We start from the raw sequence: 288,358 nt of genomic DNA on the forward strand, positions 1-288,358 counted from the left end.
AAGCCACTGTGGGGCTGCTGCCTATTTTATAGTGTCAGTACAAATTATCTTTTTATTTTTCCCTCTGCAGGTCCTGTTTCTTTAAATGTAGGGAGCACTCAAAGATTTCTCAGTCTTTTGGATCATGTCCTTTATTTTAAAAAGATACAGTGTTTGTTGCCCCTGTTTGAATTGTGCAGCATACCTGGTGAGCACATATTCCTTTTCTTTGAATTAGCTTAGATACTCAATTGCTGGGAGAGGGACAATGCCAAATCTGATTGATCCTTATCCCCAGTTTGTTATAGAGTTCATATTCCAGGCAACTTTTTGTGATGGACACATTGAACTTTATTTACAGGCTGCAACAGCAGCTACATGTGTGCATCAAGCTCTATAACAAAAGAAGAACTCCCCTTAAAGGTTCCCCCATGCTACAAACTGATTGGTTCACACAGATCCTGTGAACTCAGAACATACATTTATCAAAACTATAATTACTGGGCTTGTGGGGTTGGGGGTGGGGTGGTGGTTTGCAGAGGGAAAAGAAAAGAGAGAGAGGGGGAAAGCGAGGTGAGGGAGAATGCCAGGTTCATCAAGGCAATATTTCTCCGAGTGCTGGGGGCTCCCCCATTTTGCTCCTCCACCTCCTCTCCATTGAATTTGCCCCAACTCTCCATATCGACCAGCTTTCAGTGACATTAGGCAATAGTCCTGGCCATCAGCAGGCTGCTTTCCCAATACCAAGAAGCCTGTGTCATTGGACAGAAATGCAGACGTGCAAGGCTGAGGGAAAAAAGCTGCAGTAACACCAGGATTGGCTGCACAGGCATTTTGTGCCACACGTACACCACACATGGTAGATCGGGGCAGACAGGGTCCCAGACACCTCCCTTCCAATTTCTTGTGTCGCTGTGTACAGTTCAACACGTGAAAATTCTCCAGATGTTGTCATGTTCTCTGTGTAATTTCATTATTCCATTTATGAATTTTTTTTGCACCCAATGAATGAACATGAATATAATGAGATTTTCCTTTTGGAAATGGGTCTTTTTCCAGCCCCTGAACCATTGCAGATTAAACACCTGTCCCATGTTGAGGGGCAGGTAAGTGTTCACTGCCAAAAAGTTGTTTTTAAATCCGAACATACGAACAAAGAGCAGGAGTAGGCCATTCGGCCCCTCAATCAGCCCCACCCCCTCGCTCACCAAGAATCTATCCACCTCTGCTTTAAAAATATGCAAAGACTCTGCTTCTGCTGCTTTTTGAGGAAGAGAGTTCCAATGACTCACGACAGTCTGAGGGAAAAGATTTGGCTTTAATTGGGTGACCCCTTTTTTTTTTTTTAAAAACAGTGATCCCTAGTTCTAGATTCTCCCACAAGAGGAAGCATCCTCTCCACATCCACCCTGTCAAGACCCCTCAGGATCTTAAAGGTTTCAATCAAGTCTCCTCTTACTCTACTAAACTCCAGTGGAAACAAGCCTAACCGGTCCAACCTTGCCTCATAAAACAACCTGCCCATTTCAGGTATTAGTCTGGTAAACCTTCTCTGAACTGCTTCCAGTGTGTTTACATCCTTCCTTAAATAAGGTCACCAATCCTATACACAATGTTCCAAATGTAATCGCACTAGTGCCCTGTACAACTGAAGCATAAGCTCCCTACTTTTGTAATCAATTCCCTTTGCAAAAAAAAATCCATTCTATTAGCTTTCCTAATTTCTTGCTATTTCTGCATACTAACCTTTTGTGATTCATGCACTAGGACACCCAGATCCCTCTGCACCTCAGAGCTCTGCAATCTCTCACTATTTAGGTAATATGCTTCTCTTTCATTCTTCCTGCCAAAATAGAAGAATTTTACATTTTTACCACATTATTCTCCATCTGCTTACTCACTTAGCCTATCTTTCTGTAGCCTCCTTATGTCCTCTTCACAACTTACTTTCCTACCTATCTTTGTGTTATCAGTAAATTTAGCAACCATACCTTTGGCCCCTTCATCCAAGTTATTTACATAAATTGTAAAAAGTTGAGATCCCAGCACTGATCCCTGTGGCACACCACTTGTCATAGCCTGCCAACTAGAAAATGACCCATTTATGCCAACTCTCTGCTTCCTGTTAGCTAGCCAATCTTCTATCCATGCCAATATGTTCCTCCCCCCAGGCCCCACCATGGGCTTTTATTTTCTGCAATAACCTTTGATGTGGCACTTTATCAAATGCCTTCTAGAAATCTAAGTACAGCAAATCCACCAGTTCCCCTTTACCCACAGCACGTGATTTTTTCAAAGAACTCCAATAAATTGGTTAAACACAGTTTCCCTTTCACAAAATCATGTTGTCTCTGCCTGATTGCCTTGAGCTTATCCAAGTGCCCTGTTATAACTCCTTTAATAATAGCTTCTAAACATTTTCCCAACGACATATTATGCTAACTGTCCTGCAATCTCCTGCTTTCAGTCTCCCTCGTTTTTTGAATAATGGAGTTACTTTTGCTATATTCTAATCTAATGGGACCTTGCTCAAATCGAGGAAGTTTTGGAAATTTAAAACTAATGCATCAACTGTCTCACTAGATGCTTCTTTTAAGACCCTGGATGAAGCCAATCAGGATGCAGGCTCGTCAGCCCACAGCAAATACCTGTTCAATTCATCTGCTATCTCCTTATTTTCCATCATCAATTCTCCAGACTTACTTTCTATAGGACCAACACTCACTTTGTTAACATGGTTGTTTTAAAAATATGTATAAAAACTCTTACTATTTGTTTTTATATTTCTGGCTAGCTTTCTCTCATATTCTAACTTTTCCCTCCTTATTAGTCTGTTAGTCATTCCTTATTCTGTCCAATCTTCGGACCTGCCACCTATCTTTGCACAATTATATGCTTTTTCTTTAAGTTTGATACTATCTTTAACCTTTCCAGTTAACCACAAATGGCGTGTCCTTTCCTTGGACTTTTTCTTACTCGTTGGAATGTATCTATTCTGTGCATTCTGAAATATCCCTTTAAATATTAGCTACAGCATCTCTATTGACCTATCCCTTAACCTCATTTACCAATTCACTTTAGCCAGCTCAGATTTCAAGCCCCCATAATTGCCCTTGTTTAAGTTTTATACGTCAGCTGTGATGGTGGGTTTTCACGCTGTGACTTCCTAAGCCTGCCTCATTATTTATGCACTCCTGGGAAACATGCTGTTTCCATGGCGGGTGAGCTCTCATTTGCTTGCCCGCCCTCACCCCATCGCTGCATCAGGCCAGGCACTGTGTTTAAAGTCCAAGCACATGCACACATCTCAGTGCTTCCTGACCACCACTGCTGCATGGGAAACATGGCCCTGAAACGGAGGAAGACTGCAGCCCCCAGGTTTAATGACAGCTCTCGCGAGCAACATTTGAGTGCCATGGAGGCCCGCTGGGATGTCCTGTTTCCCCATTCTGGCAGCAGGATGGGCAGCAATGTGACCAATCCAGATTGGGAGGTGGTGGCAGCAGTGGTCAGGCCAACATCCTTCAGAGAAGGACAGCCACCCAGTGCCGCAAGAGTATAAATGATCTCCCCCGTTCCGCCAGGGTAAGTCACTCTTTTCATCACTGTCAACTCACACACTCAAACACATCACACACCCACAGGGCCATCACTCACTGCCAGTTCAAGGGATATCACCATTCACTCTTTCACACTCACTGTCATTGTCCTCATCCTGTCCATGGGGCCACTCACCACCCACAAAAGCCAAGCATACTTATCATCTGGCCTGGCAGGCATCAAGCTTACTCTCTCCATGCAGGAGAAGCTGGCTCACAAAGAGTGAGAGCAGCTTCGGCAGTGCAACATCCACCAGACAACCATGTGAGTGATGTGTCCTCTTTCACAAGCCACTGCCATGCACTAATTATCTCTTCTTGCTTTTGCAGACACATCTGCCAAACAGCCAACAGTATTCATGACCCAGAGCCTCCAATCAAGCTCTAAAGAAACCTCCAAACCCATGATCTCCTCTACTTAGGAAGGAAAAAGGCACCAAGCACAGAGGAACACCACTACCTCCAAGTCACACAACATCTCAAGATAGACACACAGCACCAATTCTTCATCATTGCAGAGTTAAAATCTTGGAACACCCTACTTATCAGCACTGTGGAAGCACAATTACCAGAGTCAGCAGCCGCTCAAGAAGGCAGCTCATCACTCACCTTCTCAAGGGAAACTTAGGATGTGTAATAAATGAAGGTCTTGCCAGTGACATTTCCATCCCAAGAATGAATTAAAAAAACATGATCTCAATTTAGACATCTGAAACGTTGGGCAGAATTTTCTCAGAATTGCACTAAGAGCGGAAGCGGGTGGGTAAAATGGAGTCCTACCTGATGAAAATGGAGGGTTTTCACACTGTAACATCCCGAGCCCACCTCATTATTTATTCACTCCCACGAAAAACTCTGTTTCCATGGCGGGCAGGCTCTCATTCACCCACCCGCCATCACGCCAACCATCCCATCACAACTTTCACCCACACTCTCCAGCAGTGCAGAGACAGAGACACACACCTCAGTGGGACCTAGCTTTAGAGTAGCCTTGGGATCACAATCTGACGAGCATATCACACTGTGAGACCCACAGCAGGCGCAGGCAGGGACTTCCTAGGTCCCCGGCACTCAGAGGACTGCTAGAGGCCAAAAGGTTGCTGAGTCCAAGTCAGATGATGGACCTCTGGACTCGGTCATGTCACAGTTGCTGGAGCTGCAAAGGCAAACTCGGGAACATCAGGAAGGGATGTCCTCTGCACTCCTCAGATTGTAAGGCATGATGAAGGAGTCGGTCCATCCTCAGGCTGAGGTGATAGCGCCAACAGTGCAATGCACCAAGGTCAACGCTGGCAGGATGGCGGCCACCACGGAGACCTTGGTCCAGGATGTCCCTCCTGCACTGCTGTGCAGGCTTAACTCCATCGCTGATGCCATAATTGGCCTCCAACAGTGTGTACGCAAGAGGGGTGCTAGGCAGATCGATCTCACTCCAGCTACCCCTTCCCCTCAAGGAATCAGCCAGGGGCCCTCGGGCACTCATAGGAAGGAGGATCAGCAGGGCCATCCACCCAGGTGACTCTGGGAGTGACCAGCCCATCCAAATCCCCTCTTCCTGTGACCTCCGCAGATCCAACTCCACAGGTCAAGGAGGATGCCACTGCCACGCAGCAGGACCCCAAAAGCAGGCCAGGGCCCTCCAGGTCTCGGCTCTCCAGGGGATACCTGCCAAATTCATCACAGACAGGGTGTCACAGTGAGCAGGCTGCCTCCACCTCTGCTGTGAATGTCCAGGGAGCACCAAGACAGGGTTAGGAAAGTTAGGTAAAAGTAATTGCACTGCCTGGGCATGGGTGTTGGTCACTTGTACATACATGTAGTTCTCCTGCAGGAAGAAAGAGAGAGACACGTGGTTAGCATGGGTGTACTAAGAACCTCTACTGGTTAACTGTGATGGCCCCTTAACGCTTCCTGGAGTGTGTTAGCCATCACTTGGATGGCCAGAGATTAGGCGCTGCATGGCTGCCCTGTTAGCTTGAATCATGGGGGAGACTGGTCCAAACCGGAATGCTGACACTGCAAAGGGATGTGAGCGTCTCCAGTAGTGACTGCTACTTGGCCAGCTTTAGCAAGGAGATTGTAGAACGTGTGCAGTCTAACTGCTCTGCAGTCCACTAAAGTGCTCCTGAATATGCTGTCTGTGCCATTAGGTCAAGAACACTTGTCAACCTTCTGATAGTTTTCCCAATACCTATTCCCTGGTGAAATTTCTGTGAAATTCTGTGTTTCTTGGTATTGTGATTATTTTAAGTCCCTCCCTTCCTTCCTTCTACCATATATACCCAAGTAATGATCAATCACATGTAAATGTCAACCCCCAACTTTTGGCCAAAAAATGCTTCATTTTTTAAAATATATCTTACGTATAGGTTGACCCCTGACATTTAGCTAAAAGAACCAAACTTTTTCTACTTACCACCCACTCACCACTGAAATAAAACTTGTTAATAGAATCCAAGCCAGCTGGTGAAGCAGAAACAAAGATGCAGAACTGTTCTTTACTGAGCAAGAGTTTATTGACTTTCTTCAATCTCATAGCACTCACACTCAGTATCCCAGCTGTCCCCTATTTATATGTGCTCAGAGTACCTAACTAAACAATGCCTTTCACCTGTGTATCATAAACAATAGGATTAACTTGTTATTAATAGATTTTCATTTCTTTCTTTAAGCAATAAACTTTATAACACACAAATCATTTCAAAACAAATCAGGCAGGAAAAAAATATTTTCCACATTTCATAAAGTAAGACTTCCCTCTTCCTGGACCTCCAATAATTTCTTCAAGCAAGCCTTCCTTTTTGTACAACAAACAATTAGTGACTTGTGTTGACCCATTTTTTCTGAGATCTCTCTTTTCTCTCTCAAATTTCTTTTATGCTAGTAAGGTCAATCCTTAATCTTTTGTTATGAAATCCATTTTTTTTCAGTGTCCCTGTGTGCTACTTTAGCACACTATGGAGGTTGTAATATTTAAAGTACAGGATATTGCATTGCTTTATTACATCTGTTCCTGCCTAGTAACAAAGGCAGAAAATCTTGGAGTGTTGTGATAGGTCACCAGATTATTTCAAGGGTCAGTTGCTTTGAGTCAGTCAGTTTTAATCTGAAGAGAGGTTTTCCAGAGAGAGGGACAAAGGAGGGGGACAGGGTGATGTCCCAAAAGGATGTCCCTGATAAGGGACAGAAACAGGTCTTGTCAGGTTAAAAAAAAGAGAGAAGCAGAGAAACTGGCTTCAAATTAGAAAATGGGCTGTGGAGAACAGGCTTTAAGTGATGTTGGCTTGGGAGAAGTCCTGGTAATCGAAGAGGGCTAAGGAGAAGTCCTAAAGGTCCAAGAAGGCAGCTGACGGTTAGTGTGTCTGTGCTGTAGGCCGTTGGTGCAAAGATGCCCCTTTAGAACAGTGGTGTTCTGTTTGGCGCGGCTGAAGAGCTGAAATGGTACTGGTAAGGCAATGCTTGGGTGTACTTGGGAGTCCAGGGGAATGGAATCTCAAAAGCTAAGAGATGGGTCATCGTTGAAGCTGTCCAAGTTGGAGCGACGTTTGGAGAGAATTCCAAGGCAGGGTCTTCACTTGTGGAGATTTGGAAACCCTCGTGAAAGAGAGAGACAAAGTTTCAGAGAGATTAGTTGGCTTATAGTGTTACTGACATCTGGGTGGGTTGTTGAGAAATCTTTTGAATCTGATATGGTTGGATTAGCATTTATTGTGCAGTGTGATGTGTTCAACCACAGTTAGCCTGTAAATTCACATGTACCTCATGCTTATCCAGAATGGTGGAGTACAAAATTGGTCTGTACCTTCTAACGGTTGGCAATTGAGTCAGATTACCACTCCACTCAAAAGTTCTAACCTTGAAATCCAGGCAATCTTATCTCACCCGACCTTCTGACTCAGGCTGGGCGAGATCTGGGCAGTGCAGCACGTCCCCAGAGCCTAGCAATCAGGCTGCACAGTCACAGATAAGTAAGCCACAGCCTCTTTCTTACAGCACTAGCTGCCATAAACCAGGTAAGTTTAAAGTTCCAGCCAAGTTAAAAGGTCTCTGACAAGCCAGGGGGAAGGTATGTATATAAGCTAAGAGGGTAGGATTGGTGGGTGGGTGTCAAGTTGGGTTGAGTTGGACCTTGAGGCAGGTGTCAGGTTGCGTTGGGGCGGGTCAGGTTGGTTCGGGCCGGGAGTGGGGGTGTCAATTCAGGTTGGGCCTTGGCGGGGGAGTGGGGGTGAGAGTCATGTCTTGAGGGGGTAGGGAAAGTTGGGAGATGAAGGGGTTGGGCCTTCGGGGGTTGTAGGTTCAGGCTTTGGGAAGGTGTCAGTTTGGGCCTTGGGGTTGTCAGATCATGCCTTGAGGGGTGGGGATAAGAGCTGGGCCTTGTGGGGAGGGGGTGTGTGAGAGTTGGGCTTTGGGGGTTGGGAGTGAGAGTCGGGCCTGGGGGCGGGGAGGGCGGGGTGAGTGTGACAGTCGGGCCCTGGGGGCGCTGGAGTTGAGAGTTGGGTCTTGGGGGGGGAGGGTGGTAAGAGTGGGGCCTTGGTGGGGGATGGGTATCGGACATTGGGGGGATGAGGGTAGGGGTGAGAGTCAGGCCTTTGGGATGGAGATGGGGGTGGGTGTGACAATGGGGCCAGGGATGTGGAGCGGAGGTTAGAGTCAGGCCTTCTGGCGTAAGGTGGAGGTTAGAGTCAGGCCTTGGGGAGGTTGTGGGGGAGGTAGTCAGGCCAAGTAGAGGTGAAGTCATGTGAAGTTATTGGGGTGGAGAGTCCTGTGAGTTGGGGAGTTCCTTTTCTCACTGGCCTTGTACTTTTCCCTCTCAGAGAGCTGAAAAATCCCTGTCCTCGCTCTCTGACACACACTGAACTCTGTCCTGTCTTTCTCTATGTCTCTGTATCACTTAACAACTGTTGCTAGGCAATAGCACTGTTTTTTCTATTTTGGGTGGAATTTTCTGTGCCCGCTGGTGTCGAGGGTGTTCAATGGCATGAACAGTATGGCGAGCAGGCCAAAAATCTGTTTCACAACATCGTGAAAACCGTATGCAATCGTCCGCCCAGCCCCTTGATGGCAGGCTGCGTTTCACACTGACGTGTTTCACAACAGCATATATCAGGAATGCACTTGCTGGGCTGCACTTTGAGGGGAACTCAGAGGTGAGTACGCAGTAATGTTGCTCAGCACTTGTGAGGGTTGTCTATTGGACTTCAAGGTTGAGGTGTGTTGGAGGAGAGGCGGCAAGGACTGCCCTGCAGTTGAGGTGACTTGGGGGTGGGGGAAAGGGCTGCTCAGTGATTGAAGGTAGTGCACAAGCATGTGCAGCGTGGTGGGGAGGGAAGTGGCCATACATTAGGGAGACATTGGGTGGAATTTTCCACATCCACCCACCGCCAGGATCGTCCAGTCCCACCGCAAGTCAATGGACTTCTGGCTGGGGTGCCGCCTCAGCCATGGCCAGTCCCACCCGCCATGGGGCCAGAAAATCCCGACCATTGTATAAAGTGACCATTCCTCCGCAGCTGAGACAGTTCAGTCACAGCCACATTGACATACTTGGAGTTGGGCCTCCAGCTTATCTGCCCAATCAAGCAACGCAGAGGCTTGCAAGTGCCACCAAGTGCTCCAGAGCTTTTCACCCCCTTGGGCCCAGACTGCAAACTAATGAGCATTTTAGTGGATGCAGAACAATTCGATGACTGCACACATTGTACAATCTCCTTGCTAAAGCTGGCCATGGAGCAGTCACTGGTGGAAACCTTTTCAATGTCTTCACCCTGGTTTGGCCCAGTCTCCCCTATGGTTCAAGCTAACAGTGCAGCCTTGCAGTGCAGGTTAGGAGAATGCCTGTGCCTGAGCTAAGAACACAGCATGCAGTCCAGTGGGCAAAGCTGCCACCAATCGGTCAGCTGGATTCAGGCAGAGGTGGTCAGGTTTCAGGCAGCCATGCAGTGCACTAAACTCTGAACATCCAAGTGGTGGCCAGCACTCGCTAAGATGCATTAAGGAGCCTTCAGGCTTAACTAAGAGAGGTTCTTAGTATGCCCAAGCTAACCCATTTGTCTCTCTCTTTCATCCTGCAGGAGGAGTACATCAGGAGGCCATGAGACGTGGGAGCAGAAGATGGCCATTTGGCCCATTGAGCCTGCTCCACCGTTCAATTAGATCATGGCTGATCTGATAATTCTCAACTCCTTTCCTGCCTTTTTCCCATAACCCTTGATTCCCTTAACAATTAAAAATCTGTCTATCTCAGCCTTGAATATACTTAACAACCCAACCTCTACAGCCTCTGAGAGAAGAAATTCCTCCTCATCTCTGTTTTAAATGGGCGGCCCCTTACTGTGAGATTATGCCCTCTGGTCCTAGACTCTCCCAGAAGGGGAAACAAGCTCTCAGCATCTACCCTGTCAAGCTCCCTAAGAATCCTATATGTTTCAATAAGGTCGCCTCTCATTCTTCTAAACTCCAATGAGTACAGGCCCATCCTACTCAACCTCTCCTCATAAGAAAATCCCTCCATACCCGGGATCAACCTAGTGAACCTTCTCTGGACTGCCTCCAATGCCAGTATATCTTTCCTTAGATAAGGGGACAAAAACTGTTCGCAGTATTCTGGGTGTGGTCTAACTAGTGCCTTATATAGTTTTAGCAAGATTTCCCTACTTTTATACTCCATTCCCTTTGAAATAAAGGCCAACATTCCATTTGCCTTCCCTATTACCTGCTGAATTTGTATGTTAGCTTTTTGGGAATCATACACGAGCACTCCCAAATCCCTCTGTGCTGCAGCTTTCTGCAGACTTTCTCCATTTAGATAATATTCAGCTCCTCTATTCTTCCTGCCAAAATGCATAATCTCACATTTTCCCACATTATATTCCATCTGCCAAGTTTTTGCCCACTCACTTAATCTGTCTATATCCCTCTGTAGATTCTTTGTGTCAACCCCACCACTTATCTTCCCAGCTATTTCTGTGTCATCCGCAAACTTGGCCAAAGTACATTCATTTCCCTCATCCAAGTCATTAATAAATATTGTAAATAATTGAGGCCCCAGCATTGATCCCTGTGGCACTCCACTAGTAACAGGTTGCCATCCTGAAAATGCCCCCCTTATCCTGACTCTTTGTCTTCTATTAGTTAGCCAATCCTCTATCAGTGCTACTTAGTTCCAGCATTACATACTGGCATACCCTCCACCAATAAAATAAGAAGGTGAAACATACTCAGGTCATGACAACAAAAACAAAATTTATCTTATTTTGACAATTCCAAACTAGCTACATAAACTTCTCTAGTCTTCATTCCCAGACCTGCATTGATAAAGTAAACATAAACGAACATAAAATCACCAATGACCTGTCCCTCTTGTGCTCACAATGCCTTTAACTCATGTTTGTGAGTGCTACATCTAGGTGCTCCCCCCTCGCTGGCAGTGGCATTGGAGACAGCCTGTTAACCCTGCTGTCATGTTGGCCTTGATAACCTTGGCGGTCATCCCCTGGCCAGTGGAGCCTGTGCTTGCTCTGCCTGGAGGGAATGGCTGGCATCTCTCCGGTCACCGCAGCCTCGTAAGATGTCACAGTCACTGGCAGTGGGGCGAAGGAGCTGCTGCCATCACCCAGAGCGCCCTGTGAGGAGCCCACAGAGATGACAAGCAGTTCGTGCACCAAAGTGAGGTCATTCTGGACCTCCCTGCTCACCATTGCTGGATGGGCACCTAGCTGGGTCACATTCAACTCCCACGGTGGCACTGACAACCTGAGGTCATTGCCTATGTGAGGGCTGCACGTCCGAGCGCAACCCCAGGAACCCCTAATTCTGTCCCTGGATCTGCCTCTCCATGAGAGTTACCACTCTCAAAGGAGGAGGCAGTGTGCTCGGCCATGAGGGTCAATGCATTGCCTATGCTCCACATGGACTCCTCCACAATGGAGACCATGGCACGCATTCCCTCACGTATCTCCACCAGATCCTCCCGCACACCCTGCTGGACTTCCAGCAGCTGCTGCCGCAGGGATGACTCCAGAGGCTCAACATCAGCCACCGACTGAGCATGTTCCTAGACCCCAGCAGTCCTCCGACTGCCGGCGCCCTGGGCACTCTCTGCCTCCGCCTGCACCTCAAGTAAGTGCGAAGTGCCGTCATCAATCTGCACTGACATTCTAGCTACTGAACTAATGCTCACCGAGGTGATGGTATCTGTGTTGATGCCTGGTTCAGACAGTGGGTATGACACAGGTGCAGATGGAGCCCGGTGGTCCTCCGGGGTCAGGGGTGGCTCTTCGGGGTCCGCAGAGTGAATGGCTGCTGGTGAATCTAAAGGAGAATAAGGACATGTCATTATTTAAAGTCATCACACTGTCACTGTGCATACCAGACACCCTGGTGAGACAATGGAGATCTGCATCACAGTGCCCTCATCTTTCAATGATCAATGGGGACTCCAGGTTTGAAGCTTACATCAGTGAAGAGACTACACTAGAATGGCTGCACAATCCAAAACCCTCACCTTTGTGCACTGCGCTCTTACCTTCATCTGGCACCCCTGCCTCTCCACGCCCGGTTGCACAGGGAGTGTCCAACTCTCCAGCTCCAGGGCCTTGCTCAAACCTGCTGAGCAGCACGAGGTTGGGCTCCCCTCCGCCTGTACGTGTCCTCTCCAATTGGTTGTGGGCTGTCTTCTCCTGAAAGGACAGAGGAGCATTGATTAGTCCACTCTCTACCTGCAGCGCCATTGCAGCCTGCCAACCCCACCTGAGGAGCACCTGGCAGGGCACATCCGAATTGTGACCCTCGAGCCGCAAGGCACTCAGTCTAAGCAGCCAGGGCTCAGACCCTTCCCCAGCTTTGGTGTTATTGACAGTTGGCACTCAGACTCTAACACCCCTGAGCTCCACAGGAGGATGGCTAGACATTAACAATGCAGTAGGTCATTGAAGTGCTTCTGGCGCTGCACCATATCATGGCTGCTCATCAGCGCTGCCACCTCCTCCCATGCCCTCTTCGTGAGGTGTATTGGCCTCCTCCTCTCATCTCTGGGGACAAGGGTGGCCCTCCTGGCAGCTACCACCTCCAAGAGGGTTGCGAGGCACTCGTCGGAAAAGCAGGCGGCCGAGTGCCCACCTGACCTGCCTTCCAGTCTGCCATGTCCAGCCGTATTCGATTCCATTGGGAACGCTAAACACACATCCTTCTGTGGCAGCCTTCCAGGGACTGCCTGGGCCGCTTTTTAACCAGGCCACCAGGTTGCCATTGGACCCAACGACTGACAGGGCCCTACCCGCCCCTTTCTGGCCAGTACGGACCCTAACCTAACCCACTTCCTGGAGGAGGTGGCTGCCAGGAGGGGCACCCTTCTCCCCAGTGATGGAAGGAGGAGGCCACCACACCTCACCAAGAGGGCATGGGAGGAGGTGGCAGCTCTGGCGAGCAGCCATGATGTTGTGCGGTGCACATGGGTGCAGTGCCAGAAGCGCTTCAATGACCTGCTACACACAGGAAGGGTGAGTACTGTGTTGGCATGGGTCAGTGCACAGAAGCGTTAAGGTCTGCCTGTCCCCCTGTAGAGCTCAGCTCAGTGTGAAATCACGGCTGGGGGCCGATCACGGGCAGCAGACTGTTTCCCTGCCGCTCCCGGACCCGCCCACCACACCCGCCTGGTGACCTGAAAATCATGCCCTAGATTTCTAACCCCCTTTTAACATATCTCTTTAACTTCAGGGGTCATATTATGTATTGTTCCTAACATCTCACACGGAAAAAGAAAATGAAAAGGCATCTTTAAAAGGAGTTTCATTTTCTATTAAACAAAAAAAATGCTGGCCTAGCTAGTGACGCCCACATCCCAAGAATGAATAAAAAAATCCCCTTTTCTCACTATCTCTATCCTAATTATGCAGAACAATGTACTTACATCTAATTTACAAGGATACTTGACTATTCAATCATAATTATATTTCATGCAAGTCCACTATGAGCACGACATTCATGTTCCTCATCATTTAACCTCTTGATAAGGCATTGGCTATGATATTGTCTCTTCCTGCTGTATGAATAATTTTCAAATTATGTGGTTAAATCCCAACAAAAAAGTCTCAGATTCCTGGTATAAAATTTCACTGGGAAGGTTAGCAGATTATGCTCTGCATAAATAATAGTCTCTGCAGAGTTTTAAGAGACGCAAATTTCAAAGCGCTTTAGAGCCAACACCACACTCAAAGTCTCTTTTTCCACTGTTGAATACTTTTGCTTGCAAGAATTCAACCTCTGAGAAAAGTAACTAACTGGCTATTGGATCCCCATCCCATCCTCCTGTAATAACAGTGCACAGGACACATGTTGCTGGCATCAACAGCCAGTTTAAACATTTTAGTATAATTCGGAACAAAAACAGAATTACCTGGAAAAACTCAGCAGGTCTGGCAGCATCGGCGGAGAAGAAAAGAGTTGACGTTTCGAGTCCTCACAACCCTTCAACAGAACTGAGTGAATCTTAGGAAAGGAGTGAAATATAAGCTGGTTTAAGGTTGGGGGTGGGGAGAGAAGTGGGGGTGTGGTATGGTTGTAGGGACAAGCAAGCAGTGATAGTAATAAAAGTATCTGCTCCTATCACTGCTTGCTTGTCCCTACAACCACACCACCCCCCCCAACTTCTCTCCCCCCCACCAACCTTAAACCAGCTTATATTTCACCCCTTTCCTAAGATTCACTCAGTTCTGTTGAAGGGTCATGAGGATTCGAAACGTCAACTCTTTTCTTCTCCGCTGATGCTGCCAGACCTGCTGAGTTTTTCCAGGTAATTCTGTTTTGTTTTGGATTTCCAGTATCCGCAGTGTTTTGTTTTTAATCTCTAAAAAAGCCATGTTCGTCTTGGCAAATTCACTTTTTCCCAAGTTTATGACTAAATTGGCTCTTGTAATTAATCAAACAATTTGTTCAAGTGTTGCAAATGTTCCTCCCAGGTTTGACTGAACACAACCAAATCATCAATATATACCATACAGTTGTATGACCTTGTTGGTTAACCTTTGAAAAGTTGCTGGTGAAATCTCCATTCCGAAAGGCATGACATTGCACTGAAAAAGTCCATCCAGGGTTACAAAAGCTGATATCTCTATGGCTATATTGGTTAATAGAATTTGCCAATATCCCTTCAATAAATCAATTTTTGTAATGAACATTGCTTGTCCAATATTTTCAATACAGTCTTCTAATCGTGGAATTGCATATGAATCTGCCTTTGTTACTGCATTAACTTTACAATAATCTGTACATAATCACTGTGTCCCATTGGTTTTGGCAACATTACAACAGGTGAGCTCCAGCTACTGTGACTTGATTCAATAGTGTAATTTTCCATCATGACCTTCATCTCTTCCCTCAACTGGGTTAACTTCTCCAGATTGAATCTGTAAGGATGTTGCTTTATGGGTAACACATCCCCAACATTAACATCACATACGGCTAAAGATGTTTTCCCGGGCCTATTAACACAAATTGATGAGTTTGTAATAGCTTTTGTAAGTCTCTTTGACAGTCTTCTGGAAGATAGCTAAATATTACATCTAGATTTTTAAGCACCTCTGTATTACCCAATCTGATTGCTGGAGGGTCAACTTTAGAATTTTCGACTTCTAATTCATTCTCAGAGTGTTCTGCTATTTCTGTTTCACTCCCTACTTCTTTTACCAATGTAAACACACTCCTCCCCTGACTATCTTTCCTGTCATAATATTGTTTTAACATATTAACATGACATGCTCGCTAATTTTTCCTCCTATCTGGAGTTCTCACCATGTAATGTATATGCTTGAATTTCTTTTAGCTTTGATAAGATTCAGTGAACCCCACTTTTAACAGTTCACCAGAGACAGGTAACAACACTAACATCTTGTCCCCAGTGACAAAATTTCGAGTTTTGGCATTTTTATCTGCTCTAACTTTCATTATTTGTTGGCGATTTTGAAATGCTTTTTGGTCAACTCTCACACTTTGGCTCTCTCCTGGAAATTAGACACATAAGTTAAAAGTGTAGTCTCTGGGCTTTGATTTATAATTTTTTCCTGAATTAGTTTAAGAGGTCCTCTCACCTCATGCCTACATATCAGTTCAAAAGGACTGAATCCTGTTGATTCATTAGGGGCATTTTTATGTCTTGGGTAAATTATTTCGTTGGCCAACCAACCTCTAACTGCACACCTCCCTATGTTCTTGTCAATTGCTGCTTGCAATCATAAACAGGGAGAGGCTGATGTAAGAATAAACAGTGATGACTTATTGAGACATAGGGCAGAGCACCAGATCATACATGCTCCCTCAGAAACCTTCCAGAACTAGACTTACAATTCCCAGTCGCTTGCGCTGTGCAGTGATTTGTCAGTGCTGTCACATGATCAGTAACTTGCATTCTCTTAAAGGGACAGGGTACCACACTTTACCACAGGCATCCCTAATGGCAAACAGTAAAAATGGAATTCCTTTATCCCAATCATTAGGACATTCCTGATAATAGGTTTTAATCATGATCTTTAAAGTTTGATGCCACCTTTCTAATGCTACTTATGACTGTGGATGATAAGCTTAAGACTTAACTTGCTTGATTCCCAAACTATTCATTATTTCTTTGAATATTTGTGACATAAAATTTGAGCCTTGATAAGATTGTATCTCCTTAGGTAATCCATATTTTGTAAAGAATTGAACTAACTTTTCCACCATCACTTTTGCCATAATTTTCCCTAAAGGCACTGTCTCAGAAATTGAGTCAAAACATCCATAATTGTTAAAAGATATTGGCTCCCACTTCAGGTTCTAGGTAGGTATATATTAAGAACCTGCTAAATGGTTCTTCAAAACTGGTATCAGAATTAAAGGTGCAGTTTTAATGGTTGATTGGTGTTTCCCCACTACATGATATGTGTGACATGTCTGGCAGAATTTAACTACATCTTTATGTAATCCAGCCAATAAAAGTGTTTCATTATTTTAGCCTACATTTTCTTAATACTTAAATGACCTGCCATTGGAATTTCGTAAGCCATTCATAGAATTGCATTACGATACTCAGATACTGCCTGATGAGCCATTATTCCTCATTGGCTGGTATTTGAGATGGTCTCCATTTTCTCATTAGCATTTGGTCTTTGAAGTATTAACTCTCAGGTATTGGCTCTGATTCAGTCTCTGAGTAGATGGTTTGATGCAACTCTCTCAACTCAGGATCAGCCTGTTGCATTTCTACTAAAGCAGGTGGGCTTAACATGTCAAACTCATTTTCTTTATCTTCCGCCTTTTTGCTTATGTTTTCAAAAATAATGTCAGATAACTGAATTTCTACTTCATCTCCTTTTCTCATAGATTCCACCTCTTACTGTCCAGGTTTATAGGCCTAAGATCCAGTCACTACACAGCCAGGAATCACTCCCGGATGTTCCTCCTGTAGCATCTCAGTTTCTTTCACTTCCACAGGCTGTTCCAACAACAGCAGTGAGGCTAATATTTTTGAGCCAGCCAGGTCATTCCCCAAGATAAAATCAATTCCTGCTTCAGGATTTTTATCATTTTATACACTATTCCAACTGTAACCCCTCTACTTAATAAATCACTCTATAATCCAATTCTACATAATGGAACTAGTTTATAACATACATGGATACCTCCAATTAATATTGCTTCCTTCATTAACACCCGCACCCCCCAACCCCGGAAGAGAAATTGTATCATCAGCCAGCATCAGTAACTGACTTGCTCCAGTGTCTCTCAGTATCTCAATTGGTTTATCTCTTTGATTAGATGAATAAGGGAATACCTCTCCCCGATTAAAAAAAATCTTTAAACCTTTCCCTAATTTGTTTTTCTGAATTTAATTGACTAGTCTGAAGAATTATTCCTACCTCTGTGCTACATTCTGAGCCTTCACTGTGCACTTGCACTATGGTTATTGTCTTGTCACATGGCTCCTTCCCTAAGTTAGTTTTTCCTAAAGACCCCTATAACATTAATATGTCTCCCAATTAGTTTCCAGAAATAAGCTTGAGTATGCCCAGTTTTATTGCAATGGTAAAATACTGCTTTTTTAAGAAATATTTTTATTCATTCACGGGATGTGGGCTTTGCTGGCTAGGCCAGCATTTATTGCCCACCCCTAATTGCCCTTGAGAAGTTGGTGGTGAGCTGCCTTCTTGAACCACTGCAGGCCCTGTGGTGTAGGTACACCCACAGTGCTGTTAGGAAGGGAGTTCTGGGATTTTGACCCAGTGACAGGGAAGGAACAGTGATATATTTCCAAGTCAGCTCAGTGATGATAATGCCATTGCACATCAAGGGGAGATGGTTATATTCTTTCTTATTGGAGATGGTCACTGCCTGGCACCTGTATGGCACAAATGTTACTTACCACTTATCAGCCTAAGCCTGGATATTGTCCGGGTCTTGCTGCATTTGGACATGGGTTGCTTCAGTATCTGAGGAGTTGCGAATGGTGCTGAACATTGTGCAATCATCAGCGAATATCCCCATTTCTGATAAAAACAAAAAAAACTGTGGATGCTGGAAATCCAAAACAAAAACAGTCAACTCTTTTCTTTTCCGCCGATGCTGCCAGACCTGCTGAGTTTTTCCAGGTAATTGTTTTTGTTTTGGATCCCCACTTCTGACCTTATGATGGAAGGAAGGTCATTGATGAAGCAGCTGAAGATGGTTGGGTCAAGAACACTAACCTGAGGAACTCCTGCAGTCTTTCTTTGTGCTGGGTATGACTCCAACCAGTGGAGAGTTTTCCTCAATTCCCATTGCCTCCAGTTTTGCTAGGGCTCCTTGATGCCACACTCGGTCAAATGCTGCCTTAGAGTCAAGGGCAGGCATTCTCACCTCAAACCGGGAGTTCAGATCTTCTGTCCATGTTTGAAGCAAGGCTGTAATGAGGTCAGGAGCTGAGTGACCCTGACTGAACTCAAACTGGATGTCAGTGAGCAGACTATTGCTAAGCAAGTGCCACTTGATAGCACTGTTGATTACCCCTTCCATTACTTTACTGATGATGGAGAGTAGACTGAAGGGGCGGTAATTGGCCAGGTTGGATTTGTTCTGCTTTTTGTGTACAGGACATATCTGAGCAATTTTCCACATAGTTGGGTAGATGCCAATGCTGTAACTGTACTGGAACAGCATGGCTAGGGGCACAGCAAGTTCTGGAGCACTAGTCCTCACCACTATTACCGGAATATTGTCAGGGCCCATAGCCTTTGCAGTGTCCAGTGCCTTCAGCTGTTCCTTGATATCACGTGGAGTGAATTGAATTGGCTGAAGACTGGCATCTGTGATGCTGGGGACCTCTGGAGAGGCCGAGATGAATAATCCACTCGGCACCTCTGGCTGAAGATTGTAACAAATGCTTCAGCCTTATCTTTTGCACTGATGTGCTGGTCTCCTCCATCATTAAGGATGGGGATATTTGTGGAGCCTCCTCCTCTAGTGAGTTGTTTAATTGTCCACCACCATTCATGACCAGATGTGGCAGGACTGCAGAGCTTAGATCTGATCTGTTGGTTGTGGGATCGCTTAGTTCTGTCTGTCACTTGCTGTTTGGCACATAAATAGTCTTGAGTAATAGCTTCACTAGGTTGACACCTCATTTTTAGGTATGCCTGGTGCTGCTCCTGGCATGCCCTCCTGCACTCTTCATTGAACCAGGGTTGATCCCCTGGCTTGATGGTAATGGTAGAGTGGGGGATATGCCAGGCCATGAGGTTACAGATTATGTTTGAGTACAATTCTGCTGCTGCTGATGGCCCACCGCGACTCATGGATGCTCAGTCTTGAGTTTCTAGCTCTGAAATCTATCCCATTTAGCACAGTGGTAGTGCCACACAACACGATGGAGGGTATCCTCAATGTGAAGGCAGGACTTTGTCTCTACAAGGACAGTGCAGTGGTCACTCCTACCGATACTGTCGTAGACGGATGCATCTGGGGGAAGGCAGATTGATGAGCATGAGATCAAGTATGTTTTTCCCTCTTGTTGGTTCCCTCACCACCTGCCGCAGACCCAGTCTAGCAGCTATGTCCTTTAGGACTCGGCCAGCTTGGTCAGTCCTGGTGCTACTGAGCCACTCTTGGTGATAGACATTCTGCACCCTTGCCACCCTCAGTGCTTCCTCCAAGTAGTGTTCAACATGGAGGAGTACTGATCCCTCAACTGAGGGAGGACAATACATGGTAATCAGCAGGAGGTTTCCTTGCCTGTGTTTGACCAGATGTCATGAGACTTCATGGGGTCTGGAGTCGATGTTGAGGACTCCCAGGGCTACTCCCTCCCAACTGTGTACCATTGTGCCGCCACCTCTGCTGGGTCTGTCCTGCCCGTGGGACAGGACATAAATGGGGATGATGATAGTGGAGTCTGGGACATTATCTATAATGTATGATTCCGTGAGGCTGTTGCTGACTAATCTGTGAGACAGCTCTCCCAATTTTGGCACCAGCCCACCGATGTTAGTAAGGGGGACTTTGCAGTGATGATAGGGCTGAGATTGCTGTTGTCGTTTCCAGTGCCTAGGTTGATGCCGGGTGGTCTGTCTGGTTTCACTTTTAGATTCTAGACTATCTCCTTTATTATTTTGGTGTCCTTCTGTCTGTTCCCTAGAACTAGTACCTTTTCCATCACTAGCTTTTCTATTCCTCCAATTCCTTGTTGATTCCTGTATGACCATGTCCCCACATGTAACTGTCTGTGTGAGATAAAGGTCTCAGCCAAAACCGCCGCTTCTTGGATCTTTGATACTTGACTCTCATCTAAATATTTCTTAATGGTTATTGGAATACTACTTCAGAATTCTTCCATAATCATAACTTCCCTCACATTCTCAATTTTCTTTTCTAATTTCAATGACTGAAATGACTGATCCCACAGCATTTATTTTTCCTTTGGAAATTCAATGAACCTCTGATTAGGCCTTTTCCTTATGGTCCTAAACTTTAATTGATAAGCTTCAGGAGCAAGCTTGTAGGAATTGAATATTGCCCTTTTAACCACTTCATAGTCTGCCGATTACTCTTCTGACAGACTAGTGTACACGTTCATAGCTGTTTCTATCAGGACCCTCTGTAACATTAAGGTCCAAGCATCTTTTAGCCACTTCAATTTCACAGCCGCCTTTTCAAGTGAGGTGAAATATCTTTCAACTTCATCCTTCGTAAACTTAGACACTAAATGAAGATTTTTAGTTCAGTCAAAATTCTCAGTGGAATCAAAATCATCCTCTGAACCAATATCTCTCCTTTATTTCTTTAATCTAAGCTTTTCTTTAGACAATTCATACTGTCTGATTTCTTTCTCTCTTTGAATTTCTCTATCTCTTCCCTTATCTTTCTCTTCCCTCGCTAACCCTCTCTGGAGTTCACGTTCAAACTTTCTCATTTCTGTTCCTTTTTCTCTTTCTTTTCCCTTTTATTAAAATTTGAGTTCTTACATATCTTTTCTTTTTCTATCTTAAAACTGAATTTTTTGCTAACTCTAGCTGTGATGCATCAATTTCAGGTTTTGCCTCTTTTAATTTTAAACTCTGGGTAATTACTTTAATCACATCATCCTTATGAGATCCTATTTTTATTTCTACCTTCAATGTATCTCTGCTATCTCTCTTCGTATAGCCTTAGTCAAGGATTTCAAATAACCCACAGTTACATTTTTTACTCCCAGAAAAGTTTTAGCAACAGTCAAAGCCTTTTTCGAGTTCCAATCAGTGTAATAATCTTCACAGCAAATCCTGTTCTTGTGCCCAGTACCTCCACAAATTCAATTCTTTAAGAATTCACAGATCCCACTTAAATTCAAGCATTTTTGATCCAACAAGTGCCCCACTTTGTTACGATCCCAGTTGATGTTAATAATGGGCAAGTCAGATCCCAGAGTTAAACCTGGCTTGATAGATCTGAAGTTTTATATTTTTAGAAACCATGCAGCTTGGTTACTGAGCAAATTCACAGGAGTCTACTGATGAACTAATAACACAAATAATAAAATATTTATTAAAACAAGAAAAATGAACTATATTACACCAGACATAAATGTTGGAAAGATCACAATACAAACACAAGAAGATGATTCAATTATCCAATGTTCCTGTACCTGGCAATATCTTTACAGACACATAAACCAGTGAGGAGTTACCACTAGCTGACACAAAGGGCAGAATCACCCCAGATTTGCACTAAGTGCGGTAGCGGGCAGGTAAAATTATGTTTTACCTGCCGGCCACAATGGCTGAGTTTTTATGCCTGTTGGCCCAAACCCACCACATTATTTATGCATTCGCAGGAAACACGCCATTTTGATGGCGGGCAGGCTCTCATTAGCCTGCCCACCATTACTTCGCCATTCATCACACTGGGTGCCATTTTTAAAGTTCTGCTGCAAGCACACATCTCAGTGCTTCCAGACAGCGACTGCTGCATGGGAGACATGATGGCCCCAATAGGCACAAAGACTGCAAACCCCACTTCAGCAACATGTCTCTGGAACGCATTTTGGACACAGTGGAGTCCCACCGGGATGCCCTATAACCCTGTTTTAGCTACAGGATGGGCAGCAGCATCACTATCCTGGCTTGGGAGGTGGTGGCAGCGGTGGTCAGTGCCAACATCCTTCAAAAACAGATAGCCACCCAGTGCTGAAAGAGGATGAATTATCTCCCCTGTTCCGCCAGGTTAAGTCACGATGGAGGCCAGAACATTGCTGAGTCCGAATCAAATGAGGAGCCTCTGGACTCGGTCATGTCACAATTGCTGGAGCGGCAAAGGCAAGCTCGGGAACATCAGGAAGGGATGTCCACTGCACTCCTCAGATTGCAAGGCACGATGGAAGAGTCCGTCTGCTTTCAGTCTGAGGTGAGAGTGTTGGAATTGCAACACACTGAGGCCAGCAGTGGTAGGATGGTGGCCGCCATGGAGACCTTGGTCCAGGACTTCACTCCTGCTCTGCTGCACGGGCTAAACTCCATCGCTGATGCCATAATTTGCCTCTAACAGCGTAAAAGTGAGAGGGGTGCCGGGCAGCTTGATCTCCCTCCAGCTGACCCCTTTCCTCGTGGAGTCAGCCAGGGGCCCTCGGGCACCCATAGGGAGGAGGATCAGCAGGTGCACACTCCAGGGGCCAACCACCCAGGTGACTCTTGGAGTGACCGGCCCATCTGAATCCCCTCTTCCTGTGACCTCCACAGGTCCAGCTCCACAGGCCGAGGGGGTTCCACTGCCACTGAAAGCAGGCCGGGACCCTCCAGGTCTCAGCCCTCCAGAGGACGAACGCCAAAGTCACCACAGACAGGGCGTCACAGTCAGCAGGCTGCCTCCACCTCCCCTGTGGATGTCCAGAGAGCAACAAGACATAGCAACAGGGTTAGGACAGATAAGGAGAATTAGTTGCACAGCCTGATGGGTGTTAATCACTTGCACACAATGTTCACTATTGTCAATAAACTCCCAAGAATGTCACCCTGCCTCTGGCTCCTTGTTCTGATGAGCAGTGTTCTTGTCACTCAGATGTGAAACCTTTCTGCACAAGATAAAGGCAGGTGTCTCAGCCCAGGGTCTCTTTCCTGTGCTTTGTGTGGCCTTCAGACCACAGTGATGGTCCAGCCTCACACTCCCTGGAAACATTAATGATGCTTGCACCTCGGCAGTGCTGGTCATTGCCAGAATGTAGTGGGCAGGTGCCACAGAGTTCTCTCACACTCTCGGTGTGGTCTCAGCACCTTTTTAAGGAGGGGCTGGCTCCCATCTCTTCAGCATCTGTAACTACTGATGCTGTGCACCAGCTCCTGAAGGGCTCAGGTGCTGAAGGCGAATAAAGCATCAGACATCAGCCAGACAGGAGTCAGACAGTCTCAGAGGCCATGTGAAGATTTATAGAGCGACCTCACTGCATGCCATCATCATTCTCCTGCGATCGAGTGGATATTTGGCCTCCACTGCATCTCCATGACAGGAGCATTATCACAGAGGGTATTGGTGCTGCCATAAGCCAGACTGGAGCCAAACGTTCACAACTGCGTTGTGAGGATCTATGGGGTCAACTCACTGCATGGCGTCATCCTCCACAAATCTAGCAGCTATGAGGGCCTCCCAAGCGCCTGCCTCATCTGGCCAGTGTGAGAGCCTCATCCCCATCATCATCACCTCCGAGGACCTCCTCCATCTCATCCCCTTTTGCATCCTCCACATTGGAGGAGACCTCCAGCTCCTGCATCTCCTCCTCAGCCAGCTCCTCACTCCGTTGCAGTGATAGGTTGTAAAGGGTGCAGCAGACAACGATGATGTATGACACCCTCTGCGCACTGTAGACCGGTCCAGGCACCGAAACCACATCTTCAGCATATTAATTCTTTAAATATTAGCCATTGCCTGTCTACTGTCATATCTTTTAATCTACCTCAGCCAACTCGCCCTTCATACCTTCATAGTTTCCTTTGTTTAATTTAAAGACTCTAGTTGCTAATTAAACTACATCACTTTCAAACTTCATGTAAAATTCTGTTATGTAATGGCCACTCTTCCCTAAAGGCGCCTTTATGATGAGATTATTAATTATCCCTTTATTATTGCACAATACTGGATCTAAAATAACCTGTTCTCTAGTTGGTTCCTCACGATACTGTTCTAGAAATCTCATCTCATGTATATTCCAGGAATTCATCTTCCACAGCATTAATGCTAATTTAGTTTACCCAGTCTATATGTGGATTGATGTCCCCCATGATTACTGTATCACCCTTGTTACATGCACCCCTGATTTCCTGATTTATACCGTGTCCTGCATTACCACTACTGTTTGGTGGCCTATAAACAATTCCTATCAATGGTTGCTGTCCCTTGCTGTTCTCTAGCTCCATCAAAACTGATCCTACATCTTGATTTTCTGATGTACCGATTTATTTTCCTTTATGTATTTTATTAAGCTGACCACAAATTCCTGTACTATTTCAAACCATAGGAATAGATTAGACCTTAACTCACCAGATACTCATCAAACAGTTAGCTTCTTCCCCTGTAGTAAAGCAATAACCGAATCCTACAGGGTGAAGAAGTTAGAAAAAATCTCTCTCCCTTATTATCCTTCATTATCAGTGCTAACCCACCTCCTTTTCCTTTTTTGCCTATACTTCCTAAATGTCGAGAACCCTTGAACATTCAGTTCCCAGCCTTGGTCACCCTATAGCCTTGTCTCTCTAATGATAATTAGATCATTCCTTCCATTACTACTGTCAATTCAGCGACCTTGTTGTGAATGTTGTGTGCATTCAGATAGTTTATTTAATTTTGTCTTGGAGTCCTGAATACAGTGCTGAGAGTTTGGTAAGTTGAGGGAGTTTGGTGAGGAGGGGAGGCAGCTGCTCTTTTGCTTTTTCTAATTTTTTCATTACCATTGACCAGAAACTAAACTGGACTAATCATATAAATACTGTGGCTATAAGAGCAAGTCAGAGGCTAGGAATCCTGTGACAAGTAACTTACCTTCTGACTCCCTGAAGCCTGTCCACCATCTACAAGGCTCAAGTCAGGAGTGTAATGGAATACTCCCCACTTGCCTGGATGAGTGCAGCTCCCACAATACTCAAAAACTTCCAGAACAAAGCAGCCCACTTGATTGGCACCACATCAGTAAACATTCACTCCCTCCACCACCGATGCACAGTAGCAGCAGTGTGTACCATCCACAAGATGCACTGCAGGAACTCACCAAGGCTCCTTAGGCAGCACCTTCCAAACCCATGACCACTACCATCTAGAAGGCCAAGGGCAGCAGATACATGGGAACACCACCACCTGGAAGTTCCCCTCCAAGTCACTCACCATCCTGACTTGGAAATATATCACCATTCCTTCACTGTCACTGGGTCAGAATCCTGGAGCTCCCTTCCTAACAGCACCATGGGTGTACTGACACCACATGGACTGCAGCGGTTCAAGAAGGCAGCTCACCACTGTTATGACACAGCAGTTGGTAAGTTGTTTAAATCCCAGAGGGAAACTTGAACAACTGTCATAACCTATATTTTTAATTGGTATGTTCGAGATGCAGCTCTGAATTAAGAAATAAAACCACCAAGCCTCAAAAGATTTTTTATATAAAACTAAATTGAACATTTTTTAATTTCACATAAAATTAAACACATATATGTCCACAAATTACTTTTAAACAAATCCCCAAATTAATCATGCCCAAGTAAATCTTCACCAAGGCAACACTAAGCCATAGGTTTTAAACAGACACCAGGCAAAGCACATTTGACCATAAGAATTCAAAATGAGGCCTCTTACACAGTTGTTGGCTTACAGGCTGGTTAGATCTTAGATGCCTCTGACTCACACACACAAACTCCTCTCAGTTTATACTGCGTTTTCCCTTTGAATGTAAATTTTCCATTGTATTACTAAGTTGTTTTAAATTTTACTTCTCCTAATAATAATCCTTTCATTCCAACAATTTTATTAATATAAAGACATTGCTTGGCATTCCCAGCTAGGTGCAAGATTTTATCCATTCTTTTGAATGGTTTATTCAGCAAATGCAAATGTACTCATTACCTTTTAACTAATTTGCGTTTATCAAATTAATATCTCAAAACTACTACACGTCAAAGCACATTGACTAGCTGGCTTTACTTCTATGAAGCCACACACAGGAACACACATAAACACAGACCCTACAACAAGTCCAATTTAAAAATAACTTCCAAATACATTATACACATTAATAACTCTTCATGACACCATTCCCCCCCACTCCCCCTTCCCCCCTCCGGGCCCTCACCCCCTCCTCACCCTCTCCCCCCCTTCTGCACCCTCACCCCCTCCTCACCATCTCCCCCTTCCCCCCTCCGCACCCTCACCCCCTCCTCATCCTCTCCCCACCTTCCCCCCTTCCGCACCCTCACCCCCTCACCCCCTCCTCACCATCTCCCCCTTTCCCCCTTCCCCACTTGACCCCCTCTTCCCTCTACCCCTTCCCCCTCCCTCTCTTCCCCCCACACCCTTCCCTCCCTTCCCCCTCCCTCTCTTCCCCCCACACCCTTCCCTCCCTTCCCCCTCCCCTCACTTCCCCGTCCCCTTCCCGCCCCTCCCTTCCCTCTCCCCCTACCCCTACCTTCCCCCTCCCCTCCCCTCACTTCCCCGTCTCTTCCCCGTCCCCTCCCCCCCTCCCCCTTCCCACCCCTCCCTTCCCCTCTCTTCCCTCTCCCCCTACCGCTACCTTCCCCCTCTCCCCTCCCCCTCCTCCTCCCTTCCCTCCCTCCCTCTCCCCCTTCCCCCACCCCCCTCCCCCTGCCCCTCCCTCCCTCCCTCCCCTCACCCCCTCTCCTCCCCTTCCCCCTCCCCCTGCCCCTCCCTCCCCTCACACCCTCTCCTCCCCTTCCCCCTCCCCCTGCCCCTCCCTCCCCTCACCCCCTCTCCTCCCTTCCCTCTCCCCCCTCCCCTCTCCCCCTCCCCTCCCTTCCCTCTCCCCCCTCCCCTCTCCCCCTCCCCTCACCTCACCCCTCCCCCCTCCCCTCTCCCCCTCCCCTCACCTCACCCCTCCCCTCACCCACTCCTCTCCCTTCCCTCTCCCCTCCTCCTCTCTCTTCCCTCTCCCCTCCCTTCCCCTCCTCCCCTCCTCTCCCTCCCTTCCCCTCCCCTCCTCCTCTCTCTTCCCTCTCCCCTCCTCCCCTCCCTTCCCCTCCCCCCCTCCTCTCCCTCCCTTCCCCTCCCCTCCTCCCTTCCCCTCCCCTCCCCTCCTCTCCCTCCCTTCCCCTCCCCTCCTTCCTTCCCCTCCCCTCCTTCCCTCCTCTCCCTCCCTTCCCCTCCCCTCCTCCCTTCCCCTCCCCTCCCTTCCCTTCCCCTCCCCTCCCCTCCTCCCCTCCTCCCTTCCCCTCCCCTCCCCTCCTCCCTTCCCCTCCCCTCCCCTCCTCTCCCTCCCTCTCCCCTCCTTCCCTCCTCCCTCCCTTCCCCTCCCCTCCTCCCCTCCTCTCCCTCCCTTCCCCTCCTCCCCTCCCCTCCTCTCCCTCCCTTCCCCTCCCCTCCCTTCCCCTCCCCTCATCCTCCCCTCCCTTCCCCCTCCCCTCCTCCTCCCCCTCCCTTCCCCATCCCCTCCCCCCTCCCATCTCCTCTCCCCCCCCCCTCCCATCTCCTCTCCCCCTCCCATCACCCCCTCTCCTCCCCCCTCCCCTCACCCCTCCCGTCCCCTCACCCCTCTCCTCTCCCCTCCCCCTCTCCTCCCCCTCTCCTCCCCTCCCCCCTCTCCTCTCCCCTCCCCCTCTCCTCCCCTCCCCTCCCCCCTCTCCTCTCCCCTCCCCCTCTCCTCCCCTCCCCTCCCCCCTCTCCTCTCCCCTCCCCCTCTCCTCCCCTCCCCCCTCTCCTCTCCCCTCCCCCTCTCCTCCCCTCCCCCCTCTCCTCTCCCCTCCCCCTCTCCTCCCCTCCCCCTCTCCTCTCCTCCCCTCCCCCTCTCCTCTCCTCCCCTCCCCCCTCTCCTCTCCTCCCCTCCCCCCTCTCCTCTCCTCCCCTCCCCCCTCTCCTCTCCTCTCCTCCCCTCCCCTCTCCTCCCCCTCTCTCCCCCCTCTCTCTCCCCTCTCCTCCCCCCTCTCCTCTCCTCCCCTCTCCCCTCTCCTCTCCTCCCCTCCCCTCCCCCCTCTCCTCTCCTCCCCTCCCCCCTCTCCTCTCCTCCCCTCCCCTCCCCCCTCTCCTCTCCTCCCCTCCCCCCTCTCCTCTCCTCCCCTCCCCCCTCTCCTCTCCTCTCCTCCCCTCCCCCCTCTCCTCTCCTCCCCTCCCCTCCCCTCCCCCCTCTCCTCTCCTCCCCTCCCCCCTCTCCTCTCCTCCCCTCCCCTCCCCTCCCCCCTCTCCTCTCCTCCCCTCCCCTCCTCCCTCTCCTCTCCCCTCTCCTCTCCTCCCCTCCCCCCCTCTTCTCTCCTCTCCCCCCCCTCCCATCCCCCCCTTCTCTCCTCTCCCCCCTCCCCTCTCCTCTCCTCCCTCCCCTCTCCTCTCCTCTTCTCTCCTCTCCCCCCCCCATCCCCCCTCCCCTCTCCTCCCCTCCCCTCTCCTCTCCCCGCCTCCCATCCCCCCTCCCCTCTCCTCTCCCCCCCTCCCCTCTCCCCCCCTCCCCTCCCCTCTCCCCCCCTCCCCTCTCCTCTCCCCCTCTTCTCTCCTTTCCCCCCTCCCATCCCCCCTCCCCTCCCCCTCTTCTCTCCTCTCCCTCCCCTCCCCCCCTCCCTCCCCCCCTCCCCCCTCCCCTCCCCCCCGCCCCTCCCCCCTCCCCTCCCCCCCGCCCCTCCCCCCTCCCCCCCCCCCCGCCCCTCCCTCCCCCCCTCCCCCCCGCCCCTCCCCCCCCTCCCCCCCGCCCCCCCTCCCTCCCCTCCCCTCCCCCCCTCCCCCCCTCCCTCCCCTCCCCCCCTCCCTCCCCTCCCCCCCTCCCTCCCCCCCTCCCCTCCTCTCCCCCTCTTCTCTCCTTTCCCCCCTCCCATCCCCCTCTTCTCTCCTCTCCCTTCCCTCCCCTCCCCCGCTCCCCTCCCTCCCCCTCCCCCCTCCCCTCCCCCTCCCCTCCCCTCCCCTCCTCCCCTCCCCTCCCCTCTCCTCTCCCCCTCCCCTCCCCTCTCCTCTCCCCCCCTCCCCTCCCCTCTCCTCTCCCCCCTCCCCTCCCCTCTCCTCTCCCCCCCTCCCCTCCCCTCTCCTCTCCCCCCCTCCCCTCCCCTCTCCTCTCCCCCCCTCCCCTCCCCTCTCCTCTCCCCCCCTCCCCTCTCCTCTCCTCTCCTCTCCCCCCTCCCCTCTCCTCTCCCCTCCCATCCCCCTCCCCTCTCCTCTCCCCTCCCATCCCCCTCTTCTCTCCTCCCCCCCTCCCCTCCTCTCTCCTCCCCCCTCCCCCCTCCCCTCTCCCCCCTCCCCTCCTCTCCCTCCCCCTCCCCTCCTCCCCCTCCCCCCTCCCCCTCCCCTCCCCCTCCCCCTCCCCCTCCCCCTCCCCTCCTCTCCTCCCCTCTCCCCTCCTCTCCTCTCCTCCCCCCTCCCCTCCTCTCCTCTCCTCCTGCGTTGCGGCACAAATAAACAGACATGATGCAAATGTGTCCCTTTAAAAGACGAGTGTCCCTTTAAGACGTTGCGTGGCGCTGAGCCGCAGTGAGGGGAAGGGGAAGGGAGAGGTGCGCGCGCAGCCCGTGTTCGGAGGGATAGAGAGAGTCTAAGAAAGAGGGAGAGGTGGAGATACAGAGCGGAGCCGCCATCGCCGACGCCATGTACCGGGCTCTCTACACCTTCCACTCGGCGGAGCCGCACTCGCTGCATTTCACGGCCGGAGAGAGCTTCGTCATCCTGGAACGGAGTAACCAGCACTGGTGGCTGGCGTCCAAGAGCAGCACCGGGGAGGTGGGCTACATCCCCGCCTCCTACATCCAGAAAGACGAGGTGAGGAGCGCTGCGGGCCGGGGCCGGGGCCGGGAAAGGGACTCGGGGGCCGGGACTCCCTCATTAGTATGCAGCGGAGCGTGGCGGGAGCGGCCTTTCCCGCCCCCTCATTGCAGGAAAGGCCGGGCGGCGACAGGCGCCTCCTCCCGGGGACAGGGTGCCTGTCACCGGCAGCTTCACCATGGCTGGGGGCAGCGTTGGGTACATGGACTGGGCACTGCCCACGGCTGGACACTGACCCCCTTGGTGTGTGTGTTCACTGCCCATGGCCGGATACTGACCCCCTTGGTGTGTGTGTGTGGGCTCTGCCACGGGACAGACACTGACCCCCTGGTGTGTGTTGGCAGTGCCCATGGCCGGACACTGAACACCTTGGTGTGTGTTGGCAGTGCCCATGGCTGGACACTGACCCCGTTGGTGTGTGTTGGCAAATGCCCATGGCTTGACACTGACCCCGTTGGTGTGTGTTGGCAGTGCCCATGGCTTGACACTGACCCCGTTGGTGTGTGTTGGCAGTGCCCATGGCTGGACACTGACCCCGTTGGTGTGTGTTGGCAGTGCCCATGGCTGGACACTGACCCCGTTGGTGTGTGTTGGCAGTGCCCATGGCTGGACACTGACCCCGTTGGTGTGTGTTGGCAGTGCCCATGGCTGGACACTGACCCCGTTGGTGTGTGTTGGCAGTGCCCATGGCTGGACACTGACCCCGTTGGTGTGTGTTGGCAGTGCCCATGGCTGGACACTGACCCCGTTGGTGTGTGTTGGCAGTGCCCATGGCTGGACACTGACCCCGTTGGTGTGTGTTGGCAGTGCCCATGGCTGGACACTGACCCTGTTGGTGTGTGTTGGCAGTGCCCATGGCTGGACACTTGTGTGTTGGCAGTGCCCATGGCTGGACACTTGTGTGTTGGCAGTGCCCATGGCTGGACACTTGTGTGTTGGCAGTGCCCATGGCTGGACACTTGTGTGTTGGCAGTGCCCATGGCTGGACACTTGTGTGTTGGCAGTGCCCATGGCTGGACACTTGTGTGTTGGCAGTGCCCATGGCTGGACACTTGTGTGTTGGCAGTGCCCATGGCTGGACACTTGTGTGTTGGCAGTGCCCATGGCTGGACACTTGTGTGTTGGCAGTGCCCATGGCTGGACACTTGTGTGTTGGCAGTGCCCATGGCTGGACACTTGTGTGTTGGCAGTGCCCATGGCTGGACACTTGTGTGTTGGCAGTGCCCATGGCTGGACACTTGTGTGTTGGCAGTGCCCATGGCTGGACACTTGTGTGTTGGCAGTGCCCATGGCTGGACACTTGTGTGTTGGCAGTGCCCATGGCTGGACACTTGTGTGTTGGCAGTGCCCATGGCTGGACACTTGTGTGTTGGCAGTGCCCATGGCTGGACACTTGTGTGTTGGCAGTGCCCATGGCTGGACACTTGTGTGTTGGCAGTGCCCATGGCTGGACACTTGTGTGTTGGCAGTGCCCATGGCTGGACACTTGTGTGTTGGCAGTGCCCATGGCTGGACACTTGTGTGTTGGCAGTGCCCATGGCTGGACACTTGTGTGTTGGCAGTGCCCATGGCTGGACACTTGTGTGTTGGCAGTGCCCATGGCTGGACACTTGTGTGTTGGCTGTGCCCATGGCTGGACACTTGTGTGTTGGCTGTGCCCATGGCTGGACACTTGTGTGTTGGCTGTGCCCATGGCTGGACACTTGTGTGTTGGCTGTGCCCATGGCTGGACACTTGTGTGTTGGCTGTGCCCATGGCTGGACACTTGTGTGTTGGCTGTGCCCATGGCTGGACACTTGTGTGTTGGCTGTGCCCATGGCTGGACACTTGTGTGTTGGCTGTGCCCATGGCTGGACACTTGTGTGTTGGCTGTGCCCATGGCTGGACACTTGTGTGTTGGCTGTGCCCATGGCTGGACACTTGTGTGTTGGCTGTGCCCATGGCTGGACACTTGTGTGTTGGCTGTGCCCATGGCTGGACACTTGTGTGTTGGCTGTGCCCATGGCTGGACACTTGTGTGTTGGCTGTGCCCATGGCTGGACACTTGTGTGTTGGCTGTGCCCATGGCTGGACACTTGTGTGTTGGCTGTGCCCATGGCTGGACACTTGTGTGTTGGCTGTGCCCATGGCTGGACACTTGTGTGTTGGCTGTGCCCATGGCTGGACACTTGTGTGTTGGCTGTGCCCATGGCTGGACACTTGTGTGTTGGCTGTGCCCATGGCTGGACACTTGTGTGTTGGCTGTGCCCATGGCTGGACACTTGTGTGTTGGCTGTGCCCATGGCTGGACACTTGTGTGTTGGCTGTGCCCATGGCTGGACACTTGTGTGTTGGCTGTGCCCATGGCTGGACACTTGTGTGTTGGCTGTGCCCATGGCTGGACACTTGTGTGTTGGCTGTGCCCATGGCTGGACACTTGTGTGTTGGCTGTGCCCATGGCTGGACACTTGTGTGTTGGCTGTGCCCATGGCTGGACACTTGTGTGTTGGCTGTGCCCATGGCTGGACACTTGTGTGTTGGCTGTGCCCATGGCTGGACACTTGTGTGTTGGCTGTGCCCATGGCTGGACACTTGTGTGTTGGCTGTGCCCATGGCTGGACACTTGTGTGTTGGCTGTGCCCATGGCTGGACACTTGTGTGTTGGCTGTGCCCATGGCTGGACACTTGTGTGTTGGCTGTGCCCATGGCTGGACACTTGTGTGTTGGCTGTGCCCATGGCTGGACACTTGTGTGTTGGCTGTGCCCATGGCTGGACACTTGTGTGTTGGCTGTGCCCATGGCTGGACACTTGTGTGTTGGCTGTGCCCATGGCTGGACACTTGTGTGTTGGCTGTGCCCATGGCTGGACACTTGTGTGTTGGCTGTGCCCATGGCTGGACACTTGTGTGTTGGCTGTGCCCATGGCTGGACACTTGTGTGTTGGCTGTGCCCATGGCTGGACACTTGTGTGTTGGCTGTGCCCATGGCTGGACACTTGTGTGTTGGCTGTGCCCATGGCTGGACACTTGTGTGTTGGCTGTGCCCATGGCTGGACACTTGTGTGTTGGCTGTGCCCATGGCTGGACACTTGTGTGTTGGCTGTGCCCATGGCTGGACACTTGTGTGTTGGCTGTGCCCATGGCTGGACACTTGTGTGTTGGCTGTGCCCATGGCTGGACACTTGTGTGTTGGCTGTGCCCATGGCTGGACACTTGTGTGTTGGCTGTGCCCATGGCTGGACACTTGTGTGTTGGCTGTGCCCATGGCTGGACACTGACCCTGTTGGTGTGTGTTGGCAGTGCCCATGGTAGAACATTTACCCCTTTGATGTGTGTGGGCACTGCCCATGGTAGAACATTTACCCCTTTGATGTGTGTGGGCACTGCCCACAGCTGGACATTGACCCCCTTGGTGTGTGTGGGCACTGTCCACGGCCGGACACTGACCCCCTTGTGTGTTGGCACTGCCCACGGCCGGACACTGACCCCCTTGGTGTGTGTGGATAGTACCCCATGGCCGGACACTGACCCCCTTGTAAGTTGGCACTGCCCATGGTCGGACACTGACCTCTTGGTGTGTGGGCACTGCTCACGGCTGGACGTTGACCCCCTTGGTGTGTGTGGGCAGTGCCCACAGCTAGACTCTGACTCCTCCCCCCGGTCTGTGTGGGCATTGCCCACGGCCGGACACTAACCCCCTTGGTCTGTGTGGATAATGCCTGTGGCCGGACACTGACCCCCTTGGTGTGTGTTAGCAGTGCCCGTGGTCGGACACTGACCCCCTTGGTGTGTGTGGTCAGTGCCCATGGCCAGACACTGACCCCCTTGGTGTGTGTGGATAGTACCCACAACTGGACACTGACTCCCTGGTGTCTGTGGGCACTGCCCATAGCCGGACATTGACCCCCTTAGTCTGTGTGGATAGTGCCCACGGCTGGGCACTGATCCCCTGGTGTGTGTGGGCACTACCCATGGCTGGACACCTGCCCCCTGGTGTATGTGGGCATTGCTTGGGGCAGAGCCTTTGACCCCCTGGTGTGTGTGGGCACTTCCCATGGCCGGCCACTTGCCTCCTGGTGTGTGTGGCCACTGCCCATGGCTGTACACTTGCCTCCTGATGTGTGGGCACTGCCCACAGCCGGACATTGACCCCCCCTAGTCTGTGTGGATAGTGCCCACGGCTGGGCACTGATCCCCTGGTGTGTGTGGGCACTGCCCAGGGCAGAACCTTTGACCCCCTTGTGTGTGTGGGCACTGCCCATGGCTGGCCACTTGCCTCCTGGTGTGTGTGGGCACTGCCCATGGCTGGCCACTTGCCTCCTGGTGTGTGTGGGCACTGCCCATGGCCGGCCACTTGCCTCCTGGTCTGTGTGGGCACTGCCCATGGCCGGCCACTTGCCTCCTGGTGTGTGTGGGCACTGCCCATGGCCGGCCACTTGCCTCCTGGTGTGTGTGGGCACTGCCCATGGCCGGCCACTTGCCTCCTGGTGTGTGTGGGCACTGCCCATGGCCGGCCACTTGCCTCCTGGTGTGTGTGGGCACTGCCCATGGCCGGCCACTTGCCTCCTGGTGTGTGTGGGCACTGCCCATGGCTGGCCACTTGCCTCGTGTGTGTGGGCACTGCCCATGGCCAGCCACTTGCCTCCTGGTGTGTGCAGGCATTCCCTGGGGCCGGGTGCATGTTTTCCATGGGAAAAGCTGGATGTTTGCTGTTGCAACAGGACTGTACCCTCATGTTTTAGTTGGTAAGATTTGTGGCTCCTGCACTGGCAATGCCCATTGGACAACTTAATCCCTGCTGGGTAATTTGCCAATGAGTTTAATCTGAAACTCTGATTAGTGTGAAAGAGCAGGAATGCCAATCATGGCATGGGTTATACTTACCTTTCACACAAATAAAAGAAAGCTGGGAAATTTGTCAGCCAACAGGGGTACAGTTTATTGTTTGTGAACAGAGTTTTGAATGTTTACATTGATTATTAAACATGGTGTTCTGATGCTGTCTGAAATGTTCTATTTTGTGACATTGTTTTTAACTTTTACATGTGGTCCTGTGAGCAGTGTAATTAAGAGTCGTGTTGAGAGAATGAACAATGATGATAAGCACGTGGGAGCCATACTTACTGTTGTTTAAACCTTAAATAGTACGTCACAGAATCAATACTGTCAAGTTTAAGACATCTACTCACACAAAACTGTCCATTTGCCATTTGGATTTGCAGCAAACTTCTTCACTCTGTGCGCTGTTCAAAAACTTTGATCACGACTTGTGGTATTCTCGACTTAAATACAGTCTGCTCACATCTTCCAATTGAGCTCAGTATTTCACTGCAGTGCCAGAAATGACGTTGCTATTAACCATGTTGTTCAGAATTTGTGAAATGTTTTACCCAGAACTCACTGGTGTGAACAGTGCTTGTGAATTATAGTACTCGCACTGAAGTAAAAGTAAAGCCTTTTATGTACTGTCACCGGTGTGATATCCTAACAACAGCTCAGTATATTATTAGAAATGGAAGTAGGTTACTTACATTATGCGGAATGGTTCCCTGTGACCTCAGTGACCCTGGTTCAATTACATTTCTGCTGTAGTGGCTTTTGACACTGATGCAGAGTTAGGTGTGACTGTAAGAAGGGTGAAATTAAAGACAATGCCTAGTTCATTGTCAGGGATCTGATCGATTAGCTGCTGATTGGGCATTTGAGTCAGTATGACCTGTACTAAAATATTGATGACTAAATTTACAATGTGGTACTGCAAGGGCTCTTTAATGGGAGCACGGTCTCACTGTGTAGTAATGGCTACAAGTTTCTGAGCATTCGCCTTCTCTTTTGGAATGGTGAACTTCAAGATAATGACAGCACTCTTAAAATGTTGTGCTTGAATCCCTATTTGCTATACTAAGATAGAACCATTGTGTTCTGCCAATCCATACAAATCAGTTGAAGCTGGAAATAGCATGTTCAGCATGTTTTGTGTTTTTTCCGTATTTACCTGCATTTTGCAAGTTGTTATTCTTGCTTCGGTAATTGCTGGCTTTCAAAACAAAATGCAGTTTCTCCTAACTTTTTCAAATTCTGTTTAATTAAAATCTTTAATTTTATTCCATTTGCAATGTCTGGCCGACATTTTTCTGTATAAATGTCACTTGCTGGAGTTTGCAAAGATCCTGTGATTGTTTTGTCTTGAATAAGTAAAGATAAATATGCAGGTTGGCTGATTTTTTTTTTAAATGTATAAAGCAAATTGGTTGTCCATTTGAAAGCTCAATATAAGTTCTATGGAGTTAATGGTTCAAATTGATTGGGATCTTCTGTTCTGTCTGACATCTGCAATAATCCCGTATTTCATTGAGGATATCTCACTGGTGACAGTGAGTTGGCCATAACTCACAAATGCGGTGGGCGCGAGTGAGTTATGGTGGTCCTTTGCACGAGTGAGTGCGTATGCCTGGAACTTTGAGCTCACTGGTGAGGTATGCTGCATTATTCTATGGGAGTGAACGACCCCTTCAATCCTCACACACCTTTTCAATTCAAATCCTGAATGCGCATGATAGGGCTTGCCGGGTGCTGTTATAAGATCATTGACTTGTATGGTTGGTGAACCCTCTCACTTTTTTCAAATGTTTTAATACCAGTAAATAGTGCCAACATTGTTCACTCTCTTAGAATTTAAACAAAAAAATTCCAGATGGTGGTGACTTTAAATTTTGACCAAAATTCAAAGTTTGTAACAGTTAAAACTTTAAAGTGGGGGTAAGAGATGTGTTCTTTTAATTCAGCTTTTTCTAAATCGAAGTAGCCAGTCAGCCAGCTCATGATATTTGTTAATTCAAGGAGGAGAAATCCTTAATCTTGAGGCATAAGTTCTTGAGTTATTCCATTCCTCTTCTTACTGAATGGCACATCTTCCCCCATCTACAGATGGGATAACTGGCTGCCGCAGTATCTCTTGTTAACTAATAGCTGGCTGGGCTTTCAAGATAAAAAGTAATGTAACTAATATATTATCACCTGGGGTTACCAGGCAATTGTGAATTTCAACCCCTGCTTTAATGTTAAATGTGTGCATGTCACATGTATTTGACCAGCGTATTGGCTATTATTGCATGTTTTGAATTGATTTATTTTGTCAGTATTCTAGTTTTGTTGTGTGGGCATCTAGTAATTTGTTAAACCGTCCTTTATTTAACTTTTCTTTAAAATGAGAGTGCCGTTTTCCATCTACATATCTTCATCTTTTATTTTTGTTGGATATTTTTCCACTTCCAACTTCAAGCAGATTGAAAGAGTTGCTTTAAATTGACATTGGTAAATATTTCCTAGAAGTGAGGGACAGCTTAATTTTCACAGCCCACATGATGACTGCTGCAGGGCCGTGACCCTTGGGCATCACACAAAATTCAGGAGGTCTTGCAGTTTCCAAGTTTCGTTGGCAAGCACAAAAGACCCATAATTCATTAATGCCATTGGCACAAGTGAGTTGTAAGGGTCTTGACTTGCATGTGCAAGAATTGTGGCACTGTGTCACGTCATTGGCAGTGTATTATTCATTCTGTGATTGTTATTCTGGTCAGTTTGCAAAGCCTAGAAGTAAACATAGTGTGTTGGAGATGAAGCCTCAAGGCTCTGATAATGAATTGGTTATTAACGAACATATTTGTCACTGCCGTGCAATAGCAGTTTAAAAACAATTTTGTTGTTTTCCTGTGTGAAGGAAGTATTTAGAAGATTGCAGCGGTTCGTTTAAAAGCCCAGTGATTATGGGGCTGAATGTGGGAGAAAGCAGGGCAATAGTATCTGCCATGGTTCCTCATGATGTGACTTCTGCTCGAATAAATTCACGTATTAAACAAATCCCTTTTCTCTGTCTGAGTACAGAGTTGAGGACATTTAAAACCACACTCAATTCTACTAATTCACTATAATGGCAGGATGTCTTGCCTTTAACTAAAGAATGAAGCGATGGGGATAATCAAATTGCGTCACTAGTGTTTGCTTCTACCTTTTAAAACTGAAAATGGAAGAATGTACGTGAATTCACTTTCTAACGTAAAGAGGTGAACAGTAGGTGTTTGAGCACCAGGAAGGTAGTTAGATATACACTGTCATGTATCCAGCAAGCAGAGTGATCTTCCTGTTTTATCTCGAAACTGAGAATAACTTGTGTTGCTGTGTAGTTTATAAATAACTGTTTGAGGGGGGGTGATGCTCAATACCAGTCGTTCCTGCCATTGTGATGCATTCCTTTAGATGTTTGTTCTATCTTGTGACTGTTTTGTCCATTGCCTATTGTGATACTGTATGGGCAGTGGTATTGGGACAGTTAGCTGCATTGTAGACAGGAGAATCTCATGTTTGCAGAAACAGTGCTGCATGTTTGGGAGCAGTTTCGAAATGTGTTGTGCTATTGGGCATTGTCATGTTTGTCACAATTGCTTTGTGTGTTTTGCATTGCTGTTGTCGAATACTGCTTGCCATTGAAAATGCAGGATTAAGCTTGTGGTTAAGGTTTAAATGTTCTGTGTTATAAACTAGCCCTATTTGTTTATATGTTACATAGAGGAGCTCAGCATGTTGAGAGATTGGCTGCTGACATTGTGTAACTGGGAAAGCAGTGCATAGGGATTGTTCTTAAAAGCAGGATTTTTAAAACCCATTTTTCAGTTCTTGTGTACTGTTTTTTTTGAACATGAGCTTTGCTCGCCCAGGGTTTCTGCTGCAGCTGGGATTTGTTTTCTCTTTTCTCTTGAAACCTAAAGGTACTTGCAGTTGGGCCATAACTTCATTTGGTGCTGTATTGCTTACCTTGCTGTTCTCTTTTTTATTGGATATTGGCCTATCAAACGTTTACAGTGAGTAGCTGAGGCTTATGCATCCCAGGTACAATTACTGGTCTGTGCTGAGTAATTTGATTTCAACTGTGGAAATAGTAAGGCTCTACCACAACTGTATGGAAGCAAAATACTGTGGGTGCTGGAGATCTAAAGTAAAAACAGAAATGCTGGAATAACTCTGGTCTGGCAGCATCTGAGGAGAGAGAAACAGAGTTAAGGTGTCAAGTCCAATGATGACTTCTCTTCTGAATAGGACTCTTCCAAAGAAGAATCATTGGACTCAAAATGTTAACTTTTTCTCTTTTCACAGACTGCTGAGATTTTCCGGCATTTATTGTTTTTGTTTAAGGAGTCAATGCATTCGGGTCAGGAGGAAATTCTTGAGGGAGATGAACAATGGTCAGAACTGTAACTGGTAAAGGCAGACATCCTTTTGTGGGATTGACTGAAAGACAGTTGTATTTGGACTTCTCTTGTTCTTTATATGCTGTTGAAGATGAAATTTAGCTTCTGCGTCGAGTATAGAGGTTAATAAAGCCTTGTTTAATGGCATATCAAGAAAGCGTACTCGAATAATTTTTAAACTGTTTTTGATCAACGGAGTAATGTTTGTTCCACCATTGGTTGCATAAGCCAAGGATAGGGAGTTGTGATAATTTACACCCTTTGCACAATGAACTCTGTATTTCTTGAAAACTATTCTGTTCATAAAGAGAAAACTTGCATTTATGTAGCTTCTTATTGTATGTCTCTGATTACCCCAAAGAGCTTTATATTGAAAATAGAATAAAAGGTGCCCTTGTAGAAACAGTGGGAAGGATGTTATTTGTTATTGGTATTATTAACATTTATATTTAGGAATTTGCTAGCCACGTTGCTCTCCTGTCATTATCTGACTCATAGCACACTATTGGCTTCATTTAGTGGGTCTTAGATCTGACAGTGGATTCAGATGAATTAGTGTAATTGTGCCGTGGGATCTGATCCCTTATGGCTGTGCTCTGCAGCCATTTCTCTGTACGACACTCAGTGGACTATATGTAGGAGAACAGTAAAAGAAATATCACTCGCCAGAGGGAAAACAATTTCAGATATAAAGGCAAAGCTAGAAATGAACTTTAAAATTTACACAGAGATAAAAACAAAAAAAACTGCGGATGCTGGAAATCCAAAACAAAAACAGAATTACCTGGAAAAACTCAGCAGGTCTGGCAGCATCGGCGGAGAAGAAAAGCGTTGACGTTTCGAGTCCTCATGACCCTTCGACAGAACAAGTTCTGTCGAAGGGTCATGAGGACTCGAAACGTCAACTCTTTTCTTCTCCGCCGATGCTGCCAGACCTGCTGAGTTTTTCCAGGTAATTCTGTTTTTGTTTAAAATTTACAGTTGCTGTGGCAGTTATTGAGTATTTAAGCCTCAGCAGCATTTGAGTCAAGTTTTAGTTGTAAATTCTAAATTATTAGCGAATTACAGTTTGATTTTGCTAGGCTGGGGGCTGGTTGTTGTGTCCCTCTCCTTTATTTCTTCGGGCACTTAACTTTCTCTGTTCCTTGCCAGTGAAAAAGAATTAATGCATTTTTGTGCATAGCAATGTGAGTAGGCCATTCAGCCCGTCAATCTTGTTCCTCGATTCTATTTGGTCATGGCTGATCTGTAGCTTGACTGTTTCCCCATATATCCAGATATTTTATTGTTAGAAGACTCTGTGCAATTACAGAACTTGGGGTGATATAAATCTATACTTGGTAGCAAATCTAAGTGGGGGAAGATCAATGTATGTGTCTTTGTCCTGATGTTTTATCTATGATTTTGATTCTTGTGCTGAGAGTTTAATTCTCACCCTATTCCAATTCTGTTCATCTCCTTGACTTTCATAATGGCATTAACGTTTATAAGCTGGTACGGCACATTTTGAAAAGTTAATATGAGAATAAATCTATCTTCTAATTGCCCTCTGTTGAAATGTGTGGCATCTGGAATTGTTCTGGGTGGGTTATGTCATAGTTGAGTTTTGATGTGACCTGATTGTAGAAATGAAACCAGAAATAAAAAGTAAACCAGTTCTAACAATGAATATATTTTGGACAGCAGTGATTTCCAGCCTTGGCTGAACAAGCTGTGAAGGGCAACTTTTCTAATCATTCTTAGGCTACCAATGAATACTTTTGCTGCAGGCTGCATTTGTAGAGGCATTTGTTGCTAGCTGTGTATAAATTGTATTTTTAAGTTATTTTCAATCTGATTTTTTTTAATTTTGCATAACTTAAACATTGCATGTAAATGGCCCATTTATGTTGCATAGGTGTAACACACAATATAAATATTTGTTCAATTATTTTGGATTTGAAAATTGAGTGATAAAGATGTACCTTAAACCTTGGAGAGAAAAACTAGTAGGAAAGTGCACCACAGTGTAACATAGAAAAATGAAATACATTTTGAAAGCTTTTTGCTTATAACTTTCATTTAAATAGTGATGACAGAAAGATAATTTCTGATGGTATTTTTACATTAATGCTAATTATAAGTCTCTGAATTTTTTTTTACCAGTGCTGCAGTTTATCTAAATTGGGCCCAACTAATGCTGCAGGATATGGCAGAAATGTAAAATGGTCTTACAAACACTAATAGTGATAAAAAATTTAATAGTAGTTCAAATGCATTTGTGAATGCAGCTCTCGGTTAAGATTGAAACGCCTTGCCTATGAGTTAGTGTATTGTAGATTTCCTGTATTTATGGAGGAAATACATTTGGGTTTGTGGGAGGGGCGGGTGAAGGGATAAATGTGCATGTCAGGGTGATATTTTGCATTTTGGCCTTCTGGCGCATGTACAGAGTAGGCAAGGGCAGCATTTCCACTGACAAGTACAAAAGCACTTCCTAAAGAATTATGTGTGGTCATGTGTGCTTGCTGTTCTTTTCTGCCCGCTAACTGACACTGAAACAAGTGTTGCCCCCTCCTCTGTATTTTATTTTAAAAAGTAGCCTGCGGTCAGTTTTAAATCAATCAGGGCTCCGGAACTGTGGTCTTTAGTGTTCAATCTTTTTTTGGTGGTCTTGGGGACTTGAGGAAGCTTTGCGGCTGCAGTGGGGAAAAGACTGCTGAAGCATTTGAGAATCGACAAATGTATTCGTTCACAAGATGGGCAACTTTGGAGGAACTCAGCAAGGCTGTGGAAGGACCAGCTGGTTTTGATGTGCAGTTGTGACGCTAAAAGGGTGCAAGTTAAGTTTTGAAAGGTAAGAGGAAAATAATATATAGTGTGTTTTTAAATGTGTTTTTATTCCTTTCAATAAAATTTATACAGAACTGTGGGGTAGTAAAGACTTTGACGGCGACATAAAACTTGAAGTTTTCAATTTAGGCTTTTGAGTTTTCAGTGAACATTGCAGAGCTTGACAATTCGGGTGGAAATGTATGTTTGAGAAATTCCACAAAACAATTCATTATCACAGGACAACAGTAGAGATAGGCAGCAATTAATTAATAGTAATGGAGTACACATAGGAGTAATATGTTATTGTGCAAAGGCTGCAAAGCATTGTGATGAAATTGAACATATGATTTGTGAAGGCGTTTTAGTGTGTTTGTATGATTGAATAATGGAGAATTAGTTGTTGATTGGATAAAGACAGCCAACAAGATTTTTTGACCTGTTTCTATTTTGTTTACACAGAAGTGTATAAGTGTAAGGAATGGGGCAGTGTTTTTTGAATAAGTTTCTTAGTCTCCACAATTACTAACTCACTGGTATCATTGCGATATTTGCTATCATCAGCAATCCACTCCATTAATTCCAGTGGTACCGAAGAGCCCCAGTGTCTCGGAATGAGCAAAACAGGTTAAGTTGTTATATGGATGGTTCAAATTTAGCAGCTTCCCTAGAATGAGCGTGTCTTGGGTAATTACATTTCTAATTTAACTAACTGAGGATTGATTTGGAACTGAAGCATTAGCAAAGGCAATGCTAAGAAGTAAGTTCTAAATTTAAGAACCCACATGGATATTGAAATATTAATGGAAAAGCCAAAAGATGAAACCGGTCAAATGATTTAAAAGCTTCTATTGTTCATAGAAGCAGAAAGGATAAAAACACATTTAAAATTTATCATTCTTTTATTTAAGCATTTCGTATTTTATTTTTAACTTCATGTTTCACATTTTTCCAGTTTGGATGGACATGCAATGCATCGCTCTATTTTAGAATTGTTTCACCGTAAAACTACAAGATCATCTGAGGTAATAATTTTGATTTTTTAAAAAATGTTTTTAATGATTTAGTTTTAAAAATGATCACTTCAAATGCAATCTCTACGTCTTTCCTTTGCAGAATGCTGAAGGGGATTTTGCTAATGGCCATGAGATTGATGAAGATGATGACAAAGGAGCAGATAACTATACCAATTGTTTTGATGGTGAACTGAAGGAAACTTCTGACATCGATTTTGGAGCAGTGAAAAAATGTAAAGGAAGTAACTGTGGAATCAAGTCATGGATTCAAATGGACCCACGATTGTTCTGTTTTCTATATGATGAGCAGCAGAACAAGTGCTATTGCAAGTAAGCATAACAATTTATCAAGCAAGTACTATTGAAAATTCATTGAGATAATGCCACAAAAAATCTTTATCAATGTGTTCTATTTTAGAGTCTGTGTTGATAATAGCATTACTGACACAGAGTGGACAAGTGGTAGGTCTCAACCACAAGGTGGGTGGAAAAAAGATTACTTGCTTCGCCACCTGGCCAGTAGGGAACACCTTCAGGCACTGTCGGTTCCCTTAAATGCAGCCAACTGGGAGAAGGCGCTGTTTACTGATGCTCTGAACAGTGACTCAAAAGAGGACGTTGTCCACCTCCTCAGAAATGTTCTTTGGCTAATCAAGGAACAGTTACCCATATCCAAAGCTAAAAGCCTACACAGGTAAAGACTGTTTCTACAGATTATTTTCTCTTATGTGCTGTTTCCATCTCTTTCTCACAATCATTTTTTATTTTAGGTTAATAGAGAGCCATGGTGTATCATTGGGTAGACGCCACAGAAGTAAAAATTATAGCTGGCAGTTTGTTGCAGCTCTTAATGAACCTGTTGAGGCAGAAAACTTAATAGCGTTAAAACAAGCCAGAGTTCATTCTCTGATTGTTGACGAGAGTTCCGATATTGCCACTGAAAAGCACCTGATGATGTACACAAAATTTCTTGCAAAGGTAAGACTCTTAATTTACCTACCCGGGTGGGGGAGGGGGGAATTTATATTGCCAAGATGAGTATCTGTCCAGCAGAAAGCTCGCAACAAACTTGACTGCTCTTGCTAATAAAAGTATTTATTTCAAGACAGCAATTCACAAAAGCTGTACTGTCATTATGATTCTAGCATGGTTACTCTTTCTGTGGATTTCAACCAACTTCAATGAATTATGTGTGGATTCTTTTTTTGGAAGTAGAGCAAAGTGTAGAACTGTGACCTATTTGTTTTCGGCACTTTTGATATTTTCTGCAAAGCATATCCACAACTTTTACATAAACATCAACCATTTGGTTTAGATTCCTTACAAAAATGGTGCTGCTTGTATGAAAGTGATCTGGATTGGTAATGAGACAGTATTGAACTGAATTCTAATGATGTTCAGCGAGTTGTATCGATTTTGTTTGGCATGTTCTCTTTGGGTTCTTCCTGGCCTAATTTAGATTTGGGTATTGGTATCTCCTGGTGAAATTCAAGATGGTGTCTTTCACATGATGGTTAGTATCGATTGAAGGAGAAGAAAACAAGAAACAACATTTCTCCCTACACGTTTTATATTTTTAATAGCTTTAAATAAAACAATTATTTTTCAAATATCTGGAGCAGTCACTGGTGGTGTTGTGCTTTTGCATTTTTTTTCCTCCTTACTCATACACACTCCCCTCTCCTCCCAAACTCACCCTGCCCAGGCACTCCTGCTCTGCACGTGTTATCTTGCTCCCTCTCCCCACCCCTGCTGTGTCTTATCTCTCTGTCGCCTCTGCCCTCTGCATTTATGACAGTTTGTATTGAAATGTGGGATTGGTGAGACGTATTTAATATCATCCCTTGCATTGAATAAAGCTCGACAAAGAAGGTAAACTTATTGCCTAGAAACTGCATATAGGATTGGATCACAGAATTAGTACAGCTTATATTGCACCCAATAACCTCAACTTAATTCTGACAAGTTTATATCGTCTCTGTCACTGCAATGCACCTTAAAATTGCATATAATTTGCTATAATAGTTTACTTGGATGTGGTAGCTGGTGAACTTGTTACCAGGCCTCTCTGTCACAGTTTGAATTGACTTGCCTTTGTTTCTTTCATTACCCTTTTCCTTCAGATACTGTGGATAAGGTTGCAAATTTCTTTTACAGGAAGCCACAGGCTTCATTGTCAAACATAAACATGAATTCCCAATTTGTTCCAACTTAACTAAGTACTTTTTATCCAGAAAATTTATAGTTGTAACATCAAACTTGGAAGGGGCACACGAGATGAAGATGGGGTGAAGTTCCAGTTGACCTGTTGACACTGATCTTGCTCCTATGCTTGCTTCTGTTACATCAACCCCTCCCTCACTGCATCCAACTGTACCTTCAACCATCCTAATGTATTTGCCTCTGCTTCTCTCCCTGGCAGACCAGTCTATACATTTATCGCTGAGACAAGATGCTCTTCCTGATATGTTTGAGTGTTTCTTCCTCAAATTGCATGCTTCCTCAAATTGAGCAGGTTGATACTGGCTCATATTCTTGGGAAAAGAAAATCGTTAAAAGACCATCTCCCTTTAGATGGTTACCATCACAACATTGGATACATCCCCAAGTGGCCATTCTCACTCCTGTATGGCTTCACCTTGAAGCATCAGTTCTTTTTTCCCAACCTGGGTAAATATTTACCTTGTGTAAAAGTTAATCGCAACACATTCTGCAGTGAAGCACATTTCTTTCAATTATTCTAGTCAATTGTTAAATTGTTACTGTTAAAAAAGTTTAGATCTTTGTTTTATTGTTTACCCAAACGTTTTGTATCTTAACTTGTGGCCAACTTGCTGACCACTAATAAAAATACATTCAAATGTTCCACTAGATGCTAAGATGATCAGAACATGATCTGGTGGTGTGTAGCCTATTTTTTGGCTTCTTTGCCTGTACCAGATGGGATTAGCTTTGATGGTTGCAGGATACTTTATGACGATTTATCCACCTAGACCTGCCCATCATTGCAGTTCTAAGCTAGGCTTGAAGTCCTGATCATGTGGTTACACAAAGAAATACACTGAAGTTGCAGCATAACAGCAGACCATTTGGCTCAACCAATCTGCGAAGGCATTTATTCTCCACTTGAGCAAGTGGTCCTAATTACAGCTGCCCCTTATTTGCATATCCCCATTCACCCTTTTATTTAATTTTATTTGAATGTCAATAGTTACTGCCTTAATCCCTAAATCGAAGTAAATTCTACAACCTGGCAACTGTGTGAAGGCATTCCTCCCATCTGTTCTAAAGCTCTCCTGTTTAATCTTATGTTTATGGTTCCTCATTCTCAACCCTTTAACTAATGCCTGCTTCTATCTACCCTGTTTTATTCTTTCATTATTTTATGCACTTATAATATTGCCCAAAATTATGCATTGTTATAGACTGTCATATTTGTACTTCCTCATACCAAGAGTGGTGACGTTGTTTGGCAATTGAATACTTGTAAATCCATTTAGACTGACTATACTGGGACCACTTGACACCACTTTCCTTTGACAATCAATCTACTCAGTGCTGCTTATTCCATTCCCCAGTAGAACCAAATCTGCTCATTTATTTCACCTGATGCTACTTAGGGACAACTAACACTGGGCTTTGGGGGCCACTCAGTCTTTCAGTGTAAGCTAGATATCTGATCTAGTGATGCCTAATATCAATTGCGATTTTGACCTGTTATTCGTTGAAGATACAGTAGGATGCTGAGAGGAAGATGTTAACGTAAAGTGAGGCAATCCAATTGAAGTTTTTGAGTTAATTTGCTTGGTGGATAGGGAAGTATCTATAGCTGTTATCCAATAGAGACTTCTAAAGGGAATGTAAGACTTGGTTGGCCAAGATAAAAATGCATTGGAATTGGAGGAAACATTGTAACATGGGTTGGATGGAAGGTAGGAGATGGAGTGTTGAGATCTGATATTTGATGTGGTTTTCCTCTTGGGTTCCCTACTGGGGCCTTGGCTATTTATACATCAGTCACTTGGATAAAGGAATAGAGAATTTTTTATTCTGTCATGGGATGTGGGTGTTGCTGGCTAGGCCAGCATTTATTACCCATCCCTAATTGGCCATGAGCAGGTAGTGGTGAGCTGCCGCTTTGAACCGCTGCAATCCATGTGGTGTTGGTACACTTACAGTGCTGTTAGGGAGTTCCAGGGTTTTGACCCAGTGATAGTAAAGGAACGCCGATATGTTTCCAAGTCAGGATGGTGTGTTGCTTGAAAGGGTACTTGCAGGTGGTGGTGTTCCCATGCATCTGCTGTCCTTGTCCTTCTAGGTGGTAGAGGTCTTGGGTTTGGGAGATGCTGTTGAAGGACACTTGGCGAGTTGCTGCAGTGTGCCTTGTGGATTGTACACACTTCTGCTAATGTGCGTCAGTGGTGGAGGGAATGAACGTTGAAGTTGGTGGATCGGGTATCAATCAAGCAGGCTGCTTTATCCAGGATGATGTCAACCTTATTGAGTGTTATGAGAGCTGTATTTATTCAGGCAAGTGGAGAGCATTCTTTCATACTCCTGACTTCTGCCTTGTAGATGGTATACAGGCTTTGGGGAGACAGGAGTTGAGTTCCTTGCCTCTGACATGCTCCTGTCTCCTCAGTATTCATGTGGCTGGTCCGGTTCAGTTTCTGGTCAATGGTAACACTCAAAATGTTGATAGTGGGGGATTCAGTGATGGTAATGCCATTGAATGTCAAGTGAGGATGGCTGGATTCTCTTGTTGGAGATGGTCATTGCCTGGCATGAATATTACTTGCCACTTGTCAGCCCAAGCCTGGATATTGTCCAGGTCTTGTCGCATTTGGACATGGACTGCTTCGGCATCTGAGGAGTCGCGAATGGTGCTGAACATTTTGCAATCATCAGCGAACATCCCCACTTCTGACCTTATGATGGAAGGAAGGTCATTGATGAAGCAGCTGAAACTGGTTGGGCCTAGGACACTACCCTGAGGAACTCCTGCAGTGATGTCCTGGAACTGAGATGACTGACCTCCAACAACTAGAACCATCTTCCTTTGTGCTAGATATGACTCCAACCAGCAGAGAGTTTTCCCCCTGATTCCCATTGACTCCAGTTTCAGTTTTGATGCCATACTCGGTCAAAAGTGGTCTTGATGTCAAGGGCAGTCACTCTCACCTCACCTTGGGAGTTCAGCTCTTTTGTCCATGTTTGGACCAAGGTTGTAATGAGGTCAGGAGCTGAGTGACCCTGGAGGAATCCAAATTGAGCATCATGGAGCAGTTTATTTCTGATTAAGTGCTGCTTGATAGCACCGTTGACAACTGCTTTTATCACTTTACTGATGATCGAGAGTAGATTATGGGGCAGTAATCGGCCAGGTAGGATTTGTCCTACTTTTTACGCAGGACATAATTGGGCAACTTTCCACATTGCCAGGTAGATGCTGGTGTTGTTGCTATACTGGAACAGCTTGGTTAGGGCTGCAGCACGTTCTGGAGCACAAGTCTTCACTATTGCCGGAATATTGTCAGGGCTCATAGCCTTTGCAGTATCCAGTGCCTTCAACGTTATGTAAGATTATCAAAGATTTAATAGCTGAGCATGTGGAAAACAGTGGCAGAATCGGACAGAATCAGCATGGATTTATCAAAGGGAAATCATGCTTGACAAATTTACTGGGATTTTTCGAGGATGTAACTAGTAGAGTTGATGAGGGGGAGCCAGCGGATGTGGTTTTTTTGGACTTTCAGAAGGCTTTCGACAAAGTCCCACATAAGAGATTGGCGTGTAAAATTAAAGCGCATGGGATTGGGGGTAGTGTATTGAGATGGATAGAAAACTGGTTGGCAGACAGGAAACAAAAAGTAAGAATAAATGGGTCTTTTTCCGAATGGCAGGCAGTGACTAGTAGGGTACCGCATGGATCGGTGCTGGGACCCCAGTTATCCACGATATATATTCATGATTTAGATGAGGGAATTAAATGTAATATCTTCAAATTTGCTGATGAGACAAAGCTGGGTGGGAGGGTGAGCTGTGAGGAGGATGCAGAGATGCTTCAGTGTGATTTGGACAAGCTAAGTGAGTGAGCAAATGCATGGCAGATGCAGTATAATGTGGATAAATGTGAGGTTATCCATTTTGGGAGCAAAAACAGGAAGGCAGATTATTATCTGAATGGCTATAAATTGAGAGAGGAGAATGTGCAACGAGACCTGGGTGTCCTTGTACACCAGTTGTTGAAGGTAAGCATGCAGTTGCAGCAGGCTTAAAGAAGGCAAATGGTATGTTGGCCTTTATAGCCAGAGGATTAGAGTACAGGAACAGGGATGTCTTGCTGCAATTGTACAGGACCTTGGTGAAACCACACCTGGAATATTGTGTGCAGTTTTGGTTTCCTTATCTGAGGAAGGATGTTCTTGCTATAGAGGGAGTGCAGCGAAGGTTTACCCGACCAATTCCTGGGATGGTGGGACTGACATATGAGGAGAGATTATGTCGATTAGGATTATGTTTGCTGGATTTCAGAAGAATGAGGGGGCATCTCATAGAAATCTATAAAATTCTAACAGGACTAGACAGGGTAGATGCAGGAAGGATGTTCCTGATTGTGAGGGAGTCCAGAACCAGGGGTCACAGTCTGAGGATACAGGGTAGAGCATTTAGGACTGAGATGAGGAGAAATTTCTTCGCCCGGAGAGTGGTGAGCCTGTGGAATTCGTTACCACAGAAAGTAGTTGAGACCAAAACATTGTATGCTTTTAAGAAGGAGTTAGATATCGCTCTTGGGATGAAAAGGATCAAAGGTTATGGGGAGAAAGCGGGAGCAGGCTATTGAGTTGGATGATCAGCCATGATCATAATGAATGGTGGAGGAGGCTCAAAGGGCCAAATGGCCTGCTCCTGCTCCTGCTCCGAGTTTCTATGTTTCTTGATATTACCTTGAGTGAATTGAATTGGCTGAAGTCAGGCATCTGTGATGCTGGGGACTTCTGGAGGAGGCTGATATAGATCATCCACTCAGCACTTCTGGCTGAAGATGGTTGCAAATGCTTCAACCTTACCTTTTGCACTGATGTGCTGGGCTCCCCATCATTGAGGATGGCAATATTTGTGGAGCTTCTCCTTCAGATAATTGGTTAATTGTCTACCACTATTCATGACTGGATGTAGCAGGATTGCAGAGCTTAGACCTGGTGTACATTGGTTGTGGGATCGCTTAGCACCATCTATTGCATGCTGCTTCAGCTGTTGTCGCTTCAGATTGGCACCCTTTTGTAGGTATGCCTGGTGCTGCTCCTGGCATACCCTCTGCACTCTCCATTGAACCAGGATTGGTCTCCTGGCTTGATGGCAATGGTAGAGTGAGGGATATGCCGGACTATGAGGTTACAGATTGTGTTCGAGTGCAATTCTGCCACTGCTAATGGTTCACAGTGCCTCATGGAGGCCTAGTCTTGCTAGATCTGTTCGAAATCTATCCCATTTAGCTAGATGGTCATGCTCCACAACACGATGGAGGGCACCTTCAATGTGAAGACGAGACTTTGTCACCAAGGACAGTGGTGGTCACTCCTACTGATGCTGTCATAGACAGATGCATCTGCGGCAGGCAGGTTGACGAGGATGAGGTCAAGTATGTTTTTCCCTCTTGGTTCCCTCACCACCTACTGCAGACCCAGTCTAGCAGCTTTGTCCTTTAGGACTCGGCCAGCTCGGTCAGTAATGGTGGTGCTATCGAGCCATTCTTGGTGATAGACATTGAAGACATTCTGTGCTTTCGCTTCTTCCATGTGGCGTTCAATATATGGAGGGGTACTGAGGGAGATGGCGGGGTGGTAGATGGTACCCAGCAGGAGGTTTCCTTGCCTATGTTTGATTTGATGCCATGAGACTTTATGGGGCCTGGAGTCAATGTTAAGGATTCCGCAGTGGCTCTTTCCCAACTATAAGCTGCTAGGCTGCCACCTCTGGTGGTGTAAGGGGGATTGTCTGTATGGTATGATGTGGTGAGTAAGACTATGTCAGGCTGTTGCTTGACTAACCTGTGAGACAGGTCTCCCAGTTTTGGCACCAGCCCCCAGATATTAGTAATCTAAATTGACCTTGGCCAGACTCCATCTAAAGCACTGCACTTTGGGAAGAACATATATTAGCTATGGAATGTGTACATTGATCACAATGGTAGTAGTTCTTAACTTTGTAGCTTAATTGGTAGCATGCTTACCTCACAGTCATAAGGTTCCTGGTTCAAGTCCCACATGAGGGCATGAGCACAAAAATCAAGTCTGACACTCCAGTGCAGCACTGAGGGACTGCTTCACTGTTAGAGGTTTGTCTTTCAGATGGGCGTTAAACTGAGCTCCATCTGCCTACTCTGGCGGAAGTAAAAGACCCTGTGACTATGTTCCAAGGAAGAGCAGGGGCATTTTCCCTGGCGACCTGGCCAATATTTATCCCTCAATCAACATCACAAAACAGATGGTCCAGCCATTATCACGTTGCTGTTTGTGGGAGTTTGTTGTCTGCAAATTTTCTGTTGTGCTTCCTACATTACAACAGTGACTACACTTCAAAAATAGTTCATTGGCTGTAAAGTGCTTTGAGATGTCTGGTGGTGGTGAAGAAAAGTGCTAAATCAATGCAAGTCTTTCTTCCTTTCCAAAGGGATTACATTCTAAGGAAAGGTTAGATAAACTGTATTTTCTTGAGTATAAAAGTTGGTGGTTATCAATTGAGGTGTTCGATATAGTGGATACAAAATAACTTTCCTGTTGTGGGGGAATCTAAAACAAGGGGAACAGTCTTCTAATTTTTATTCTTTAACGGGATGTGGAGTCACTAGTATTGCTAGCATTTATTGTCCATACCCAATTGCTGTTGAAAAGGTGGTGGTGTGCTACTCAGTCTGTGTGGTGGAGGTAGAAGCAAAATTGTGTGCAAAATACTTCACATGCAGCACTTCCAGTAACTGTCCATAAACTGGTTCTGGACAGAACACCATTGGTGTCTGTTATATATATATATATATATATATATATATATATAAAAAAAAAGAGACTCAATCTTGGCCCTTCATCAGGACAGATCACTATTTCTGCTGATGCCTGATTTGCAGAATGATGCTCTGACCAGCTTGGACAATACAAAAACTGATGATGCGAGTTACACAAGCACACAAGATAAAAGTTACACAGTTAACACAGTCTTACAGAACAACCCTCAAAGAACATGCTTGGTCGAAAGTACACAATTAAATTACCTTTCTGGCAGCAACCCCATATAGATTTTTGATGATAAAAATCCAGTCTTTACTCTTTTCCTTTTTAAATCCCTGTAGAAACTCTTAGACAGAAAGCTAACTAGAAATAAGATACTATGAAGTCAGCTTTTAAATTTGTTTTTATTCTGGACATGCAGGTTTCTCCATGTTTTTCTGCTATTCCTTTATTTAGCTGCAATAAAAAAAAACATTTGAGCAGAGGAGGGATATGTTTTTGGTAATTGCTCACTGGCCTTACGGTTTCCATGTGTTATGACAGCACAGCAGAGGACTCATCAATGGTGAGGCTGCATACTTACAGGGACAGACTGAACTATTTTACTCTCCTTTTCTCATTGCTGCTCATCAGCAGTGTAGGCTGAAAATGAGAGAAATGAAAAAGTGAGAAGCACACTCTTTTCAGCCACACACTAGGTGCATCTGTTCGGCACACACCTTCAACAGAGTTGCTCTACGGTGATGATGCAGCACTAGTTTTCCATACTGATGAACACCTGCAGTGGCAAATGGACAAATATTCCTATCTGCAAATAGTTTGGTTTGACCATCAGCATTAGGGAGATCGATGTCATTGTCCAGGATGTTACCAAACCGTCATCTATCAACATAGACAAAGTGATGCTAGAGGTGGTTGCTAGCTTGACATGTTGAGGCTTCACGATTGCCAACAACCTGTCATTGTTGCTGAAATTAACACGTGCATTGTAAAAGCTGCAACTATATCATATTCAAGCTGAGTAAGAATGTGTGGAGGAACAAACTGCGAGTCTACCAAGCCTGTGTCTTCAGTGTTATCCTCTACAACATTGAGACCTGGGCAACTTGTGCTTGGTACGAGTAAAGGCTGAACAGTTCCAACATTTGCTGTCTCAGACTTAACCTCAGCATCTCTTGGCAGGACAAGATCACCAATTTAGAGGCCGTGGAGTGTGGTAATTCTGCTTACATACGCTCGTCACTAAGTCAATGATGTCTTTGATAGCTCAACCACATTTATTGGTGGATGATGGCCGTATACACAAAGACCTTTTGTATGGTGAACTTGCTACTGGGTCATGACCTCCTGGGTACCCATATCACTGCTACAAGGACACCTGCAAGTGAGAAATGAAGGTGGTGAACGTTGACAACTGGAAGACAGCTGCAGAGAGCTGTGACCTCTGGAGGCTTACTGTCTTGAGGGGCGTAGGAAGAGGCGAGGAGAAAGCTCAGCTGTCCAAGCAGAAAACGGAGGCCAGTGAGTGGCACACCTTCTCAGCCCACTGTCTACCTCTGTCGCAAATACAGCAGAGACTGCCATTCCAGGGTGGGGTTCCTGAGCCACACCAGGTGATGTTTTACAGCGTTCACCACCATGGTGTGAACTATTCTCTCCTGAGATGGAAGGCTGCTATTTATGGGCCTTTATAGATATGGTTAAGTCTATTGCTTGCATTTTTGCTTAGGACGCTTGATATTGCACAATGTCTGTCTGATCCCTTTACCTATTTCTTTCAACTGTTAAGCTGCATTCATCCCCACATCACAACGTTCCTAAAAAGCTGCATAGCAGTTGAATGAAGAATGATTTTTAGAACAAAGCCTACTGTTACTAGTATTGCATATTTTTATGGATTGTCATAAGGCAGCTACATTTAGGACTTAGCATTTTAGGGAACGACAGCATTAGCCCTTAAGTAAAAACAGAAAATGCTGAAAAAACTTAACAGGTCTGGCAGCATCTGTGGAGGGAGAAATAGAGTTAATGTTTCATATCCAGTATGACTCCTTTTTGAAACTTGCCTAAACTCTTAATTTTCTGAAAGGATAAACCCAGCAACTCCAGCCCAATTAGGTTAACCTCCTTTGTGGGAAAACATGTAGAAGCTATAATCCAGGACAAAATTTGCAATCACTTAATCACAAGGTTGGATTAATTAAGGAGAGCCTAGGCTTTATAAATAGAGGCATAAAGCCCAAAAGCAAGAAGGTCATAAAACGCTCTTTCAGCCTCAGCTGGAATATTGTGTTTTAACTGATGTAAAGGCACTAGAAGAAGTGCAGAAAGGATTTACAAGAATGGTTCCAGGGATGAAGGATTTCAGTAACAAGGATAAATTAGAGAAACTGGAACTGTTTCCCTTTGAGAAGAGAAGGTTGAAAGGAGATTAGGTAGAGATGTTCAAAACCATGAGAAGGCTGGACAGAGTAGATGGGGAGAAACTATTTCCATTTTTGGAAGGTTTGGGAACCAAAGGACACTGAAGGTGAATGTTTCACCAAAGGTGACATGAGGAAAATCCATTATATGCAGCAAGCGGTTAGGATCTGGAATGCGCTACCTGAGAGTGTGTGGAGGCAGGTCCAATCATTTGAATTATCTGGGAACCTGGGGAGCCTATAGTTCCCTGTTGCTTTCTCCAAGGCAGCGCCACGGCCAACCAGTCAACTTGCCAACCAATTGAATCCATTCTCCTTTTGTATAGATTGTTATCGCTTGAAAATTGGCACTCTTGTGTTTTCCATGATGAGTGAAAGACAAAAAGCTTCAGCACGTCTCTCCTTTCAGCAGTATTCAAATTCTGTGCTACTAAAAAAATTGCCAAGAAGAGCAGTAATCCTGAGGATTGGGAGAGTTCTGGAAACCAGCAAAGGATGACCAAAAAATTGGTGGAGGGAGAAAACGTAGTATGAGACTAAACTAGCAAGGAATATAAACCCAGATTACAAGAGCTTCTACAAGTACATAAAAGGAAGAGTGGTTAAAGTAAATGTGGGTCTTTCAGAGACTAAGACAAGAGAGATTATAATGGGGAATAGGGAATATAAACATTAAAGATTTTGTCTCTGTCTTCACAGTAGAAGAGATAAACCTTGCCAGTAATTATGGGGAACCAAGGGTGGAATGAGAAACTTCAGGATTACATCGGATATACAGTAAGAAACAGACTATTTGGCCCAGCCAGTCCATATGTTTGTGCTCCTCTCATTCTTCCTCATCTAAATTTATCACCATCGCTTAGACTTGGGAATGGTGCCAGAGGACTGGAGAACTGCAGTGTTGCACCCTTCTTCAAAAAAGGGTGTAGCGATAAGCCCAGCAACTACAGGCCAGTCAATTTAACTTCAGTGGTGAGGAATCTTCTAGAAACATTAATTTGGGACAAAATTAATAGTCACGTGGGCAAAGTTGGGTTACTTAAGGGCAGTCAGCTTGGCTTTCTTAAAGAAAAATCATGTTTGACTAACCTGTTTTTTGATGAGGTAACAGATGGTTGATGAGGGTAATGCAGCTGATGTGGTGTAAGTGGACTTCCAAAAGGCGTTTGATACAACACCACACAACAGACTTGTGATCTAAGTTATACTCATGGAATAAAAGGAACAGTAGCAACATGGAATTGGCTGAGTGTCAGGAAAAGAGTCGTGGTTAATGGATGTTTTTCGTGCTGGAGGAAGGTTTGTAGTGGAGTTCCCGCGGGGTCAGCGTTGGGACTTCTGCTTTTCTGGACATATATTAATGACCTGGATCTTGTTGAAGATGGTGCAATTTAAAAGTTTGCAGATGATACAAAACTTGGAAGCATTGTGACATGTGAGGAGGATAATTTAGAACTTCAAAGACAAGTTGGTAGAATGGGCAGATCGGTGGTAGATGAAGCTTAATGCAGAGAAGTGTGAGGTGATTCATTTTGGTAGGAGGAACATGGAGAGATGGTATAAAATAAAGGGTACAATTCGAAAGGGGGTGCAGGAGCAGAGACACCTGGGTGTATATGTGCATGAATCATCGAAGATAGCAGGACAGGTGGAGAGAGCGGTTCGTAAAGCGTATAGTATTTTGGGTTTTATTAACCGGGGCATAGAGTACAGGAGCAGGGAGGTTGTGTTGAATTTGTATAAGTCACTAGATCGGTCTCAGCTGGAGTATTGCGTCCAGTTCTGGGTGCTGCACTTTGGAAGGATGTGGAGACATTAGAGAGAGTGCAGAAAAGATTCACGAGAATGGCTCCAAGGATGAGGAACTTTAGTTATGAAGATAGATTGGAGAAGTTAGGACTGTTTTCCTTAGAGAAGAGAAGGTTGGGAGGAGATTTGATAGAGGTCTTCAAAATCATGAAGGGTCTGGACTGTTCCTACTTGTGAAAGGATGGAGAACGAGAGGGCACAGATTCAACTTAATAAATAAAAGCAGCAAAAGTGATATGAGGAGAGAGTTTGTCAGTGAGTGGTTAGGGTTTGGAATGCACTTCCTGAGTGTGGCAGGTTCAATTGAAAAATTCGAAAGGGAATTAGACTATTATCTGAAAAGGAAGAATGTGTACGGTTACAGGGGAAGGCTGGGGATTGGTCCTAGGTGAGTTGCTCATTTGGAGAGCTGGTGCAAACATGGGCCAAATGGCCATCTCCTGCACCGTAATGATTCTGTGATCATAACCCCCTGTTCCATTCTTCCACACATGCTTCTTTAGTTTCCCCTTAAATGCATCTGTGCCACTCGCTTCAACCACTCCCTGTGTTAGTGAGTTCCACATTCTAATCATCCTCTGGGTAATGAAGTCTCTTCTTAATTCCCTATTGGATTTCTCAGTGACCTATCTTATATCGATGACCTCAGTACTCTTAGACAGAAGTGGAAACATTTCCTCTGTATCCACGCTGTCAAAACCCTTCTGACTTTTAAAGATCTGTATTAGATCACCCCTCAGCCACCTTTTTTCAACAGTCAATCCTTTCGTGATATGTATACCCATGCATTTCTGGTATCATCCTTCTAAATCTTCTCTGCACCCCTTTCAGTGCCTCAATTTTCTTTTTATAATATGGTAACCAGGATTGCATGCAGTACTCTGTCTAATTAAGGCATATCAATATTAGTAAAGAAAAAGTATTTGAGAAATTAATGGGACTAAAATCTGACAAATCCCCTGGGCTAGGCCTACTTCCTAGGCATCAAGAAGAGGTAGCTGCAGTGATATTAGATGCACTGCTTGTGATCTTCCAGAATTCCCTAGATTCTGCAACAGTCCCAATGGTTTGGAAAGTAACAAATATAACACCGCCATTCAAAAAAGGAGGGAGAGAAAAAACTGGGAACTGCAGGTTTATTTAGTCTGTCATGAATCACTGGAAATATTCTGGATATTCTGATGATAGGGGCTCAGAAAATCATATGATGACACAAAGTCAGCATGGTTTTGTGGGAAAGGGAGCTCTTGTTTGACAAGCTCCGATTTTTGAGGGTGGACCTAGCAGGGTAAAGAAAGGAGAAATAGTTTATATTTGGATTTTCAAAATGCATTCGATAAGACACCACATGAAAGATTGTTGCACAAATAAGAGTTTATGGGAGTGGGGGGATATATTAACAGGAAATAGAGTAGGAATAGAGGAGTAATTTTCAGGTTGACAGGCTGTTGCTAGGGTGTCATAAAGGTCAGTGCTGTGCCCTCAACTATTTACAGTGAATTACATGAAGTTTCCAAGTTTACTATATTTATTTGCTGATTGACTAAAGCTGGGTGGAAAGTAAGCCCAGTCTGCAAAGGGATGTAGATAGGTTGAAAAACTGGGTTGGAAGGTGGCAGATGGAGTATACTGTGGGGAAATGACCATAATATGTACGAGCAGAAGTAGGCCATTTGGCCCATCGAGTCTGCTCCTCCATTCAATGAGATCATGGCTTATAGTTTTCAACTACACTTTCCTGCCTTTTCCTCATAACCCTTGATTCCCTTACTAATTAAAAATCTATCTATCTCAGCTTTGAATGTACTTAACGACCCAGCCTCATCAGCCCTCTGCGGTAAAGAATTCCACAGGTTCACTGCTCTTTGAGAGAAGAAATTTCTCCTTATCCCTGTCTTAAATGGGAGACCGTTTATTCTGAGATTATGCCCTCTGGTCCTAGACTTTCCCACAAGGGGAAACAACATCTCAGCATCTACCCTGTCAAGCCCCCTAAGAATCTTATATGGTTGAATAAGGTCACCTTTCATTCTTCTAAACTCCAATGAGTACAGGCCCAACCTACTCAACCTCTCCTATAAGAAAATCCCTCCATACCCAGGATCAACCTAGTGAACCTTCTCTGGACTGCCTCCAATACCATTATATCTTTCCTTAGATAAGGGGACCAAAACTGTTCACAGTATTCTGGGTGTGGTCTAACTAGTGCCTTATATAGTTTTAGCAAGACTTTCCTATTTTTATACTCCATTCCCTTTGAAATAGAGGCCAACGTTCCATTTGCCTTCCCTATTACTTGTATGTATGTTACATGTATGTTAGCTCTTTGGGATTCATGCAAAAGGACTTCCAAATCCCTCTGTGTTGCAGCTTTCTGCAGTCTTTCTCCATTTAAATAATATTCAGCTCCTCTATCCTTCCTACCAAAATGCATAACCTCATATTTTCTCACATTATATTCTATCTGCCAAGTTTTAGTTCACTCACTTAACCTGTCTATATCCCTCTGTGGATTCCTTGTGTCATCCTAGCTACTTGCCTTTCCACCTATTTTTGTGTCATCCATAAACTTGGTAATAGTACATTCACTTCCCTCATCTAAGTTATTAATATATGTTGTAAATAATTGAGGCCCCAGCACTGATCCCTGTGGCACTCCACTAGTTACAGGTTGCCATCCTGAAAATGCCCCCCTTATCCCAATTCTGTCTTCTGTTAGTTAGCCAATCCTCTATCCATGCTAATATACTTCCCCCAACACCAGGAGATTATTCACTTGTTGGAAGAATAGAAAAACGGAATAGTTTTTAAATAGTAAGAAACTATTAAATGTTGGTGTTCTTGTACATGAAACACAACAAGAAATTAGGAAGGCAAATAGTGTAATAAAATCAGAAAATGATGGAAATGCTTAGGTCTGGCAGAATCTGTGGAGAGAGAAACAGAATGAATATTTCAGGTTAAGGAACTTTCAGAACTGGAAAAAGTTTTTAAAAAAAGTTTTAGTAGCTCAAATGGGGTGAGTTTGGAAAAGATCAAAAGGGAAGATCTTATGGGGCGGTAAGCTTTGAGAACAAGCGCTAACTAGTGCACTCAGTGTGCAGGCAACATGTCTCTGAACCTTAAAGCTTTGTGGGCCCCTCATTTGTCTGGAGACTGGCCTCTTCGGAGGCAAGGGAGAAATCCAACAGTACGTGGAGGAATGAAAGATCAAGAGGGGAGAGACTGTGTTGGGGAGAGAACAGTTATAAACCTGTCAAAAGAATACTCAGCTAACAGGGAGCCAGGAAAACTAAAGCTACTGAGACTTGCAAATGAACATGGAGTCTTTATTTTACGGCTGGTGTGCTATTGTAATCCACACTGTTAGTTGGATAATTTAATACCGAACTGCTTTATTTCAGAAAGATGATTTGCATTTGTGTCATCACAAAGGGTAAAAGGTAGCGTAGTGGTAATGTTACTGAACTAATAATCCAGAGGCCCAAACGAATTCTGTGGGGATGTGGGTTCAAATCCCACTATGGCAGCTGGTAGCATTTGAATTTAATTAATAAAATCTGGAATTAAAAGCCAGCCTCTGTAATAGTGACTATGAATTGTCGATTGTTGTAAAAACTCATCTGGTTCACTAATGTCCTTAAGGGAAAGAATTCTGGCCTACATACAACTCCAGACCTACAACAATGTGGTTGACTCTTAACTGCCTTCTGAAATGGCTGAGCAAGCCACTCAGTTCAAGGGCAGTTAGGGATGGGTAACAAATGCTGGCCTTGCCAGAGATACTCACATCCCATGTTAGAAATAGTTCCATATACTGTGCATTATATGAGGTGCAGTGACTGTGCTGGAGATGTACATGCTATGATTCCAAATAATAATGAATGACTTGCAATTTTATAGTGCTTTTTAATGACCTTAGGACATTTCAAACTGCTTAACAGTCAACGAAATACTTTTTTTTGTGTGTACGCACAGTTGTAATGAAGAAAATGTAATGAGACAAATGATCAATTAATTTAGGGGAGTCTAGGGCTCGGGAGCATAATCTAAAAATTAGAACCAGATATTTCAGGAGTGAAATTAGGAAACACTTCTACACAGATGGTGGTTGAAGTTTTGAACATGCACAAACAGCAATTGATGCTAGATCAACTGTCAATGCTGGATTAATTGTTAAATTTAAACCTGAGATTGAGACCTGGGATGCAGTAAACAGGGTAGGAACTGCCTGTGAAAATCGCCCAGCTTTGTGATATATGATGCAAATGCATTAGCTGTGACCTCACCAGTCTTTTTGTCTGTTAAAATGGTAGTTATTTTGGAAAAAAAACTTTGTTGCTAAGTTATGCCAGTTGTTGGTCCTGTGCCAATTTAAATACTGTGTCTAGGAAATTAATGCCTTCCGTGTGTGTTGTGGCTTTAAGTCTAACAGAGGGGTGATGATTATTGAGGGTATTGATGAATTCTTCAAATTCCGCCTGTGTGCAAGTCCAAATACCCCATATGTCAACACAAATACAGACGGTTACTACATGACTGCACCTGATGAAGGAGCTGGTGAGAATGAAAAAGGAGCCCCTGCAAACCAAAATGTCGCCTCCAAAAATCTAAAAGTAGCCCTAGAGAAAATCTCAAGAAGAGCCCTCAAAAAGAATTATTTTGTCTCCTGATCCAGTATGCTCAGCCATTTCTTGATATCACATGAAGTGAATAAAATTGGCTGAAGACTTCAATCTGGGGTGATGGAGGCCGAAGGAGGAGGCCATTGTATTTAAATGTCTCTGACTTTTCCTTATTTCCCATTCTGATTTCTCCTGTGCCAGCCTCTAAGGATCCTACGTTTTGCTACTTGCATCCTTTTTAATGTGGAGAAGCTCTTACAATATGTTTTTACATTTGCTGGTTTACCCTTATTCTAGGTTCTCCCTCTGTCAGTTTTTTGGTGGTTTCTAAAACTCTCTCAATCCTCAGGTTTACTGCTCTTCATGACATTATAACCTTTTAATGTAATGCCATCTTTGAATGGATCATTTTTCTGGTGGAGTTTTTGTTTCTCAGTGGAATATACATTGAGAATTGTGAAATATTTGAAATGTTTGTCTTTGATCTACAATCATGCCTTTCAACTATTTTTCTAGTTTACCATGGCCAACTTGCCCCTCATACCTATGCACTCCAATTCAACACAGCACCTAGAAGCCTTCAGGACTTGGCGCCAAATTCAAATTAACATTAAAAAGGGTAAAATCCATGCAAGATCTCCATGGGCACCTTCCTTCAAGGGCAGTGGCGAGCACCACCACTTCATCACTGACAGCAAAATCTGTTTGCTATCTTTCTGTCTTCTTTGCATGTTAGAGAATTGATGTTCAGCTTCGAGAAGACTTCTGTCCAAACCTCCACTTGGACTGAACTGTCAAACCGTAATTCAACCGGAAATAGTACAAAGAACTTGAAGGGTCCCCCCCCCACCAGAGCAACATTACGTAGCTATCCTCTGAAGAGTCACTATCTTAAACCTTAGCTTCTCGACTTGATAGTCAAAACACATCCATAGGTATGTTAGTGCAGTGACATCTATAATGTTTCTTGAGGCTGAGCAAAAAAAGGCAGCCGGGCCCTCTACTGAAACTACTTGTTACTAAAATTGTCATCAAACCCGCTGACAAGGGTGGTGCTGTTGTTGTCTGGCGCACTGACCTTTACCTCGCGGAGGCTAAGCGTCAACTCGCAGACACTTCCTCCTACCTCTCCCTGGACCATGACCCCACCATTGAACATCAAGCCATTGTTTCCAGGACTGTCACTGACCTCATCTACTCTGGGGATCTTCCTCCCACAGCTTCCAACCTGATTGTCGCCCAACCTCGGACGGCCCGCTTCTATCTCCTACCCAAAATCCACAAACAGAACTGCCCCGGTAGACCGATCGTCTCAGCTTGCTCCTGCCCCACAGAATTCATTTCTCGTTATCTTGACTCCCTTCTCTCTCCCCTTGTCCAGTCCCTTCCCACCTACATCCGTGATTCCTGTGACACCTTACGTCACATCAACAATTTCCAGTTCCCTGGCCCCAACTGCTTCCTCTTCACCATGGACGTCCAATCCCTCTACACCTCCATCCCCCACCAGGATGGTCTGAGGGCCCTTAGCTTCTTCCTCGAACAGAGGCCCGAACAATCCCCATCCACCACTACTCTCCTCCGTCTGGCTGAACTTGTTCTCACGCTGAACAATTTCTCCTTCAACTCCTCTTACTTCCTCCAAATAAAAGGTGTGGCTATGGGTACCCGCATGGGCCCCAGCTATGCCTGTCTCTTTATGGGGTATGTGGAACATTCCTTGTTCCAGTCCTACTCAGGCCCCCTTCCACAACTCTTTCTCCGGTACATCGATGATTACTTCGGTGCTGCTTCATGCTCTCGTCGGGACTTGGAAAAATTTATTAATTTTGCTTCCAATCTCCATCCCTCCCTCATTTTCACGTGGTCCATCTCTGACACTTCCCTTCCTTTCCTTGACCCCTCTGTCTCAATCTCTGGTGATAGACTGTTCACCAATGTCCATTACAAACCCACCGACTCCCACAGCTACCTCGACTACAGCTGCTCACACCCTGCTTCCTGTAAGGACTCCATCCCATTCTCTCAGTTCCTTCGCCTCCGTCGCATCTGTTCCGATGATGCTACCTTCAAAAACAGTTCCTCTGACATGTCCTCCTTCTTCCTTAACCAAGGTTTTCCACCCACGGTCGTTGACAGGGCCCTCAACCGTGTCCGGCCCATCTCCCACGCATCCGCCCTCACGTCTTCTCCTCCCTTCCAGAAACATGATAGGGTCCCCCTTGTCCTCACTTATCACCCCACCAGTCTCCGCATTCAAAGGATCATCCTCCGCCATTTCCGCCAACTCCAGCATGATGCCACCACCAAACACATCTTCCCTTCACCCCCCACCTATCTGCATTCCGTAGGGATCGCTCCCTCCGGGACACCCTGGTCCACTCCTCCATCACCCCCTACTCCTCAACCCCCTCCTATGGCACCACCCCATGCCTACGCAAAAGATGCAACACCTGCCCCTTCACTTCCTCTCTCCTCACCGTCCAAGGACCCAAACACTCCTTTCAAGTGAAGCAGCATTTCACTTGCATTTCCCCCAACTTAGTCTACTGCATTCGTTGCTCCCAATGTGGTCTCCTCTACATTGGAGAGACCAAACGTAAACTGGGCGACCGCTTTGCAGGACACCTGCGGTCTGTCCGCAAGAATGACCCAAACCTCCCTGTTGCTTGCCATTTTAACACTCCACCCTGCTCTCTTGCCCACATGTCTGTCCTTGGCTTGCTGTATTGTTCCAGTGAAGCCCAACGCAAACTGGAGGAACAACACCTCATCTTCCGACTAGGCACTTTACAGCCTTCCGGACTGAATATTGAATTCAACAACTTTAGGTCTTGAGCTCCCTCCCCCATCCCCACCCCCTTTCTGCTTCCCCCTTCCTTTTGTTTTTTTCCAATAAATTATATAGATTTTTCTTTTCCCACCTATTTCCATTATTTTTAAATATTTTAAAATCTTTTATGCTCTCCCCACCCCCACTAGAGCTATACCTTGAGTGCCCTACCATCCATTCTTAACTAGCACATTCGTTTAGGTAATATCACCAACTTTAACACCTATGTGTTTTGTTCTATTGTTGGTGACATCTTTTGATGATCTGCTTCTATCTCTGCTTGTTTGTCTCTACAACCACACCAACCCCCTCCACTTCTCTCTCTCTCTCTCTCTCTCTCCGCCCCCACCCCCCCCCCACACACACCTTAAACCAGCTTATATTTCAACTCTTTCTTGGACTCGAACTCAAGTTCTGTCGAACGGTCATGAGGACTCGAAACGTCAACTCTTTTCTTCTCCGCCGATGCTGCCAGACCTGCTGAGTTTTTCCAGGTAATTCTGTTTTTGTTTTGTTACTAAAATGCTGTCTTTATTTTTTCAATTCAATTCCAGTGAAATGAAAAATAAACTTACTTAACAGGTACAAGCAGGAAGTTAATATTAAAAAGCCTTTGTTACCTTCCTGAGGACACTTAGCTTAGAAGCTTAATATGATGCCTTGGTCACTTGGTTGACAGCTGAGTTACCTTTACTAGGTTTTTTTTGATAGGAGCGAAGAAACACTGTCATACTCACTACTTCAGTTTCTGTTATCCTGCTCCGATTCTGGAAGTCCCGATTTATATTGGGTTGATTGATCGCTACCTATTATTGCAACAATTTCTGGATTTTTTTTTCTTTTTTCTTTCATGGGATATGGGCGTCGCAAGGAAAGCCAGCTTTTGTTGCCCATTCCTAATGGTTAGGTCATTGCATTTAAGAGTCAACCACATTGCTGTGGTTCTGGAGTCACATGTAGGCCAGACAGCTAAGGACGTCAGATTTCCTTCTCTAAAGGAAAGTGGCGAACCAGATGGGCTTTTACGAGAATCAGTGACAGTTTCTACGTTTTATATTCCAGATTTATTAATTGAATTTAAATTTAACAGCTGCTGTGGTGGGATTTGAACCCCTGTTCCCAGAGCATTAGCCTGGGCCCAGCTTGGGCCTCTGGATTGCTAATCTAGTGACATTGCCACTAAGCTGGCGTCTTCCCCCATTATTGCAAAGAACACATATCACTGTTGTTAGTTCTGCACTTGTCAATTTGAAGTTATTTCATTTTGGGTCTGCTTTAATTTGACCTTAAGGTCACTTTTCCACCGCTGTAAAATTAATTTCCTATTGCCTTGAATATTGCTGTCACTTCATCTTCTGGGGTAAGTACCGTTGCATGATAATTCCCCACTGCTGCATGTATTACCTATAAGTGAGCCAAGCATCTTGCTTTGAATGCTTTTAAAATTCGGTATGAATGCTTTCATATCACAGAATTGTTATGGTGCAGAAGGAGGCCATTTAGCCCATCATGACTGCACCAGCTCTCCAAATGAGCAGCTCACCTAGTTCCATTCTCCCATCTTCTCCCCATAACCTTGCACATTCTTCCTTTTCAGATAACATTCTAATTCCCTTTTGAATGCTTTAATTAAAGCTGCTTCTACCACACACACTCAGGCAGTGCATTCCAAACCTATCCACTCACTGCGTTTAAAAAAAAAAAGTCTCTCCTCATTTCACTTTTTTGCTTCTTTTACTAATTACTTTAAATCTGTGCCCTCTTGATCCTTTCATGAGTGGAAATGGTTTCTCCCTATCTACTCTATCCAGACCATTTGTGGATTTTGAATACCTCTATCAAATCTCCTCTCAACTTTCCCTTCTCTAAGGAAAATAGCCCTAACTTCTCCAGTCTGTCTTCATAACTGAAGTTCCTCATCCCTAGAACCATTCTCGTGAATCTTTACTGCACTTCCTCCAGTCTCTCCACATCCTTCCTAAAGCATGGCACCCAGAACCGTGTTCACAACTCCATCTGAGGCCGATCTAGTGACTTATACAAATTCATAACCTCTTTGTTCTTGTACTGTTTGCTCCTGTTAAAAAATCCAGGATACTATCTGCTTTATTAACTGCTGTTTCAACCTGTCCTGCATCTTCAAGATTTATGCACTTATGCAACCAGGTCTCTCTGCTCCTGTACACCCTTTACAATTGTACCCTTTATTTTATACAGTCTCTCCATGTTCTGCCTACCAAAATGAATCACTTTACATTTCTCTGCATTGAACTTCAGCTGCCACTTATCTGGCCATTCCACCAACCTCTGTCCTTCTGAATTTCTGCACTATCCTCCTCAGTTCACAAAGCTTCCAAGTTTTGTATCATCCACAAACTTTGAAATTATGCCCTCTACCCTCTATACCAAGATCTATGCCAATATACATCAGGAAAGGCAAGGATCTTAACACTGACCCCTCGGGAACACTACTACAAACTTTCCTCCAGCGTTAAAAACATCATCAACCACTACTGTTTCCTGCCACTCAGCCGATTCCATAGCCAATGTTGCTACCGTCCCTTTTATTCCATGAACAGTAACTTTGCTCAGTGTGGTACTGCATCAAATTCCTTTTGGAAGTCCAAGTACACCACATCAACATTACCCTCATCAACCCTCTCTGTTACCTCTTCAAAAAAACTCCAGCAAGTTGGTTAAACATGACTTTCCTTTAAGCAATTCATGCTGGTTTTCATTAATTAACCCACACTTGCCCATGTCAACTTCATTATTTCATGGCCTTGGTTTTTGTTTTCTTTTAATGGATTAAATTTTCAGTTTGAGTTTTACCCTTTCCATCTTTACCAAATTTTAACAGACAGAGAGGTTGATGAAATGGATATACGTTCTTCTGTCCAGATTAGAAGCTGGCTAAATTGTTTTGGCATTATTTCAGCTGTTAAGTATGTACTAAGCTCGCCTCTTGCCTTTTTTTCCTTTTAATCCTTTCTGGTAAAGTACTAGCTGGCAGTTGTAAAGTGCCATGATATTTATTATTTAATAGATATCCAGAATTTGGTAAAATAATTAATTAGTTTTCGAGCACTAACTGAGCTGTGTCCCGTGCTATACAAAACTGCAATCAGCAAATAGTGGTGCACACTTTTATTCATGATGTTACTGGAGCAGCCAAAGAAATAATGCACTTTTGTGTGTGGTTTTGTTTGACTAGGAGACAAAGCACAGACACAGCGCACACACAAGAAAGAGAGGGGAAATCTTTTGAGAGAAACCTAGGGTGTGATTTTAGATCTTGTGTACTTTCTATTTAAACTGGGAAACTTTTTCTACCTCATAGATAACTTAAGTTAGTCAGCTGTTTTCCTTTTCAAAGAAGCTATCCTGATAGATTAAGGGCATGACTTGCATGCTATGGTGCTGGCTTTCATTCACACCCAAACGTTATTTTGCATTTTCCAGTTTTGATGCCTACTGCTTGGTATTCATGTTGTTTTGAAATTCCAATTCTGTTAGTTTGAGTGTACAATTTGTCATATGAGCAATCCTGTAAGTGAATGGGGACTTGAATTGAGTGGCCTTCACTCATGGGAAAATATGTAACTGAATTTATTTAATAACTGGACAAGGATATGTTCCTGTACTAAAGGTACACTCCTGGGCCTTTTCTCCTTTAAAGTTGTTATGCCTAAAACTTTTCTCTTTGACTTAAAACTGAAGAATCCCTTTCTAAATTAGGATTAAATATGTTCACAGAAGTAGAGGTTGACTAATGTAAATATGATTTCCTTCACCTGCTTTATCTAGAGCTAAGAATAACTTATATGTTTCAAACTGGTCCTTTTGAAGCTCTGAATAATGGCTGGAAGATGACCAGGAATAGGTCAGACATTGATGCTTTTAAAGACAAGTTATTTTTTACTTCACTAAGGTGAAGAACTTCTAAAGCCTATGCTGTTTTTTCTTTTTTCCTTCCCTCTGTTTCATGTTTTTCATGGCTTTGTGGCACAACCCTTGGGCAGCAGTTTGCAATTGTGTATCCTGACATTTCCTATGAAGCTGCTTGGGTTGCTCCCTGTCATCTTACTAGTTTAAGAAGGAGAGAGAGAGAGAAACCCTACTTGCAGTTCTTTGTTGTCAATAAAATTGATGAATAGTATCTTCTATGAAAAGGGGAAGTGCTTTGAATAAAATGTACTCATATGCTTTTGAAAGTATGGAGCAACCAGCATTTCCTTAAAACCCAAGTACAAGTCCAAGAAAGACTATAGGAAAATTCCTATGACCTTTTGGTTGCATGATCTCGAGTATACCCAAGGGCCACAACAGCCTGCCAATATTCTGGGTTAACTGGCTGAATAATTTGTTCTATTGTAACCTGTTTGAATGATTCCCCAAACTCCTTCCAAGCTTTTTAAAATCACTGAATATTGGGAGTAGAACTCATCCACTGGTAAAAAACCACTGCTGTGTTAGTACCCAGAAGTGCCTTGGAGTTCAGTCAACCAGAATATTCAAAAGTGTGCAAAGTAGCTTGGGCAATTTTCCAGAAATGTGACAGCTCTGAATATCCCTAAGCAGTACCTGACCAGGATTGAGGGCTGTGAGTCTCTGTTGATATCTCCCCCTACTTGTTGAGTTAGCTGAAGGAAGCTCTACTGCTGCCTTAGTTGAGCTTCAGCTGCAAAGCTCTCCATTGAACAAATTCACTTACAGGACATCACTGCAGGAGTTCCTCCGGGTAGTGCCCTTCTCACATCCATATTCAGCTGCTTTATCAATGACCTTGCTTCCATCATAAGGTCAGAAGTGGGGATGTTCGCTAATGATTGCAAGATGTTTGACACCATTCGCGACTCCTCACTGAAGCAGTTCAAGACCTGGACAATATCCTGGCTTGGCAAGCGGCAAATAACATTTATGCCACACAAGTGCCAGGCAATGATTATCTTCAAGAAGAGAGAATCCAAGCATCACCCCTTGTTCAGTGGTATTACCATCACTGAATTCCCCACTATCAACATCCTAGGGGTTACCATCGACCAGAAACTGAACTGGGCTAACCATATAAATACTGTGGCTACAAGAGCAGGTCAGAGTAGGTCGTGCGATGAGTAACTCACCCCCTGACTCCCCAAAGCCTGTCCACCATCTACAAGGCATAAGTCAGGAGTGTGATGGAATACTCCCCACTTGCCTGCATGAGTGCAGCTCCCACAGCACTCAAGAAGCTTGACACCATCCAGGACAAAGCAGCCCGCTTGATTGGCACCACATCCACAAACAGTCACTCTCTCCACCACCGATGCACAGTAGCAGCAGTGTGTACCATCAACAAGATGCACTTCAAGAACTCACCAAGGCTCCTTTGACAGCATCTTCCAACTCGACGACCACTACAATCTAGAAGGACAAGGGCAGCAGATAGATAGGAACGTCACCACCTGGAAGTTCCTCTCCAAGTCACTCGCCATCCTGATTTGGAAATATATTGCCGTTCCTTCACTGTTGCTCGGTCAAAATTTTTGAACTCCCTCCCTAATTGTGGGTGTACCTACAGCACATGGACTGCAGTGGTTCAAGAAGGCAGCTCACCACCACCTTCTCAAGGGCAACTAGGGATAGGCAATAAATGCTGGCCCAGCAAGCGAAGCCCACATCCCGTGGATGAATAATTAAAAAAAAAAATTGGTCCATTAAAATAGAATCAATTTGGGATGTTGAATATTGACAATGCTTTGGCTTTCCCCAATGGCAGTGACTGTTTTCTATCTTTTTAATGCCAATTTATTTCAATATATGACATGTATGAATGAAGTTTTTGCACTGTTTTGCATGTTTTGTTTCAAAAGAATATGTACCATCATGGGTAAGTGGTTATGTTCATTTTTATACAGACTGAGCTGCAGGTGAAATTTATAAAGCTGCTGTATCTGGATGGTAAAGCTGATGCTCTATCCCTTTACAAATCTATAAAGAAGTTCTATGTTGAGCACCAAATCTGTCTACAGTCTATGGCCATGATAACAACAAATGGTTCAGCCATTATGATGGGATCGAAAGGGGGTCTTCATGTCAAGCTCAAGGTAAAGTAATTGCAATATTGACTCTTAAAACCCATTGTTTGATCACAATGGGATTTCTATTAGATTAGCAGCCTAGCGATTATTGTTTGATAATTAGTGAATTAGAGATGTTTCATTTTAGTGGTAAATACCTATAATCTTTTGACTGTAAAGTTGAGATTTTTGTGTCTCCAGAGTTTTGAGATGGATCTTCCTTACTCATCTGAGATCCAACATCATGTAGTTTTCGATCTGTTCAATGTGCTAGTATGGCCTAATAATGGAAGGAGGGTGTGATCGTCAACAAAAATCCACTGAGTAGAGAGTAATTGATACAATCCAAATCCATCAATCAACTGAGAATTGAAAGCATGTAGAGGTGGCAAATAAGTAAAACCTTTGTTTCCAATTCAACAGCATTTTGGACTACTTTTTTTCATAATACCACTTTCAAGTATATAGTTATCCAAAGTGTTAATAGCACTTTTTGTACTTGATATCCATCTCTAGAGGTATGGCAGTGCAGCGATTATGTTACTGAGCTAGTAATCCTGAGGTCAGAGCTAATTATCCAGAAGTGTGAATTCAAATCTCACTGTGGCAGTTTGTAAATTTAAATGCAGTTGATAAGACAAATATTTAATAAAAATCTAGTATCCATAGTGATGATCACGGAGCCATCAGATTATTACAAAAACCTAGCTGTTCATTTACGGCCTTTACGGCCTGCTGTCCTCATCGGGTTTGGCTTGTATATGACTCCATACCCACAGTAATGCCTACATGAATGCCTTACGAAATGGCTACAAAGAAGTATAATAAGAATAAAATGGACTGACCACTTGGCTTTGACCTCGACATTGGATTTGGATAAGACAAAAGCACACCCAACTCCGTTCTCCTCAATACCATCAGGGAACCTGTGTCAAAGTTAGGGGAGCTGCTCCATAGACCAGTGAAGCAATAACAATCAATCACATCGGGCATCACACCTCAAACTCCTGTCCCACTGGCAGGATAGATCCACAAAAGGTGGCGACACGCAGTGGTGTATTGATTCCGGACCCCGTGGAGCCTCATGGCACCAGGTCAAACATGGGTAATGATGCCTGATGATTACCACTTATTATCCTCAGCTGATAAACCTGAACTCCTCCATGTCGTACTCCACTTGGAAGAAGCAAGGACACACACATGTACTCTGGGCGGAGGATTTCAATGCTCATCACTAAAAGTGGCTCGGTAGCACCAACATTGGCTGAAAAGACAGTTGCCAGGCTAAGCCAGCATAAAGGAAAAATGTACTAGACCTTATCCTTTAACTGTAAGGGTGCATCTGGCCGTGACAGTATTGGTGGAGTGACCTCGCACAATCCTTGTGGAGATCAAGTCCTGCCTTCACACTGTTATGTAACTTGGCCACTATGCTAAATGGGATAGATTTAGAACAGGTCTATCAGATGAAAACTAGATCACCTACATCAGAATTATATTCAGCTACAATTTGTAACCTCATGTCCTGGCATATCTGTTACTCTGTCATTACCATCAAGCCAGCTGACCAGCCCTGGTTTGATGAGATGTGCAAAAATAGCATGCAGCAGCAGCAGACATATCTAAAAATTAGTTGCCAACCTGTGAGGCTACAACATAGGACCACGTGTCTGCTAAGCAGTGGAGCAGCATGTGATAGACAGAACCAAACCTATTTGTCATAGGTGTTGGATAGTTAAATAACTAATGGGAGGAGGAGACTCCACAAGCATCTTCATCCTCAATGATTGAGCACAGCATGTGAACGCGAAAGGTTGAGCATTTACAATCATCCTTAACCAGAAGTGTCGAGTGTGTGACCCATCTTAGTCTCGTCTGGAGGTTTCTACCTTAACCAATGCCACCCTTACAACCCTTCAATTGATTCTCTCCACATGATATTAGGAAATGGCTGAGTACACTGGATACAGCAAAGCCTAAAGGCATCCTGGCTGCAATAAAGAAAAGAAAGGACTTGCATTTATATATTGCCTTTCAGGGCCACAAGACATCCCAGTACACTTTAACTAATGAAGCAGTTTTGAAGTGTAGTCACTGTTTAATGCAGGAAACACAACAGCCAATTTGCACACAGCAAACTCTCTCAAACAGCAATGTGATGATGACCAGATAATCTGTGTCAGTGATGTTGATTTGGGGGTTGATATTGACAGGAGGGACATGGATTAACTTCTCTGCTTTTCTTTGAATTAATGCCACAGCATCTTTTGCATTTATCTAAGGACAGAGAGGGCCTCGGTTTATCATACCCAAAAGGTGGCATCCCTAATAGTGGAGCACTCCTTCAGTACTGCACTGGAGTGTCAACCTTGACATTCGTGCTCAAGTTTTGGAATAGGACTTGAACCCACAACCGTCTGACTCCGAGACCAGGGTGCTACCAGGCTGACACTGATGAAGACTTCTGTTTCAGAGCGAACTGCCTCTAGCAAATCTGATCCAGTGCAGCTACAATACTGGTATCTATCCAACAAAGTGGGAAAATTGCTCAGTTATGTCCAAACAAAAATTCAATCTGGCGGATAACAGCCCCATCAGCCTACTCTCAATTACCAGCAAAATGAAGGAAGATACCATCAACAAAACAACAATACTAAGAAAAGGTGTTTCTTTGGTAAAAGAGCTACCTGGTAATTGCATTAACCTGCTCACTGCCCAGTTTGGGTTTCACTAGGACCTCTTTACTCTGTGCCCCTGTTTACAGCCTTGGTCCAAGCATGGACAAAAGAGCTGAATTCCTGAGGTGAGTTGAGAGTGACTGCCCTTGACATCAAAGCAGCGTCTGACTGAGCGTGGCATCAAAGAGCCCTAGTCAAATTGAAGTCAATGGGAATAAGGGGAAAAAACTCTCCACTGGTTGGAGCCATACCTAACATGAAGGAAGCCAATTATCGCGGTCACAGGACATCACTGCAGGAGTTCCTCAGGGTAGCGTACTAGGCATAGCCATCTTCAGCTGCTTCATCTTAAGGTCAGAGTAGCAATGTTTCCTGATTGCACAGCATTCAGTTCCGTTCACAGTTCCTCAGATAATGAAGCAGTCTGTGCTTGTATTCAGTAAAACCTGGATAACATTCAGGCTTGGGCAAGTAACAAGTGCCAGGCAATTTCCAACAAGACAGAGTTGAACCACCTCCCCATGACATTCAAAGACATTATCTAATTTCCCACTATCAACAACCTCTGGGTCGCCGCTGACCCAAAACGTAACTGGACCAGTTGCATAAGGCAGATCAGAGGCTGCAAGTCATTGGCTCACTTCCAGACTCCCTGTCCACCATCTACAAGGCACAAGTCACGAGTGTGATGGAATACTTCCCACTTGCCTGGATGAGTGCAGCTCCATCAACACTCAAGAAGCTTAACATCATCCAGGACAAAGCAGCCCCACTTGATCCACCACCTTAAACATTCACTCCTTCCACCACTGGTACACTGGCTGCAGTGTGCACCATCTACAAGGTATAATGCAGAAAATCATCAAGGCCTCTTTGAAAGCAACTCTGAAAACCTGAAGTTCTAGATTGCTAGAAGGATAAAGGCAGCAGGCACATCGCTTCCAAGCTCCCCTCCAAATCTCTCACCATCCGAACTTGGACATATATTGCCGTTCCTTCGTTGTTGCTGGGTCAAAATCCTACCAGCATTATGGAAGCATCTTCATCATGTGACTGCAAAGGTCCGAGAAACCAGTTGACTACCATCTCTCTAGGTTTATTAGGGATAGGGCCACATCTCTAAAATGGATGCATTTGGTTTTTAAAAGTACGATCATTGAAAATTCAAATTCATATGCTTCCTGTCCTCCTAGTTACATTGTGAATAAAATTTATCTTCGAGTATCTTAAAATTTGAAGATAAACTGTCTCTATGTTGGAACATAAAGCATAAGACAAGAAAGATCATGTGTCCATTTGTTTTATAGACTATCTGATTCACACTAACTCCTGAGGAAGAGTGTCTGTCCTTGCCTGTAAAATTAAATTGAGATAGGTTGTAGAATGTTCCTCCAGTCTTAAAAACAGCCTTTTGATCCCAGCAGCTTAGCGCCTGGATGAGTGTAGCTCCAACACTCAGAAGCCATGACGCTATGCAGGACAATCTGCCTGCTTGATTGACAGCCCACTAACCACTTTAAACATTCACTTCCTGCACTACTGATGTATTGTGGCAGCAGTGTGCACCAAATACAAGATGCACTGCAGCAACTTGACAAGGCTGCCTCAACAGCACCTTTCAAACCCGTGACCTCTACCACCTCACAAGGGCAGCAGAGGCATGGGAGCACCACCACCTCTAAGTCCCTCTCCAAGCCACATACTATCCTGACTTGGAACTATCTTGCCATTCCTCCTCTGTCACTGGGTCAAAACCCTGAAACTCCCTCCCTAACACCTACACCACATGGACTGCAGAGGTTCAAGGCAGCTCGTCACTACCTCTCAACAGCAATCAGGGATGGGCAATAAATATCTGCCCTTCCCAGCAAGGTCCATATTCCATGACTAAAAAAAGGCAGCTCCAACTTTCACACAGTATTCAATCATCTCGATGACCTTGTTCTCCAAGTTTTCTTGCAAACCGATTCTTAGTGCACACTGGGGATTAGACCTCAGAATTCACAATCTTACCACCCTTGGTAAAGTGCTTGCTTGAACATGTGCTTTGTGCTAAATAATGGTTTTTAATTCAGAGGCTGGAAACCTGAATTGAACTTTTGAAACAGAATTTTTAAAAACAGAGACCAAAATTATTTGAACACTCAGTTAAAGATGGCTAACCCCAATTTACATTACTATACATTCCACATTCCAATTCATTGGAGTGCAATCAGTCTGCAAAACCCATCAAAGATGATGACTTTAGGGGCATGTGATGGAGTTGTATCTCTTGTCTCTTTGCAAGGCATCTATGGCAATACCTGTTGGACATGGGCCATTAAGATTAGTCGCTTGGACAGTGGGACCCTGGTTAAGTTAGCTTCCAGACAGGAGCTGATAAGTCACCTTTGGAATACACAGACAGTGTCTTTTTTAATTGCTCTGGCAGTTGGAGAAGGAAGGGCGCATGACAAGCCAACCCTTTGTCTGTTTTAAGCACAATTCCTCAGCAGAACTGAGGCTAAGCAGCTTGGGGGAGAAGACCTAAGTGGGGTCCCTCCTACCTTCTTTCTGCAACCCACCTGGTAACCTTTGAGCCCTGTTTGCTGGATCTGATCATCCAAAGATGCCCTGCTGCAGATGGATATGCTTGCACAGGAACAGGAGAGTGAGGCACAGCCAGAGTGGGTATTCGGAATTTGGTGCAAAGCGGGAATTCGGGGCACAGGGGACGAGATGATCTTTGCATTTTTTCCTTGCTAACCAACTTCTTAAATCTTCAGAGCGTGCTGCAGCAGGAGACGCTACAAGGGAAAGGAATCATTGGTAAGTAGTGGGTAAGGTATTTACTACTTTAATCATTTTAGTTTAAGGTCTTTTTGTGGTTTACAGTTTGTATACTCGACAGTAACGAGGATCAGGAAAGAAAGACCCTAGAGTAATTGACTTAAAAGGTTTAATTTAAAGGGATAAGTCATGGCAGGAGCGCTCAAAGCTGTGGTGTGCTCCTCGTGCTCCATGTGGGAAGTGGGGACTTTTCCAGTGCCCGGGATCAGCATGTGTGCAGGAAGTGTGTCCAGCTGCAGCTCCTGGAAGCTCAGGTTTCAGAGCTGGAACGGCGGCTGGGGACACTGTGGAGCATCCGTGAATCTGAAAGCATTGTAGATAGCACGTTTAGAGAGGTGGTCATACCGCAGATGAAGGAAAGGAATGTGTGACCACCAGGTGGTCCAAGAGAAACATGCAGGTAGTTCAGGAGTCCCCTGGGGTCCCGATCGGAAATCGATATTCCGTTTTGGAGGCTGATGAGGACACTGCCTCCTCCAGGGAGTACAGACATAGCCAAGCTTCTGGCACCACAAGCAGCCTGTTTGTACAGGAAGGGAGGAAGAGCAATAATAATAGGGGATTCTACAGTCAGGGGAACAGATAGGCGCTACTGTGGCTGTCAATGTGGCTGCAGGATGGTATGTTGCCTCCCTGGTGCCAGGGTCCGGAATGTTACTGAACGGCTGCAGGGCACTCTGAAGGGGGAGGGTGATAAGGCAGAGGTCATGGTACATGTTGGTACCAATGACATAGGTAGAAAGAGGGATGAGGTCTTTCATCAAGAATTCAGGGAGTGAGGCAGTAGACTAAAAAGCCTTTCGAGTTGTAATCTCTGGATTACTCCCAGTGCCACGTGCTAGCGAGCTCAGAAATAGGAGAATAGCACAGATGAATACGTGGCTTAAGAGTTGGTGCAGGAGGGACGGTTTTAGATTCCTGGATCACTAGGACCATTTCTGGGGAAGGTGGGACCTCTACAAGCGGGACGGTCTACATTTGAACCAGAGCAGGACTAACATCCTTGCGGGCGGGTCTGCTAGTGCTGTTGGAAGGAGTTTAAACTAATTCACCAGGGGGAGGGGACACAGAATGTTAGCAGAATAAGGACACACCATAATACAGTAAAACAATCAAGTCAGAGGGAGTACAGCTGCATTAAGTTTCAAGGGAGTAAGGCAAGGCTGGATGGCATCTACTTTAATGCCAGGAGTATTACAGATAAAACGGATGAGTTAATGGTGAGGATTGACATTTGGAATTGTGATGTAGTAGCCATCACTGAGACATGGTTGATGGAGGGGCAGGATTGGCAGGTCAACATTCCGGGATACAGAATCTTCAGGCAAGACAGGGGAGGGGGTAAAATAGGAGGATGCGTTGCATTATTAGTTAAGGAGTCAGTTACTGTAGTAAGGGGAGATGATATCTTGGAGGGGGCATCGAATGAAGCTTTGTGGGTAGAGCTTAGGAATAAAAAAGGGGCAACCACATTATTAGGTGTTTATTATAGACCCCCAGATAGTCAGCAGGAAATTGAGGAGCAAATATGTGCACAATTTGCAGAGGTGTGTAAAAACAATAACAATAGGGTAATTATATTAGGTGATTTCAACTTTCCCAACATTAATTGGGATAGACATAGTGTTAAGGGCTTGGATGAAATGAATTTCTTGAAATGTGTACAGGAGAACTTTTTAGGTCAATATGTAGAGGGTCCAACAAGGGATGGCGCAGTGCTGGACCTAATTCTGGGGAATGAAGCCGGACAGGTGGCTGAGGTGGTGGTGGGTGAGCATTTTAACGATAGCGACCGCAACATGGTAAATTTGTTATGGACGAAGAAATAGACAAGTTGCAAAAAAATGTTTTGGATTGGGGGAGAGCGGATTTTAGTAAAATAAGGCAGGATCTGGCCAAGGTAGACTGGGAACAGTTACTTGTGGGGAAATGTACAGAGGAACAGTGAGGAGTGTTCAAAAGGAAATGGGGAGGGTACAGGCTCAACATGTTCCCTCTAGGGTGATAGGAAGGAGTAGCAAGCCCAGAGAACCATGGATGACCAGAGATATTCAGGTTACGTTGAGAAGGAAAAGAGAGGCATTTAGCAGGTACAAGGGAAGCAAATCAGCAGAGGCATTAGTGGAGTACAGACAGTGCAGAGTGGAGCTTAAGAAAGCAATTAGGAGAGCAAAGAGGGGATATGAGAAAGCTCTGGCTGTTAAAATAGGGAAAATCCCAAGATATTCTATAAATATATCAATGGGAGGAGGATAGCCAGGAAAAGAGTAGGGTCCATAAGGGGCAGAGGGGGCAATCTATGGTGGAGCCAGAGGACATCGCTAGATTGTTGAATGAATACTTCACGTCTGTCTTCACTCAAGAGAATGAGGATGAAGGTATCGAACTCTGGGAGAGAGACTGTGAGGTTCTTAAGCAAATAAGTATAGGGAGTGACAAGGCATTGGAGGTATTGGCAGGCTTAAAAGTGGACAAATCTCCAAGTGCAGATGATTTGTGTCCCAGAATGCTGAGGGAAGCAAGGGAGGAGATCGCAGGGGCTCTGACCCGAATTTTTAATTCCTCTCTGGCCACGGGGGAGGTGCCAGAGGACTGGAGAACAGCTAATGTGGTTCCGCTATTTAAGAAGGGTTGTAGAGATAAGCCAGGGAACTACAGACCAGTGAGTCTCATGTCAGTGGTAGGGAAACTATTGGAGAAAATTATGAAGGAGAGTATCTATCTCCACTTGGGGAGGCAAGGTTTGATCAGGTGTAGTCAGCATGGCTTTGTCAGAGGGAGGTCAAGCCTAACAAATTTGATTGAATTTTTTGAGGAAGTGACCAGGTGTGTAGATGAGGGTAGTGTAGTTGATAACAAAAACAGAATTACCTGGAAAAACTCAGCAGGTCTGGCAGCATCGGCGGAGAAGAAAAGAGTTGACGTTTCGAGTCCTCATGACCCTTCGACAGAACTTGAGTTCGAGTCCAGGAAAGAGCTGAAATATAAGCTGGTTTAAGGTGTGTGTGTGGGGGGCGGAGAGATAGAGAGACAGAGAGGTGGAGGGGGTTGGTGTGGTTGTAGCGACAAACAAGCAGTGATAGAAGCAGATCATCAAAAGATGTCAACAACAATAGTACAATAGAACACATAGGTGTTAAAGTTAAAGTTGGTGATATTATCTAAACGAATGTGCTAATTAAGAATGGATGGTAGGGCACTCAAGGTATAGCTCTAGTGGGTTTTTTTTTTATATAATGGAAATAGGTGGGAAAAGGAAAATCTTTATAATTTATTGGGAAAAAAAAGAAGGGGGAAACAGAAAGGGGGTGGGGATGGGGGAGGGGACTCACGACCTAAAGTTGTTGAATTCAATATTCAGTCCGGAAGGCTGTAAAGTCCCTAGTCGGAAGATGATGTGTAGTGTAGTTGATGTAGTTTATATGGATTTCAGCAAAGCCTTTGACAAGGTCCCACATTGGAGACTTTTAAAGAAGGCAAAGGCACATGGGATACAGGGTAATTTGATGAGGTGGATTCAAAATTGGCTTAGTTGTAGGAGACAGAGGGGTGATGTCAGAAGGATGCTTTAGTGACTGGAAGCCAGTGTCCAGTGGTGTACCACGGGAATCTGTGCTCGGCCCTCTATTATTTGTCATTTCTATAAACGAAATAGATGACAATGTGGGGTGTAGGATTAGTAAGTTTGCGGATGACACAAAGATTGGCTGAGTGGTTAACAGTGAGGTTGAGTGTCTTGGGCTACAGGAAGATATAGATAGGATGGTCAAATGGGCAGATAAGTGGCAGATGGAATTTAACCCTGAAAAGTGTGAGGTGATACACTTTGGAAGGAATAATTTGACAAGGAAGCATTCAATGAACGGCATGGCACGAGGAAGTTCTGAGGAACAAAGGGATCTTGGCGTGTGTGTCCATAGATCTCTGAATGCAGAGGAGTATGTTAGTGGGGTGGTGAAAAAGGCATATGGGACACTTGTCTTTATCAATCGAGGCATAGGTTACAAAAGTAGGGAGGTCATGTTGGAGTTGTATAGAACTTTGGTGAGGCCACAGCTGGAGTACTGTGTGCAGTTCTGGTGCCACATTATAGGAAGGATGTAATTGCACTGGAGGGTGTGCAGAGGAGATTCACCAGGATGTTGCCTGGGATGAAACATTTAAGTTATTAAGAGAGGTTGGATAGAATTGGGTTGTTTTTGTTGGAGCAGAGAAGACTGAGGGGTGACCTGATCGAGGTGTACAAGATTATGAGGGGCATGGACAGGGTGGATAGGGAGCAGCTGTTCCCCTTAGTTGAAGGGTCAGTCACAAGGGGAGATAAGTTCAAGGTGAGGGACAGGAGGTTTAAGGGAGGATGTGAGGAAAAACTTTTTTACCCAGAGGGTGGTGACGGCCTAGAATGCGCTGCCTGGGAGGGTGGTGGAGGTGGGGTGCCTCACCTCCTTAAAAAAAAAGTACCTGGATGAGCACTTGGCGCGTCTTAACATTCAAGGCTATGGTCCAAGTGCTGGTAAATAGGATTAGGTAGGTAGGTCAGGTGTTTCTCACGTGTCGGTGCAGACTTGTTGGGCCGAAGGACCTCTTCTGCGCTATGATTCTGTGAAAAGAAGCCAACCCAACACTAGAGTCACCCAAAAAAACTACCAACTCAGTTGCCTACATCTTTATATTGGAAGCATCGCATTCAGCCTGAAGTCAGCTGAGACACTAAACTACAAACAGTATAATATTACTTTCTGGATTACTTTACTTTATAGACACCAATTTGGCCAACCTACCCTACCCCACTCGTGCGTGTGTGAGAATGTCAGTGTGTATTTTATTAACTTACATTGGTTTAACTAAAATAAAATTAACCTTTTTTCTTAAACTCAAGATGTCCTATTGGTCCTTTTATGATCACAGCATGTAAACATGTCCTCCCCCTGTTCTGGACCCCCCCCGCCCTTCCCCACAGTGTGGATGTATGCTACTTTATTAAAGTCACTTAACTAAACTGATCAAGTGAAAGGGTGAGCACTGGCTAAATGTTCTTAATTACATTACTGTGCCTTTATTGAGCATTGCCCACTTTTCCAGAGTGGTGGTACCAATTCTCATGAACCGCAATCCTAAGCTGTGCCTGCTTAAACGCCAGTTGACCATACGCCTGTTTGGTGTAAGCCCACTGCAGTGCACTGAGTGTTGTAGTGGTACTGGAAAGCATGCACACCTATACATGTTTGTAGGAGTAGTTCTGGTGCAAATTGGCGCAGTTGGAGAAAGGTGCACTGCAAGTAGGCTGAAGGGAGGAGATGATGTACCCAACCACTGAATAACAATTAGCTATTACCAGCATTTGATTGCACATGGTCCTGTAATAGAATTCTCGCTCTTCATTGTGAAGAAATACCTCCTGATAACTTTCACATTTACCTTTTGCATTCCCTTTTACAATTGTGCACCCCTCTGCCTCAGGGCTGACAAATGGTAGGTGGAATTTAATACAAAGAAATGAGAGCTGATGCATTTTGGCGGAAGGGGTAGGGAGCGGCAATATACACTTAATGGCACAGTTCTAAAGAGCGTGCAGAGACACAGGGACTTGGGGGTTCACATGCACAGACCTTTGAAGTTGGCAGGACATATTGAGAGAGTGGTTAGCAAAGCATGTTGGATCTTGGACCTCAAATAGAGAGGTATTGAGTACAAAAGCAGGGAAATTATGCTGAACCTTTTATAAAACTGGTTAGGCCCCAACTAGAGTATTCCATCCAGTTATAGCCACCACACTTTAGGGAGGATCTCAGAGTTCTTGAGAAAATGCAGAGGAGATTTGTCAGAATGCTTCCAGTGATGTGAGATTTCAGCTACAGGGTCAGTTTGGAGAATCTGCACTTGTGCTCCTTTTGAAAGACTTGATAGGTTTGTACAAGATTATGACAGATTTAGACAACGTTGATGCAGAAAACTGTTTGCATTCGCTGATGGTATGAGGACCAGGGGGCATAGATTTAAGGCTTTGGTTAGGAGATGACGGGGAATATGAGGAAGTACGTTTTTACACAGTGAGTGGTAATGACCTGGAACTCGCTGCCCACGAGGGTGGTGAAAATGGAGATGATTAATGATTTCAAAAGGTAATTGGATGGACACATGAAGGAAATAAAATTGCAGAGCTATGGGGACGGACTGGATTGCTCTTCAGGGGGCCAACATGGTCTCGATGAGCTGAATGGCCATGTGTTCCGTAATGGCTCTCACTCCATCACTACTCAGTTTCCTTTCAAGATTGAAAAGCCTTTTTTTTCAGTCAATCCTCATAATTGAGCCTTTGCTTCAATGATCATCTTTGTGGTTATCTTCTGCACTCCAATTCTTCAATGCTTCTTTAAGCCTTCTTCGAATCCACTCTATCCTGGTATAGTGCCAGCTATATTTTTGCCAATGGGTTTCTAAGTACAAATTGTTGGTGCAAATGAGAAAATTTGTTATCTCAACAAAGACCTGGAGCATTGTGTCCAATTCTGGGCATCTTCAGGCAGAATGTTCAGGCCTTGGAGATGGTACAGAGCCTATTTACCAGAGTGATGTAAGGGATGAGGGCCTTCAGTTAAGAGGAAAGACCAGAGAAGCTGGGATTATTGGTCTCTGCGCAGAGCAAGTTCAGGGAGATTTAATAGAGGTGTTCAAAATCATGAACGAGGGAAACAATTTCCTCTGGCAAGAAGGCTGGTAACCTGAGGAGACAGATTTTAAATAATTGGTAAAAGAAGTCGAAGTTGAGAATTTTGAGCAATGATCCAGAAATAGCTATCTAAAAGGATGGTTGAAGCAGTTTTCAGTATAACTTTTAAAAGAATTGGATAATAAAATAAAAATTTGCAGGGTTTGCAGGCAAAGAGCAGGGTGTGCGACAAGTTGCTAATTCTTGCATAGAGCTGCTACAGTCACAATGAGCTAAATGTCTGCCTCCTATGCTGTATGGTATTATGATTTGCCTAAACCTTTTGGCAGAGAAAAGAAAAATAGGTTAAAAGGTCCCCTGCGCTGTAAATTTCTTTGAGGCTTAAGCCTCCTTAAGCTCCTCCGATTACTCCTAAAACTTGTTTCTGCACATGTACTTATCCTTGTGATCCTCATACATTTTCTTCCTGAGTTATCTAGCATCTGGTTTTGTCTTTAATTTGCTTCTATTTTGTTTATTTATTTATGGTCATGTCTGTTTAGTCCAAGTTGCTGTTTTAGTTATCTGTTTGTTCTAAATAGATTTATGTCTTGAAAGGTGTTCCACTTGGTTGTCTACTGGAACATTGTTGAATGACTGACAATTAATTAATTTAAATTAGTCCTTCATTCCTATGAAATTAAATCTTTTTAACGTTATATCCTCAGTTCCTGGCTTTAGGTTTGTCTATTTCCCAGGTAATGTTGAACTTGATGGCTCTGTGGTCTCTACCCCCAAGGAGCCATGACTTACATTTTCTCTGTGTACCCCCAAGGAGCCATGACTTATATTTTCTCTGTGTTGTGAAGGTGATTCATTGATATGTGCACTATCCCTTACAGTCTTTGATGAACTGGAATGTGAAGCAGTTGTGCATTGAGATTAGCAACTCCAACTTTAAAGCCACTTAATTTTTCCCAAATTAATATAGGCTTGATTGCAATCTCCCTATGAAATAATTTCCATTTTTTCACATACTGTTGCTGTGTCTTCATAGAGAAACTCAATCCTTATGCCCTCCTGGAGGCTTGGATAATTAGCCCTTGCGATAGCTTGATTTGTTTTTAATATTTAGAGATGTTTGAAGTGGTTAATTTTGTAGCTTTCTGCTTTCCACAGATATAACTTATTTTCCTTTCCAAATGTTCCTGTCACCCAGCTACTTTTCTCTCTGCACTCTTTCCTGGTGACTGTACACTGAAAGCTATACTTATTCCCATTCTCTTGATTTTATGTTTCTGATAATCCTGTTATATTGTCGTTCCTTGTTGCTAGAACAGTCTCCAGATCCACCACTGTGGTGCGTTGATCAAAGGCTTTGTTTAGTGACATGAATCTTGAAAGGGCTGTTGTAGAAATTGATATTGAGCTATTATTGGCGATCACATTGGGAGCCTGCAGGGTAGCCCCTCGATCTCTCATTCCTCTCCTATTTTGTGAACAAATGAAAATACACCAATACAATTTATCAGCTTTGAAGATTTATTTTAAATGGGGATGAAAGTGCATTACCGTAGAACCAATTAAAAGCACCAATGTATTTATATAGGGCTGTTAAAGTAATAAAATGTCCTGAGGTGCTTCACAGGAACATTACCAGGAAAATTTGACACTGAACCACATAAGGAGATACTAGGGTGGATAACCACCAGCTTGCCAAAGGGGTAAGTTTTAGAAGTGCCTTAAGAGAGAGGTAAAAAGGCAGAGAAGATCAGGGAAGGGATTTTATAGCTTAAGGCCTTGGCAGCTGAAGGCATTGCTGCAGTGGCGAGTGATTAAAATCAGGGATGCTGAACAGGCCAGAATTGGAGTAGCAAAGAGATCTTGGTGGTTTGTAGGGCTGAAAGAGGTTACCCAGGGCAGGATCAGGCTATGGAGGGATTAGAAAAGCAGGATAATTTTAAAATCAAGACTTTGCTTAACCAGAAACCATTGTAAGTCAGTGTCCAGTTATATTTACTAGAACCCATGTAAAATGATGCAGTTTTTTTTAGCACATCCAACTGTGTACCTAATTCCAGATATATTTAAGTTTTAAACATTCCAGTAGTGGTGCCATTTAAGGCTATGAAGGCTTTTGCAATGATTTTGAATTCCACAATTTTTCACCTATAACACAGGTAGACATTCCATGGCTGCTTGGACAGCACTTTGTGGTCCATTCGGAGGCTTTGGCCATTAAGGATTCATACAATGAAATTACACTCTTTCAAGAAATAGACGGTTGCTTCAAAGCTATCTATTCATACATTTCCAGGTAAAATAGTTGATGTCTGCTGTAATTATAATGGGTTCTAATTCTTTGTGGACAGAAAGATGTTTTGTAAATCTGCCATGCAAGGAATTTCTAGAGTTACCTAAACCCAGTTGCTGTGATTTAAACAAAAGAAATGAACTGCAGGTGCTGGAATTCTGAAACCAAATTAGAAAATGCACGAGCCACTCCACAGGTCAAGTAGTGTCTGGAGAATATAAATCAGTTGTGCTCCTGATGTGAACCCTGCTTGGAGAATTGGGGGCACTAGTTGATCTGTTGTCTGTACAAATGCTCCCTGATCTGTGGATGGGCCAGCTAATGTTTCACATTCTTCAAGTAAAGCTTGCACCCAAAACATTAGTTAGTTTATTCTCTCCACAGATGATCTCTTGAATGTTTCCAGCATTTTCAGTTTTGGTTTTGGAGAAATTAATTAAACTCTGGAGTCTCAAATATAAAACAGGGCAAAGGTTGTCATAATACCTTCCATAAACCATTGTACTGAATTTATCTTCCTCCAAGGTTGTACTAGTCGATGTTAGAGAGCTTGCTAATTAGATTAGTGCAGTTTGCCATTTTTATTAATGGTATGAATACATTGCAGGCACGTTTCCTTTTTACTATCCCAATACTCTATCTTTATTCTCAGTATTCTTTCATCATCACTGTTCTTTCTATTTCTAACATTTGCAAACTTTGTGGCATTTCATCCTAGGACTTTATTATAAGACCTTAAAAGAAGTGGTTAGTGAGCTAGTTGAAGCGTTGGTTTTAATTTTCCAAAATTACCTAGAGTCTGGGAAGATTCCATTAGATTGGAAAGTAGTGACTGTAAATACTTTTTTTAAAAGGAGGGAAAGCAGGAAACTATAGGCCAGTAGGCCTAACATCTGTTATAGGGAAAATTTTAGAAGCTTTTACTAAAGACATTATAGCAGGCACTTGGAAAAATTCAAATCTAATTCTAGATCTAGATAAAATTCTAATCAGGCAGAGTCAATATGGTTTTGTGAAAGGGAAATCATGTTTAACCAATTTATTGGAGTTCTTTCAAGAAATAACATATGCTGTGGATAAAGGGGAACCGGTGGATGTACTGTACTTAAAATCCAGAATGCATTTGATAAAGTGTCACATCAAGGGTTATTGTGGAAAAAGCTCATAATATAGGGGGTAACATATTGGCATGGATAGAAGATTGGCTAGCTAACAGGAAGCAGAGAGTAGGCATAATTTTTTTTTGGTTGGCAAGAGTGGTGTGCCACAAGGATCAGTGCTGGGACCTCAACTTTTTACAATTTATATAAATGACTTGGATGAAGGGACTGAAGAAATGGTTGCTAAATTTGCTGATGACACAAAGATAGGTATGATATTAAGATGTGAAGAGGACACAAGCAGACAAAGGGTTATAGATAGCTTAAGTGAGAGGGCAAAGAGCTGGGAAATGGAGTATAATGTGGGAAACTGAAGTTGTCCATTTTGGCAGGAAAAATAAAGATGCAGCATTTTATTTAAATGGTGAGAGATTGCAAAGCTCTGAGGTTCAGAGGGATCTAAGGGTCCTAGTGCATAAATCACAAAAGGCTAGTATGCAGGTACCGCAAGTAATTAGAAAAGATAATGGAATGTTATCATTTATTGCAAGGGGAATGGAATACAAAAGTAGGGAGGTTATGCTTCAGTTGTACAGGGCACTGGTGATGCCATATCTGGAGTACTGTATACAGTATTGGTCTCCGTATTTAAGGAAGGAAGTAAATGCGTTGGAAGCATTTCAGAGAAGGATTACCAGACTAAACCTGGAATGAGTAGGTTGTCTTATGAGGGCAGGTTGGACAAGCTAGGCTTGTATCCACTGGAGTTTAGAAGAGTAAGAGATGAGCTGATTACCTTTAAGATCCTGAGGGGTCATAACAGGGTGGTTGTGGAGACGATGTTTCCTCTTGTGGGAGAATCTAGTACTCGGGACCACTGTTCAAAACTACGCTGTTGCTCATTTAGGACAGAGATGAGTATTTTTTTCTGAGGATGGTGAGCCTTTGGACCTTTCTTCCTCAAAAGGCGGTGGAAGCAGAGTCTTTGAATATTTTTAAGGCAGACCTAGATAGATTCTTGATTAACAAGGGAGTGAAAGGTTATTGGGGGTAGGCAGGAATGTGGTGTTGACGTTACATTCAGATCAGCCATGAACTTATTGAATGGTAAAGTAGGCTCGAGCAGCCTACTGCTGCTCCTAATTTGTATGTTCATTTGTTCCTTTTTCAATAGAGTGACTAGTTTTGTGTTACAGGATGGTTACTGGATTAGGTTGAGTATTAAGGCTCCTTTCTCTTGTTGACCTCACTATATTTGAGAGATTAGATTTATATTCACTCTTTCAGGTGTATTAGAACCCTAAAATTGATCCACTTTAGTCCAAATTCTAATCCACAGCATTAATATGTACTGCTCACCTTTTTATTTGTTGAGGAATCGTGGTCCAATGTTGTTTAATGATTTTGATCAAGGTTGAGGATGTTGTAATTCGGTTATTCCAAATTTGAGTGTTAAAAGTATTGTAGGAGGATGAGAACGTTACCTTTTCATGTAACTTTTCTCTCTTTTAAAAAAAAAAAGATCCACTGTTAAACATAGCGGTTTGGAAGAAGTCCTTCATGTCCTGGAGACGAACGCCATCAAACTGGCAAAGGCCTGCCACCTCAAATGGATAAATCGAGGCAGGGCAATCCAAGCAATTTGCAAATCCTATCAAACTCTCATCATATATTTTTCTGATATGAGTTACAGTGACCATGACATCACAGCGGAAAGCATCCTCCTCAAACTCCAACAGCCTCGGTATTATGTTCTCCATTTTTAACCTGTATTTGAAATTGAATGTATTTTTCAAGCTGATAGTTGTGAACCTGTAATTCTTTGCTCGTGAGTGAAGGTTTACTAACAAGATTTAGTATTTGGGGGTTTGGCAGGGGAAGGAATATTGGCCTTTATATGGTGCATTTCAAGACCACCTATAGCTCTTTACAGCCAATGAAGTATTTTGAAGTCTATTCACTGTTGTATTGTGCGAAGAGTGGGTAGCCAATTTGCGCGCGGCAAGCTCTTACAAACAGCAATATGATAACCCGATAATCTAGTTTTTAAGTGTTGGTTAAGGAGTAAATATTGGCCAGGGTACTGGGGAGAAGTCTGCTGGTCATCTTCACAGTAATACTGTGAAATCTTTTATATCCAGCTGAGAGGGAATTGTGATTTAACATCTCATCTAAAAGAGGGTACCTCTGACGCTGCAGCACTCCCTCCTGACTCGTCAAGTCTAGATTTTGTGCTTAGCTCCTGGTATGGAACTTGAACCTGCAATGTGCTGGTTCAGAGACCAGAGTGCTACCAACTGAGCCATGGCTGACACCATGAATTACATTGCAAATGTGCAGCTCCTTTTTTAAAATTATTTTTAAAATAACAGGTTCACCATTCCATTTGTTAAGGGGAAAATTGTTATTCAATAGCTGCAGTGGCCAGTTCCTGTATTTGTGATTTTTTTTTCTCTCTTTAAATTTACAGCATTCTGCTTGCCATTTTCTTCTTGAGAGATCTCCTGCACCACTTGGACAATCTATCACTGTTTTTTCAGGAAAGATTTGTGAACCCAGTCAGAGTACCTGAAAGGGTTCAAGCCACAATCAATCTCCTTGAATGCAAGTACCTTGGAAACAATATATTGTGGGAGAGCAGCTTTTTGCTGGGGATACAGCTGCTAGAAAGTGGTGCTCTTTCTCGGCCACCTATGGCGAGGAAACCACATGGACCTATGCTTCATAAGACGACCGCTAAAGCTACTGACGAGATAGCTGTCTCTGTTAAAACTCTGGTTAGTAGATTTTTAAAATATTGCCAGTAAATTAAGCATGTAACATAAGAAATAGACACAGGAGTAGAGCAGAGGACCTCTTAAGCCTTATTCCACCTTTCATTATGATCATAGCTGCTCATCCATCTTAAATCCACTTTCCTGCCTGTTCCCCATATGCCCCTATTCCCTGAGAGAGCAAATATCTGCCTTATCTTGCCCTTACATATACTCAATGGCTGAGCATCCACAACCCTCTGGATTAGGGAATCCCAGAAGTTCACAACCCTTTGAGGGAATTAATTTTCCTCATCTCAACCCTAAATGACCAACCCCTTTTCCTAAGACTGTGTCCACATGTTCTAAATTTCCCAGCCAGGGGAAACAATCTCTGTGTCTACCCTATCAAGCCCCATTCAGAGTCGTCTTGTGTGTTTCAACTATATCATCTCGCATCCTTCTATGCTCCAGAGAGTATAGGCCCAGTTTACCCAGCCTCTCATCATAGGCCAACCCACTGATCCCACAAGCAATCTTGTGAATCTTACTTTACTGCCTGCAAGACATGCATATCCTTCCTTAGATTTGGAGGACAAAACTGCATGTGGTACTCCAGGTATGGTCTCGTCAAAGTCCTATACAGCTGTAGCAAATCTTCCTCATTCTTATATTCCAGGCCAGCATGCCATTTGCCCTCCTAATTGCTTGCTATACCTGCATGCTAACTTTTCCTTATGCGAGTACACCCAAGTCTCTCCTTAACATTTACTAGTCTCAACCATTCTTGGGGGAAAAAAAAATTCTGCTTTCCTATTCTTACCACCAAAGTGAATAATCTCTCACTTCCCTAGATTGTATTCCATCTGCCATTGTGTTTCTCACTTACTTCGCCTGTCTATATTCTTTTGTGTCCTCCACAGTTTACATTCCCAGTTAGCTTTGTATCATTAGCCAATTAAAGGTACTGTTTGTCTCTTTATCTAAGTCATTAATATAAATTGTAATTGCTGAGACCCTGGCATTGAATTGAGCCTTGTGCCACTCCACTAGTTACAGCCTGCCAACTTGAAAATGTCCCATTTATTCCTGTTCTTACTAAAGTAATAGTTACTGACTTGAATTTTAACTACTGGTGAACTTCCTTACTACTTTTATCAGTGGAGTTTGTGACTCTATTACTCAGCATTGGTATGTTATGAAGTGCTGTTTTCTTTTACTGTGTGTGTGTCAGGTTCTTTGGTTAGACATGGAATAAAAACTGATCATTGGCAAAAATGGGCTAATGGAAATAATGTTTTATTGTAAAACAGCTCTGCTTAACTTTCCTTGACAATCGATTGTTTTATTTTTATTAGGTGAAGAATATTGTTGACAGTCTGAAGGAGAGATTCCCTGATAATGCAATCATCAGAGCTTTCCGTATCCTAGATCCAGATAGGATTCCATCTGACCCTGAGAAACTAGCTCAATATGGAAATAGTGAAGCAGCAGCTCTCCAGAATCATTTCTCAGACCTCCTTTCTAATGATGGAAAAGATTTAGTTGCTGAGTGGGATCAGATGAAATACTTAATTGCATCCAGAAAAGGAGAGAGTTTGGATGAAGTAAGCAGTGTTTTAGAATATCGTTACATTTTCTAGATTAATGACTTGTATTTACTCTATATTGTATACATTAATGTTATGAATATTGCATGCTAAATATTGTGAAGTGTGGAACGAACTGAAGAAAAATAAACCTGCTACTGTGAAACCGGTACAGAGTGTGTATTTTGAAATGAATCATATCTTTAATGTAGAAATGCAAGTTCATTTTGCATGAAAATGACAAGTCACTTGAATGCAACTTCCAAATGCAAGATATTTGTATATTGAGAGCAAGAGTGAATGTCCTTTTTCTTTCTTCTTCTCCACCCACTCCTTACCTCCCCCCTCCCCACAGGTTTGCATTGACCTGGCACACTCTGATATGTGGAGAAAAGAATATCCAAACTTCTCGATTCTATCTGAGGTTTGTGTGGTGATGTCTGCATCAACTGCTGAACCTGATATAGGATTTACATCTGTGAACTTGATAAAAAACAAATACAGGTACAATCAGGTTGAGTACTGGCCAGCAGTTTTCTTATATAATTTATTATCAGTTGAACGATTTTTTTCTTACTTAATTTCTTCTGCAGGAATCGGCTTACTTCAGACCAACTCGATCAGTTGCTCAGGCTGTGCTTGGAAAAGCCGGAAGACAGACAGGATTATTTAGATGCAGCCTATGCTGCATGGCTACAAGCTGAACAGTGGAGGCTTCTCCTCAAGGAATGGAGGAGAGGGGAAGAATCGAAAACTGAATCTGATTCAACTGAATCAGATGTTGATCCTTTGTCTGACTCAGAATAAAAATGATTGCTGCTGACTAGTGTCTTTGGACATGCATGACAGAAAGGGGGAAATCCGATTTCTTTGTTAACTCGTGATTCTCTGTTGGTGCTATGTTGTTTGTAATTGTATTACAAAGAAATGTACATTGCCTTACATTACATTACATTTGCCTTACATTACATTACATTGCCTAAAATAAAAGGCATCTCCCAGTATTCTGTATACTGTTCCTTTATTGCCGATTGATAACCCAACACAACATGCTTCCACATCATAGCATGTCTACCATACAATAAAGAATTAACAAAATGAGATTTTTATACATTAGTTTAAATACAGCTGGATTATCATGACTCTGGCATTTGGTACCTTTTTAATAAAAAAAAACCTTGACACTCACTAGCTTTCTTAGAGGCTGAAACAGTCATTGACTGTCTAAAATGATTGGAGGTAATAAGTTCAAGGTGTATTTCAGCTGCTGTGGTTTGTGGGATTAGTGCAGTGATACTTGGATACAAGTTAGATATGAAGCAGCAGCCTGTAAAATTACATTCTAAATCTCTGGAAAGCTAATGTGTTTTAATAGTGCATTAAAGTATTCGGGAGTTTCAAAGTCAGGATCAGTATTTGGGTCCTGTGCTTCCTAAAATGATAATGCGAAGTATTGGGGTTTTTGCAAAGAGTGAAACTTCATATTGGATTATTCCATTTGAGTGATATTTTAAAATGTAGCAGTTAATATGATTTTAAAAAATATCAAAGGCTTGTATTTAGTTTTGTTTTTTGATGAGGCAGCTGTATACTACTTCAGGGAGTTCCAGAGCTCCTCATTCCATTATGTAATGCAGAAAGAGGAAGCTCGGGCTTTTATCTGAGCTGTCAATGCCATTGGCATCGGCAACATTTTTTAAAAAAAAAACACTTTTTACAAAAGGTTTCACTTTTATGAATGTTCAGATGTCTTGCGTGCATAGATCAGTATAAAAAAAACCCCTCTGTACTTTATTATTTGTAGTACAGTATAAGTCTCATATCTCAAAGAAGCATATAAGAAATAAACATCCCTAGATGGGGCCTACATCCATCCTAGAATAATGCTGGAGCTGTAATTTACTGTGTTGACAGGGGCCCATTTACTACCCTACCCTTCAATGGTTTAACCTGCTTGTATCCTGTACAGCAAACTACTTATTCATCATTTACCCATTTCATTTTATTTTATACGAGTTACATTTGTTTGATCTTGGCTACTCTGCTAACTTGGAGAATTTCAGAATTTGAGTGCAAATAGTTCCTAATTGCGTACCATCCCTTTCACTTTGCCTCTGCTGATCATCTGAACGCAGCCTGATAATCATTGTGTGGAGCTGTTTACTTATGTTGAAATCTTTGCTGCTGTGGTATTCACATTCACCACATTGTAGTGATGAGGCACCATGGTGATAATAGCATAAGAGCACAGGGTTTTGGGGAGAGAGGAACTGTGAATAGTTTAAGATCCATGAGCTGCTCCACATGCAAGCAGCTGACTCACTGAGCTACACAACCGCTGAGATCCATGAAGAGTCTATTTCTGAACATAAAGTAAAAAGTGTATGGTCCTTCCAGCTTACATAGAAGCTCAGTAGTGTATGAGCTTCACTTGGATTTCAAAGGGCACTCTTGCGTGCTTTCAAGTTGTGTTCATAGATAGTAAAGCATTCTGTACCGCTGTTCATTATTGTTTTACCAAGTCAGTGTACACCTGGGCTTCCTCCCTTTACTCCAGTAATTGTGTTGATAGAGTTTTTGATAGTTGTCCATGTATGCGTGGTTGTGTTTTTGTGCTTTAATGAAACTTATTTTTTTCATGCCCTGTTTTTAATTATTTAATCCCGTTTGTGGTCATGCATCTTATTTAGTGTTGCACTTTGACTTGTGAAATGACCAGACTGATGCTTGTTCTTGCATATCCTCATCCCACTTAATTTTTATTTTGCTTTTCCTGTGCCTATTCCTAAACTACTGATTTGGCCTGCTTAATATAAATTGGTATAGCACATTGGGTTTGGTAGTAAATGTGTCCATTATTTTCTGATGCTGCTTAGTTAAGTCAATTCTGGTTGTGTAAATTTTAGTTCATTGCCTATGTTTAGTGTCACTTTAAAAATATACAGATAGTCTTAACACTAGTTTGCCAAAAAATTAATGTAACAAGATTTCTATAGATTGCATGATCCATTTGTAGTATTTTTACCGCAGGCCATTCATTCATTCATTGTGCGTTTAATATTAATCTCATCATCTCACATTCACACTTAATTGACAAAAGAACTTTATTCAAGAAGGTGCTAATGTGGTTTTCATTGAATTACTAACTTGTTGTTGTGTTTAGGTGAAAATTGGAAATGGATTGACAGTATACAGTGTGCTGAGCACTGAAAACGGATATAATTGAGGAAATATTATGCTTTGACCAGGATGATGCATTTAAAAATTTATGCTTGGAATTGGTATTCTGTTTATTTGGGAGATGGAGAGTGATTTAATGCGTTTAGAATTCTGTGCTTGGATCAGAATTACACTTGGACCAGGTATGTGGCTGTGCTTCACTTGAATTGATTGTATTGCGTTTTTGTACTGTATACAGGCTGCTGTTGGTCTAAAGAAAATAAAGATGTTATCAGTTTGTTAAAGGAATTCCTTTTGAATGTGATGAATTCAAGCTGCACACACAAGATTTGTGTATTTTCATACAAGCCATTATGGCTCTATGATTCTAACTTGGCTTGAAGCACTATGATGCGCTATCAGTAATCTGAGTTCACTTTTGTGCACTTTGTGTAAAAAAATAAATAAATAAATAATCTTCTGGTTAGGCCATAATGAGGCAGGCAGTTGTGGAAAAACTGTAGTCCATCTCCTATTTCTCAATTGTAAAACTATACAACTGGCTCCTGTAGAACCTTTTTCATCAGGAGAAGAATGTGATGTACTTATTGAGGCAATTCAAATGAATGAAAAGTATGAAGATTACTGCTAGGTTTTAAATGTTCATTTGTAGGTAGTACATGAGCGCTTTTAAACAGTTGGAGAGGCATTCTGTCTGTTTGCCTGATATATCCTTCCTTAGCTCAGTAATTAACTACTTTAAATCTTCCTAAATAGTTTTGTAGTCTTTGTAAGAACTTCAATAGTGTAGACCTTTTTAATATTGTTAAATATGATGGTTGAAACATTGGGATTAATATCTGGTAAGAATATGTACATGTAATTTCTTTGTACATGTTATCCATAGTGTCTGGGTTCAGAAAGAACTGATGAATTTGATGCATTGATTTAAAATTATAAGATTTTAAAACACTTTGTGTAATTTAATAAAGTTGAGGCTCAAATCAGAATATAACGAGAATGGTAATGTAAGCTAATATCATGGCTCATTCTGTCTCCTAAGATGGAGGATTCATGAGTAATACGTGACTCATGGATTCATGGACATGAGGAAGAACTTTTTTTACACAGAGGGTAGTGGATGTCTGGAATTCGCTCCCCAGGTTGGTGGTAGAGGCAGCAACTTTAAATTCTTTTAAAAAGTACATGGATCTGCACCTTAAGCTGCATGGCTATGGGCCAGGTGCAGGAAGGTGGGATTAGAAAGGGCACTTGGGTGTCGTCGGGCTGGCATGGACAAGATGGGCCGAATGGCCTCCTTCTGTGCCGTAACTTTTCTATGGTTTCTATTTCATGGGCTGTTTGAACAGGTTTGTATTTGGGAAATTAGCTAATCCTGCATGGTGTTGCTCATGGGTATTTTGGCGTGTGGAAACACTGATGATGTTTAGTGTGGCTGCAATGTGAGAAAATAGGGCACAATGGTTGGGAGAGCAATGGTTATGAGCAATGTTAAAATAAAAACCACTAAAGTTCAAAGTAGGAGCTTGGCTAATGTCTTTTAGGAGTCCCAGTCTCCAAGTGTGACATGCACAGATTGACACTGACACTGGTGCATCCTAAGAATTGACTCTGTTGAAATTCCTCACTGGAATGTGTTGGAATTCATGGCCTAGTTTCAAGGAAACCTGTGTGAATGAATTTATTACATATGGCACATTTAGTATTTTTGCAGAATGATTTATTTGGCATGTCTGCTCTCACGTGTAAACTGATTTGGGAGAAAAAGACTCTATGAACTTGTTCTGACTTTTTGGAATTTATCCTTTAGTCCTTTGTAGCATTTTACTCCTTAAATGTACGCGTGAGCTGGATTTTGTTAATGTATATTTTTGTAGTGTGAAGTTCAGTTAGTTGTTTCAACATGGTCAGTAGCCATGAATCACCAGGGTTTGGAATAGTAAGAAAGAGGAAGGATTCTTGTATACAGCCTCAAACATTTCCTGCCATTATGATGGAATGGTTGTATGATGGTGTTAAAATATATTGAGTAGTTTTTTGCAGCTTTGAAATGGTGGAGTACCTAAGGATTTTGAGAAAATATTGGGTGATTTGTAGGGTTCTCTGTCTCCAGCTGTTGTAATTCTTTAAATCTACTGTCAGGACTTTTCTCAAAAAATCAACCCTTGAATCATTGCAAATTACCCTCCTGTCTTCAATCTCCCTTTCCTCTCCAGTGTCCTTGCACGTTTTGTCATCTCCCAAATCTGTTCCCATCTTTGAATGCCTCCAATCAAGTTTCCATCCCTGCCATAGTAACAAAACAACAGCTCTTATCAAAGTCACAAATTACGTTCTCTGTGGCTGTGCCAAAGGTAAACTTCCTCACCTCTTCCTTCTAGACCTGTCTCCAGCCTTTGACACAGTCGACCACACCATCTTCCTCCAATGCCTTTCCACTGTCATCTAGCTGGGTGGCACTGCTGTCGTCTGGTTCCATTCTTATCTGTCTAATCGCAGCCAGAGAATCACTTGCAGTGACTTCTCTTCCTCCTTCTGCACCATTACCTCTGGGCCCCAAGGATCTACCCATTGGCCCCTCCTATTTCCCATCTGCATGCTGTCCCTTAATGATATCATCTGAACGCACAGCATTAGTTTTTCACTTGTTTGCTGCCGAAATCAAGCTGTACACCCACCCCCACCTCTCGATGACTCCATTGTTGCTAACTTAGACTGCTTATCTGACATGGAGCATTGGATGAGCAGAAATTTCTCCCACCTAAGTATCAGGAAGACTGAAACTGTTGTTTATTGTCCTCGTTCTAAGCTCAGTTCCCTGGCTACTGACTCCATTCCTCTTCTTAGCAACAGTGTGAGACAAAGCCAGTCTGTTTGCAACCTCGGTGTCATATTTAAAACTGAGAAGAGCTTCCAACTCTCCTGTTCATGTCATCACTAAGGCTGCCTATTTCCACTTCTGTAACATCATCCAATTCTGCCCCTGTGTCAGCTCATTTGCTTTTGAAACCCTCATTTAAGCCTTTGTTAGCTTTGGATTTGACTATTTCAATACACTCCTGGTTGTCCACATTCTATCCTCTAAACTTGAGGTCATCCAAAACTCTGCTGCCCATGCACCAAGTCCCATTCACCCCTGTGTTTTCTGCCCTACATTGGCTCCTGGTCAAGCAACGTTTTGATTTTGAAATTCTCTTCCTTATTTTCAACTCGCCCTGTGGCTGCACCCCTCCATATCTCTGGCAGAGTAGAGTTCAGACCACAGCCAGATCAGCCATGATCTAATTGAATGGTGGAGCGGGCTGAATGGCCTACTGAATGGATTAGTGAGGAGTTTAGACAGCAGTGCTATTAGCTTCCTAAACTTAGTGCCCACTTAGAAGGAGTTACTTTTAAAAAAGTTGGGAGGATCCATGCCCCCTCCAGCGCCACACAGATTGGTATGATTGTTAACTGCATACAGAGGAAGAACAGTGCCTTTTGGGGAGCCAAAAGTGAGCAGTGAAGGGAAGAAAATGCCATGGTCGTTACTAACTATTGCTAACTTCACGAAGAGAACCAGTAAGACATGAAGGAAAAAGTGTGTGCTGGCAGTGAGAGCCAGAAACAAAACCCTAAAAAGATTGACATTTCTGAGTGCAGTTGGATTACAGAGCAAACCCCTCACACTATCCAGCTCAATCCCTCTTGTCAAACCACTCTCCGACACAGTGATAGATAGTGGCTGAAGGAGCGTTCTGTTGTCCCCTTAACAGCAGGAAGCTTTAGTGGTGATTTCTCCCTTGGCTGAATTTTAATCAGAGGGGCTCCTTACTAAACGTGAACATTGAGTGAAACAGCCAGCTGTGCCCTCCCCCACCCCCACACCGCAAGTGGCTGTCCCTTCACCTGTGGTCTGGCCCACATGCTCTGGCCCACAGCGCAATACTAAGAATCAAAAGACAGCTGAATCCTCTATCTTTCTCCCCCTTCTCCCATCAAACATAAATCACCATCAAACCCCCCCCCCCCCCACCCGATCCCAATGTGTTGCTGCTTGTACCTGCAGGTGATGAGATTCACCCCTCCCCTCCACAAAAGCTGAGTGGTTTTTACTGGTTACAGGCCCTCCCTAGCCACCTGTTTGCCCTGCTCCTCTCTTAACCCTACGTTGCCTATCACTTCCATTTTTTGCTCCTCTCAAAGATTAGTAGTGAGGAATCAGAGACTCCGCCACTCATCAGTTTCCTGACTTTCCATTACAGGCTTCGTTTGATTTTGAAGCTCAATATAAGAAAAGAGAATGAGGGCAAAAACTGTCTGCTTTTTCATGTGCACCCATTCTATCTCTAAGCAATTTGAATCTCAGTTCACAGATGCAAGCAATTGGACCATTTACCCTTTTTAACTGTCTACAAAACGCAGGCAAGTTAATCGGTTAGCTTCAGAATTCAGTGTATTGTGAAAATAAATAATAGCCTGAGGCAAGTGACTTTCTGAGGGATGTCTATAAACCTTGTGTTTAATGTTGGTGATTGTTTCTGGATGTGTATGTATCTTCCCCGCCCCACCCATAATACATTTGCTGAAGTTTATAAGGCACACAACAAAATCAAAAGAGTAATCAGTGCACTATTTTTATCTTAAAATCAATTTATTCTTTCTGAATAAAGCTTTGAATGTTTTCTTGCTTTTCATAAAAATTATTTAAGGACTGAGTATGAGTTGCTAAAGAATATTATTCACTTAGTCCAGCTCACTGGCGACAGTGTATCCTGGGGAGCTGAGTTACACTGCACTTGCTCAGACTGTACAATCCAGATGCAGTTCAGTGTCATAACTCTGGAGAAAAAAATACTGACTACAGGGTCAGGCTTTTGGTCACACACAAAAGGCAGTTCATATGATAAATTTGTCTTTTGTTTTAAAAGGTTTTTTTTGTTGTAAACCAGTACTTTGGATAGTAAAAGTTTCAGTTACTGAAGGGCAGAATTTTCAGAGAGCATGCAGAGGGAGTTGTGGGGAAAGGATAATCTAGCACCACACAATGACCAAATAGTGAAATTACAAGCTCACAGTTTTACACAGTGAGTTCCATTGTCATATGGAGAAATCTTGGGTTTCTGTGGTGGCTTTCAGAACACTAGTCCAAAGTACTTATCAGCCAATGAAGTACTTTTTTGAAATGTGTCACTGTTGTAATGCAGGAAAGAAATTTATTGTGGATTATAAGAGTCTGCCAAAAACAATTGGAAATTGGATTTCTAAGACATGCAGTTTGCGAAGAAATAAGATTTTTGATCAGATATACAATTATCCTTATATTACACAGACCTGAGTACTAGCACATGAGAGAGGTTGATGAGCAAAAGATACTAACTGCAGGGATGAGTTGGTTACACGAAAGACTGGAAGCCTCCAGAATACAAAGAATCAAGAATGATCTAAGAACTTGTTTTAGACTGGAAGTAGCACTTATACAGAAGATCCAGGAAAGATGACTGTAATGGTTTGGACATGTTTCAAGAACCAAAATAATTAGAATCTTTCAGAGGTACATGGAACGAGAACCCCAGAAAAACAGGGAGCCCTGGGTAGACTATTGCTAGGAGTAACTTGTCACAGAAAGGGATGCAGATGACTATGGAATAAATTAATTTGGCCCCATTGTCACAGCTAAGCTGAGGGATGGGAACTTAGCAGTAATATAGACTTGAAAACAGGTTCCTTTAACGAAAAGCGAAGGTCTTAGCTGATGCTGTAAATTGTTATTTTGTAGTTACCTTTCTGTAGTTTCTCCCAGCATGAGAGCTAAATTGACTTAATCTATCTCTCTAAAGGTTATAACTAACTTGACTCAGCCCACCTCAACTCAAACTGCTAAACTGCCCCAACTCGTTAATTATGCCCAATAATATTTGCTAGAACTTGCTGAATTTGGATGTAAGTTTGGAGATAGCAACAAATATATTTGTTTTGTGGAAGGTAGAATTTTTTAAACTGCCCGCAATTTTCTTCAGAATGTAAGACAGTCTTTGAGGCAGGAGGTTGAGGGATAAAAATGTTGTTTAAGTCACTTGTGCATGATGTGCCTTTCTGGGATGGAAGTGGGGAAATTTTGCGCATTTGGAATTTAGACAATGTGGTAGTGACCTTGGCATATTTCACACATAACACTGGTCATGAAGGGTAAAACAAGCTTGCTCGTTTGAACAGATGTTATTTTCCACATCACACTTTAGTTAGGCCATTTAAGGGGCAGTTTGATAGATGAATGGGTACATAATTTGCTGTCTGGGCATCTAATAGGGTTTGCTGTTCGTTCGACTTGCCCCTGCACATTTTACTTTTTTTGCATGCCAAGTATCTGGAAGTGAGTGCTGATGTTACAGTGGGAAAAACTGGGTATTTGAGAGCTGAATGAACAGGATAAGCGATCATGTATCTCTTTTAGCAGATTGAAGGACTGTGCAATTAACATTCGAAAGACTGAGAAGGAAGTGTAAATTAAATTTCAAATCTGGAATACAAAGAAATAGGGAGAGAAAGATTAGATCAACAGCAAGAGAGAAAAAGAGAAAGGAAAATATAAGTAAAAGACTTAAATTTAAATAAAGCTCCAATTAAAACCTGAAGGAACGAGGCTCCAGCTTGTAGTAATTTACAGTGCCAGTCAACTAGCACTCATCACATTATTAAAAGAGTACTTAGACTGAATGGGCAAGGAATAACTTTCTGTGGCAAGTTGTTTGTATCTAATGTATTGGAGCAGTGAAATGAGTGTAATGATAGAATTGTCGAAGCTGAGACAACTAGTGAACAAGACTTGACGACAACGCCTCTTGTAAAGCGTACCACTAAGCTGAAACTGGTGAGGGTCAAGCTGCTATTTGCATAAGGTATAAATGTTGTCCCATTAAAGTCCTTTATTTCCTTAATAGTGATGTAGATTGCAGGTGGGACTGTGTTCAGTCGCCCTTCTGAAAAGTGCAGAGGCAACAGGAAAAATAGGTAAAAACAAAAAACTACGGATGCTGGAAATCCAAAACAAAAACAGAATTACCTGGAAAAACTCAGCAGGTCTGGCAGCATCGGCGAAGAAGAAAAGAGTTGATGTTTCGAGTCTTCATGACCCTTCCACAGAATTGCCCTAACTTGACTTTGAAATATAAGCTTCAATTCTTAAACTTTCCAGTGAAGCACATTTTTCGTGCTCTTTTTACCCACTGACTTAATGAAAATATGCACCAGTGTTGGGTTGAGGTGTGATACTAATCTGTGCACAAGCCTCTCTCAATACTACTTTTGACATTTTAAAAAATTCTTTCATGGGGTGTGGGCATCACTGGCCAGGCCAGCAAAGTGTTGGTGAACCATCTTTTTGAACCACTGCCGTCCATGTGATGTAGGTACACTCAGTGCTGTTAGGGAAGTAGCTCCAGGATTTTGACTGAGCAACAGTGAAAGAATGGTGATATATTTCCAAGTCAGGATGGTGAGTGGCTTGGAGGGGAACTTCCAGGCGGTGGTGTTCCCATCTATCTGCTGCCCTTGTCCCTTTAGATGGTACCGGTCACTGGTTTGAGAGATGCTGATGAAAGAGACTTGGTGAGTTGCTGCAGTGCATCTTGTACTTGGTACACACTGCTGCCACTGTGGTAGAGTGAATGCTGAAGGTACTGGATAGGGTGCCAATCAACAGGGCTGTTTTGTCCTGGATTGTGTTGAGCTTCTTGTGTTGTATTGGAGATGCACTCATCTAGGGAAGTGGAGAGTATTCCACCACATTCCTGACTTGTGCTTTTAGATGGCAGACAGGGTTAGGGGAGTCAGAAGGTGAGTTACTTGCCACAGAATTCCCAGCCTCTTGACCTGCTCTTGTAGCCACGTTATTTATGTGGCTAGTCCAGTTCAGTTTCTGGTCAGTGGTAACCTCCAGGATGTTGATAGTGGGGGATTTAGTGATGGTAATGCTGTTGAATGTCAAGGGGCGATGGTTGGAATCTCTCTTGTTGGAGGTGGTCATTGCCTAGCATTTGTTATTTATTTGTTATTTGCAACTTGTCAGCCCAAGCTGAAATGTTGTCCAGGACTTGCTGCATTTGACCATGGACTGCTTCACTATCTGAGGAGTTGCAAATGGTGCTGAACATTGTGCAATCGTCAGCAAACATCCCCACTTCTGACCTCATGATGAAAAGAAGGTCATTGATGAAGCAGCTGAAACGGTGGGCCTAGGACACTACCCTGCGCGCCCTGAGGCAGATCATTGACCTCCAACGAGTACAACCATCTTCCTTTGTGCTAGGTATGATTTCAACCTGTGGAAAGTTCTCTCCCTGATTCCCACTGACTTCAGCTTTGCTTCTTGGCACCCTGTCAAATGCTGCCTTGATGTCATGGGCTGTTACTCTCACCTCCCTTCTTGAGTTCAGCTCTTTTGTCCATGTTTGGATTAAGGTCAAGAACCAAGTGGCCCTTTCAAAACCCAAACTGAGCATTGCTGAGCAGTTTATTGCTGTGTAAGTGCTGCTTGATAGCAGTGTTGATACCACCTTCCATCTGATGATTGAGTAAACTGATGGTGCAGTAACTGCCGGATTGGATTTGACCTTTTAATGGGCAGAATATACCCGGGCAATTTTTCACATTACTGGATAGATGCCTGTGTTGTAGCTGCACTGGAACAGCTTGGCTAGGGTTGCAGCAAATTTTGGAGCACGTCTTTAGTACTGTTGCTGAGGTGTTGTCAGGGTCCATAGCCTTTGCAGTATCCAGCGCCTTCAGTTATTTTCTTGATATCATGTGGAGTGAATCAATTTGACTGAAGACTGGCACCTGTGGTGCTGGGGACCTCAGGAGGAGACCGTGATGGATCATCCACTTGGCACTTCATGCTGAAGATTGTAGCAACTGCTTCAGCCTTGTCTTTTGCACTGATGTGCTGGGCTCTTCCATCATTGAGGATGGGGATATTAGTGGAACCGCCTTCTCCTCTGGTTAGTTGTTTAGTTGTCCACCACCGTTCACGATTGGATGTGGCTGGATTACAGAGCTTTGACCTGGCCCATTGGCTGTGGGTTCGCTTAGTTCTGTCTATTGCTTGCTGCTTCCACTGTTTAGCATGCATTTAGTCCTGTAGCTTCACCAGGTTGGCACCTCATTTTTAGGTATGCCTGGTGCTGCTGCTGGCATGTCATCCTGCACTCTTCATTGAATTGGGGTTGATCCCCAGCTTGATGGTAATGGTAGAGTTGGGGATATGCTGGGTCTTGTGGTTACCGATTGTGGTTGAGTACAATTCTGCTGCTGTTGATGGCCCACAGCACCTCATGGATGCCCAGTTTTAAGCTGCTAGATATGTTCTAAATCTATCCCGTTTAGCACGGTGGTAGTGCCACAAAAATGTGGAGAGTGTCATCAATATGAAATCTGGAGTACAAAGGGACTTGGGAGTCCTAGTCCAGGATTCTCTTAATGTTAATTTGCAGGTTGAGTTGGTAGTTAAGAAGGCAAATGCAATGTTGGCATTTATTTCCAGAGGACTAGAATATAAAAGTAGGGATGTGCTGCTGAGGCTTTATAATGCTCTGGTCAGACCATATTTAGAATATTGTGAGCAATTTTGGGCCCCGTATCTCAGGAAGGATGTGCTGGCCCTGGAGAGGGTCCAGAGGAGGTTCACGAGAATGATACCAGGAATGAAAGGCTTAACATATGAGGAACGTTTGAGGACTCTGGGTCTATACTCGATGGAGTTTAGAAGGATGAGGGGGGATCTGATTGAAACTTACAGAATACTGAAAGGCCTGGATAGAGTGGACGTGGGGAAGATGTTTCCATTAGTAGGAGAGACTAGGACCCGAGGGCACAGTCTCAGAGTAAAGGGAAGACCTTTTAGAACAGAGATAAGGAGAAACTTTAGCCAAAGAGTGGTGAATCTATGGAATTCATTGCCACAGAAGGCTGTGGAGGCCAGGTCATTGAGTGTATTTAAGACCGAGATAGATAGGTTCTTGATTGTTAAGGGGATCAAAGGTGGAAGGTGGAAGGGATCATAGGGAGAAGGCGGGAGAATGGGGTTGAGAAACTTATCAGCCATGATTGAATGGCAGAGCAGACTCGATGGGCCAATTGGCCTAATTTCTGCTCCTATGTCTTATGGTCTTATGGAACTTTGTCTTCACAATGACTGTGCGGTGGCCACTCCTAACCAATACTGTCATGGGCTGATGCATCTGCAACAGGTAGATTGGTGAGGATGAAGTTTTTCCTTCTTGTTGCTTCCCTCAACACCTGCCATAGGCCCGGTCTGGCCAATATGTCTTTCAGGACTCAGCCAGTTCGGTCACTCCTGGTGATGGATGTTGAAATCCCCCACCCAGAATACAATCTGTACTTCACCCAAGTGGTGTTCAATATGGAGGAGTACTGCTTCATCAGCTGAGAAGGGGCAGTAAGTCATAATTAGGAAGTTTCCTTGCCCATGTTTGACTCCAGTCCCCACTGCATCAGGTCAATGTTGAGGACTTCCAGGGCCACTCCCTCTTGATTGTATACCACTGTGTTGCTATCACTGATGGATCTGTCCTGCTGGTGGGATAGGGCACACCCCATAGATGATGATGATGATGGTGTCTGAGACTTTGGCTGTGAGGTATGATTCAGGAAGTGTGACAATGTCAGGCTTCTGCTTGACTAGTCTATAGGACAGCCCTCCCAATTTTGATGGAGGTCCATAGGTGTTAATGAGAGTAAAAAATTCCAAAGATTCACAAGCCCTTGGATGAAGAAATATCTTTGTGTCTCAGTTCTAAATGGCTGACTTTGTATTCTTGAGACTATGCGCCTAGTACTAGGCTCCCCAACCAGGGGAAACATCTTCCTAGAATCTACCCTGCCAAGCTCACTAAGAGTTTTACATGTTTCAATTAGGTCACCTGTCATTCTTCTATATTCCAGAGAAATATATGGCTAGTCTATATAGATTCTCCTCATCGGACAACCCCCTCATCTGAAGAATCTGAATCAGTCTGGTAATCTCTTGTCCTCCCTCAAAGGCAAGTATGTTCTTAGGAAGGGAACCTACACACACTGCTCCCGGTGTGACCTCACCAGGACCTTATACAACTGCTGTAGCATGTTTTACTCTTACGCTCCAATGCCATTGTAATAAAGACTTGTACATTATTTGCTTTCCTAAAAGCTGTACCTGCATGTTTACTTTCTGCACCTTGTGTAGGAAACACCCAGATCCCTCTGAATACCAACATTTCCCAGGCTCATCATTTAAAGAATGTTTTTATTTTGGTAAGCAAAGTAGAAAAGCAATAATTTGACATTTCTCCATATTATATTTCATCTACCGCATTCTTACCAAGGCATGTGATCCATTTAAATCCTTTTGCAGCCTCTTAGCCTCTGCTCAAATTTACTTCCCTACTTAACTTTATATAACACATCACACCCCCGCCCCGCCCCCCTGCCACCCCAACCACACTGTAAATAGCTAAGGGCCAAGCACTGGTGTTTATGGTACCCCGCTAGTTAGGGCCTGCCAACACACAAAAATGGCCTTTTTATTCCTAGTGTTTTTTGTCCATTAACCAATCCCCAATCCATGCTTATATATTATCCCAACCCTTTGAGCCCTAATTATGTGTAATAGCCTTTTGTGCAGAATCTTATTGAATTCTTTCTGAAAATCTAAATACACTACATCATTGGGTCCACCTTACTAGTTACATCCTCAGAAATAAATTTGTCATCTTAATAAATTTGTCAAACAGGACTTCCCAAGTCTAAATTTGTGTTGACACTGCCTAATTATGATTTTCTACGTGCAGTGTTATCACATCCTTAATCAGGCTATTAATGTCTGACGGGCCTATAGTTCCCTGACTTCTTTCTCTCCGATGCGTTTGCTACCTGCTACCATTCTAAAATTTAGGGAGCTCTGAAAGATGAAAGCCAATGCATACAATGTTTCTGTAGCCATCCTTCTTAAAACCCTAGAATGTAAGCTTTTAGCCCTTTCTCCAGTACTCTTTACTAATAATCTCCCCAAGTTCCTCGTTTTCACTAGGCCCTTCGTTCCTCACTACTTCCAGAATGAGTTTTATGTCATCTAATGTAATGGAAAGCATTTGTTTAATGTCTCTGCCATGTCCTTTTTTCCCATTATAATTTCTCCTGTCACTGCCTCTAAGGGACCCATGTATACTTCAGCTAATCTCTTCCTTTTTAAGTACCTATAGAAGCTTTTATAACATGTTTTTATATCTACCTAGTTTACTTTCATCCTATATTCTTCTCAATTTCTTGATTATCCTTTGCTGTATTTTAAAATGCTTCCTATCCTCCAGCTTTGATACTTTCTTTAACTTCTCTTGTGAATAATTGGTGATGTGCTTTTTCCATGGGTTTTTATTCCTCAAGGAAATGTAAAATTGCTGAGTTAATTATGAATTAATTCTTTAAGAATTTGCCATTTTCTAGCTAGCGTTGTATCTTTTATTCTAGTTTCCCAATCTCCCTGAGCCAATTTACCCGTCATATCTGTGTAGCTTGCTTTGTTTGAATTTAAGACCATAGTTTCTAACTTAACCATAAAACACTCAAAGTCAATATAAAACTATCATCTTATGATCATTTATGATTCCCCAGAGGCTCCTTTACCACAAGGTTATTAATTTAACCAGCCTCATTTCACAATACTAAATCTAAAATACCCTGTTCCCTAGTTAACTCCTTGACATAAAAACAAAAAACTGCGGATGCTGGAAATCCAAAACAAAAACAGAATTACCTGGAAAAACTCAGCAGGTCTGGCAGCATCGGCGGAGAAGAAAAGAGTTGACGTTTCGAGTCCTCGTGACCCTTCAACAGAACTCCTTGACATGTTGATCTGGAAAACTGTTTTGGATGTATTTCATGAGCTCTCCTTTCACATTATTACTACAAATTTGGTTTGCTCAGTCTACATAAAGATTATGATTAATGTAATATCCCTTGTTATGCGTACTTCTAATTTCCTGATTTATACTCCGCCTGACACTGAAACCACTGTTACTGTGCCTGTAAAGTACTCCCATCATTATTTCTGCTCATGTTTTTTCGTTCCACCCAAACTGATTTGACATTGTTTTTTTCCAAGCTAAGATCCTTTCTCTCTACTGTCTTTATCCCATCCTTTACTCTCCTTCCTTTTCTATTGTGCCATTTTCAAAAAGTCAAGTATCCTGAAATATTTAGTTCCAAACCTTTTGTCACTCTGCAATCATGTCACTGTGATGGCCTTTATACCAAACTATCATGCATTCAAATATTGTGCCTTTATTTTTAACTTTTGATATTTTTCCCTGATGTCACCCAAGTCACTCATGCCCCATTACCTGTAAGCTTCCTGTCCCTTCCTGATCCACTTTGCTTATTTTTCTCCTAAGTCATTTTTTTTGCTCTAAAGCCTCGATATTGCTCTCATGAAAGGTCATTGACCTGAAATGTTAACTCTGTTTTTGGAGGTGCAGATGTTAGGCAATTTGCTGAGAAATTCCAGCATTTTCCATTTCTATTTCAGATTTCCAGAATCTGCAGTATTTTGTTTCTGGATTGCTCTTATTGCGTTTGAACTTAGTCTTTCCTGAATCCTCCCACCCCTCCCTTTCTAGTTTAAAGCCTTATACACCGCCTTCAATTCGATTCAATTCAGCATGACACTAGTCCGGTTTACGTGGACCGTATCCCAATGGAACAGCTTCCTCTTCTCCAGTTCTGGCGCTGGTGCCTCTCAGATCAAAATCCCTGCCTCCCACCCCACTCCTTCAGTTACACATTTAATCTCCTAACCTGCTTGTCCCTATGCCAGTTTGATTTGGATTCAGGTAACAATGCAGAGATTACCTGTCTAAGATGTGAGGACAAGTTTTGTCTTGTTTTATGAAGTTTTGTCATTAGCTTGTTTGAGTTCAAATTGAGGTCCCATGTAAGGGCAATATAATATAATAGACTGTGCCTCCCATTTTTTTTCTTGCTGCTACTTCTGGCTTTTGAATGTGCATATTTTTTCATGGCTGTTGAATTGAGGAATTGAGTGACTTTTGGTAATTACCCAAGCAATCATTCCTCTGAGAATCAAGACAAGCTTTAGAAGATCACTTTCACACTGAGTATTGCACCAAAGCCCAATTTTGTCTTCTACCAAGCGCATTCCAACCATGCTGCTCCCACACCTTAACTCCTGATGTCCCTCAAGGATCTTTCCTTGGTCCCCTCCTATTTCTCATATGCATGCTGCCACTCAGTGACATAATCTGAAAGCCCAGCATTAGTTTTCACAATGTTGACAACACATCACCACCACCTCGCTCAATTTCCCCACTGTTGCTAAATTAACACACTGCATATCTGACATCCAGTACTGGATGTGCAGAAATTTCCTCCAATCAAATATTGGGAAGATTGAAGCCATTGTTTTCCATCCCTGCTCCAAACACTATATTGCCCAGCTATTGACTTCATTCTCTCTCCCTGGCAACAGTCTGAGGCTGAGCCAAATTGTTCACAAACTTGGTGCTACATTCAACCCTAGCTGAGAGCCCAAGCACACGTTAGCGCCATCACTAAGATCCGCTAATTTTCATCTCCATAACATTGCCTGACTGCCTTCCTGCCTTAGCTCATCTACTGAAATCCTCATTCATGCCTGTGTTACTTCTAGACTTGATTATTCCAATGAACTTGTTGACCTCCTACATTCTACCCTCTGTAAACTCTCAGTCAGCCAAAATCTTGCTTCACTTGTCTGAATGCCCATTCACTTATCATCCCAGCGCTCACTTGCATTGCTCCTGTTCAAGCAATTTTTCAAATTCCCATCCTTATCTTTAGATCCCTTTTTGGTCTCTACCTTTGTAATCTCCTCCAACTCCAGAACCCATTGAGTTATCTGCCTTCATCTAATTCTGGCCTCTTAAACTTCCTGATTTTAATTGTCCCACATTGTTGTCTGTGCCTTCAGTTGCCTAAGCCCGAAGTTCTGGAATAACCTCCTTAAACCTATCTTTGTTCATATCTTGCTTTCCTCCTTTAAGACACTTGTTAATTGATAGGTATGACTTGGTGGTGATTACTGAGATGTGGTTACAGGCAGAACAGGTTTGGGAGTTGAATATCCAAGGGTACTCAGTGTTTCGGAAGGATAGGCAGGAAGGAAAAGAAGGGGGTGTAGCTTTGTTAGTAAAGGAAGAGATCAGTGCTATAGTGAGGAATGATATAGACACTGGAGAGCGAGATGTAGAATCAATTTGGGTAGAAATAAGAAATAGCAAGGGAAAGAAGTCCCTGGTGGGAGTAATCTATGGGTCCCCAAACAGTAGTTCAGCAGTAGGGCACAGTATAAACCAAGAAATACTGGGAACATGTAAGAAAGGCACGGTAATTATCATGGGTGATTTTAATATGCATATAGACTGGACGAATCAAATTGGCAAGGCTAACCTCAAGGGAGAGTTCATAGAGTGTATTAGAGATTGTTTCATTGAGTAATATGTTATGGAACCAACCAGGGAGCAGGCTATTCTGGATTTGGTTTTGTGTGATGAGATGGGATTAATTAATGGTCTCATAGTAAAGGATCCTGTAGGGAAGAGTGATCATAGCATGATAGAATTTGAAGTTCAGTTTGAGAGTGAGAAACTTAAGTCCCACATTAGTGTTCTGGGGTTAAACAAAGATAACTACATAGGCATGAGGGCAGATTTGGCTCTAATGGACTGTGCAGGAAGACTACAAGCTAGGACAGATGATGAACAGTGACAGATATTTAAGGAGATATTCAATTCCTCCCAAGTAAAATATATTCCAAAGAGGAAGAAAGATGGTAAGAGGGTGAAAAAGCATCCATGGCTAAGCAAGGAAGTTAAAGATAACAAAGGCAAAAACTAAGGCATACCAAATTGCAAAGGTCAGTGGCAGGTTAGAAGATTGGGAAAATGTTAAAGATCAACAAAGGGTTACTAAAAAAAAAATAAAAAGAGCAAAGGTAAATTATGAAAGAAAACTAGCGCAAAATGTAAAAACTGATAGCAAAAGCTTCTACAAGTATATAAAAGGAAAGAAAGTAGCTAAAGTGAATGTTGGTCCTTTGGAGGATGAGACTGGGGAGTTAATAGTGGGGAACGCAGAAATGGCAGAGACGCTTAATCAATATTTTGCCTCAGTTTTCACAGTGGAGGATACTAGTACCACCCCAATAGTAATAGGTAGTGCAGAGGGTATAGAGAAGGAGGAACTCAGAACAGTCACCATCACTAGAGAAAAAGCACTAAGCAAACTATTGGGATTAAAGGGTGACAAATCCCTAGGACCTGATGGCCTACATCCCTGGGTCTTAAAGGAAATGGCAGTGGAGATAGTGGATGCATTGACTATAATATTCCAAAATTCCGTGGATTCTGGAAAGGTTCCAGTGGATTGGAAAAATGCTAATATAATGCCCTTATTCAAAAAGTGGGGGGGAGGCAGAAAGTAGGAAACTATAGACCAGTTAGTTTAATGTCTGTCGTTGGGAAATTGTTGAAATCCGTTATTAAGGTAGTAATAATGGGGCATTTGGAAAGTCAAAATGCAATCCATCAGAGTCAGCATGGTTTAATGAAGAGTAAATCGTGTTTGACTAATTTGCTAGAGTTCTTTGAAGATGTGACAAGCAAAGTGGATAATGGGGATCCTGTAGATATAGTATATCTGGACTTCTAGAAGGCTTTTGATAAGGTGCTGCACAAAAGGTTAATGTACAAGATAAGATCACACGGAGTTAGGGGTGATATATTAGCTTGGATAGATGATTGGCTAACCAACAGAAAGCAGAGAGTCGGGATAAATGGGTCTTTTTCTGGATGGCAAGCTGTAAGTAGTGGGGTGCCACAGGGTTTGGTCCTTGGGCACCAACTATTTGCAATCTATATTAATGACTTGGATTCAGGGATAGAAGGTACTATAGCTAAATTTGCAGATGACACAAAAATAGGTGGGAAAGTAAGTGGCAATGAAGAAATATGAAATTTACAAATGGATATGGACAGGTTAGGTGAATGGTCCAAAATTTGGCAGATGGAGTTTAATGTGGATAATTGTGAAGTTATCTATTTTGATCAGAAGAATAAAAAGGTGACTTATTTAAATGGAGAGAAACTTCAGAATGCTTCAGTGCAGAGGGATCTGGGTGTCCTTATGCATGAATCACTGAAAGCTAGAATGCAGGTACAGCAGGTAATAAGGGCAACTGGAATTTTGGCATTTATTGCTAAAGGAATAGAGTATAAAAATAGGAAAGTGTTGTTGCAACTGTACAAGGCATTGGTGAGACCACACCTGGAGTACTGGTCCCCTTACTTGAGGAAGGATATAGTTGCATTGGAGGTGTTTCAGAGGAGGTTCACTAGATTGATTCCAGAGATGCGGGGCTTGTCTTATGAGGAGAGATTGAGCAGTTTAGGCCGATACTCACTAGAGTTTAGAAGGATGAGAGGAGATCTAATTGAGCTATATAAAATGCTCAAGGGGATAGACAAAGTAGATGTGGAGCAGGTGTTTCCCCTTATGGGGCATTCTAGAACGAGAGGCCATAGTTTTAGGCTAAGGAGTGGTAGATTTAAATCAAAGATGAGGAAGGGTTATTTTTCTCAAAGGGTCGTGATTCTGTGGAATTCACTACCTCAATGTGCAGTGGATGCCGGGATGCTGAATAAATTTGAGGAGGAGATTGACAGATTTTTAATTAGTAACGGGTTGAAAGGTTATGGGGAGAAGGTAGGAAATTGGAGTTGAGGCCAACATGAGATCAGCCATGATCGTATTGAATGGCGGGGCAGGCTCGAGGGGCTGAATTGCCTACTCCTAGTTCTTATGTTAAAGCCTATCCCTTTGACCAAGCTTTTCATCATCTGACCTAATATCTCCTTATGTGGCTCAGTGTCAGATTTTGTTTCATAATGCACCTGTGAAGTGTCTTGGGATGTTTTTTGAAGAGGTGCTGTATGATTATAAGTTGCTATAGTCGGTGGTCAATTGTCATGATTGTGAATTTTGATCGACTTTTATTTTTCTAAAGCCCTCTCAGCCTCGGTCAGTTTGTAGCATCCGCATAGACTGAAAATTGAAGCTAAGACCTTCTGGTTTGTGTGGCTGGTTGGTATATTACATTTTATATTTACACGTTAAATTGATAGAGAAACTCTCCAAGTAACTTGCAGAAATTGATACTGCAGTTGGTCCACTCAAGTACAGATGGAAAATGGGCACGGTTGACAGATGACTGTCTCTTTGGAGAACATTGCGAGCCTCCGGTCCCTTAGCATCTAATAGTACAGTGGTCATGGCCCTATTGAACAAATCTCCACAATTAAGCATTTTACATTTGCAAGGTACAAAGTTTCCTGAAAACTAGGCATGGTTTACAATATGGCTGCTTTCCAGCTTAAGCAGTCAGCTGCTAGTCTCGTTTCAACTTTGGTTCAGGAATGAACACAAGGTTTGAATGCTAAAAGGGAGGTGACAATAACTGGCCTTGACATCAAGGCAGTATTTGAATGACTAAGGCACTAAAAAGCTTGAGTAAAACAGTCCTCAGGGGCTTTGCAGTAGCTGGAATGATATCAATTAGCCAGAGAATAACTTCTAACTATCCACACTGTGGGTGTACCTACACCAGATGGATTGTAGCTGTTCAAGAAGGCATTTCACAACTATCGTCTAGGTAATTAGGGATGGATGATAAATGCAGGCCTTGCAAGTGAAGTTTGCACTCCAAGAATGAATTTTAAAAAGTTGTGGTGGTTTCAGGCTAGTCATTGGTGCAGGAATTCCTCAGAACAGTGTCCTCAGGCTAATATTCAGTTGTTTCATAAATAATGTTTCCTGCATTATAAAGTTCTAAATGAGGTTGTTTGCTATTGATTCTACAATGCTCAGCTTCTTTCTAAGTACTCTGATGATGAAGCAGCCCTTGGTGCTTGTAACAGAATAGAGATGACAACCACAGTTATGTTAACAAGTGGTAGGTGATATTCATACCACTTGATTGCTAGTAATGACCATCCCCAACAAGAAAAAGCTCAACCATCTCTCCCTGGTCTTAATCAGTACTCTCAAGTTATCAACATTTTGGGGAAACTGACATTAGATTAATTGGACCAGCACTGTAGCTATATAAGAGCAGGGCAGAAGCTGCCTACTCTGGCTCACCACCTGATCCCTTAAAGCTTCCTCTTCACCTACCAGGGTCAAGTGTCTATAGTGTGGTGCATTCCTCCCCACTCTCCTGGATGGATATCATGACAACAGCACTTGGGAAGTTTGGCCATCAAAAGACTATGCTTGATTGCTGCCTTTACTACTGGACCTAATTTATCCCTTTCACCACACTGTGCCTGCAACATGTACAGTTTACAGGACACATGATGACAACTGAACAGTTTTATTCCGAAAGCACCTTACAGACCTGTCGATGTGAAAGGTAGGGACTGCAATCCGTGGAGGTCTCCTCTGATCCAAGCCAGTCATCATTCTGGCTAAGAGCTAACTAGTATATATCTTTTTCCATCGTTGCTGATTCAAAATCCTGTAATTGCATACTTTATACTATCGTAGGCAGACCATTACCGCAAGAATTTCAGCAATTCAACAAGGTAGCTCACCATTATTTCCACACTAAAACCCAACTTGTTTAAATACTGGACAAAACTCAGCACAGATGACCAGCTACTGATGTGTAAGTTGACAGTTGTACCAGTAATTACCATTCTTGCCATGGGCCTTGCCCACTGTTGGGAACACAGTCCAGGAATGTTGCCAACCTACACCTTGTAGGTGTTTCAATGTACACTTCCAACCAATCCTTTGTTGGCTGAGTCTCCCCAGTTCACACTCTATGAAACCTGGAAAGTAATGCCAACCCCAACTCAAAATAAATATGTTAGTGCAACTGTCCAATTGCCCAATATTTCTTTGACAGTTGCATTAACGCACGTGTGACTTCTGTTGCAAGCAGCTAACTATCAAGACTGCATTCTGCCAGCTTGCATTAATTTTCACTAGTGCAAGTGCAGAATAGTACCCCAACCCATCCATGGGTATGAGCTGGATCATCAGTGATGTGAGCCATAAGAGCTGTAAGTGTAATGAGCACTGCCGCCTGGAGCCAAGGAACAAAACTTAATTCCCAAGTCTATATCTCCAGGAATATACAACACCAATTTTGTTGGTGCTGTTGTCAGAGACAGTACCGTAAAATAAAGAGAATATTAAATGTAATTTGAATCCAACCAGTTTGATACTGCACAAAATTCTTGAGACCCTCATTGAGAGTTTGAAGGACACCATATGCTAGGACCAATATATTGGTCTTGGAGGGAGTACGGCATTGATATGTTAACATGCCACCTGGGCTCCAATTAAGTTATAAGGAGAGACTACACAAAATAGGCTTGTGTTGCCTGGAATTTAGAAGATTAAAAGTTGATTTGATCAAAATTATCAAGATGTTAAGGGGAACTAATGAGTTGGGGAAAATGATTTCCCCTTGTTAAGAAATCCAGGGCTAGGGGACAGAAGCCTGGCTCTAATTTTTAGGCTCTCAGGAGAGGAAATAATAAAAATTTCTGCAGGCAAAGGATGGTAGTTTAGAACTACCATCCACAAAAGCAATTGATGCTGAGTCAGTTGTTAATTTTGAATCTGATATTGATAGATTTCTGTTAATGAAAGGTCGTAGAGGATATGGGGCTATGGTCTAAATAGTCTCTTAAGTGAAACAAGTTTAGAGTAGGCTTGATGAACTTTGTTGACAATATTGTCATAATTTGGTGATTTAACTGAAACTGGATTGATGTTCCTATACATATAGATGACTTGGGCAGAGAAAGCATAATTTCACTGTGCTGAATATTCCAGAAGTGGGTTGCTTGGCCAACAGAGGATAACTATAAAGTATGTGGAATAGTGAGAGGCAGCAGATGCAGTTTATTGTGGATTAACGAAAAGTAGTAATTTTGGAAGAGGAAATAAAGAATGAGAGTTTGCACTGGGTTACCTCAGAGTGTGATTGAGCATAAACATAGGAGATTCAATGCATCATTCCCTCAGGGTAACATTGCAGTTGGATAAAGCTTTGAAAAATGTCAACAGCAAAAGTATAAAAGTTAATGAGCAGTAGATTTGTACAAAGCATCGGTTAGAGCACAATTTGCAAATTGTGCAATTTTTGTAGAAAGCATGTTAAAGCCATAGTGTACATTCATCAGGTTGGGAAACTATAGTTCTGAGAGTCTTGAGATACAAATTCCACTGGAGCAAAGAAAACTAATTAGATTTATTGTTTTGATGGTGAATATGGGAACACCATTCCCTCTACTTACGGAGTCAGTTTCTGAGGAAAAAGGTGAGGAAAAATTTATTTATGCAGTGGATTGTTAGAATCCATGGAATGATTTGCCTCGGGACATGCTTTGGAAGAGATGATTGCATATTTTAAGACAACTAGCCGACTCCACCTTCCCCTTCTTTCCTGAGATCGCAGTGTTAAGTGGGTGGAATTAAACAGTCTTGGTGGTGTCTAGGGTGTGCATTTGAAACTCGGCACAAAAAGAAAAAAGTTTTGCATAGCCAGATTCAGCCCCATTAAATCAAGATAATGGAATGTAGCTCCTCGGACCCAAGCAATGGCAATAGCCTTGGCAATCTTCAGCCATAGAGTCATTATGGCAGAAGTAGGCCATTTGGTCCATCAGGTCCATGCCCGATTCTTTGTAGAGCAGTCCAATCCACCTCACTTCCCCCACTCTAGCTGTGGAGCCATGCAAGTTTATTTTCCTAAAGTGATCATTCAGTTTCCTTTTGAAATCATTCATAGTCTCCACTTCCACCAACTTCATAGGCAACAAGTTCCAGGTTGTGACCACTTGCTGCATTTAAAAAAAAAAGTCCTTCCTCACTTTCCCCCACACTTTACCCAAAACCTTAAATCTTTGTTCCCTAATCCTTGTACTATTGGATAATGTCTACCTTATCTAAACCTATCATTGTCACACGCACATTGACCAGACCTCCCCTTGATTTCCTTTGAATAAAGAACAAAGAAAAGTACAGCACAGGAACAGCCCTCCAAGCTTGCGCCGATCATATTGCCTGTCAAACTAAAACATTTTGCACTTGCGGGGTCCATATCCCTCTATTCCCATCCTATTCGTGTATTTGTCAAGCTGCCTCTTAGACACCACTATTATACCTGCTTCCACCACCTTCTCTGGCAGCGAATTCCAGATACTCACTACCCTCTGCATAAAAAAAATACTTGCCCCGCACATCATCTCTCACCTTAAATCTATGTCCCCTAGTAATTGACTCTTTCACCCTGGGGAAAAAGCTTCTGACTATCTACTCTGTCCATGCCACTCAATTTTGTAAACTTTTATCAAGTTGCCCCTCAATCTCCATCGTTCTAGTGAGAACAATCCGAGTTTCTCCAACCTCTCCTCATAGCTAATAACCTCCAGACCAGGCAGCATCCTGGTAAACCTCCTCTGCACCCTCTCCAATGCCTCCATATCCTTCTGGCAATGTGGCGACCAGAATTGCACGCAATATTCCAAGTGTGGCCTAATCAAGATTCTATACAGCTGCAGCATAATTTCCCAGCTTTTATGCTCAATAGCCCTGCTGATGAAGGCAAGCATGCCGTATGCCTTCCTGACTACCTTATCCACCTGCGTTGCCACTTTCAGTGACCTGTGGACCTGTACACCCAGATCCCTCTGCTCGTCGATGCACTTAATGGTTCTGCCATTTACTGTATAATTCCTGCCTGTATTAGACCTTCCAAAATGCATTATCGCGCATTTGTCCGCATTAAACTCCATCTGCCATTTCTCCGCTCAAGTCTCCAACTGAGCTATATCCCGTTGTTTTCTTCGACAATCCTCTTCACTATCTGCAACTCCTCCAACCTTAGTGTTGTCTGCAAACTAACTAATTAGCTCTGAGAAGTACAGCCTCAGCTTCTCCAAACTCACCTTGTTACTAAAATCCCCCATCCCTGGAACCATCCTGGTAAATCTCCTCTGCACCCTCTCAAGGACCCTCACATTCTTCCTAAAGTGTGGTGACCAGAACTGGACACAATACTCTAATTGTGGCCAAATCAGAGCTTTATAAAGGCTTGAAATAACTTTCCTGCTTTCATACTCAGACCTCTGTATATGAAGCCCAAGATCCCCTATGCTTTGCTGACTATCCTCTCAATATATCCTGCCACTAACAATGTTCGGTGCATGTCTTCCTGTCCCTACACACTTTAGAATTGCGCCCTTAAGTTTTAGATTGCGTCTTTATCCCTTCTGTTGAAATGCATCACCTCATACTTCTCTGTAATAAATTCCATTTCCCACTTGTCTGCCCATCTGCTAGCCTATCTTTGTCGTGTCGCAGTTGGTTTGTGTCATTTCACTGTTTGCCACACCTCCAAGTTTGTTACCATTGGAAAATTTTGAAATTTTACTCTCTATTCTTTTCCAAATCATTTATATAAACTTAAAAAGATGTGGTCCTAGCACTGACTCTTGGGGAAACACCACTATTGACGATCGTCCTGTCTGAAAGATGATCATTTACAATGACCCACTGTTTTCTCTCCTTAAACAATTTTTTAAAAATCTAAGCTGTGAAGTATGGGGTGAGCTTTTAAGGAGGGGGAATGGTTGATGACAGATTATAAAGAATGAAGGATGGTTTCCAAGCAAAGAGAAGACTGGGCAAGTGAAAAATTGGTGAGGGGAAAATTGAGGGAAGAGGAAATGGGTTTTGTGGAAAAGAGGATCCTGAGAGAGAATTACAGTTGGGGAATGGTGGTGGTCATGGGTTGGGGGAGGTGTTACGTTCAGGGAGACAGGCAACCCAAGTAGCAATGTTTGTGTTGAAGAAACCTATTGACTCTGCTCTTGGTGCTAGAGGTAAATTAAGGGCGTTTGAGAGTGATTTAAGGAGGCAGTTCCTCTCAGAATTTATAGGCAAATGGCGGTATGTTGGAGCTTAACATAGCTGAGCTAGTTCCCTTTTTAGTGCAGAATGCTTTTTGTCTATCAGTTGTTTGTTGTTTTAAGCAATGTCCTTCATAGTGAACAAATATGGTGTCTCTGTGTGTGCTGAAGTTGGGGGTTGAATAGCTGTTTAGCACTGAATCCCACATGGCAAGTTTGCAGCCTTATCCATGGAGTAAGAACCAAACGATTACCATTGAAAGGGAGGACAAATAGAAGGAATGTTTTGGCAGTGATCAGGACCTCTTTGGGATGGAAGAGGAAACTTGTAATATCCTCCACAGTTTGAGATTTGAATACATTTTTTTCGAATGAAATATATTTTGCACACCCTTCTGTGAATTTCTTTCAACCAAGAATAATGCTAAAGTGAATGAAGATCAGGTAAGCAATGACCATGTAAGCTGTAAAACAAAAACAAAAACAGAATTACCTGGAAAAACTCAGCAGGTCTGGCAGCATCGGTGGAGAAGAAAAGAGTTGACGTTTCGAGTCCTCATGACCCTTCGACAGAACTTGAGTTCGAGTCCAAGAAAGAGTTGAAATATAAGCTGGTTTCAGGTGTGTATGTGGGGGGCGGAGAGATAGAGAGAGAGAGAGGTGGGGGGGGGGGGGTGTGGTTGTAGGGACAAACAAGCAGTGATAGAAGCAGATCATCAAAAGATGTCAACAACAATGGTACAAAAGAACACATAGGTGTTAAAGTTGGTGATATTATCTAAATGAATGTGCTAATTAGGAATGGATGGTAGGGCACTCAAAGTATAGCTCTAGTGGGTTTTTTTAGAATAATGGAAATAGGTGGGAAAAGGAAAATCTTTATAATTTATTGGAAAAAAAAAAGGAAGGGGGAAACAGAAAGGGGGTGGGGATGGGGGAGGGAGCTCACGACCGAAAGTTGTTGAATTCAATATTCAGTCCGGATGGCTGTAAAGTGCCTAGTCGGAAGATGAGGTGTTGTTCCTCCAGTTTGCGTTGGGCTTCACTGGAACAATGCAGCAAGCCAAGGACAGACATGTCCTCACACCCCGCTTCCTTTAAGGACTCCATCCCATTCTCTCAGTTCCTTCGCCTCCGTCGCATCTGTTCCGATGATGCTACCTTCAAAAACAGTTCCTCTGACATGTCCTCCTTCTTCCTTAACCAAGGTTTTCCACCCACGGTCGTTGACAGGGCCCTCAACCGTGTCCAGCCCATCTCCCGCGCATCCGCCCTCACGCCTTCTCCTCCCTCCCAGAAACATGATAGGGTCCCCCTTGTCCTCACTTATCACCCACCAGCCTCCGCATTCAAAGGATCATCCTCCGCCATTTCAGCCAACTCCAGCATGATGCCACCACCAAACACATCTTCCCTTCACCCCCCCCCTATCGGTATTCCGTAGGGATCGCTTCCTCCGGGGCACCCTGGTCCACTCCTCCATCACCCCCTACTCCTCAACCCCCTCCTATGGCACCACCCCATGCCCACGCAAAAGATGCAACACCTGCCCCTTCACTTCCTCTCTCCTCACTGTCCAAGGACCCAAACACTCCTTTCAAGTGAAGCGGCATTTCACTTGCATTTCCCCCAACTTAGTCTACTGCATTCGTTGCTCCCAATGTGGTCTCCTCTACATTGGAGAGACCAAACGTAAACTAGGCGACCGCTTTGCAGAACACCTGCGGTCTGTCCGCAAGAATGACCCAAACCTCCCTGTTGCTTGCCATTTTAACACTCCACCCTGCTCTCTTGCCCACATGTCTGTCCTTGGCTTGCTGTATTGTTCCAGTGAAGCCCAACGCAAACTGGAGGAACAACACCTCATCTTCCGACTAGGCACTTTACAGCCATCCGGACTGAATATTGAATTCAACAACTTTAGGTCGTGAGCTCCCTCCCCCATCCCCACCCCCTTTCTGTTTCCCCCTTCCTTTTTTTTCCAATAAATTATAAAGATTTTCCTTTTCCCACCTGTTTCCATTATTTTTAAAAAAAAACCCCACTAGAGCTATACCTTGAGTGCCCTACCATCCATTCTTAATTAGCACATTCGTTTAGATAATATCACCAACTTTAACTTTAACACCTATGTGTTCTTTTGTACCATTGTTGTTGACATCTTTTGATGATCTGTTTCTATCACTGCTTGTTTGTCCCTACAACCACACCCCCCCCTCCACCTCTCTCTCTCTCTCCGCCCCCCACACACACACCTTAAACCAGCTTGTATTTCAAATCTTTCTTGGACTCGAACTCAAGTTCTGTCGAAGGGTCATGAGGACTCGAAACATCAACTCTTTTCTTCTCCGCCGATGCTGCCAGACCTGCTGTGTTTTTCCAGGTAATTCTGTTTTTGTTTTTGTTTTTGTTTTGGATTTCCAGCATCCGCAGTTTTTTTGTTTTTATTACCATGTAAGCTGTGATGCTTGACCTTGACTGTTCGTGAGTGATGTAAATGACCTGGGTTTAGAAATGGAGTGTAAATTAATCAGTATGACACCACGGTCAAAGGGGAGAAGAGGTTGATGAAACAGCCACATTTTGTGACCATGCCTTCCAAACGAGGACACGGATGAGTTGCTTTTGAATGTTGGGTCTTTGAATAAAACCTACTTCAGAACATTTTTCTTTAGTGAAAAAAATAAGCTCTGAACTCAGGTGAAAGGGTTTAAGATGCTTGCCCCCACTCCCACCAAATGCTGAGGATCCATTTCTCTTCCTAGTCCACAAATTGGCTGACATTGTAAAATGTTCCTCTTGGCTCCCTTTCAAAACCGCCATCACACTACCCTTCTCAAATAAAAACTTCCCTTTCCCCTCCAGAAGCTTTGAACATTTGTTGCCTCCCAAAACATTTTTTCTTGAAACTTCATGTTTCTGTCCCTACCACAGATCTGAAACAATGAACCAAAATCATAGATAACATCCCCTCATATCCCCTTTAGCTAAGACATTGTGCATTATCCATCCTCATTTTTAAATCCCTCCATGGTCTCGCACTCCCGCCCTAGTTCTGTTATCTTCTCCAGCCCCAACTACCCAGTCCCACAAATTTTCTGTTTCTGAGAGTCTGGCCCTTTTTTTTGCCTCACTGCTCCCTTTGTTGTACCAATGCTGTCCCTGCCTTCAGCCATCTAAGCTCAATGCTCTGACATTCCCTTCCGAAGGCTTTCCACCAGGAATAAAAACCCATCCGTTTGACTAAACTGTTGGTCACCACTCATAATGTTTCCTCATTAGCCTCCATTTTTGTTTGGTGAGCCCTCTGTGAAGCAGCTTGGAATATTTATCTACTTTAATGATGTTGTACTTTTCTGCTCATCAAGGATTCTAAGGTCAAGAAATTCAAATCTACTGGTATTCTTATGATTTATGAGGAAGGTTAACTAGTTTTAAAAGGACCATATTGATTTGGAACCTGATTGCAGAAAAAATGGTGCTTGCTGGTATGGCGACTCAACCACTAGTTATTTGTTAATTTGGTTTTAGTTGAATCAAACATTTCTAAATTGCCTTATCGGCTACTCCACAGAGCTGATAACCACTGAGCCCATCACTGCGGCAACTTCCCGGAAATTGGAGATCCAATTGGTAAATTTTCATGAGGCCAAAGATATCTTGATTAAAAGGACGTCCTTTTTCAGGTGTGAGAGATTTGTGTTCTTTGCTTTTCTGGTATTTCCACTTCCACTAACCGGTAAAAGTGAGATTGTTGTAGAATTGTTTGTGTACATCAATGTTGTGTACATCAATGTAGCTACAGAGCACCAGCACTCTGTGTTAGTAAGTGTAGGACTGTGTCCCAGCACGCCCTGTGTTGGTATGTGTGGGACTGTGTCCCAGCACGCCCTGTGTTGGTATGTATGGGACTGTCCCAGCACGCCCTGTGTTGGTATGTGTGGGACTGTGTCCCAGCACGCCCTGTGTTGGTATGTGTGGGACTGTGTCCCAGCACGCCCTGCGTTGGTATGTGTGGGACTGTGTCCCAGCACGCCCTGCGTTGGTATGTGAGGGACTGTGTCCCAGCACACCCTGCGTTGGTATGTGTGGGACTGTGTCCCAGCACGCCCTGCGTTGGTATGTGTGGGACTGTGTCCCAGCACGCCCTGCGTTGGTATGTGTGGGACTGTGTCCCAGCACGCCCTGCGTTGGTATGTGTGGGACTGTGTCCCAGCACGCCCCGCGTTGGTATGTGTGGGACTGTGTCCCAGCACGCCCCGCGTTGGTATGTGTGGGACTGTGTCCCAGCACGCCCCGCGTTGGTATGTGTGGGACTGTGTCCCAGCACGCCCCGCGTTGGTATGTGTGGGACTGTGTCCCAGCACGCCCTGCGATGGTATGTGTGGGACTGTGTCCCAGCAGCCGCCCCCCGCCGCCCCGGTGCTGCACTGTGTCCCCCCACCACCCTGTGGACCAGCACTCACCTGGTTGGTTTGTGTCGGCTGTGCACTGGGGGAGGGGGTGGCATAGTGTATTGTCACTGGACTGGTAATCCAGAGGCCTAGGGTAATGCTCTGCGGACCCAGGTTCAAACCCCGTCCGCCTTATTCGAATCTGGAATTAAATGTCTAATGATGACCATGAAACAATTATCGATTGTTGTAAAAACCCATCTGGTTCAATTATGTCCTTGAGGGAAGGAAATCTGGCGCTTTCACCTGGCCTGGCCTACATGTAACTCCAGACCCACAGCAATGTGGTTGACTCTTAAGTGCCCTCTGAAATAGCTTAGCACTCCACTCAGTTTCATCAGACCGCTCAAAAGTCAATAAAAAGGAATGAAACCGGACAAAACACCCAGCATCGACCTAGGCAGCGGAAATGACAACAGCAAACCTACCCCTGTCGATTCTGCAAAGTCCTCCTTACTAAGAAAATTGGGAGAGCCAGCTCACAGTCTACTCTAGCAACAAACTGACATAGTCAGTGGCAGGAATTATACAGTGAATGGCAAAACCCTTAAGTGCATTGATGGGCAGAGGGACCTGGGTGTACAGGTCCAGAGGTCACTGAAAGTGGCAACGCAGGTGGTAAGGTAGTCAGGAAGGCATATGGCATGCTTGCCTTCATCAGCAGGGGTATTGAGCATAAAAGCTGGGAAGTCATGGTGCAGCTGTATAGAACCTTGGTTAGGCCACACTTGGAATATTGTGTGCAATTATGGTCGCCACGTTACCAGAAGGATATGGAGGCGTTGGAAAGGGTGCAGAGGAGGTTTACCAGGATGCTGCCTGGTCTGGAGGTTATTAGCTATGAGGAGAGATTGGAGAAACTCGGATTGTTCTCACTAGAGCGACAGAGATTGAGGGCGACTTGATAGAAGTTTACAGAATTATGAGTGGCATGGACAGAGTAGATAGAAGCTTTTTCCCAGGGTGAAAGAGTCAATTACTAGGGGACATAGATTTAAGATAAGAGAAGAAAACTATAGAGGAGATGTGCAGGGCAAGTTTTTTATGCAGAGGGTAGTGAGTGTCTGGAATTTGCTGCCAGAGGAGGTGGTGGAAGAAGGTACAATAGTGATGTTTAGGAGGCAGCTTGACAAATACATGAATAGGATGAGAATAGAGGGATACGGACCCCAGAAGTGCAAAATGTTTTAGTTGAGGCGCAATATGATCGGCGCAGGCTTGGAGGGCTGAAGGGCCTGTTCCTGTGCTGTACTTTTCTTTGTTCTTTGTTCTTATAGTCATAATCATGGAATGTCCCAGACTCCACTATCACCATCCCTGGGCGTGTCCTGTCCACCGGCAGGACAGACACAGCAGAGGTGGCGGCACAGTGGTATACAGTCGGGAGGGACTTGCCCTGCAAATCCTTAACATCGACTCCGGACCCCATGAAGCCTCTTGGCATCAGGTCAAACATGGACAAGGAAACCTCCTGCTGAGTACCACGTACCACCCTCTCTCGGCTGATGAGTTAGTGCTCCTCCACGTTGAACATCATTTGGAGGAAGCACTAAGGGTGGCAATGCTGCAGAATGTACTCTGGATGGGGTCTTCAATGTCCACCACCAAGGTGGCTTAGTACTGATGCTGGATGAGCCTTAAAGGACATAGCTTCTTGAATGGGTCTGCGGCAGGTGGTGAGGGAAAAACATATTTGACATCATCCTCACCAATCTGCCTGTTGCAAATGCATCTGTCCATGACTGTATCAGGAGGAGTGACCACCACACAATAAGTGTGGAGATGAAGCGCGGTCTTCACATTGAGGATACCCTCCATCGTGATGTGTGGCACTAACACCGTGCTAAATGGGATAGATTTCAAACAGATCTAGCAACTCACGACTGGGCATCCCTGAGGTGCTGTGGACCATCGGCAGCAGAATTGTATTCAACCATAACCTGTAACCTCATGGCCCAGCATATTCGCCATTCTACCATTATTACCAAGTCAGGGGATCAACCCTGGTTCAATGCAGGAGGACATGCCAGGAGCAGCATCAGGCATACCTAAAAATGAGGTGTCAACCTGGTGAAGCTGAAACACAGGACTACTTACATGTCAAACAGCATAAGCAACAAGTGATAGACAGAGCTAAGCGACCCCACAACCAACAAAGATCTAAGATCTGCAGCCCTGCCGTATCCAGTCGTGAATGGTGGTGGACAATTAAAGGAGGAGGTGGCACCACAAATCTCCCCATCTTCAATGATGGAGGAACCCAGCACATCAGTGCAAAAGGTAAGGCTGAAGCATTTGCAGCAATCTTCAGCAATAAGTGCCGAGTGGATGATCAATTTTGGCCTCCTCAGCGTCACAGATGCCAGTCTTCAGCCAATTCAATTCACTCCACGTGATATCAAGAAACGGCCGAAGGCACTGGATACTGCAAAGGCTATGGACCCTGACAACGTTCCAGCAATAGTACTGAAGACTTGTGCTCCAGAACTTGCCGTGCACCTAGCCAAGCTGTTCAATACAGCTACAACACTGGCATCTGCCTGGTTGTGTGGAAAATTGCCCAGGTACGTCCTGTCCACAAAAAGCAGGACAAATCCAACCCGGCCAATTACCGCCCATCAGTCTATTCTCCATCATCAGTAGATGGAAGAGTCATCAACAGTGCCATCAAACAGCACTTGCTTAGTAATAACCTGCTCACTGACGCTCAGTTTGGGTTCCGCCAGGGCCTCTCAGCACCTGACTTCATTACAGCCTTGGTCCAAACACGCACAAAACAGCTGAACTCCCGAGGTGAGGTGAGAGTGACTGCCCTTGACATCAAGGCAGCATTTGACCGAGTGTGGCATCAAGGAGCCCTAACAAAACTGGAGTCAATGGGAATTGGGGAAAACTCTTCACTGGTTGGAGTCATACTGAGCACAAAGGAAGATGGTGTGGTTGTTGGAAGTCAGTCATCTCAGCTCCAGGACGTGATTGCACTGATGACCTGCAGGAGTTCCTCAGGGTAGTGCCCTTGGCCCAACCATTTTCAGCTGCTTCATCAATGACTTTTCATCATATCATCAGAAGTGGCGATGTGCAATCATCAGCGAACAATGTTCAGCACCATTCACGATGACTCAACAGTCCATGTCCAAATGCAGCATGACATGGACAATATCCAGGCTTGGGCTGACAAATGGCAAGTAACACTCATGCTACATAACGGCAATGACCATCTCCAACAAGAGAGAATCTAGCCATTGCCCCTTGACATTCAATGGCATTACCATCACTGAATCCCCCACTATCAACACCCTGGGGGTTACCATTGATCAGAAACTGAACTGGGATAGCCACATAAATACTGTGGCTACAACAGCAAGTCAGAGGCTAGGAATCCTGTGGCAAATAACTCACCTCCTGACTGTCCATCATCCACAAGGCACAAGTCAGGAGTGTGATGGAATACTCCCCACTTGCCTGGATGAATGCAGCTCCCACAACACTCGAGAAGCTCAACACCATCCAGGACAAAGCAGCCCAATTGATTGGCACAACATCCACAAACGTTCACTTCCTCCACCACCGACGCACAGTGCCAGCGGTGTGTACCATCTACAAGATGCAGTGCAGAAACTCATCAAGGCTCCTTGAACAGCACCTTCCAAACCCACAACCACTACAATCTAGAAGGACAAGGGCAGCAGATACATTGGAACACCACTACCTGCAAGTTCCTCTCCAAGCTACTCACCATCCTGACTTGGAAATATATCACCGTTCCTTCACTGTCACTGGGTCAAAATCCTGGAACTCCCTCCCTAATAGTGCTGTGGGTGTACCTACAGGCCCCTCCCAACATATTGATGGACTTTTTCTTGCAGATTGCTAGATCCCAGACCTCTTCTCCATTCCTTCCAGATCCTGGGCCACTATCAATGTTGCTAACTCAGTCTCCTTAATGCTACTGGGTATAACATTCTTACAAAACTCCTGACTTACTGACTAGTGCTATGGGAGTGCAATTTGTATTCCTATATGAGATCTTGTCTACTTGTCTTATTTGAGGTACTCAGAGGGAAGGAGAGATATGTGGGAACAGCTGAAAAGTTGGTCATTCTGTGAATCAGATTACCGTTATGGAACGGTAATGTTACAATTGATTTGAAGAGGAAACTTGACAGCTACCTTTCAGTAAGTGGGATTTAAAATTATTAGCAATACATCTGGAGAATACTGTGGGCTAATTCTGAGATCAATAGATTTTGCTAATCAAGGTTATTGCAGGGATATGGACACAAGGTAGATGAAGTTAGAATACAGATCGGCATGCTCAAGGAGCAGCATGTTGTCCCCCTGTTCCTATCGGTACTGTTTATAGATGGCTTAGATGGACCTAAGGTCTTCTCCTTCCCTAAGCTATTATGATCTTAAGGACAGATAAATGTTATCAATGAAGACTTTGCATCCTCACCTAACCTGGTGTAATACTTACAAACTTAAGTCAGTTCATTTGTGCTAGTTCTAGATTTTCCGAACTTCCAAGGGAAGAGCCAAGCCATTCAGTTCGAACAAGTGGCAATCCCTTAATTTGAAACTGTGCCCACTAGTTTAGGATTTCCCCAAATGGGGAAACATCATCTCATCATCTACCCTGTTAAGCCCCCTCAATGCCCTGTACAGTTTTAGGAAGCCTTCCCTACTTAATACTCCATCCCGCTTGCAATAAAGGCCAGCATTCTATTTATCTTCCCAATTACTTGCAGTACCTGCATGTTAACTTTTTGTTTCATTATGAGGACACCTACCCAAATCCCTCTGTACCGCAGCCTTTTCTAGTCTGTCTCCATTTAAATATTTCACTTTTCTATTCTTGCTAAGTAGACAACCTCAAATACGAACATACAGATTAGGAGCAGGAGTAGGCCACTTGGCCCCTTGAGCCTGTTCTGCGATCATGGCTGATCTGATTTCAACCTCAACCGCCTACCCCCGATAACGTTTCAACCCTTGCTTATCAAGAATCCATCTACCTCTGCCTTAAAAGTATTCAAAGACTCCCCCTTCCTCAAAAGGCAGTGGAAGCAGCCCAAAAGACTCGCCACCCTCAGAGAAAAAAATTCTCCTCATCTCTGTACTAAATGGACTACCTCTTATTTTTAAACAGTGACCTCTAGTTCTAGATTTTCCGACAAGAGTAAACATCCTTCCCACATCAACCCTGTCATGACCCCTCAAGATCTTGTATGTTTCAATCAAGTCACCTCTTACTCTTCTAAACTCCAGCAAATTACAAGCCTTGCCTCTCTGATCTTTCCTCATAGGAGAACACACCCATTCCTCGTATTAGCCTGGTAAACCTTCTCTGAACTGCTTCCCAACACATTTACATCCTTCCTTAAATAGGGAGACCAATTCAGTATACAGTACTCTAGACGTGGTTTCATCAATGCCTTGTACAACTGAAGCATAACTTCTCTACTTTTGTATCAATTCCCTTGCAATAAACAGTAACAATAGCTTTCCTAATTATTGTAGTACCTGCATACTAGCCTTCTGCAATTCAGGCATGAGGATACCCAGAACCCTTTGCATCACAGTGCTCTGCAATTTCTCGCCATTTCGATAATGCTTTTTTATTCTTCCTGCCAAAATGGATAATTTCACATTTTCCCATTATACTCCATTTGCCAGATCTTTGCCCATTCACTTAACATATCTATATCCCCTTGTCCCCTTTACAGCTTACTTTCCTACCTATCTTTGCGTTATCAGTAAATGTAGCAACCATGCCTTTGGTCCCTTCAGCCAAGTCATTTACATGAAATGTAAGAAGTTGATGCCCCAGCACTGATCCCTGTGGCACACCACTTGTTACACCTTGCCAACCAGAAAATGACCCATTTATGCCTACTCTCTGCTTCCTGTTAGCTAGCCGATCTTCTATCCATGCCAACATGATACCCCCTACACCATGAGCTTTTATTTTCCACAATAACCTTTGATGTAGCACTTTATCAAATGCCTTCTTGAAATCTAAGTACAGTATACCTCCTTTATCCACAGCGCATGTTAATTCTTCAAAGAACTCCAATAAACTGGTTAGACATGATTTCCCCCTCTCAAAACCATGTTGACTCTGCATGATTGACTTGGATTTTTATAACTGCCCTGCTATAACTTCTTTAATAGCTTCTAACATTTTCCCCATGACAGATGTTACGCTAACTGGCTTGTAGTTTCCTGCTTTCTGTCTCCCTTTTTGAATAAAGGGTGTTACATTCAGTATTTTACAATCTAATGGAACCTTCCCTGAATCTAGGTAATTTTGGAAAATTAAAACCAATGTATCAACTATCTCGTTAGCCCTTGGTAGGATGAAACCAGCAAAAATAAAGAAAAAAATAGAGGCAGAGGTTATGACGTAAAATTGTTGAATTTGATGTTGAGTCTAGAAGTCTGTAGGGTGCCAAAGTCAAAAGGTGAGATGCTGTTCCTTGACAGTGTGTTGAGCTTCATTGGAACACTGAAAGATCAAAGTGGAAGCAAGGTGGAGAATTGAAATGATAGTGACAGGAAGCTCATGATCATGCTTTCAGACTGAATGGAGGTGATCTGTAAAGGTGGTCACTCAGTCTGTGTTTGGCCACCCCAGTGTAGAGGAGACCATATTGTGAGCAGTGAATACAGAAACTAAATTGAAAGAAATACAAGTAAGTTAGTTTCTCTTGGAAAGAGTGAGAATTGGATGGTGAGGAGAAGGTGTTGTATCTCCTGTGCCTGCATGGAAAGGTGTTGTAGGAAAAGGAAGGGGGTGTTTGGGGTGACAGGAGTGGACCAGAGTGGAGATGGAATTGTCCTTTTGGAATGCTGAAAGGGTACGATGGAAAAATGTGTTTGGTGGTGAAATGATGCTGGAGGTAGTGGAAATGGTGAAAGACAATTGTTTGAATATGGAGACTGGTGGAATGGAAAATGTGGACAAGGGGAACCATGTCATGATTCTGAGAGAGACAAAGGGTGAGTTGGAATAAGCGGCTCATTTTCATGGTAGGCTGTAACCCGTAAGGTACCGCAAGGATTAGTACTTGGAACTCAGCTATTTATATTGTAGATCAATGACTTAATGAGGGCCTGAGTAATGCTTAATCTTGCTGACAATACAAAGTTAAGTGCAGAAGTAAGATGTGATGAAGATGCAAGGAGACGGCAAAGTAATTTAGATTGGTTAAGTGATTGGGCAAGAACATTTATAAACAAAGGTGACCTTGCTAGTGCTCGAGAGTGTCTCGCTGCACTTAAGAGTGCTTAACTCTGGGAATTTGGTAAGTGAGGTGTTGTTGTTCTGGCCTTTCATAAAAAAGGGCTGGTCCAAGAGAGGGAGCCAGAGAGGGTGAGACCTGAGGGCTGAAGCCCAGAGGCATTAACTAGGTAACAGGTAGGTGATTGGTTGTTGAGTTTTAAGTTTTTCTCTCTAAATGGGGGCAGTAGTTTGAACAGGTTCTTGGGAGAGATGAATATTGCCTTAAATCTATAACCTAAGCAGTTAAACTAGGTGATATAACTAAAGATAGTTGTTAAGTGATATTTCTAAGCCTAATTAAATATAGCACATAAAGATGATGGAGCCGATGATGTGTTGCAGCTGGAACATGTGGGACCAGGTGGACACCAGTGTGATCCACAGCAACCTCATCTGCATTAAGTGAATGAAGCTCCAGGAACTTCAACTCAAAGTTGATGAGCTGGGGTCCGAGTTTCTGAAACTGCGATGCATGAGAGAGGGGGGAAGCTACCTGGGCACTTGGTTTCAGATTTATTACCTTTCTAATTCTGCTTTTCAACTTAGCCCCTAGCTGCTCATACTCCTTCAGTAGAACCACTTTCTTAATCCTAACTATGTTGTTGGTACTCATGTGGACAATGACCCCTTGTGTTAGATTCTTCAGCTTTGGTCCGTGGTCAGGGGCAAGGAGGGTGTGACTGTAAGAGAGGCAGGTATGGGAATCCAGAAGGCAGTAATGGAGGAGGCTCAGACATTGCAACTGTCCAACAAGTTTGATGTTCTTGCAGCTTGTGTGGACGAGAGCAGGGATTGCAGGGAGGATTAACAAAGTGACCAGGGCACCATGGTGTTGGAAACCATTCAAGTGGGGGGAGTAAAAAGAAATGTAGTAGGGGATAGGTACTGTCCCCACACCCAAGAGCGAGAGTTCTGAAGACTGTTTTGGCTGCTGGATGCCAAGGTTAGGGATGTCTTGGGGCTGGAAAGAAACATGGGAGTGGGAGGATCCAATTGTCATGGTCCACATGGGTACCACGACATAGGTAGGATTAAGACAGAAGTTCTTCTGAGGGAGTTTGAGCAGCTTGGGGCTAAGTTGAAAAGCAGAATCAGAAAGGTAATAATCTCTGTTTACTACCTGAGCCATGAGAAACTTGGCACAGGCTAGGTAAGATCAAGAAGGTGTGGCTGAAAGATTAGTGCTGAAGAAATGGATTTTAATTCCTGGGGCACTGGCACCAATAATTGACAAGGCAAATGAAATGTTAACCTTAATTGTAAGAGGGATGGAATATAAAAATAAGGAAGCCTTTCTACAACTGTAAAGGGTATTGGTGAGACTGCATCTAGAGTACTGTGTACAGTTTTGGTCTCCTTATTTAGGGAGGGATATACTTGCCTTGGAAGCAGTTCAGAGAAAGTTCACAATACTAATTCCTAGGTTGAAGGTCTTATGAGGAAAGGTTGAGCAGGTTGGAGCCTTAGCATTTAGACGAATGAAGGGTGATCTTATTGAAACAAATAAGATTCTAAGAGAACTTGAAAGGATGTTTCCCCTTGTGGAAGAATCTAGAACTCTGAGACACTATTTCAAAAGAAGGGGCCTCCTACTTAAGACTGAGATGAGGAATTCCTTCTCTCATGGGTCATTAGTGTTTTGAATTCTCTTTGCTAGAGAGCAATGGAAGCTGTGTCATTGAATATGTTCAAAACTAAGTTAGATGGATCTACAAGGCAATCAAGGGTTATGGTGGCAGGCTGGAAAGTGGAGTTACAGCTACAATCAGATCAGCCATGAAGCATTTGATTGAGGCAGCACGCTCAATCGGCTGAATAGCCCACTCCAACTCCAATCTCTTATGACATTATGATCTAATGGCAGTTGGAATATAACGTAGGAAAAATAGCAAGTCAGAATATCTTTTAGAAGGTGAGAATCTGGGATTTTTTTTAATGTTGTCGTTCATGGGATTTGTGCACCGCTGGCTGGGCCAGCATTTATTGTCCATTCCCAATTGCCCTTGAAGGTGGTGGAAAGCTGCCATCTTGAATTATTGCAGTCCATGTGGTTTAGGCCCAGCCACAGTGCTGTTAGGAAGGGAGTTCCAGGATTTCCACCCACGGTAGTTGACAGGGCCCTCAACTGTGTCTGGCCCATCTCCCGCGCATCCGCCCTCACGCCTTCTCCTCCGTCCCAGAAACATGATAAGGTCCCCCTTGTCCTCACTTATCACCCCACCAGCCTCCGCATTCAAAGGATCATCCTCCGCCATTTCCCCCAACTCCAGCATGACGCCACCACCAAACACATCTTTCCTTCACCTCTGCCCCCGGCGGCATTCCGTAGGGATCATTCCCTCCGTGATGCCCTGGTCCACTCCTCCATCATCTCCTACTCCTCAACCCCCACCTTCGGCACCTCCCCATGCAAACACACAATATGCAACACCTGCCTCTTCACTTCCTCTCTCCTCACCGACAAGGGCCCAAACACTCCTTTCAAGTGAAGCAGCATTTCACTTGCATTTCCCCAAACTTAGTCTACTGCATTTGTTGCTCTCAATGCGGTTTCCTCTACATTGGAGAGACCAAACGCAGACTGGGTGACCGCTTTGCAGAACACCTTCGGTCTGTCCGCAAGCATGACCCAGACCTCCCTTTCGCTTGCCATTTTAACACTCCAGCCTGCTCTCTTGCCCGCATGTCTGTCCTTGGCTTGCTGCATTGTTCTAATGAAGCTCAACGCAAACTGCAGGAACAGCACCTCGTCTTCCGACTAGGCACTTTACAGCCTTCCGGACTGAATATTGAGTTCAACAACTTTAGATCTTGAATTCCCTCCTCCATCCCCACCCCCTTTCTGTTTCTTCCCCTTCCCTTTTGTTTTTTCCAATAATTTATATAGATTTTTCTTTTCTCACCTATTTCCATTATTTTTAAATGTATTCAACCCATGGTTTATTTCACCCCACCCCCACTAGAGCTATCTTGCTTGTCCTGCTCTCCACTCTTAATTAGCACATTCTTTTAGATAATATCACAACCTTCAACACCTCTTTGTTCTTTTGTCTGTGACATCTTTTGGTTATCTCCTCCTATCACTACTTGCTTGTCCCAACAACTCCCCCCCCCCCCCCCTTAAACTCGCTTATATTTCACCCCTTTCCTATTTCTACTTAGTTCTGTTGAAGGGTCATAAGGACTCAAAACGTCAACTTTGCTGTTCTCCACCGATGCTGCCAGACCTGCTGAGTTTTTCCAGGTATTTCTGTTTTTGTTTTGGATTTCCAGCATCTGCATTTTTTTTGTTTTTATCCCCTTTCAATGTTGTTGACTCTGATTCCTCTTCATTTTTGAGGCAGTGATTCCAGATCATAACTCTCTGTATAAAAACAATAGTTTTCCCCATGTCACCTTTGGCTGTTTTGCCAATCACCTTAAATCTGAGTCCACTGATACCAATCGTTCTGCCTGCTCTACTTCAGTCTCCACAGAATATTCAAGTCGCTCATCCCATGTACCATTCTGCTAAATGCCATCTGCAGCCTTTCCAAGGGCCGACATCCTTCCTGGAGTGTGCTAGAATACTAGGTGATATTGGTCCCAAGAAATATTGTCGAATAGATCCTCATGTAAAGACATTTTTTTAACAAGGACACACTGAAAACACAAGGTTGACTAGGTTGGGCCCATACTCAGTCATTATGCCACAGAAGGCAGTCATTTGGCCCATCAAATCTTTTGTCAGCTCGGTCACATTCCCCTGCACTATCCCGTAGCTCTAAGTTTGTTTCTCTCATGCCTATCCAGTTTCCTTTTGAAATCATTCATTGTCCCTGCTCCCACCATGCTTGTAGGAAGCAAGTTCCAGGCCGTTACCACTCGTTATTTTTTACTTTGATTATTGTTTCTAAAATCTTACACATCACTGATGTTAAAGTGACGGGACTGTGGTTTACTTGGAATGACCTTACATCTTTGCTTGAATAAGGGTATCACATTTGTCTCCTTCAAACCTTGTGTGTTTACGTGTGCATTTTAAACCTGTTCTTGTGTTCCTTGTAGTCCTTCTTACTCTATTTCTTGCTAATATGGTTCTATTTCTTCCTTCAGTACTATCCAATACACTCACTCCTTATTGCACCTTATTCTATTTTTCTATTGATCCCCATGCCTCTGTCAATTTAGTTTAAACCCTCCCCAATCTCACTAGTGAAACTCCCCGTGAGGGCATTGGTCCCAGTCCTTCATTGGAGTTTAGAAGAAAGAAATGTGATCTTGAAATATCTAAGATTCAGAGGCTTGGCAGGTTAGATATGCAGATGATTCATTCCCCTGGGGAAATCTAGAACTGGGCAGAGTTTCAGAATAAGGGGCCCCCCCATTTAAGATGATTAAGATTAGGAGTAATTTCTCCTCTGAATGTCATGAATCTTTGTAATTTTCTACCCAAGAGAACAGTGGAGGCTGAATCGTTGAATATATTTGAGGCTGACTTAGATAGATTCTTGAACTGCCGGGAAGTCCACGGTTATGGGGAACAGACAGGAAAGTGGGGTCTGGGCCAAAATTGGATCGGGCATGCTGTTATTAAATGGCAAGTGGCTGCTGGGGCTTTATGGCCAAATCCTATATTTTATGTTTTTTAGATCCAGTAAAACCTTGATAATCTTTGAATGGGGTAGGCATCCCTCAGTTCAGTCTCCAGTCTAATAATATTAGATATTGAGTTCATTACTAAAATAAGATACAGACTGCAGCTGGTTGAGGCTGATTTCACTGTGTAAGATAGCTGGATTGGGTGATGTTTCTCCTGGGCACTGTTGTCTCCTGGCACTCGGTTTGATAACCTATGGCTATTGGAGAGCAATTATTCAAATGTGTCCTCCCTGAAATGGCCCAGGGATCTTTGTCTCCCCAAAAAGTTGTGAAACTGCTGGGGGTTGGAGGGGCAAGTAAGGGTCATTAATGTTCAGTTGCATCGTGACGATATTGGATGTGAGGCTGAGGGGTGGGATTAGGGTGGCTTTGCTTATATGGAGCAGAGTGAAGCAAAGATATTGGATCGGGGGCTGGGGTGAGAGGTTATTTGGGATGGTTTTGTTTGAAGTATGATGTAGAGTTGAGCAGAGACATTGCATCTCAGCTGGTATGTTAGGGTTTGCTGGTAGAAGCAAGTGGGATAGAGAAGCTGCTTCGTAAGTTCACCTCTGAGGAGGGAGTTGGTCTTCAGCTGTGGAAACGACTGTTCTAAGTGATTGGGACCTGAAGGGGTGTGCCAGAAAAACTGAGAAAGACACTGAAGGGGTCAATGGACTTGGTCAAAAGATTGGAGATGGGGCTGGTGAAACAATAGCAGTGTAACAGAGGAATAGTATCAAGTATGAGAAATAAGCTGTTTTGAATTCTATAATGTCCAGTGTGAGCTGCTCCTGCTGTGGAATATTGACCTGTAGATGTTGAGTTACCTTTGATTACATGGTCCTTTACATGGAGCCCATCTCAGTGCACAGGTTCATATGAAAAGCAAGTAGCAACATATTTTAAACCATAAAATTCTTGCCATTTATTTTTTTATAGTTGAAGAAAGAAGTGGTCACGTAACAATTTGAGTTGGTGTGTTGCTGCACTGATTCAGGCAATCATTTAAGTTGCAACCAACATGAATGCCCCATGCTTATTTATAACTGTGAGCAGAGTGGTGCAGTTTTTCTAAATGAGGTCCAGTATTTTTCTTTTAAACTGAGGTGACTAAGCAGAAAGTTATTTGTTAATAAGATTTGGCCTGTTAACTGAAGTTGACTCAGCTATAATAACAGGGTCTGGTTTTAACTGCCATCTTTCCAAAGCAGAAACAAAATTGAATGAAAGCAACACTACACATTCTGTACAAAGCATTACATTGCGAGAAGCCCCCTTTCTGTACAAAGCATTACATTGCGAGGCAACCACCCCCGAGGCAACCAACACCCCTAATAATTTCTGTATACAAGGGGAGGCGATAGCATAGTGGTATTGTCGCTGGACTAGTAATCCATAGACCCAGGGTAATACTCTGGGGACCTGGGTTCGAATCCTACCACAGCAGATGGATTTGAATTCAATAAAATTCTGGAATTAAAAGTCAAATGATGACCATGAAAACCCATCTGGTTCACGAATGCCCTTTAGGGAAGGAAATCTGTCATCCTTACCTGGCCTGGTCTGGCCTACACAATGTGGTTGACTCTTAAATGCCCTCTGAAATGGCCCAGGAAGACACTCAGTTGTAACAAACCGCTACAAAGTCTCAAAAAAGGAATGAAACCGGACGGACCATCTGGCATTGACCTAGGCACCAGAAACGACAATGGCAGTTGCAGCCCTGTCGACTCTGCAAAGTCCTCCTTACTAACATATGGGGGCTAGTGCCAAAATTGGGAGAGCTGCCTCATAGACAAGTCAAGCAACAGCCTGACACAGCCATCCTCTTGGAATCATACCTTACAGATCATGTCACAGACACCACCCCCACCATCCCTGAGTATGTCCTGTCCCACTGGCAGGACAGACCCAGCAGAGGTGGTGGCAACATTGACTCCAGAGCTCATGAAGTCTCATGGCATCAAAACCTCCTGCTGATTACCACGTACCACCCTCCCTCAGCTGATGAATCAGTGCTCCTCCATATTGAACATCACTTGGAGGAAGCATTGAGGGTGGCAAAGGCACAGAATGTACTCTGGGTGGGGGACTTCAGTGTCCATCACCAAGAATGGCTCGATAGCACCACTACTGACAAAGCTGGCCGAGTCCTAAAAGACATAGCTGCTAGACTGGGTCTGTGGCAGGTGGTGAAGGACCCAACGATAGGGAAAAACATACTTGACCTCTTCCTCGCCAACCTGTTTGCCACAGATGCATCTGTCCATGACAGTATCAGTAGGGCACCCATGAGACGTTGTGGATCATCAGCAGCAGCAGAATTGTACTCGAACACAATCTGTAACCTCATGGCCCGGCATATCCGCCACCCTATCATTACCATTAAGCCAGGGGACCAACCCTGGTTCAATGAAGAGTGCAGGAGGACATGCCAGGAGCAGCACCAGGCATACCTAAAAATGAGGTGTCAAACTGGTGAAGCTGTAACACAGGACTACTGGCGCGCCAAACAGCATTAGCAGCAAGTGATAGGGCTAAGTGATCCTACATCCAACGGATAAGATCTAAGATCTGCAGCCCTGCCACGAATGGTGGTGGACAATTAAACAACTCACTGGAGGAAGAGGCTCCACAAATATCCCCATCCTCAATGATGGGGGAGCCCAGCACATCAGTGCAAAAGATAAGGCTGAAGCATTTGCTACAATCTTGAGCCAGAAGTGCCAAGTAGATGATCCATCTCGGCCTCCTCCAGAGGTCTCCAGCATCACAGATCAGCCAATTCAATTCACTCCACGTGATATCAAGAAACGGCCGAAGGCTCTGGATACTGCAAAGACTATGGGCCCTGACAATATTCCGGTGATAGTACTGAAGACTTGTGTCCCAGAACTTTCCGCGCCCCTAGCCAAGCTGTTCCAGTACAGCTACAACACTGGCATCTAACTGGCTATGTGGAAAGTTGCCCAGGTATGTCCTGTCCACAAATAGCTCCAGGTGGTGGGCTCCAGTGGCCTGGTCAGGGTGTGATCAGTGCTATAGTTACCCAGGAGTTAAAACTGGATTTAATTCTTCTAACTTTTTCTGGTAACTATTTTGCTAAGAGTTGGAACCATCCAAAGTGTCTGATTTAAATTGGAGTATCAGATGGTTCCCAGTGCAGGGTAATTGCCCATTGGAAGTTTGAACTTCCCAGGCAATTTGCATGTAGTCCTTGCACGGGGACTTCCAGGGGAACCCCCCCCCCCCCCCCGCCCAACCAAACCTCTCCTGTGGTACCTCCCCGGATACGACCTGGAGATTGGAAGTTCTGGGTTCTTATGAAACCAGCTGTACTCACATTCCCATCCGGAAGGTTAGCATGTGAAGCATCACTAAAAATGACTACTTTGGTCACCTAAGGCTGGCAATTTAAGCACTCATTTATACAATACTATTTTCTTAACTTTTTTTTGGTCTTAAAACATTGGACTTGAGAGTGTTTCTTCGAAGTACTTAACTTCACATCAAAATTAGCATCAAGGATAGTCAAGCTTTGTAACTGCTCTGTCTCTTCATGAGATGTAACATCATCTTTCAGTGATGACCTCACAGGATTAACCAGGATGAGAATAACACTGTCTAAAGAGGATTGTTGATTTAAAGTTATTCCACACCACCACCTCTTAATGTCTAAGCCAGTACATTTGGTTTACATGTTCCTGTCAGGATTAAAGGCAAAGTTAACAGGCATAGGGAACCTTGGTTTTCAAGGGATATTGGCGATCTGGTTAAGAAGAAGAGAGAGGTGTATAGCAGGTATAGGCAACAAGGAGCAAATGAGGTGCTTGTAGAGTATAGAAAATGAAAGAAAATACTAAAGAAGGAAATCAGGAAGGCAAAAAGAAGACATGAGGTTGCTTTGGCAGATAATGTGAAGGTAAACCCGAAGGGTTTCTACAAGTATATTAAGAGTAAAAGGATAGTAAGGGACACAATTGGTCCCCTTGAAGATCAGAGTGGTCGTCTATGTGTGGAGCCTCACAAGATGGGAGAGATCTTAAACAGTTTTTTTGCATCAGTATTTACTCAGGAAACTGGCATAGTGTATAAGGAAGGAAGGGAAACAAGCAGTAGTGTCATGGAACATATGGAGATTAAAGAGGAGGAGGTGTTTGCTGCCTTACAGTGAATAAAGGTAGATAAATCCCCCGGGCTTGACATGATATTCCCTCGGACCTTGAGGGAGACTAGTGTAGAAATTGCAGGGGCCCTGGCAGAAATATTTAAAATGTCCTTAGCCACGGGTGAGGTGCTGGAGGATTGGAGAGTAGCTCCTTTTGTTCCGTTGTTTAAAAAAGGCTCCCAAAGTAAACCAGGTAATTACAGGCCAGTGAGCCTGACATCAGTAGTAGGTAAATTATTGGAAGGTGTTCTGAAAGATCGGATATACAATTATTTGGACAGCGTGATAGGTCGTGTTTAACGAACCTTGTAGAGTTTTTCGAGGAGGTTACCAAGAAAGTAGATGAAGGAAAGGCTGTGGATGTTGTCTACATGGACTTTAGTAAGGCCTTTGACAAGGTCCCACATGGGAGGTTAGTTCAGAAGGTTCAGACACTTGGCATCCATGGAGAGGTTGTAAACTGGATTCGAAATTGCCTGTGTGGGAGAAGACAGAGAGTGGTAGTGGATGATTGCTTCTCAGACTGGAGGCCTGTGACTAGTGGTGTGCCTCAGGGATCTGTGCTGGGACCATTGTTGTTTGTTGTCTATATCAATGATCTGGATGATAATGTGGTAAATATCAGCAAGTTTGCTGATGACACTAAGATTGGAGGCGTTGTGGACAGCGAGGAAGGCTTTCAAAGCTTGCAGAGGGATCTGGACCAACTGGAAAAATGGGCCAGAAAATGGCGGGTGGAATGTAATGCAGAAAAGTGTGAGGTGTTGCATTTTGGAAGGCCAAACCAAGGTAGGACATACACAGTAAATGGTAGGGCACTGAGGAGTGCGGAGGAACAAAGGGATCTGGGAGTTCAGATACATATTTCCCTGAAAGTGGCGTCACAAATAGACAGGGTTGTAAAGAAAGCTTTTGGTATAATGGCCTTCATAAATCAAAGTATTGAGTATAGGAGTTGGGATGTTATGGTGAGGTTGTATAAGACATTGGTGAGGCCAACTTTGGAGTATTGTGTGCAGTTCTGGTCGCCTCAGTAAGATTGAAAGAGTGCAGAGAAGAGGAAAGGACGTTGCCGGGTCTTCAGGAGTTGAGTTACAGGAAAAAATTAAACAGGTTAGGACTTTATTCCTTGGAGCGTAGAAAAATGAGGGGAGATTTGATAGAAGTTTACAAAATTATGAGGGGTATAGACAGAGTAAATGCGAGTAGGCTCTTTCCACTTAGATTAGGAGAGATAAACACGAGAGGACATGGCTTTAGGGTGAAAGGGGAAAGGTTTAGGGGATCTTCTTCACTCAGAGCGTGGTAAGAGTGTGGAACGAGCTACCATCTGACGTGGTAAATGCGGGCTTACTCTTAGGTTTTAAGAATAAATTGGATAGATACATGGATGGGAGAGGTCTGGAGGGTTATGGACTAGGTGCAGGTCAGTGGGACTAGCAGAATAATATTTTGGCACAGACTAGAAGGGCCAAAAGGCCTGTTTTTCTGTGATGTAGTGTTCTATGGTTCTAAAAGCCCCACAAGACTCAGTCTAAATTTTAAATCCTGCTCAAATTTTATTAATTTCATGTTTCTCAAATTCCAAAGTATCACCACATGAGAAATCATCAACATGCATCATGAAGATACCTGAAAGCTTTTGTTTATGATACCAATAAAACATGGCAGGATCTGTTTTTTGTTTAAACCTAGCCTATTTTCAGCAAAACCGATCTCATTGAAAAATACTATGTTCTGGAAGCATTGTTCAGATCATAGACACAATTGTTTAGTTTCCATAGTTTTCATTATGCACCTGCTGCCCATTTGGGTGATTTCAGAAACACATATCTGAAAAGTATTACTCTGCAGAAGCACATCTTTCATGTTAATTGACCTATGCTCCATGCATATGTGGCCAAAAGAGCTAAAAAGATTTTCAGGATTGCTTTTCTTGCTGTGGGAAAGTCCACTCTAACATTTGTATCATCCGGTCGCTTTTCAAAACCTCGAGCAAACATCCTCTGCTACCTTGTTTAATTACAGAAAGCCAGGTGGTGAATGATGATGATGCTGGAGCCAATCTTGATTTATATTTATTCACAGAGTTAAACATTACAAGCATACACCTCTTAACCACACTGCATCACACCGTTTCGATGAGTGACTTTTTATATGGGTTCAAATTAATCCCCAGTTAATGCCCAACACCTGTCAACAATTAAAGACAATGTACGTACGTATACTGGAAATCTGAAATAAAAACAGAAAATGCCAGAAACATTCAGGCCATCTGTGTGGAGATAAATTTAACAGGCGGAATTTTTTGAGCCCGCTGGCAGCAGGCGTGATAGGTGATATGGGCAGAAAATATGGTACGACCTGCTTCATGACAGCATGAACGAAGGTCACGATCGTCCGCTCAGCCCCATTTCCCACCATTGGTTGTCGGAGAGCTAATTGTAATACATTAGCATATAATTAAAAGGCCATCCCGCCGGGCTCTTAGAACCCCGTAGTATCGTCCGTCCACATCGGTGGGAAAGCACGCCGACGTGTTTCACAACAGCACGCAGGCGACGTGCACTTGGTGGCCTTCATTTTGGGGGAACTGAGGTGAGTGAGCAGCAGCGTTCTCCACAGCTCGCCTGTTGTTTACAGGCCTCTGGGCGCCAGAGGGTTGGGCAACTGATGCTTGGCCCTAGAGGCAAATGCTGAGGGGGCGTCTGGAGGCAAGTGCTGGCTATCCTCAGAGGCGATCGTGGGGGAATGGGTCAAGTGCTGCCCTGGCGCTGCATTCCACACACAGGCAATCAAGGTGGCTGGCAAGGTAAGTGAGGGAAGTGGTCACGCACAAGGGACAACTGTATAAACTGACCATGCCTTCACAACTGAGACAGATCAGGCGCAGCCACAGTGATATGATTGGGGTCAGGCTCCTAGCCTGCCCACCCGCACAAGCAGCGAGGAGGCAGCAAAGGGCCACTAATTGCTCCAGACCTTAACCCACCTCCAGCGCCCCCCAGCATCGACTTCGAGTCCACCACCACTTTATTGGACTGTGGATCAGTTGGACTGCACACGTTGTACAATCTCATCGCCAACGCTGGCCATGTAGCATTCACTGCTAGAGGCACTCACAGCCCCTTGCAATCTCAGCATCCTGGTTTGGACCAGTGGCCCCCAAATCGCAGGTTGATAGGGCAGCCATGCAGTACACTCACCTCTGGCCGTCCGAGGGGTGACCAGCGTTCTCCGGGAAGCGTTAAGGAGTGGTCACACAGGGCCAGGAAAGGTGCTAAGTACAGCCATGATAACCACATGTCTCTTTCATGTTGCAGGAGGACCACATCAGGATCATGGATCCTGGTGACCTAGCTGTATGCCTGGTGGTCCACAGAGACCGTAGAAGACAGAGGAGAGAACGACTGAGGCACCTGGCTGCGCAAAGGCAGGGGCAGCAGGGGCTCCCACACACACTGCCCAGGAGCGACAGTGAGCTGTGGCTGGTTGGCGCTTAGTGACACCCAGGGTCTGCAGATGCCACCTTCCAATCCTGCAGATGACTGAGAACCAGTGTCACCGATGACTGTGCATGTCTAGGGACCTGGTGGCTCTCATCTGCCACTTACTGAAGGATTTGGTGCCAAGGCGACATGGGCATCCACTGCCAGTGGCTGTGAAAGTGACCACCGCGCTCAATTTCTATGCCAGTGGCTCCTTTCAGGACTCCATAGGTGACCTCACCATCCGCCACCCACAAATGCATCCATGAGGTCACAGATGCCATCTTCTCCATGGAACACAACTTTGTTCATTTTGCCCGGGACCGGGATAGCCAGGATGCAAGGGCCATTGGATTCACCCTGATCTCGGGATTCCCACAGGTGCAGGGTGCAATTGTCTGTGCTCATGTGGCGCTCAGGTCTCCATCGCTACACTCAGTGGACTTCACAACTGTAAGGGCTTCCACTCACTAAACGTGCAACTGGTGTGCGACCACCAGGAACACATCCTGCAGGTATGCGCACAGTTTCCAGGGAGTGTGCATGACGCCTATATCCTGAGTCGCTCACGGATCCCTGCAGTCTTCCAGGGTCCACAGAGGCTGCAGGGTTGGCTCCTTGGGGACAGGGGCTACCCCAAGAGGCCGTGGCTGATGACACCTGTGCGGTGGCCTCAGGCTTCAGCAGAGCGATGCTATAGTGAGACTCATGCTGCAGCTCACAACTTGTTGGAGTGGATCATCGGGATGCTGAAGATGCGGTTCCGGTGCCTGGACAGGTCTGATGGAGCCCTGCAATACAGTCCGCAGAGGGTGTCACACATCGTTATCGTCTGCTGCGCCATTTACAACCTGGCGCTGCAACGGGGTGAGGAGCCGGCTGAGGAGGAGATGGAGGAGCTGCACATCTCCTCCGACGAGGAGGACACTGATGGGGATGAGGGTGAGGGGGTCCTCGGTGGTGCCGATGACGGGGTGAGGCTTTCGCACTGGCTAAACAAGGCAGGCGCAATCGGGAGGCCCTCATAGCTGCCAGATTTGTGGGGGATGATGATAACATGCAATGAGGAGACCCCATAGATCCTCACAACGCAGTTGTGAATGTTTGTCTCCTAGTCTGGTTTATTGCAGCGTGAATACCCTCTGTGAGAACGCTCCTGTCATGGAGATGCAGTGGAGGCCGAATAGTCACTGAATTGCAGGAGAGTGATGACAACATGCAGTGAGGACACTCCATAGATCTTCACACAGCCTCTGAGAATGTCTGACTGCTGTCTGGCTGAGAACAACTTGCTTATGCTCTGTCAACGGGGCCATCTCAGAGACGCGGCCATGAAACTTTAGATGCATCTGATGTTGTGTCCGCCTTCAGCACCTCAGCCCTTCAGGAGCTGGTGTACAGCATCACTGGTCACAGATGCTGGTGTGATGGGGGCCAGCCCCACCTTAAAGGCGCTGAGAGCACACACAGAGAATGAGAGAACTCTATGGTACCTGCCCACTACATTCTGGCAGCAATGTCCAGCACTGCCGAGGTGCAGGCATCAGTAATGTTTCCAGGGAGTGTGAAGCTGGAACATCACTGTGGTCTAAAGGCTGCACAGAGCACAGGGAAGAAGCCCTGGACTGAGACACCTGCCTTTTATCTTGTGCAGAAAGTTTTCACGTATGAGTATGAAGAACACTGCTCATCAGAACAAAGAGCTACAGACAGGGAGACATTCTTAGGAGTTTATTGACAAAAGTGAACAGTATGTACAAGTGACCAACACCCATGCCCAGGCAGTGCAATTACTTTTACCTAACTTTCCTAACCCTGTCTTGGTGCTCCCTGAACATTCACAGCAGAGGAGGAGGCAGCCTGCTCACTGTGACGCCCTGTCTGTGATGAATTTGGCAGGTATCCCCTGGAGAGCCGAGACCTGGAGGGCCCTAGCCTGCTTTTGGGGTCCTGCTGCGTGGCAGTGGCATCTTCCTTGACCTGTGGAGTTGGATCTGCGGAGGTCACAGGAAGAGGGGATTTGGATGGGCTGGTCACTCCCAGAGTCACCTGGGTGGATGGCCCTGCTGATCCTCCTTCCTATGAGTGCCCGAGGGCCCCTGGCTGATTCCTTGAGGGGAAGGGGTAGCTGGAGTGAGATCGATCTGCCTAGCACCCCTCTTGCGTACACACTGTTGGAGGCCAATTATGGCATCAGCGATGGAGTTAAGCCTGCACAGCAGTGCAGGAGGGACATCCTGGACCAAGGTCTCCGTGGTGGCCGCCATCCTGCCAGCGTTGACCTTGGTGCATTGCACTGTTGGCGCTATCACCTCAGCCTGAGGATGGACCGACTCCTTCATCATGCCTTACAATCTGAGGAGTGCAGAGGACATCCCTTCCTGATGTTCCCGAGTTTGCCTTTGCAGCTCCAGCAACTGTGACATGACCGAGTCCAGAGGTCCATCATCTGACTTGGACTCAGCAACCTTTTGGCCTCTAGCAGTCCTCTGAGTGCCGGGGACCTAGGAAGTCCCTGCCTGCGCCTGCTGTGGGTCTCACAGTGTGATATGCTCGTCAGATTGTGATCCCAAGGCTACTCTAAAGCTAGGTCCCACTGAGGTGTGTGTCTCTGTCTCTGCACTGCTGGAGAGTGTGGGTGAAAGTTGTGATGGGATGGTTGGCGTGATGGCGGGTGGGTGAATGAGAGCCTGCCCGCCATGGAAACAGAGTTTTTCGTGGGAGTGAATAAATAATGAGGTGGGCTCGGGATGTTACAGTGTGAAAACCCTCCATTTTCATCAGGTAGGACTCCATTTTACCCACCCGCTTCCGCTCTTAGTGCAATTCTGAGAAAATTCTGCCCAACGTTTCAGATGTCTAAATTGAGATCATGTTTTTTTAATTCATTCTTGGGATGGAAATGTCACTGGCAAGACCTTCATTTATTACACATCCTAAGTTTCCCTTGAGAAGGTGAGTGATGAGCTGCCTTCTTGAGCGGCTGCTGACTCTGGTAATTGTGCTTCCACAGTGCTGATAAGTAGGGTGTTCCAAGATTTTAACTCTGCAATGATGAAGAATTGGTGCTGTGTGTCTATCTTGAGATGTTGTGTGACTTGGAGATAGTGGTGTTCCTCTGTGCTTGGTGTCTTTTTCCTTCCTAAGTAGAGGAGATCATGGGTTTGGAGGGCACTATTGAGGAAATCTTTGTAAGTTGCTGCAGTACATCCTTTTGGTCAGGGATCCTCAACCTAGGGTCCGTGGGAAGGGAACAGCTGGAGTGTAGAATGTGAGCCTTGTGCAATCCACTTGAGCAGCTAACTGCATTCAATTCAGTTGCAGACTGGGAATTAAATTTCGCTGCTCACACAGGCACAAGAAGACTCCCAACTGCAACTCAATAGTGCATCCTTCATTGGAGCCCCTCGCCCAAGCCCCAATTATTCATGCCACACGTCAGCCCAAGCCTGCATGAAGCCCAAGTGTTGTTGCACGTGGGCACAGACTGCTTCAGTCCGTAAACAATTGTGAATGGACCTGAACACAGTAAATGGTTAGCAAACATTCTCACTTCTGACATTATGTAGATCATCGATGAATCAGATAAAGATGGTTAGGCCAAGGATACTGCCCTGAGGAACTCTTGGAATGCCCAGGGGCGAGATGATTGTTCTTCATCAACTGTTTTTCTATTTGTGAGGTATGACTGCAGCCGGTGGAGAGTTTCTCACCTGATCCTCATTGACATCAGTTTTACAAGGACCCTGGGGTGACGCATTCAGTTAAGTGCTACCTTGATGTCAAGGGTAGTCACTCAATTCAACTAGAATGTAAGAGGTCAGGAGTCGAGTCGTTCTGGCTGAATCCAAATGGAGCATCAGTGAGCAAATTATTGCTGAGTAAATGCCAATTATTAGCACTGTTGATGACCCCTTTTATCACTTTGCTGATGGTTGAGAGTAGGCTGATAAGATGATGATTGGGTTTGTTCTGTTTTCTATGGACAGGACTTAACCTGGGCAATTTTCAAATAGCTGGGTAGATGCTTGGCTAGGGGTGCGACAAGTTCTGCAGCACAAGTTGTACACATTACAGCTGGTGTGTTGGTTATGCCCAGGAAGCTCAGGCATTTCCTGATAACACATGTTACAACCAGTCCCTGAGTGAGTTTCCCCCAAATTGTTATCCCAGGGATGAACTGGCTCCCCTTCTTTATTCAACCCCCTTGGTTGGTCGCAACAAGATTAATTTAAAAATGATCCCTTCCCTTGTGGATCCTTTTTCCCAGTCCAAATGTATTTATGTTTTAAAAGGAGCTAATTTCACCAGGCTGTCTTGAGTCAAAGAGTGAGTTTATTAGTTACTAAACATGATAAAAAAAAAAATAAAAGTGCAACACACGCACACACATTAGAAATGAGAAGTGAGTCCAGAAATAAAGGTTTTAAAAAGGTATTCTAATCAGTCTTATGGCTTGTCCGTGAGGAGTAGATGGTGAAATGGTGCAGCTGTTAAGTTGGATGATTCCAGTAGAGCAGACTTTGGCAGTTGAGCAGTTGGTTTGGAGATTCTTGGTTCTGCAGGTTAGCTGAAAGGAGTTGTCCTGTTTCCTTTTCGACTGTGGCTCTGCTGAGTTGTGACTTGCTTCCAGCAATTGGAAAGACAGGATTTTTTTTTACCTGCGAGCACAGGGGTGCCTGGTTGATGTTCTTCAGCTGTGATCTTCACAGCACAGCATCGCACAGCAGGCCTGGAACACCAAAGTTAGCACACACAGATCAGGGTTGCAGTTGGTTTTTTAACTCCCTTTCTTGTGTATTCTTTTGCCCAGATCTGCTTTCTTTTCAACTCGTATCATGTCCACAGTCTGACATATAACTCGTCGGAGATGTTTTCTGCTGAGATGGTAATCAGCCTTCGTTATCTCCACAACCACAGATTACAAGTTCAGTTTTTTGCATTGCATCTCTTCCTTTGAAGTGTCTCTGTCTGATGTAGGCCTTGACACCTTTTTAGGTACGACATTCCATTCTCTGGACTAGTTGGTCAAGTATTCCACGTAGGAAATTCCAGCGAGTGGTTACTTTATAGTCTCAGCCAGCTTTTGCTTGTTTGTCCTTCTTAAAAGTTCAAAATGCCCGTAAGTAATTCGGGGCTATGACCCGTGGTCGTGGCACTTCCCCAACATGACAAATGAAATTAGATTCATTACCATTTCATTAGAAAACGAGAAAAAAAGTTAAGGCAACAAACACACACATACTCGCACACTCACACATTCCTAGCCTTGGTCAATATTATTTTTTCAGTTCTAACCAGGTTACTTTCAGTTCTGGACACGTTGTCAGCAATCACATTTGATTTCCCGGCAGTGTGGGTGATTTTTAGGTGGTATGGTTGGAGAAACAAACTCCAATGGAATAACCTGGCATTCTGTGTCTTAAATTTTTCCACGAAGGTTAATGGGTTGTGATCTGTATAGACTGTGGTCCCTCTATACATTTTGGACATTTATCTAAGTGTATATGAGAGCCAGCAATAAACCAAGGTTTCTTTCTGCACTGTGGAATACCATTTCTGATACTTGTTTAGTTTTTAGGAGAAGTACCCAAATAGTCTCTCCAGCCCTGATTCTCTTCCTGGAGGAGGACAGCACCTACACCAATGTCACTTGCATTGATGGCTATTTTAAATGTTTGGTTAAAGTTCAGAGTTGCAAGCACAGGCTCGCCTATTAAAATGGCTTTTAGCCTTTCGAAAGCTGCCTGGCCTTTCTCAGATCTACTTTCTGTAGTAGATCTGTCTGCGGGGTGGCTACTGTCATAAAGTTTGGGACGAACTTGCGGTAGAACCCACACATCCTCAAGAACCTCATGATTTTCTGTTTCGTTGTGGGAATGGGGAACTGGGCTACTGCTTGTACCTTTGCAGCCCTAAACAGTACATGACCTTGACCCACTGTGTCCTAGATAGGTCACCTGAGCTTTAGCAAACTTGCTCTTTGTGAGATTGACCACTAGGTCAGCTGACTACTTACTGGAAGAGGGCTTCCAATTGCTCTTCGTAAGTTTCTCAGATGTCAATGAACACTAGGAGGTCGTCTCGGTCACTACACAATTGGATAAGCTAGCCACTACCTGATTCATCAACCTTTGAAAGGTGGCTGGGACATTTTGGAGTCCAAATGGCATGATTCAACACTGGTGTAACCCATTTGGAGTTACAAAGGCAGAGATTTCCCTCGTGGGTGGTCAAGGGAACCTGTCAGTATCTCTTGAATAAATCCATCTTTTTAATTTAGGCTGCATTACCTATCGATGCAGCCTTCCAGCCAGTGTATTGGGTAGGATTCTGCTCTGGTCACTGCAGGTTGTCAATGCAGACCCTTGTGGAGCTGGCCAGCTTGGGCGCGAGTGCAATTGGAGAGCTCCAGCTACATCTGCAAGGCTCTACTCATTGGTGCTCCAGCTTGTAGTTCATCTTCTCCCGGACCTGGGCCAGCTTCTCTGCGCCTAGAAAATAGGGATGTTGCCTTATGGGAGGGGTCTCTCCCACATCATGTTGAGCTAGTTTGGTGGAGCCTGGCTTGTCTCTGCATAAACCTTTAAACTCAGTGAGCAGCCTCATCAGGTCTGCTCACTGTTCTGCACCTAGGTGGGTGAGTATGGAGTCTGAGTTTGCTAGTATCTCTGTGTTGGTTAGCTGGGTAATAGGGGGTTCAATGTGGCCTCACCCATGTCTCCCTTCAATTCATCCCCACTGCTGTCCTCATCCCCTAGGTTGGTGGCAATGGGTCAGACCTGCTTGTCCCCTTCTCAGCTGTGATATTGTTTTATCATGTTGACATGACACAGCCTTTGCTTCTTCCCATGATCTGTGGTCTCAATCAGATAGTTTACTTCCCTGAGCTTCTTTGCTACTCTGTACAGGCCACTGAACCAGGCTTTTAAGGGTTCACCTGGTATTAGTAGTCTCCAGGCTGAAAGGTTCGGGCCCTGGCACGTTTGTCTGTCGGTTTCTTTAAAGCTGTCTGGGAGATTTTCAAGTGTTATCTGGCCACAGCACAGGTTCTCATGAGATACTTATTCCTTCTGTTCTAAAAACCTCTCCTTGATTAGTTTCAGAGGCCCTCCCACTTGGTAAACTAATTCAAACGGAATAAAATTGGCGAACCCATTGTTCACCACCAGGGACTTGCCCAGAAGAAAACCTAGCCCTTTACCCCAGTCAAGGGGGTGGGTACTTGTGGCAGTATGCCCTGATCATTGTTTTTAGGGTCTGGTGGTACTGTTCTAGCACTTTCTGGTCTGCTTTTCCCAGCAGTAGAGTTTGGCTGGCCTCTGTATCCCACAGTATCACTACAGGCTTACTCGCCTCACCCTGGAGAAATGTGGGCACCCTTCCTTAGGATACAAAATCCTTGCAACTCTCAGGGATTTGTTTAACCTCATCCACACTCTCAGGAGTGCCCCTGCAGGGATTCAGAGCCATAGCCTGGTCTACCATGTTGTCCGACCGACTCCCATTCTCTGTATGTGCTCCGATAAATCCCACTGGTTTTTCCCATAACCTCCAGCAATTTGCCCAGAGGTGCCCTACCTTCCGGCAGTTAAAATACACAGGCTTCTTGGCCTCACTTTTCATTTCAGCACCATGCTTTCTGTCCTGTGAAGGGCTTCTAGCATTTCCCTCTCCCATGGGTGCTCAGTTTTCTATCACTCTCTGCAGCTCTATCCTTTTCTGTTGGTTGGTTGTGACTGGGGGAGGGTCTCTTCTGGGACAAGGGTTTGTGGATCAGCTCACAATTGTCAGCCAGTGTGGCTGCCTGCCTGGCCCCTGTAAGCCCCATGCCCCTCTAGGTATGTTCTTTATTGGGAAGGTTTTAAACTGCTCAAAGAGAATTATATCACGGAGGTTTTCGTAAGTAGCTTCTGTTTTAAATGCCCGGACCCATTGGTCAAAAGCAAGTTGCTTCAGCCTTTCAAATTCCAGGTACTTCTGGGTCAGGCTGTTTCCTGAGGGTATGGAGTTTCTGAAGATACTTCTCTGGTACTAACTGGTACACACTTAAAATAGCCCCTTATACTGCTTCATAGTCAGTGTCACTTCCCTCAGGCAAGAAGGAGTAAACCTCGTGAGCTTTCCCTGAAAGTTTACTCTGCAGTAGTAGGGACCAGTGTTGGACTGGCCACTTTAACTGCTGTTCTAACTGCTCGATAGAAATAAAGAAGGCTTCCACCTCTACCTCCTCAAGCTTAGCGATTAAATGAACAAACCAGATTGCTTCAGCCCTTAAGTCTGAGCTAGTAATGTCTTCAAGGGACACAGGAATCCTGCCCCTCAGCTCGAGCTGTTTTAGTTTAAACTCCCTTTCCTTCTCACTGTCCTGAACTTCTAATTTCAGCTGCTTCAATTTTAACCTCTCTACCACTCCTCTATCCATTTCATCGTCCTCAATTTCCACCCCTAGACCATTGGCCAGCCCTTTTAAGATTTCAGGTGTTCTGGCTTTCGCGGGAAATCCTAACCCTAAGCGCCTCACAAAATCCTCTAATTGTTCAAGGGACAGAACTTTTAAATCCTCAAAAGTGACTTCCCCTAATTCTCTTAGAAAAGCACTGGCATCAAATGTGGACATTTCTACACTTTTTAGTGATACAGACACAAGCTTTCTCTTGCAGTTTTAAAAATTGGTTTCAAAGGAATAATTTTCTTTCCCCACTCTAATTCGTTCATTTCAGTTGTAGGAACAATTCTGGCACTGAGCCCTCAATTTGTTACGACCGGTCCCAGGGCAAGGCTCTCCCAGATTGTTATGCTGCCGGGTGAGGGGGGTTGAACTGGCTCCTTTTCTTTATTCAACCCCTCGGTTGGTCACAACAAGGTTAATTTAAAAATGATCTCTTCCCTCATGGATACCTTTTCCTAGTCCAAATGCATTTATATTTTAAAAGGGGCCAATTTAATTAAGCTGTCCTGAGTTAAAGAAAGAGTAAGTTTATTAGTTACTAAAATGTAAGGAGAAGAAATGCAGCGCATACATACAGCTTAGAAATGAGAGGTGAATCCAGAAATAAAAGTTTAAAGAAAAGTATTTGAGTCAGTCTTTTGGCTTGTCTATGAGGGGCAGATGGCGAGTCGCTGTGGCGGTTAAGTTGGGTGATCCAGGTAGAGCTGACTTTGCCAGTTGAGCAGTTGGTTTAGAGATTCTTGGTTCTGCAGGTTAGTTGAAAGGAGTTGTCCTGTTTTCTTTTCGACTGTGGCTTTGCTGACTTGCTTCTAGCTATCAGAGAGAGAGAGCACTTTTTACCTGCAGGTGCAGGGATGCTTGGTTGATGTTCTTCAGCTGTGACCCTCACAGCACATCATCGCACACCAAGAACATCAAAACTAGCACGCGCAACTAGGGTTGCAGTTGGCTTTTTAACCCCTCGTGCATTCCTGGAAGGGTAAAAAAACATGTCTTTGCCCAGATCTGCTTTCTTTCAGCTTGCATCATGTCCACAGTCTGGCATATAACTCGTTGGAGATGTTTTCTGCTGAGATGGTAATCAGCTTTTATTATCTCCATAACCACAGATTGCAGTTCAGTTTTTCTGGCATTGCACTTCTTCCTTTGAAGTGTCTCTGTCTGATGTAGGCCTTGACACCATTTTAGGTGCAACATTCCATTCTCTGGACTAGTTGGTGAAATGTAATCCCCAAAAGAATTTTCCAGCAAATGACTACTTTACAGTCTTGGCCAGCTTTTGCTTGTATGTCGTTTTTTTTAAAAACATGTCTTTCTTATAAGTTCAATATGTCCGTAAGTAATTCGGGGATATGATCCGTGGTCATGACACACATGAACTGAATTGAATTGGCTGAAGTCACGTGAGGACCTCTGGAAGAGGCCAATAAGGAACGTACACCTGGCACTTAGGCAGAAAATGGCTGTAAGTGCTTTAACCTTGTCTTTTGCACTGATGTGCTGGGTTCCACCATTACTGAGGATGGGAATATTCTTGGAGCCTCCTGCTAACCATTAGTTCCATAATTGTCCACCACCATTTGCAACTGGGTGTGGCTGGACTGAGTTTTAATAGTTTTGTTATTGTTATTAGTTTAATAGTTTTATTAAATTCACTTTCATTTCCCATTAAAATTGTTCACATTTTGCTGCTGTCAGTACAGTAAGTGGTTTGGTTCAGTACTGCTGTGTATTAATAAACAGGTTTAATTTCAGTCATAATCTGTCCATTAATCATAAACTGTACATCAGTTATAATGTATATTTGCATTTGATCACCACAAAAACTCAAACTCTTTCTATTGTTTCCAAGTCAAATCAACAGGATCTTGTTCTGCAGTCGATTGACCGAGCAATTGAAGCTATTCATAACGCGGCAATCAAAACTGGTGGGAAATATAACCTGCAGCAGCGTGAAGTTTTACAGTAAGTCTTTTACAGCAGCCAGGTGTGTGTCTCACTGACAGCAGAGGGTGTGTGTGTGTGATTAACAGCCGTGGGGGTTGGTGGTGGGGGGGAGGGTGCTGTGTGTGTGTATGTCACTAATTCAGGTGTGTGTGTGTGCATGTCACTAATTCAGGTGGGGGATGTGTGTATGTCACTAATTCAGGTGTCTGTGTGTGTATGTCACTAATCAGGTGTGTGTGTGTGTGTATGTCACGAATTCAGGTGTGTGTGTGTGTATGTCACGAATTCAGGTGTGTGTGTGTGTATGTCACGAATTCAGGTGTGTGTGTGTGTATGTCACGCATTCAGGTGTGTGTGTGTGTATGTCACGCATTCAGGTGTGTGTGTGTGTATGTCACGAATTCAGGTGTGTGTGTGTATGTCACTAATTCGGGTGGGTGTGCATGTGTATGTCACAAATTCGGGGTGGGTGTGCATGTGTATGTCACAAATTCAGGGGTGGGTGTGCATGTGTATGTCACAAATTCAGGGGTGGGTGTGCATGTGTATGTCATTAATTCAGGGATGGGTGTGCATGTGTATGTCACTCATTTGAGGGTGGGTGTGTGCGTGTACGTCACTCGGGGGTGTGTGCGTGTACGTCACTCGGGGGTGTGTGCGTGCACGTCACTCGGGGGTGCGTGCGTGCACGTCACTCGGGGGTGCGTGCGTGCACGTCACTCGGGGGTGCGTGCGTGCACGTCACTCGGGGGTGCGTGCGTGCACGTCACTCGGGGGTGCGTGCGTGCACGTCACTCGGGGGTGCGTGCGTGCACGTCACTCGGGGGTGCGTGCGTGCACGTCACTCGGGGGTGCGTGCGTGCACGTCACTCGGGGGTGCGTGCGTGCACGTCACTCGGGGGTGCGTGCGTGCACGTCACTCGGGGGTGCGTGCGTGCACGTCACTCGGGGGTGTGCGCGTGCACGTCACTCATTCAGGAAGGTGTGTGTATGTCATTCATTCAGGAGCATGTGTGTGTGTGTGTATGTCAATAATTCAGGTGTGTGTGTGTCTCTGTGTGTGTATGCCACTAATTCCAGTATGTTACTAACAGTTGTCTGTGTATGTCACTAACAAGTGCGTGTGTATGTCACTAACAGTCAGGTGTGTCTGTATGTGTATGTCACTAACAGTCATTGTGTGTATGTGAGTGTGTGTGCGTTTGTCGCTAATAGTCAGAGCGATGTGTGTGTGTATCTCACAGTCTTGTGTGTCACTAAAATCCATGTGTTCATGTGTGCATTTGGCATTAACAGGTGTGTGTTTGTCACTGACAATCAGGGGTGCATGTGTGTGAACCTCACAAAGGTGTGTGTGTGTGTGTGTGTGTGTGTGTGTGTGACTAACATCCATGTTTGTGTGTGTGTCACTAGCAACCATGTGTTCATGTGTGTGTCACTAACAGCCACGTGTTCATGTGTATTTTTGTCACTAGTAGTCGTGCGCGTGCATGTGACTAACAGTCAAGTACATGTCACTAATAGCCGGGTGTGTGTGTGTGGTTTCAGGGACTGCACCCTGATTACCCCAGGAGTCAGCAGATCATCAGAACCATCAGTCACAATCAGTCTGAGAATCAGACATTGAAACTAGCTGTAAGTCATCAAGCAGGCAAAGTACTTAACCTGTACCAGTTTTAAAGCTCACCTGAGGACCAACCTCCTAGATATTCGACTACAAGAATCCTCATAACTTGTTGTTCACCCTTTGTTTTACAAGATCCTCACTTCTTCAACTTTAAAACACTGACTCCATTCAAGAAACCACAGGCCTGTCCCTGTGGGAGACCAGAAATTATAAATCAGGGACTGAATTAACTATAACCTGGCATTGCAAGTTGGTAAAATAGTTTAAAAGAAACTATCAGTTGCTTAGGTTTATAAATAGGAAAATGAATTTTAAGAGCAAAGAGATCATGCTAGATATTTTTGAGTCCTCAGTTAAAGTAAGATGGACAATGCTGGAAAAATCAATAAAGATGTAAAAGTCTTAGGGTATAGAGGTGATTCACCAGGATGTTAACTGAGATGAGGGATTTCAGGTGTGAGAAGAGGTTTGAAAAGTTAAGGCTGTTCTCTTTGAATGAGAGGTTAAGATATGGCCTAATGGGGATTTTCAAGATGAAGAGAGATGTTTTGACAGAGTAGATAGCAAAAAAATTCTTCTCTCTGGTGATAGTTCGATGACGACAGGTCAGATTTGAAACCAAACAGGAGATATTTTCTTTGTTATTCTTTCTGAAGTTGAATATCTGTTCTTTCCCCATCAAGGAAGCTGATACACCATCGAAAGGACACAGTTGCTCGAAAAAGTCAGACACTAAGCCAACAGAAAGGCCTTGTTGAGAATCAACTGGAGATACCACACCAGCCAGACAGAATGAGCAAGATCACACCTGATCCAACACTAAACCTGTCAGATGCAGTCCCCCCAGATGGCAATGTTTACCAGGTACCACGGATGTAAAGAATAGAGGAAGCAACTATTAATACTTGTTACTTTCTTTGACTGTGTATTTGCTTTTGACGCATTGTGGATTGGGTTTATTTAAGGTTCATTTTGTTACATAAAGGTCCATGTTAACAGAAAGACAGTGACTTCATTATGAATGAAATGGATATGCAGTGAACACCAGCATGTGTTCAAGATTTGCAAAAGATGAAGAAATCACACATTAACTCCTTCGATCCAGACAAAGATGAGGATCACTGAGAGTGAGGCTGGGGGGAGGGGGGCAGGTATGCTGGCTGCACCAAAGACTCTGTGACTGACCTCTGAAGAAATCCAAATGGTACATGAACAGTCTTCACAGCATTATACTGGAACCCATCAAAGCTCAAAATTTCAGATGGACCATTATTTAACTTGTGACGCAGTATTGAAATCTGCAAACCATAGACTGGTTACAGCAGAGAAGGCAGCGGTTTGGCCAGTTACGTCTGTACTGGCTCTGAGCAAAGGTAAATCACCTAGTCCCACTCTCTTGTCTTTTCCCCATGCCTTGCAAATATTTTCTTTTCTGATAATTATCCATTTTTCTCTTGAGAGCCACAATTGAATCCACCTCCGCCACACTTTTGGGCAGTGCATTCCAAATCCTAAACACTTGCTGCATAACATTTTATTTCTGTATGTCACTGTTGCCTCTTTTTGTCAATCACCATTTCCTCTGGTTCTCAATCCTTCCACCAATAGGAACAGTTTGTCCCTACCTACTCTGTCCAGACCCCTCATGATTTTGAATACGCCTGTCAAATTTCCTCTCAACCTTCTCTTCTCCAAGGAGAACAGTCCCAACTTCTCCAATCTATCTATGTAACTGGTTCCAGAGAAAAAGAACTTGATTCTCATGAATCTTTTCTACACTCTCTCTAGTGCCTTCACATCCTTCCTAAAGTATGGTGCCCAGGATTGGACACAATTGGCCAGTTGAGGCCAAACCAGTGTTTTATAAAGGTTTAATATAATTTCCTTGCTTTTGTACTCTTTTGTCCCTGTTTATAAAGTCCAAGATCCCATATGCTTTATTAACCACTCTATCAACCTGCCCTGCCACCTTCAATGATTTGTGCATATATCCACTCAGATCCCTCTGCTCCTGCACCACCTTTATTTTATATTACCTCTCTGCATTCCTACCATAATGAATTACTTCACACTTTTTATTAAATTTTCTTTGATTATTTTTTCATCCATTCCACTAGACTTTTTGTGTCCTTTTAAAGTTCCACATTCTCCTCCTCACAGTTCCAGATACCTCAAAGTTTTGTGTCATCTGCAGATTTGGAAATTGTGCCCTGTACATGCAAGTCTGGGTCATTAATATAGATCAGGAAAAGCAAGAGTCATCACACTGACACCTGGGGAACCCCATCATAAACCTCCCTACAATTCAAAATAAAACAACCACTACTTATTGTTTCCTGTCACTCGGCCAACTTCCTCTCCTTGCTGCCACAGTCGCCTTTATTACATGAGCTCTGACTTTGATCATAAGCCTATATGTGGCACTTCATCAAATATCTTTTTAATGTCAATGTACACCACTTCATCTGCACTATCCTCATCTATCTTTCCTGTTACCTAGTCAAAAAAACTCAAGCAAATTAATTAAGCGTGATTTGCCCCAAATAAATCTCTGCTGGTTTTCCTTAATTTGCCAGTGTGACTTTTAACTCATGGCCTCATCTCCATACCCTCAAATGGTCTCTTGCTTGAACCAATGGAAAATGTCAGCTGGGTAGCAGGAGGTCACAATCAGAGCCTAAAGGAACAGTCCCAACAGTCAACTAAGTTGCTGGGAGGGATTTCAGAGGCCTCCAGGCCTAAATTTCCTCCTCCTCTTCTGGCCCTTGTTCCTTGTACCACTAGGTGTTGGCGTGGGTGGGAAAGCTGCAGCAGTGTCCCCATGCAGGCCTCCAGTTAAAAAAGCAGCCTGTATTTAAAGAAAGAACTCTATTGGCTTACAGTGCCTTCCTGCCTGCCCAGAGGAGCAGGTTTGAATCAGAACCTACAGGAAGAGAACGGAACCTCAGCTGGGGTAAATCCATGAGTGATCTTCACTGCCCAGCAAGTTTTTGTTATGTGAGCAGGGTTGAAATCATCCCAGTTATTTATATCACCAGCAATCTACATCTTCAAGAACAACATGGCCCATGGATGTGTAGATGTGAATTAATTATTTAGTGGTTAGGTCTAATTTTCATGACAACAAAAATGTTTTAACTCAACACCACTTATAATTAAAGATCTGAAAGGTCTAACATCTAAATCCGATGGGTTTGATTCTTGTTTGCTGAGTTACTACACTCAGTCAAATGAGTATAATTGGCCTCAGTGCCCTTGGCTGTGGGAGTGGGGAGGAAAAATTGAATTATGTCTATCTGGCCATCTCTAGAGAGTGCCACATGGATGGGTGAGAACAGAAGTTGGGTCAGTGGTGGTGTTCTTGTTCAATAGCAGCAAACATACACTGCCTATGCTCATAGTGGGATAGCAATCAGCTAGGCAGACAATCCAGGCATACATCAGCCACAGTCAGAGCTTTCAGAAGGAGAGAGCCCATTATCAACAGACTTGATTAATAAGAATCTTGTTGATGTATTATTCTATGTTGTCATCAATCAGTTCATCAAAGAATCAAAGGAAGCAACCTACAAATTCACCAAGTGAAACATGGTACCCACTTTGTGTTGCAGGTTCCCACTCAGCCTCGACGTACTGCCCCTGTGGCACCTCCACCACCTGAGAAACTTAGGGACTTGCACTCTGGCTCCTCAAACATGCAAGGTAAAGCTACAGCAGTCATTGAGTACAAAAGCAAAATGCTGCGAATGCTGGAAATCTGAAGTAAAGACAGAAAATGCTGAAAGTGCTAAGGTGTCATTTGTGAAGAGAGGAACAGAATTAATGCTCCAGGTTGATAGCTTATTGTAAGAACTGAAGAAGTTGGGGATGTAAATTTTAAAGCAAGAATAGTGAAAGGGAAAAGGAGGAGAGGAGGAAAGAACTAAAAATAAAAAATACTTGCATTTATATGGCACCAGTCATGACCCACTGGGTGAGTCAAAATGCTTTACAGTCAATTAACTGTTTTTCTTGAAGTGTTCGCTATCATAATATAGATAAGGTAAGAGCGATTGACAGAAAGCATGATGGTGTAAGGTAGAAAGTGATAATGGGATGAGGAAAGAAACATACAATGGGTCTAGAGGAGTTGTAAATGGGAAAAGTAGAATCATCATCAATAGTGGTAGTACAAAAATAAAACAAAATAGCACACAATAGAAAAATAAAAAGGGAGCAGGGATTATGATCTGAAATTGTTGAACTCGATGTTGAGCCCAGAAGGCTGTAGAGTGCCTAATTGAAAAATGAAGTGCTGTTCCTCGAGTTTAGGTTGAGCTTCATTTCAGAGTTGGATAGAGGGTTAAAATGACTGGCGACCGGAAGCTTGGGGTTATGCTTATGGATGAAATGGTGGTGTTCCACAAAGTGATCATCTAATCTGTGTTTGACCTCCCCAATGTAGAACAGATCACATGGTGAGGAGTGAATACAACATATTAAGTTGAAAGAAGTACAAGTAAATCACTGTTTCACCTGGGAGGAGTGTTTGGGGCCTTCCTTGGTGAGAAGCGAGGAGGTAAAAGGGCATGTGTTACATCACCTGGTATGGGAAAATGCTATAAGGTGTGTTGGGGTGATTGAGGAATGAACCAGGATATCACAAAGGGAACAATCCCTTTGGAATGTTGGGAGGGGGGGGAAATGTATTTGGCTGTGGCATCACACTGGAGGTATCCGAAATGACTGATGGGGTGGAAGGTGAGGACAAAGGGAACTGTATCATCATTCTGGGATGATGGAGAAGGGGTCAGAGCAGAAATGTGAGTAATGGACCAGACATGGTTGTGAGCCCAGTCAACCACAGTGGCCCCCCCACTTTTCCTGGTTTGAGGAAAAAGGAAGACATTTTGAGTACACTGGTATGGAACGTTGCACAGTTACATCATCCATACAGATGCAATGGAGATGGAAGAACAGGGGGAATGGCATAAAATCCTTAAGGTAGCTGTGGGAGTCAGTGAGTTTATATTGGATATTGGTTGAAAGTCTAAGCCCAGATGGGGAGCGAGAAAAATTGAGGAAGGGATGGGATAAATCAGAAATTGACCATGTGAAGGAAAGTGAAAGGAAAGTTGATGAAATTTCCAGTTCAGGGTGAGAGCAGAAAAGGGCACTGATTCAGTCACTAATACATTGGGATAAAAGGTGAAGGAGGAGATCCGAGTAGGACTGGAACAAGGAGTGCTTCATGTATTCCACAAAAAGGCAGGCATAGCTAGGACCCGTGTTCCCATTGCAGCACCTTCTATTTGAAGTTGAAGGAAAGGTTGTTCGATGTGAGACCAGGTTCAGGCAGGTAGAGGAGCATAGTGGTGGATAGGGACTAGTTGGGCCTCTGTTCAAAGAGCTCCATCCTGATGGGGGATGGAGATGTGGACAGATTGGGCATCCATGGTGAAGAGCTGATAGTTAAGGCCACAAAACTGTTCGTGGTGGAGGGCATTGGAAGTTACAGATGTAAGTGGGAAGAGGCTGGACAAATGGAGAAGAAATAGAGCCGAGATAGGAAGAAATCAGTTCAGTGGGGCAGGAACCGGCTGAAACGATAGGCCTTCAATAGCAACCTTGCTTGTGGATCTTGAGGATAAGGTAGAAGTTGGCTGTTCAGGGTTGGAGGACTTTGAGCTTAGAGGCTACGCAGGGAAGATCTCCAGAGAAGGTGAGGTCAGTAACAGTCTTGGAAATGATGGCTTGATGGTCAGTGTTGGGGTAAAGGGACAGGTAGGATAAATTGTTAGAGATGGCGCAGTCTTCACTTGGTTTGAGCTTGGTTTGCCAAGCAACAATAGTGCCAGCCTTGTCAGCAGTCATTGAGTGTTCCTCTGCTTTTCATTCTTTGCAGGGGATTACATGGCTCTGGTGGACAGAAAATGTCTGTACACATTGTGAGACACAGGCTGGAGGTGTTCTCATGTCCACCATTTTTATATGTTCAGAAGCAGTTGGATTGCAAAAGAAAAATTTACTCAGTTTGTGTGGCATGATGGGAAGGTAATGCTACAAAATTGGTGAAAACGTGCACTAAATTAACGGAGCAAGTTTGAGAAAGGACAGAGGGGAATTGCTAGAGCAAGGACAAGAAAGAATATAGAGGCAAGAAAATAAGGAAAAGAAAAGGAAGAATGAAAAGCTCTTCAACTGGTTTTGAGGGGAATAAAGTATGTCAAGAAATATTGTGTGTGGAAGGAGAAAGCCTTTTCAAAGCAGATTTAACTATGGCAATCATAGGGAATAAGAATGTGGTGGTAATGTCCGATGAATATTTTGCCAACTTTCAAAATAGGGAATACATACATAAAAAATCGAGATCATGAAGGTGATAAATTTGTAAGATTAATAAAAAGATTTGTAATAAATGATGGAAACATCCTGTTTCACCCGATATTGTACAATAACAGGCAAGGAAGATGCGAGTGCATTAGTTAGAATATTTTTGAGGCTTGACAATACTATGGAAGGATTGGCAATTAGTGATATATACTATTATTAAATAAGGAGGAAGGGGCATAGCAAGTAACCTCAGGCTATTGAGTATAATACCAGTCATGTAGAAATTATTATAAGGAACAGAGTAAGAAAGCTCTTAATTTGTAAACAAATCACTGTCGCTGGGTCAAAATCCTGGAACTCCCTCCCTAACAGCACAAGGACTGCAGCAAGTCAAGAAGGCAGCTCACCACCAGAGGGTGGTGAAAATGCTGGCCTAGCCAGCGATGCCCGTGTCCTGTGAAAGATCTAAAAAGAAATGTTATTGTGGCTTTGTGGAAGAGAGATTATACCTAACCAAGATAACAGTCAGAGCCGTTGAGTAGGTGACTTGACAGGAATCAATGAGCATTGTTTGAATGGATTTTCAGAAGGCAAGTGGTGTTTGATAGATGAGGATCAATGGCATTGTTTGGTTTTCAGAAGGCAGGTGTATTTTTGAAATTTATTTCCAGGGTGTGGGCATCGCTGGTTAGGTTAGCATTTACTGCCCATCCCTAATTGTCCTTCAGAAGGTGTTGCTTTGACAAATGAATCGCTTCTAGGCCATTTCAGAGGACACTGTATTGCTGTGAGTTTGGAGTTACATGTAGGCCAGACCAGGTGAGGGCGGCAGATTTCCTTCCCTAAAGGACATTATTGAAACAGGTTTCTACAACAATCTGGTAGTCGTTTGGCAGTACAGAACTTGAGTATTGCTGAAAAAAGAGACTTTTTTGTCAAAGCTTTTTGTCTTGCACTCATCAGGACAACTCACAAGAGAATACCAGTGTCAGGGAAACAACATATTTATAGTGTATAAGAAGGAAATGCTGATTGGTTGGAAAGTGGACTCTGGTAGAGACATTGCCATGGAGAATGTGGCAATTGATTGTGACTGACAGTATTGTTTGAAATTTAAACCAGGCAGCTTGAGGAGGATTGGAAGTTTAAGACATTGCCCTGGGGAATGAACAAGTGAATGGCTGCCAGTGCTTTTGTTTACCTGAAACAGGTGCAATATGTCTGCAAAGAAAAGGGCCCTATGTATATGTAGCTTCCAGTACATGCAAGTGCGCCACACAGCGAGCCTGATTGGCAATCTTTAATTGGTTGTCAGCGTGATACTTAGCACACTGAGGATTTTTTAGCAAATGTTGTCCAACTGTGGAATCACATACAATGTTGGACACTGTGTTTTGAGTTTTGCAAGCACGGGCTGGTTGGGTACAGTCTGTACCTTGCCCGTTGTGACCAGCGGCTGGGACACGCTGTATGGTACTATCTGTCTTTGGGATGTACGGCCTAGCATCACACTGGCACTGAAATTCATATACCCCATTACTCATTTGTGTGATAGGGAGAATGTCTTTTGGGCTTGACGGCAGCATCCTGTTAGTGGCGAATACCACTCGTGTTGCTACTGCATAGTAGCAGCGTGAAACAGCGAGCTTCACCTGCTGCTCAAATTGTTTTCAGATACCTTACCCTTCCAGGGTAATCTGAGGTAGACTGGACACTTTTCAGGGGTGAAAGTGACAGCCTTAGGCCCGTTCATGAGTTTGCACGATATACAGCACAAAATGATCTGATCAGGGTAGTTATTATCCTGTAGGATGCCTTTGATGTGCCCTATTTCAGCATCAAGCTTGCATGAGGAGCAAATCGCTCAGACCCTATTTACAAGGTTACCTGTAAGACCAATCTTAGTGTATGGAGCTATAAGAATCCCAAAGCGTATTTTGACCAGTGAAGGTGGGCTTGAGGTAGATGGTGGTAGAGAATCCCCTGGCTCATTTTTCAATTTGTACGTCAAGGGAGTTCATTTGACTACATTTCATAGGTGAATTTGAGCACAGGGTGCCATTAAGACATACACAGAAATTGTTACATGCAGCTGCGGAGTTAAATATAGTAAACGTATCATCCACACATCGGAAATGTGCAAGGGTTAGGAGGTTAAGTGTCATTCCATCGAAAACACGTTTCTTATGGAACTCAACAAAGGTGTTTGTGAGAGCTGGGCCTAGAGGGGATCCCATGGCAAAACCATCTATTTGGGCATACACGATGTCATTAAAACTGAACTCAGCTTCGTGAGATGCCGAGTTCATAAGTTCAGTGAATACTGATTCACATAATGGTGGCAGGTCTAGATCACCATGATATAGTGCTGCAGCACAAATATCTATCCATTCTTCATGGCAACGTTTCTACCATTCAGAGTCCACTTGCCAACCAATCAGCACTCTCTTCTCATACAGTATAAATATGTTGCTTCCCTGACATTGGCATTTTCTTGCGAATTGTTCTGATGAGTGCAAGACAAAAAACTTCGACAAGAAAGTCTCTTATTTCAGCAATATTCAATTTCTGTATTATCAAACGACTACCAGATTGTTGTAAAAAACCTATTTCACTAATGTCCTTTAGGGAAGGAAATCTGCCACCCTCACCCAGTCTGGCCTGACGAAAAGTTTGCCAAAGAGAAAGGTCTCTTTTGTCAGCAACAATCTGGTAGTTTCATGGTCACCATTACTGATGATGGCTTTTTAAGCCCTCATTTTTATTTAATTAACTGATCCTAAATTCCCCAGGTGCTGTGATGGATTTGAACTCTTGTCTTCGGATCATTAATCCAGGACTCTGGATTACTAATCCAGTAACTATGCTCCCATTCCCAATAAATGGTGTATGATAGATGGGAATAGCTGGGCACCATGTGAATGTGTTTTCAGAAGGTAGGTGTTGTACAAGAAAATAGAAGCTAACTTAAAATGGCCACGATTGGTGATGATCACATGGGACAGGTAGGAAATGGAAAGTAGAGGCTAGAGACTTGGGCTAATTGAGACGTTGTCATTAGCAGACAGTGAGAAAAGGTTTCAGATGGACACAGATTTAGTGACCAGGTAGAACAATGGCAGATGCAGTTTAATGTAATAAAGTATTGGGTAGTGCATTAGAATGTGGATATAAACCTAATGGGACAGTGCAACAGCATGGATAGACAAAGGGAGAGACATGGACCCAGGTATCTAAGCCATTAAAAGCCAGCTCAAAGGTACAAAATGTGACCAAAAAAGTTAGAGCTCTAGAGTATCGTCACAAGAGGTAGAGATTATAAAAGCAAAGTAGTAATTCAGTTATACAAAACACAGGATTGACCTGGCACAATGTTCCGGTTTATATATCTGGCCTTGGAGAGTTTTGCAACCATTCACCAGGTAATTGCTGGCTTGGAGGGACTGAGTTCTAAAACTGGGTATCTTGTCTACAGGCAAGGAGGTTAAGGATTAATTCATTGAATAGTTTAGAATAATTAAAGCAATGGACAGGGTGGGTATGGAATGAGGCCTTCTTGTAGAAGAGGAATCTAGATCATGGCCTGACCTGGGAGCTTGAGCTAATTTGATGGTCAACCAATCCAGAAAAAATATCTTCACATGAAGAGCTCTGAGAATGAGGAACACAAGGCTCAATGAGTTATTTGAGGTGCTTAAAAAGGAAATGGGTACATACCTGGGAGCTAGTGAATATGGCAAAAACTAAGACAATTGAGTTAAAATGATAGAATTCCAATGGCTGATGCAGCAGGCTTGGCCTGAAAGGCCCAGTGCTCTTCTTAGCAACTTGGGTTGGGTGAACAGCTGAAATACATTGTTCTTACCAGCATAGCCCATAATTGAGTAAGTGGTGTAAGGAACATATATTTTTATTTCTGTTGGACTGTGGATTGGGATTGCAATGGCTGCAGTTTGAAAGACACGTCCACTGGAACAGGATGAGGGATATATACACTGTTGCAGTCCTGGTAGAGTGTACATGAAAGACAGGATGGTGCCAGAAAGGAATTCTGGACCAAGGGAGCTGCTTTTTGATTGGCTCCTGACCAGCTGACCAGGGTTTGTGTGAAGAGTAGTGTAGCTGAATAGCCCCTAGCCTGAAAGGCAAAAGACCTTAAACCTCCCTCTCTCCTGTGTGTGTAAAAATTCAGTAATTCCACAATAATAGCTAGCTGGCTTTTTTTCCTTATATCTCTCTAACCTGCTCTCTCTCTGAAAGCCCCTGTCAAGAGGCAAAGAGGAAAATCACTGTTAAGACATTGAAAGGCAAGTGCTCAACCAGTGAACTAAATAGTGAAAGTGCTGGAAGACCACCTCATGTCATCAACAAGAACTGAAAGGAATTTGGAAGACATTGATCAAAATCAACCCATCGAATCCTGCACTCCGGATTGGTGCTACTGAACTGTTTTATCCCACCCTTACAATCCACTGTGTGAATTTAAGAAGGGATTAGAGTTTAAGTTATAGTATTAGAAATTAGCAGTTCATATTTCTTTTGCTACTGGTTAAAGACAATTTGTTCAATAAGCTGTTATTTACTTATTAAGTTTACAAACCTGATGCTCGTATTCTGTTCACCTAAATTAAACAATTAGATGGTTTGGTCAAACTTTTTCACATTTGTTGCGACTCGGGGAACAGTGGGACTTGATATTACAGTGCACTATCTCAGTGAGTCGTGACAGTGGAGTAAGGCATGCTTTACAGGAGTATTATCAAACAACATTACACACCAAGCCCCATTAGGAGATACTAGGGTAGAGGAACAAGGTATGTTTTAAGGAGCATTTTAAAAGTGGAAAGAGGGGCAAAGAGAATTCCATGGCCACTAATGTTGGAATTGTGAAGCTCAAGAGGCCAAAATTGGCAAAGCGCTGAGATCTCAGGAAGAGATGGGGGAGATATTAGGATAAGAGGTGAGTTTGAAGGAGGATAAGGAGCTGGAGGGGCATCTCGATGGCTGCAGGCGCAGGTACCAAAAGTGGGGTGAAGCTGGGGGCGGTGCATTGCACAGAAAGCCAGAATCAAGAGAAACTCAGCATTCTTGAAGGGTTGTAGTGCTGTAGGAAGCTACAAGGTAAAGAGGATCAAGACTGTAAAGGGACTTGAACAGAGTTGAAATATCAGTGTTCAAACGCTGTTGGACCGGGACACAACATAGCAAGGGCAGGATGGATGAACAAGACTTGGTGCGAGTTAGAATATGGCAGTAGAATTCTGAATGAGCTGAAGTTTACAGGAGGTGGTAGGTAGGAGGCTTGCGGGAAGATTACTGCAACAGTAAAAGTTTGAGATAACATGAGCATGGATAGGGTTTTAGCACCAGAAAGGCAGAGAGATAGAGATGGAAATAGGCAGCCTTAGTGATGAAGAGGGTCAAGCAGGATACCAAGGTTGCGAACAGAGTGGTTCAGCCTCAGATACTGACCAAGGAGAGAAATGGAGTCAGTGACTAAGGAATAGAGTTGTGGCAGGGCCAAAGATGATGACTTTGGGCTTCCCAATATTTCATCAAAGGAATTATTGGCTTATCTGACATCCAGTCCTGAATGAGAAGCCTGGCAGCAGAGGCAGTGGAGAGATTGAGAGAGGTGGCGGTGAGGTAGAGCTGGGTGTCAGTGGTGTACATGTGGAACCTGATGCTGATGTCCCCAGGAGGAAACGTAGATATGGAAGAGGAAGGAGGTGAGGTGAGAGTGAGTGTCCTTGACATCAAGGCAGCATTTGACCAACTGTGGTGTCCAGGAGCCCTAGCAAAACTGGAGTTATTGGGAAACAGGGGGAAAACTCTCGGCTGGCTGGAGTCGTATCTAGCACAAAGGAAGATGGTTGTGGTTGTTGGAGATCATTCATCCCAAGTTCCAGGGCATCATTACAGGAGTTCCTCAGGGTAGTGTCCTCAGCCCAACCGTCTTCAGCTGCTTCATCAATGACCTTCCTTCCAACATAAGGTCAGAAGTGGGGACGTTCACTGATGATTGCACAATGTTCAGCACCATTCGCAACTCCTCGGTTACTGAAGCAGTCCGTGTCCAAATGCAGCAAGACCTGGACAATATCCAGGCTTGGGCTGACAAGTGGCAAATTACACTTGCGCCACACAAGTGCCAGGCAATGACCATCTTTAACAAGAGAGAGTCTAACCATTGTCCCTTGACATTTAATGGAATTACCATCACTGAATCCCCCATTATCAACATCCTTGGAGTTGCCATTGACCAGATACTGAACTGAACTAGCCATATAAATACTGTGGCTACAAAAGCAGGTCAGAGGCTAGGAATTCTGTGTCAACTCACCTCCTGACTCCCCGAAGCCTGTCCACCATCTACAAGGAACAATTCAGGAGTGTGACAGAATACTCTCCACTTGCCTGAATGAGTGCAGCTCCAACAACATTTAAGAAGTTTGACACCTTCCAGGACACAGCAGCCCCGCTTGATTGCCACCACATCCACAAACATTCATTGCCTCCACCACCGATGCACAGTGGCAGCAGTGTGTACCATCTACAAGATGAACAGCAGGAATTCAGCAAGGCCACTTCGACAGCACCTTCCAAACCCACGATCACTACCATCGAGAAGGACAAGGGCAGCAGATAGGTGGGAACGCCACCACTTGGAAGTTCCCCTCCAAGCCACTCACCATCTGACTTGGAAATATATCGCCATTCCTTCACTGTCGCTGGGTCAAAATCCTGGAACTCCCTTCCTAACAGCACTGTGGGTGTACCTACACCACAGGGACTGCAGCGGTTCAAGAAGGCAGCTCACCACCACCTTCTCAAGGGCAATTAGGGATAGGCAATAAATGATGGCCTGGCCAGTGATGCCCACATCCTGTAAATGCATTTTTAAAAAGCGGCGACCAAGGCTAGATCCTTGGGAGCTCCAGGGCAACAATGCAGGGGTGAGTGGAGAAGCCATTGCTGGAGATGCTGTGGCTACAATTGGATAGGTAAGAGAGTATGCTGTACTGTGCAAGGTCATGTCATATGGGTGGAAATGTAGTCTGGAGCAAAGTTCCTGCTCATTTTTGTTTTGAGTACGCGGGCCCTTTAAATGTTTTTCCACAATTTTGTACAAGCAGTAATATAAAAGCAGTAATATAAAAGGGCCAACTTGTGTGGCCTGCATGAGGATTTGCCAGACTTCCACACAGCCTAGAGGGAATCAAGTAAGTTTGTAATAACGAACTTCTCAACTTGTCCTACCATCTTTTAAGTATTGTACATATACATCCCCATATCTCTGTTCCTGAACCCCTTTTAACATTCTACCATGTTGGTTATGTTAACTCAGTTCAGCTTTTCCTACTAAAACGTATCACTTGACATTCTTTGTATTAAATTTACTCTTTCATGTATATGCCATTGCCCCAGTCAGTCTACGTCTTCCTGAAGTCTATTATTAAACTCGTCATGGTTTATTACATTTCAGAGTTTTGTGTCATCTGCACACTTTGAAATCATGTCCTGTTAACTCAAGTCCAGCTCATTAATATATATCAAAAAGAGCAGTGTTCCTAATAGCAGCCCCTGTGGCACATCACTGTATCCTTTGACTCTGCTTCCTGTCTCAGCCAATTTCATTTCCCTTTAATCCCGTGGGTTTCAATTTTGCTGTTGTCTATAATGTGGGATTATATCAAATGCCTTTGAAAGCCCATCCACGTGACATCTACTGTACTGCCCTCGTCAATCTATAGCTTAATCAAACAATTCAGTCAAGTTGGTCAAACACAGTTTGTCTTCAACAAATTCAGGCTGACTTTCAACTTGTTAATTAAATTTTTACTGGATTATTGTCTCTGGTAGTTTCCCTACATGGAAAGGTGAAACATTTGCAATCCTTCAGTCCTCTGGCACCCTCCCCATGCCAATGGAGGATTGGAAGATTATGACCAACACGCCTGCACTTTCCACCCGTACTTCACTCAGTAACCATCTGGACCAAGTGACTTCTCTGCATGCAGCTAATCTTTTTAAGTGTCTCCTCTTTATTTTTATCCTATTCAGTTTTTTTAGTACCTCTTAAAGAACTGTGATACTTGCAACATTCTTTTCTTTAGTGCAAACTTATATAATAATTAGCTAGCCTTCTCTAAGAAAGACGCCTCATTCATTTCTTATAATTTTTTTCAGAGACTGTAGAAATCACTCCACTGACTGTATCGACTGTTTCATCTGTCAGTACAGCCTCCCTGGACACTCTGTACACTGGCTCTTCCAATTCACCTGAGCCTCAGCAGTCCACAGCTTCCAGTCCTTCTGAAACACCTCCACCCCTCCCAACCCGAAGCACTTTTACTGCCCCCAGATACCCAACCAGCATACCTCTCCAGGCTGACACAAGCCCAACACTTTCAGCTCAAGCCCTCAGTCCCAGCTGTCAGCTGCAAGCACCCACCAACATTAACTTGGATGCTGGAAGTATTCTCAGTCAAAGCCAGAACAAAGAGGCTGAATCATCAGTGTCGTGTTCATCATCTGAAATGCAGCAAGGCAAGCTCACAGCCTCAGTGCCTAAGACCATTGGAGCCGAGTTAATTGAACTGGTTCGTAAAAATACAAATCTCAGCTATGAGCTCTCGAGGGTAGCGATTGGTGTGATGGTTGGACACATTCAGAGTTCGGTCCCAGCTGTAGTGGATATCATGGAGCAGATCCTACTCTCCCTGGTGGAGAGTAAGGTAAGTTACAGGGCATCCTCTGCTGCAACGGTTTTCTGCTCCTGTCTCAGCGAAAGAGTCAAATCCTTTTTTAAAAAATCTGTCATTCTTTGCAATATGCCTTTTTCACTGTTCTGTGAGGTGACTGGTTATAACTGATACTAATACTTAGGGAATACCTTAACCTGAGCTAGCCCTCTCCTCAGACTTTTGTTTAAGGTTAAGATTCTTGTTGGGGACTAGATTATGTCACTTTTAACTTAATATGAAATTCAATTGTATTATGATCACTTTTTTCCATTGGATTTTTTAATATGAGATTACGAATTTAACCCTCTTTTGTTGTACAATGTTGGGTCTGAAATAGCTTTATCCTTACTTGGTTCCAGAATGTTATCACAGAATCTCACAGTGCAGAAGAGGCCTTTCGGCCCATCGAGTCTGCATCGACACGTGAGAAACACCTAACCTACCTACCTAATCCCTTTTGCCAGCACTTGGCCCATAGCCTTGAATGTTAAGACGTGCCAAGTGCTCATCCTGATACCTTTTAAAGGATGTGAGGCAACCCGCCTCCGCCACCTTCCCAGGCAGTGCATTCCAGACCGTCACCGCCCTCTGGGTAAAAAGGTTTTTCCTCACCTCCCCCCTTAAACCTCCTGCCCCTCACCTTGAACTTATACCCCCTTGTGACTGACCCTTCAATTAAGGGGAACAGCTGCTCCCTGTCCACCCTGTCCATGCCCCTCATAATCTTGTACACCTCGATCAGATCGCCCCTCAGTCTTCTCTGCTCCATGAAAACAACCCAAGTCTATCCAACCTTTCTTCATAACTTAAATGTTTCATCCCAGGCAACATCCTGGTGGATCTCCTCTGCACCCCCTCCAGTGCAATCACATCCTTCCTATAATGTGGCGACCAGAACTGCACACAGTACTCCAGCTGTGGCCTCACCAAGGTTCTATACAACTCCAACATGACCTCCCTACTTTTGTAATCTATGTCTCAATTGATAAAGGCAATATGCCCCATATGCCCAATAACATGCCCCTCCGCCTTCAGAGATCTATGGACACACACATCAAAGTCCCTTTGTTCCTCAGAACATCCAGGAAACTGTGAGAAAAGCATTCTACAAACTCATCTCCCAAACCACCTTTGCTAATTTGATTGACCTAGTCTATATGAAGATTAACATCCCCCACAATTATCACATTGCCTTCATTACAAGCTTCAATAAGTTCTTACTTAGCATTCTGTCCAATGGTATAACTACTGTTAGGAGACCTATAAACTACTCCCACCAGTGTTTTCTGACTCTTGATATTCCTAATTTCCACCCAATCTAACTCTACTTCCTCATCGTCTGAGCCAAGATCCTTTCTAACTACTGTCCTTATGCCATTCTTACTATCAAGGCTACCCCACCTTGTTTTCCATTCTCTCTTTTTGGCATGTTGGGTATCCTGGAATATGTATTTCCCAGCCTTGGTCACCTTTTAGCCAGGTCTCTGTTATGGTGATTTGATCTGCCAATTATCTCTTCTGTGCCACTTATTTATTTAACTTACTGTGAATGCATGGTACTTTCTGATAAAGAGCCTTTAATTTTAACTTTTACCACAGCTATTTGCATGGGCCTTACTCGCTGGTGCTCTATTAAAGTTAAACTGTCTGCCCCACTCTGCTTATCTTTAACCAAATTACTAGACTGTTCTATTGTCTCGACTTTCCTTTTTAGATTTCTAAATTTCCTTTCACAAGCCCCTCCTCTTACAGCCCCCCACAACTTGGCCCTATCCCCAACCCTAGTTATATGATTTGCCATGGACACAGATCTCAGCCTGTTTAACGTGGAGCCCGTCCTAGCTGAACAGCTCCCTCTTTCCCGGGCACTGGTGCCAGTGCCTCATTAATCAAAACCCTTCTTTGCACAGCACTCTTTGAACATAACATAACAAATAGGAGCAAGAGTAGGTCATTCAGTCCTTTAAGTCACTCCGCCATTCACTAAGATTATGGCTGACCTTCCACGTGTGTTTAATTCTTAATCTGCTTGATGATATGCCAATTGGCATATGGTTGAATGGCCTCTGGAGGACCAGTTTGCTCTGTCTGACTGCACCCTGCTGAATGAACCTTTCCATCTTTACTGTGGCACAAATGAAAACTTGTGGTTGCCTCCTATAGTGGTCTGCACTGTCTCAAACACACTCACTGTGAGAGGATGCTTTTGTTGATGAGTTGTTGCTGTGAGGGGTGCTCAGGCTGTTAAGCCCTTGCTATAAGGGGTGTCCTTGTCGATGAGCTCTCTGATGTACGTTTGCAAGCTATCTACCTACCGACCGTGCCTCCACCAGCACACCACCCCCCCACACACACAGTGTTTTTGGGCTATCTGGCAGTTTTTGGCACACCTCCAATGCCTGTCCAAAAGTCCTGGTGAATGTTAGCAGGATATTTGAGAGCACAGCTGCGCTCATACATAGAAACGTACATAGAAAATAGGAGGAGTAAGTCATTTGGCCCTTTGAGCCTGCTCTGCCATTCATTATCATCATGGCTGATCATTCAACTCAATAGCCTGCTTCCGCTTTCTCCCCATATCCTTTGATCCCTTTCACCCCAAGAGCTATATCTAACTCCTTCTTGAAAACATACACTGTTTTGGCCTCGGCTACTTTCTGTGGTAACGAATTCCACGGGCTCACCGCTCTCTGGATGAAGAAATTTCTCCTCATCTCAGTCCTAAATGGTCTACCCCATATCCTCAGACTGTGACCCCTGGTTATGGGCTCCCCCACCATCGGGAACATCCTTCCTGCATCTACCCTGTCTAGTCTTGTTAGAATTTTATAGGTTTCTACAAGATCCCCCCTCATTCTTCTGAACTCCAGTGAATATAATCCGAACCAACTCAATCTCTCCTCATATGTCAGTCCTGCCATCCCAGGAATCAGTCTGGTAAACCTTTGCTGCACTCCCTCTATAGCAAGAACATCCTTCCTCAGATAAGGGGACCAAAACTTCACACACTATTCCAGGTGTGGTCTCACCAAGGCCCTGTACAATTGCAGCAAGACATCCCTGCTCCTGTACTTGAATCCTCTGGCTATGAAGGCCAACATACCATTTGCCTTCTTTACCGCCTGCTGTACCTGCATGCTTACCTTCAGCGACTGGTGTACGAGGACACTTAGGTTTTGTAGTATATTCCCCTCTCTCAATTTCTAGCCATTCAGATAATCTGCCTTCCTGTTTTTGCTACCAAAGTGGATAACCTCACATTTATCCACATTATACTGCATCTGCTATGCATTTGCCCCCTCGCTCAGCTTGTCCAAATCATACTGAAACATCTCTGCATCCTCCTCACAGCTCACCCTCCCAACCAGCTTTGTGTCATCTGCAAATTTGGAGATATCACATTTAGTTCCCTCATCTAAATCATTAATATACATTGTGAATAGCTGGGGTCCCAGCACCATTCCCTGTGGTACCCTGCTAGTCACTGCCTGCCATTCGGAAAAAGACCCGTTTACTCCTACTCTTTGTTTTCTGTCTGCCAACCAGTTTTCTATCCATCGCAATACAGATGTGCTTTATCCCATGTGCTTTAATTTTACCTGCCAATCTCTTATGTGGGACTTTACTTAAAGCCTTCTGAAAGTCCAAATAAACCACATCCACTGGCTCCCCCTCATCAACTCTACTAGTTACACCCTCGAAAAATCCAGTAAATTTGTCAAGCATGATTTCCCTTTCGTAAATCCATGCTGACTCTGTCCGATTCTGCCACTGTTTTCCAAGTGCTCAACCATTAAATCTTTTATAATGGACTCTAGAATTTTCCCCACTACTGACGTCAGGCTGACTGATCTATAATTCCCTATTTTCTCTCTACCTCCCTTTTTAAATAGTGGGGTTACATTAGCTACCCTCCAATCTGTAGGAACTGTTCCACAGCCTATAGAATCTCAGAAGATGACCACAAATGCATCCACTATTTCTAGGGCCACTTCCTCAAGTACTCTGGGAGGTAGATTATCAGGCCCTGTGGATTTATCGGCCTTTAATCCCATCAATTTCCCCAACACCATTTCCCTACTAATACAGATTTCTTTCAGTTCGCCCCTATCACTAAACCCTGTGTTCCCCAACATTTCTGGTATGTTACTTGTGAAGACAGAACCAAAGTATGTATTTAGTTGGTCAGCTGTTTCTTCGTTCCCCATTATAAATTCCCCTGTTTCTGACTGAAAGGGACCTACATTTGTCTTCACCAATCTTTTTCTCTTCACATACCTATAGAAACTTTACAGTCAGTTTTTATGTTCCCTGCAAACTTACTCTCGTACTCTATTCCCCCTTCTTAATCAATCCCTTGGTCCTCCTTTGCTGAATTCTAAACTGCTCACCTGATGTCTACCCACAGTAAGTGTCACGACATCTTTTGCTGCTGAGCAGTCACCTCTCCATGCAACCCCCTGAATAATGAACCTGAATATAAATGGCCATCAGCAATGTTCCTTTTTCACAGGATCTCAGTTCAGCCTTACCCAGGGGGCAGGTGTGTCAGGATGAACAGAGACTGGAGGTAATCTTCACTGATCTGGCAAGACATAAAAATGACTCTCAGCAGAGGAGCTGGGCATTGCATGAGGATGAGAGCATTATTTCCTGCTACTTAGAGGAACTGCTGGGTATTCTGGTGAGTACCAAATAAGAAATGCGCAGATTACAAACCTTTTACAGTGGGTTTACTGTTAAATCCTTTCTGAATGTTGTGGCAGGGATAGCTGAGGAAATGACCTTTCCTCATCTTATGAACCATGCAGCCCAGACATACCCTGGCCCACTACATCCCTTTGCTGGGAATGTTCCTCTCCTGATTCAACTTCAGAATAAGGGGTCTCCCATTTAAGGTGGAACTGAGAAATTTCTTCTCTTGGGGAGGTGGGGGGGAGGTGGGGGTGGTTAATCTTTGTTATTCTCTCACCCAGCGAGCAGTGGAAGCTGGGTCATTGAATATACTCATGGCTGAATTAGACAGATTTCTGATGAACAAGGGAGTTGAGAGTTATAGGGGACAGGAAGGTGAGTGGCATTAAAGCAACAATTATATCAGCCATGATCATATTGAATGGCAGTGCAGGCTCGAGGGGCTGAATGGCCTACCCCTTTTAATCCTTATGTTCTCATGCTGATTTAATGTCATAGGTCACTGATGTGACCCTTCACCCTCTTGTATTGCATAGCAGGTATGAGTGTACTGGGAGCAAGGTACCCTACAAGTTTATTTGTAGTGCGTGGGCGATTTGTTTAAGTGAGGGAGCCCTTTCAATTTTTTTGTGTAGCCCTGCACATATACTAACTTCAAGGGACTAATTTGTGCCTAGGAACACTCATGTTATTGTGCAGCTTAGAAGGAACTTAAACTGGGACCTCATCTGTTTATCGCACATTAGTGAGGGATGAAGGGACAGAGAGCTGTATATCCAAGTTTACAGGTGATAATAAAGAGGCTTATTGAATTGTGTACTTGAGAGCAGGAAGTTAGAAGGGACTTGGACTAAATGTGTTGACAAAGCTAGGGCAGATGGAGTTCAGTGTGGGTAAATGTGAGATTATTCACTTTGGACTTAGAAAACATTCCAATTTGTTCTTTTTTAATGGCAGAGACAAGAAACTGTGGAAAAGCATTGGAATGTTGATGTCCATGTACATAAACATTTAAAAAGCTAGTGCACAGTTTAATCCAAATGTATATTACAGGTTGGAATCCAAAGTGAGGAAATGATGCTTTGGTTGATTTGCTCGGACCCCCATCTGGAATACTATGTTGAGTTTTGGGCAGCACATTTCAGGGGGGTACACTGGCCTTGAAGGGCACACAGTTTCAAATTCAATACAATAATAGCTGGGGTTAAATCATGAGGGCAGCTTACTTGTATCCCTTCAGTTTAGAAGGTTGGAGATTGATCTAATCAAGGTCATCAAAATGCTAAAAAAGATTTAATAAAATAGTTACAGAGAAACTGTTTTCTCTGATGCAGAAATTCAGTACTAAAGGACACAATCTTAAACTGAGAGCTACGCACCCTCCTGGAACAAAATCAGAAAGCAGGTGTGTGCACAAAGGGTAGTGAAAATCTGGAATTTTTCCCAAAAAGGTGTTGAATGCTGGAGGCCAGTTGAAATTTTCAATACTGAGATTGATACATTTTTGTTAGTCAGGGTTGTCAAAAGATCTGGAGCAAAAGTGACAAATAATGTGGAGGTGCAGATCACCTGTAGTCAAATAGAATGGGTAGAACTGAAGTGGCTGAAAAGCAATCACTGTTCCTATGTAATCTCCCAGCTGTTTGACTGCTGGTGGGGATTCCTTTATCTATTCAATAAGAGTGAGGAAACACCGCTAATGACACTGATGAAATGTTCATGTGTGATGCCAGCTGGTGACATTCACAAAACAGCAAACTCACCAGGGAATTAGTGGCTCTCCAGATTTGAAGTAACGTGGGATCAGAGCCTCAGTGGTTACATTTGCAGATTGGATGTGAAGCAAGTAACAGATGCTACCATCGTCCCTGGTGGTTGGGGGTGTTCCTCTGGAACCCACACACAACACAGTCAATCTCCTCTAAGGCATTGCTACTTGCTTATTTCTCAGTTCCAGCAGCCTGTTTTTGCCTTACTCAGTCATTCCTCAGCACTTATTTATTCCTGATAAATAAACCAGCTAGTTTCAGAAGCAAGACAACTGTGTGTTCCAATCAATAGAGGGATGTGTCAGATCCTAGAGAAAGACTCTTTACATCACCAACTGCTCTCAAGCTTCTTTTACTTCCTCAGACTGATGCAGATCCAGAAGTTTGTAAGAAGATGACCAAGAAGAACCGTTTTGAACCAATTCTTTCACTTATTGCTTACTATCAAATGGTAAGAATACTGAATACTGAGCGTGAAGAGTATGAAGAATGTGCATCATGTGCCACAGGGGGATATCACTACACTTTCCAGTTTTATCTTTTGGATTTACTTTGTCAAAATTTTTTCTGATTTCTCACTTTCACTCAAAACTTAACCAAGAGTAAACACTAATGCTTGTACTGCCATTGCAGTATTATTGGTGAGGAAGTTCCAGATGGTCCCGGTGCAACAGAGTTTAGGAACTTGCTGTGTGGGGGAAAAGTGGACAAAAATTCTGACGTTTAACATTAAGGTCCCTCTTGAGACCTAATTTCATACAATCCCATTTCCCTGTTATCTCCCACTCACGAATCCCGTTTCTCTGCTCTATCCTTCATTAATCCCGTATCCCTCAATGCTCCTTCATCTATCCCATTTCCCTGACCTTGCCCCCAGAGTAATCCCATTTTTTCCTGATCTATTCCACTCATTCACCCCATTCGCCTGATTTCTCCTCCTCACTAATCCCGTTGCCCTGATTCGTCTCACACCCTATAAAGTTCCTGCTGCAGAAATTGCTGAGTATCTTTTTGAGTACTCTGATTTTGCATCATTCACCAATTGTTTTCCATGTTTTCAAAATGCAGTGTCTCTGCTTTCCTGGCCTGATGTTTATTATGAAATTTATGGCTTTGATTTTCCGAATCTATGTTAAACTTGCTTTTATTATTTTTGTCTGTCTCCATCAAACCTTAGCTCAGGCTTTCAGTTTGAGAGAATATAGCCATAGTTACTCTTGTTTTCCATCATATCTCATTTTCACCAATCACCACTTTGTTGCTTTCATAATCAATTCCATCTCATTTTATCTCAATTCCTCTCTGTCGTTCCCAAAATTACATTTGCCACCTCAGTCCTAATTATTTGTTTGATGTGCATATTAGGGCATTTTTATGATGAAGCAGAGTTAGAGAGAAGAAAGATAATTCAACAAAGTAAGAGGAGGAGGAGTGGAGGTAAGATGGGCAGACAAAGAGGGCTAAGGAGGTGTGCGTGGAAGTCAGGAGAAAGAGCAGGCAGGGAAGAATCTCTGTGCTCAACAATGATCCTATTTGTGACCCACCTTTGTTGTCCTTCCTCTGCCACCATCCAATTAGTCATCCCAATAAAGACATTAGCACTACTTTGGTTCGGATGAGTACCAGCAATAGACCTTGTATGAAATGATTGCAGAATACCAAAGGAATCCTTAGCTTCTCACTGAAGAAGTTGAAATTCATTACCCCCTGTCTAGAGAACTATTAGATACCTACATTTTATTTACTTGAACTGCCTTATTTAAATTGCCTGGATTGTGTTGTCATTTAACCTACCAACCCCCTGTTACTATACACTTAGGCTACTGAGTGCTAACATCCTCTTGCCAAAGACAACAAAGAGGAAGTTAGACCATAAAATTGTGAACTAACTTCTTCAATGGCATATTAAGGATGATGTTAAATGATTAGTAAATTCAAATACTGGGATAGATATTATTAACTGATATTGTGAACACCTGAAGTTGCAAATCCTAGTATCATTAGGACATTAGCAGAGATGGATACTCAGTGACCAAGATTGACATTAAGCCAACAAGGTTAGTTAATAGTCTTGAATAATGAGTCTTTGGGATATATTAAGAGTTTACTTTAGTTAATTTAGCTAGCTTCTGGTAATTTTCATAGTTTTTACAGAAATATGAGGAGCTTATCCAAACTTGTCTTTCTGACTTGGTGCAGTGAAGTTGGCTGTGTCACCTCCCTCTGGAATAATTAAACTAGTGTGATCACTCTGATGTTGTAGCCCTCTTTTCTGCTCTCAGTGCCTCTTGGTAACCCCTGTCTTACCTTTATCAAGAACATAACTCTAACATAAACATGATACTGACTGCAGGAATTCTGAAGCTTCTCTGCATTCCTGTAAAATATCTTCTTGATATCCTTTCATCATCTTTTCCCCACCTATTTTACTTATCGTTTCCAGTTGTTCACACTCACTGAATATTCTGATCATTCTGTATTTAGCATCAAAACTAATTTTTTTATGCTTCTGATTCACAAGTGAAATTCTTTTGAATTAAATTCAACCAACCTCTACAATCTAACTCTTTTCAAATATCTGTACAAAGTGACATATTTCCTGACAGCGGTTCCTTTATATGGTGATACTTATCTTAGCCAAGGAGTGCTTATGACAAATAACTGTTAAGTGCTTGAGAGGGGATAAAAATGAATCCATCAGCTGAAAGTGTTTAATTTACTTTCCATGAATACCTATAGAAACCCATCCCTGTGAAGGCCGGTGTTCACGGCCCTTTGTGAAATTCCTTTGATGTTGTTTTTGCCATGGGGAAACTGGGGAAGGTAAAATCACTCTAATCATCTTGAAGACAAATTATTGACCTACTTAATAGGTCTTGAGTTAAGCATAGAAAGGAGGATACGGAAAAACTGTGTATGCTCAGATTGGAGGGAGGTAACTCATGGTGTCTCAAGTATCTGTGCTAAGGCCTCAACTACTTATTGACTTGTGCCAATGATGCACAGTTTGCTGGTATATGAAGATAGTGTGGACTGGAGCATACAAATTACAAAGAGACATTAGTGGACAAAACGGAAGCACATAGATTTCAACGTAGGTTCAGTGCACAAAGAAAGGATAGATCTGAGTTTTATTTACTGTTGAAAAGTCAGGAACGATGAAGGTCCAAATTATTTATATGTCCATGTACACAGATCACTGAAATGTAGTGTTCTGGTGCAAATAATAATTAAAAAGATTCACCTTCACAACTAGAGGGCTGAAATATATTGGGGCAGGAGTTTTGCTACAGTTATGCAAAGCTCTGGTTAGCTCTGGAGTATTGTGTACAGTTCTGTGTGCTGCACCTTAGGAAGGATCTGTTAACCTTGGAAAGAGTGTAGTGTAGATTCTCCTGAATGTTACCATGGCTCCAAGAGTTACATTATGAAGAGAGATTATAAGAGCATAACATAAGAAATAGGAACAGGAACAGGAGTAGACCATTTGGCACCTCGAGCCTGCTCCGCCATTCAATAAAATCATGGCTGATCATCTTGTGTTTCGATTTCGAAATTCCCATCTACCCCCAATAACCTTAGATTCTTGTTAGGCAAGGGAATCAACCTACCTTTGCCTTAGAAATGTTCAATGACCCCCACCTCCACCACCTTCTGAGGCAGCGAGTTCCAAAGTCGCACAACCCTCAGAAAAAATTTATCATCTGTGTCCTAAAAGGGTGACCCCTAACTTAAAAGCAGTGCCCCCTAGTTCTGGACTCACCCAAAAGCGGAAACATCCTTTCAATGTCCACCTTGTCAGGACCATTCAGGATCTTGTATATTTAAATCAAATCACCCCTCAATCTTCTAAACCCCAGTGGAAACAAGCCTAGTCTGTCCAACCTTTCCTCATAAGACAACCCACTCATTCCAGGTATCAATCTAATGAACCTCCTTTGAACCACCTCCAATGCATTTACATCCTTCCTTACATAAAGGGACCAAAGCTGCACACAATACTCGAGGTGCGGTCTCACCAATACCCTGTATAACTGAAGCATAACATCCTTACTTTTATGTTCAGTCTCTGTCATAATAAAGGATAGTGTTCCATTAGCCTTCTTAATTACTTGTTGTACCTGCAATACTAACTTTTTGTGACTCGTACTAGAACACCTAGATCCCTCTGCACCTTAGAATTATGCAGCCATTCTCCATTTAAGTAATACTCTGTTTTTTGTTCCTCCTGCCAAAGTGAACAACTTCACATTTTCCCACATCAAACTCCATTTGTCAGATCTTTGCCCACTCACTCAACCTATCTATATCCATCTGCAACCTCCTCATGTCCTCTTCACAACATACTTTCCTATCTATCTTTGTGTCATCTGCAAAATTAGCTACTATGTTTTCACTCCCCTCATCTAAATCATTGATGTAAATTGTAAAAAGTTGAGACCCCAGTACAGACCTCTGTGGGACTCCAATCGTCACATCCTGCCAATCAGAAAAAGACCTGTTTATGCATACTCTCTGCTTTCTGCCAGTCAGCCAGCCAATTTTCTATCCATGCTAATATGTTACCCCCTACACCATGCGCTTTCATTTTTGTTAATAACCTTTGATGTGGCACCTTATAAAATGCCTTCTGGAAATCCAGGTAGAGTACATCTACAGGCTCCTCTTTATCCACTGTGCGTGTTACTCCTTCAAAAAAAACTCCAATAAATTGGTCAAACATGATTTTCCTTTCACAAAACTATGCTGACTCTGCCCAACTGCCATGAGTTCTTCTAAGTGCTCAGTTATAACCTCCTTAATGATCAATTCTAACACCTTCCCCACGACAGACGTCGAGCTAACTGGCCTATAGTATTCTGCCTCCCTTCCTTCTTGAATATAGGGGTTATATTTGCTACTTTCCAGTCTGATGGATCCTTTCCAGAATCTAGCGAATTTTGGAAAATTAACACTAGTACATCAACTACCTCATTAACCACCTCTTTTAAGGCCCTAGGATGTAATCCATCAGGACCTGGAGACTTGCCAAGCCCACAGCTCCATCAATTTGCTCAGTACCATATCCCTAGTTTCACCAAGTTCCTCCCTCCTTTTCACCTCCTGATTTACAGTTATTACTGGAATTTTTTTTGCACCCTCTATAGTGAACACAGAAGCAAAGTATTTGTTCATTTCTTCTGCCATTTCCTTATTATCTACTATTAACTCCTCACTGTCATTCTCTAGAGGATCAACACTCATTCACTCTTTTCCTTTTTAAATACCTGTAGAAACTCTTGCTATCCATTTTTACATTTCTGGCTAGCTTCCTCTCATACTCTAATTTCTTCCTCCTGATTCACCTTTTAGTCATTCTTTGCTGTTCTTTATATTCTGTCCAATCATTTGTCCAGCTACTCATCTTTGCAGAGTTGTATGCTTTTTCTTTAAGTTTGATGCTTTCCTTAACATCTTTAGTTAACCCCATTGGTGGGTCCTCCCCTTAGAACTTTTCTTTATTGTAGGAATCTACTTATTCTGAATTCTCTGAAATATCCCCTTAAATGTCTGCCCCTGCTTCTCTATTGATCTATCCTTTAGCCTAGTTTCCCAGTTAACTTCAGCTAGCTCAACTTTCATGCCCACATAGTTGCCCTTATTGAAATTTAAGATACTGGTCTTAGACCTGCTCTTCTCCCTTTCAAACTGGATGTAAAAATCAATAATATTGTGGTCACTGCCTTTACTCTGAGATAATTAATTAATCCTGTCACATTACACAACCAAGTCTAATATAACCTGCTCTCTGGTTGGTCCCAGAAAATGGTGCTCTAAGAAACTACCTCGAAAGCATTCTAAGAACTCCTCATCCAGGCTGCTACTGCCAATCTGATTTTTCCAGTTTATGTGTAGATTAAAATCACCCATGACTATTGCCGTCCCTTTATCACAAGCACCCAACCTTTTCTCTTGAATACTTTGTCCCATATTGTGGCTACTGTTAGGGGGCCTGTACACCATTCCCACTAATGACATTTTCCCCTACTATTCCTCATCTCCACCCAAAGTGATTCTACATCGTGATCTCCTGAACCAAAGCCATCTCTAACTATTGCACCAATGCCGTCTTTGATTAACAGTGCTACCTCTTCACCTTTACCTAGCTTCCTATTTTTCTTGAATGTCGTGTACCCCTCAATATTAAGGACCCAACTTTTGTGGTCCTGCAGCCATGTCTCTGTAATTGTTTTTATTACTATTTATTTACTTCAATGTGGGTCATCAATTCATTTACTTTGTTATGAATGCTACACGTATTCAGATAGAGAGCCTTCAGTTTTGTCTTTTAAGAATTGACTGGGAGTCTAAGATAAGGGGACATAACGGACCATAATTCCGAGCTCCCTAGCATCAGATTTGGGGAGTACCCCAAACATGTGCTGGGGAATCCCTCTCAGAATTGCCCAGAAGTGCCAACTTTTTCTGGACAATTGTTTTGCTCTGGGAACCATCTGAAAATGCGATTCAAATTGCAAACTTTGGATGGTTCCAGCTGTGTTAGACAGATAGTTACTCAGAAAAGTTAGAAGAATTAAAACATCTTCTAACTTCTGGGTTGTAAAGACAGAGACTGACTCTCTTTCCCCCCCCACCCCACCCCATAAGACTCCCTCCACATCCCTAGGGGACCCCCCCCCACCCCCGTCCCCTGCGAGGGGTCTTCCCCCACCACCTGACGAACCTCTACACTGTATTCCCCACCCACCCAACAGCCTTACCCCCGACCGCCCACACAGCCCTCCCCTTCCCCCTACTGGATACCCACCTCATTACCACCCATTCCCACAGGCCCTATTGATCCTCCACCTGATCTGACCAGACTGACCTCCGGCACCACACCCCCAATGTCCAACCTGATGTCCAACCCAGCTTCATTCCTCTCCGATGCCATTGGCCCCCCCACACCCCTCCTGATGTCTAATCATACCCCTCAAATCCTATCCACCTACCTTAGTCACTTACCGTCTCCCCGGCCTGTCAATTTCAATGGGACCTGATTTACAGCTCGTGCGGTAAAAAAGGGGGCACGTCCTTCTTCATTCCAACTCTGCGGGACTGCGATGCTGGGCCTCGATGGCAGCTGTGCTGCCGACATCTTACCTGGCCTGAGTTGAAAGGTTGGGCGAGACTGGCATGTAAGAAATTTAGAATAAGTAATTGGGCACGGAGCAGCAATCCGACATTGATTGCCACTCCAAGGAAGTTATGGCCCAACATTAAAATCAGAGCCAGGATATTCAAGAGAGAAGTTCGGAAACATTTCCTCACACACAAGATGGGGGTTTGTGGGGCTAGTGATGGGGGATGGATTTGCGGGGGGGGGAGGGGAATGGGGTGGGGGGATTGCGCGGGGGGGCAATGGAGGTGTGCAGGTTTGCAGGTTTGGGGTTGTGCGGGTTTGAGGGTGTGCAGGTTTGAGGAGGTGCAGGTTTGCTGGGTGTGCGAGTTTGAGGGGGTGCGGGTTTGGAGGGAGTGCGGGGGTTTGGAGGGAGTGCGGGGGTTTGGAGGGAGTGCGGGGGTTTGGAGGGAGTGCGGGGGTTTGGAGGGAGTGCGGGGGTTTGGAGGGAGTGCGGGGGTTTGGAGGGGTGCGCGGATTTGAGAGAGGGTGCGGATTTGCTGAGAATGCGGGTTTGAAGGGGTGCGGGTTTGAGAGGATGCAGGTTTGCTGGGTGTGCGGGTTTGAAGGGTTGCGGGATTGAGGTGGTGCGGGTTTGCTGGGTATGCGGGTTTGGAGGGAGTGCGGGTTTGGAGGGAGTGCGGGTTTGGAGGGGGTGCAGGTTTGAGGAGGTGCGGGTGTTTGGGGGTTGTGGGTTTTCAGGGGGCAATGTGGGGGGCATGGGTTTGTGGGGGCCGGGTTTGTGTGGGGGCTGTGGGATTCCCGGGGATGCAGGTTTGTCGGGGGGTTGGGATTGCGAGGGGGTGCAGGTTTGCGGGGGGCGATGGGTTTGCGGGGGGCGATGAGGTGTGTGAGTTTGTGGGGGGCAATGGGTTTGCGGAGGGTGATGGGGGGTGTGGGTTTGCTGGGGTGCGATGGGGGCGTGGGATTGGCGGTGGCGTGGGATTGCGGAGGGGCAATGGGGGGGTGGATTGGGGGGGCATGGGATTCTGGGGGGAGTGAGGGATTACGGGGTGCGATGGTGGGGAGGGATTGAGGGGGGGTGATGGGGGGTGAGATTGCGGGGGTGGCGATGGGGGGTGGGATTGCGGGGGGGGGTGCGATAGTGGGGTGGGATTACAGGGGTCGATGGGGGGTGGGTGGGATTGCGGGGTGGGGGACGATAGGCCCAGCTCCTGTTCCTGCTCCATCCAATTAAAACTGATCACAACAAAGAGGGCTCAGATCAGATGTTCATATCTCATTGGCATTGTACAGAGCCTAAAAGCTCTATTCGGCAGCAGACTGAGATACCTGGAAACCTGTCTTTACTATTATGCTGTATCTGTAACACAAGTATGGGCCATAGCACCCCGACATTAGTCCTTCTTTCCTTGGTTCGCCACCTGGAAAATAGCTGCAACCAGAACCAGTTCCTACCCCTTTGTGTCATTGCTACTAAGCTTTACTTGGTTTACAATTGCAAATTGCACAGGGTGACTGAGATGAGCTGTTTGTTAGGAAGGAATTACCCTGCATTTTGCTGGTTACAGCTGTTGATACACATCTCAGTTATACTGAGTACACAATCTGAGGGATTGGGATAATGTAGCACCATTTCATTGTGTGTAACTTGACTGCTTCACTTCTCAATATGTGTTAACTTAATAAGACACCGTTCAATGCCTTATCAAATTTAATGTCAATTATTCTGAAGTTATATTTAGTCCAACTAGATGGAAAAGGTTCCATCAGTATTATTTCTCTGAAGCATGTACTGTAGAACTTGAAAAGAAGTGAATGTAAAATCAGGATGTGAGCACCAACTTGAGCGCTAGTGAACACTAACAGTAGTGTGGAGCTGGAGAAATGCATTAATACTGAACATGAATAAGCAGTGCCAGTATGCTGTGTGCACTGTGACTTACCATTGTCTCGTTCTGTCCCAGGAGCATCGTGTCACCTTGCGCCTATTCTTACTGAAGTGTTTTGGAGCTATGTGTAACCTGGACGCAGCCATCATCTCAACACTGGCAAACTCTGTTCTGCCTATGGAACTGGCACGAGACATGCAATCTGACACCAAAGGTAGGCAAAAGTGGCAGGATACAATGGACCTGTAACTAAAAAAAATTGAGTGTTTGAAAAGCAACATGTGGCTTTCTCCAGATTTAATAATTTGGAGGAGTTCGGTTAATGTTAATACTGTGTGTAAGCAGATAATGCGCCCTCTGCATTGTGCTGGTATATAAAACACCATCTGCATTGTGCAGACGTATAAAACACTATCTGCATTGTACAGGTGGATATAACACTATCTGCATTGTACAGGTGTATAAAACACCACATTGTACAGGCACATAAAACACTGTCTGCATTGTACAGGCGTATAAAACACTGTCTGCATTGTACAGGCGTATAAAACACTGTCTGCATTGTACAGGCGTATAAAACACTGTCTGCATTGTACAGGTGTATAAAACACTGTCTGCATTGTACAGGCGTATAAAACACTCTGCATTGTACAGGCGTATAAAACACTGTCTGCATTGTACGGGTGTATAAAACGCTATCTGCATTGTACAGGTGGATAAAACGCTATCTGCATTGTACAGGTGGATAAAACACCGTCTGCATTGTACAGGCGTATTAAAAAACGTCTGCATTGTACAGGCGTATAAAACACCGCCTGCAATATGCAGGTGTATAAAACACCGCCTGCATTGTGCAGGGCGCATAAAACACCGCCTGCATTGCGCAGGGTGCATAAAACACCGCCTGCGTTGTGCAGGGTGCATAAAACACCGCCTGCATTGTGCAGCGTGCATAAAACACCGCCTGCATTGTGCAGGGTGCATAAAACACCGCCTGCATTGTGCAGGGCGCATAAAACACCGCCTGCATTGTGCAGGGCGCATAAAACACCACCTGCATTGTACAGGCGTATTAAACAATGTCTGCATTGTACAGGCATATAAAACACTGCCTGCATTGTGCAGGGCGCGTAAAGCACCGCCTGCATTGTGCAGGGCGCGTAAAACACCGCCTGCATTGTGCAGGGCGCATAAAACACCGTCTGCATTGTGCAGGCGTATGAAACACCGCCTGCATTGTGCAGGCGTATAAAACATCATCTGCATTGTACAGGTGGATAAAACACTATCTGCATTGTACAGGTGTATAAAACTCTGTCTGCATTGTGCAGGCCGATAATGTGCCGCCTGCATTGTGCAGACGTATAAAACACTATCTGCATTGTGCAGACAGACATCACGCCGCCTGTATTGTGTAGGCATATAAAACACCATCTGCATTGTACAGGTGTATAAAACTCCATCTGCATTGTGCAGGCATATAAAACAACGTCTGCATTGTGCAGGGCACATAAAACACTGCCTGCATTGTACAGGTGTGTAAAACATCAAATTGTACAGGCGTATCAAACACTGTCTGCATTGTACAGGTGTATAAAACACCATCTGCAATGTACAAGCATATAAAACACCGTCTGCAATGTACAGGCGTATAAAACACCGCCTGCAATTTACAGGCGTATAAAAGACCGTCTGCAATGTACAGCGTATAAAACACTGCCTGCATTGTGCAGGCATATAAAACATCGTCTGCATTGTACAGGCGTATAAAACACCATCTGCATTGTGCAGGTGCATAAAACACTGCCTGCATTGTGCAGGTGTATAAAACACCACCTGCATTGTGCAGGGCGCATAAAACACCGCCTGCCTTGTGCAGGCATATAAAACATCGCCTGCATTGTACAGGCGTATAAAACACCATCTGCATTGTGCAGGTGTATAAAACACCGCCTGCATTGTGCAGGGCGCATAAAACACCGCCTGCAATGTGCAGGGCGCATAAAGCACCGCCTGCATTGTACAGGCGTATAAAACACCGTCTGCATTGTGCAGGCATATAAAACATTGTCTGCATTGTACAGGTAGATAAAACACCACATTGTACAGGCATGTAAAACACCGCCTGCATTGTGCAGGGCGCATAAAACACCGCCTGCATTGTGCAGGCATATAAAACATCATCTGCATTGTACAGGTAGATAAAACACCACATTGTACAGGCATATAAAACACCGCCTGCATTGTGCAGGGCGCATAAAACACCACTTGCATTGTGCAGGGCACATAAAACACCGCCTGCATTGTGCAGGGCGCATAAAACACCACTTGCATTGTGCAGGGCACATAAAACACCGCCTGCATTGTGCAGGGCGCATAAAACACCGCCTGCTTTGTGCAGGGCGCATAAAACACCGCCTGCATTGTGCAGGGCGCATAAAACACCGCCTGCATTGTGCAGGGCGCATAAAACACCGCCTGCTTTGTGCAGGGCGCATAACACACCGCCTGCATTGTGCAGGGCGCATAACACACCGCCTGCATTGTGCAGGGTGCATAAAACACCGCCTGCGTTGTGCAGGGCGCATAAAACACTGCCTGCATTGTACAGGCGTATAAAACACCGTCTGCATTGTGCAGGCATATAAAACATCGTCTGCATTGTACAGGTAGATAAAACACCACATTGTATAGGCATATAAAACACTGCCTGCATTGTGCAGGGCGCATAAAACACCATCTGCATTGTGCAGGCGTATGAAACACCGCCTGCATTGTGCAGGCATATAAAACATCATCTGCATTGTACAGGTGGATAAAACACTATCTGCATTGTACAGGTGTATAAAACACCATCTGCATTGTGCAGGCGTATAAAACATCGCCTGCATTGTACAGCATATAAAACACCGTCTGCATTGTACAGGTGTATAAAACTCTGTCTGCATTGTGCAGGCCGATAATGTGCCGCCTGCATTGTGCAGACGTATAAAACACTATATGCATTGTGCAGACAGACATCACGCCGCCTGTATTGTGTAGGCATATAAAACACCATCTGCATTGTACAGGTGTATAAAACTCCATCTGCATTGTGCAGGCATATAAAACATCATCTGCATTGTGCAGGGCACATAAAACACTATCTGCATTGTACAGGCGGATAAAACACCACATTGTACAGGTGTATAAAACACTGTCTGCATTGTGCAGGCGTATAAAACACCATCTGCATTGTGCAGGCGTATAAAACACCGTCTGCATTGTACAGGCGTATAAAACACCGCCTGCATTGTACAGGCGTATAAAACACTGCCTGCATTGTGCAGGCATATAAAACATCGTCTGCATTGTACAGGCAGATAAAACACTATCTCCATTGTACAGGTGTATAAAACACCACATTGTACAGGCATATCAAACACTGTCTGCATTGTACTGGTGTATAAAACACTATTTCCATTGTACAGGTGGATAAAACACTATCTGCATTGTACAGGTAGATAAAACACTATCTGCATTGTACAGGTGTATAAAACTCCGTCTGCATTGTGCAGGCGTATAAAACTCCGTCTGCATTGTGCAGGCATATAAAACAATGTCTGCATTGTGCAGGCATATAAAACACGGTCTGCATTGTGCAGGCATATAAAACACGGTCTGCATTGTGCAGGCATATAAAACATCATCTGCATTGTACAGGTGTATAAAACTCTGTCTGCATTGTGCAGGCCGATAATGTGCCGCCTGCATTATGCAGACGTATAAAACACTATCTGCATTGTGCAGACAGACATCACGCCGCCTGTATTGTGCAGGCATATAAAACACCATCTGCATTGTACAGGTGTATAAAACTCCATCTGCATTGTACAGGCGTATAAAACTCCGTCTGCATTGTGCAGGCATATAAAACACCGTCCGCATTGTGCAGGCGTATAAAACACCGTCTGCATTGTGCAGGCATATAAAACATCATCTGCATTGTACAGGTGGATAAAACACTATCTGCATTGTACAGGCGGATAAAACACCACATTGTACAGGTGTATAAAACACTGTCTGCATTGTGCAGGCGTATAAAACACCGTCTGCATTGTGCAGGCGTATAAAACACCGTCTGCATTGTGCAGGCGTATAAAACACCGTCTGCATTGTGCAGGCGTATAAAACACCGTCTGCATTGTGCAGGCGTATAAAACACCGTATGCATTGTGCAGGCGTATAAAACACCGCCTGCATTGTGCAGGCGTATAAAACACCGCCTGCATTGTGCATGCGTATAAAACACCGCCTGCATTGTGCATGCGTATAAAACACCGCCTGCATTGTACAGGCGTATAAAACACCGCCTGCATTGTACAGGTGTATAAAACACCGTCTGCAATGTACAGGCGTATAAAACACTGCCTGCATTGTGCAGGCATATAAAACATCGTCTGCATTGTACAGGTGTATAAAACACTATCTCCATTGTACAGGTGTATAAAACACCACATTGTACAGGCATATCAAACACTGTCTGCATTGTACTGGTGTATTAAACACTATTTCCATTGTACAGGTGGATAAAACACTATCTGCATTGTACAGGTAGATAAAACACTATCTGCATTGTACAGGTGTATAAAACTCCGTCTGCATTGTGCAGGCGTATGAAACAATGTCTGCATTGTGCAGGCGTATAAAACACCATCTGCATTGTGCAGGCATATAAAACACGGTCTGCATTGTGCAGGCATATAAAACATCATCTGCATTGTACAGGTGTATAAAACTCTGTCTGCATTGTGCAGGCCGATAATGTGCCGCCTGCATTATGCAGACGTATAAAACACTATCTGCATTGTGCAGACAGACATCACACCGCCTGTATTGTGCAGGCATATAAAACACCATCTGCATTGTACAGGTGTATAAAACTCCATCTGCATTGTACAGGCGTATAAAACTCCGTCTGCATTGTGCAGGCATATAAAACACCGTCCGCATTGTGCAGGCGTATAAAACACCGTCTGCATTGTGCAGGCATATAAAACATCATCTGCATTGTACAGGTGGATAAAACACTATCTGCATTGTACAGGCGGATAAAACACCACATTGTACAGGTGTATAAAACACTGTCTGCATTGTGCAGGCGTATAAAACACCGTCTGCATTGTGCAGGCGTATAAAACACCGTCTGCATTGTGCAGGCGTATAAAACACCGTCTGCATTGTGCAGGCGTATAAAACACCGTCTGCATTGTGCAGGCGTATAAAACACCGCCTGCATTGTGCATGCGTGTAAAACACCGCCTGCATTGTGCATACGTATAAAACACCGCCTGCATTGTACAGGTTTATAAAACTCTGCCTGCATTGTGCAGACGTATAAAACACTATCTGCATTGTGCAGGCAGATAATGCATTGTCTGCATTGTGCTGGTGTATAAAACACCATCTGCATTGTACAGGTGTATAAAACTCCGTCTGCATTGTGCAGGCAGATAACGTGCACCCTGCATTGCGCATGCGTATAAAACACCGCCGGCATTGTGCAGGCAGACATCGCGCCGCCTGTATTGAGTAGGTGTATAAAACACTGTCTGCATTGTACAGGCATATAAAACACCCTCTGCATTGTACAGGTGGTTAAAACACTGTCTGCATTGTACAGGCAGATAAAACACTGCACTGCAGAGGCAGATAAAACGCCTGCATTGTGCAGACATATAAAACGCCACCTGCGTTGTGCAGGCCTATAAGACGCCACCGGTGTTGTGCAGGCCTATAAGATGCCGTTTGCATTGTACAGGTGAATGAAACACTGTGCTGTAGAGGCGGAGTGAGTTCATTATTATAAATGCAAAATAATCCTTGCGTGTGTTGTACAGACAGGCATAAAACCCGTGTGTACAGAATATAAATATATGAGATGGTTCGAATCTCTCAATAGTGTCACATATCATCCTTGAATGGCCATGATTTGAGTAAGTTTTGAAATATGGTTTAGTTGAATCGACTGATGTCCCCACTTTTGAATGAGGCCAGCCTGATCTGGAACTTTCAGGCTAACAAAGGCAGTGAGCTTCAGTATTAACCCCATGGGGGCTGGCTCTTTGAGTGGGGTCACTCATGGTTTAGTACCCTTACAGTCAGCAGCGCCAGATTCCAAATGTAATCATTGAAGATTATCAGAACTGACTGCAGTATTTACTTATGTTTCTTCTCTCTCAGAACACCAGAAGTTGTGTTACTCTGCACTGCTGCTCACAATGGTGTTTTCCATGGGTGAACCATTGCCCTATCATCACTATGGTATGTATTAATCTGCAGAACATGCGAGCAACTTACTGTCTTCACACCCGTCTGTGTATGAACCCATTCCTTAAACATGCCATTCTTTTAAAATGGTTTTGTTCATTTTTGTCACATGCTCATATTATAACCAGCTTCTTCCTCGGTTCCCGGACCAACAAAGGTGTTTTTCTGCACAATGAAGTGAAACTGTGTGGTCCCTCAGAACCATCACTTCTTGCTGTGTTTTGAGCAGTATTTTTCCCTTCCCCACTCCTTCCCAGGGCACTGCCTGTTCCCTCAGGTATGGCTACACAGGTGCTAAGCAGCTTTGACACTTTGAGCAGACAGTCAATCTTCATACATCAGCCCAGATAATGCATGTGAGCAGCTGATACAATGATAGCTCACACAATTGCCACACGGTCCATGCACGTAGTGGATAGCCGAGAGCAGCCAGAAGCCAGTCTTGATGTTCCAGCTCTGCTGAGGTCAGCTCGCTCAGTGTACTCCATACTGAATGTGGTACCTTCTGATTAGTTACTTACTGCCATGACCAGCTAGGTTCCTCTACAACCCTGCAAAGTGTAGCTCATCTTTTTGCTGCCCTGACCAAAACTAGCCAGGGCTTCAGCCACATTCACCCAGTGTGGCATGAGTGTGCATAGACCCAAGGTGTTCTGAGCTGATGTTTTAGGGTTCTATACACTGTTTAAACGCTTGGCTGCATTTTCTGGGTGGTGAAATGCTGCACTGCAAGGTTATTCTCGGTCCTTTCTAATCAGTTCTTTGTGTGCGTTACTTTAAGATTATAAATGGATTCATTAACGCCCACCAGCGCCTTCTCAAGGAAAACTAGGGATGGGCAATGAATGCCGGCCTCACTGGTGACACCCACATCCTGAGATTAAAATTAAACTTTCAACACAATGGTGAGACACTATGGGGCGTTGCTAGGGGCATATCAAAGCCTCAGTGAAAGTCCCAGTTACAGTAGGACAGGAAAGGGAGAAAGCGCCACCTTCTGTACATTTGAAGAAGCCATAAATTGGAATAACTTGGGCACTGCTGGAGACTGCACCTTTACCTCATGTCTGTGAATTCTCTGGAACAAATCCCTTGTAACACCACATTAGTCGCCTCCATATTCCTCACTGTGAAACAGATGATGTGGCTGTTGTGTTGTTGGTTTTTGGGAGGGAAGCAGTTCTTTGGTGTCATCTGTGATAGATTAATAGAAATTACAGCATAGAAAGAGACCATTCAGCCCATCAGGCTGTGCTAGAACTTGCTCTTCTACTAGGGCCACCTGCTCTAATAGTCTCTGCTTTAGTATTTCTCCCTTGATCATTGTGAAGACATTTCTTCTCACGTCTGGCAAGGGCATAATCTTTAACATCATGGCCAGGCACATAACTCAGTTCACCATCACCATGAAGCCAGGAGAACAACCCTGGCTCAGTATGGAGTGTGTGCTAGGAGCAGTATCAGGCACACTTTAGAATGGAATGCAAACTTAGTGAAGCAGTTACACTGCTGAATGGTTAAAAGTAGCAAACTATAGAAAGAGTTAAGCAGTCCTGCAATCAATGAGCCAGAACAAATCTCTGTAGACCTAGCATATCAGTCCAGGATAGCAGTGCACAATCAGGCAACCAATAAGAGGAAGCAGAGGATCCATGAACATTGCCATCCTAAAACATGGTGGAGCACAGCACCTGAGTGCAAGAAACAAGGCTGAGTTGTTTACAAGTGCCTCAAACTAAAGACGTCTACTTGCCAGCTGCAACCCTGATCTCTGTGTGCTAGCTTTGGTGTTCCAGGCCTGGTGTGCGATGCTGTGCTGTGAAGGTTTGCTGAAGAACATCAACTAGGTATCCCTACGCTCGCAGGTTAAAAAAAAAGTCCTATCTCTCTGATTGCTGGAAGCAAGTCACAAGTCAGCAAAGCCACAGTCGAAAAGGAAACAGGACAACTCCTTTCAGCTAACCTGCAGAACCAAGAATCTCCAAACCAGCTGCTCAACTGCCAAAGTCTGCTCTACCGGAATCATCCAACTTAACAGCTGCACCATTTCACCATCTACTCCTCACGAACCAGCCAAAGACTGATTAGTATATCTTTTTATTTTTTATTTTTGGGCTCAGTTTCCCATTTCTAATGTGTTTGTGTGTGTGTGTGTGTGTTGCATTTTTATTATTTTTTTCCTCGTTTTTTTTTAGTAACTGATAAACCCTCTCTTTTTTCGATTCAGGACAGCCTGGTTATATTGGCTCCTTTTAAAGTACAAACACATTTGGACTGGGAAAAGGTATCCACAAGGGAAGGGATCCTTTTTAAATTAACCTTGTAGTGATCAACCGAGAGGGTTGAATAAAGAAAGGGAGCCAGTTCATCCTTGGGAGCATAACAAATTTGGGGTATCTCGTCCGGGATCATAAGTTGGGGGAACCTTGCCTGGGGACTGGTTGTAACATTATTTGAACCATTGTCCTTTTTAGTTTGACTTTTCCAAATAGAATGTAGTATTCATGGTGATATTTGAACCCCTTGGAACAGTGCAACGCTGATACTAGCTGCAACTCTACTGGTGTTACCTGTTGTTAATAGTGATACACTGCTGTAGCATTTAAAGCAAGGGAAGAGTTTATTGGGCAACTAGTAAGTAGATGAGTGGGAGAGGGTGAGGTCTAAGTCAAATGGGGATCATATACACGAACATGATAATGGAATTGACCAGTACAGGGCCAAGAATGTGACATATGTCGTATCACATTAGCCAGAGAACGAAAGGGCAATAAAAGGGGTCAGAATTGTTTTTAATATGGCATTGAGTACAAGATAAAAGGTTAAAGTAATTGGCAAAAGAAGTAAAAGCGATATGAGACAAAACTTCCTCACACAGTGAGTGGTTAGGGTCTGGAATGCACTGCTTGAGAGTGCAGTGGAAGCAGTTTCAATCGAGGCTTTCAAGAGGGAATCAGATGATTATTTGAAAAGGAAGAATGTGCAGGGTTATGGGGAGAAGGCAGGAGAATGGCACTAAGTGAATTGCTCATTCGGAGAGATGGTGCAGATGTGATGGGCTGAATGGCCGCCTCCTGTGCTGTAACAGTTTTATGATTCAATGACGTATGGCTCTTAGGCTGTTGAGAAAACCATCTCAACACTTCGTTGCTGGAGTTTTCATCACTGCTACCTCCCATCTGATAATGATCCAGCTCTGGGACCATCAGGCATGGCACTGTAAATCTTCATGACATTAATAAATGCTCACAAAGTACAACCACTTGAGGCTAGCTGGCTGGCTGGCTAGCATGATCTACTCTTTAGTTTGATTGGAATTGGAGCTGGTGTTTTCTGAGTGGAAAGCTCTACGATCCACACTGTCATAGTAACCAGCGGTATGACAAAGAAAGATAAATTATCCTCATTAAGTTTTGATCATCCTCAGTATTTCAGTAACAATCCCCACTGTCTGCTCAGGTCCACATCTTTCATTAGGTCTTTAGTTATTTCCACTGACTAAAGTTGGAAAAATAAAGGTTTATGTTCAGACAATTGTTCATTGAAAATGCAGGGTTACGTGAATGGCATCCTTAATAGCATGACATTATCATTATTGTTTAAGGAAACGTAATTTCTGTTATGTTTCCTCCCGATCTAACCCATGACCTCAGGAGCCCAGGTCAGAAATGTGTGGAGGGAATGAGAAATGAAGATGACATGGCAGGTAGTCTGCTCTCTGCTGATATTTTACATCTGTTATAAATTACTGGCCTTGAGTACTTACAACAGGTTAGCCTTCCCCCCATTTCCTGCCTACTATGCCAATGTGACATTTACAGTTTAACCCTAGATATCCTCATTAACACAGCACAGTTCAAGAGCTCCTGTGACCTTTGACACCTGAAACTGGTTGACACCTGAACTGGTTAAAGAGGGTGATATGAGGGCGTCATCCCAGCTGTATGGAAGTATGCGTGATCCCATGTAGCTGCACTGGGAGGGCAATGTCTAACTATCTCCCTCAGCCACTATCCTTATCAACAGCCATACAACCCTCTTGACGTTTTGGTAGAGTATGAAAAACATTTTACGACCTCATTTTGTGTTCACAGAACACTTGAATTCAGACTTCATCCAATTCCTTCTGGATGTGATTGAGGATGGGTTGTTATCTGATTCCACTGAACAGCTTCCAGACTTATTTACAAATGTGCTGCTCTCTTTCAATCTCCACATGCTCGGTGAGTTACTCTGAGACATTTCTGAGACATATAGGCATATAGGCCCCAATCGGCAAGTCCTCATCACAATTTCTAGCATAAGCAGCCTACAAGTTTCTGACCAGAGAAAAACGGTTTAGACACTGTGGAACAAACTTTGCCCCAGAGTTAGTCATTGGAGTTTTTCCTTGAGGAGTGATGGGTTGAAGACTTATGGTTTCACTGCCCAATCGACATATTGGAGTCAATGATTGGGGGCTGATACCCTTCTCAGCATTTTTTATTCTTCCATGAGATGTGAATATCACTGGTAAGACTATTTATTACCTATCTCTAATCTCTGAAAGAGGCAGTAAGCAGAGGGATAGCTGGGTGGGGACCTGGGTTTGGGGGAATCATCTCTCTCCCAGCTCATAGTAACAGAATAGGAATGTTCCAGGACAGACTAACCACTGATCCACCTACCAGGGACTGAGAGCAGAAGAGAGGAAATCCATTGAATAAGTATTGATTTGCTCTAGGGTATGTAACTTCCTGTTTTCTATCCTGCAGTTTCATAATTAGCATTTGAAGAACGGAATTGTAGAGATGAATTCAATGGGAAGGCAGCAGCTTACTCTGCAAGTGTTAAATGGTGCAAGAATGAGGTGAACACTGGGTCAGGACAGATTGATTATAGTTTGACACAGCAGCCTGCAGCAGTCCAGGAAAACAGCTCCACCCCACTTTTTAAAAAAATGTGAGAATTGATGTTTTAACTCTTTTGAAATGCTGAAAATTAGATTGAGCTGTTGCAGTGCTGTTGGGAGCCCTCTTAAATAATAAACCCTAAATACGTGATAGGAATAAGGCCGCACAATTGAATCAAGTTGAAGCACTGTGACTAGAATGCAGCATGTATAGGGTCAGTGCAGATTCATATTCTATGACAGAATTAAATCAGCTTTCAAACAGAAATTAATAAAAGCTTACTCATTTAGACAGTTTGACTTCAGGTAAATGTTGTGATCAATTAATGAAACCAATTTTTAGTCCACAATGTTTTTATACAGATAGATAATGAGAGTTACAATAACATGTTTTTAAATGGGAGTGATAACCTGGTACTTAAATTTAGCAATAAGCTGTAATTTCTGTTGTGTCTTTTATAGAAATATTCAAATTTGTTTTAGCACACTAAGTATTGAATAGATCAGAGCTTTTTAACATTTTCAGAACCACAGTAATATTTCAACATTTGAATCAATTCTATTTTATAGACCTCCATTTATAATAGGACATTCCCGTTATATTAGCCCGGAGGATTTCCCTGAAGGTGATCCTCCTCCTCCTACCTTCCAGGTCAGCAGACTTCCCTCCAATAACCCAATCCTGGGTCTTCACACATCTTCTGCTTGTCCAACTGACTGCCTGTGTCACATGTTGTGTCACCTCTAATTATAAGTTATAAATTGTCCGTAGTTGCTAACGTACTTCCCTGTTGGTTTTCCCATCACAGAGGGCACTGGTGCTTTTGAAACTCAGATCTCAGTAGTTACAGTTTGCTTCCTTAGCTTCCTGTTTCATTTCCCTAACCACCTCATCTCCCAGAAGCCAGTCCTCTGACACAATCTTGATTGAACCCTCTTCCTGATTCCTTCTGAGGAGAGGCCTGTTTGTCAGGAGCTCTCCCATGACTTTGCTGTACTGTTTTATGTCAATACCATTGTTTATGTAGGGGCTAACAGCAAAACCATTCAGTACAGCCAGTCAATAAGTAAAATTCCATTGGTATTAAACGTTTTGTAATTTTGATGGGAATAAATGTCGACTAACACTGACCTGTAACAATATTGTGCGGTGCCACTAAGTGGTGCTGTACGTTTTCCCCACAACTCATTCAGAATGCTTTCTGGAGAAAAAACAATTGTCATTCTAGATATCCAGAATATTTTGAAAAAACAATTCCACATTATACAATAATGTGATTCCAGTTGTACATTGGATTATTGCATGTACAATTTAATAGCTTCATTCTCTTATTTGAAAGCCTCAACCTCCCCCAAAGCCCTAGGCCTGGGCTTGGAATTGATAATTTGCTTTGACCTATGTTTCTATGAGCTGAAGGTTCACTCTGAGCATGTGCAAAATATCAAATCTCCCTGAATGCATAAGAATCATTTTGTTAGCTGAACTAACAGGATATCTTTCTGTGACATCCAGCAGTTTTGGCTCAGTTATTTTTCAGACTTAATTGAGGGAAAGCTGAAGTTAAAACAGTTTGTGTTTTTTAACCACAGCAGAGTGTGTGCACATGTCTTGAGAGAAAAGAAACTGCTGAATAGTTGCACACCTGTTGTAGCTTTTCTTTCTATGATCTTCAGCTCACCGCCACCTTTTCAAGGGCAATTCAGAACGGGCAATAATTAGCAGTTGGCTAATAATTGGCTAGTAATTAGTAATTAGAATGCCTATTTTCATATAGCTCTAAGGTAAATGGGGAAGGAACAGAGAACACGATAATCTCAAAACCCAAGATAATTTCCACCCCAGGTTGCCCCTTCTTCATGATTTAGACCTTCTGGCCATGAAGCTCAAAGCTTGGGAATTTGTATAAGCAAGGCACAATGTTTGAAGCACTGCAGAACAGCAATTCATATAGACAGTAAAAGATGACCTGCTCAGCCATACGTGCGGTGCTGAGTCAGTGGGGGGCCCCAACTGTAAATAGGACAGAAGTTAATCTGAGCTAAACCAGCCCAGTCCCAGTATCCTGTCCTTAATCAGAACTGATGGAGTAAGAGTAGTTGCCCTGTGTTAGCCTATACATTGTGCTAACTGAATCATTGACTGTTACAGTGCCATCCAGCAATATCATCATGAAAACACTGACTAAACAGGAGAATGTGAAAGTGTTCACAGAGAAATTATTGCTGCTGTTAAACCGAGCAGGTGAGGATCAGATTTTGAGGTGGTGGTTTGTTTTCATTTGCTGCGTGTTTGACCAGTGGTCCTCCTACAGTGGCTCCTGGTAGTGCTGTCTCTCTCATGGTCTGGGCTTGCTGTTCTGCTGTGAATAAGTACAACTTCATACAACCATATTTAAAACTGAGCCTGTCAGTGGGAGTAGCAGCTGCTTCTATTGCCAGCTTCTGGTGTAGCTAATGGCAGCAATACAGTAATTCACACCCCTAGTGTGAGTGGAGGGGTGCAGTACTCTAGGGTGGGGCTCGGAGTGGTGTGGGGGAGTGGGGGTTGGGGTGCAGTACTCCGGGGTATGGGTCGGAGTGGTGTGAGTGTGGGGGTGCAGTACTCTGGGGTAGGGCTCGGAGTGGTGTGAGTGAGGGGATGCAGTACTCTGGGGTAGGGCTCGGAGTGGTGTGGGTGCAGTACTCCGGGGTGGGGCTCGGAGTGGTGTGAGTGGGGGGGGATGCAGTACTCTGGGGTAGGGCTCGGAGTGGTGTGAGTGGGGACGGATGTAGTACTTTGGGGTAGGGCTCTGAGTGGTGTGGATGGTGGGTGGTGCAGTACTCTGGGGTAGGGCGTGGAGTGGTGTGAGTTGGGGGGGATGCAGCACTCTGGTGTAGGGCTCGGAGTGGTGTGAGTGTGGGGGGTTGCAATACTCTGGGGTAGGGCTCGGAGTGGTGTGGGTTGGGGGGGTTGCAGTACTCTGGGGTAGGGATTGGAGTGGTGTGAGTGTGGGGGGATGCAGTACTTTGGGGTAGGGCCTGGAGTGGTGTGAGTGTGGGGGGTTGCAGTACTCTGGGGTAGGGCTCGGAGTGATGTGAGTGGGGGGGAATGCAGCACTCTGGGGTAGGGCTGGAAGTCGTGTGGGTGCGGGGGGTGTGCATCACTCTGGTGTAGGGCTCAGAGTGGTGTGAGTGTGGGGGGTTGCAGTACTCTGGGGTAGGGCTCGGAGTCGTGTGGGTGGGGGGGGGTGCAGTACTTTGGGGTAGGGCTCGGGGTGGTGTGAGTGGGGGGATGCAGCACTCTGGGGTAGGGCTTGGAGTGGTGTGGGTAGGTGGTGGTGCAGTACTCCGGGGTGGGGCTCGGAGTGGTGTGGGTAGGGGGTAGTGCAGTATTATGGGTTAGGGCTCGGAGAGGTGTGAGTTGGGGGATGCAGCACTCTGGGGTAGGGCTCGGAGTGGTGTGGGTGGGTGGTGGTGCAGTACTTTGGGGTAGGGTTCGGAGTGGTGTGAGTGGGGGGGGATGCAGCACTCTGGTGTAGGGCTCGGAGTGGTGTGGGTAGGGGGTGGTGCAGTACTCTGGGGTAGGGCTCGGAATCGTGTGGATGCGGGGGGTTGCAGTACTCTGGGCTAGGGCTCGGAGTGGTGTGGGTGGGGGGATGCAGTACTCTGGGGCAGGGCTCTGAGTGGTGTGGGTGGGGGGATGCAGTACTCTGGGGCAGGGCTCTGAGTGGTGTGGGTGGGGGGGGTTGCAGTACTCTGGGGCAGGGCTCTGAGTGGTGTGGGTGGGGGGGGTTGCAGTACTCTGGGGTAGGGCTTGGAGTGGTGTGAGTGGGGGGGATGCAGTACTTTGGGGTAGGGCTTGGAGTGGTGTGGGTAGGGGGTGGTGCAGTACTCTGGTGTAGGGCTCGGAGTGGTGTGGGTAGGGGGTGGTGCAGTACTCTGGGGTAGGGCTCGGAGTCGTGTGGATGCGGGGGGTTGCAGTACTCTGGGCTAGGGCTCGGAGTGGTGTGGGTGGGGGGATGCAGTACTCTGGGGCAGGGCTCTGAGTGGTGTGGGTGGGGGGGGTTGCAGTACTTTGGGGTAGGGCTCGGAGTGGTGTGAGTGAGGAGGGGGTTGCAGTACTCTGGGGTAGGGCTCCAAGTGGTGTGAGTGGGGGGGGATGCAGCACTCTGGTGTAGGGCTTAGACTGGTGTGGGTGGGGGGGCAGGGTGCAGTACTTTGGGGTAGGGTTCGGAGTGGTGTGAGTGGTGTGTGTGGGGGGGGATGCAGCACTCTGGTGTAGGGCTCGAAGTGGTGTGGATGGGGAATGGTGCAGCACTCTGGGGTAGGGCTCGGAGAGGTGTGAGTTGGGGGATGCAGCACTCTGGGTTAGGGCTCTGAGTGGTGTGGGTGGGGGGGGTGGTGCAGTACTTTGGGGTAGGGCTCGGAGTGGTGTGGGTGGGTGGTGGTGCAGTACTCCTGGCTGGGGCTTGGAGTGGTGTGGGTGGGGGGATGCAGTACTTTGGGGTAGGGCTCGGAGTGGTGTGCGTGGGGGGCGTTTCAGTACTCTGGGGTAGGGCTTGGAGTGGTGTGAATGGGGGGGATGCAGCACTCTGGTGTCGGGCTTGGAGTGGTGTGAGTGTGGGGGGTTGCAGTACTCTGGGGTAGGGCTCGGAGTGGTGTAGGTTGGGGGAGATGCAGTACTCTGGTGTAGGGCTCGGAGTGATGTGAGTGAGGAGGGGGTTGCAGTACTCTGGGGTATGGCTCAGAGTGGTGTGAGTCGGGGGGGATGCAGCACTCTGGTATAGGGCTCGGAGTGGTGTGGGTGGGGGGGGTGTGCAGTACTTTGGGGTAGGGTTCGGAGTGGTGTGAGTGGTGTGTGTGGGGGGGGATGCAGCACTCTGGTGTAGGGCTCGAAGTGGTGTGGATGGGGAATGGTGCAGCACTTCTGGGGTAGGGCTCGGAGAGGTGTGAGTTGGGGGATGCAGCACTCTGGGTTAGGGCTCTGAGTGGTGTGGGTGGGGGGGGTGGTGCAGTACTTTGGGGTAGGGCTCAGAGTGGTGTGAGTGGGGGTATGCAGCATTCTGGGGTAGAGCTCGAAGTGGTGTGGATGGGGAATGGCGCAGCACTCTGGGGTAGGGCTCGGAGTGGTGTGGGTGGGGGGGGGTGCAGTACTTTGGGGTAAGGTTCGGGGTGCTGTGAGTGGGGGGATGCAGCACTCTGGAATAGGGCTCGGAGTGGTGTGGGTGGGTGGTGGTGCAGTACTCCTGGCTGGGGCTCGGAGTGGTGTGGGTGGGGGGGATGCAGTACTTTGGGGTAGGGCTCGGAGTGGTGTGGGTGGGGGGGGGTGCAGTACTTTGGGGTAAGGTTCGGGGTGCTGTGAGTGGGGGGATGCAGCACTCTGGAGTAGGGCTCGGAGTGGTATGGGTGGGTGGTGGTGCAGTACTCCTGGCTGGGGCTCGGAGTGGTGTGGGTGGGTGGTGGTGCAGTACTCCTGGCTGGGGCTCGGAGTGGTGTGCGTGGGGGGTGGTGCAATACTATGGGGTAGGGCTCGGAGTGGTGTGAGTTGGGGGATGCAGCACTCTGGGGTAGGGCTTGGAGTGGTGTGGGTGGGGGGATGCAGTACTTTGGGGTAGGGCTTGGAGTGGTGTGGGTGGGGGGCATTTCAGTACTCTGGGGTAGGGCTTGGAGTGGTGTGAATGGGGGGGATGCAGCACTCTGGTGTAGGGCTTGGAGTGGTGTGAGTGTGGGGGGTTGCAGTACTCTGGGGTAGGGCTCGGAGTGGTGTAGGTTGGGGGAGATGCAGTACTCTGGTGTAGGGCTGGGAGTGGTGTGAGTGAGGAGGGGGTTGCAGTACTCTGGAGTATGGCTCAGAGTGGTGTGAGTCGGGGGGGATGCAGCACTCTGGTATAGGGCTCGGAGTGGTGTGGGTGGGGGGGGTGTGCAGTACTTTGGGGTAGGGTTCGGAGTGGTGTGAGTGGGGGGGGATGCAGCACTCTGGTGTAGGGCTCGGAGTGGTGTGGGTAGGGGGTGGTGCAGTACTCTGGTGTAGGGCTCGGAGTGGTGTGGGTAGGGGGTGGTGCAGTACTCTGGGGTAGGGCTCGGAGTCGTGTGGATGCGGGGGGTTGCAGTACTCTGGGCTAGGGCTCGGAGTGGTGTGGGTGGGGGGATGCAGTACTCTGGGGCAGGGCTCTGAGTGGTGTGGGTGGGGGGGGGTTGCAGTACTTTGGGGTAGGGCTCGGAGTGGTGTGGGTCGGGGGAGATGCAGTACTCTGGGGTAGGGCTCGGAGTGGTGTGAGTGAGGAGGGGGTTGCAGTACTCTGGGGTAGGGCTCCAAGTGGTGTGAGTGGGGGGTGATGCAGCACTCTGGTGTAGGGCTCAGAGTGGTGTGGGTGGGGGGGCAGGGTGCAGTACTTTGGGGTAGGGTTCGGAGTGGTGTGAGTGGTGTGTGTGGGGGGGGATGCAGCACTCTGGTGTAGGGCTCGAAGTGGTGTGGATGGGGAATGGTGCAGCACTCTGGGGTAGGGCTCGGAGAGGTGTGAGTTGGGGGATGCAGCACTCTGGGTTAGGGCTCTGAGTGGTGTGGGTGGGGGGGTGGTGCAGTACTTTGGGGTAGGGCTCGGAGTGGTTTGAGTGGGGGTATGCAGCATTCTGGGGTAGAGCTCGAAGTGATGTGGATGGGGAATGGCGCAGCACTCTGGGGTAGGGCTCGGAGTGGTGTGGGTGGGGGGGGGTGCAGTACTTTGGGGTAAGGTTCGGGGTGCTGTGAGTGGGGGGATGCAGCACTGTGGAGTAGGGCTCGGAGTGGTGTGGGTGGGTGGTGGTGCAGTACTCCTGGCTGGGGCTCGGAGTGGTGTGGGTGGGTGGTGGTGCAGTACTCCTGGCTGGGGCTCGGAGTGGTGTGGGTGGGGGGTGGTGCAGTACTTTGAGGTAGGGCTCGGAGTGGTGTGAGTGCGGGGATGCAGCACTCTGGGGTAGGGCTCGGAGTGGTGTGAGTGGGGGGATGCAGCACTCTGGGGTAGGGCTCGGAGTGGTGTGGGTGGGGGTTGGTGCAGTATTATGGGGTAGGGCTCGGAGTGATGTGAGTTGGGGGATGCAGCACTCTGGGGTAGGGCTCGGAGTGGTGTGGGTGGGGGGTGGTGCAGTACTATGAGGTAGGGCTCGGAGTGATGTGAGTGGGGGGATGCAGCATTCTGGGCTAGGGTCGATGAGGGGGAAATATCTAGGTTTTGTACTGTCAGGTGAACAAGTCTTCCTATCTCCAGGCATTGATTTTGTTCCTCTTCACAGCACACTGCCCAGTGACTGTGTGCATCCTATCATACTGACCAAAACTGGTCAGTGCTCCAGCTGTGGTTGGACCAGCAGTATTTTCAAACAAAGTATTGCCTATCGAGCTTTGTACTCAATCCCCTTGGTTAAGCAGCCCAGGTGTCTACTATAGTTCCATGTGCCCTGTACGTAGGAGCAGGAGTAGGCCGTTCAGCCCTTCAAGCCTGCTCTGTCTTTCGATAAGATCATGGCTGATCTGGTCATGGTCTCAACTCCACTTCCCTGTATGACTCCCATAACCCTTGACTCTCTTGGCTATCAAAAATTTGTCTAACTCTGCCTTGAAAAATTCAATGACCCAGCCTCCACTGCTCTGGGAAGAGAATTCCACAAACTAATGACCCTTTGGGAGAAAAAATTCTCCTCATCTCTGTCTTAAATGCGAGATCTTTTATTTTTAAACTGTGTCCCCTGGGCCTAGTCTCTCCCACAAGTGGAAACATCCTCCTGATAGCTACCCTATCAAATCCCCTCAGAATCTTACATGTTTCAATAAGGTCACCTCTCACTCTTCTAAACTCCAATTCCAACCTGTCCAACCTTTCTTCATAAGATAAGCCCACTCATCCCATGAATGTGCCCTGTGAGTTTCTAATGCAATTGTATATTATTTTCAAATAAGGAGACCAAAACTGTGCACAATATTCCAGATGTGGTCTCACCAAGGCCCTGTACAACTACAGTCAAATTTTTATATTTCATTCTCCTTAAAATAAAGGCCAACATTCCATTTGCCTTCCTAATCACTTGTACTAACTTTGTGATTCATGTACCATGACATCCACATCCCTCTTCGTTCTGTAATCTCTCTCCATTTAACTAGTATACAGCTTTTCTATTCTTCCTGCCAAAGTGGAAAAGTTCACATTTTCCCACATTATACTCTATCTAACAATTTTTTACCCACTCATTTAATCTGTCTGTATCCCATTGCTGATTCTCTACCTCCTCTTGACAACTCACTTCCCTGCCTATCTTGGTGTCATTGACAAATTTAGCTACTGACAGAGTTAGTGATCGACAAGCTTTACTCCCAGTACCCCTCCTGTATTGTATCCTGAAGAATGATGCTATGCTATGGAGGGGCATTTTTTTAATTCATTTACAGAATTTGGGCATCGCTGGCTAGGTCAGCATTTATTGCCCATCTTTAATTGTCCACTAGTTACCTCCTATGTCAGTCCAGGTCCACTTGCAGCTACCCATTACTCCCTCGAATTAAGCCAATTTTTGACCCAATTCAGATTAAGATTACATGGTCTGTGCCTTCTAACCCTGCAGTCAGATGTTCTGCATGAAATTGTGTCAAAACCACTTCAGAAATCTAGATAAATGTTTTGACTGAGGAGCATTTACCAAGCTATTAAGAGATGGTACGGTACAAGCAGAAGGAAGTCATTCAGCCAATCATGCCTGCGCTGATGGTGTAGTGGTACTGGGGAGGCAATGGTGGAGGGGTATTGTTGCTGGACTAATAATCCAGACTCCCAGGGTAAAGCTGGGGCATGGCAGATGGTGGAATTTGAATTCAATAATCTGAATTTAAAAGTCCAATGTTTATCATGAAACCATTGTCGATTATTGTAAAAACTCTTCAGAGGGTTTTCCTTTGGGGAACCACAGCAATGTGATTGGCTCTTAAACACCCTCTGAAATGGCCGAGGAAACCACTCAGTTGTATCAAACCATTACAAAGTCACAAAAATGAATGAAACTGGACGGACCACCCGGCATTGACCTAGGCACCGGAAACAACAATGGCAATCACAGCCCTGTTGACCCTGCAAAGTCCTCTTTACTAACGTCTGGAGGCTAATGCCAAAATTGGGAGAGCTGTCTCTCAGAATGGTTAAGCAACAGCTGAACATAGTCATCCTCACATAACCATATCTTACAGATAATGTCCCAGATGCCACTATCACCATCCCTGGGTATGCCCTGTCCCACTGGCAGGACAAACCAAGCAGAGGTGGTGGCACAGTGGTGTATAGTTGAGAGGGAGTTACCATGGGAGTCCTCAACATTGACTCCAGACCCAATGAAGTTTCATGGCATCTGATCAAACATGGGCAAGGAAACCTCCTGCTGATTACCACATACCGCCCTCCCTGAGCTGATGGATCAGTGCTCCTCCACGTTGAACACCACTTGGAGGAAGCACTGAGGGTGGCAAGGGTGCAGAATGTACTCTGGGTGGAAGACTTCAATCTCATTACCAAGAGTGGCTCAGTAGCACCACCACTGACCAAGCTGGCCGAGTCTTAAAGGACATAGCTGCTAGACTGGGTCTGCGACAGGTGGTGACGGAACCAACAAGGGGGAAAAACATACTTGACCTCATCCTCACCAGCCTGCCTGCCACAGATGCATCAAACCATGACCATGACAGTATCAGTAGGCATGACCACCGCACAGTCATTGTGGAAACTAAGTCCTGCTTTCACATTGAGGGTACCCTCTATTGTGTTGTGTGGCACTACCACCGTGCTAAATGGGATAGATTTCGAACAGATCTAGCAGCTCGACTGGGCATTCATGAGGTGCTGTGGGCCATCAGCAGCAGCAGAATTGTACTCGAACACAATCTGTAACCCCATGGCCTGGCATATCCCCCACTCTACCATTACCATCAAGCCAGGGGATCAACCCTGGTTCAATGAAGAGTGCAGGAGGGCATGCCAGGAGCAGCACCAGGCATACCTAAAAATGAGGTGTCAATCTGGTGAAGCCAGAACATAGGACTACTGGTGTGTCAGACAGCATAAGCAGCAAGTGATAGACAGAGCTCAGTGATCCCCAAACAATGGATCAGTCTAAGCTCTGCAGTCCTGCCACATCCAGTTGTGAATGGTGGTGGACAATCAAACAACTCACTATAGGAGGAGGCTTCACAAATATCCCCATCTTAAATAATTCACCACCTTCATGTTCCTCTCCAAGCCACTCACCATCCTGACTTGGAACTGTCTCACCGTTCCCTCACTGTCGCTAGGTCAAAATTCTGGAACTCCCTTCCTAACAACACTATGGGTGTACCTACACCACTTGGACTGCATGTGTCAAGAAGGCAGCTCACCATCACCTTCTCAATGGCAACTAGGGATGGGCAATAAATGCTGGCCTAGCCAGTAAAGCTTGCATTGCAAGAATGATTTTTTAAAATATATGCAACTAGAATCCCTCATTCCTAATATAATTCTAGTACCTTCTCCCAGGTCGTCACTTCCTTCTGAAAGCGTGGTGCCTGGATTTGGCTGCAGTATTCAGTTAATATCTAGTCACAGAATCTCTCAGTGCAGAAGAGGCCCTTCGGCCCATTGAGTCTGCACCAACACGTGAGAAAAACCCGACCTACCTACCTAATCCCATTTACTAGCACTTGGACCATAGCCTTGAATGTTATGACATGCCAAGTGCTCATCCAGGTACTTTTTAAAGGATGTGATGTAACCCGCCTCCACCACTCTCCCAGGCAGCGCTTTCCAGACCGTCACCACCCTCTGGGTAAAAAGGTTTTTCCTCACATCCCCCCTAAACCTCCTGCCCCTCACCTTGCACTTGTGTCCCCTTGTGACTGACCCTTCAACTAAGGGGAACAGCTGCTCCCTATCCACCCTGTCCATGCCCCTCAGAATCTTGTACCCCTCGATCAGGTCACCCCTCAGTCTTCTCTGCTCCAACGCAAACAACCCAAGTCTATCCAACTTCTCTTCATAACTTAAATGTTTCATTCCCAGGCAACATCCTGGTGAATCTCCTCTGCACCCTCTCCAGTGCAATCACATCCTTCCTATAATGTGGCAACCAGGACTGCACACAGTACTCCAGCTGTGGCCTCACCAAGGTTCTATACAACTCCAACATGTCCTCCCTACTTTTGTAATCTACACCTTGATTGATAAAGGTAAGTGTCCCATATGCCATTTCACCACCCCACTAACATGTCCCTCCACCTTCAGAGATCTATGGACACACATGCCAAGATCCCTTTGTTCCTCAGAACTTCCTAATGTCATGCCTTTCATTGAATACTTCCTTGTCAAACTAGTCTTTTATAAAGGCCCAGCATAACTTTCTTGCTTTTCTACTCGACGTCTCTATTTGTAAAGCCAAGGAACTTGTATGCTTTTTCCTGCCACCTTGAAAAATTTGTATATGTTAACCACCTTGAAAACTGTACATTATTTAGTGTACAGTGTACAAGAGAAAAATATAGTGCACACTGGACATAAAAACAGGAGATGCTGGAAAACCTCAGCAAGTCTGGCAGCATCTGTGGCGAGAGGAACAGACAGGTCCGTGACCTGTTCTGACCTTGTGTCACTGATCTGAAACATCATCTAGATCATATTGCCTCTCCTCAACTCGGCACCAAAGTTGAGCCGTGAGTGGCTGTGCCCCAGGCTGCAATGCTAGCCGACTGCCGTGAATGACCTCGGAGTCAAAAGAACAACATACTGATTGTTCACTTACTCAAAAGACCGAGCGCCACTGGAATTTCTGGGAGAGGAAGAGTTCAATCATCTCTCTGCACCATGTCCCCAGTCACTGAAACTGTGACCCTGTATGAAGACAACTTGTCTCCAAATACTTCTCCTCTCCTCTGTCACCCACACAGCAGGTATCTTATATACGCAATACCATGGTACATATACCATTATTGCAGCTATTTTGCTAAATATAGAAACATCTAACACTATCCCAGCCCCTCCCTGTGTACACTAACACTCTATCCCAGCCCCTCCCTGTGTACGCTAACTCTCCTCTGGGAAGTATGCAATATGCCAATTCAGTCAGTGAATGCTGGGCAGGCTCTGTGAAGCTCCCCAGAAAGTGATGAAGCAGTGAGTCTGAAGCTATAGTTCCTTATAAATTGTGCCCCTATTAGTCAATAGCAGCAAGTGCTACTGACAGAAACATGACTGTAGAAAGTGATCCCTGTGAAAACTCTATTCTTATAATGCACTGGGTACAAATGGTTTCCTTTTATAAAGCCTTCATCATTCACTGAATTTGAATTAATCTCTAGCCTCTTTCCTCCTCAGATGACCCAGTGGTTATTTTCAAGCACCAACCCCAGCCACCACACTCGGTGCTCAAGTTCCTGCAGGATGTTTTTGCTGACAAGAACACAGCAAGAATTTTTTACCGTACTGACATGATGGTGATGATTGATATCATTGTGCGTCAGATCTCTGACCTCTCACCGGGAGAAAAGGTCAGACCAATGCAGCAATACTAAATGCGTTCTTCACTAACCCAATACTAACACTGGCTGGGCATTTCCAGAGCTTACATAGGTTGGCAAAGATGTACAAGGCTATCATGAGAAATGGTATTGGAGGGAAGTATTGGGTTTGTAAATGAGAGACCATTGTGTAAATGTAGCACCGTGGTGGACTAAGGGAGTCTTTCACTGTTAGAATATATCAAACCAATGTGGCTCCTATTTGACACTGAGCTAAGTGTCCCACCTCTTCACCACCAAGATTGCCTACTCCAGCTGCATCTCCACCCCTCCCTCAACTCATCTGCCAGCACCCTCATGGATACCTTTATTACCTCTAGGCTTGAATACTGCTCTGCTCTCATGGCTGGCCTCCCACCCAGCTCAAACATACAGCTCATTCAAGGGCATGCTGTCTGTGCCCTATCTCACACCAGATCTGTTCGCCAGCATCCATGTGCTCACTGACCTGCATCAGACCCTGGTCCAACCATACCTGGGTTTTAAAATTCTCATCCTTGCGTTTGACCCCTCCAAGGCCTCCAGTGGGGCCTGGCCCAGACAGTGTACAACTGAAGAATCATTTCTTCCCCTTTGTATTCTAGCCTTCTTGACATATAGGCTCACATTCCATGGGACCTTTTTGTACCTGTGCACTAGCTTTTAGCTTTTCCTACACATCGGCACCAAACTTTCTTTGTTCATCCAAAGTTCCTAGTTTTACATCATTATGAAAATATTACCATTTGTCTACCCCAGATCCAAAGTCAAATTACCTCACATTTTCCCATGTTGAACTGTTATCTGCTGTAGTCTCAAAGCATCAAGTTTAAAATTCTTATCCTTGTTTTTGAATCCCTCCATAGTCTCGCCCTCCCCATCTCTGTAACCTCCTCCGGTCCCATAATCCTCGGAGATCACTGCACTCCTCTAATTCCAGCCTCTTCAGCATCCCTGGTTTCATGCACTCCTCCATTGATGGCTCTAAGCTCTGGAATTCCCTCCCTAAACCACACCTATGCCTTTTCTTTGAGGCCGTCCTTAAAATGTACCTTTTTGATATTTTGGCCAATGTCCAAATATCTCCTTTTGTGGCTCAGCATCAATTTATTTTGATAACACTCCTCTGAAGCACTTTGGGATGTTCTACTAGCTTAAAGGCATTACATAAATACAACCTGCTGTTGTAACAACCTAGGGAAATTATTGGAGAAGATTATTTGTGACAGGATTTACTGCCATTTGGAAGCAAATGGGCATATTAGTGAGAGGCAGCATGGTTTTGTGAAGGGGAGGTCGTGTCTCACTAACTTGATCGAGTTTTTCGAGGAAGTGACGCAGATGATCAATGATGGAAGGGCAGTGGATGTTATGTATATGGATTTCACTAAGGCCTTTGACAAGGTCCCTCATGGCAGACTGGTACAGAAGGTAAAGTCGCACGAGATCAGAGGTGAGCTGGCAAGATGGATACATAATTGGCTTGGTCATAGAAGACAGAGGGTAGCAGTGGAAGGGTGCTTTTCTGAATGGAGAGCTGTGACTAGTGGAGTTCCGCAGGGATCAGCGCTGGGACCTTTGCTGTTTGTAGTATATGTAAATGATTTGGAGGAAAATGTAACTGGGCTAATTAGTAAGTTTGCAGACGACACTAAGGTTGGAGGAGTTGCAGATAGTGAAGAGGATTGTCAAAGGATACAACGGGATATAGATCGGTTGGAGACTTGGGCGGAGAAATGGCAGATGGAGTTTAATCTGGACAAATGCGAGGTAATGTATTTTGGAAGGTCTAATACAGGCAGGAATTATACAGTAAATGGCAGAACCCTTAAGTGCATCGATGGGCAGAGGGATCTGGGTGTACAGGTCCACAGGTCACTGAAAGTGGCAACGCAGGTGGATAAGGTAGTCAGGAAGGCATATGGCATGCCTGCCTTCATCGGCAGAGGTATTGAGTATAAAAGCTGGGAAGTCATGGTGCAGCTATATAGAACCTTGGTTAGGCCACACTTGGAATATTGCGTGCAATTCTGGTTGCCACATTGCCAGAAGGATATGGAGGCATTGGAGAGGGTGCAGAGGAGGTTTACCAGAATGCTACCTGGTCTGGAGGTTATTAGCTATGAGGAGAGGTTGGAGAAACTCGGATTGTTCTCACTAGAGCGACGGAGATTGAGGGGCGATTTGATAGAAGTTTACAAAATTATGAGTGGCATGGACAGAGTAGATAGAAGCTTTTTCCCAGGGTGAAAGAGTCAATTACTAGGGGACATAGATTTAAGGTGAGAGGAGAAAACTATAGAGGAGATGCGCGGGGCAAGTTTTTTTACGCAGAGGGTAGTGAGTATCTGGAATTCGCTGCCAGAGGAGGTGGTGGAAGCAGGTATGATAGTGGTGTTTAAGAGGCAGCTTGACAAATACATGAATAAGATGGGAATAGAGGGATACGGACCCCGGAAGTGCAAAACATTTTAGTTGACGGGCAATATGATCGGCGCAGACTTGGAGGGCCGAAGGGCCTGTTCCTGTGCTGTACTTTTCTTTGTTCTTTGTTTTGCCCACACATTTAACCTGTCTATGTCCCTCTGACTTCCTATTTCCGTCTACACAACTTACTAATGCGGCTCCCTGGAGAATACCACTAAATACCTGCCAATTGCAGTATGTTCCATTTGTCCCTATCTTCTGACACCTCGCAACCATTTTGAACTTGGAAAATTATGACTAATGCATTTGCAATTTCCTCACAAATTTGTTTGAATGAAAGACTTGTTGTCTTTCACAGCTTTAGGATATTGCATTGCATCTTTGTCATGAATTTATTCCTGAAGTATAGTCACTGTGAATGTTCCATCTAAATTTTTTCTGGAGTTCACGGCATCATTAATTTTTTTGCGTAGTCATGCACACATTGTAATTTAAAGGGGCCAATTTGTGCACTCCCTGACTGGGGTCTTTTGGGTTGTTGCTCGACCTTGCAGCTTAGAGTGAACATTGATCACAGGAGAGAGTTTATACACAGCAACGTCCGATAAACAGCAATGAGTTAGATGCAAGGTAATCTATTATTGATTCTGGTTGAGGGATAAACATTGGCTAAGACATCAGGGAGAACTCTTCTGCTCTTCTTTTGAAGTAGTGCAATTGGATCGTTAGGTTCACCTGAGAGGGCAAATGGGACCTTGGTTTAACAACTCATCCAACACTTGGGACCTCTGACAGTGCAGCATTTCTCAGTTTTGCATTGGAATGTCAACTGGGATTATAGGCTCAAGCCTCTGGAGCAAGACTAGTGACTGCAACCTTCTGAAGCAGGTCAGAGCGCTGTGGTTGATGACACCCAAGTTTCGCTGTCATTGCCGAGTGTTAGTGAGGTTTTACTAATACCATGCCTTTTTGGCTTACCATACCTTGATGAGGCTTTGCTTCCCTTTGACAGACTTGAGATAGTCAGCATCGTTTAGTTTCAAGCAATTTATAAAAACTATTTACAAAGACCTCAGGGTAAGCACATGGTGTGCAGGGCACAGACTATTCTGCATCCAGCTCTTGGAGCCTCTCCATCATCTGACTACTGATATCACAGTTACATCATTAATATCATGGTCCTATTAACATATCCATTAACCTATTACTCTACATCTGCCCACAAGTATAATCTCAAACTGCTACATTCTTTTGTTAAACCATTTACATTACATTTTCCAGCGTTTGTAAACCGTTTACATTTTCCATCTAACCTCTACCCTTCCACCACCACCCCCCTCCCCAAGTCACGGTCACCCAAGTAGTCTTCAACCTTCCACAGTATTCCCGGCTCTCTGAGAGGACCTTGTGGACACATGCGTTCGCATGTCTTTTTCCTGGAAAACAAACAGGTTGGCGTAGTGGAATAGCTTCACGGCCGCTGGTAACTGGGCTGTGATCTTTATGATGACTTAACTTCAAGGTTGTGAAACCCATTCAACTAAAGACTGATTCAAGAGTGAAGACCTCAGGACATGGACAATCGCAGTCTCCTGAATAGGAAGAGGACAAACTAACATTCTTTGCACATTAGGGAAAGGCCTGAGAAGATGAAGGATCTTCAACTACGATGATTTTCCCAGCTGAATCATTCACTGCTGCATGAATGATGAAGAAAGTATTCAACCTCAGAGATTTGAATAAATCTGGAAGATGTGAAGAAGAATGATGAATATCCTGAAGAAAATAATGACTTTCCTACTACATCTAGGGTGGTACTAGCACTTCCTGTAGGTAGTGATAGCATTGCTGCACTTGTTTCAGCATGAGGCTGCTCTGCTGCAGGTAATGGGATGATGGTGACAACTGAAGAATATAAGATTATACCATCTTCAGCAAAGGAATAAATGTCTAAACCTGGATCTAGGTGAAATTCCTGTATAGGCTTAGAAGTTCTGTAGTTTTGGCCTCCGCTTTTGCACAGAAGGACAATTAAAGTATAAGCATGACTTGCTGATGAGCTTCAAGTGTGGGCTGCAGTTTACATTCACACAAACTAGGAGGCTCTACATTTCCTCTAGTAGTTTGAACCAACTTTAAATCAAGCATTTCTTTCTCCTTGGATAACTCACTGTGGTCAGCCAGCGATTTACAATACATCACTTTGGTGGTTTTAGTGGGACAAATAGACAAATTCAGCTTATTCAGCTTCAAAAACAACACCAGAGATTTCATCTGGATTGGCAGTGGAGTCAGAGTGTAGTGAGACCTAGGACCTTGTCCTCCAATGGATCACCTGTTTCTGCAACAGCCTGCTTCATATGAACTTTGTCACAAAAGAGCCACTGAGGTTTAGAAGCTCCTCTGGCAATGGTCGCCGTCTTTCTCTGTACCTTCTGTTCCCACAGCCTCTAGCCCCTCTCTGAAAAGAATTGAGAGATCTGCACTCTCCTCCTGTTGTCCAGTGGATGGTGTTTATACACTAAAGAGTGACTCTCTGTGTAATGAATGAACTTCACATCTGCTGCTGAATCAAAATCTGTCAGTCCTTTCGAAATTCCTCCTTGAATGCTACTTCACAGTCCTGGACGTGCATCCGCATAAGATCAAGTCTTAAGCACGCTGAGCAGAGAAATTGGCCAATTCTGTAAAATAGAGAGGCTCTCGTTAATTTCCTTTTCATGACAAAAGATGATGGTGAACTGATCCTTCACTTGGAAAGCGGTGTCTACAGGCCCTTACAGCTTTAAATCAGATGGTTGAATTTTGACGATTTTAAGCCAATTTGGAAGCCAATCCAACCTGTCCAATAAGACAGAGGCTCCTACACTGGTGGCATTTAAATTCCATTCCGCAGCCTTCAAATTTCAACTGCACAGAACCAAACTGATTATCAACTGCTTTGATCTCTCCTACAAAATCATCAGGTTGGAAAGGTGTATATCTGATTTCTTGGACCTCAAACTGGCTGGGAACATGTTCTAATTATCTTCTCTTGAATGCTGTTCTTGATTTACAAGACCATTTAAAATGACCAGTCCTGCCATTGAGAAAGCATTAAGCTCTCACTACTGACCAGTCTTCACGGTAGTGTTGGCTGTTAGCAACTGAATATAGATGGAAGAGTTCTCCTTGCCCCCTTGATGGTTTTGGTGACTTTTTTCATGGGCTTTTTGGTGGGTGGGACTCCTGCCCTTGGGCTTATGTACTGCACAAACCCCTCCCTAGCATCAACGTAACTTTGAAATACACACCAATTTTGACATCTGAACTCAGCCTGCCTGAAGATCTGTTCAGCCTTCTCTAGGGTCAGATCCACTTTTGATTGTAACAAGTCAGACAGTGTGTCGTTGAGGATGCTGACTACAATGCGGTCTCTAATCAATTCATCTTTTGAGGCTCCATAACCACAGGTACTCCCTAAGCGATATAGATCATTAATGAAGGAATCAATGAACTCCTTTGGCATTTGAATTCTCTGATTGATTGAATTTTGCTCTTTCTATAACCAAATTCTTTTTGGGACCGAAGTATTTCTCAAAGGCCTCCACCCTTCATTGTATGATGCCAAGGCTTCCTCAATGCCTTGCTGCTATGGCTCTCACAGCATATAAAAGTATACAGTCCTGGTGTTTCTGAGGCTTCCCTTGTAATCTTGAAGCCACTCAGTACTTTTCGAAATGTCTCTTCCAGAGCTCCTATCTAAGTCCTTGCTCTGGATATATTGGAAAGGCTGTGGAAGGAGTAGTGGCTGCTCAGTGGCTAGCAACATCATGTGTCCCTCACTGTCCATTCACTACAGTACTTTTCAGGTCTCCTCTTCGTCACTGTGAAGTCAATTTTCACTTGCTGGCTGTCAATCTGTGACCACAGTTTGCTAGGCTGTGGCTTCCAGCTTTGCCACCATGTTTCATTGTCATTGCCGAGTGAGGTTTTACTAATACCTTGCCTTCTTGGCTTACTGTACCTTGATGAGGCTTTGCATCCCTTTGACAGACTTGATATAGTCAGCATAGTTTAACTTCAAACAATTTATTAAGAACTATTTACAAAGATCTTAGAGTAAGCATCTCGCTCTCTTAGAGCCTCTCCATCATCTGACCACTGATGTCACAGTTGCATCATGAATATCATCATGGTCTCATTAACATATGCATTAACCCATTACTCTACATCCGAGGGCGGAAGCTATCATACATATTGGGTTAGAAAGAAGTCCTGTACACATTACAGGAACTCCATTCCTTTAACCCAATCATAAAATCACAGAATAGTTACAGCACAGGAGGAAGCTATTCAACCCTTCATGTCTATGCCCAACCTTTGAAGGAGCAATTCATCGAATACAACTGCCCCAGTTTTCCCTGTGGCCCTGCAATTTATTTCTCTCCAGATAATTATCCAATCCTCTCTTGAAAGCCTTCTTGTCCCTGTCTCCACCACGCTCCCAGACAGTGCATTCCATATCCTAACCACTCGATTGACCCTGTCTCCACCACACTCTCAGACAGCGCATTCCGGATTCTAACCACTCGCTGTGTGAAAGTTTTCCCCTATGTTGCTGTTGCTTCTTCAGTCAATTATCTTAAATCAGTGCCCTCTGGCTTTCTATCCTTTCATGAGTAGGAATAGTTTCTCCCTATTATACTCTGTCCAGACCCCTCATTGTTTTGAATGTCTCTATCTTCTCTCAAGCTTCTCCTCTCCAAGGAGAACAGTGCCAACTTTTCTAATCCACCTACATTACTGAAGTTCCTCATCCCTGGAACCATTCTTATGAATCTTTTCTGCCTCCCAATCTTTTCGAAAATGTGGTGCCAGAACTGGGTGCAATACTCTAACTGAGGTAGAACAAATGTTTTATAGAGGTTGATCATAACTTCCTTGCTTCTTATACTCTTATGTCCCTATTTATAAAGTCCAGGATCCCAAATGCTTTATTAACCGTGCTATCAATTCGTTCTGCCACTTTCAATGATTTATGGACATATACCCTCATGTCCCTCTGCTCCTGCAGCACCTTTCAAATTGTACCCCTTATTTTTTATTGTCTGACCATGTTCTTCCTACCAAAATGAATCGCTTTACACTCCTCTGCACTAAATTCTATGTCATTTGTCCACCCATTTCACCAACCTGTTTTTGTCCATTTGAAGCTCTATACTATTCCCCCTCATAGTTTACAATACTTAGCAGTATTGTGGTCATCTGCAAATTTTGAAATTATGCCTTGTACACCAAGGCCTAGGTTATTAATGTAGATCAAGATGGAGTGCACTGTTAGAGTAGAATTGCTGCAAGTTTGGTGAGAAGGGGAGTTCAGTGAGGAGGGGAGGGAGGTACACTTTTCTTTTTCTTCCTCTGTCTTCCTCAGCCTGACTTTTTTTATTCTTTCATGTGGGTGTTACTGACAAGGCCAACATTTGTTACCCATCCCTATTTGCCCTGAACTGAGTGGTTTGCTCAGCCATTTCAGAGGGCAGTTAAGAGTCAGACACGTTGCTTTGGGTCTGGAGTCACATGTAGGCCAGACCAGGTAAGGACGGCAGATTTCCTTCCCTGAAGGACATTAATGAACCGGATGGATTTTTACAACAATCAATGATAATTTCATAGACACCATTACTGAGACTAGCTTTATATTCCAAATTTATTAACTGAATCATGGCAGCTGGTGGAATTTGAACCCCCCCCCTCCGCCCCCCTAGAGCATTAGCCTGGGCCTCTGGATTACTAGCCCAATGACATTACCACTATGCCACCCTCTTCCCCCAGTCACAGATAACCAAAGTCTTCCATTAAGAAACTAGTAAAACATGCCTATAAAACAGAAACCTCCAGTTTCGACTTTCAGTGGTCTGTCTGTAGAGAGAGTTGCCCCCCAAGCAGGCTCAAGCCTGTACATTCATACACTGGAGCTCTTATAGGAAAATCAGTTGAGACAGCTTGACTTCATGGTAAATTCCAGATCCATCCCAAAATCACATGCTTTCATTTTGTCTTGTACCTGGCTATATAAGTGCAGTTCCTGAGGTTACTGCAGTAAACATTGTTTAGTATTTGCTCCCTTGTGTTGAGCAGAACATTAATCACTGCAATAATGGCGTACATAATGAGAAAGCTTCACACACACTGTCCTTCTCCTCCTTCTTGTTCCTGCAGATTAGAATGGAGTACCTTTCACTGATGCATGCCATAATTCGCTCAACAGATTACATGCGCCATCAACACCGCCTCCCTGACCTACAGGTTACATTTCAGCGAATCCTGGCCGAGGAGGAGACTGACCAGCCATGCCAGATGGACAAGCTGATCATCAATGAAATATATAAAGAATTTCCAGACTTTGCTGTTGATAACTAACCCAGAAGGGAATGTACCAAATGAGTTTGAAGTATATTGAATGCAAATACTTGAAAGATTAGCCGCCATGGTTCTAAATTGCTCATGCCTGTTTGACAATGCGCTTGTATCTGTAACTGAACCCAAAGCCGTTCTCAGCCTTACAAATGTTTCTCTGACTACTTGTAATTCTTTGTCCCCTAGACTTGCGACAGAATGGTGAAGCATTGTGACTGACCATGGCCACTGTGTTGCTACACTCTTGTCTGTAGTGGATTTATGTGCATTTTAATCATGTGTGAAATCTCAATAACTCTGAAGTAGAAGAATAGCCTTGCACTAACATAAATACTTAACCGACAGAGCAGAATGTTAGGGAGGGGATTTCATGAAATACAGCAACCTGCTTATTTCAGAGTATTTTCAGTTGGTAAGCTAGCCTCGCTGACACATACCTGAGCTAACTGGCATGGAACAGATCAGATCTTTGTACAACAGTCAGAAAGTTATTTGCAAGTAAAAGTGTTTAACTATAACAATCATCTCAATGTTAACAGCTGGATTGCAGTAAAGTGGAATGAATTGAGGGGTTTGTTTGTTAGCTAATCCACCTCAAGAAAGCTCGAGCAGTCCAAGGATGTCACCTTGAACCCGGACATTATTTTGTATTTCCCTCAGCTCTGTTGTTATGAGGAGGAGTTGGTGGATTGGCAGACTGCTTACTGTCTATTCGCTCACTGTGATTGCAAAAATCACAGTGACAGCTTTCTGGAAATGATAGTGATTAGTGATAAGAGTACAAGAAAATGCCACACAGTCCCCTGGGGGAGGGCGCACTGTGCCGCAGAGTCCCCCAGGGGAGGGCGCACTGCCAGTGTCACGTGCTTCGGAATGCTTTTTGCCAGTTTGCCATTTGAGTGGCCTTGAGTCAATGCTGTTAATGGTGTTAGTTTGGGATGAGTGTGGGATGCTGATTACTTATGGGCTGCTAACTTTCTCAGGTAGCAGTATCTTCAGTCCAGGCCTGAAATGGCAGTAAGAACACAAGCCTGTGGTTTGCTCTCTGAGCAATTCAGCAGTGTGGCAGCCAGTGGGAGTGTGCAGATCCCATCCCACTATTGGCTGCTGCAGGCTGTCATTTTCGGCTCCAAGTTTGCCTTGCTATTCAGTATTTTACTGCTAATATTTGTATACAGGTAATTAAAGCAGCTACAGCATTTATTTGTTGTGTTGTTCTTTTCTGACCGCTTCTGTACTGGTATGCAGATTCAATTATTTTAATATGTGGATTTTCTCTTGGGGTTCAGCCCCTCTTTCCCCCCCGCCCCCCCACTGTGCCCCATCCCACACTTGCTTAGGGACCCTGCTGTGTTCCTGCCCACTCCCCACAGGGACCTGTCCCCATTGGGAGCCTCTCCCCTTCCCTGCTGGGGCCCCTCCCCTTCCCACTTGGCTCCATCCCCCTCAGCACTGAGGCCACTCCTCCTGTCAGTTTGGGTTTGGGTACACTTCCCATACTGACAGTAGCAGTCCTGTGCTGACTGGAGAATATAAACTTTTAAGCAACAGAAACCTAATTCTGCTCAAAGATTCAGTGCTGAAAACCTGAGTCCAGCCCTCCCACAGGAAAGCACTTGCTTCCCATCTGTTTTATAATATCCATTTATTACATAACCCCACAAACCATGAGCAGCATAGTTGCCCCCATTTTCCTGCTATCTCTTTGTTTGGAGCTGCATCAACCTGCTAATCTTCAGAAGACTATTTTAATATTTGACATTGTTTTTTGTTCACTGGGCATCAGCATGTTGGCAAGGCCAACATTTATGACCCTTGAGAAGGTGGTGATGAACTGCATCCTTGAACAGCTGCAGCCCATGTGATTTAAGTACTTCCAGTGCAGTTAAGTAGGAAGTTCCAGCATTTTGACTCGGCGACAGTGAAGGAATGCGATTATGGTTCCAAATCAGGATGCTGTGTGACGTCAAGGAGAGTGTGTAAGTGATGCTGTTCACATGCACCCAGTGCCTTTGTTTTTCTAGTTTGGAGAGGCCACAGGTTATAAGGTACTGTCAAAGCGAGACTTGACTCATTGATGCAATGAGAAAAGAGAGACCTGCATTTATATAGCATCTTTCATGACTACAGGATGACAACAGCACTTTACAGCCAATTTGTGTACAAACAACTGTTTAATCTTGATCAGATAATCTGTTCTTTGTGATAATTATTGAGGGATAAATACTGGTAAGGATACTGAGGATAGTTCCCCTGCTCTTTAAAATACTGCTATGAGATCTATTACACCTACTTAACAGGACAGATGGGGTCTACTGAGGACACTATCCGAGGATCTTCTGCAATGACGCCCAGGAACTGAGATGATTGACCTCCAACAACCGCAATCATCTTCCTTTGTTCTAGGCATGACTCTAACCAGTGGAGAGCTTTCCCCCTGATTCACATTGACTCCAGTTTTGCTAGGGCTCCTTGATGCCACACTCGGTCAAATGCTGCCTTGATGTCAAGGCCAGTCACTCTCACCTCACTTCTGGAGTTCAGCTCTTTTGTCCACGTTTGGATCAAGGCTGTAATGAGATCAGAAGCTGAGCGACCCTGATGGAACCCAAACTGAGTGTTGGTGAGCAAGTTATTGTTAAGTAAGTGCCGCTTGATAGCACAACAAATAGCACATTTCTGCAGCTGCGCATTTGCTCAACCACACCCTCACCTCCACCTTTGGCCTAATCCCCGTTGAAACCATTACTCTCTCTCTCACACTGGCTGTTCCCATATTCCAGACCTTATCTCTGCTTTCAAGTCCAGGGGATGCAAATGTGAAACGATATGACTGACTACTGGTTTCATCATTCACTGCCAAATCTGGCTGATCACATGTAGCAATGTTGGGTTCTGCTCACTATTCCATGTTCATCCTGAAATGCAAAGGTAAGCACTGGCTCCTTTACAGCAAACTGTCATCTTAAACTCCTCTCCTATGTCTCCTCCATATTAACATCCCAAAACTTGTTGAGGGAGTTCGCCTGTGACTTTATCATTAATGTTGATGCTATTTGATCAGCTGTCTCTGCCACTTCCCCCTCTCATTTCTCATATATCTTTCATCATGGCCTCTCCAAGCTCAACTATATCCAACTCCTCGATCCTACTTCCAGTAAACTGCTGACCTCCCAACTTCTTTCCTGGTGCCCATGTTAGCTGATCTTGTTAATGACTCCTCAGGTCTGCCTGCCTTTCCTTTAAATCTGCTATCATCATCCCTCACCTCCAAAAACTACTGCCCCATCTCCAATGTCCCGTTGCTCTCCAATGTTCTTGTTGTCACCTCCCAAATCCGTGCCCATCTTTCCTGGAACTCCATGTTTGAGCCCCTCCAATCAGGTTTCCGTCCCTGCCATCGTACCAAAACAGCTCTTATCAAATCACAGTGACATCCAAAGTGACTGTGAGAAAGGTAAACTTTCCCTCCTCGCCCTTCTTGCAGCCTTTCACATGGTCGATCATACTATCCTCCTCCAACCCCTCTCCACTGTCATCCGGCTGTGGGATGCCCTCACCTGGTTCCATTCTTAGCCATCTAATCATAACCAGAGAATCACTTGCAGTGGATTCTCTTCCTGATCTTGTACTGTTCCCTCTGGTGTTCCTCAAGGATCAATCCTGGACTTCCTCCTACATGCTGCCCCACAATTTCAAAATATGGAGAAGCCACTTAGGATCGAAATGAGGAGAATGTTTTTTACTCAGAGGTTGTGAATCTTTGGAATTCTTTACCCCAGAGGGATGTCGAAACTCAGTCATTGACTATGCTTAAAGCAGAGATTGACAGATTTCTAAATACCACTGACATAAAGGGATGTGGGGAAAAATGCGTGGATAAGCAGCCATGATCGTATTGAATGGTGGAGCAGGCTCGATGGGCTGAATGGCCTACCCCTGTCCAGATGTTCCTAGTGACGTTATCAAAAAACAGCATCAGTTTTCCCGTATGTACTGATGACACCCAGATCTACCTCACCACCACCTCTCTCAATTATCAGATTGCTTATCCAACATTCAGTACTGAATGAGCAGAAATTTCCTCTGATTAAATATTGAGAAAGCCAAAGCAATTGTTTTGGTCCCTGCGACAAACTTTGTTACCTCCCAACTGACTCCCTCTCACTGATACTGAATCACAACCTCTGTGTCATCTTTCATCCCAGGATAAGGTCTGACCACATACTTGTACCATCACTAAGACCACCTATTTTCACCTGCATAACATTGCCCAAATTTGTTCCTGCCTTGCTGAAACCCTCATTCATGTCTCTGTTACCTCTAAACCTGACTAGTCCAATGCACTTCTGGCTGGCCTCCCACTGGCAAGACTGGCATCCTCCAAAACCTCGTCACCTAAAACTCTGCTGCACGTGCTCTAATTCTCATCAAGTCCAATTCACCCATCACCCTTGTGCTCACTAATCCGCAATTTTAAAGCAAAACCTTAATTTTAAAATCCTCATCCTTGTTTTAAAATCCCTCCAACCTCGCCACTCTCTATCTCTGGAATCTCCTCCAGCCCCACAACTCTCCCATATACCTGTGCTCCTCTAATTCTGGCCTCTTGATCATCCCTGATTTTAATTGCTCTGCCATTGGTGAGCAAAACTTCAGCTGTCTTGGCCATAACCTCTGGGATTCCCTCCCTAAATCCCTGCTCTCAATCTCTCTTTCCTCCTTTAAGATGCTTGTTAAATCAGGCCGAGGTTGACTAAGCTTTTGATTGTCATCTATAAAATCTCCTCATGTGACTCAGTGTCAAATTTCACTCCCATGAAGCACCTTGGGATGTTTTATGATGTTAAAGGTGCTCTATAAATGCTAGTAATTGTTCTGCCCACTTCACTGATGATGCAGAGTAGACTGATGTGGTGGTAATTGGCCAGGTTGGATTTGTCCTGCTTTTTGTGTACAGGACATACCTGGGCAATTTTCCACATAGCCAAGTGGATGCCAGTGTAGTAGCTGTACTGGAACAACTTGGCTAGAGGTGCGGCAAGTTCTGGAGCACCAGTCTTCAGTACTATTACCAGAATATTGTCAGGACGCATAGCCTTTGCGATATCCAGCATTTTAGCTGTTTCTTGATATCACGTGGAGTGGATCAAATTGGCTGAAGACTGGCATCTGTATGCTGGGGACCTCCAGAGAAGGTTGAGATGGATCATCCACTCGGCACTTGTGATTGTAGCTGAAGATTGTAGCAAATGCTTCAAGCCTTATCTTTTGCACTGATGTGCTGGGCTCCTCCATCGTTGAGGATGGGGATATTTGTGGAGCCTCCTCCTCCAGTGAGTTGTTTAATTGTCCATCACCATTCATGACTGGATGTGGCAGGACTGCAGAGCTTAGATCTGATCTGTTGGTTGTGGGATCACTTAACTCCATTTATCACTTGCTACTTATGCTGTTTGGCACAAAAGTAGTCCTGTGTTACAGCTTCAGGTTGACATCTCATTTTTAAGTTTGCCTGGTGCTGCTCCTGGCATGGCCTCCGGCACACTTCATTGAAGCAGGGTTGATTCCCTGGCTTGATGGTAATGGTAGAGTGGGGGATATGCCGGGCCATGAGGTTACGGATTGTGTACAATCTAACCAAATATCAATAGAAGTGGAGATGGAGGCAAAAGGGGAAAACTGAAGGGAGGAGGTATTAGAAAGACTGTCTAGCTTAGGGGAGATTTGTCACCTGGTCTGGATGGCTTGCATCCCAGGTTTGTAAAGGAAATGAGGGTGGAGATAGTGGAAGTGTTTGCTGTAATCTTTCAATCTTCCCTAGGAACAGGGGAGATGCCAAAGGATTGGAGAGTGGCAATGTGGCCCCTTTATTCAAAAAAGGGTGTAAGGACAGTCCTAGTAACTACAGGCGAGTTAGTTTAACATCAGCAGTGGGTAAGGTTTTAGAAACAATTATCAGTTCAACAGACACTTGGAGAAGTTTGAGTTAATTAAGGAGAGCCAGCATGGATTTGTAAAAGACAGATCGTGCTTGACTAGTCCAATTGAATTTTTTGATGAAGTAACAAAAGGTTAATAAAGGGAATGCAGTGGATGTTTCAATTTTACGAAAGTATTTGACAAAATATCACATAAAAGGCTGGTTACCAAAATTGAGGCTCATAGAATAGAAAGGTCAGTCTCCAATTGGATAAAAAAAATTGGCTTAAGGATAGAAAGTCATGACATTTGTTTCTCGGACTGGAGGGTGGTAGACAGTGGTGTCTCCCAAGGGCTAGTGTTGAGACCACTGCTTTTTTTGCTACATATAAATGACTTGGATATTAAAATACGGGTAAAATTTCAAATTTTGGTTATGATACCAAACTTGGAGGAGTGGCAAACAGTAAGGATGATAAAAATTGCATAGAACAGGATATAGGCTAGCAGTACAGACAAGTGGCAGATGGAATTTAATACAGAGATGTGTGAGGTGATACATTTTAGCAGAAGGGATTGGGAGAAGCAATATAGACTAAATATTACAATTCTAAAGAGTGTGCAGGGACACAGGGACTTGGGGCTTCATGTGTATTGATATTTGAAAGTGGCAGGACACATTGAGAGAGTGGTTAGCAAAGCATATGGGACCTTAGGCTTCATAAATAGAGGCATTGAGTACAAAAGCAGGGAAGTTATGCTGGGAGAAACCATTTCCACTTGCTTGAGGGTCAGTTACCAGAGAACTGAAATGTAATTGACAAAAGAACCAGGGGAGTCGAGGATTTTTTTTTAACCCAGGGAGTGGTGGTGTTTTTTCTGACTGAAGAAAGATTTGTTGGGGATTCCCCAGGCATTGATACTAGTATCACTGCTTTTCTTGACATATATTGATGTCCTAGACTTGAGTGTACAGGAAACAATTTCAAAATTTGCAGATAACACAAAAGTTATTGTGAACTGTGAGGAGAATTATGATAGTTAATAATCATTAAGAGGGAGGACAGATGCACCAACATAATTGTCTTCTCACAAGCAGGCACCACAAACATCGAGGCTCTGATCATCCACCATCAGCTTTGTTGGGTTAGTCATGTAGTACGGATATCACACACCAGGCTCTCAAAGCCGACTGCTGATGGCCCACAGAGCCTGCTCTTGCTGCTAATTCTTATATTCTCATGATGCAACAACCTGAAAACCAGTGGGGGAAGAGTGAGGGCAGAGACTGCTGTAATAAAATCACCTGTGGTCACTGGTGTAGTTAGACCAGACCTGTGGCTAATTCCAACCTGCCTGCTTGCTCCTCAAGTCCCTGACCGAGGAAAAGAACTTGAAAGTGAATTTAAAAATGGCCCCCTTCATTCGCAGCAAAACACTTTAGGAATGCTCGCAACATTCTGTTCATTCTCACAGGATGCAAATTCCACATGCTGGCCGATACTCATAAACAGAAACTTAACCTGCGTATGTGAGTGAATTGACTGGCCTGCTGCAGCTCACAGTTAGATATCTCCCCTCATCGTGAGAAGAGCACTGGGCAATACTTCTAACATCTTTAATAGGTAATAAAAAGACAAGCTATCAAAGCTTTTCATCTTGCACTCTTCAGGGTAGCTCGCAAAAACTGCCCAACAGTAATGTGGGAACAACAATTTATACTTCATGAGCACAGTGCTGATTGGTTGGCAAGTGAACTCGGTCAGAGTCGACCTGCCAGTTTAAATTTGAACAAAGCTGGGTAGTTAATTTTTCCATGCTGCATTCTCCGTGGCAACGCCTCCACCAATCAGTGTCCACTTGCTATTCCTTCTCATGCAGTATAAATTGTTGTTCCCTTTGCAATTCCTTATTCTTGTGGATTGTCCTGATAAGTGCGAAACAAAAAGCTTCAACAACAAGTCTCTTTTCAGCACTACTCAAGTTCTGTACTACCAAATGACTAGAGGTGGAAAAATATCAGACACCAGAGTTTGGACGAAACAAATCACATTTACTGCAGGCAAGAAATCTGCAGTTCAAAACTGACCTCTCCCTCATTTCTTCCTGAGACGAAAATGAAGAAACATTTTGAATAGAGTTATTTTTCAATTTTATGACTGCCTCAAAAATCTGTTACCCGGGTATACTGTTGTTTCATGGAGCTGCTATGACATTGAGCTAAGTATCTGAGAAATATGAACTGATAGAATTTCCAAAGCTTGTGTTTACCAGGTTATAAATGCCTGTGCTCGTGCAGAGGAACACCTGGAGTATGGCCCCATTTGGACTGAACAACTGTTTACCCAGTGTCTTTTGAGAAACAAATCATGATTCGACAAGGCACCATTGCATCAATTCTCAGGAAAAACATTTTGATTTGCAATCAAAGGACCCAGCCTGGTTCTCCTGATATTGTTGGTCATTTATGTAAGAATGGAAAGTTGGCATTTTAACATCGGGTAGTTCAAAATCATCTGCCGGTTGCTCAGCTGGCTGGATGGCCAATGTGGATCAGATTGGTGCCAGTAACACGGGTTTGTTCCCTGGTCTGGCTGGGGTGGATTCGGGAGCTGCCTCCTGGCCTACACATGAAGGAGGCCGTGGTGCTATTTGTTAGACCTGCCTTCAGGCAGCAGCATTGGAGAGAGTGCAGGATAGATTCACAAGAATTGTTGCTGAGATGAAGAACTTCAGTTGCATAGATAGATTGGAGAAGTTGGGACTGTTTCCTTCGGAGGAGAAATGGTTGAAAGGAGATTTGATAGAGGTATTCAACATTGTGAGGGGTCTGGACAGAGAAGAGAGGGGGAAACTGTTCCCATTGGTGAAAGGATCAAGAACAAGAGGGCAGAGATTTAAAGTATTGGCAGAAGAAGCAGCAGAGGAGAAGCTTTTTCACTCAGCGAATGGTTAGGGTTTGGAATGCAATGCCTATGTGTAGTGGAGGCAGGTTCAATTAAAGCATTCAAAAGGGAATTGGACTGTTATCTGCAAAGGAAGAATGTGCAGGGTTACAGGGAGAATGTGGGAGGATGGCACTAAGTGAGTTGATCATTCGGAGAGTCAGTGCTGACCCAATGGGCCAAATGGCCTCCTTCTGCGCTGTAACGACTCTGTGAACAGATGAAGGGGAAAAGGCCGTTGTCCATGTGAAGAATGAACTTATAGTTTAAAAGGTGTGCAGAGTTTTTCAGCCAGGGAAGTTTCTCTGCACCATTATTGACATCAGTTGTGTTTTGTATCTACTCACTAGAGGCATGGTTTAAACTAAGAGGAGAGAAGAGAAATCCAAAACAACAGCAACTGCTTACAATTTTATTTGAAGGATTTTTGCTCCTTTCTGCCATTGAACATCTCCATGTGAACACAAATACGTAACTGCAAAACTCATGGCTCTGTTAGCTCCTGGAACTGTCTCTTTACTTTTACACAGAAGTAGCAGATGAATAAAATTGCCAAGAAGCAGGAATTAATTGTTGCTGTAAAAGGAAATGGATTGTCCTTGAGTAACTGTCACTCTGTCAGCACTGTCAAGGTGCCTCCCTGCTTAAGGTTACATGGTGTGACAGTTGTTTCATCAGATTGAAATGAGGCAGTGACTTGTTTCTGGAGAGAATGCTCAGCTGAATCTCACTAGTGAGTCCACAAGTGGATGGAGAAACACGTCTGTCTGAGCACAAGATTGTGTGCGTGTTTGAGTGTGTGGGTGCATGCGTTTGAGTGTGTGTATTTGAGTGCGTGCGGACACTGTTAAATTTCTTAGATTCCTTGCCGGTATGTGGTCAACAGATCAGAGACTGGATGAGTCAAGAACCAGTCCTATCTCAAGTACGAGAACAAGTGCTTCATGGCTGGTCACAAGAGACTGTATCTGTCGAAATGAAACCATACTTCAACAGGAGACATGAAATAACCAGCCAGGATGGTGTCTTATTGTGGGGAGCATGAGTGATAGTTCCTCCAAAGGGAAGGGAACCACTTTCAGGAATTTCCTGAATGAAGACCATAGCTCACAGCTACCTATGGTGGCCTGGGATGGTTGGTAAAATAGAGGGCTTAGTGAAGAAAATTGCCTTCAACAGCTCCATTACACCCTTGGGAGTGGCCAGGAAGACCAGGGGTGTGGTTACACATTGAATATGTGGGACCTTTCATGGGAACAATGTTTCTGCTCACTGTCGATGTCCACTCAAAATGGATGGACGTACATGAGGTGAAGTCACAACGTCTTCTGCTACAATTGAGAAGTTACGTCAAAGTTTTGCCATTCATGGACTATCAGAAGTAGTTGTTTCTGAAAATAGCGCGGCATTTATGTATGCTGAGTTTCAGCAGTTTATCAGCCTTAACAGTATCACTCAAGTAAAAATTTCACCATACCACCCTTCCTCAAACGGATTGGCCGAAAGGGTCATTCAAACATTCAAGGTTGGTATGAAGAAGTTAACTGGAGATTCCTTAGCAACCAAGCTAGCACGCTTTCTTTTTCATTACAGGACAACCTCTCACACAACAACAGGTGCCACACCTGCGGAGTTATTGTTGAAACGCCGTCTCAGGACGAGATTGAGCTTAATAATGCCGAATTTAGAGGGGAAGTTGGAAAAGAGTCAGGGAAGCCAGAAAACTCGAGACAACTGGCATAATCATGAGAGGAAATTTACCGTGGGAGAGACTGTATAGGTGAAGAACTTTGGAGAAAGACCAAATTAGTTACCGGGTGAAATCAGTGCAGTGACTGGACCTCTATCTTACCATATGGAGGTGGGAGGCTGAGTCATACAGAGACATGTGGATCATCTAAGGAAGAGAGAAACAAATCACCAAGAATTGATTCCACCAGTGTTCATGACTGGGCCAGTGATTCCTGTTGAGAATACTCAACCCAGTAAAGACATGTCTGATGTTCCTCTAATAGTTGAGGATACAGAACTGCGCATGTAGTATATCTGAGTGAAGGGGGAGGGACGTGGTAATTATGGTTTTATATAGTCTGTAATATACCTTTAGGAATAATGCTTGTTATGGAAGATCTTTAGTGCTGAATAGGAGAGTAACACGGGCTACCTCTGTAGTTAGTGGTATAGAGATAGAGTTTGAGTTGAAAGCACACATGTAGTTGCTGCTGAGTATGTTATAAATAAACTTTAACTTTCCACCCAAGAAATATCTGCAGATCAACTCTATCAATACTACCAGCTCAGCCACCACTCATATTATCATTGACCAGACACTGAGCTGGGCTAGCCATACAAATACTATGGCTACATTAGAAGGTCAGAGGCTAGGAATCCTGCAGCGAGCAACTCACCTCCTGACTCCCCAAAGCCTGTCCATCATCTACAAGGCACAAGTCAAGGGTGTGATGGAATACTCTCCATTTGCCTGGATGAGTGCAGCTCCCACAACATTCAAGAAGCTTAACACCATCCAGGACAAAGCAGCCCACTTAATTGGCACCACATCCACAAACATTCACTCCCTTCACCACCGAAGCACAGTAGCAGCAGTGTGTATCATCTACAAGATGCACTGTAGAAACTCACCAAGGCTCCTTCAACAGCACCTTCCAAATCCATGACCACTACCATCTAGCTAGATAATTGCAGCAGATAGATGGGAACACCACCGCTTGGCAGTTCCCCTCAAAGCCACCCACGATCTTGACTTGGGAATATATCACCGTTCCTTCACTGTCACTGGGTCAAAGTCCTGGAACTCCCTTCCTAACAGCAGTGTGGGTGTACCTACACCACATAGATTGCAGCGGTTCAAGAAGGTACTGCCAAATCTAGATCCCCCTGGTTGTCTAGAGGAATACAGGAGAAGATCAAACAGAAAAAGAAAGTGTACGAAAGGCACAAAGAACTAAGCACTGCAGTTAGCCAAGATGAATATAGGAAGTGCAGGGACAAAGTAAAAGAGGAAATAAGGAAATCAAAGAGAGGGTGTGATAAAAGATTAGCAAGTAAAGTTAAAGATAACCCAAAGATATTTCACCAATACATTAATGCTAAAAGGTTAGTTAAGGAAAAAGCGGGGTCTATCAGAGATGAAGATGGAAACTTGTGTGTAGATCCAGAGGCTGTGGGAAGGGTTCTGAATGAATATTTTGACTCTGTGTTTACAAAGGAAAGGGAGGATGTAGATATAGTAGTCCAGGAGGAACACTGCGAGATATTGGACGGGATAGTCATAAAGAGAGAGGAAGTACTCGAAGGGCGGAAATCCCTGAAAGTTGATAAGTCACCAGGGCCAGATGGATTGTTTTCTAGGCTGCTGAAGGAAGTCAGGGAGGAATTAGTAGATGCTCTTAAGATGATTTTTCCAATCTTCACTAGATACAGGGGAGGTACCGGAGGACTGGAGAAATGCAAACTTAGTTCCATTGTTTAAAAAGGGATCAAAGGAAATGCCAAACAATTATAGGCCAGTTAGTCTTACATCGGTGGTGAGCAAATTAGTAGAATCAATCCTGAGAGATAGAACTGTCATGTGGAAAGGCATGGACTAGTCAGGGATGGTCAGCGTGGATTTGTTAAAGGAAGGTCTTGCCTCACAAAATTGATGGAATTCTTTGAGGAAGTGACAAGAAGGTAGTACAGTGGATGTTGTGTACATGGATTTTAGCAAGCCATTTGACAAGGTCCCACATGGCAGATTGGTCAGGAAAGGAAAAGCCCATGGGATTCAGGGTAATGCGGCAAACTGGATTAAAGGTTGGCTTTGTAACAAGAAACAAAGGGTAATGGTTGATGGATGCCCTTGCGAATGGAAAGTTGTCTCAAATGGTGTTCCACAGGGTTCGTTGTTGGGACCCTTGCTATTTGTGTTATATATTAACGATTTGAACGTGAACGTGGGGGGCACGATTGGGAAATTTGCAAATGATACAAAGATTGGCTGAGTAGTGGACAGTGTAGAGGATAGCTATAATCTCCAAAACGATATAGATGGGTTGGTAGTGGGTGGTAAAGTGGCAGATGGATTTTAACATAGAGAAGTGTGAGGTCGTACATTTAGGGAGGTCAAACAGTTACAGGGATTACACAATAAATGGGAATATACTAAGAGGGGTAGATGAAGTGAGAGTTCTTGGTATACAAGTACACAGGTCCCTGAAGGCAGCAGTTCAAGTAGACAAGGTTGTAAAGAAGGCACGTGGATGCTCTCCTTCATTGGCAGAGGTGTAGAATATAAAAGTAAGGATATAATGTTGGAATTGTAGAAAACACTGGTGAGGCCACAACTGGAATATTGTGTGCAGTTCTGGTTGCCACATTACAGGAAGGATATAATAGGTCTGGAGAGAGTGCAGAGGAGGTTTATAAGAATGTTGCCAGGGTTAGAAAAGTGTAGCTATGAGGAGAGATTGGATAGGTTGGGGTTATTTTCCTTAGAACAAAGAAGGCTGAGAGGTGACTTGATTGAGGTGTACAAGATTATGAGGGGAATAGATAGAGTGGACAGGATAAAATTGTTTCCTTTGATGGAGAATTCTAGAACCAGGGGTAAAGTGGCAGATGGATTTTAACATAGAGAAGTGTGAGGTCATACATTTAGGGAGGTCAAACAGTTACAGGGATTACACAATAAATGGGAATATACTAAGAGGGATAGACGAAGTGAGAGTTCTTGGCGGACAAGTACACAGGTCCCTGAAGGCAGCAGCTCAAGTAGACAAGGTTGTAAAGAAGACACATGGATAAGATAAGTGGCAGAATGTGTAGGGGGGACATGAGGAAGAACTTTTTTACGCAGAGGGTAGTGGGTGTCTGGAATTCGCTGCCCAAGTTGGTGGTAGAGGCAGAAGCTCTAACCTCTTTTAAAAAGTACCTGGATCTGCACCTAAAGTGCTGTGAGCTGCAGGGCTATGGGCCGGATGCAGGAAAGTGGGATTAGAAAGGGCACCTGGGTGTCCTCAGGCTGGCATGGACAAGATGGCTGAATGGCCTCCTTCTCTGCTGTAACTTTTCTATGGTACTAAGGCAGCTCACCACATCCTCAAGGGGAATTAGGGATGGGCAATAAATGCTGGCCCAGCCAGTCATGTCCACAACCAAAAAAAAGCATTTTTGACAAGCAGTCTCACAATTAAAACCAGTGGAGGGATCAAGAGAGTTGATGGTAAGTTAAAACTGAGTGTCATCAGCAAACATGAAACTGAAGTTGTGGTTTTGGATGATGTCTCATGTGGATGAGAAATAGGAGGAGGACTTGGAGGACACCAGAGGGAACAGTGTGGAATCGGGAAGGGAAATCATTGTAAGTGTTTCTCTGGCTATGATTAGGTGAAACAAGGTGAGCGCATTCCCAACCAGCTGGACAGCAGTGAGGAGAAGAGTGTGGTTAACTGTGTCAAAGGCTGGAGAGAGGTCAAGAAGGATGAGAAGGGAAAGTTTTCCTTTCTCACTTTCTTACACAGAGGATGTCAGTTGTGACTTCAATAGGAGCTGTTTCGGTATTGTGGCATGGACGGAAACCTGATTGGGGGGTTCAAACATGGAGTTCCAGGAAAGATGAGTGAGAAAGAAAAATTCCAAGGGGAGGACTCACCATCCACGGTTCACTAAAAAAGTTAAAGACAATATCAAACTTAAAGAAAAATAATATAATTGCGTAAGATGGGTGGCAGGTCAGAAGATTGGGCAGAATATTAAAAACCAGAAAGAGCGATTAAAAGCTTAATATGGAGGGAAAAATTAGTGTACGAGAGAAAGTTAGTTGGAAATATAAAGACAGGTAATGAATTTCTTTAGATAAATAAGAAAAGAGTTAGCAAAGTGAGCATTTATTCTATAGAGAGTGAGCCTAGGGATTCAATAATGTAAAATAAGGAGATGGTAGATGAATTGAACAGGTATTTTGCATCGGTCTTCACTGTAGAGGACACAGGTAACATTCCAGAAATAGCTGTAAATCAGGAAATGGAAGGGAGCAGGAAATTCGGGAAAATTACAATCACCAGGGAAGTGGTACTGAGCAAATTGTTGGGGCTGTGGGCTGACAAATCCCCAGGTCCAGATGGACTTCACCCCAAGGTCTTGGAAGAAGTGGCTAATGAAATTGGCAGGATGTGACGAGTGGTGTGCCACAGGGATCAGTGCTGGGACCTCAACTGTTTACAATTCATATAAATGACTTGGATGGAGGGACTGAAGGAATGGTTGCTAAGTTTGCTGATGACACAAAGATACGTAGGAAAGTAAGTTGTGAAAAGGACATAAGGAGGCTACAAAGGGATATCGATAGATTAAGTGAGTGGGCAAAGACCTGGAAAACGGAGTAAAATGTGAGCAAATGTGAAATTTCTGTTTTGGAAGAAAGAAATTTTAAAACATATTATCTAAGTGGTGAGAGATTGTAGTGATCTGAGATGCAGAGGGATCACAAAAGGTTAGTGTGCAGATACAGCAGGTAATTAGGAAAGCAAATAGAATTTTATCATTTATTGAGAGTTGAATTGAATACAAAAGTTAGGGAGGTTATGCGACAGTTGTACAGGACACTAGTGAGACCACATCTGAAGTACTGTGTACAGTATTGGTCATCTTATTTAAGGAAGGATGTAAATGCATTAGAAGCAAATTAGAGATGGTTTACCAGACTAATACCTGGAATGAACAGGTTGTATTATGAGGAAAGGCTGGACAGGTTAGGCTTGTATCCACTGGAGTTTAGAAGAATAAGAGGTGACTTGATTGAAACCTTTAAGATCCTGAGGGGTCTTGACAGGGAGGAAGTGGAGAGGATGTTTCCTCTTGTGGGAGAATCTAGCACTAAGGGTCACAGTTTAAAAATAAGGGGTCACCCATTTAAGAGGAGAAATTTTTTCTCTGAGGATTGCAGAGTCTTTGGAACTTTCTTCCTCAAAAGGCGGTGGAAGCAGAGTCTTTGAATATTTTTAAGGCAGAGCGAGATAGATTCTTGGTAAGTAAAGGGGTGAAAGATTATTGGGGGTAAGTGGGAGATTACAGTCAGATCAGCCATGATCCTATTGAATGGCAGCAGACTTGAGGGGCTGAGTGGCAGATTTGGAAGGTGACAACATATTTAAGGATAAAAGAAAAATACTGAGGAGGCTGGAAACCTGAAATAAAAACATAAAATGCTGGAAATACTCTGGTCTGGCAGCATTTGTGGAGAGAGAAACAACATTAACAGTTCAAGTCCAATGTGACTTCTACGGAATTCTTTCATGTTCAAGGACTTTGGAGAAGAAAATAAGGTTGGAGATGGGGCAGTTGTAAAAATTAAGGGGACAAGGGATGGGTATTTTTGAGGAAGGGGTGATGAAAGTTGATTTAAGTTAGAGGGGCAATAAGTGAAAAGAGCACCAATGACAATATCAGCTAACAAGGGAGGTTAGGTGAACACTAATTTAGCGGAAATAAGGTTGAGGGTGCAGGCAGTGGGTCTCATGGGTCTGACATGAGCTCGGAGGGAGTGTGAGGGGAGTGAGGAGAGAAACTAGGGGAAGATATTAGCTCAGGGCGAGGGGGGAGGAGCCGGGTGGGCCAGTGGAAGAGAGTGACTCAGCAGAGGCAGCTGATTGGATTATCTCAATCTTAATGGCAAAGAATTCCATAGCTCCTTGTACTTATTGTTGGGGCTGAGGTTGCAGGAAGCAGAGGAGGGAGGATGACCCTGGAATATTGAGCAGGTTTAGCAGACGAGCAGGACCCACTGGTGCTTTACATGGTCTAGCCATATTGGGTGATGATTAAACCAAGTGCCTGTCATATTCTAAACAAAAACAGAATTACCTGGAAAAACTCAGCAGGTCTGGCAGCATCGGCGGAGAAGAAAAGAGTTGACGTTTCGAGTCCTCATGACCCTTCGACAGAACTTTCAGGTCCACATTCTTAGGGGAATGGAGATGAAGGCAGTTCCAGGGAAACACCAGAATGAGAGAGAGCAGTGGTCTTATTGAGTGCCAGGACATCAAGGGAGTTGAGGGTGAGCAGATCAGTAGCTACAGACATGCTGTGGTAAATAGAGGGCAAAAGTCTAGACGGTTGGTGTTCTGGAAGTTCATTTGTAAGTGAATTAGGGGATAGGTTTTTTTAGGGCAGATACAGAAGGATGTAGGGTTGGGGCATGGAAGGATGTGGGGGGAAAGTAATGCAAGGAAGTGATTAGAGATGGCCTTATCTGTGATTGATATGTTGTGAGGAGCAAGACCAAGGCAAGGTGAAGAGGGAGGGAGGGAAGCTGGTGGCTGTGAGTATGGGCTGGAGAGATTACTTGGAAGGACAGAGTTAGAACAAAGAAGAACAAAGAAAAGTACAGCACAGGAACAGGCCCTTCAGCCCTCCAAGCCTGTGCCGATCATATTGCCTGTCAAACTAAAACATTTTGCACTTCTGGGGTCTGTATCCCTCTATTCCCATCCTATTCATGTATTTGTCAAGCTGCCTCTTAAACACCACTATCATACCTGCTTCCACCACCTCCTCTGGCAGCGAATTCCAGACACTCACTACGCTCTGTGTAAAAAAACTTGCCCCGCACATCACCTTTATAGTTTTCTCCTCTCACCTTAAGTCTATGCCCCCTCCAGGGCACCCTGGTCCACTCCTCCATCACCCCCTACACCTCAACCCCCTCCCACGGCACCTTCCCATGCAACCACAGAAAGTGCAACACCTGCCCCTTTATTTCCCCTCTCCTCACCGTCCAAGGGTCCAAACACTCCTTTCAAGTGAAGCAGCATTTCACTTGCACTTCCCTCAACTGAGTCTACTGCATTCGTTGCTCCCAATGCGGTTTCCTTTACATTGGAGAGACCAAACGCAGACTGGGTGACCGCATTACAGAACACCTTCGGTCTGTCCGTAAGCATGACCCAGACCTCCCTGTCGCTTGCCATTTCAACACTCCACCCTGCTCTCATGCCCACATGTCCGTCCTTGGCTTGCTGCATTGTTCCAGTGAAGCTCAACGCAAACTGCAGGAACAGCACCTCATCTTCCGACTAGGCACTTTACAGCCTTCCGGACTGAATATTGAGTTCAATAATTTTAGATCATGAACTCTCTCCTCCATCCCCAACCCCTTTCCGATTTTTCCCCTCCTTTGTTTTTTCCAATAATTTATATAGATTTTTCTTTTACCACCTATTTCCATTATTTTTAAATGTATTTCCATCCATTGTTTTATCTCTACCTTTTAGCCTATTTCAATCCCTTCCCCCTACCCCACCCCCACTAGGGCTATCTGTACCTTGCTCATCCTGCTTTCTACCCTTAATTAGCTCATTCCTTTAGATAATATCACCACCTTCAACACCTCTTTATCCTTTCGTCTGTGACATCTTTTGGTTATCTCCACCTATCACTGGCCCTTTATCCAGCTGTATTTGTCCCACCCCCCCTCCCCCCACCTTAAACCAGCTTATATTTCACCTCTCTTCTATTTTTACTTTGTTCTGCTGAAGGGTCATTCGGACTTGAAACGTTAACTGTGCTTCTCTCCGCAGATGCTGCCAGACCTGCTGGGTTTTTTCAGGTATTTTTGTTTTTGTTTTACAAAAAGGATGGTGTATGGTGCAAGACGGCATATGGTAGATGTCAGGTAAATTCTTCAGGAGAGTATCAGGACAAATACAATATACAGAGAGGCTAAGTGAAGAGGGAAATAAAACCGGCAAAGAGAAAGTATGAGAACAGAGTGACAGTTAACATATAGTAAGCGGATAGTAAAGAACAGGGTGGGCCTTTTTAGGAACAAAGAGGGTGATATATGCTTAGAGGCACAGGTAAGGCTAGAAAACTGCATGAGCTCTTTGAGTGAATTAAGGAGAGCCTATCCTGGGAGTGTTTGATAGGTCAGTGTAAGCAATGTCCTCATGGGAGGATATAATGCTACCTTGGAATACATTTGTTAGTAAAATTGAAGTTCATGTGATTAAAGAGGCAGTGACAGGCTTTGTAATTAACCTGTACTGAGCCTTTCCGCAACTCCCCCTTGACCTCCAATGGGTCCTCTGCTGGCTCTGCTTGGGAGGTGTGAAAATCTCCAGTGGACTTAACTGGTGCAGAATGAAGGGATTCTGGCAGCTTCTTGGCTACCTTACACAGACGTGCATGATAATCCACTCCTGTTTACAGCCCAGCTGAACATTAGTGCCGTGGAATCCCTTTTTACTGATCAATCGTGCTGGTTGAACTGATTATCACATGGATACAATCTATGACTCCCTGAGGGTCCTCTCATTCTGACTGGTTTTACCAGTAGCAAAGTGAACGTGAATGGCAGCCCTGGCAAAAATGGCATCCATCAGCTGGGAGATTGACTTGTGGGCAGCAGATTGTGAAATCCTGCAGCGGTCACGGGAAGATCCCTGGAAGAGTCAGGAGGTAAAGTGATTCAGGTGATCTTGATGTGAGCCTACCTGTTCCACTGGGAAGGAGATTATGGTGAAATTATGGAACATGACATTCCAGGAGACTGCAGGTATCAGCAATGTCAGTAAAAAAAAAACATCTTATTATGGACAAGTAAATATAAGGAACAAAAAAATCAGTTAAACAGTGATGGATATGAGTCTTACTCTGTACCTGTGAATAGACCAATATGTGATCAACAAAATTACTAAACATATTAATGGAATCATATTCATGCACATTGACTCAGTATTTGCAGCTGAAATAATGTCAAATATAATGATGCTTGCATTTTAAATGGGTAAATTGCCCAGCGATTTTTAGTGAGGAAAAGATACCCTAAACATTGTAAATCATATGTTGCATGACAATTTATATTTCTCCACTGTTAGATTCATGAAAATTGAGTTGTGAATTTGACTGCTCCTTAGATGCATTTGATTCACTCAGTCTGTTTCTTAGAATTTTCCTGACCTGTTTTCAAAGTCTGGATTTGCTCTTCGTACTGTGCATCACATCTTTTAGGTTCTTCAGATTGGATTGCAGTTGAAGAATTTCATCAGTATTGGTTGTTAATTCTGATTCATCAGCAGTCCCATTTAATGTTCCAGGCATTTTTCATGATATCTAATGCAGATACTTGAAGTTCATCAAATATCTATTAGCTTCTACAAGGTTATAATATTTGTTTCAAATCCTCGTTCAAGTGTTCTATGTCCTGTGAGCTACACTCCAGTGTTGTCATTAGTTCTCATTTTCCATTAGCAACCTCATCTTCCCTACATGAAAGTTGGTTCTCTACACTGAGCAGTTTTCCCAAAGCAGAGCCTAATTCTCTGTGTTATCTTTCAAGCTCACATTCTGTAATTTCACATCTACTAATAGTTTCTGAGGCTTTTCATGCACCTTTGCAAGAACTTCAACTCTCAATTGGGTAATGCCGCCAAAATGGTAGAGAACTCTTTTTCTGACTGTTGAATTGGAGCTCCACATTTTCTTCTTTTTGTTGGTCCTATACTCAAGAGTTCTTCATCTTCGCCTTTTTCCTCCTGGAGTTCCAAAATTCTGTTTCTCAGTGATGTTTTCATTGTCTCAAACTCTTCAACAGGAATGCATTGTAACTGTATTCCCCCTTTCAATGCCTGGATGTCTGATTACAGCTTGGCATTATCCTCCTGGAATATTGAACATTGCTGAGTCTTCGATGCCAATTGGTTCTCCTGCTCTTTCAGAGTGACATTGAATTCATATTGCTTCTCTTCATAATTTTCCAGAGGAACAAACTGTGACCTCAGGGATCCTTAAAGCATATGAAGCTCAGTCAATAGGTCTCTTCTCTTTGTGAAGCAGAATTGTTTATTCATGAACCTTATTCTAATTCAACAGTCTCCTCAACTTTACTCTGCTGTTCCTACATTCTGCTTTTTGAGGCAGTCTTCATTTCTTCATGCTTTTGAAGGGTTATGTGTTCCTTTTGCATTTCATCTTGAAGGTCAATTTATTATTCTTTCAACTGTTTATTTCCTCGTTGACCTCTTACCAATTCATGCTGTACTTCAGTGCACTGCTTTGTCGATACTGATAGTTCAAACACATTTTTTTCTGAAGTAGGTTTCAATGTCTTTTTTGACTCCTCATTTTTTTCCAGGTTGATTCTGCAAAGAATATTTTAAGACAACAATTTGCTTGAGCATGTTTTCTGCCTGCTGTTGTACCTAGCTGTAATTCTCATTGGGTTCTTCCAACTGTTCCTTTGATTTACCTGTAATGGAATTCAGAGTTATTTCCTGCTTGTGCTTTTCTGGAAATATGCACTGATTCAAATTTTCACCTATTGCTTTCTTCTCAAAGTCCAACTTTTTTTTTTCATTCACGGGATGTGGGCTTCGCTCATCCCTAATTGCCCCTGGGAAGGTGGTGGTGAGCGGCCTTCTTGAACCGCTGCAGTCCATGTGGTGTAGGTACACCCACAGTGCTGTTAGGAAGGGAGTTCAAGGGTTTTGACCCAGTGACAGTGAAGGAACGGTGATATATTTCCAAGTCAGTGAGTGACTTGGAGGGGAACTTCCAGGTGGTGGTGTTCCCATGTATCTGCCGCCCTTGTCCTTCTAGATGGTACTGGTCATAGGTTTGGAAAATGCTGTTGAAGGAGCCTTGGTGAATTCCTGCTGTGCATCTTGTAGATGGTACACACTGCTGCTACTGTACGTCGGAGCTGGAGGGAATGAATGTTTGTGGATGTGGTGCCAATCAAGCGGCTGCTTTCTGTTTCTTTCAGACACCTCAGAAATTTCACAGAATCTCACAGAGCAGAAGAGGCCCTTCGGCCCATTGAGTCTGCACCGACAAGTGAGAAAGACCTGACCTACCTACCTAATCTCATTTACCAGCTCTCGGCCCATAGCCTTGAATGTTATGATGTGCCAAGTGCTCATCCAGGTACTTTTTAAAGGATGTGAGGCAACCCACCTCCACCACCCTCCCTGGCAGTGCATTCCAGATCGTCACCACCCTCTGGGAGAAAAAAGTTTTTCATCACACCCCCCCAAACCTCCTGCCCCTCACCTTGAACTTATCTCCCCTTGTGACTGACCCTTCAACTAAGGGGAACAGCTGCTCCCTATCCATCCTGTCCATGCCCCTCAGAATCTTGTACACCTTGATCAGGTCGCCCCTCAGTCTTCTCTGCTCCAATGAAAACAACCCAAGTCTACCCAACCTCTCTTCATAACTTAAATGTGTCATCCCAGGCAACATCCTGGTGAATCTCCTCTGCACCCCCTCCAATGCAATCACATCCTTCCTATAATGTGGCGACCAGAACTGCACACAGTGGCTTCACCACCACCCACCAAAATACATCAACTGATAAAGGCAAGTGTCCCAAGTGCCTTTTTCACCACCCCACTAACAAGCCCCTCCGCCTTCAGAGATCTACGGACACACACGCGAAGGTCCCTTTGTTCCTCAGGACTTCCTAGTGTCATGCCATTCATTAAATACTTCTTTGTAAAATTACTCCTTCCAAAATGTATCACCTCACACTTTTCAGGGTTAAATTCCATCTGCCACTTATCTGCCCATTTGACCATCCGTCTATATCTTCCTGTAGCCCAAGACACTCAACCTCACTGTTAACCACCAGCCAATCTTTGTGTCATCCGCAAACTTACTAATCCTACCCCCCACATAGTCATATATGTCGTTTACATAAATGACAAATAATAAGGGACCCAGCACAGATCCCTGTGGTACACCACTGGACACTGGCTTCCAGTCACTAAAGCATCCTTCTGTCATCACCCTCTGTCTCCGACAACTAAACATATTTTGAATCCACCTTATCAAATTACCCTGTATCCCATGTGCATTTGCCTTCTTTATAAGTCTCCCATTTGGGACCTTGTCAAAGGCTTTGCTGAAATCCATATAAATTACATCAACTACACTACCCTCATCTACACACCTGGTCACCTCCTCAAAATATTCAATCAAATTTGTTGGGCATGACCTCCATCTGCCAAAGCCATGCTGATTATCCCTGATCAAACCTTGCCTCTCCAAGTGGAGATAGATTCTCTCCTTCATAATTTCCTCCCATAGTTTCTCTACCACTGACGTGAGACTTACTGGCCTGTAGTTTCCTGGCTTATCTCTACAACCCTGCTTAAATAGTGGAACCACATTAGCTGTTCTCCAGTCCTCTGGCACCTCCCCCATTGCCAGAGAGAAATTAAAAATTTGGGTCAGAGCCCATGCGATCTCCTCCTTTGCCTCCCTCTGCAGTCTGGGACACAAATCATCCACATCTGGAGATTTGTCCACTTTTAAGCCTGCCAATACCTCCGATCCCTTGTCGGTCCCTATATCAATTTGCTTAAGAACTCACAGTCTCTCTCCTTGAGTTCAATACCTTCATCCTCACTCTCTTGAGTGAAGACAGATGTGAAGTATTCGTTCAACACTCTAGCGATGTCCTCTGGCTCCACCCGTAGATTGCCCCCTTTGTCCCTAATGGGCTCTACTCTTTCCCTGGTTATCCTCTTCCCATTGATATACTTATAGAATATCTTGGGATTTTCCCTACTTTTACCATCCAGAGCTTTCTCATATCCCCTCTTTGCTCTCCTAATTGCTTTCTTAAACTCCATTCTGCACTTTCTGTACTCCATGAATACCTCCGCTGATTTGCTTCCCTTGTTCCTGCTAAAAGCCCCTCTTTTCCTTCTCATCATAACCTGAGTATCTCGGTCATCCATGGTTCTCTGGGCTTGTTACTCCTTCCTATCACCCTAGAGGGAACATGTTGAGCCTCTACCCTCCCTGTTTCCTTTGTGAACACCCCCCTTCCCCCCCCACACTGCTCCTCTGTAGATTTCCCCGCAAGTAGCTGTTCCCAATCAACTTGGCCAGATCCTGCCTTATTTTACTAAAATCCACTCTAAAATTTTGAACAGTTTGGCTTATTGAAGCACAGAATCTCACAATGCAGAAGAGGCCCTTCGGCCCATCGAGTCTGCACCGATACATGAGAAACACCTGACCTACCTACCTAATCCCATTTACCAGCACTTGGCCCATAGCCTTGAATGCTATGACATGCCAAGTGCTCATCCAGGTACTTTTTAAAGGATGTGAGGCAACCAGCCTCCACCACCCTCCCAGGCAGTGCATTCCAGGTCGTCACCACCCTCTGGGTAAAAAAGTTTTTCCTCACATCCCCCCTAAACCTCCTGCCCCTCACCTTGAACTTATACCCCCTTGTGACTGACCCTTCAACCAAGGGGAAGTTAGTCATTGCACTCTATCCACCCTGTCCATGCCCTATGAGGGGCATTATGAGAGCTTGTACAACTCGATCAGGTCACCCCTCAGTCTTCTCTGCTCCAACAAAAACAACCCAAGTCTATCCAACGTCTCTCCATAACTTAAATGTTTCTTCCCAGACAACATCCTGGTGAATCTCCTATGCACCCCCTCCAGTGCAATCTCATCCTTCCTATAATGTGGCGACCAGAACTGCACACATTACTCCAGCTGTGGGTTCACTAAGGTTCTACACAACTCTACCGTGACCTCCCTACTTTTGTAATCTATGCCTCAATTGATAAAGGCAAGTGTCCCATATGCCTTTTCACCACCCTACTAACATGCCCCTCCATCTTCAGAGATCTATGGACACACACGCCAAGGTCCCTTTGTTCCTCAGAGCTTCCTAGTGTCATGCCGTTCATTGAATACTTCTTTGTCAAATTACTCCTTCCAAACTGTATCACCTCACACTTTTCAGGGTTAGATTCCATCTGCCACCTATCTGCCCATTTGATCATCCCATCTATATCTTCCTGTAGCCCAAGATACTCAACCTCACTGTTAACCACCCAGCCAATCTTTGTGTCATCCGCAAAGACTTTAGTTTATCATACATTTTCAAAGGTACATACCCAGCTTGAATCTTGTGTTTTGAGTTTGCCAATTCAGCTTTGATATGAACATTTTCTTGTGGAATAGCATCACACTCCTTTTGCAACTTACAAAACTGTACAACTTTCCCTTCAATCAGAGCCAGCTGGCTCTGCACTGCCACCTGCTATTGCAGTTTGGATAACATGTTGGCATTTTCAAAAAGATTTATTTTTAAGCCTTCTGGTTGATTCTCTGCTTCCTCTTTCTTCTGCTGAAAGCTATGCACTTCATTGCACTCACATGGTGTTCATCTTGTGTTTTGGTTGGGTATTGTTTCCCTTGCCTTGAGGTCTCCTTGCTTTATTGTTGCTTTATTGGGGCTATTGTACCTTTTGTTAAGGCCTGCAATCTCCATAACTTGCAGTTTAAAATACTTGTCAAAGGCTTTTCATATCTCATTGAGTGTGGTTGAGGATTCATCAATGTTTTATAGTAGATTACTTAATAAGCAAATACATCAAATAAATATAAAAACATATTAACTTAGACTTCCTATGGTTTATTACTTAATCCTGATGTACTCCTGTAATTTAAAAATTTTCTTTTCCATGACCCCCAACCTGACCATAATTTGGCCATTGCATTAGTCTAAATTGGTCTGGTAGTTTAGATTTACTATCCATGGCCATTTCTCAGCTTGGGGAGTACAACTTTAGTCTTTTTTCTTTAAAATGGTGCTGCAGTAACCATTTTATTTTCTTCCTCCTGCGTTTGTCAGGTTTTGGCAGGCTTCCATCTCAATTATGGAGCTGTTTTTAAAACTGAGCGATTCTTCAGGAAAACATTTAAACTATTTATTTTGGCCAGTTATTTTATTCTCTGAGCTTGGACAATGGAATGGAAGCCAATTTTTCTTCCTCTGGCTTCTGTTTTAACTTTTTTTTTCATTCAGTCCAGCTTGGTCACCTCATGGTGTGGTGCTGACTCTGGACCTGGGCTGCAGCATTCTTCCAGCCACACACCGGTATGCTAGTGCCACCCGACTACTTCACCAAATTTAAAAGGTTACTTCAGCCTTCTCCTGAATTTTGTTCACCGTCTCTGTGATCTTGCTCAGTCCTTTGACTCTGCATTGGATCAGGCTCAGCTTTTACCCTGCACAGTGGACTCTTCTTCTCCCCTTCAGCCTTTTTTTCTTTTTTGAATTTTGCTCAGCTTTTGTAATTCTGTTGGAATGGAGATTTCGTTAGGCGAGCTCCAGCTATATCTTCAATTTAGGGATGCTTCTCACAGGTCAGACTGCAGCTACCTTATTTTTTCATGCTTTGCAATTTTGGGATCCTTCCTTTGCTGTCACCACGTTGTAAGGTTGTTTAGTATCTCACTAAGAGGTCTGGAGACTTGTGTAGTTGAACATTAAGTGTTTATTAATGACCCTTAACCATGTACATCTCCAGGTTATAGTCATGACTAGGTACAATCTCAATGCTGGCTTCTTCCAGACTCTTCTACACAGAGCCTACTATCATGTGACTTTGTACATCATGATGTGGGCAGTATTGTTTTCCAATCCCACATTAACCCTTGGTATGCCAAACACTCTTATACTAAAATAGCAAAATAAAAGAATAAATGAAAATAAACAAAAATAGCAAATGTGACTCCCCTATTCATGAAAGGAAGGAGACAGAAAGCAGGAAACTACAGTCCAGGGAAATTTTTGGAACCTGTTATTTAGAAAACCTCAATGCAGTCAGACAGAGTCAATTTGGTTTTGTGAAAGAGAAATCATGTTTGACTAAATTATTGGAGTTCTTTGAGGGAATAACAAGCTGCATGGATAAAGGAAAACATGTGGATGTGCTGTACTTAGATTTTCAGAAGACAGTTGACAAGGTGCCACATCAATGAAACATGGTCCTGGTAGACACCCTATCAAATCCCCACAGGATCTTCTATGTTTCAATAAGGTCACTTCTCATCCTTCTAAACTCCATTGGGTAGAGGGCCAAACTGTTCAACCTTTCTTTAAGATAAGCCCCTCATCCCAGGAATGAGTCGAGTGAACCTTCTCCGAAGTGCTTCTAACACAAGTACATGTTTTTTTTTTAAATAAGGAGAACAAACTACAAACTACTTCAGTTGATGACTCATCAGGGCCCTGTACAAATGCAGTAAAACTACCTGACTTTATATTCCATGCCTCTTGCGATAAACGCCAACAATCCGTTTGACTTCCTAAGCACCAGGTGTTGTTCCTGTTGGTGGTGGTGGTGGTGTTCCTGTTGGTGGTGGTGTTGTTCCTGTTGGTGATGTTCCTGCTACTGTTGTTGGTGTTTATGTTGTTGGTGTTTGTGTTGTTTGTGATGTTGATCCTGGTGGTGCTCCGGCTGTTGGTGTGTGCAGTGTTTCTGCTGTTGGTATTGGTGGCGTTCCTGCCATTGGTGGTGTTCATACTGCTGTTGGTGGTGGTGTTGTTCCTGTTGGTGCTGATTGTGGTGTTCCTTTTAGCGGTGGTGTTGTTCCTGTTGTTGGTCGTCATGTTGTCCCTGCTGTTGTTGGTGATAGTGTTCTTGCTGTTGCTCGTGGTGTCCCTGCTGTTGATGGTGAAGTCTCTCTTATTGGTGGTGTTGTTCTTGCTGTTGGTGGTGTTGGTCTTGCTGTTGGTGGTGGTTGTCCTGCTGTTTGTGGTGGTGCTCCTGATGTTGGTGGCGGTGGTTGTCCTGCTGTTGGTGGTGGTTGTCCTGCTGTTGTTGATGGTGTTCCTGCTGTTGGTGGTGTTGGTTTTGCTGTTGGTGGTGGTGTTCTTGCTGTTGGTGGTGTTGGTTTTGCTGTTGGTGGTGTTGTTCCTGTTGTTGATGTTATTGTTCCTGTTGCCATTTGTGGTATTTTTCCTGCCACTGGTGGTGGTGTTTTACCTGTCGTTGGTGGTCACGTTCCTGCTGTTGGTGGTGGTATTCCTGCTGTTGCTGGTGATGTTCTTGTTGGTGGTGGTGTTGTTCCAGTTGGTGGTTTAGTTCCTGTCGGTGGTGTTGTTCTTGTTGGCGGTGGAGCTCCTGCTGTTGGTCGTGGTGTTTCTGATCATGATGGTGATGGCGTTGCTGCTGATGGTGTTGTTCCTGCTGTTGATGGTGGTGATCCTGCTGGTGATTATGGTTTTACTTTTGGTCATGGTGGTGTTCCCGCTGTTGGTAGTGGTGGCACTGCCATTGGTGGTGGTTTTCCTGTTGTTGGTGGTGTTCCAGTTGTTGGTGTTGGTGATGTTCACAATGTTGGTTATGTTGGTGCTCCTGCTGTTGGTGTGGGCAATGTTTTTACTGTTGGTATTAGTGGCATTCCTACTGTTGCTGTTGGTGTTCCTGATGTTGGTGATGATGTTCCTGCTGTTAGTGGTGGTGTTGCGGCTGGTGATGATTGTACTGTTCCTTTTGGTGATGGTAGTGTTCCTGCTGTCCCGATGTGTTGTTCCTGTTGTGGTGGTCATGTTGTCCCTGCTGTTGTTCGTGATGGTGTCCCTGCTGTTGGTGGTGAATTCCATCTTGTTGGTAGTGTTGTTACTGCTGTTAGTGGTGGCTGTGCTCCTGAGGTTGTTGGAGTTGGTGATTCTGCTGTTGGTGGTGGCTGTGTTCCTGCTGTTAGTGGCGGTGGTGTTCCTGCTGTTGGTGGTGGCTGTGTTCTTGCTGTTGGTGGTGTCTGTGTTCCTGCTGTTAGTGGCGGTGGTGTTGCTGCTGTTGGTGGAGTTAGTGTTCCTGCCGTTGGTGGCGGTGGTGTTGTTGCTGTTGGTGGAGGAGTTCCTGCCGTTGGTGGCGGTGGTGATGCTGCTGTTGGTGGTGGTGTTCCTGTTGTTGGTGGTGGCTGTGTTCCCGCTGTTGGTGGCTGTGTTTCCACTGTTGGTGGTGGTGGTGTTCCTGCTGTTGGTGGAGTTAGCGTACCTGCTGTTGGTGGCGGTGGTGTTCCTGCTGTTGGTGATGGCGGTGTTCCTGCTGTTGGTGGAGTTAGTGTTCCTGCTGTTGGTGGAGTTAGGGTTCCTGCTGTTGTTAGCGGTGGTGTTCCTGCTGTTGGTGGTGGCTGTGTTCCTGCTATTAGTGGCGGTGGTGTTCCTGCTGTTGGTGGAGTTAGTGTTCCTGCTGTTGGTGGGGTTGGTGTTCCTGCTGTTGGTGGATTTGGTGTTCCTGCTGTTGGTGGAGTTGGCGTTCTTGCTGTTGGTGGTGGCTGTGTTACTGCTGTTGGTGTCTGTGTTCCCGCTGTTGGTGGTGGTGGTGTTCCTGCTGTTGGTGGCGGCGGTGTACCTACTGTTGGAGGTGGCTGTGTTCCCGCTGTTGGTGGCTGTGTTCCCGCTGTGGGTGGCTGTGTTCCGGCCGTTGTTCGCGGTGGTTTTCCTGCTGCTGTTGGTGGTGGTGTTCCTGCTGTTGGTGGTGGCTGTGTTCCTGCTGTTAGTGGCGGTGGTGTTCCTGCTGTTGGTGAAGTTACTGTTCCTGCCGTAGGTGGCGGTGGTGTTGCTGCTGATGGTTGTGGAATTCCTGCCGCTGGTGGCGGTGGTGTTCCTGTCTTTGGTGGTGGCTGTGTTCCTGCTGTTGGTGATGGCGGTGTTCCTGCTGTTGGTGGAGTTAGTGTTCCTGCTGTTGGTGGCGATGGTGTTCCTGCTGTTGGTGGTGGTTGTGTTCCTGCTATTACTGGCGGTGGTGCTCCTGCTGTTGTTGGAGTTAGTGTTCCTGCTGTTGGTGGCGGTGGTGTTGCTGCTGTTGGTGGTGGAGTTCCTGCTGTTGGTGGTGGCTGTGTTCCCGCTGTTGGTGGTGGTGGTGTTCCTGCTGTTGGTGGTGGCTGTGTTCCCGCTGTTGGTGGCGGAGGTTTTCCTGCTATTGGTGGTGGTGGTGTTCCTGGTGTTGATGATGGCGGTGTTCCTGATGTTGGTGGTGGCTGTGTTCCTGCTGTTGGTGGAGTTAGTGTTCCTGCTGTTGGTGGAGTTAGTGTTCTTGCTGTTGGATGCGGTGGTGTTCCTGCTGTTGCTGGTGGCTGTGTTCCTGCTGTTGGTGGTGGCTGTGTTCCTGCTGTTGATGATGGCGGTTTTCCTGCTGTTGGTGGAGTTAGTGTTCCTGCTGTTGTTGGAGTTAGTGTTCCTGCTGTTGGTGGAGTTAGTGTTCTTGCTGTTGGTGGCGGTGGTGTTCCTGCTGTTGGTGGTGGGTATGTTCCTGCTATTAGTGGCGGTGGTGTTCCTGCTGTTGCTGGTGGCGGTGTTCCTGCTGTTGATGGCGGTAGTGTTCCTGCTGTTGGTGGAGTTGGTGATCCTGCTGTTGGTGGAGTTGGTGTTCCGGCTGTTGGTGGAGTTGGTGTTCCTGCTGTTGGTGTAGTTGGTGTTCCTGCTGTTGGTGGGGTTGGTGCTCCTGCTGTTGGTGTGGTTGGTGTTCCTGCTGTTGGTGGATTTGGTGCTCCTGCTGTTGGTGGAGTTTGTGTTCTTGCTGTTGGTGGAGTTGGTGTTCTTGCTGTTGGTGGACTTGGTGTTCTTGCTGTTGGTGGAGTTGGTGTTCCTGCTGTTGGTGACGTTGGTGTTCCTGCTGTTGGTGGTGGCTGTGTTCCCAACGTTGGTGGCGGTGGTGTTTGTGCTGTTGGTTCAGTTAGTGTTCCCGCTGTTGGTGGTGGCTGAGTTCCTGCTGTTAGTGGCGGTGGTGTTCCTGCTGTTGGTGGAGTTGGTGTGCCTGCTGTTGGAGGAGTTGGTGTTCCTGCTGTTGGCGGAGTTGATGTTCCTGCTGTTGTCGGAGTTGGTGTTTTGCTTTTGGTGGAGTTGGTGTTCCTGCTATTGGTGGAGTTGGTGTTCCTGCTGTTGGTGGAGTTTGTGTTCCTGCTGTTGGTGGACTTGGTGTCCCTGCTGTTGGTGGAGTTTGTGTTCCTGCTGCTGGAGGAGTTGGTGTTCCTGCTGTTGGAAGAGTTGGTGTTACGGCTGTTGGAGGAGTTGGTGTTCCTGCTGTTGGTGGACTTCTTGTTCCTGCTGTTGGTGGAGTTGGTGATCCTGCTGTTGGTGGAGGCTGTGTTGCGCTGTTGGTGGCAGTGGTGTTCCTGCTGTTAGAGGGGTTGGTGTTCCTGCTATTGGTGAGGTTGGTGTTCCTGCTGTTGGAGGATTTGGTGTTCCTGCTGTTGGTGGAGTTGGTGTTCTTGCTTTTGGTGGAGTTGGCGTTCTTGCTGTTGGTGGAGTTGGTGTTCTTGCTGTTGGTGGAGTTGGTGTTCCTGCTGTTGGTCACATTGGTGGTCCTGCTGTTGGTGGTGGCTGTGTTCTCGCTGTTGGTGGCAGTTGTGTTCCTGCTGGTGGTGGTGGCTGTGGTCCTGCTGTTAGTGGCGGTGGTGTTCCTGCTGTTGGTGGAGTTGCTGTTCCTGCTGTTGGCGGAGTTGGTGTTCCTGCTGTTGGTGGAGTTGGAGTTCCTGCTATTGGTGGAGATGTTGTTCCTGCTATTGGTGGAGTTGGTGTTCCTGCTCTTGGTGGAGTTGGTGTTCCTGCTCTTGGTGGAGTTGGTGTCCCTGCTGTTGATGGAGTTGGTGTTCCTGCTGTTGTTGGAGTTGGTGTTCCTGCTGTTGGTGGAGTTGGTGTTCCTGCTGTTGGAGGAGTTGGTGTTCCTGCTGTTGGAGGAGTTGGTGTTGCTGCTGTGGGAGGAGTTGGTGTTCCTTCTGTTGGTGACGTTGGTGTTCCTGCTGTTGGTAGTGGCTGTGTTCCCGCTATTAGTGGCAGTGGTGTTCCTGCTGTTGGTTCAGTTAGTGTTCCTGCTGTTGGTGGTGGCTGTGTTCCTGCTGTTAGTGGCGGTGGTGTTCCTGCTGTTGGTGGAGTTGGTGTTCCTGCTGTTTCGGAGTTGTTGTTCCTGCTTTTGGTGGAGTTGGTGTTCCTGCTTTTGGTGGAGTTCGTGTACCTGCTGATGGTGGAGTTGGTGTCCCTGCTGTTGTTTTGTTTGGTTTTCCTTCTGTTGGTGGAGATGGTGTTCCTGCTGTTGGTGGAGTTGGTGTGCCTGCTGTTGGAAGAGTTGATGTTCCTTCTGTTGGAGAAGTTGCTGTTCCTGCTGTTGGTGGAGTTGGTGTTCCTGCTGTTGGTCACATTGGTGGTCCTGCTGTTGGTGGTGGCTGTGTTCTCGCTGTTGGTGGCAGTGGTGTTCCTGCTGGTGGTTCAGTTAGTGTTCCTGCTGTTGGTGGTGGCTGTGTTCCTGCTGTTAGTGGCGGTGGTGTTCCTGCTGTTGGTGGAGTTGGAGTTCCTGCTATTGGTGGAGATGTTGTTCCTGCTATTGGTGGAGTTGGTGTTCCTGCTCTTGGTGGAGTTGGTGTTCCTGCTCTTGGTGGAGTTGGTGTCCCTGCTGTTGATGGAGTTGGTGTTCCTGCTGTTGTTGGAGTTGGTGTTCCTGCTGTTGGTGGAGTTGGTGTTCCTGCTGTTGGTGGAGTTGGTGTTCCTGCTGCTGGTAGTGGCTGTGTTCCCGCTGTTGGTGGCAGTGGTGTTCCTGCTGTTGGTTCAGTTAGTGTTCCTGCTGTTGGTGGTGGCTGTGTTCCTGCTGTTAGTGGCGGTGGTGTTCCTGCTGTTGGTGGAGTTGGTGTTCCTGCTGTTTCGGAGTTGTTGTTCCTGCTTTTGGTGGAGTTGGTGTTCCTGCTTTTGGTGGAGTTCGTGTACCTGCTGTTGGTGGAGTTGGTGTCCCTGCTGTTGTTTTGGTTGGTTTTCCTTCTGTTGGTGGAGATAGTGTTCCTGCTGTTGGTGAAGTTGGTGTGCCTGCTGCTGGAAGAGTTGTTGTTCCTTCTGTTGGAGAAGTTGCTGTTCCTGCTGTTGGAGGAGTTCGTGTTCCTGCTGTTGGTAGAGATGGCGTTCCTGCTGTTGGTGGTGGCGGTGTTCCTGCTGTTGGAGGCGGCGGTGTTCCTGCCGTTGGTGGTGGCTGTGTTCCTGCTGTTGGTGGAGTTAGTGTTCCTGCCGTTGCTGGCAGAGGTGTTGCTGCTGTTGGTGGCTGTGTTCCTGCTGTTGGTGGCGGCGGTGTACCTACTGTTGGTGGTGTCTGTGTTCCCGCTGTTGGTGGCTGTGTTCCGGCCGTTGGTCGCGGTGGTGTTCCTGCTGCTGTTGGTGGCGGTGTTCCTGCTGTTGGTGGTGGCTGTGTTCCTGCTGTTAGTGGTGGTGGGGTTACTGCTGTTGGTGCAGTTACTGTTCCTTGTGCAGGTGGCAGTGGTGTTGCTGCTGTTGGTGGTGGTGCTCCTGCCATTGGTGGCGGTGGTGTTCATGCTGTTGGTGGTGGCTGTGTTCCTGCTGTTGGTGGTGGCTGTGTTCCTGCTGTTGGTGATGGCGGTGTTCCTGCTATCGGGGGTGTTAGTGTTCCTGCTGTTGGTGGCGGTGGTGTTCCTGCTGTTGGTTGTGGTTGTGTTCCTGCTATTAGTGGCAGTGGTGTTCCTGCTGTTGGTGGAGTTAGTGTTCCTGCTGTTGGTGGCGGTGGTGTTCCTGCTGTTGTTGGAATTAGTGTTCCTGCTGTTGGTGGCGGTGGAGTTCCTGCTGTTGGTGGTGGTTGTGTTCCTGCTATTAGTGGCAGTGGTGTTCCTGCTGTTGGTGGAGTTAGTGTTCCTGCTGTTGGTGGCGGTGGTGTTCCTGCTGTTGTTGGAGTTGGTGTTCCTGCTGTTGGTGGAGATGGTGTTCCTGATGTTGGAGGAGTTGGTGTTCCTGCTGTTGGAGGAGTTGGTGTTCCTGCTGTTGATGACGTTGGTGTTCCTGCTGTTGGTGGTGGCTGTGTTCCCGCTGTTGGTGGCAGTGGTGTTCCTGCTGTTGGTTCAGTTAGTGTTCCTGCTGTTGGTGGTGGCTGTGTTCCTGCTGTTAGTGGTGGTGGTGTTCCTGCTGTTGGTGGAGTTGGTGTTCCTGCTGTTGGCGGAGTTGTTGTTCCTGCTGTTGGCGGAGTTTGTGTTCCTGCTATTGGTGGAGTTGGTGTTCCTGCTATTCGTGGAGTTGGTGTGCCTGCTGTTGGAAGAGTTGTTGTTCCTTCTGTTGGAGGAGTTGCTGTTCCTGCTGTTGGAGGAGTTGGTGTTCCTGCTGTTAGTGGAGTTCGTCTTCCTGCTGTAGGTAGAGTTGGCGTTCCTGCTGTTGGTGGTGGCTGTGTTCCTGCTGTTGGAGGCGGCGGTGTTCCTGCTGTTGGTGGTGGCTGTGTTCCTGCTATTGGTGGAGTTAGTGTTCCTGCCGTTGCTGGCAGAGGAGTTGCTGCTGTTGGTGGCTGTGTTCCTGCTGTTGGTGGCGGCGGTGTACCTACTGTTGGTGGTGGCTGTGTTCCCGCTGTTGGTAGCTGTGTTCCCGCTGTTGGTGGCTGTGTTCCGGCCGTTGGTCGCGGAGGTGTTCCTGCTGCTGGTGGTGGCGGTGTTCCTGCTGTTGGTGGTGGCAGTGTTCCTGCTGTTAGTGGCGGTGGTGTTCCTGCTGTTGGTGGAGTTACTGTTCCTTGCGCAGGTGGCGATGGTGTTGCTGCTGTTGGTGGTGGAGTTCCTGCCATTGGTGGCGGTGGTGTTCCTGCTGTTGGTGGTGGCTGTGTTCCTGCTGTTGGTCATGGCTGTGTTCCTGCTGTTGGTGATGGCGGTGTTCCTGCTATCAGTGGAGTTAGTGTTCCTGCTGTTGGTGGCGGTGGTGTTCCTGCTGTTGGTGGTGGTTGTGTTCCTGCTATTGGTGGCAGTGGTGTTCCTGCTGTTGGTGGAGTTAGTGTTCCTGCTGTTGGTGGCGGTGGTGTTACTGCTGTTGGTGGTGGCTGTGTTCCCGCAGTTGGTGGTGGTGGTGTTCCTGCTGTTGGTGATGGCTGTGTTCCCGATGTTGGTGTCGGAGGTGTTCCTGCTGTTGGTGGTGATGGTGTTCCTGCTGTTGGTGGTGGCTGTGTTCCTGCTGTTGGTGGTGGCTGTGTTCCTGCTGTTGATGATGGCAGTGTTCCTGCTGTTGGTGGCGTTAGTGTTCCTGCTGTTGTTGGAGTTAGTGTTCCTGCTGTTGGCGGCGGTGGTGTTACTGCTGTTGGTGGCGGTGGTGTTCCTGCTGTTGTTGGAGTTGGTGTTCCTGCTGTTGTTGGAGTTAGTGTTCCTGCTTTTGGAAGGGGTTAGTGGTCCTGCTCTTGGTGGCGGTGGTGTTCCTGCTGTTGGTGGCAGTGGTGTTGCAGCTGTTGAGGGCGGTGTTGTTTCAGCTGTTGGTGGAGTTGGTGTTCCTGCTGTTGGTGGAGTTGGTGTTCCTGCTGTTGGTGGAGTTGGTGTTCATCCTGTTGGAGGAGTTGATGTTCCTGCTGTTGGAGGAGTTTTTGTTCCTGCTGTTGGAGGAGTTGGTGTTCGTGCTGTTGGTGGAGTTCGTGATCCTGCTGTTGGTGGAGTTGGCATTCCTGCTATTGGTGGTGGCTGTGTTCCCGCTGTTGGTGGCAGTGCTCTTCCTGCTGTTGGAGGCGGCGGTGTTCCTGCTGTTGGTGGTGGCTGTGTTCCTGCTGTTGGTGGAGTTAGTGTTCCTGCCGTTGATGGCAGTGGTGTTGCTGCTGTTGGTGGTGGTGTACCTGCTGTTGGTGGTGGCTGTGTTCCTGCTGTTGGTGGAGTTAGTGTTCCTGCCGTTGGTGGCAGTGGTGTTCCTGCTGTTGGTGGTGGCGGTTTACCTACTGTTGGTGATGGCTGTGTTCCCGCCGTTGGTGGCTGTGTTCCCGTTGTTGGTGGGTGTGTTCCCGCCATTGGTCGCGGTGGTGTTCCTGCTGCTGGTGGTGGAGGTGTTCCTGCTGTTGGTGGTGGAGTTCCTGCCGTTGGTGGCGGTGGTGTTCCTGCTGTTGGTGGTGGCTGTGTTCCTGCTGTTGGTGGTGGCTGTGCTCCTGCTGTTGGTGATGGCAGTGTTCCTGCTATCGGTGGAGTTAGTGTTCCTGCTGTTCGTGGAGTTAGTGTTCCTGCTATTGGTGGAGTTAGTGTTCCTGCTGTTGGTGGCGGTGGTGTTCCTGCTGTTGGTGATGGCTGTGTTCCTGCTGTTGGTGGTGGCTGTGTTCCTGCTGTTGATGATGGCGGTGTTCCTGCTGTTGCTGGAGTTAGTTTTCCTGCTGTTGTTAGAGTTAGTGTTCCTGCTGTTGGAGGCGGCGGTGTTCCTGCTGTTGGTGGTGGCTGTGTTCCTGCTGTTGGTGGAGTTAGTGTTCCTGCCGTTGCTGGCAGAGGTGTTGCTGCTGTGGGTGGCTGTGTTCCTGCTGTTGGTGGTGGCGGTATACGTACTGTTGGTGGTGGCTGTGTTCCCGCTGTTGGTAGCTGTGTTCCCACTGTTGGTGGCTGTGTTCCGGCCATTGGTCGCGGTGGTGTTCCTGCTGCTGGTGGTGGCGGTGTTCCTGCTGTTGGTGGTGGCTGTGTTCCTGCTGTTGGTGTCGGTGGTGTTACTGCTGTTGGTGGAGTTACTGTTCCTTGTGAAGGTGGCGGTGGTGTTGCTGCTGTTGGTGGTGGAGTTCCTGCCGTTGGTGGTGGTGGTGTTCCTGCTGTTGGTGGTGGCTGTGTTCCTGCTGTTGGTGGTGGCTGTGTTCCCGCTGTTGGTAGCTGTGTTCCCGCTGTTGGTCGCTGTGTTCCGGCCATTGGTCGCGGTGGTGTTCCTGCTGTTGGCGGCGGTTGTGTTACTGCTGTTGGTGGCGGTGGTGTTCCTGCTGTTGTTGGAGTTGGTTTTCCTGCTGTTGGTGGAGTTGGTGTTCCTGCTGTTGGAGGAGTTGGTGTTCCTGCTGTTGGAGGCGGTGGTGTTACTGCTGTTGGTGGTGGCTGTGTTCCCGCTGTTGTGGTGGTGGTGTTCCTGCTGTTGCTGATGGCTGTGTTCCCGCTGTTGGTGTCGGAGGTATTCCTGCTGTTGGTGGTGATGGTGTTCCTGCTGTTGGTGGTGGCTGTGTTCCTGCTGTTGGTGGTGGCTGTGTTCCTGCTGTTGATGATGGCGGTGTTGCTGGTGTTGGTGGAGTTAGTGTTCCTGCTGCTGTTGGAGTTAGTGTTCCTGCTCTTGTTGGAGTTAGTGTTCCTGCTGTTGGCGGCCGTGGTGTTACTGCTGTTGGTGGCGGTGGTGTTCCTGCTGTTGTTGGAGTTGGTGTTCCTGCTGTTGTTGGAGTTAGTGTTCCTGCTGTTGGAAGGGGTTAGTGTTCCTGCTGTTGGTGGCGGTGGTGTTCCTGCTGTTGGTGGCAGTGGTGTTGCAGCTGTTGATGGCGGTGGTGTTACAGCTGTTGGTGGAGTTGGTGTTGCTGCTGTTGGTGGAGTTGGTGTTCCTGCTGTTGGTGGAGTTGGTGTTCCGCCTGTTGGTGGAGTTCGTGTTCCTGCTGTTGGTGGAGTTGGCATTCCTGCTGTTGGTGGTGGCTGTGTTCCCGCTGTTGGTGGCAGTGCTCTTCCTGCTGTTGGAGGCGGCGGTGTTCCTCCTGTTGGTGGTGGCTGTGTTCCTGCTGTTGGTGGAGTTAGTGTTCCTGCCGTTGATGGCAGTGGTGTTGCTGCTGTTGGTGGTGGTGTACCTGCTGTTGGTGGTGGCTGTGTTCCTGCTGTTGGTGGAGTTAGTGTTCCTGCCGTTGGTGGCAGTGGTGTTCCTGCTGTTGGTGGCGGCTGTTTACCTACGGTTGGTGATGGCTGTGTTCCCGCCGTTGGTGGCTGTGTTCCCGTTAATGGTGGCTGTGTTCCCGCCATTGGTCACGGTGGTGTTCCTGTTGCTGGTGGTGGCGGTGTTCCTGCTGTTGGTCATAGCTGTGTTCCTGCTGTTGGTGATGGCGGTGTTCCTGCTATCGGTGGAGTTAGTGTTCCTGCTGTTGGTGGCGGTGGTGTTCCTGCTGTTGGTGGTGGTTGTGTTCCTGCTATTGGTGGCAGTGGTGTTCCTGCTGTTTGTGGAGTTAGTGTTCCTGCTGTTGGTGGCGGTGGTGTTACTGCTGTTGTTGGAGTTGGTTTTCCTGCTGTTGTTGGAGTTGGTATTCCTGCTGTTGGTGGAGTTAGTGTTCCTGCTGTTGGTGGCGGTGGTGTTACTGCTGTTGGTGGTGGCTGTGTTCCTGCTATTGGTGGTAGTGGTGTTCCTGCTATTGGAAGGGGTTAGTGTTCCTGCTGTTGGTGGCGGTGGTGTTCCTGCTGTTGGTGGCAGTGGTGTTGCAGCTGTTGATGGCGGTGTTGTTTCAGCTGTTGGTTGAGTTGGTGTTGCTGCTGTTGGTGGAGTTGGTGTTCCTGCTGTTGGTGGAGTTGGTGTTCCTCCTGTTGGAGGAGTTGGTGTTCCTGCTGTTGGAGGAGTTGGTGTTCCTGCTGTTGGTGGAGTTCGTGTTCCTGCTGTTGGTTGAGTTGGCATTCCTGCTGTTGGTGGTGGCTGTGTTCCCGCTGTTGGTGGCAGTGCTCTTCCTGCTGTTGGAGGCGGCGGTGTTCCTGCTGTTGGTGGTGGCTGTGTTCCCGCTGTTGGTAGCTGTGTTCCCGCTGTTGGTCGCTGTGTTCCGGCCATTGGTCGCGGTGGTGTTCCTGCTGTTGGCGGCGGTTGTGTTACTGCTGTTGGTGGCGGTGGTGTTCCTGCTGTTGTTGGAGTTGGTTTTCCTGCTGTTGGTGGAGTTGGTGTTCCTGCTGTTGGAGGAGTTGGTGTTCCTGCTGTTGGAGGCGGTGGTGTTACTGCTGTTGGTGGTGGCTGTGTTCCCGCTGTTGTGGTGGTGGTGTTCCTGCTGTTGCTGATGGCTGTGTTCCCGCTGTTGGTGTCGGAGGTATTCCTGCTGTTGGTGGTGATGGTGTTCCTGCTGTTGGTGGTGGCTGTGTTCCTGCTGTTGGTGGTGGCTGTGTTCCTGCTGTTGATGATGGCGGTGTTGCTGGTGTTGGTGGAGTTAGTGTTCCTGCTGCTGTTGGAGTTAGTGTTCCTGCTCTTGTTGGAGTTAGTGTTCCTGCTGTTGGCGGCCGTGGTGTTACTGCTGTTGGTGGCGGTGGTGTTCCTGCTGTTGTTGGAGTTGGTGTTCCTGCTGTTGTTGGAGTTAGTGTTCCTGCTGTTGGAAGGGGTTAGTGTTCCTGCTGTTGGTGGCGGTGGTGTTCCTGCTGTTGGTGGCAGTGGTGTTGCAGCTGTTGATGGCGGTGGTGTTACAGCTGTTGGTGGAGTTGGTGTTGCTGCTGTTGGTGGAGTTGGTGTTCCTGCTGTTGGTGGAGTTGGTGTTCCGCCTGTTGGTGGAGTTCGTGTTCCTGCTGTTGGTGGAGTTGGCATTCCTGCTGTTGGTGGTGGCTGTGTTCCCGCTGTTGGTGGCAGTGCTCTTCCTGCTGTTGGAGGCGGCGGTGTTCCTGCTGTTGGTGGTGGCTGTGTTCCTGCTGTTGGTGGAGTTAGTGTTCCTGCCGTTGATGGCAGTGGTGTTGCTGCTGTTGGTGGTGGTGTACCTGCTGTTGGTGGTGGCTGTGTTCCTGCTGTTGGTGGAGTTAGTGTTCCTGCCGTTGGTGGCAGTGGTGTTCCTGCTGTTGGTGGCGGCTGTTTACCTACTGTTGGTGATGGCTGTGTTCCCGCCGTTGGTGGCTGTGTTCCCGCTAATGGTGGCTGTGTTCCCGCCATTGGTCACGGTGGTGTTCCTGTTGCTGGTGGTGGCGGTGTTCCTGCTGTTGGTCATAGCTGTGTTCCTGCTGTTGGTGATGGCGGTGTTCCTGCTATCGGTGGAGTTAGTGTTCCTGCTGTTGGTGGCGGTGGTGTTCCTGCTGTTGGTGGTGGTTGTGTTCCTGCTATTGGTGGCAGTGGTGTTCCTGCTGTTTGTGGAGTTAGTGTTCCTGCTGTTGGTGGCGGTGGTGTTACTGCTGTTGTTGGAGTTGGTTTTCCTGCTGTTGTTGGAGTTGGTATTCCTGCTGTTGGTGGAGTTAGTGTTCCTGCTGTTGGTGGCGGTGGTGTTACTGCTGTTGGTGGTGGCTGTGTTCCTGCTATTGTTGGTAGTGGTGTTCCTGCTATTGGAAGGGGTTAGTGTTCCTGCTGTTGGTGTCGGTGGTGTTCCTGCTGTTGGTGGAAGTGGTGTTGCAGCTGTTGATGGCGGTGTTGTTTCAGCTGTTGGTGGAGTTGGTGTTGCTGCTGTTGGTGGAGTTGGTGTTCCTGCTGTTGGTGGAGTTGGTGTTCCTCCTGTTGGAGGAGTTGGTGTTCCTGCTGTTGGAGGAGTTGGTGTTCCTGCTGTTGGTGGAGTTCGTGTTCCTGCTGTTGGTTGAGTTGGCATTCCTGCTGTTGGTGGTGGCTGTGTTCCCGCTGTTGGTGGCAGTGCTCTTCCTGCTGTTGGAGGCGGCGGTGTTCCTGCTGTTGGTGGTGGCTGTGTTCCTGCTGTTGGTGGAGTTGGTGTTCCTGTTGTTGGTGGCGGCGGTTGACCTACTGTTGGTGATGGCTGTGTTCCCGCCGTTGGTGGCTGTGTTCCCGCTGTTGGTGGCTGTGTTCCTGCCATTGGTCACGGTGGTGTTCCTGCTGCTGGTGGTGGCAGTGTTCCTGCTGTTGGTGGTGGCTGTGTTCCTGCTGTTAGTGGCGGTGATGTTCCTGCTGTTGGTGGTGGAGTTCCTGCCGTTGGTGGCGGTGGTGTTCCTGCTGTTGGTGGTGGCTGTGTTCCTGCTGTTGGTGGTGGCTGTGCTCCTGCTGTTGGTGATGGCAGTGTTCCTGCTATCGGTGGAGTTAGTGTTCCTGCTGTTCGTGGAGTTAGTGTTCCTGCTATTGGTGGAGTTAGTGTTCCTGCTGTCGGTGGCGGTGGTGTTCCTGCTGTTGGTGATGGCTGTGTTCCTGCTGTTGGTGGTGGCTGTGTTCCTGCTGTTGATGATGGCGGTGTTGCTGCTGTTGCTGGAGTTAGTTTTCCTGCTGTTGTTGGAGTTAGTGTTCCTGCTGTTGGAGGCGGCGGTGTTCCTGCTGTTGGTGGTGGCTGTGTTCCTGCTGTTGGTGGAGTTAGTGTTCCTGCCGTTGCTGGCAGAGGTGTTGCTGCTGCTGGTGGCTGTGTTCCTGCTGTTGGTGGCGGCAGTGTACGTACTGTTGGTGGTGGCTGTGTTCCCGCTGTTGGTAGCTGTGTTCCCACTGTTGGTGGCTGTGTTCCGGCCGTTGGTCGCGGTGGTGTTCCTGCTGCTGGTGGTGGCTGTGTTCCTGCTGTTGGTGGTGGCTGTGCTCCTACTGTTAGTGGCGGTGGTGTTACTGCTGTTGGTGGAGTTACTGTTCCTTGTGCAGGTGGCTGTGGTGTTCCTGCCGTTGGTGGCGGTGGTGTTCCTGCTGTTGGTGGTGGCTGTGTTCCTGCTGTTGGTGGTGGCTGTGTTCCTGCTGTTGGTGGTGGCTGTGTTCCTGCTGTTGGTGGGGTTAGTGTTCCTGCCGTTGCTGGCAGAGGTGTTGCTGCTGTTGGTGGCTGTGTTCCTGCCGTTGGTGGCGGCGGTGTACCTACTGTTGGTGGTGGCTGTGTTCCCGCTGTTAGTGGCGGTGATGTTCCTGCTGTTGGTGGTGGAGTTCCTGCCGTTGGTGGCGGCAGTGTACGTACTGTTGGTGGTGGCTGTGTTCCCGCTGTTGGTAGCTGTGTTCCCACTGTTGGTGGCTGTATTCCGGCCGTTGGTCGCGGTGGTGTTCCTGCTGCTGGTGGTGGCGGTGTTCCTGCTGTTGGTGGTGGCTGTGTTCCTGCTGTTAGTGGCGGTGGTGTTACTGCTGTTGGTGGAGTTACTGTTCCTTGTGAAGGTGGCGGTGGTGTTGCTGCTGTTGGTGGTGGTGTTCCTGCCGTTGGTGGCGGTGGTGTTGCTGCTGTTGGTGGTGGCTGTGTTCCTGCTGTTGGTGGTGGCTGTGTTCCTGCTGTTGGTGGTGGCTGTGATCCTGCTGTTGGTGGAGTTAGTGTTCCTGCCGTTGCTGGCAGAGGTGTTGCTGCTGTTGGTGGCTGTGTTCCTGCCGTTGGTGGCGGCGGTGTACCTACTGTTGGTGGTGGCTGTGTTCCCGCTGTTGGTAGCTGTGTTCCCGCTGTTGTTCGCTGTGTTCCGGCCGTTGGTCGCGGTGGTTTTCCTGCTGTTGGTGGCGGTTGTGTTACTGCTGTTGTTGGAGTTGGTTTTCCTGCTGTTGTTGGAGTTGGTATTCCTGCTGTTGGTGGAGTTGGTGTTCCTGCTGTTGGAGGAGCTGGTGTTCCTGCTGTTGGAGGAGTTAGTGTTCCTGCTGTTGGTGGCGGTGGTGTTACTGCTGTTGGTGGTGGCTGTGTTCCCGCTGTTGGTGGTGGCTGTGTTCCTGCTGTGGGTGATGGCTGTGTTCCCGCTGTTGGTGTCGGAGGTGTTCCTGCTGTTGGTGGTGATGGTGTTCCTGCTGTCGGTGGTGGCTGTGTTCCTGCTGTTGGTGGTGGCTGTGTTCCTGCTGTTGGTGGTGGCTGTGCTCCTGCTGTTGGTGATGGCAGTGTTCCTGCTATCGGTGGAGTTAGTGTTCCTGCTGTTCGTGGAGTTAGTGTTCCTGCTATTGGTGGAGTTAGTGTTCCTGCTGTTGGTGGCGGTGGTGTTCCTGCTGTTGGTGTTGGCTGTGTTCCTGCTGTTGGTGGTGGCTGTGTTCCTGCTGTTGATGATGGCGGTGTTGCTGCTGTTGCTGGAGTTAGTTTTCCTGCTGTTGTTGGAGTTAGTGTTCCTGCTGTTGGAGGCGGCGTTGTTCCTGCTGTTGGTGGTGGCTGTGTTCCTGCTGTTGGTGGAGTTAGTGTTCCTGCCGTTGCTGGCAGAGGTGTTGCTTCTGTTGCTGGCTGTGTTCCTGCTGTTGGTGGCGGCAGTGTACGTACTGAAGGTGGTGGCTGTGTTCCCGCTGTTGGTAGCTGTGTTCCCACTGTTGGTGGCTGTGTTCCGGACGTTGGTCGCGGTGGTGTTCCTGCTGCTGGTGGTGGCGGTGTTCCTGCTGTTGGTGGTGGCTGTGTTCCTGCTGTTAGTGGCGGTGGTGTTACTGCTGTTGGTGGAGTTACTGTTCCTTGTGCAGGTGAAGGTGGTGTTGCTGCTGTTGGTGGTGGTGTACCTGCCGTTGGTGGCGGTGGTGTTCCTGCTGTTGGTGGTGGCTGTGTTCCTGCTGTTGGTGGTGGCTGTGTTCCTGCTGTTGGTGGAGTTAGTGTTCCTGCCGTTGCTGGCAGAGGTGTTGCTGCTGTTGGTGGCTGTGTTCCTGCCGTTGGTGGCGGCGGTGTACCTACTGTTGGTGGTGGCTGTGTTCCCGCTGTTGGTAGCTGTGTTCCCGCTGTTGGTCGCTGTGTTCCGGCCGTTGGTCGCGGTGGTGTTCCTGCTGTTGGTGGAGTTAGTGTTCCTGCCGTTGGTGGCAGTGGTGTTCCTGCTGTTGGTGGCGGCGGTTTACCTACTGTTGGTGATGGCTGTGTTCCCGCCGTTGGTGGCTGTGTTCCCGCTGTTGGTGGCTGTGTTCCCGCCATTGGTCGCGGTGGTTTTCCTGCTGCTGGTGGTGGCGGTGTTCCTGCTGTTGTTCATAGCTGTGTTCCTGCTGTTGGTGATGGCGGTGTTCCTGCTATCGGTGGAGTTAGTGTTCCTGCTGTTGGTGGCGGTGGTGTTACTGCTGTTGGTGGTGGTTGTGTTCCTGCTATTGGTGGCAGTGGTTTCCTGCTGTTTGTGGAGTTAGTGTTCCTGCTGTTGGTGGCGGTGGTGTTACTGCTGTTGGTGGTGGCTGTGTTCCCGCAGTTGGTGGTGGTGGTGTTCCTGCTGTTGGTGGCGGTGGTGTTACTGCTGTTGGTGGTGGCTGTGTTCCCGCAGTTGGTGGTGGTGGTGTTCCTGCTGTTGGTGATGGCTGTGTTCCCGCTGTTGGTGTCGGAGGTGTTCCTGCTGTTGGTGGTGATGGTGTTCCCGCTGTTGGTGGTGGCTGTGTTCCTGCTGTTGGTGGTGGCTGTGTTCCTGCTGTTGATGATGGCGGTGTTCCTGCTGTTGGTGGAGTTAGTGTTCCTGCTGTTGTTGGAGTTAGTGCTCCTGCTGTTGGCGGCGGTGGTGTTACTGCTGTTGGTGGCGGTGGTGTTCCTGCTGTTGTTGGAGTTGGTGTTCCTGCTGTTGTTGGAGTTAGTGTTCCTGCTGTTGGAAGGGGTTAGTGTTCCTGCTGTTGGTGGCGGTGGTTTTCCTGCTGTTGGTGGCAGTGGTGTTGCAGCTGTTGATGGCGGTGTTGTTACAGCTGTTGGTGTTCCTGCTGTTGGAGGAGTTGGTGTTCCTGCTGTTGGTAGAGTTGGTGTTCATCCTGTTGGAGGAGTTCGTGTTCCTGCTGTTGGTGGAGTTGGCATTCCTGCTGTTGGTGGTGGCTGTGTTCCCGCTGTTGGTGGCAGTGCTCTTCCTGCTGTTAGAGGCGGCGGTGTACCTGCTGTTGGTGGTGGCTGTGTTCCTGCTGTTGGTGGAGTTAGTGTTCCTGCCGTTTATGGCAGTGGTGTTGCTGCTGTTGGTGGTGGTGTACCTGCTGTTGGTGGTGGCTGTGTTCCTGCTGTTGGTGGAGTTAGTGTTCCTGCCGTTGGTGGCAGTGGTGTTCCTGCTGTTGGTGGCGGCGGTTTACCTACTGTTGGTGATGGCTGTGTTCCCGCCGTTGGTGGCTGTGTTCCCGTTGTTGGTGGGTGTGTTCCCGCCATTGGTCGCGGTGGTGTTCCTGCTGCTGGTGGTGGCGGTGTTCCTGCTGTTGGTGGTGGAGTTCCTGCTGTTGGTGGTGGCGGTGTACGTACTGTTGGTGGTGGCTGTGTTCCCGCTGTTGGTAGCTGTGTTCCCACTGTTGGTGGCTGTGTCCCGCCATTGGTCGCGGTGGTGTTCCTGCTGCTGGTGGTGGCGGTGTTCCTGCTGTTGGTGGTGGCTGTGTTCCTGCTGTTAGTGGCGGTGGTGTTACTGCTGTTGGTGGAGTTACTGTTCCTTGTGCTGGTGGTGGCTGTGTTCCTGCTGTTGGTGGTGGCTGTGTTCCTGCTGTTAGTGGTGGTGGTGTTCCTGCTGTTGGTGGTGGAGTTCCTGCCGTTGGTGGCAGTGGTATTCCTGCTGTTGGCGGTGGCTGTGTTCCTGCTGTTGCTGGTGGCTGTGCTCCTGCTGTTGGTGATGGCAGTGTTCCTGCTATCGGTGGAGTTAGTGTTCCAGCTGTTCGTGGAGTTAGTGTTCCTGCTATTGGTGGAGTTAGTGTTCCTGCTGTTGGTGGCGGTGGTGTTCCTGCTGTTGGTGATGGCTGTGTTCCTGCTGTTGGTGGTGGCTGTGTTCCTGCTGTTGATGATGGCGTTGTTCCTGCTGTTGCTGGAGTTAGTTTTCCTGCTGTTGTTGGAGTTAGTGTTCCTGCTGTTGGAGGCGGCAGTGTTCCTGCTGTTGGTGGTGGCTGTGTTCCTGCTGTTGGTGGAGTTAGTGTTCCTGCCGTTGCTGGCAGAGGTGTTGCTGTTGTTGGTGGCGGTGGTGTTCCTGCTGCTGGTGGCGTCGGTGTACGTACTGTTGGTGGTGGCTGTGTTCCCGCTGTTGGTAGCTGTGTTCCCACTGTGGTTGGCTGTGTTCCGGCCATTGGTCGCGGTGGTGTTCCTGCTGTTGGTGGTGGCTGTGTTCCTGCTGTTAGTGGCGGTGGTGTTACTGCTGTTGGTGGAGTTACTGTTCCTTGTGCAGGTGGCGGTGGTGTTGCTGCTGTTGGTGGTGGAGTTCCTGCCGTTGGTGGCGGTGGTGTTCCTGCTGTTGGTGGTGGTTGTGTTCCTGCTGTTGGTGGTGGCTGTGTTCCTGCTGTTGGTGGAGTTAGTGTTCCTGCCGTTGCTGGCAGAGGTGTTGCTGCTGTTGGTGGCTGTGTTCCTGCTATTGGTGGCAGCGGTTTACCTACTGTTGGTCGTGGCTGTGTTCCCGCTGTTGGTAGCTGTGTCTCCGCTGCTGGTCGCTGTGTTCCAGCCGTTGGTCGCGGTGGTGTTCCTGCTGTTGGCGGCGGTTGTGTTACTGCTGTTGGTGGCGGTGGTGTTCCTGCTGTTGTTGGAGTTGGTTTTCCTGCTGTTGGTGGATTTGGTGTTCCTGCTGTTGGAGGAGTTGGTGTTCCTGCTGTTGGAGGAGTTAGTGTTCCTGCTGTTGGTGGCGGTGGTGTTACTGCTGTTGGTGGTGGCTGTGTTCCCGCTGTTGGTGGTGGCTGTGTTCCTGCTGTTGGTGATGGCTGTGTTCCTGCTGTTGATGATGGCGGTGTTGGTGCTGTTGGTGGAATTAGTGTTCCTGCTGCTGTTGGAGTTAGTGTTCCTGCTGTTGGTGGAGTTAGTGTTCCTGCTGCTGGTGGTGGCAGTGTTCCTGCTGTTGGTGGTGGCTGTGTTCCTGCTGTTAGTGGCGGTGATGTTCCTGCTGTTGGTGGTGGAGTTCCTGTCGTTGGTGGCGGTGGTGTTCCTGCTGTTGCTGGTGGCTTTGTTCTTGCTGTTGGTGGTGGCTGTGCTCCTTCTGTTGGTGATGGCAGTGTTCCTGCTATCGGTGGAGTTAGTGTTCCTGCTGTTCGTGGAGTTAGTGTTCCTGCTATTGGTGGAGTTAGTGTTCCTGCTGTCGGTGGCGGTGGTGTTCATGCCATTGGTGATGGCTGTGTTCCTTCTGTTGGTGGTGGCTGTGTTCCTGCTGTTGATGATGGCGGTGTTCCTGCTGTTGCTGGAGTTAGTTTTCCTGCTGTTGTTGGAGTTAGTGTTCCTGCTGTTGGAGGCGGCGGTGTTCCTGCTGTTGGTGGTGGCTGTGTTCCTGCTGTTGGTGGAGTTAGTGTTCCTGCCGTTGCTGGCAGAGGTGTTGCTGCTGTTGGTGGCTGTGTTCCTGCTGTTGGTGGCGGCAGTGTACGTACTGTTGGTGGTGGCTGTGTTCCCGCTGTTGGTAGCTGTGTTCCCACTGTTGGTGGCTGTATTCCGGCAGTTGGTCGCGGTGGTGTTCCTGCTGCTGGTGGTGGCGGTGTTCCTGCTGTTGGTGGTGGCTGTGTTCCTGCTGTTAGTGGCGGTGGTGTTACTGCTGTTGGTGGAGTTACTGTTCCTTGTGAAGGTGGCGGTGGTGTTGCTGCTGTTGGTGGTGGTGTTCCTGCCGTTGGTGGCGGTGGTGTTGCTGCTGTTGGTGGTGGCTGTGTTCCTGCTGTTGGTGGTGGCTGTGTTCCTGCTGTTGGTGGTGGCTGTGTTCCTGCTGTTGGTGGAGTTAGTGTTCCTGCCGTTGCTGGCAGAGGTGTTGCTGCTGTTGGTGGCTGTGTTCCTGCCGTTGGTGGCGGCGGTGTACCTACTGTTGGTGGTGGCTGTGTTCCCGCTGTTGGTAGCTTTGTTCCCGCTGTTGTTCGCTGTGTTCCGGCCGTTGGTCGCGGTGGTGTTCCTGCTGTTGGTGGCGGTTGTGTTACTGCTGTTGATGGAGTTGGTTTTCCTGCTGTTGTTGGAGTTGGTTTTCCTGCTGTTGGTGGAGTTGGTGTTCCTGCTGTTGGAGGAGTTGGTGTTCCTGCTGTTGGATGAGTTAGTGTTCCTGCTGTTGGTGGCGGTGGTGTTACTGCTGTTGGTGGTGGCTGTGTTCCCGCTGTTGGTGGTGGTGGTGTTCCTGCTGTTGGTGATGGCTGTGTTCCCGCTGTTGGTGTCGGAGGTATTCCTGCTGTTGGTGGTGATGGTGTTCCTGCTGTTGGTGGTGGCTGTGTTCCTGCTGTTGGTGGTGGCTGTGTTCCTGCGGTTGATGATGGCGGTGTTGCTGCTGTTGGTGGAGTTAGTTTTCCTGCTGTTGGTGGAGTTAGTTTTCCTGCTGCTGTTGGAGTTAGTGTTCCTGCTGTTGTTGGAGTTAGTGTTCTTGCTGTTGGCGGCGGTGCTGTTACTGCTGTTGGTGGCGGTGGTGTTCCTGCTGTTGCTGGAGTTGGTGTTCCTGCTGTTGTTGGAGTTAGTGTTCCTGCTGTTGGAAGGGGTTAGTGTTCCTGCTGTTGGTGGCAGTGGTGTTCCTGCTGTTGGTGGCAGTGGTGTTGCAGCTGTTGATGGCGGTGGTGTTACAGCTGTTGGTGGAGTTGGTGTTGCTGCTGTTGGTGGAGTTGGTGTTCCTGCTGTTGGTGGAGTTGGTGTTCCTCCTGTTGGAGGAGTTGGTGTTCCTGCTGTTGGAGGAGTTGGTGTTCCTGCTGTTGGTGGAGTTCGTGTTCCTGCTGTTGGTGGAGTTGGCATTCCTGCTGTTGGTGGTGGCTGTGTTCCCGCTGTTGGTGGCAGTGCTCTTCCTGCTGTTGGAGGCGGCGGTGTTCCTGCTGTTGGTGGTGGCTGTGTTCCTGCTGTTGGTGGAGTTAGTGTTCCTGCCGTTGATGGCAGTGGTGTTGCTGCTGTTGGTGGTGGTGTACCTGCTGTTGGTGGTGGCTGTGTTCCTGCTGTTGGTGGAGTTAGTGTTCCTGCCATTGCTGGCAGAGGTGTTGCTGCTGTTTGTGGCTGTGTTCCTGCTGTTGGTGGCGGCAGTGTAGGTACTGCTGGTGGTGGCTGTGTTCCCGCTGTTGGTAGCTGTGTTCCCACTGTTGGTGGCTGTATTCCGGCCGTTGGTCGCGGTGGTGTTCCTGCTGCTGGTGGTGGCGGTGTTCCTGCTGTTGGTGGTGGCTGTGTTCCTGCTGTTAGTGGCGGTGGTGTTACTGCTGTTGGTGGAGTTACTGTTCCTTGTGCAGGTGGCTGTGGTGTTCCTGCCGTTGGTGGCGGTGGTTTGCCTGCTGTTGGTGGTGGCTGTGTTCCTGCTGTTGGTGGTGGCTGTGTTCCTGCTGTTGCTGGTGGCTGTGTTCCTGCTGTTGGTGGAGTTAGTGTTCCTGCCGTTGCTGGCAGATGTGTTGCTGCTGTTGGTGGCTGTGTTCCTGCCGTTGGTGGCGGCGGTGTACCTACTGTTGGTGGTGGCTGTGTTCTTGCTGTTGGTAGCTGTGTTCCCGCTGTTGGTCGCTGTGTTCCGGCCGTTGGTCGCGGTGGTTTTCCTGCTGTTGGTGGCGGTTGTGTTACTGCTGTTGTTGGAATTGGTTTTCCTGCTGTTGTTGGAGTTGGTTTTCCTGCTGTTGGTGGAGTTGGTGTTCCTGCTGTTGGAGGAGCTGGTGTTCCTGCTGTTGGAGGAGTTAGTGTTCCTGCTGTTGGTGGCGGTGGTTTTACTGCTGTTGGTGGTGGCTGTGTTCCTGCTGTTGGTGGTGGTGGTGTTCCTGCTGTTGGTGATGGCTGTGTTCCCGCTGTTGGTGTCGGAGGTGTTCCTGCTGTTGGTGGTGATGGTGTTCCTGCTGTCGGTGGTGGCTGTGTTCCTGCTGTTGGTGGTGGCTGTGTTCCTGCTGTTGGTGGTGGCTGTGCTCCTGCTGTTGGTGATGGCAGTGTTCCTGCTATCGGTGGAGTTAGTGTTCCTGCTGTTCGTGGAGTTAGTGTTCCTGCTATTGGTGGAGTTAGTGTTCCTGCTGTTGGTGGCGGTGGTGTTCCTGCTGTTGGTGATGGCTGTGTTCCTGCTGCTGGTGGTGGCTGTTTTCCTGCTGTTGATGATGGCGGTGTTCCTGCTGTTGCTGGAGTTAGTTTTCCTGCTGTTGCTGGAGTTAGTGTTCCTGCTGTTGGAGGCGGCGTTGTTCCTGCTGTTGGTGGTGGCTGTGTTCCTGCTGTTGGTGGAGTTAGTGTTCCTGCCGTTGCTGGCAGAGGTGCTGCTGCTGTTGGTGGCTGTGTTCCTGCTGTTGGTGGCGGCAGTGTACGTACTGAAGGTGGTGGCTGTGTTCCCGCTGTTGGTAGCTGTGTTCCCACTGTTGGTGGCTGTGTTCCGGCCATTGGTCGCGGTCGTGTTCCTGCTGCTGGTGGTGGCGGTGTTCCTGCTGTTGGTGGTGGCTGTGTTCCTGCTGTTAGTGGCGGTGGTGTTACTGCTGTTGGTGGAGTTACTGTTCCTTGTGCAGGTGGCGGTGGTGTTGCTGCTGTTGGTGGTGGAGTTCCTGCCGTTGGTGGCGGTGGTGTTCCTGCTGTTGGTGGTGGCTGTGTTCCTGCTGTTGGTGCTGGCTGTGTTCCTGCTGTTGGTAGAGTTAGTGTTCCTGCCGTTGCTGGCAGAGGTGTTGCTGCTGTTGGTGGCTGTGTTCCTGCTGTTGGTGGTGGCGGTGTACCTACTGTTGGTCGTGGCTGTGTTCCCGCTGTTGGTAGCTGTGTCCCCGCTGCTGGACGCTGTGTTCCGGCCTTTGGTCGCGGTGGTGTTCCTGGTGTTGGCGGCGGTTGTGTTACTGCTGTTGGTGGCGGTGGTGTTCCTGCTGTTGGAGGAGTTGGTGTTCCTGCTGTTGGAGGAGTTAGTGTTCCTGCTGTTGGTGGCGGTGGTGTTACTGCTGTTGGTGGTGGCTGTGTTCCTGCTGTTGGTGATGGCTGTGTTCCTGCTGTTGATGATGGCGGTGTTGGTGCTGTTGGTGGAATTAGTGTTCCTGCTGCTGTTGGAGTTAGTGTTCCTGCTGTTGGTGGAGTTAGTGTTCCTGCTGCTGGTGGTGGCAGTGTTCCTGCTGTTGGTGGTGGCTGTGTTCCTGCTGTTAGTAGCGGTGATGTTCCTGCTGTTGGTGGTGGAGTTCCTGCCGTTGGTGGCGGTGGTGTTCCTGCTGTTGGTTGTGGCTTTGTTCTTGCTGTTGGTGGTGGCTGTGCTCCTTCTGTTGGTGATGGCAGTGTTCCTGCTATCGGTGGAGTTAGTGTTCCTGCTGTTCGTGGAGTTAGTGTTCCTGCTATTGGTGGAGTTAGTGTTCCTGCTGTCGGTGGCGGTGGTGTTCCTGCCGTTGGTGATGGCTGTGTTCCTTCTGTTGGTGGTGGCTGTGTTCCTGCTGTTGATGATGGCGGTGTTCCTGCTGTTGCTGGAGTTAGTTTTCCTGCTGTTGTTGGAGTTAGTGTTCCTGCTGTTGGAGGCGGCGGTGTTCCTGCTGTTGGTGGTGGCTGTGTTCCTGCTGTTGGTGGAGTTAGTGTTCCTGCCGTTGCTGGCAGAGGTGTTGCTGCTGTTGGTGGCTGTGTTCCTGCTGTTGGTGGCGGCAGTGTACGTACTGTTGGTGGTGGCTGTGTTCCCGCTGTTGGTAGCTGTGTTCCCACTGTTGGTGGCTGTATTCCGGCCGTTGGTCGCGGTGGTGTTCCTGCTGCTGGTGGTGGCGGTGTTCCTGCTGTTGGTGGTGGCTGTGTTCCTGCTGTTAGTGGCGGTGGTGTTACTGCTGTTGGTGGAGTTACTGTTCCTTGTGCAGGTGGCGGTGGTGTTGCTGCTGTTGGTGGCTGTGTTCCCGCCATTGGTCGCGGTGGTGTTCCTGCTGCTGGAGGTCGCGGTGTTCCTGTTGTTGGTGGTGGCTGTGTTCCTGCTGTTAGTGGCGGTGGTGTTCCTGCTGTTGGTGGTGGAGGTCCTGCCGCTGGTGGCGGTGGTGTTCCTGCTGTTGGTGGTGGCTGTGTTTCTGCTCTTGGTGGTGGCTGCGCTCCTGCTGTTGGTGATGGCAGTGTTCCTGCTATCGGTGGAGTTAGTGTTCCTGCTGTTCGTGGAGTTACTGTTCCTGCTATTGGTGGAGTTAGTGTTCCTGCTGTCGGTGGCGGTGGTGTTCCTGCCGTTGGTGATGGCTGTGTTCCTTCTGTTGGTGGTGGCTGTGTTCCTGCTGTTGATGATGGCGGTGTTCCTGCTGTTGGTGGAGTTAGTGTTCCTGCTGTTGTTGGAGTTAGTGTTCCTGCTGTTGGAGGCGGCGGTGTTCCTGCTGTTGGTGGTGGCTGTGTTCCTGCTGTTGGTGGAGTTAGTGTTCATGCCGTTGCTGGCAGAGGTGTTGCTGCTGTTGGTGGCTGTCTTCCTGCTGTTGGTGGCGGCGGTGTACGTACTGTTGGTGGTGGCTGCGTTCCCGCTGTTGGTAGCTGTGTTCCCACTGCTGGTGGCTGTGTTCCGGCCGTTGGTCGCGGTGGTGTTCCTGCTGCTCGTGGTGGCTGTGTTCCTGCTGTAGGTGGTGGCTGTGTTCCTGCTGTTAGTGGCGGTGGTGTTACTGCTGTTAGTGGAGTTACTGTTCCTTGCGCAGGTGGCGGTGGTGTTGATGCTGTTGGTGGTGGAGTTCCTGCCGTTGGTGGTGGCTGTGTTCCTGCTGTTGGTGGTGGCTGTGTTCCTGCTGTTGTTGATGACGGTGTTCCTGCTATCGGTGGAGTTAATGTTCCTGCTGTTGGTGGCGGTGGTGTTCCTGCTGTTGATGGTGGTTGTGTTCCTGCTATTAGTGGCAGTGGTGTTCCTGCTGTTGGTGGAGTTAGTGTTCTTGCTGTTGGTGGCGGTGGTGTTACTGCTGTTGGTGGTGGCTGTGTTCCTGCTATTAGTGGCAGTGGTGTTCCTGCTGTTGGTGGAGTTAGTGTTCCTGCTGTTGGTGGTGGCTGTGTTCCTGCTGTTGGAGGCGGCGGTGTTCCTGCTGTTGGTGGTGGCTGTGTTCCTGCTGTTGGTGGAGTTAGTGTTCCTGCCGTTGCTGGCAGAGGTGTTGCTGCTGTTGGTGGCTGTGTTCCTGCTGTTTTTGGCGGCGGTGCACCTACTGCTGTTGGTGTCTTTGTTCCCGCTGTTGGTAGCTGTGTTCCCACTGTTGGTGGCTGTGTTCCGGCCATTGGTCGCGGTGGTGTTCCTGCTGCTGGTGGTGGCGGTGTTCCTGCTGTTGGTGGTGGCAGTGTTCCTGCTGTTAGTGGCGGTGGTGTTCCTGCTGTTGGTGGAGTTACTGTTCCTTGCACAGGTGGCGATGGTGTTGCTGCTGTTGGTGGTGGAGTTCCTGCCATTGGTGGCGGTGGTGTTCCTGCTGCTGGTGGTTGCGGTGTTCCTGCTGTTGGTGGTGGCAGTGTTCCTACTGTTAGTGGCGGTGGTGTTCCTGCTGTTGATGGTGGCTGTGTTCCTGTTGTTGGTCATGGCTGTGTTCCTGCTGTTGGTGATGGGGGTGTTCCTGCTATCGGTGGAGTTAGTGTTCCTGCTGTTGGTGGCGGTGGTGTTCCTGCTGTTGGTGGTGGTTGTGTTCCTGCTATTGGTGGCAGTGGTGTTCCTATTGTTGGTGGAGTTAGTGTTCCTGCTGTTGGTGGCGGTGGTGTTACTGCTGTTGGTGGTGGCTGTGTTCCCGCAGTTGGTGGTGGTGGTGTTCCTTCTGTTGGTGATGGCTGTGTTCCCGCTGTTGGTGTCGGAGGTGTTCCTGCTATTGGTGGTGATGGTGTTCCTGCTGTTGGTGGTGGCTGTGTTCCTGCTGTTGGTGGTGGCTGTGTTCCTGCAGTTGATGATGGCGGTGTTCCTGCTGTTGGTGGAGTTAGTGTTCCTGCTGTTGTTGGAGTTAGTGTTCCTGCTTTTGGCGGCGGTGGTGTTACTGCTGTTGGTGGTGGTGGTGTTCCTGCTGTTGTTGGAGTTGGTGTTCCTGCTGTTGTTGGAGTTAGTGTTCCTGCTGTTGGAAGGGGTTAGTGTTCCTGCTGTTGGTGGCGGTGGTGTTCCTGCTGTTGGTGGCAGTGGTGTTGCAGCTGTTGATGGCGGTGGTGTTACAGCTGTTGGTGGAGTTGGTGTTGCTGCTGTTGGTGGAGTTGGTGTTCCTGCTGTAGGTGGAGTTGGTGTTCCTCCTGTTGGAGGAGTTGGTGTTCCTGCTGTTGTAGGAGTTGGTGTTCCTGCTGTTGGTGGAGTTCGTGTTCCTGCTGTTGGTGGAGTTGGCATTCCTGCTGTTGGTGGTGGCTGTGTTCCCGCTGTTGGTGGCAGTGCTCTTCCTGCTGTTGGAGGCGGCGGTGTTCCTGCTGTTGGTGGTGGCTGTGTTCCTGCTGTTGGTGGAGTTAGTGTTCCTGCCGTTGATGGCAGTGGTGTTGCTGCTGTTGGTGGTGGTGTACCTGCTGTTGGTGGTGGCTGTGTTCCTGCTGTTGGTGGAGTTAGTGTTCCTGCCGTTGGTGGCAGTGGTGTTCCTGCTGTTGGTGGCGGCGGTTTACCTACTGTTGGTGATGGCTGTGTTCCCGCTGTTGGTGGCTGTGTTCCCGCTGTTGGTGGGTGTGTTCCCGCCATTGGTCGCGGTGGTGTTCCTGCTGCTGGTGGTCGCGGTGTTCCTGTTGTTGGTGGTGGCTGTGTTCCTGCTGTTAGTGGCGGTGGTGTTCCTGCTGTTGGTGGTGGCTGTGTTCCTGCTCTTGGTGGTGGCTGCGCTCCTGCTGTTGGTGATGGCAGTGTTCCTGCTATCGGTGGAGTTAGTGTTCCTGCTGTTCGTGGAGTTAGTGTTCCTGCTATTGGTGGAGTTAGTGTTCCTGCTGTCGGTGGCGGTGGTGTTCCTGCTGTTGGTGATGGCTGTGCTCCTTCTGTTGGTGGTGGCTGTGTTCCTGCTGTTGATGATGGCGGTGTTCCTGCTGTTGGTGGAGTTAGTGTTCCTGCTGTTGTTGGAGTTAGTGTTCCTGCTGTTGGAGGCGGCGGTGTTCCTGCTGTTGGTGGTGGCTGTGTTCCTGCTGTTGGTGGAGTTAGTGTTCATGCCGTTGCTGGCAGAGGTGTTGCTGCTGTTGGTGGCTGTGTTCCTGCTGTTGGTGGCGGCGGTGTACGTACTGTTGGTGGTGGCTGCGTTCCCGCTGTTGGTAGCTGTGTTCCCACTGTTGGTGGCTGTGTTCCGGCCGTTGGTTGCGGTGGTGTTCCTGCTGCTCGTGGTGGCTGTGTTCCTGCTGTAGGTGGTGGCTGTGTTCCTGCTGTTAGTGGCGGTGGTGTTACTGCTGTTAGTGGAGTTACTGTTCCTTGCGCAGGTGGCGGTGGTGTTGCTGCTGTTGGTGGTGGAGTTCCTACCGTTGGTGGTGGCTGTGTTCCTGCTGTTGGTGGTGGCTGTGTTCCTGCTGTTGTTGATGACGGTGTTCCTGCTATCGGTGGAGTTAATGTTCCTGCTGTTGGTGGCGGTGGTGTTCCTGCTGTTGATGGTGGTTGTGTTCCTGCTATTAGTGGCAGTGGTGTTCCTGCTGTTGGTGGAGTTAGTGTTCCTGCTGTTGGTGGCGGTGGTGTTACTGCTGTTGGTGGTGGCTGTGTTCCTGCTATTAGTGGCAGTGGTGTTCCTGCTGTTGGTGGAGTTAGTGTTCCTGCTGTTGGTGGTGGCTGTGTTCCTGCTGTTGTAGGCGGCGGTGTTCCTGCTGTTGGTGGTGGCTGTGTTCCTGCTGTTGGTGGAGTTAGTGTTCCTGCCGTTGCTGGCAGAGGTGTTGCTGCTGTTGGTGGCTGTGTTCCTGCTGTTAGTGGCGGTGGTGTTCCTGCTGTTGGTGGTGGCTGTGTTCCTGTTGTTGGTCATGGCTGTGTTCCTGCTGTTGGTGATGGGGGTGTTCCTGCTATCGGTGGAGCTAGTGTTCCTGCTGTTGGTGGCGGTGGTGTTCCTGCTGTTGGTGGTGGTTGTGTTCCTGCTATTGGTGGCAGTGGTGTTCCTGTTGTTGGTGGAGTTAGTGTTCCTGCTGTTGGTGGCGGTGGTGTTACTGCTGTTGGTGGTGGCTGTGTTCCCGCAGTTGGTGGTGGTGGTGTTCCTGCTGTTGGTGATGGCTGTGTTCCCGCTGTTGGTTTCGGAGGTGTTCCTGCTGTTGGTGGTGATGGTGTTCCTGCTGTTGGTGGTGGCTGTGTTCCTGCTGTTGGTGGTGGCTGTGTTCCTGCAGTTGATGATGGCGGTGTTCCTGCTGTTGGTGGAGTTAGTGTTCCTGCTGTTGTTGGAGTTAGTGTTCCTGCTTTTGGCGGCGGTGGTGTTACTGCTGTTGGTGGTGGTGGTGTTCCTGCTGTTGTTGGAGTTGGTGTTCCTGCTATTGTTGGAGTTAGTGTTCCTGCTGTTGGAAGGGGTTAGTGTTCCTGCTGTTGGTGGCGGTGGTGTTCCTGCTGTTGGTGGCAGTGGTGTTGCAGCTGTTGATGGCGGTGGTGTTACAGCTGTTGGTGGAGTTGGTGTTGCTGCTGTTGGTGGAGTTGGTGTTCCTGCTGTTGGTGGAGTTGGTGTTCCTCCTGTTGGAGGAGTTGGTGTTCCTGCTGTTGGAGGAGTTGGTGTTCCTGCTGTTGGTGGAGTTCGTGTTCCTGCTGTTGGTGGAGTTGGCATTCCTGCTGTTGGTGGTGGCTGTGTTCCCGCTGTAGGTGGCAGTGCTCTTCCTGCTGTTGGAGGCGGCGGTGTTCCTGCTGTTGGTGGTGGCTGTGTTCCTGCTGTTGGTGGAGTTAGTGTTCCTGCCGTTGATGGCAGTGGTGTTGCTGCTGTTGGTGGTGGTGTACCTGCTGTTGGTGGTGGCTGTGTTCCTGCTGTTGGTGGAGTTAGTGTTCCTGCCGTTGGTGGCAGTGGTGTTCCTGCTGTTGGTGGCGGCGGTTTACCTACTGTTGGTGATGGCTGTGTTCCCGCTGTTGGTGGCTGTGTTCCCGCTGTTGGTGGCTGTGTTCCCGCCATTGCTCGCGGTGGTGTTCCTGCTGCTGGTGGTGGCGGTGTTCCTGTTGTTGTTGGTGGCTGTGTTCCTGCTGTTAGTGGCGGTGGTGTTCCTGCTGTTGGTGGTGGAGTTCCTGCCATTGGTGGTGGTGGTGTTCCTGCTGTTGGTGGTGGTTGTGTTCCTGCTGTTGGTGGTGGCTGTGCTCCTGCTGTTGGTGATGGCAGTGTTCCTGCTATCGGTGGAGTTAGTGTTCCTGCTGTTCGTGGAGTTAGTGTTCCTGATATTGGTGGTGTTAGTGTTCCTGCTGTTGATGGCGGTGGTGTTACTGCTGTTGGTGGTGGCTGTGTTCCCGCAGTTGGTGGTGGTGGTGTTCCTGCTGTTGGTGATGGCTGTGTTCCCGCTGTTGGTTTCGGAGGTGTTCCTGCTGTTGGTGGTGATGGTGTTCCTGCTGTTGGTGGTGGCTGTGTTCCTGCTGTTGGTGGTGGCTGTGTTCCTGCAGTTGATGATGGCGGTGTTCCTGCTGTTGGTGGAGTTAGTGTTCCTGCTGTTGTTGGAGTTAGTGTTCCTGCTTTTGGCGGCAGTGGTGTTACTGCTGTTGGTGGTGGTGGTGTTCCTGCTGTTGTTGGAGTTGGTGTTCCTGCTATTGTTGGAGTTAGTGTTCCTGCTGTTGGAAGGGGTTAGTGTTCCTGCTGTTGGTGGCGGTGGTGTTCCTGCTGTTGGTGGCAGTGGTGTTGCAGCTGTTGATGGCGGTGGTGTTACAGCTGTTGGTGGAGTTGGTGTTGCTGCTGTTGGTGGAGTTGGTGTTGCTGCTGTTGGTGGAGTTGGTGTTCCTCCTGATGGAGGAGTTGGTGTTCCTGCTGTTGGAGGAGTTGGTGTTCCTGCTGTTGGTGGAGTTCGTGTTCCTGCTGTTGGTGGAGTTGGCATTCCTGCTGTTGGTGGTGGCTGTGTTCCCGCTGTAGGTGGCAGTGCTCTTCCTGCTGTTGGAGGTGGCGGTGTTCCTGCTGTTGGTGGTGGCTGTGTTCCTGCTGTTGGTGGAGTTAGTGTTCCTGCCGTTGATGGCAGTGGTGTTGCTGCTGTTGGTGGTGGTGTACCTGCTGTTGGTGGTGGCTGTGTTCCTGCTGTTGGTGGAGTTAGTGTTCCTGCCGTTGGTGGCAGTGGTGTTCCTGCTGTTGGTGGCGGCGGTTTACCTACTGTTGGTGATGGCTGTGTTCCCGCTGTTGGTGGCTGTGTTCCCGCTGTTGGTGGCTGTGTTCCCGCCATTGCTCGCGGTGGTGTTCCTGCTGCTGGTGGTGGCGGTGTTCCTGTTGTTGTTGGTGGCTGTGTTCCTGCTGTTAGTGGCGGTGGTGTTCCTGCTGTTGGTGGTGGAGTTCCTGCCGTTGGTGGTGGTGGTGTTCCTGCTGTTGGTGGTGGTTGTGTTCCTGCTGTTGGTGGTGGCTGTGCTCCTGCTGTTGGTGATGGCAGTGTTCCTGCTATCGGTGGAGTTAGTGTTCCTGCTGTTCGTGGAGTTAGTGTTCCTGATATTGGTGGTGTTAGTGTTCCTGCTGTTGATGGCGGTGGTGTTCCTGCTGTTGGTGTTGGCTGTGTTCCTGCTGTTGGTGGTGGCTGTGTTCCTGCTGTTGATGATGGCGGTGTTCCTGCTGTTGCTGGAGTTAGTTTTCCTGCTGTTGTTGGAGTTAGTGTTCCTGCTGTTGGAGGCGGCGGTGTTCCTGCTGTTGGTGGTGGCTGTGTTCCTGCTGTTGGTGGAGTTAGTGTTCCTGCCGTTGCTGGCAGAGGTGTTGCTGCTGTTGGTGGCTGTGTTCCTGCTGTTTTTGGTGGCTGTGTTCCTGCTGTTGGTGGTGGCTGTGTTCCTGCTGTTGATGATGGCGGTGTTTCTGCTGTTGGGAGAGTTAGTGTTCCTGCTGCTGTTGGAGTTAGTTTTCCTCCTGTTGTTGGAGTTATTGTTCCTGCTGTTGTTGGAGTTAGTGTTCCTGCTGTTGGAAGGGGTTAGTGTTCCTGCTGTTGGTGGCGGTGGTGTTCCTGCTGTTGGTGGCAGTGGTGTTGCAGCTATTGATGGCGGTGGTGTTACAGCTGTTGGTGGAGTTGGTGTTGCTGCTGTTGGTGGAGTTGGTGTTGCTGCTGTTGGTGGAGTTGGTGTTCCTCCTGTTGGAGGAGTTGGTGTTCCTGCTGTTGGAGGAGTTGGTGTTCCTGCTGTTGGTGGAGTTCGTGTTCCTGCTGTTGGTGGAGTTGGCATTCCTGCTGTTGGTGGTGGCTGTGTTCCCGCTGTTGGTGGCAGTGCTCTTCCTGCTGTTGGAGGTGGCGGTGTTTCTGCTCTTGGTGGTGGCTGTGTTCCTGCTGTTGGTGGAGTTAGTGTTCCCGCCGTTGATGGCAGTGGTGTTGCTGCTGTTGGTGGTGGTGTACCTGCTGTTGGTGGTGGCTGTGTTCCTGCTGCTGGTGGAGTTAGTGTTCCTGCTGTTGGTGGCAGTGGTGTTCCTTCTGTTGGTGGCGGCGGTTGACCTACTGTTGGTGATGGCTGTGTTCCCGCCTTTGGTGGCTGTGTTCCTACTGTTGGTGGCTCTGTTCCCGCCATTGGTCGCGGTGGTGTTCCTGCTGCTGGTGGTCGCGGTGTTCCTGCTGTTGGTGGTGGCTGTGTTCCTGCTATTGGTGGCAGTGGTGTTCCTGCTGTTGGTGGAGTTAGTGTTCCTGCTGTTGGTGGCGGTGGTGTTCCTGCTGTTGGTGGTGGTTGTGTTCCTGCTATTGGTGGCAGTGGTGTTCCTGCTGTTGGTGGAGTTAGTGTTCCTGCTGTTGGTGGCGGTGGTGTTACTGCTGTTGGTGGTGGCTGTGTTCCCGCAGTTGGTGGTGGTGGTGTTCCTGCTGTTGGTGATGGCTGTGTGCCCGCTGTTGGTGTCGGAGGTGTTCCTGCTGTTGGTGGTGATGGTGTTCCTGCTGTTGGTGGTGGCTGTGTTCCTGCTGTTGGTGGTGGCTGTGTTCCTGCTGTTGATGATGGCGGTGTTCCTGCTGTTGGTGGAGATAGTGTTCCTGCTGTTGTTGGAGTTAGTGTTCCTGCTGTTGGCAGCGGTGGTGTTACTGCTGTTGGTGGCGGTGGTGTTCCTGCTGTTGTTGGAGTTGGTGTTCCTGCTGTTGGATGGGGTTAGTGTTCCTGCTGTTGGTGGCGGTGGTGTTCCTGCTGTTGGTGGCAGTGGTGTTGCAGCTGTTGATGGCGGTGGTGTTCCTGCTGTTGGTGCAGTTGGTGTTCCTGCTGTTGGAGGAGTTTGTGTTCCTGCTGTTGGAGGAGTTGGTGTTCCTGCTGTTGGTGGAGTTCGTGTTCCTGCTGTTGGTGGAGTTGGCATTCCTGCTGTTGGTGGTGGCTGTGTTCCCGCTGTTGGTGGCAGTGCTCTTCCTGCTGTTGGAGGCGGCGGTGTTCCTGCTGTTGGTGGTGACTGTGTTCCTGCTGTTGGTGGAGTTAGTGTTCCTGCTGTTGATGGCAGTGGTGTTGCTGCTGTTGGTGGTGGTGTACCTGCTGTTGGTGGTGGCTGTGTTCCTGCTGTTGGTGGAGTTAGTGTTCCTGCCGTTGGTGGCAGTGGTGTTCCTGCTGTTGGTGGCGGCGGTTTACCTACTGTTGTTGATGGCTGTGTTCCCGCTGTTGGTGGCTGTGTTCCCGCTTTTTGTGGCTGTGTTCCCGCTGTTGGTGGCTGTGTTCCGGCCGTTGGTCGCGGTGGTGTTCCTGCTGCTGGTGGTGGCGGTGTTCCTGCTGTTGGTGGTGGCAGTGTTCCTGCTGTTAGTGGCGGTGGTGTTACTGCTGTTGGTGGCGGTACTGTTCCTTGCGCAGGTGGCGATGGTGTTGCTGCTGTTGGTGGTGGAGTTCCTGCCATTGGTGGCGGTGGTGTTCCTGCTGCTGGTAGTGGCGGTGTTCCTGCTGTTGGTGGTGGCAGTGTTCCTGCTGTTGGTGATGGCGGTGTTCCTGCTATCGGAGGAGTTATTGTTCCTGCTGTTGGTGGCGGTGGTGTTACTGCTGTTGGTGGTGGCTGTGTTCCCGCAGTTGGTGGTGGTGGTGTTCCTGCTGTTGGTGATGGCTGTGTTCCCGCTGTTGGTGTCGGAGGTGTTCCTGCTGTTGGTGGTGATGGTGTTCCTGCTGTTGGTGGTGGCTGTGTTCTTGCTGTTGGTGGTGGCTGTGTTCCTGCTTTTGATGATGGCGGTGTTCCTGCTGTTGGTGGCGTTAGTGTTCCTGCTGTTGTTGGAGTTAGTGTTCCTGCTGTTGGCGGCGGTGGTGTTACTGCTGTTGTTGGAGTTGGTGTTCCTGCTGTTGTTGGAGTTAGTGTTCCTGCTGTTGGAAGGGGTTAGTGTTCCTGCTGCTGTTGGCGGTGGTGTTCTTGCTGTTGGTGGCAGTGGTGTTGCAGCTGTTGATGGCGGTGGTGTTACAGCTGTTGGTGGAGTTGGTGTTGCTGCTGTTGGTGGCGTTGGTGTTCCTGCTGTTGGTGGAGTTGGTGTTCCTCTTGTTGGAGGAGTTGGTGTTCCTGCTGTTGGAGGAGTTGGTGTTCCTGCTGTTGGTGGAGTTCGTGTTCCTGCTGTTGGTGGAGTTGGCATTCCTGCTGTTGGTGGTGGCTGTGTTCCCGCTGTTGGTGGCAGTGCTCTTCCTGCTGTTGGAGGCGGCGGTGTTCCTGCTGTTGGTGGTGGCTGTGTTCCTGCTGTTGGTGGAGTTAGTGTTCCTGCCGTTGATGGCAGTGGTGTTGCTGCTGTTGGTGGTGGTGTACCTGCTGTTGGTGGTGGCTGTGTTCCTGCTGTTGGTGGAGTTAGTGTTCCTGCCGTTGGTGGCAGTGGTGTTCCTGCTGTTGGTGGCGGCGGTTTTCCTACTGTTGGTGATGGCTGTGTTCCCGCTGTTGGTGGCTGTGTTCCCGCCATTGGTCGCGGTGGTGTTCCTGCTGCTGGTGGTGGCTGTGTTCCTGCTGTTGTTGGAGGCTGTGTTGCTGCAGTTTGTGGCGGTTGTGTTCCTGCTGTTGGTGGTGGAGTTCCTGCCGTTGGTGGTGGTGGTGTTCCTGCTGTTGGTGGTGGCTGTGTTCCTGCTGTTGGTGGTGGCTGTGCTCCTGCTGTTGGTGATGGCAGTGTTCCTGCTATTGGTGGAGTTAGTGTTCCTGCTGTTCGTGGAGTTAGTGTTCCTGCTATTGGTGGAGTTAGTGTTCCTGCTGTTGATGGCGGTGGTGTTCCTGCTTTTGGTGATGGCTGTGTTCCTGCTGTTGGTGGTGGCTGTGTTCCTGCTGTTGATGATGGCGGTGTTCCTGCTGTTGTTAGAGTTAGTTTTCCTGCTGTTGTTGGAGTTAGTGTTCCTGCTGTTGGAGGCGGCGGTGTTCCTGCTGTTGGTGGTGGCTGTGTTCCTGCTGTTGGTGGAGTTAGTGTTCCCGCCGTTGATGGCAGTGGTGTTGCTGCTGTTGGTGGTGGTGTACCTGCTGTTGGTGGTGGCTGTGTTCCTGCTGCTGGTGGAGTTAGTGTTCCTGCTGTTGGTGGCAGTGGTGTTCCTTCTGTTGGTGGCGGCGGTTGACCTACTGTTGGTGATGGCTGTGTTCCCGCCTTTGGTGGCTGTGTTCCCACTGTTGGTGGCTCTGTTCCCGCCATTGGTCGCGGTGGTGTTCCTGCTGCTGGTGGTCGCGGTGTTCCTGCTGTTGGTGGTGGCTGTGTTCCTGCTATTGGTGGCAGTGGTGTTCCTGCTGTTGGTGGAGTTAGTGTTCCTGCTGTTGGTGGCGGTGGTGTTCCTGCTGTTGGTGGTGGTTGTGTTCCTGCTATTGGTGGCAGTGGTGTTCCTGCTGTTGGTGGAGTTAGTGTTCCTGCTGTTGGTGGCGGTGGTGTTACTGCTGTTGGTGGTGGCTGTGTTCCCGCAGTTGGTGGTGGTGGTGTTCCTGCTGTTGGTGATGGCTGTGTGCCCGCTGTTGGTGTCGGAGGTGTTCCTGCTGTTGGTGGTGATGGTGTTCCTGCTGTTGGTGGTGGCTGTGTTCCTGCTGTTGGTGGTGGCTGTGTTCCTGCTGTTGATGATGGCGGTGTTCCTGCTGTTGGTGGAGATAGTGTTCCTGCTGTTGTTGGAGTTAGTGTTCCTGCTGTTGGCAGCGGTGGTGTTACTGCTGTTGGTGGCGGTGGTGTTCCTGCTGTTGTTGGAGTTGGTGTTCCTGCTGTTGGATGGGGTTAGTGTTCCTGCTGTTGGTGGCGGTGGTGTTCCTGCTGTTGGTGGCAGTGGTGTTGCAGCTGTTGATGGCGGTGGTGTTCCTGCTGTTGGTGCAGTTGGTGTTCCTGCTGTTGGAGGAGTTTGTGTTCCTGCTGTTGGAGGAGTTGGTGTTCCTGCTGTTGGTGGAGTTCGTGTTCCTGCTGTTGGTGGAGTTGGCATTCCTGCTGTTGGTGGTGGCTGTGTTCCCGCTGTTGGTGGCAGTGCTCTTCCTGCTGTTGGAGGCGGCGGTGTTCCTGCTGTTGGTGGTGACTGTGTTCCTGCTGTTGGTGGAGTTAGTGTTCCTGCTGTTGATGGCAGTGGTGTTGCTGCTGTTGGTGGTGGTGTACCTGCTGTTGGTGGTGGCTGTGTTCCTGCTGTTGGTGGAGTTAGTGTTCCTGCCGTTGGTGGCAGTGGTGTTCCTGCTGTTGGTGGCGGCGGTTTACCTACTGTTGTTGATGGCTGTGTTCCCGCTGTTGGTGGCTGTGTTCCCGCTTTTTGTGGCTGTGTTCCCGCTGTTGGTGGCTGTGTTCCGGCCGTTGGTCGCGGTGGTGTTCCTGCTGCTGGTGGTGGCGGTGTTCCTGCTGTTGGTGGTGGCAGTGTTCCTGCTGTTAGTGGCGGTGGTGTTACTGCTGTTGGTGGCGGTACTGTTCCTTGCGCAGGTGGCGATGGTGTTGCTGCTGTTGGTGGTGGAGTTCCTGCCATTGGTGGCGGTGGTGTTCCTGCTGCTGGTAGTGGCGGTGTTCCTGCTGTTGGTGGTGGCAGTGTTCCTGCTGTTGGTGATGGCGGTGTTCCTGCTATCGGAGGAGTTATTGTTCCTGCTGTTGGTGGCGGTGGTGTTACTGCTGTTGGTGGTGGCTGTGTTCCCGCAGTTGGTGGTGGTGGTGTTCCTGCTGTTGGTGATGGCTGTGTTCCCGCTGTTGGTGTCGGAGGTGTTCCTGCTGTTGGTGGTGATGGTGTTCCTGCTGTTGGTGGTGGCTGTGTTCTTGCTGTTGGTGGTGGCTGTGTTCCTGCTTTTGATGATGGCGGTGTTCCTGCTGTTGGTGGCGTTAGTGTTCCTGCTGTTGTTGGAGTTAGTGTTCCTGCTGTTGGCGGCGGTGGTGTTACTGCTGTTGTTGGAGTTGGTGTTCCTGCTGTTGTTGGAGTTAGTGTTCCTGCTGTTGGAAGGGGTTAGTGTTCCTGCTGCTGTTGGCGGTGGTGTTCTTGCTGTTGGTGGCAGTGGTGTTGCAGCTGTTGATGGCGGTGGTGTTACAGCTGTTGGTGGAGTTGGTGTTGCTGCTGTTGGTGGCGTTGGTGTTCCTGCTGTTGGTGGAGTTGGTGTTCCTCTTGTTGGAGGAGTTGGTGTTCCTGCTGTTGGAGGAGTTGGTGTTCCTGCTGTTGGTGGAGTTCGTGTTCCTGCTGTTGGTGGAGTTGGCATTCCTGCTGTTGGTGGTGGCTGTGTTCCCGCTGTTGGTGGCAGTGCTCTTCCTGCTGTTGGAGGCGGCGGTGTTCCTGCTGTTGGTGGTGGCTGTGTTCCTGCTGTTGGTGGAGTTAGTGTTCCTGCCGTTGATGGCAGTGGTGTTGCTGCTGTTGGTGGTGGTGTACCTGCTGTTGGTGGTGGCTGTGTTCCTGCTGTTGGTGGAGTTAGTGTTCCTGCCGTTGGTGGCAGTGGTGTTCCTGCTGTTGGTGGCGGCGGTTTTCCTACTGTTGGTGATGGCTGTGTTCCCGCTGTTGGTGGCTGTGTTCCCGCCATTGGTCGCGGTGGTGTTCCTGCTGCTGGTGGTGGCTGTGTTCCTGCTGTTGTTGGAGGCTGTGTTGCTGCAGTTTGTGGCGGTTGTGTTCCTGCTGTTGGTGGTGGAGTTCCTGCCGTTGGTGGTGGTGGTGTTCCTGCTGTTGGTGGTGGCTGTGTTCCTGCTGTTGGTGGTGGCTGTGCTCCTGCTGTTGGTGATGGCAGTGTTCCTGCTATTGGTGGAGTTAGTGTTCCTGCTGTTCGTGGAGTTAGTGTTCCTGCTATTGGTGGAGTTAGTGTTCCTGCTGTTGATGGCGGTGGTGTTCCTGCTTTTGGTGATGGCTGTGTTCCTGCTGTTGGTGGTGGCTGTGTTCCTGCTGTTGATGATGGCGGTGTTCCTGCTGTTGTTAGAGTTAGTTTTCCTGCTGTTGTTGGAGTTAGTGTTCCTGCTGTTGGAGGCGGCGGTGTTCCTGCTGTTGGTGGTGGCTGTGTTCCTGCTGTTGGTGGAGTTAGTGTTCCTGCCGTTGCTGGCAGAGGTGTTGCTGCTGTTGCTGGCTGTGTTCCTGCTGTTGGTGGCGGCGGTGTACGGACTGTTGGTGGTGGCTGTGTTCCCGCTGTTGGTAGCTGTGTTCCCACTGTTGGTGGCTGTGTTCCGGCCGTTGGTCGCGGTGGTGTTCCTGCTGCTGGTGGTGGCAGTGTTCCTGCTGTTGGTGGTGGCTATGTTCCTGCTTTTGGTGATGGTGGTGTTCCTGCTATCGGTGGAGTTAGTGTTCCTGCTGTTGGTGGAGTTAGTGTTCCTGCTATTGGTGGAGTTGGTGTTCCTGCTGTTGGTGGCGGTGGTGTTCCTGCTGTTGGTGGTGGTTGTGTTCCTGCTATTGGTGGCAGTGGTGTTCCAGCTGTTGGTGGAGTTAGTGTTCCTGCTGTTGGTGGCGATGGCGTTGCTGCTGTTTGTGGTGGTGTTCCTGCTGTTGGTGGTGGCTGTGTTCCTGCTGTTGGTGGTGGCTGTGTTCCTGCTGTTGATGATGGCGGTGTTCCTGCTGTTGTTGGAGTTAGTGTTCCTGCTTTTGTTGGAGTTAGTGTTCCTGCTGTGGGAGGGGTTCGTGTTCCTGCTGTTGGTGGCGGTGGTGTTCCTGCTGTTGGTGGATTTGGTGTTCCTGCTGTTGGTGTAGTTGGTGTTCATGCTATTGGTGGAGTTGTTGTTCCTGCTGTTGGTAACGTTGGTGTTCCTGGTGTTGGTGGTGGCTGTGTTCCTGCTGTTGGTGGCAGTGGTGTTCGTGCTGTTGGTTCAGTTAGTGTTCCTTCTGTTGGTGGTGGCTGTGTTCCTGCTGTTATTGGCGGTGGTGTTCCTGCTGTTGGCGGAGTTGGTGTTCCTGCTGTTGGTGGAGTTGGTGTTCCTGATGTTGGCGGAGTTGGTGTTCTGGCTTTTGGTGGAGTTGGTGTTCCAGCTGTTGGAGGAGTTGGTGTTCCTGCTGTTGGTGGAGTTGGTGTTCCTGCTGTTGGTGGAGTTGGTGTTCCTGCTGTTGGTGGTGGCTGTGTTCCCGCTGTTTATGGCAGTCGTCTTCCTGCTGTTGGAGGTGGCTGTGTTCCTTCTGCTGGTGGAATTAGTGTTCCTGCCGTTGGTAGCGGTGGTGTTGCTGCTGTTGGTGGTGGTGTTCCTGCTGTTGGTGGTGGCTGTGTTACTGCTGTTGGTGGCTGTGTTCCCGCTGTTGGTGGTGTTGGTGTTCCTGCTGTTGGTGGCGGCGGTGTTCCTGCCGTTGGTGGTGGCTGTGTTCCCGCTATTGATGGCTGTGTTCCTCCCGTTGGTCGCGGTGGTGTTCCTGCTGCTGGTGCTGGCGGTGTTCCTGCTGTTGGTGGTGGCTGTGTTCCTGCCGTAGGTGGCGGTGGTGTTACTGCTGTTGGTGGTGGATTTCCTGCCGTGGTGGCCGTGGTGTTGCTGCTGTTGGTGGTGGCTGTGGTCCTGCTGTTTGTGACGGCGGTGTTCCTGCTGTTGGTGGAGTTAGTGTTCCTGCCGTTGGTGGCAGTGGTGTTCCTGCTGTTGGTGGCGGCGGTTTTCCTACTGTTGGTGATGGCTGTGTTCCCGCTGTTGGTGGCTGTGTTCCCGCCATTGGTCGCGGTGGTGTTCCTGCTGCTGGTGGTGGCGGTGTTCCTGCTTTTGTTGGTGGCTGTGTTGCTGCTGTTAGTGGCGGTGGTGTTCCTGCTGTTGTTGGTGGAGTTCCTGCCGTTGGTGGTGGTGGTGTTCCTGCTGTTGGTGGTGGCTGTGTTCCTGCTGTTGGTGGTGGCTGTGCTCCTTCTGTTGGTGATGGCAGTGTTCCTGCTATTGGTGGAGTTAGTGTTCCTGCTGTTCGTGGAGTTAGTGTTCCTGCTATTGGTGGAGTTAGTGTTCCTGCTGTTGATGGCGGTGGTGTTCCTGCTTTTGGTGATGGCTGTGTTCCTGCTGTTGGTGGTGGCTGTATTCCTGCTGTTGATGATGGCGGTGTTCCTACTGTTGTTGGAGTTAGTTTTCCTGCTGTTGTTGGAGTTAGTGTTCCTGCTGTTGGAGGCGGTGGTGTTCCTGCTGTTGGTGGTGGCTGTGTTCCTGCTGTTGGTGGAGTTAGTGTTCCTGCCATTGCTGGCAGAGGTGTTGCTGCTGTTGCTGGCTGTGTTCCTGCTGTTGGTGGCGGTGGTGTACGGACTGTTGGTGGTGGCTGTGTTCCCGCTGTTGGTAGCTGTGTTCCCACTGTTGGTGGCTGTGTTCCGGCCGTTGGTCGCGGTGGTGTTCCTGCTGCTGGTGGTGGCGGTGTTCCTGCTGTTGGTGGTGGCTATGTTCCTGCTTTTGGTGATGGTGGTGTTCCTGCTATCGGTGGAGTTAGTGTTCCTGCTGTTGGTGGAGTTAGTGTTCCTGCTATTGGTGGAGTTGGTGTTCCTGCTGTTGGTGGCGGTGGTGTTCCTGCTGTTGGTGGTGGTTGTGTTCCTGCTATTGGTGGCAGTGGTGTTCCAGCTGTTGGTGGAGTTAGTGTTCCTGCTGTTGGTGGCGATGGCGTTGCTGCTGTTGGTGGTGGTGTTCCTGCTGTTGGTGGTGGCTGTGTTCCTGCTGTTGGTGGTGGCTGTGTTCCTGCTGTTGATGATGGCGGTGTTCCTGCTGTTGTTGGAGTTAGTGTTCCTGCTGTTGTTGGAGTTAGTGTTCCTGCTGTGGGAGGGGTTCGTGTTCCTGCTGTTGGTGGCGGTGGTGTTCCTGCTGTTGGTGGCAGTGGTGTTCCTGCTGTTGGTGGCAGTGGTGTTACTGTTGTTGGTGGAGTTGGTGTTCCTGCTGTTGGTGGAGTTGCTGTTCCTGCTGCTGCTGGGGTTGGTGTTCCTGCTGTTGGTGGATTTGGTGTTCCTGCTGTTGGTGTAGTTGGTGTTCATGCTATTGGTGGAGTTGTTGTTCCTGCTGTTGGTAACGTTGGTGTTCCTGGTGTTGGTGGTGGCTGTGTTCCTGCTTTTGGTGGCAGTGGTGTTCGTGCTGTTGGTTCAGTTAGTGTTCCTGCTGTTGGTGGTGGCTGTGTTCCTGCTGTTATTGGCAGTGGTGTTCCTGCTGTTGGCGGAGTTGGTGTTCCTGCTGTTGGTGGAGTTGGTGTTCCTGATGTTGGCGGAGTTGGTGTTCTGGCTTTTGGTGGAGTTGGTGTTCCAGCTGTTGGAGGAGTTGGTGTTCCTGCTGTTGGTGGAGTTGGTGTTCCTGCTGTTGGTGGAGTTGGTGTTCCTGCTGTTGGTGGAGTTGGTGTTCCTGCTGTTGGTGGTGGCTGTGTTCCCGCTGTTTATGGCAGTCGTCTTCCTGCTGTTGGAGGTGGCTGTGTTCCTTCTGCTGGTGGAATTAGTGTTCCTGCCGTTGGTAGCGGTGGTGTTGCTGCTGTTGGTGGTGGTGTTCCTGCTGTTGGTGGTGGCTGTGTTACTGCTGTTGGTGGCTGTGTTCCCACTGTTGGTGGTGTTGGTGTTCCTACTGCTGGTGGTGGCGGTGTTCCTGCTGTTGGTGGTGGCTGTGTTCCTGCCGTAGGTGGCGGTGGTGTTACTGCTGTTGGTGGTGGATTTCCTGCCGTGGTGGCCGTGGTGTTGCTGCTGTTGGTGGTGGCTGTGGTCCTGCTGTTTGTGATGGCGGTGTTCCTGCTGTTGGTGGAGTTAGTGTTCCTTCTGTTAGTGTGGGCAATGTTTCTACTGTTGGTATTGGTGGCATTCCTACTGTTGGTGTTGGTGTTCCTGATGTTGGTGATGATGTTCCTGCAGTTGATGGTGGTGTTGCAGCTGGCAGTGATTTTACTGTTCCTTTTGGTGATGGTAGTGTTCCTGTTGTCCCGATGTATTGTTCCTGTTGTGGTGGTCATGTTGTCCATGCTGCTGTTGGTGACGGTGTCCCTGCTGTTGGTGGTGAATTCCATCTTGTTGGTAGTGTTGTTCCTGCTGTTGGTGGTGGCTGTGCTCCTGAGGTTGGTGGAGTTGGTGTTCCTGCTGTTGGTGGTAGGCGTGTTCCTGCTCTTGGTGGCGGTGGTGTTCCTGCAGTCGGTGGAGTTGGTGTTCCTGCGATTGGTGGAGTTGGTGTTCCTGCTGTTGTTGGAGTTGGTGTTCCTGCGGTTGTTGGAGATGGTGTTCCTGCGGTTGGTGGCGGCGGTGCTCCTGCTGTTGGTGGCACTGGTGTTCCTGCTGTTTGTGGCGGTGGTGTTCCTGCTGTTGGTGGTGGCTGTGTTCCTGCTGTTAATGGTGGTGGTGTTCCTGTTGTTGGTGGGGTTAGTGTTCCTGCCGTTGATGGCAGTGGTGTTCCTGCTGTTGGTGGTGGCTGTGTTCCTGCTATTGATGGTGGTGGTGTTCCTGCTGCTGATGGCGGTGGTGTTCCTGCTGTTGGTGGTGGCTGTGTTCCTGCTGTTGTGGGAGTTGGAGTTCCTACTGTTGTGGGAGTTGGTGTTCCTGCTGTTGGTGGAGTTGGTGTTCCTGCTGTTGGTGGAGTTGTTGTTCCTGCTGTTGGTGGAGTTGGTGTTCCTGCTGTTGGTGGAGTTGGTGTTCCTGCTGTTGGAGGAGTTGGTGTGCCTGCTGTTGGTGGTGCTGTGCGCCTGCTGTTGGTGGTGGCTGTGTTCCTGCTGTTGGTGGAGTTAGTGTTCCTGATGTTGGTGGCTGTGTTCCTGCTGTTGGTGGCGGTGGTGTTCCTCCTGTTGGTTGTGGCTGTGTTCCTGCTTCTGGTGGCGGTGTTGTTCCTGCAGTTGGTGGTGACTTAGTTCCTGCTGTTGGTGGAGTTAGTGTTCCTGCAGTTGTTGGAGATGGTGTTCCTGCGGTTGGTGGCGGCGGTGTTCCTGCTGTTGGTGGCACTGGTGTTCCTGCTGTTGGTTGCGGTGGTGTTCCTGCTGTTGGTGGTGGCTGTGTTCCTGCTGTTAATGGTGGTGGTGTTCCTGTTGTTGGTGGGGTTAGTGTTCCTACCGTTGGTGGCAGTGGTGTTCCTGCTGTTGGTGGTGGCTGTGTTCCGGCTATTTATGGTGGTGGTGTTCCTGCTGCTGATGGCGGTGGTGTTCCTGCTGTTGGTGGTGGCTGTGTTCCTGCTGTTGGGGGAGTTGGAGTTCCTACTGTTGGGGGAGTTGGTGTTCCTGCTGTTGGTGGAGTTGGTGCTCCTGCTGTTGGTGGAGTTGGTGTTCCTGCTGTTGGTGGAGTTGGTGTTCCTGCTGTTGGTGGAGTTGGTGTTCCTGCTGTTGGAGGAGTTGGTGTGCCTACTGTTGGTGGTGGCTTTGTTCCTGCTGTTGGTGGTGGCTGTGTTCCTGCTGTTGGTGGAGTTAGTGTTCCTGCTGTTGGTGGCTGTGTTCCTGCTGTTGGTGGAGGTGGTATTCCTCCTGTTGGTTGTGGCTGTGTTCCTGCTTCTGGTGGCGGTGTTGTTCCTGCTGTTGGTGGTGACTTTGTTCCTGCTGTTGGTGGAGTTGGTGTTCCTGCTGCTGGTGGAGGATGTGTTCCTGCTGTTGGTGGTAGTGGTGTTCCTGCTTTTGGTGGAGTTGGTGTTCCTGCTATTGGTGGAGTTGGTGTTCCTGCTGTTGGTGGCGGTGGTGTACCTGCTGTTGGTGACGTTGGTGTTCCTGCTGTTGGTGACATTGGTGTTCCTGCCGTTGGTGCCGGTGGTGTTCCTGCTGCTGGTGCCGGTGGTGTTCCTGCTGTTGGTGGCGGTGTCTTTCCTGCTGCTGGTGGCGGTGGTGTTCCTGCTGTTGGTGGAGTTGGTGTTCCTGCTGTTGGTGGAGTCGGTGTTCCTGCTGTTTGTGTTCCTCCTGTTGGTGGAGTAGGTGTTCCTGCTGTTGGTGGAGTTGGTGTAGCTGCTGTTGGTGGAGTTGGTGTTCCTGCTGTTGATGTTCCTGCTGTTGGTGGTGGCTGTGTTCCTGCTGTTGTTGGTGGCTGTGTTCCTGCTGTTAGTGGCGATGCAGTTCCAGCTTTTGGTGGAGTTAGTATTCCTGCCGTTGGTGGCAGTGTTGTTGCTGCTGTTGGTGGTGGAGTTCCTGCTGTTGGTGGTGGAGGTGTTCCCGCTGTTGGTGGCGGTGGTGTTCCTGCTGTGGGTGGCGGTGGTGGTCTTGCTGTTGGTGGTGGCTGTGTTCTGCTGTTGGTGATGGCAGTGTTCCTGCTGTTTGAGGAGTTAGTGTTCCTGCCATTGGTGGCGGTGGTGTTGCTGCTGTTGTTGGTGGTTTTCCTCCTGTTGGTGGTGGCTGTGTTAATGCTGTTGGTGGCTGTATTCCCGCTGTTGGTGGCGGTTGTGTTCCTGCTGTTGGTGGTGGCTGTGTTCCTGCTGTTGGTGGTGGCTGTGTTCCTGCTGTTGGTGGAGTTAGTGTTCCTGCTGTTGGTGGCTGTGTTCCTGCTGTTGGTGGAGGTGGTATTCCTCCTGTTGGTTGTGGCTGTGTTCCTGCTTCTGGTGGCAGTGTTGTTCCTGCTGTTGGTGGTGACTTTGTTCCTGCTGTTGGTGGAGTTGGTGTTCCTGCTGCTGGTGGAGGATGTGTTCCTGCTGTTGGTGGTAGTGGTGTTCCTGCTGTTGGTGGAGTTGGTTTTCCTGATATTGGTGGAGTTGGTGTTCCTGCTGTTGGTTGCGGTGGTGTTCCTGCTGTTGGTGGCGGTGGTGTACCTGCTGTTGGTGACGTTGGTGTTCCTGCTGTTGGTGACATTGGTGTTCCTGCTGTTGGTGCCGGTGGTGTTCCTGCTGTTGGTGGCGGTGCCTTTCCTGCTGTTGGTGGCGGTGGTGTTCCTGCTGTTGGTGGAGTTGGTGTTCCTGCTGTTGGTGGAGTTGGTGTTCCTGCTGTTGGTGGAGTTGGTGTTCCTGCTGTTTGTGTTCCTCCTGTTGGTGGAGTAGTTGTTCCTGCTGTTGGTGGAGTTGGTGTAGCTGCTGTTGGTGGAGTTGGTGTTCCTGCTGTTGGTGTTCCTGCTGTTGTTGGTGGCTGTGTTCCTGCTGTTAGTGGCGTTGGAGTTTCAGCTTTTGGTGGAGTTAGTGTTCCTGCCGTTGGTGGCAGTGTTGTTGCTGCTGTTGGTGGTGAAGTTCCTGCTGTTGGTGGTGGATGTGTTCCCGCTGTTGGTGGCGGTGGTGTTCCTGCTGTGGGTGGCAGTGGTGTTCCTGCTGCTTGTGGTGGCTGTGTTCTGCTGTTGGTGATGGCGGTGTACCTGCTGTTGATGGAGTTAGTGTCCCTGCCATTGGTGGCGGTGGTGTTGCTGCTGTTGTTAGTAGTTTTCCTCCTGTTGGTTGTGGCTGTGTTAATGCTGTTGGTGGCTGTATTCCCGCTGTTGGTGGCGGTTGTGTTCCTGCTGTTGGTGGCAGCGGTGTACCTACTGTTGGTGGTGGCTGTGTTCCCGCTGATGGTGGCTGTGTTCCTGCTGTTAGTGGTGATGCAGTTCCAGCTTTTGGTGGAGTTAGTATTCCTGCCGTTGGTGGCAGTGTTGTTGCTGCTGTTGGTGGTGGAGTTCCTGCTGTTTGGTGGTGGAGGTGTTCCCGCTGTTGGTGGCGGTGGTGTTCCTGCTGTGGGTGGCGGTGGTGGTCCTGCTGTTGGTGGTGGCTGTGTTCTGCTGTTGGTGATGGCGGTGTACCTGCTGTTGGAGGAGTTAGTGTTCCTGCCATTGGTGGCGGTGGTGTTGCTGCTGTTGTTGGTGGTTTTCCTCCTGTTGGTGGTGGCTGTGTTAATGCTGTTGGTGGCTGTATTCCCGCTGTTGGTGGCGGTTGTGTTCCTGCTGTTGGTGGTGGCTGTGTTCCTGCTGTTGGTGGTGGCTGTGTTCCTGCTGTTGGTGGAGTTAGTGTTCCTGCTGTTGGTGGCTGTGTTCCTGCTGTTGGTGGAGGTGGTATTCCTCCTGTTGGTTGTGGCTGTGTTCCTGCTTCTGGTGGCAGTGTTGTTCCTGCTGTTGGTGGTGACTTTGTTCCTGCTGTTGGTGGAGTTGGTGTTCCTGCTGCTGGTGGAGGATGTGTTCCTGCTGTTGGTGGTAGTGGTGTTCCTGCTGTTGGTGGAGTTGGTTTTCCTGATATTGGTGGAGTTGGTGTTCCTGCTGTTGGTTGCGGTGGTGTTCCTGCTGTTGGTGGCGGTGGTGTACCTGCTGTTGTTGACGTTGGTGTTCCTGCTGTTGGTGACATTGGTGTTCCTGCTGTTGGTGCCGGTGGTGTTCCTGCTGTTGGTGGCGGTGCCTTTCCTGCTGTTGGTGGCGGTGGTGTTCCTGCTGTTGGTGGAGTTTGTGTTCCTGCTGTTGGTGGAGTTG

General features: G+C 46.2%; 1 protein-coding gene and 1 long non-coding RNA gene across 5 annotated transcripts; both read left to right on the plus strand.

Moving 5' to 3' along the window:
* Positions 1 to 8,245: 8,245 nt before the first annotated feature.
* LOC121280477 lies at positions 8,246 to 14,749 on the plus strand. Its single transcript, XR_005943620.1, has 2 exons — positions 8,246 to 8,725; positions 14,534 to 14,749. It is a non-coding gene; the product is annotated as an uncharacterized LOC121280477 (long non-coding RNA).
* A 14,882-nt stretch (positions 14,750 to 29,631) lies between these two features.
* Positions 29,632 to 217,225, plus strand: LOC121280521 (NCK-interacting protein with SH3 domain-like). Of its 4 annotated transcripts, none has more exons than XM_041192604.1 (13): positions 29,632 to 29,987; positions 151,223 to 151,335; positions 153,628 to 153,808; positions 156,556 to 156,646; positions 167,447 to 167,994; positions 172,517 to 172,687; positions 174,832 to 174,918; positions 183,555 to 183,693; positions 189,702 to 189,782; positions 193,883 to 194,011; positions 196,829 to 196,921; positions 207,015 to 207,187; positions 215,825 to 217,225. In XM_041192604.1, exons 1-13 carry the CDS (start codon positions 29,817 to 29,819, stop codon positions 216,023 to 216,025), a joined length of 2,178 nt encoding a protein of 725 aa, XP_041048538.1. In that variant the 5' UTR covers positions 29,632 to 29,816; the 3' UTR covers positions 216,026 to 217,225. The 4 variants fall into 4 exon arrangements, with proteins under 4 accessions (XP_041048538.1, XP_041048539.1, XP_041048540.1 ...); XM_041192603.1 differs by lacking the exons at positions 151,223 to 151,335; positions 153,628 to 153,808; positions 156,556 to 156,646; ... (7 more) ...; positions 207,015 to 207,187; positions 215,825 to 217,225 and adding exons at positions 41,880 to 42,049; positions 42,980 to 43,049; positions 43,141 to 43,370; ... (7 more) ...; positions 90,062 to 90,210; positions 90,300 to 90,710 and having other exon boundaries at positions 29,849 to 29,987; XM_041192605.1 differs by lacking the exon at positions 196,829 to 196,921.
* Positions 217,226 to 288,358: the final 71,133 nt, after the last annotated feature.

Source organism: Carcharodon carcharias, chromosome 7 (assembly GCF_017639515.1).
Source record: "Carcharodon carcharias isolate sCarCar2 chromosome 7, sCarCar2.pri, whole genome shotgun sequence".
In the NCBI taxonomy this organism is placed as follows: Eukaryota; Metazoa; Chordata; class Chondrichthyes; order Lamniformes; family Lamnidae; genus Carcharodon; species Carcharodon carcharias.

Excerpts from the sequence above, each read along its gene's own strand:
- LOC121280521 (XM_041192603.1), top strand. The coding sequence starts at position 42,996 with ATGCATCGCTCTATTTTAGAATTGTTTCACCGTAAAACTACAAGATCA. Across the intron at positions 87,109-87,834 it reads CTCAAACTCCAACAGCCTCG|CATTCTGCTTGCCATTTTCT; the intron begins GTATTATGTTCT and ends TTAAATTTACAG. Across the intron at positions 89,725-90,061 it reads AAGGAGAGAGTTTGGATGAA|GTTTGCATTGACCTGGCACA; the intron begins GTAAGCAGTGTT and ends CCCTCCCCACAG.